Raw genomic sequence first — 288,358 nt, 5'->3', positions numbered from 1 at the left:
CCTTCCTGATTCCAAGTTCAGCACTCTCTATGTACTTCACCACCCAGCAACCTCTATTCACAATCAATTATCCAATTGAAAAGTACATATTCTTTCTTTTCTGACCATTTTTGGTTCAATGGCCATTTCAAGCTGTGTGGTATGCTAGTTCAAATCTCTGCTCTGCTACTTACTCCTTGTGTAACCTTGGTAAAGTCACTTAACTTCTCTAGCCTCAGTTTCCTCATCTGCAAAATGAGGTTAGATTAGATGATGTCTGGCATTTCTTCTAGCTCTACATCTATGATACTAGATGACCTTTAAAATTTCTTCCTGTTCTGGAAGTAGCTAGGTGGCACAGTGGATAGCACACCAACCCTATTGTCAGGAGGATCTAAGTTCAAATCTGATCCCAGACACTTAGGAGCTGTGTGACTCTGGGCAAGTCATTTTACCCCAGTTTCCTCAAAAAAAAAGATTTCTTCTTATTTTAAAACCCTGTATTCCTATAATCTCAGTCCCCTAAACTCAGCAGCTACTCTAAACAAGTTGTCAGCAGTCTGGAATGATTTTTAGAGCCCAGTTAGCTTCCTTTTTGACACTGTGCTACTTAAGAAAAACACACAATTGTCCAGAAATAAATTTGTCCCTACTACACCAATCTACCCATAGAGAGTACATAGGAGATGCATATTTACAAAAAGAAACACTTTCCTATGTTAGTGCTAAATGAGATTCTTAACATCTACTGGCTTAAAATTTCACATTAGACAGATCTCCAAGTTGAAAACTATCCCATGTGCTTCCAGACTTACATATACCACCGCCATTATCACTACTATCACTAAACAAAAACATTTGCACATTACTTTGAATATTTCATCACTATGGGGACTACTTCCTGGTCCAGATTTCAAACCCTTACTCCCTCAGTAGCTTATTATCATGGGCTGCTGTGGCCCCTAACATTATTTATCCAGTGGCTGGCCCTCTGGTGATCACCCTCTACACATTTGCATAGACAGGTCTTCAGGACACAAGCATATAGTCTAATATCAGGTCAAGAATGAAAGCTTAGTAGTCTCAATTAAAGTCCCACCTTCTTCAAGAAGTCTCTCCCAACCTCCTTCATCTTAGTGCCTTCCCTCAAAATTGTCCCCAATTTATCTTGTTTATATCTTCTTTGTACATATTTGTTTGCATGTTGGCTCTTTCATTAGACTGTGAGTTCCTTGAGAAGAGAGACTGGCTTTTTTTTCTTTTGGTCTTGATTTGTATCCCAAGAGCTTAGCACGGCACCTGGCATATAACAAGCAATTCAAACCTGCTAGTTGACTGACTAGGGTGGCTAGGTGGCACCATAATACATAGAATGCTGGGCCTGGTCAGGAAAACTCATCTTCCTGAGTTCAAATCTGGACCCAGACTCTTAATAGCTGTGTGACCTATTGCATATTTTTCTCCTTCCTGTCTTGGGAAAACCCTAGATATGACCCAAATCTAAGCTTTAAGTGATTCTTCCTGAGACTCAGTGGAGGAGAGGGGATGTGAAGAACCAGAAATAATGTGAAAGAGCCTTTCTGACATCTCTCTTGAAGGTCAGGCTCACCCAGGATTGAATCTAGTCTAGTGGAGGAGAGAACCAGGACTAGGGGCCCCTTAGTAGGAGAGAGACTCAGCGTCGCTGGGTCCAGCAGCAACTCTTATGTTGTATGCGTATTAGTACATGGAAAATATATACACATATATATATTAATTATGAGATAATTTGGTGGGGAAGGCAACTAAGGAAGAAGGTATGGATTAGAAAAAGTTCATTAAGACTAGCACTTTAGGGGCAGCTAGGTGGCACAGTGGATAGAGCACAGGCGCTGAAGTCAAGAGGACCTGAATTCAAATCCAGCCTCAGACCAAACGCTTGACACTTACTAGCTGTGTGACCCTGGGCAAGTCACTTAACCCCAGTTGCCTAAAAAAAAAAAAGATTAGCACTTTAAATGAGCTTGATGGAAGTGATATATTCTAAGAAGTGGAGGCAGGGGTATGCTAGTAAATGTTTAACAACCAGCTCAAAAAAAAACCCATGCAGGAAACAATTTTAAGTTTAATCCGCATTATTAACATTTTTCTCCATTACTTTCTTGAGTGCAGACCATCAACAATACAATAAATCAAGCTCTGATTTACAGCAGTTGCTAGTTTCTGAAATGTAAATGGTCACTCAGAAAATTTAACAAGTGGCTCTAGCAAAGTGCATTCAAACTGACTCCAGCACACCCCAGGGTGGAAGTGAAGGAGTACGTTTCTGGTATTTGGTCTCATCAGTACCCTCTGCCCCTCTGTTTGGACCCCTGGCCTGGAGGATGGGTCCATTGACTCTATGGCTTCTATTTAAGGTGATCAGCACAGTTTTTCTCCACATTTCCCGCCAACTACACAACATTTGAACTTGTTAGGTATCTCCAGCATGCTTCTCAGTGGGTACCTCACTACACCCCATACCCCCCTACTTTTCAATTTCCTTTTGTGTGTTGTCTTACCCCATTACATCATAAGCTCCTGAAGAGCAGAGATGGTCTTTCTGCTACCTGGCACATAGTAGGTGCTTAATAAATGTTAATTGACTTGATTTGGGACGGCTTGTACAAAGTCACAGAAACAAGAGATGGAGTGTCATGTGTGAAAAATATCCAAAAAAAGCCATTTTGGCTGAACCTTGCAGTGAGTGAAGAGAAATAATGCATAAACTCATTTTTAAATCATATTGCTATTTGTCTAAACCACATTGCTGCCCTATTAGAATGGGTTTTGCTGCCTTTTCCAAGTCTGTTTGTCTCCCAACACATATAGAAATGAACTCAAACATTTTTAGGAAGGCTGAATTCTTTAATTAAAAAAAAAAGCTTAGTCATAAAGGCTAATGCCTGATTGTTATTTAGATTATCCTTTTAAAAGTTACTTAAGGAAAAAAAAGCTACTTAAGAGGACCAGTTTTCTCAATCATTGGTATCTCTCATGTCCTTACTAATATGATTGTTTCTTTGGGGCTCTTGGTTAATTGCTGATCTACAGTTTTCAAAACCAGACTTAATAGAACATTTTATTGCTATCTTGATATTTTATGGCTACAGTGGTGTACATTTAGGTTAGTGTCAAAGAAAAAATATTAATACTAATACCGTACTTTGCATTTAGATCTGTAAGTCAATCATTCAATAAACTTTTGTTAAATACCTACTATGTGCCAAGTACTATGCTAAACCAGAAAGTTTTAACATAACATTTTATATCCCAACCATTTTTAGCTCAAAGCTTGAATTCATCTAGCTTGAAGTGATGCCCAAACTGGCATAGTCGTCTATGCCCTCTGACCTGACTCTCTGGCCCAAGATTTCAGCTGACATTTAGAGAAATCTTGAATAAGGAAAAGATTTCTTAAAATATAGACTGGGTTAACCTTCCAGAATTGAATAGTCACTGTCTCATTCCTCCAGACAATTCCCCTCATTCCCAGAATTAAACAATGGAACCACCTCCCTTCCACTGATAGCTTAATCTTTTCTCTGTGGAGAGAGGTCAGACCCAGCTCTGATCTCTTCTGGCTGTTTGGTAGGGAAGAGATAATAAGCCAACAAGATTAGAGTTATTCTTTGTTAAAAAGCCTTTTTGTCCTCAATCTATCACCACCTTTCCAAAGTACTTCTCCCAACAATCTGGAAAGGGCTTTAGAGAACAATGTTATTTCTTAATATTTCTAGAGACACTGAAAAGTTGTTGTTTTAAAATAAGCCTCCATACCAGTAACAGTTCAGTAATCTACTTCTCCTACTTTTTCACAATGTCACAGGTAGCTCATTATTGGGAAACCTCATCATCATTCAAGATGATCCCTGACACTCTACCTCATCACTCCCCTTTGGAGTGAAGCTTTGAACTCCAAAATCCTCCATTCTGGGAATTCTCTTACTTCTTCTCCACCCCCTTCCTTTTAGCATTCTTTTCTCTGTTGTCTTTCTCCATTAATCAATCAATAAACATTTATTAAGTGCCTACTATGTGCCAGGCATTGTGTTAATTAGATTGTAAGCTCCATTAGATTCTAAGTTTCTTGAACGCAGGGATTGTTTAGTACAGTTCCTGGCACGTAATAGGTACTTAATAAATATTTATTAACTGACTGACTTTCTTCACCTGTTGTACCCTATGGTTAATGAGTTCCCCTTCATCCTCGGACTCTTCCTCTTACATCCTTCCCAACTCTGGGCACTAACTTTTAACCTGGCTTTCCCCGGCACCACATCTCTTACCATCTAATAATAACGATGATGATGATAACTGACATTTATATAATGCTTGGCATTTGGTGCATAAAACACTTTAGATACATTTTATTTTTGATCCTCACAACTATTAGGTAAGTACTAGAGATATTGCTCTTCCCCTTTTACAGATAAGGAAACTGAGGCTCAGAGGGATTAATTGGCTTGTCCATGGTCACATAGCTAGTAAGTATCAGAGATAGGATCCAGATCTCTTCTGACTCCAAGTCCAGAGTATTTGATATTACATCACACTGCCTTGATGCTATTTCCATTTCTTTCATCTCCTGTGACTAAGAGAGTCAGAAAGAGAACCATACTCCTTGGTCTCCACTACCATTTCCAGTTCCTAGTTCAAGTTTTGTTTTTTGTGGTTCAGTCATTTCAGTCATGTCTGATTCTTTGTGACCTCATTTAGGGTTTTCTTGGCAGAGATATTGGAGCAGTTTGCCATTTCCTTCTCCAGCTCATTTTACAAATGAGGAAACTGAGGCAAACAGGGTTAAGTGACTTGCCCAGTATCACACAGCTAGTAAGTGTCTGAGGCTGGATTTGAACTCAGGAAGATGAGCCTTCCTGATTTCAGGCCCAGCAATCTATCTACTGCCCCCCACCCCCAGTTTAAATTATATCACTATCCGAATCTTTGTTACTATCGTCTGCTAATCTCTAGGTTACTGTACCACCTTCCTCAGTGGTTTCAGTGTTCAGTACCATCTTCCTCTCCATCCCAACCCTTGCTTACATCCTTGATGACTTTGATATTCATGGTAAATGACCTTGTCCTAGTCCCTTCCCTCAAGGAGTTTACATTCTCTAGTGGGGAAAGATAACACATAAAAAGAAGCTAAAGAGCATGGGAACTGGGGGACAAGGTACCCACTCAAAGACATGAACAGAGTGTCAGAAACACAACCAAGAAGGGATTGAAGCATAACAGACCTGGGCTGTTCTCCAAAACGGAAGCTCCAGAAGGATCTCACCAGTGGGAGAAGGAGGCTGGCATGGTGGAATGATGTTCCAGAGTCAGAAGGCCCCAAGCACTAATGGAAGTTCCAGGGTGAGAAGGCAGCTAAGTCAGGGTGACCAAGTCCAGAGAGTCAGAAGCACAGCTGGGAAGGGAATGAAATATGGCCACGGTCTGTTCCCATACTGGGGCCCCAATAATGGAACTTACCTATGGAAGAAAAGCACCGGCATGGCACAGGGATATATCAGAGTGAAAAGGCTCCTGCCACCAAGGAAAATCACATCTTAGACCTCATTGTCACTCCAAACTACCTTCCCTTTAATATTCTAATGTCTGAAATTCCCCCTTTTCATCAGAATCTGCCATTTCCCATCTTCCACTGTCTAATTCCTCCTCAATCAGTTCTTTGTCCTTTTCAAAACCACTACTCCCCTGAGTTCTCCTCATCCTCTTAGTCCATCGTTTTTACCCTGGCTTCACTGTGCCTTTAAAGTCTTAACCCTATAGGTTGCTGTTTTGATAATTGTCTTTTATCCTGGAATATCTTGAACTTTTGTCCCTTCTCTGTCCTTTCCCTGATAATCCTTATCCCTAGGTTACTCTACCATGTGCCTTCTTCACTCTTGCTCCCAGGCCACCAAGTAGTGATGGAAGAAGTCATGAAATAGTGAGAAATACACCCATTATAAATGTGTGCCATCTAACTTCAACTGGGCCCTCACAGAAGCACAGAAATTCTTTTGTTCATTATTGATTAGCTATCACATTGCCCACTTCAGCCATTCCAAACCATTTCCTCTCTACTCAAGATCTCGATGACCACTCCCCACACATTCTCAGTAGCAGATGCTCTCATCTCCTGCTTTATTGAGAAAATTGAAATCATCCTCTACATCTAAAAATATGTGTTCCCTTAACTGTCCTTTCTAACCCTTTGCACCAGAGTATGGTGTGATTTTTCTCTTTACCAAGGTTAATTGTCTTATGTCCTTTAACTCATCCCACCACATTCCATTTCCTCCACAACTTTCCTGTATCAATAACTCCCTCTGGTCTCAATAGTACCAAGAAAGATGAACCAGAGATCTTAACCCAAGAAAGCATATTTTACTTCATTCATATTACTGAAATGCAGTGTGATGAAAACCAGGACTGGAATATCAGTCTAGAAAGATCTGCTCAAATTGGTCTATAATCTCATAAATTTGGATCTTCTTTCAAATGGCTATCGTAATATCTGTGAAACTCTTATCCACGTCCTTCCCTAAGTTCACAACAATGGGTCCACTCAATATGCTAGGAAGTTGTTTTGTTTTTTCCCCTTTCTGGGATGCCAGTTGGGGAATGACTAAATACATCGTGGTTTATACATGTGAAGGAGTACTATTTTGCTGTAAGAAATGACGAAAGGAATGGTTTCAGAGAAACTTGGGAAGACTTGTCTGAACTGATGCAGAATGAAGTGAACAACAATAGTGTAAAGCACTTAGAAAGACTTAGAAACTCGATCAAAGCAATGACCAACTAGGATTCCAGAGGGCCCATGATGAAACATGCTACCATGCTTCTGATAGAGAAGTACAGATTGACGACTCTTTTGTTTTTCTTTTTTTGGACACAGTCAATGTAGGAATTTGTTTGCTTGGTTATACATATTTGTAACAGGGTTTATTTTTTTTTTCTTTCTCAATTGGGGGAGAAAAGAAAAAGGCAGATTTCCATTGATTGATAAAAGCAAAATTTAACTTAAAAACAAAACAAAAAATTCTTCTTCCCTTTCTTATGATATTATAAGGATACTTGAGTCATACAGTTGTCATCCCTCGCTCTTGCCCTGTGGCCAGCTCAGGGACTCTTTACCTCTTCATCTTCTCTTCTTATCATATATTTCCCTGACTATCCTCTAGTCTTGTTTTTTGAAGTTCTTCAAGGTTTATATGTTGCAACCTGCGCGCGCGCACACACACACACACACACACACACATGCACCCATATATACACCCATTATGAGACTTCCCTTACCCTCTATGCGATATTCATTTTTAATTTTTCAGAAATAATAGGGTACATTTATATAATGCATACTATGTGCCAGGAACTATGCTAAGCACTTTACAAATAGGAAAGTGGTGCTATTACTATCGCCATTTTACAGTTGAGAAAACTAAGGCAAACAGAAGTTAAGTGATTTGCCCAAAGTCACACAGCTAAAAAGTTTCTGAGAAGAAATTTGAACTCAGGTCTTCCTGACTACAGTCTCGGTGCTCTATCCACTATGCCACTTAGCTGTCTGTTATATTATGTTTTATATTTAAGACATTGTTATATTCTATATCTTGGCACCATACAGAGACACTGGTAGAATCTTGGTATTAAAAAGATGGGCCATTGTCTGGGATGGGAAGATGGGAAAGTCTGGGAGCACTTAGAGCTTGGTCAAACATCAAACATCAAAGACACCATATTCACCCACTGCATCCTAAACTATTGCCAGTCATCTTGACTTTTGTCTTGCCATTGGACTTCCCAGATTCTGGAATAGAGAGTGAGGCTGATGACTTTGTTCAACTCTGCCTCACTTAAATCCAATTTATGCACAAGTCAAGATATCATCCTGTGATGCCCATTGGTCCTCTTCAGAAACAAAGGACAAACAACAGCTGGATCTGAATTCTGGTAATCATGGGGGAGTGTGGGTTGTGCTAGTGTCAGTGTGCATACAATAATACTTCATCACAATCATATAGCACAATTTGTTCAGTCATTCCCCAATCAATGACCATCCCCTCAATTTCCAATTCTTTGACACCACAAAAAGAGTTGCTATAAATACTTTTGTATATATAGGTCTTTTTCCTTTTTTCTTTGATCTCTTTGAGGGTACAGACTTAGTAGTGGTATTTCTGGGTCAAAGGGTATTTGTGCCCCTTTTACCAAGCTGTTAATTCTCTTTTCATAATTTTCTTGCATCACCTTCATTTATTTTTCCAATTTTTCTCTTCCACTCTTATCTTTTTCTTTAATGCTTCCAGTATTGTTGCTGGCCTTGGATCCAATTAGCATTTTTCTTTGAGGCTTTGCTTGTAGCTGTTTTCACATTGTTTTCCTCTTCTAAGTTTATATCCTGGTCTTCCCTGCCACTGAAGTAGCTTTTTATGGTCAAGTTGTGTTTTGGGGAGGGGGTTGTGGGGTTTTTTTTGGTTATTTGCTCATTTTCCTAGACTATTTCTTCACTTTGAACTTTATGTTAAAGTTGGGCTCTGCTCACCTGGGGGTGGGAAGGCACTATGCCAAGCTTCAGGCTTTTTAATGCTGCTGTTTTCAGAGCTATTTCTGGGGGTCTGCAAGTTTTTAGTGCTTCCAAGGTGGTGTTAACCTGGGAGAAGTGTGGTCACTGGTCTCCTGGTCTGTGCACTGGTTTTTACCCACAAAGGGCATCTGCTCTCCTACAAGTGCTAGCACTCCTTTTGTTGATCACTTTTTTTTTTTGCGAGGCAATTGCAGTTAAGTGACTTACCCAGGGTCACACAGCTAATAACTGTCAAGTGTCTGGTCTCACTTAGGTCTTCCTGACTCCAGGGCCAGTGCACTATCCACTACACCACCTAGCTGCCCCCCTAGCAATCCTTTTGGCCTTGGAAGCAGGGCCTCTCCTCCCTTGTGACTGATCACAAACACTCCTCTTTACCCTGGAACTGCAACCCAGAACTGCGTATGGGAAATGGAGTTGTCAATCAGCATTAGCTGCACTCAGTGCCAGCAAAGGATCCCCTGTCATCTCTTTCTGACCAGTTGTCTGACTCCCTTACCATCTCTGGGCTGAGAGCTCTCAAAAGCTGCTGCTTCTACTGCTGTCCTGGCCACCTCCAAGGCCCACCCTCAGGCCAGATCTTAATGGGAAGGATATTGCTTGTTCATAAGCCCCCAGAGTATGTTTCCTTTCCAGGGAAATTTAAACCACAGGATGCCATTGAGTCTGGAGAAAATAGTATATAAGCCTATAGAAGAGTAAGATTTCACTAAAGAATGCCCAGTCACCTGCCTCTTGGCTTCCAGTGGCCTTGCTACAGAACCTTAACTAGTAACCTAATCATCTCCCTCCCACTTTAGGGCCGTCTAAAGCCTCCTGCTGGAAAAGGAAGTGGCAAATGGAAAAGAAAATGGCAAAGCGCTCCAGCATCTTTGCCAAGAAAACCCCACGGACAGCATTGGTTTGGTATGGTCCACAGGGTCATGAAAGGTCAGACACAACTGAACAACTAAATAGCAACAAGGCCTCCTCTGGCACCTCCCCAGTTGGGCTAAGACTCTCTCCACCTCCTAACTCCCAGTGCCTTTTCCAGTGCAAACCCCACACCCACAGCCTTCTGACCAGTCTCCCATACTCCCTCTTGCTCCTGCCTATTTATTGAGAGATAGGTCTCGCAGGACACAACAGCGCCACCTGGCATGAGGTTGGACCTCAAGGAAGAGTGTTTCTCTTAACAATCCTTTCACCATACTCTACCTCAATCCATTCTTCAGTAGTTGGCCTACTCCCATCCCCTTATAATCTAGTCATTCCCAACTCCCTTTTCCCTTACTCCTTCTAAGATAACAGGATGGGGAAGTTAGCTGTAGAGAAAATAATGCTTGTTAATTGAAAAAAAAATCAAATTATTAATAATAAATGTAATAATTATGATTACAAGTGACTACAAAATATAATTAGTAATAAATTAGATAATAAATTTAAATAAATGCATGGATTGAATCTTTGTCCTAGAAAACCAATAAGAACTCTTCTTCCTTTTATTAGCAAGACAGATGACTATGGAAGCAGAATGAGTCATATGCTGTCAGATGCTATCACTGTATCAGCTGCTTTTGCTTCAATGTTTTTTGTTACAAGAGAGTATTTACTTGTAAAGGACAGAGAGTTAAAGGAAATTACTTTGGGGCAAAAGTAATTCAGGGGCAGCTAGGAGATGACATAGAGCATTCACCCTGGAGTCAGAAGGACTTGAGTTCAAATCTGGATTCAGATACTTACTAGTTGTGTGACCCTGAGCAAGTCACTAAACCTCGATTGTCTTACCCCCCCAAAAAAAGTAATTCAACAATAACATTGCTTTACAATAACAAAATAATTTTTTAGAGAAAGTCTTTTATACTTTGTGCTTTAACTTCTCCTCTTACTTTTTTTTCTAAACAATCTGCTATCTGACTATTAACCTCATCATTCAACCGAAACTGCTCTCTCCAGAGTTACCAATGACCTCTTAATTATCAAATCTAATGACCTTTTCTCAATTATTATCCTTCTTGACCTTTCTGACACACTTAATGCTGGGGATCACCTTCCCCTGAATACTCTTTCCTCTCTATCTTTTCGTGATATTACCCTCTCCTGGATCTCCTTGTATCTGTCTGACCACTGCTCAGATTCCTATAATGTTTCTTCATCCAGGTCGTACTGTGGGTGTACCCCAAGATTCTGACCTGGGCCCTCTTCTCTTTGTTCTCCATGCTATCTCATTTGGTGGTCTCATCAACTCTAGTAGGTTTAATTGCCATCTCTGTGCAGATAATTTTCAGGTCAATATATCCATCTTTAATCTCTCACATGAGCTCCAGTCCCACATCACCACTTTCCTTTTGGACATCTCAAACGGAATGTCCTATAGGCATCTCTCAAACTTAACATGTGTGAAACAACTTGTTAATTTTCTCCTCCAATCTTCCCCTCTTCCAAGCTTCCTTATAACTATCTCTCCTAATAATTATCTTCCCAGTTACTCAGGCTCAAAACCTTGGAGTCATTCTTAACTGCTTATTTTCACAGTATGCAGCCAGTCTACTGCCAAATCTTGTTGTTTCTACCTTTACAACAGCTCTCATATACATCTGCTTCTCTCCACTCACAAAACCACCACCCTCATCACCCCCAGGCCCTCATCTTCTCTTGTCTGGACTATTGTGAAGCCTTCTGATTGGTGTCCCTGGCTCAAGTCATTTCTCACCCCAGTCCAATCCATTCTCCACTCAGCTGTCAAAGATATTTTCCCCATCTTCTCTTATATATCTGGTGTGTCCATAGATGTTTGCATGCTGTTTCTCTCATTAGAATGTGAGTTCCTTAAAAGCAAGACTGTTTTTGCTTTTGTATCCCTAGCACTTAGCACAGTTATCAGCATATAGTAAGTGCTTAATAAATGCTTATTGATTAACTAACTGATGGAATGTCAAGATATTGCCATGATAATACCCTAAATTCAGTTATCTTATTGAGGGCAGGTGATGGACATTTTCTGCTTTTCTGCATCTGTTTATGGGCTCCTGCAACTCTTGCTTCTTTTATATTTTCTTTAAGGTAATATAAAGGCTGCCTGATACTTGAAACCCAAACTGTATCTCAAATACTTGAATAGGAGCTAGGGACTCCTTTTACCTACTTTTGGAGAAATGCTACACACAAGCTCTGCCATGATTTTACTAGCAAATTTTCCTGGAGCAACTCCAGGTGGGCAATGAGCTAAAAAGAGAAAATGATACTTCGATGTAAGTCCTCAGGATTGCATGAGAAGATGCTCCTTAGATACCTCCAACTAAAGCTTATGCTCTTTAATCTCATAAAGTTGATTGGGGAATTCATCAAATTGAGCAGGGACTCCCTTGATCCAATCCAGTTACAGATAAAATCCTATACGGTATAATAGTGGCCTTATGTAGGCTACATATTTTCACGTTCTAGGCTACAATTTGGCAATAGTTTATTCAGTAGAGATCCTGGTATCAATGCAGGCAAGCTAATATGAGGAATAATTTTATAATTGTATGTTGGGATGAAAAACTATTACAGTTACTCGGTTGTTTGAGAATTGGTGCTAAATGGTGGAAGAAGACTCTCAGTCAGGACTATTGGTTTAGGTACAGCATACTGTATATGATAATGAAAACATTGAAAGGATGTTCCATCATGCTGTAGCCTCTCAGGAGACATAAGGTACTGAATAAGGCATACAAGAAAGAAGATAATGGAGTTGTTTGCTGTAACTGAAACTGTAGAAATTTGCAGGTCCCCAAAGAGATAACTAGAAAAGGAGGTACTTGAAAATTAGGTTACTTAACTTGTCATCAGTGACTAGGAATTGGTGAGGAACTTTAAAACCTCCTGGGTGATAAATGAATGGACTGAGAAGGATGTAGAAGTCCTGTAGGGAAGAGATGCCCTCCTCAGCAGCAAATGACCCAGGGATAGCACTCTCCTCAGTCAGTCAATAAACATTTATTAAGTACCTACTATGTGCAGGTCACTGTGCTAAGCAATGGGGATACAAAAAGAGGCAAAAAGAAAATCCCTTGCTCTTAAGGAGCTCACAGTCTAATGGGGGAAACAACAAGCAAATATGTACAAGCAAGCTCTATACAGGATAAATAGGAAATAATTAAGAGGGAAAGAATTAGAGTTGAGAGGGGTTGGGAAAGGCTTTTTTGTAGAAGATGGGTTTTTCGTTGGGACTTAAAGGAAACCAGAGAAGCCAGTAGGCTGAGATCAGGAGAGAGAATATTCCAGGTATGGGGGACAGTCAGACAAAATGCCCAGAGCCAAGAGATGGAGTATCTTGTTCATGGAACAGCCAGAAGGCCAATGTCATTGGATGAGAATATGTGGCAAGAAGACTGGGAAGTAAGGAGGCAGCTAGGTGTGAAAGACAAACATGATTTTTGTATTTGATCCTAGAGATGATAGAGAGACAATGGAATTGATTGATTGGGGTGGGGGAGGGGTGCTGTGATCAGACTCGTGATTTAGGAAGGTCCCTTTGACACCTGAGTCAAATATGGATTGGAGTAGGGAAAAATAAGGCAGACAGACCCATCAGCAGGCTATTGAGGATCCAGTGACCCTGTTCAAACAGTTGCAAAGTCTAATCCCATATGACTGGCCATTAGTCAACAAGTTATAGTTATAGGGGCATCAACACAGAAATTCCAGGCATTTCCAGGTTGTATCACTGCCATCAGATGTCCTAGTTAGGACATGCCACAAGAATGAGGCAAGAGTGGTTGGGGACTGAAGCAGAAAAATGTAAGCGATACCTGCTGAGCCTCAGGTTGCCTTGTCTATTCCTCATATCATGGGGGACTGGCCAATGAGGGCTTGATTCAGGGAGCATGCTCAATAGGCTCTGCCTGCTGGCAACCCAGGCAAGCTAACCTAAGGAGCAAGCTGAGGAGTTTATGAGCTGATAGGTATTTCTTTCTGTGTGTCTTTGTCTGTCTGTCTGTCTGTCTGTCTGTCTCTCTATATATATGTGTATTGATAATCATTTAAGATCCATTGAGCGCCAATAAGGGCCAAAAACCTGAATTAATCTTTTTCTCTCTGAGTGAACTAAAAACACCACTTCCTGTGTCAGCAAATTCCAGGACCAGATGGAACTGACCATCATTCCTGCTGTTCTTATCACTGGGCCCAGGATGTCTGGGACCAGATACTCTCTTGAATAATGGGACTTTGCTTATCTTGAGTTTCTATTGACACTTTGGCATTCTTCTGTTGAACAAACATATGGAGGCTGTATTTTTTTTTTTGTAACACAGACATCCTGAGTCTGATCACTCTAAACTGTATAAAACCTCTCTCATTTTGCTTAATCTCGGAGTCAGAATCACATTCTGGCTCCCATGTTAACATGATTCGCTAGCTAAAAAGGAATAATCTATATAATCATGTATCACCTAACTTGTTTGCCTTCTTTTACCAAACTTTCAGGTTAACAGTAAATATATATATATATATACATACATACACACATACATACATACATATATACGTAAAGATGTGTATATATATGTACATATAGGTAAAGATGATCTATATAGAGATCTCTATATTGATATATAGCTACAGAGAGAGAAAAAGAGAGAGAGAGATCTAGAACACAGTAACAGGGTTTTGGGTAAAATCTCTTTTTTAAGTGTACCAGAAGAGGAAAAGTACTCTTTTTTTAAAATAAATTTATTTATTTGTTTTTAGTTTCCAACATTCACTTCAATAAGGTTTTGAGTTCCTAATTTTCTTCCCATCTTGCCCTTTCCTCCACCCCAAGACAGTATGCAATTTGATACAGGCTCAACATATACATTCATATTAAACCTATTTTCACATTAGTCATGTTGTAAAAAATAATTAGAACCAACGGGAAAAACTACGAGAAGAAACAAAAGAGAGGGAGAGAGAGAGAGAGAGAGAGAAAGAGCAAATATGTTTTGATCTGCATTCAGATTCCATAGTTCTTTCTCTGGATATGGATAGCATTTTCCATCATGAATCTTTTGGAGTTGTCTTAGATCCTTGCATTGCTAAGAGGAGATAAGTCTATCAAAGTTAGACTTGCAGTCTAACAGTGTGGCTGTTACTGTGTACAATGTTCTCCCAGTTCTGCTCAGCATTAGTTCATGTAAGTCTTTCCAGGTTTTTCTGAAGTCGGCCTGCTCATCATTTCTTATAGCACAATAGTATTCCATTACATTCATATACCACAATTTGTTCAGCCATTCCCCAACTTATGGACATTCCCTCAATTTCCAATTCTTGGCAGAAAGAGCTGCTATACATATTTTTGTAAGTGTGGGTCCTTTTCCCATTTGTATGATTTCTTTGGGATACAGCCCTAGAAGTGGTATTGCTGGGTCAAAAGGTATGCACATTTTTTTAGCCCTTTGGGCTATAAAATAGTTCCGAATCACTCTCCAGAATGGATGGATCAGTTCACAACTCTATCAACAATGCATTAGTGTTCTAATTTTCCCACATCTTCTCCAGCATTTATCATTTTCATGTTTTGTGATGTTAGACAATCTGATAGGTGTGATGTGGTACCTCAGAGCTGTTTTGATTTGCATTTCTGTAATCAATAGTGATTTAAAGCAATTTTCATGTGACTATATATAGCTTTAATTTCTTCATCTGAAAACTGCCTGTTCATATCTTTTGACCATTTATCAATTGGGGAATGACTTGTATTCTTACAAATTTGACTCAGTCCTGCATATATTTTAGAAATGAGGCCTTTATCAGAGACATGGTTGTTAAAATTCTTTCCTAGTTTTCCACTTCCCGCCTAATCTTGGTTGCATTGACTTTGTTTGTGCAAAACTTTTCAATTTAATGTAATTAAAATTATCCATTTTGCATTTCATAATGTTCTCTGTCTCTTGTTTGGTCATAAATTCTTCTGATTTCCATAAATCTGACAGGTAACTATTCCTTGCTCTCCTAGTTTACTTAAAGTATCAGCCTTTATATCTAAATTGTGTACCCATTTTGTCTTTATTTTGGCATATGGTGTAAGATGTTGGTCTATGCCCAGTTTCTGCCATACAATTTTCCAGTTTTCCCAGCAGTTCTTGTCAAATAGTGAGTTCTTATCCCAGAAGCTGGAGTCTTTGGGTTTATCAAACAGTAGATTACTATATTCATTGACTATATTACTATATTCATTGTTTTGTGTACCTAACCTATTCCACTGATCTACCACTCTATTTCCTAGCCAGTACCAAGTAGTTTTGATGATTGCTGCTTTGTAATACAATTTAAGATCTGGTATGGCTAGGCCTTGCATTTCTTTTCATTAATTCCCTTGATATTCCAGACCTTTTATTCTTCCAAATGAATTTTGTTAGTATTTTTTCTAGCTCTACAAAATAATTTTTGGTAGTTTGATTGGTATGGCACTGAATAAGTAAATTAATTTAGGTAGAATTGTCATTTTTATTATATTAGCTCAACTTACCCAGAAGCAATGGATGTTTTTCCAATTATTTAGATCTGACTTTATTTGTGTTAAAAGTGTTTTGTAATTGTGTTCATATATAATTCCTGAGTTTGTTTTGGCAGGTAGACTCCCAAATACTTTATAACATCTACAATAACTTTAAATGGAATTTCTCTTTCTCTCTCCTGCTGTTGGGCTTTGTTAGTAATATAAATAAATGCCAATGATTTATGTGGGTTTATTTTATATCCTGCAACTTTGCTAAAGGTGTTTATTATTTCAAGTAGTTTTTTACTTGATTCTCCAGAATTCGCTAAGCATATCATCATATCATCTGCAAAGAGGGATAGTTTTGTTTCTTCTTTGCCTAGTCTAATTCCTTCAATTTCTTTTTCTTCTCTTATTGCTAAAGCTGATGTTTCTGGTACCATATTGAATAACAGTGGTGATAATAGATATCCTTGTTTCACCTCCAATCTTAATGGAAATGCTTCTAGCTTATCCTCATTAACATATGCTTGCTGATGGTTTTAGGTAGATGCTACTTATCATTTTAAGGAAGACTCATTTATTCCTATGCTCTCCAGTGTTTTTAATAGGAATAGGTATTATATTTTGCCGAAAGCCTTTTCTGTATCTATTGAGATAATCATATGGTTTCTGTTAGTTTTGTTGTTGATATGGTCAATTATGCTGACGGTTTTCTAATATTGAACCAGCCCCGCATTCCTGGTATAAAACCTACCTGATCATTGTGTATTCTCATGATAAGTTGTTATAGTCTTTTTGCTAATGTTTTATTTAAATATTTTTGCAGATACATTCATTAGGGAAATTGGTCTAGAATTTTCTTTCTCTGTTTTGGCTCTTCCTGGCTTAGGTATTAGTACCATATTTGTATCATAAAAAGAATTTGGTAGGACTCCTTTGCCTATTTTCCCAAATAGTCTATATAGTATTGGAATTGATTGTTCTTTAAATGTTTGATAGAATTCATTTGTAAATCCATGTGGCCCTGGAAATTTTTTCCTAGGAAGTTCATTGATGGCTTGTTTCATTTCTTTTTCTGAAAAGGGGTTTTTAAGTATTTTATTTCCTCTTCTTGTTAGTCAATTTATATTTTGTAAATATTCATCCATTTCCCTAAGATTGTCAAATTTATTGGCACAGAGTTGGGCAAAATAGCTCCTAATTATTGTTTTAATTCCTCTTCATTGGTGGTGAATTCACCCTTTTCATTTTTGATACTGGTAATTTGGTTTTCTTCTTTCTTTTCTTAATGAAATTAACCAAAGGTTTATCTATTTTGTTGGTTTTTTCACAAAAACAGCTCTTAGGTTTTATTTAGTTCAATAGTTTTCTTAATTTCTTTTATTATTTTCTTTTGGTTTTCATATTTCTAATTTGTGTTTAATTGGGATTTTTAATTTATTCTTTTTCTAGCTTTTTTAGTTGTGTGCCCAATTCATTGATCTTTTTCTCCATTTTATTCATGTAAGTACTTAGAGATATAAAACTTCCCCTAAGAATCGCTTTTGCTGCATCCCATAAGTTTTGGTATGTTGTCTCATTATTGTCATTCTCTTGGATAAAGTTACTGATTGTTTCTATGATTTGTCGTTTGGGATTAGATTTATTAGGATTAGATTATTTAGTTTCCAATTAGTCTATCTTTCCATGGCCCTTTATTACATGTAATTTTTATTGCATCATGATCTGAAAAGGATGCATTTAATATTTCTGCCTTTCTGCATTGGATTGTGAGGTTTTTATGCCCTAGTACATGGTCAATTTTTGTGTATGTGCCATGTACTGCTGAGAAAAAGTATATTCCTTTCTATCCCCATTCAGTTTTCTCCAGAGGTCTATCATATCTAACTTTTCTAATTCTATTCACCTCCTTAACTTCTTTCTTGTTTATTTTGTGGTTAGATTTATCTAGTTCAGAGAGGAGGAGGTTGAAGTCCCCCACTAGTATAGTTTTGCTGTCTATTTCCTCCTGTAACTCCCTGAATTTCTCCTCTAAGAATCTGGATACTATACCACTTGGTACATATATGTTTAGTAATGATATTACTTCATTGTCTATGGTGCCTTTTAGCAGGATGTAGTTTCCTTCCTTATCTCTTTTGATTAGATCTATTTTTGCTTTTGCTTTGTCTGAGATCAGGATTGCTACCCCTGCTTTTTTTACTTCAGCTGAAGCATAATATATTCTACTCCAGCCTTTTACCTTTACTCTGTGTGTAACCCTCTGTTTCAAATGTGTTTCTTGTAAACAATACATTATAGGATTCTGGTTTTTAATCCATTCTGCTGTCTGCTTCCATTTTATGACAGTCCACCCCATTCACATTCACAGTTATGATTACTATCTGTGTCTTTCTCTCCATGCTATTCTCCCCTTGTTTATACTTTTATTTCTCCTTTCTCCCTTTCCCTCCTCACTAAAGTTTTGCTTTTGACCACCACCTCCCTCAATCTTCCCTCCCTTCTATCAGCCCTCTCCCTTTTCTTTCTCTTTTCTCCTACTACTTCTTCCCTCCCTTCTATCCACCTCTTCCCTTTTCTTTCCCCTTTCCCTTCCTACTGCCTACAGGGCAAGTTAGATTTCTATACCTGAGTATGTTATTGCCTCCTTGAGCCAAATTTGATGAGAATAAGGTTCAAACAATGCTCATCTCCCTCCCTTCTTTCCCTCTACTGCAATGTCTTTGTGACTCTTCATGTGATGTAATTTACCTTTTCTGCCGTCTCCTTTTCTCTTCTCCTATTACAATTCATTTTCACCATTTAATTAGGTTTTTTATCATCACATCAAAGCCACCTTTATTCACACTGTCTGTCTATATATATATATATATATCCCTTCTAAATGTTGTGGTAAAGATACAGTTCTCAAGAGCTACAAGTATCATCTTCTCATGTAGGGATGTAAACAGTTTGCCCTTTTTGAATAACAAAGTTTTTTTTTTCTTTCCTGTTTATTTTTTATGTCTCTCTTGAGTCTTGTATTTGAAGGTCAAATTTTCCATTAAGCTCTGGTCTTTTCATCAGAAAGGTCTGTAAGTCCCCTATTTCACCGAATATCCATTTCCTCCCCTGAAAGATTATGCTCAATTTTGCAGGGTAGTTGATCCTTGGTTGCAATCCAAGCTCCTTTGCCTTACAGAATATCATATTCCAAGCCCTCAGATCCTTTAATGTAGAAGCTATAAGGTCCTGCGTAATCCTGACTGTGGTTCCATGATATTTGAATTGTTTCTTTCTGGCTGCTTGCAGTATTTTCTCCTTGACCTGATAATTCTGGAATTTGCCTACAATATTCCTTGGTGTTTTCAATTTGGGTTCTCTTTCAGGAGGTGATCAGTGGATTCTTTCAATGACTCTTTTACCCTATGGTTCTAGGACCTCAAGGCAGTTTTCCTTGAAGATTTCTTGAAAGATGTTGTCCAGGCTCTTTCAGGCAGACTGATAATTTTTGTATTATCTCTTCTGGATCTGTTTTCCAGTTCAGTAGTTTTTTCCAATGAGGTATTTTATGCTTTCTTCTATTTTTTAATTCTTTTGATTTTGTTTGATTAATTCTTAATGTCTCATAGAGTCATTAGCTTCTACTTGCCCAATTCTCATTTTTAATGAATTGTTTTCTTCAGTTAGCTTTTGTATCTCCTTCTCCATTTTGCCCAATTCTACTTTTTAAGGAGTTGTTTTCTTCAGTGTACTTTTTATTCCCCATTTTGTCAGTTGCATTTTTAAAGGAATTGTTCAATTTTTCTTCTACCTCTCTTATTTGACTTTTAAAATCCTTCTTGAGCTCTTCCAAGAAGGCTTTTTGGACTTGAGACCAGTTCATATTCCCCTTTGAGGTTTTGGATGTAGGTATATTGACAATGTTGTTCTCTTCTGAATTTGTGTTTTGAGCTTCCCTAGAGCACAGATAGATTCAGCTGCTGGTGGATATAAATGATGGTTCTCTGTGCTGGCAACTGCTGTTCCCCTGGCTGTGTCAAGGCAAGTGGGTGGGGGTGGGGGACAGGAGGGTGGAGGGGCCTAGTATTGGAGCTTGCCTGCTACACCACCCAAGGGCTCAAGATCTCCCCCTGGTTTGCTAAGGTGGGGCTTGCTGGAATGCCCCCCGTCCTGTACTGGTCCCCTTCAACCACAGCCAGAGGAACTTTTCCTATTAATACTAGTCTCACAAGCTAGAGGGCTGTTGCACCCCATTTCTCTGCTGGCTCTACTGTTGCAAGATTCTTCCTGGGGCAGTATTTTCTGGGTTTTTCAAGGTCAATAAGGGAGGGTGCGAGTGACTTACTGCTTACTCCACCACCTTGGCTCCAAAAGTCCAAGGAGAAGTACTCTTTTTTTCCCCCTTATTATTAATTTATTTTTCATTTTTAACAATCACTTCCATAAGCTTTTGAGTTTTAAATTTTCTCTCCCTCCCTCCCCCGCCTTCCTCCCCAAGATGGCGTGCAATCTGATATAGGCTCTCTCTCTATATATATATATAAGGAGAAGTACTCTTAAAGAAGACAGGAATAATCAAAGAGATTGGAGGAGTAACATGAAAATGTAATGCAGCCTGTGATTGGCACGGACCCTCACTCTGGATTGCCTCAGTCACTCAACCTGCATTCTCCCAGTTAGGTCTGAGTTTCCCAGATTGGGATATGCCAAACTGCTACAAATCAAAGCTGTCTGTCCAAGTTCTAAGGGTGAGGTAGGGATGAACTAGAAGCCATCTATATTTTCTGTCCCTGGCTTCTTGTGACTCCTCTTGTTCTCTGCTTACTCTCCTGTTTCTTCTTCTGTCTATACTATAGTTTCTTCTCCTGTTCTCTTCTTAACCTTTTCTAACATCCTAGTGGTCAGTGATTCATACTTTATGAGGCAGAACTCAAGAAATCCTTCTTTTCATTGCATCTGGATATCCTATCAGTTTATAAACTCCCTAGACTTAAAGATACCTTATCAATTATAGGATCTTTCATCTAGAGATGGAAAATGGAGGCCCAGAGAGCCTTTGTCCAAGGCTGCACAAGTAATAAGTAAGAAAGGCCTGACTAGAATGGCAAGTCTACTCACTTTAAATCCAATATGTGTATTTGTACTTTCCACTACATCACCCTGCTCCCATTACCCCCAACATCATTACCTCTTTCCTGGTCATATCTTTCTCCCCATTCTGGTGAAGCCTACCTGTTCTTTAAGAATCTCCCTTTCTGTAGGTCCACACAGAGCCTAGATACCTGTCTCTTGTCTCCTTAGGGACTCAATGTCTGGTTTTCTGCTCAGGAGCTACATGTTTATCTGCCTCCTAAGGCTGCTATCTCTATTAGTGATGAGGTCTAGAGGTTAGGGGTCCTGGAATCCCAAAATCAGAACACTCGGGTCCTGTCTGAAAGAATTTGACCCAAGCCGTCTTTCAGTCAAGGTTTATTGAAGATCTGCCATATTATTCTTAAGGAATCTGAGCATCTATGGGCTATTGGCTAGATTGTGAAAATCTGCGCCTTGGCTAGATTTTAGGAATCAGAGCAGTGGCTAGATTATAAAAATCTAAGCATCTTAATGGAGACAAGATGAACCTTATATACAGAAAGCCTGTGGAGAGATCTAGGAGTGGCCAGGTAGTCTATGAGGTAATAGAATTAACAAGGGTGGGAAGTGGCCTGGGGCCATACGGAGGCAAGATGAAGGAGGGGAGATTGGGTGTAGCCACAATGAAAGGCCAGTTGATGGGATTATAGCCCAGAATTTTTCTTTTCTGGGGTCTAGATCCCATCCTTATCATTAGGGCCTGGATTTCCATCTGTCTTCTCAGACTTTAAATGTCAGTCTATCTCTTCAGGGTTTAGATATTTACATTTTGGTGTCCATTTGCTTCTTTCAGGATCTGGATGTCTCTGTCTTCACTTCATGGTCTGGATATCTATATCCCTCCAAAATCCTGGATGTTGGTCTACTTTGATCCTAGATTTTTGTCTCTTTCAGGGCCTGGGTGTCTACCTGTCCCAGTTGGGCCCTCTGTTCCCTCAAAGCATAGGTATTTTGTTTCTCCCTTTCAGAGGTTGAATATGGTGATGCATAGATCATAGAATGAAATAATCATGGATCTCTAGAGCTGGAAGGTACTTCAGGGGCTATCTGGTCCAACACCTATTAGAAAGATGAGAAAAACAGAGGCCTAGGAAGATTAAGTGATTTGCCCAAGGTCATAGAGATGATAAGATCAGTAGGAACTGAATACAAGTTCTTTGACTCCAAAGCTAATTAATTCACCTACCACAGGGCACACTGCTTCTGGGTGTGGTACCTGTCCTCTCCAGATCTGGATGTCCATCTTTTCTCTAATGGCTCCTCATGTCTGTTTGTCATTTTCAAAGCCTAATGATTAGGTCCTAATATCTGTCTCTGCCCTTTAGAACAGGATGTCTGCTCACTCACTCAGCTAGGTGGCTCAGTGGATAGAGCACAGGGCCTGGAATCAGGAAGACCTGAATTCAAATCCAGCCTCAGACACTTACTAGCTGTGTGACCCTCAGCAAGTCATTGAACTTCTGCTTGCTTCAGTCTCCTCAGCTGTAAAATGGGAATTGACAATTATAGCACCTACCTCACCAGGTTATTTAGTGTAAAGATCAAATGAGACAACATAACCTAAAAAGTGTTTAGCACAGTGCCTGGTATATAATAAGTATTATTAAAAATGCCTATTCCCTTCCCCTTCCCTAATCAGGTGACCCTGGATATATTGTTCCCTTCTGAGGCAAGTCTGTCTGGGCCTCTCTCTTTTAGAACCTCATTGTTTATTCCCTCAGGGTCTGTATATCCAATTATCCCAGTTTGGGCCTGGGTATGTCCTGTATTTCCCCTCAGGATCTGGACATCTGTTTGCCCTTCCCAAGGAGAGACAAGGAGAGGTCTCTCCCCATTTTGGAATGAAATATCTCTTCCCTCAAGGCCTTGGATGCCTTCATCCTCTATCCCTTTAGAGCCTGACTCTTTGCCATTGGCAGGTCCTGAATATCTATCTTGTTGTCTCAGAATCCACAGTCAGTCTGTATCTTAAAAAGCTTGAATGTTTTTCTTCCCCCTCAAAGTCAGGTGTCTCTCTCTATCCCTTTCAAGACCTGGGGATCAGTCTGTCCCCGACAGACCTGGTTACCTGTCACTTTTGGCCATGTCCCCTCAATAACTGAACAAGTATTCTTGCTGTCAAGTCAACAAACATTTATTAAGTGTCTACTATGTGCCAGGCAGTATGCTAAGGTAAAAGACAGACCCTGCTCTCAAGGAGACTAACAGGGGAGACAACATGCAAATGGCCACGTACACACAAAATACATAAATGATAAATTGGAGATAATGAACCGAGGGAAGGCACCAGCATTAATGGAAGATTGAAAAAGTGCCTTCTGTGTCTGAGGTACCAAGGATACAAACACACACACACATACACACAAAACAGTTTCTGCTCTCAAAGAGTTTTTAAGCTTATATTCAATATTTGACTAATTACGTAGTTCAGCAAATACAAGATAATATAAAGAGGGAAAGAGTACTAATAACTAAAGAGAGGAAGAAAGGAGATGGTGCTTGAATTGAACATTGGAAGGAGTTACAAATTCTAGGAAGGAAAGGTGGGAAGAGATTATATTGCCAAATTCAGGGAGTGCTAAGTAGCTTGGAATGTAGAACACATAAAAGGGAGCAATGTGAAATAAGTCCGGAGAGATTGGGTGGGGCTGGGCTTAAAATGCCAATTTAACAGGCTTGTATTAAGGGGTAGCTAGGTGGCTCTAACGCCAGTCCTGGAGTCAGGAGGATCTGAGTGCAAATCGGCCTCAGACACTTACTAGTTGTGTGACCCTGGCCAAATCACTTAGCCCTCTTTGCCTCAGTTTCCTCATCTGTAACATGAACTGCAAAAGGAAATGGCAAACCACTCCAGTATCTTTGCCAAGAAAATCCCAAAAAGGGTCACAGAGAGTCAAAACTGACTGAAATGACTCAACAACAAATTAACCTAGACACTGTGTTAACTGCTAGGGATACAGAGACAAAAGGAAAAATAATACTTGCCCTTAAGAAGTTTAGTCTGCAGAGACAATACTATATTCTGTAGACAGGTAAATATAAGATAATTTGAGAAGGGAGAAAACAGTAACAAGGAAGGTGATCAGGAAAGACTGATAACCTATGAACAGAGCCTTGAAGTAAAGGAAAACATCCAAATGTTGGGGGTTCAAAGGACTATATCGGGGTATATGGAGATAGTCTGGGCACAGGCCCAGATGTGAAAGCCAGTTTGGTAGGTATAGGGGAAGGAGGTGAAATAATGCTGGAAAGATATTTTGGTGCCAGGTTGGGGAAAGCCTTAAATTCCAGGTAAAGGAATTTGTGTCTTGTCCTAGGGGAAACAGGTAGGCACTTGGGAACTTTTGAGCAAGGAAATGACCTGGTCAGGGATAAGGAAGTTTTTTTGGTGGCTGTACGTGGAGGATGGCATAGAGAGAGGAGAGACTGGAAGCAGGGAGACCTGTTGGGAGGCTATTGTAATCCAAGGGAGAAGTAAGGAGGGTCTGAACTGGGGAGGGGGGCCAGGTGAATGGATGGATGCCAGAAACCTTGTATGTGGAGACAGAACCAACAATACTCAGCTACTGACTGTTTCTGGGAGGAAGAACAACAATTGAATGGTGGTTCTCTTAATAGGAATATGACATTTGTAGTAAGGGTAGATTTGGGCAGCTAGGTGGTTTGGTGAATAGAGTGACCAGCCTGGAGTCAGGAAGACTCACCTTCCTGAGTTCAAATCTGGCCTCAGACAATTATTAGCTGTGTGACCCTGGGCAAGACGTTTAACCCTATTTGCCTCAATTTCCTCATCTGTAAAAATGAGCTAAAGAAAGAAATGGCAAAGTACTCCAGTACTTTGAAAACTTTGAAAACCCTAAATGAAAAGTTGGACATGACTGAACACAACAAAGGTTTGGGGATGGGGAGTGAGAAGACATACAGTTCAATTTTGGGCATCTTCAATATGAGATGGAGGAAGGGAATAGCACCCCAAGGCATCAGAGTGAAGAGGCTTAGCAGGCCTCTTAGTTAGTTGGTCTTGTGGCTTGAAGCTCAGGAAAGATATTAGTCAGTCAACAGTCAACTAGCAATTACTAGTACTTAACTAGGCCCAGGCACTGTGCTATGCACCAAGCACACAAATAAAATAAAATAAAATAAAATAAAATAAAATAAAATAAAATAAAATAAAATAACTCAATCCCAACTCTCAAGGAGCTGACATTTTAAAGAGAGAGACTGGAAATACATACATACATGTACATACATATATGCGTTATATATAAATATGTGTGTATCTATATGGAGAGGGAGAGAGGAGGAGGAAGAGGGGGAAGGGGGGGAGAGAGAGAGAGAGACCCCCAGACCCCCAGGACAGACCTTTGGGAAACACTCAGGGTTATAGGGTAGAAGGTAAATGGTGAGCCAGCAAAGGAAATGGAGGAGTAGTTAGGCAGGAGAACCAGGACAGAAAAGCATTTCAAATCCAGGGCAAGCAGAGAATATCCTGAAGAAGCATGTGGTCAATAATATCAGAAGCTGTAGAGAGGTCAAGGATAAAAAATAGAAGAAAAAAGCCATCATGTTTAACAATTAAGAGACTGTTGAAAATCTTCACCTTGCCTGATACTTAGTGGGCATTTCATAAGTGCTTGTTGAATAAAGAATAAAGATTTGAGAGAAAGAGATGATATTCCTATTGGTTCTAATTCTTCTTTACAACATGACTGTGAAAACATGTTTAATAGGAATGTATATGTAAAACCTGTATCAGATTGCACGCTTGGGTAGGGGGAGGGAGAAAATTAAAAACTCAAAAACTTATGGAAGTGATTGTTGAAAACTAAAAATAAATTAATTTTTTAAAATAAAAAAAAAATTTTTTAAAAGAGGAGATAATAGGGCAATCTGATAGGAATCAAGGGTACATGTACAGGGTTTAACTTTCATCTGAGATTGGCATAAAGGGGGAGAAAAGAGTAGGTGGGGAGCTCATATTAAGGGTTGAGAGATGTAAGAAGAGGGGAAGGAGCTAGTGACATATTGCCTCAATTTAATTTCCCCATTCAAGTATGATGCCAGGTCCTCGGCTGGGGGCGAAGGGGGAGGGGGGTGCGGTGGGGAGAAAGCTGCAGTGGGAGGAGAAAAGGTCTGGAGCCGATGCTGTGCAGGAGTGCCAGAGAGAATCCATTAGGAAGGAGCAAAAGCTTCAAGAAGAGCTCAGCTGAGATTCGATAACATAAATTCGTAGTGGATGTGGACAAGCCCACCGCCCGTCCAAGGTCACACGCTCTCGTTTTCCACTGCACGCAGCTGGGGGTCCCCCTCAAGTGGGAGGAAAACTCCCAGGGAGGTGCATGGGCACCCAGGAGAGAGGGTGGTCAGCACTGTCAGATGTGGCAGAAAGGTCGAGCACCGAGAAAAGGTAATTAGACTGGGCCAGAAGGACTGGATGACTGCCCGCCCCTTCGATATGCAAATGAGATGCAGAGGGGACAGCCCCAGAGGCTCCTAAGAAAACGAGAATTTCCCCCCACCTCGCCGAACTATGGTCTCATCCAGCTTCCCTTCCCCTCCTTTCCCATGGTTTCGCCCTAGAACTAAAACAATCCAATCGATGACTCGATGCTCAGGCTCGCTACCCATCGATTCGTTCCGACTCTCCCAGCCGTCCTGAGTCCCGGTGGAGTGGGGATCCTTGTGTGAGTAAGGTACGGTGCCTGGGTGGCTGCGGCAGGGGGCTCGGGGAGGCAGACTGAGGGGCGTATGGGTAGAGGGGGAAGGTTTGGGTAGCCGGCGCAACTCCACAGACCCGGGCTGGGCCCGAACCTAAGGTGGCTCCCGACCCTAAAAACCACCGGCCCGCCGGCTCGTCTGTTAAGCTGAGCATGCGCCATGGTGGCGGCAGCGGCTGTGGCGGAGGCTTAATGCCGGTGGTGGTCTCTCTCCGCCTCTCCACCGCCCCCCCCCCGCCGTGCGCCTGCGCCTCGCATTGCTGCGCCACTCCTTGGCCTGGCAAGCGGTGGCTGCCCCTTTGTGGCCCAAATGTGGACTGCAGGGCTGACAGCCGGGGCCCCTCCTACCTTCCTAGTCCCTTGTGCTCTGGTTGGGTGAAAAGGGGACATCCTCTTTCTCCTTTGAGAGGGGGCCTGACCTTCTGAACCTGGGCTCCTGGAAGCCAGAAGAGGTCCTTCGGGAACGGCCTCATTCATTCAACAGATTTATGCATGTAAACACTTGTTATAGGTAGTATCCCTAAAAACGAGGGCAGCTAGGTGGCGCAGTGGATAGAGCACCGGCCCTGGATTCAGAAAGATCTGAGTTCAAATGTGGCCTCAGATACATAACATTTAACTAGCTGTGTGACCCTGGGCAAGTCACTTAACCCCATTGCCTAAACCCCCCCCCAAACAAAACACAACGCGAAAACCTTCTAGATTTCAGGCCCTCTGAAGGTAGGACCTGGACCATTTTCTGTAGATACTGGCACAGCCCCTTGCAGTTGTAGAAGCTTAAGGGGTGGTTTTTGGAATGGATATTTGTATGTAGCACTTAGCATAGAGTGTTGCACCCAGTAGGTGCTTAATACTGTGTTGGATTGTAAAGTACCTATTTTCTGCAATGCTGACATCAAAGACCTACTTCTGCCTTCATAGAATTAGGGATCACAGAGCACATGGAAGAAAAGCTTGATGTATGGGAACTGTTTGTCATCCCATGTCTTTACCAGAGGCTTGGCTGCTAGGGGATTAAAGATTCTGAGACACGGAGATGAGAAAGGAGCATGTTAGAGGGATGAGTAACAGCTTCTGTAAACCTGGACCCTGGAGATAGACTCTTATTTTGGAGAAATAGCTAGTAGTACAGTATGAGTGAAGCAGAGTGTTCTGGGCAGGGCCCAACTCAGCGCAGAACTGTAGTTCAGGTTCAATATTGAAACAAAATAGGACAGTCAGTTAACCTTTATTAAGCACCTACTGTTTGCTAAGCTAAATGTGGAGACAAGCGAAAAAACCACTCAGATCATTCAGCAATTGGCAGAGTAGATAGAAAGCTGGGTCTGGAAGATCTGAGTTCAAATATGGCCTCAGAAACTAACTGGCTGTGTGACCCTTGGGCAAGTCACTTGATTTCAGGTTTTCTCAGTTCCCTCAACTATAAAATGAAGATGATAATAGCACCTACCTCCCAGGTTTGTTGTGAGGTTCAGCAGATGATATTTGTAAAAAGTACTTAGCATAGTGCCTGGCACATAGTAGGTGTCTGTTCCTGTGCTTCCATAGCTGCAGGATATTCAATGAAATTAGGCATGAAACTCACATCTAAATTGTCAGTCATTTTCCACTAGCCAGATATCAGAGAACACCAGAAGTTCTTCCTGGCTGTTTTGTACTCAGGCAATGAGGAAGCCAGTTCGACAGGCTTTAGCCTTTATCATTTTAGCACATCAAATTTCAAGGATGGTTTCAGTATTTTTTTTAATGATTTGACTAAAATTTCATATTTAATTAAATCTCTTTCATGCATAAGCATGATGCATTTCCCCACCATATTTATTAGATTTTATCAGTTAAAAAAAAATCAGTCAGCCTTATACAGAACAGTGAAATGCCAAGAATAAAAGATATTGTAGGATATACATGAATGTATATATATGTATGTATACGCACATATATGTATGTACAGAGAGATATATTTATTGAAGGCCTTTCTTTGGTTTTATCAACTATAATTTTAGGTAACTAAAGACAGATTTTTTAAAAAATATTTTATTTTCACCCCAATTACATGTAAAGATAATTTTTAACTTTTTTTTTACAATTTTGAGTTCCAAATTTTCCCCTTCCTTTCCTCACCTCCCCCCCCAGACAGTAAGCAATTCAATATAAATTACATATAATCAGTCATGTAAAGCATATTACCATATTAGTCATTTTGTGAAAGAAGACACAGACCCAAAGGAAAAAAAATACAGAAAGTGAAAAATAGTATGTTTTGATCTGCATTCAGACTCCATCAGTTCTTTCAATGGAGGTGGATAGCATTTTTCATCATGAGCCCTTTGGAATTGTCTTGGATCATTGTATTACTGAGAATAGCTAAGTCATTCACAGTTGATTGTCATACAGTATTGCTGTTACTGTGTACAATGTTCTCCTTGTTCTGCTCACTTCATTTTGCATCAGATCGTATAAGTCTTTCCAGGTTTTTCTGAAATCAACCTACTCATCATTTCTCATAGAACAGTAGTATTCTATTACAATCATATGCCACAGCTTGTTCAGCCATTCCCCAATTGATGAGCATCCACTCAGTTTCCAGTTCTCTTTTTAATTTATTTTATTAATTTATTTTGATTTATCAGCGATCACTTCCATATGCTTTTGAGTTGAAAATTTTTCTCCCCCTTCCTCTCCACCACCCTCCCCAAGATGGCGCACAATCTGATATAGGCTATACATTTACATTCCTATTAAACATATTTTCACATTAGTGAAGTTGTAAGTAAAAATTAAAACCAATAGGAGGAACCATCAGAAAGAGGAAACAAAACTCAACAGAAGAGAGGGGGAAAAAAGAGAGTAATTCAACTTCCATAGTTCTTTCTTTGGATTCACAGTTATGATTACCATCTGTGTCTTTTTCTCCATCCTTTTTTCCCCCTGTTTATGCTTTTCTTTCTCCTTTCTCCTCCCCTCACTAGTGTTTTGCTTTTGACTACAGCCTCCTTCAGTCCTGCTTCCCTTGTATTAGACCCTTCCCTTTTCTTCCCTTTTGCCCTTACTGCTTCTTCCCTCCCTTCTATCCCCCCTCCCTTTCCTTGCCCCTTTTCCCTCCTACTGCCTATAGGGCAAGTTAGATTTCTCTACCTAACTGATTATGTTATTCCCTTCTTGAGCCCAAACTGATGAGAGTAAGGTTCAAACAATGCTCACCTCCTTCCCTTCTTTCCCTCTGCTGCAATAGGATTTTATGCCTTTTCCTGTAATGTAGTTTACCCTTGCCTGCCTCCTCCTTTCTCAGTACATTTTCTAAGATCAAATGAATCCACTTACTTGGATCTGTTTAATCCACTTGATTAGATTTTTTTTTTATCCTTACATCAAAGTCAACTAATATCCACCCCCTTTATGTATACTCCTTTAACCTGGTGCAGTAACAATACAATTCTCAAGAGTTGCAAGTGTCATCTTCCCTTGTAGGGATGTAAACAGCCCGCCCTTCTCAAAAACATTTTGTGTCTTTCTGTCCCATTTACCTTTTTATGTCTTTCTTGAATCTTGTACTTGAAGATCAAATTTTTTGTTGAGCTCTGGTCTTTTTATCAGGAAGGTTTGGAAGTCCCCTATTTCGTTGAATATCCATCTTCTCCCTTGAAAAATCATGCTCATTGTTGCAGGATAGTTGATCCTTGGCTGCATTCCAAGCTCCTTTGCCTTAAGGAATATCATGTTCCATGCCCTGCGGTCTTTTAATGTAGAAGCTGCAAGGTCCTGTGTATTCCTGACTGTGGTTCCATGATATTTAAATTGTTTCTTTCTGGCTGCTTGCAGCACCTTCTCTTTCATCTCGTAATTTTGGAATTTTGCTATTATATTTCTTGGCATTGTCAATTTGGGATCTGTTTCAGATGGTGAACGTTGTATTCTTTCTATGGTTATTTTATCTTCTGGTTCTAGGACTTCTGCATTTTTTCCTGAAAGATACTGTCCAGGCTCTTTTTTTCATCGTGATTTTCAGGTAGTCCAGTGATTTTTGAATTGTCTCTCCTAGATCGATTTTCCAGGTTGGTTGTTTTACCAATGAGGTATTTTACGTTTTCATCTATTTTTTCATTTTTTGTTTCTGTTTGACTGATTCTTGCTCTCTCATAGAGTCATTAGTTTCCATTTTTTCTTCTGTTAGTTTTTGTATTTCCTTCTCCAGTTGGCCAATTGTATTTTTAAGGGATTTGTTTTCTTCAGTGTACTTTTTTTCCAGTTTGCCAATTGTGTTTTTTAGGGACTTGTTTTCTTCAGTGTACTTTTTTTCCAATTGGCCAATTGTATTTTTTAAGGACTCTTCTACCTCTCTCATTAGACTTTTAAAATCCTTCTTGAGCTCTTCTAAGAAGGCTTTTTGGGCTTCAGACCAGTTCATATTCCCTTTTGATGTTGCAGATGTGGGTTTGTTGACAATGTTGTCTTCTTCAGAATTTCTGTCTTGATCTTCACTCTTCTCATAATATGAATCTATGGTACATTTCTTTTTACTCATGGTTTCTTTATTCCCTGGCCTTTAAAGAGATTGAGCTCTCCTGCTGGGGAACAGAGGGCACTGACCCAAGCTTCTTGTGTTGGGAGCCTAGGTCTTAGTCACTGGCTTTGTGTGCTGGGGCCTCTTATGTTGGCAATTAGAGGCTGTAGGGTTTTGGCATCTTACCTCATGTTGGGCTGGAATCAGCAAGGCTGGAACTTTCAGGCAGTTCTAGGTTGCCTGCTTTTCATTTCCTTTAGCTTTCTTCAGCTCCTTTTAGGTGGGTGCTGTAGGGTATTTATCTGCCTGGGGCCCCTTGCAATGCTGCCTCCCTCGTTTCTGCTAATGCACTGGGAGATTCCTTTGGTGGTTTTCTGAGCTAGTTTCCACCGGTTCACCCGCCCTCACTGAGGCACTTGGAGGTCCAGGTGTTGTCGTTTGCCTGCTCTACCACCTGGGCTTCAGGATCTCCTCCTGGTTGACAGTTGGAGCCTGTAGGGTTCTGACAGCTTACCTGGTGTTGGGTTGAAATGAGCAAGGCTGGGACTTTAGGAAGACTCTAGGTTGCTTTCTTCAGCTCCTTTTAGATGAATGCTGCAGGGTGATTATCTGCCTGGGGCCCTTTGTAGTGCTGCTTCCCTTATTTTTGCTGAGGCACTGGGAGACCTGTTTGCTGGGCTGCTACACTGCTGTTCCCGTCTTTCTTCTAGTTCAGCTGTTCCAGGGTTTTTTTTTTCTGGGGTGATATTTTCTGGGTTTTCAGAGGTTGATAGGGAAGGGTGAGAGCGACTACCTCCACCATCTTGGCTCCCGGAAGCAGAAGTCTCAGTTTCTAATTCTTTGCCACTACAAAAAGAGCTGCTACAAATATTTAAATATTTTTTGTACAATTTGATCGTTTTCCCTTCTTTTTTTTTTAATCTCTTTGGGATATGGAGGTAGTAGTGGACATGGATCAAAGGATATACATAATTTTATAGCCCTTTGGGTGTAGTTCCAAATTGCTTTCCAGGATAATTGAATAAGTTTACAACTCCACCAACATTGTATTAATGTCCCAATTTCTCATATCCCCTCCAACATTTATTTTCCTTTTATGTCATATTAGCCAATTTGGTAGATGTGAGGTGATACCTAAGAGTTGTTTTAATCTGCATTTCTCAGATTAAATCATCAGCAGTGATTTAGAGCATTTTTTCATATGATGATAGATGGCTTTGATTTCTTTGCCTGAAAACTGCTTGTTCCTACCCTTTGACCATTTATCAATTGGGTAGTGACTTGCATTCTTATAAATTTGACTCAGTTCTCTATATATTTGAGAAACAAGGACTTTATCAGATTTTCCATTTCAGTTTACTTGCTGTAAAAATTGTTCCCCAGCTTTCTGCTTTCCTTCTGATCTTGGTTTTGTTTGTGCCAAAACCTTTTTAATTTAATATAATCAAAATTGTCCATTTTACATCTAGTAATACTCTCTGTCTCTTGTTTGGTCATAAATTCTTTCCTTCCCCATAGATCTGACAGGTGAACCTTGCTCTCCTAATTTGCTTATGGTCTCATCCTTTATGTTTAAATCATGTATCCATTTTGATTTTATCTTGGTATATAGTATAAGATGTTGGTCTATGCCTAGTTTCTACCATATTGCTTTCCAGTTTCCCAGCAGTATTTGTCAGATAGTGAGTTCTTGTCCCAAAAGCTGGAGTCTTTGGGTTTATCAAACAGTAGATTACTGTATTCATCGACTACTGTGTTTTGTGTACCTAACCTATTCCACTGATCCACCATTCTGTTTCTTAGCCAATACCAGATAGTTTTGATGATTGCTGCTTTATAATACAGTTTGAGATCTGGAATGGCCAGGCCACCTTCCTTCACATTTGTTTTCCTTAAATCCTTTGATATTCTTGACCATTTGTTCCTCCTTGTGAATTTTGTTATGATTTTTTTCTAGCTCTAGAAAATAATTTTTTGGTAGTTTGATTGATATGGCACTGAATTAACATAAGTGAAATTGTCATTTTATTATCTTGGCTCGACCTGTCCAAGAACAATTAATATTTTTCCAGTTGTTCAGATCTGACCTTATTTGTGTGAAAAGTATTTTGTAATTGTGTTCATATAGTTCCTAGGTTTGTCTCGGCAGGTTGCCCAAATATTTTACATTGTTTACAGTTATTTTAAAAGAATTTTCTCTTTCCTTCTCTAAAGACAGATTTATTTTTTTATTTTATTAATTTATTTTGATTTATCAACAATCACTTCCATATTCTTTTGAGTTAAAAATTTTTCTCCCCCTTCCTCCCCAAGACAGCACACAATCTGATATAGGCTTTACATTTACATTCCTATTAAATATATTTTCACATTAGTGAAGTTGTAAGTAAAAGTTAAAACCAATAGGAGGAACCATCAGAAAGATGAAACAAAACTCAACAGAAGGTAATAATAAGTGATAGCGATTCAACTTCCAGAGTTCTTTCTTTGGATGTGGACAGCATTTTCCATCCCGACGCCTCTGCAGATGTCTTAGATCCTTGTAATGCTGAGAAGGGTTCAGTTTAACAATATCAGTCATCGCATAACCTGGCTGTTATTGTGTACAAAGTCCTCTTGGTTCTGCTCACTTCACTCAGCATCAGACCATATAAGTCTTTCCAGGTTTTTCTGAAGTCAGCCTGTTCATCATTTCTTATAGCGCAATAGTATTCCATTACATTCATATACCACAACTTGCTCAGGCATTCCCCGATTGATGGGCATCCTCTCAATTTCCAGCTCTTTGCCACCACAAAAAGAGCTGCTATGAATATTTTTGTACATGTGGGTCCTTTTCCCATTTGTTTGATCTCTTTGGGATATAGCCCTAAAAGTGCTATTGCTGGATCAAAGGGTATGCACATTTTTGTAGCCTTTTGGGCGTAGTTCCAAATTGTTCTCTGAAATGGTTGGATCATTTTACAACTCCATCCCAACAATGCATTAGTGTTCCAATTTTCCCACATCCTCTCCAACATTTATCATTTTCCTGTTTTGTCATGTTGGCCAATCTGATAGGTGTGATGTGGTACCTCAGAGTTGTTTTGATTTGCATTTCTCTAATCAATAACGATTTAGAGCATTTTTTCATATGACTATAGATAGCTTTAATTTCTTCATCAGAGAACTGTCTGTTCATATCCTTTGACCATTTATCCATTGGGGAATGGCTTGTATTCTTATAAATTTGTCTTAATTCTCTATATATTTTAGAAATGAGGCCTTCTAAAGACAGATTATGAAACTTATTCTTTTACCTCTCTCAGATGCTCAGTGCTGTCACTGTCCACCATAATCCAGGCCACTTCTGCATTTCATCAGTAATGTTATTTGTGAAGTCTCCCCAAATGACAATTTCCTCAGCAAAAAAACTGTACTTAAAGATGTCAATTTCAGAAGTTGCAAGGCTGCATATACGCTTGTTAGATATTTCTTCTTTGCTCTAGGAATTTTGGCTATTTTAACCTTTTGCGGTACTCTCTTTTTTTTTTATTTGACTCCTTCCACCTGTCTTGTGTTATTTTCTTCTCTTTTCTCTTTTTCTGTTCCACAGTGAATTTATAAACTCATTTGGAAAATTCTTCTTTAACCGCTGTCTACATTTAGCAACATCAGTATGTATTTACGGTGCTCTGCTAAGAATGAACAGACTCCATAGAAAAGTAACTGAAGTGGGTAATCTGTGTCTAACTTGGTATTGCTCCTCAGGTTCCTTTACACTTTTGAACAGTGAACTCCAAAGAGTTTGTAGGTATCTCACAAATTGTGTTCACAGCCCACCACCACTTCCACCCCCTGAACACATGCAGTTCCCACTCCCATCCTAAGCCTTAAAGCCCCCCTCAGCCTCAGTACCTTTTTAAGAAAAAACTAGTGTAACTTATATGGATATAAGAGTTGGGACATTGCTCCTTCTACGTGGAATGATAATATAAAAGTAGCTCAAAGGTAGATTTCAGAGAGCCTGAAAGGCCAGTTTCTGTTTTATCCTAGAGGCAATAGGAAACTGCCAAAGGTAGTACAACCCTCATTATAGAGGACTTCTTGTTCAACACCCTCATTTTACAAATGAGGAAGTGTGTAAAGCCTCTTCTTAAGTTCTCCTCTGATACCTAAGCATGCCATATGCCTTTTGTCTTCCCCATTCTTAAAAAAACCTTCATTTGATTTTTCCTCCATTTTTTTCGCCTCCCTACTCACTTGTCAATCACTTGTGGTCTGGCTTCTGAATCCACAGTCTGCTAAAATTGCTCTGGAACAAGTTGATTTCCTAATTGTTTATCGCTGTGGCATTTTCTGAGTCCCCATCTTGTTTGACCTCTCTGCAGCTTTTGATACAGTCAGCTACCCACTCCTCTAGACATTTTCTCCTCTCTGTTTCCATGACCCTTTTTTTGACTTTTTCTCCTCTTACCTGCCCTTCTCAATTTTCGTTGTTGGGTCATCTTCCCTCCCTCCCTCTATATAAGCAGAGCACCTCAATGCTGTATGCTGGGACCTTTTCCCATCTGTCTCCATGTTCTCTGTTTTGGTGATCTCATCAGTTCCCATGTATCCAATTGTCATCTCAGAACAGAACATTCCCAGGTTTACATATCTGTGTCTCTTTTTAACTCTTGCCTTGCGTTACCAGTTGTCTGTTGACCATCTTCATCTTGATGTCCTGTTATCATCTCGAATTCAACATGTTCAAACTGACACCATTTATATTCTTGCCCCTTCTAGGTATTTCAAGCATCTTTCTCAGTAAGAAGGATATGTTTGTTTTGAGCCTTCCACATGTTCACAGCAGGTCATCTTAGATTTGGATTCATCCCTCTGTGGGGAACCCATTTCATCATGCTTCACCACAGCATCTGAGAAAAGCACCTCTGCCCTCTGAACCAGCAAGCACCCAAACACCCCACTTCCCTAGTTTTGTTATGGCATCGGCTTTCCAGTCACCTTAGAGGCATCCTTGATTCTCCTCAACTACCAAAATCTTGTCAATTTAACCTCCACATCATTTCATATTTATCTCAGGGACCCAACCCTAGTTTAGGCTCTCAGCACCTCTTATCTGGATTATTATCCTCCTTCAGCCTCCTAATTGGTCTCCCCACCTACAGTCTGTCCCCTCCCCACTCCACCTTCCATATAGCTGTCTAAGGCACAGATCTGACCATTTGTCTCTCCTGGGTTCACACATGCTGTTCAGCTCCAACCAGGCTTATTGTACGTTACTCTCATTCACATAGTCTGCATTTGAGCCAAGCTGGACTAATCTATAGCATGCCAACATAGCATTCCATCTCTTATCTCCAAGTCTTTTTACTGGTCATTTCCCAGTGCCTGGAATGCATTTTTTCCTCCACCCTGCTTTTCATGATCTTCAAGGTTCAGCTTCGTTGCCAGGCCTTCTGAGAAGCCTTCCTTCATTCTCCAGCTGTTAGAGTGCTCTCCCTTCTTCTCAAATTACCTTTTACTTCTTTTTGTGTATTTTTTAATCACTCTCTAGAATAGAAACCCCTCAGAGGCAGAGACTGTCTCATCTTTTCATCCCTAGTACAGTGCTTTGTATATAATAGGCACTTAAATGTGAATTTGGCCACCCTGTGGCCAGATTTGTTTGTGATTTCTCACCTCCCCTCATTTCCCATCCTACCTTCTGTGGGTATTGAGTATGTTTTTTAAGTGGTCCAAACTAACCAAAGGCAGTGGGCAGTATGTCTGATTTTTGAATATTAGTCACTCTCTTTGTCTGTGGACGGGCTGCCATTGGCAGCGATCGGCTGTGTCAACCAGATTTTGCACTTCCTTTTCATTAAGTGCTTTGATGTACTGGTCAGTCTTGGATTATGAGTTTGTAGAGAAGAAAGGCACCTTATGGATCTTTCAAGCAGCTTTCCCAGAAAGGAGGATATGTTTTCACTGAGCCATCCCCACTTTCACAACAGGCTGCTTGGATCTGGATTCATCCTTGTGTAGGGAACCTCTCTTCTGCTTCATCTGAGACAAGCAGCACTACCTTAGGCCTCTGAAGCATTATGCACCCAAAAGCCTGACCTCTCATCATCAGAGCCACAGATAACAGGTCAGACAGGAAGCAAGTATGTTGTCCACAAGCACATTGTCCTCTGGATGATCATCATCTGTTACCTTGGAGTGCTGCGAAGGAGCTGGCACCAAGTGTGAGTTCCCCTGGGGACTCAAGCACCAGGTATTTGCTGACCCAGATGCCTAACTGGATCTCCTTTCCTTCTCAACCCCATTCTTCCCTGGTGTTTGAAGACCAAGAAATGTCTGAAGCTAAAAAGTAGAAGCTCTGTCTAGCTGTTACTTCCTCCATCTCTTCCTCTCCAGAATCAGAACTGCTGTCCACTAAAGCAAAAACTTCTTTCCCTAGCTCTGTCCCCTTCACCTCAGCCCTGCCCTTTCCTGGTCCTTGTCCCTCTGCTCTCTGTATTATGCTCCCTAGAGCCCATGTGCTGTTACTTACAGTTCCCTTCACCCTAGACCTTTCTTCCCACATATTTTCCGTCTTCTTGTATGCATGGGATCCTGGCTGCTCCCAGAGGATGTTAGAGCTCTGGCGACCTCTGTCTCCTGAATGCTTCTTTCATGTATCCTGACAGAATGGGACACAAGGAAGTGTAGGGATACTTTTTGTTCCTTAGTATTACTTCTAGACCTTCCTTCCACTGCCATTACTTGGCAAACTTTCCTCCTTTAAGATTAACTTAATCCATCTACATCACTTTGTCCAGATTCTTGCTGCATGTATTTACTAGTCTCCAGCTAATTCTTCCTTTCTTAAGGAGTTCAGCACCCTACTCGTGGTTTTTCTTTCTATTCCTTCCTTCATACTTGGATACTCTAATAGACATGTTTATATCTCATCAAACACATTAGCCTTCTATTTCATCCACCTCTTCAACTCACTTGACTTACATCTTCACCTCTGCCCTTCACCAGACTAGGTATTGTCTCAGTCTCACCTTAACCCATGAATTACTACTCTGATATTCCTTTCTCTGATAATAATTTCCTATTATGTCATCTCTATTTTTGCTTCATTCCTCCTAAATCTGTTCTTTGCCTTCACTGTGACCTCCGAGCTTCTTTACCTCTCCCTGTTCTTTCAGTTCGTCACTGATGTTTTCCCACACTTTCTGCCTTTGAAATCTCAACTGTACAGTTAGCCAGTTCAACTCTCCACTATCCTTTATATTGGAATCCCTTGCCCACTTGTCCTGTTGCCACACAGGACTTGCCAGATTTCAGCCTTGGGTTATCCCCACCATCCTGTGTTACTTTTGCTTAACTTGCTACTAAATATCAGTAGAGGAAATTGTACAACCACTATCTGGGTCTGTGGCAGATTTATGTTATCTAATCTCTACTGGGGCCTCACTTTTATCCTTTCCTGACAGACATGAAATTGAGGCTGTCCCAAACTTTCTCTTTCCTCTTTAAGCTGTCCTTTCGCCTGTCCTTTTCAGGAGAGGATCCCAGTTCCTGTTTTATAGAAAAAAATGTGCACCATAGTGTCCCTTATCACTTAATCAGCTTTTATTAGGCATATAATTTATCCCAGGCACCAGATTAGGGGAGAGGAGTACAAAGACAAAATGAAATAATCATCCTTGCCTTTGACTCAAAGAGTTCACATTTCATCAAAGCTAACACATATATGGGGAGTACACATATATGGAGATTTAAAATATATACAAAATAAATCCAGAGTAATTTCCTAGGAGGAGATGAGGGCTCTGGGAAAAGCTACATGTCATAGGAGATGCTTGACCAAGCTTACAAGGAAGCAGGGCATTCAAAGAGGTGGAGATGAGGAGGGGATAGCCCAGGCAAAGGCCAGATGGGAGAGGTGGGCTGTCTTGTGTGAGGAGGGGCAGCTAGCATGATAAGGAGTCATATGTAATCAATCTGGAAAGGGGAGCTAGAGCCCTCTTGTGAAGGTTTCTACGTACCAAACAGAGGAATTTGTATTTGATGCTAGAGGCAATAGGAAACCACATGAGCTTCTTCCCTGGGTTATATCACCAAACTCCTCTACCTTGTTTCATCTCATTCTTTCCTTCTTTGCTCTAGTCTCTTAGGAAGATGGGGCCCTTAACTTTGTAAAGTCCAGCTTTTCTATTTATGCTCATCTCTTCTTGTCTCTTCTGGGAACTTGCCTGTTCTCCTATACCTCTTCTCCCTCATCATCAGTCTCCTTGTTTCTTCCAGGAACTTATCCTTCTACACCTCTTCTCTCTCATCATCAGTCTCCTAAATATTGGCTCCTCTCTTGCTTCTCACAAACATGCCTGTTTTCCCATTCTTAAAAGCTTCACTAGATGCTGCCACTCCCTCAAGCTTTCATTCTGTGTCTTCTCCTTTTAAATGTAAACTCCTAGAAAAAGACATCTATACTCATTTCCTTAACTGGACTCCTTTTTCATCCATTTGCCATCTGGCTTCACAACCAAACTTATACTGAAACTATTATTTCCAAGGTTATCAGTGAGTGATCTCTTAACTGTCAAATCTGACAGCTTTCTCTCAGTGTTCATCCTATTTGACCTTCTCTACATTTTTTCTTTCCTTTTTTTTTTTTGTTTCTTTTTGGCTAGGCAATAGGGTTAAGTGACTTGCCCAGGGTCACTCATCTAGTGTCAAATGTCTGAGGCCAGATTTGAACTCAGGTCCTCCAGACTCCAAGGCCGGTGCTCTATCCACTGCACCACCTAGCTGTCCCTTCTCTGCATTTGTTGACATCATTAGCCCCACCCAGTCCCTTCTCCTCTCTTGGTTTCCATAACACAGCAGTTGATCTCGTTCTGTCAGGTACAAAATTCCTTGAGAAGAGAGGAACAAGCCTAGTAGGAATACTTGCCCTTCCCTGGATTTCTATAACAAAGTTCTGTCCCGGTTCTCCCCAGGCCCACCAAACTAATCAGTTTCCTTGTCTAGATCACTCAATTTAACAAGCATTTGTTCAGTTTCTTCTAGTACCCTTCCACCTCCTAAGTGTGGGTATCATTCATTCTTGGTCTTCTTCTTTCTCTCTACTTAAGCCTTCTGCTCAGTATATTCAGTCATCAACTCTGCACAGATGACTTCACAGTCTAGAGATTTAGCTCTGATATCTCTTTTGAACTCTATTCCAGCTGCCTGCTGTCCACTTGCATCTGAATGTCCTGTTGGCATCTCAAATTCAACATGCCCAGAGGAGAATTGTCTTCCTTCTCTTAATTGCAGTCTTCTAAACTTCTTTATTTCTTTTAAAAAAAATTTTTCCATTGCTACCTTTTGTTTCTATATGACCTTTATTTCTGAATACATCCTTCCCCAGTATCCTTCCCAAGAAGCAGTCCTTTGTAACAAAAAAATAAAAAAGGAAGAAAAAATCAGTTCATTAACACTGAATTAGTGGAATCAAATTCCATACCCATGTTGCCCTACCTATACAAAAAAGGAAAAGAAGTCCTTTTTCTCATTTCTTCTTCACTTGGCCAAACTTGGTTATTATGATCACCCAGCATTTAATTGCATTGGATTCATTTTCTTCTAAATAAATATTAATTGGTACACCACCAGTATTTCCCCATGTATCACTCCCCTCTTCCTGTCTTAGAGAGGTATACCATATAACAGAATAAAAGGGGGAGGGGAGAAACGTCAGCAAAATTCACAAGCACGTTGAAACAATCTGGCATTGTTTGTAGTGTTCTATACCCATAACCTGCTGCCTTTCCAAAGAAGGGAAAAAGTTATCATATCTCTTCTTTGGGGCCAAGCTTGATTGTTATAATTGCACAGCATTCTATTTCAGTAGTTTTGCTGGGTTTTTTTTTTCATTTGTCTTATTGTAGTTATTGTCTATGTTGTTTTCCTGGATCTGCTTTGTTTACTTTACATCAGTTCGTATAAGTCTTCTCTACTTCCTTGGATACAATAATATTCCATTACATTCATGTAAACATTTGTTTAGCCATTCTCCAATCAGTGGCTATCTACTTTGTTTCTAGCTCTTTTCAATCACAAAATGTGATGCTCTAAATATTTTGGTGTGTATGGTTTCTTCCTCTCTGTCTCCAACCTTCTTGGGATGTATATCTAGCAGTAGGCTCTCTGGCTCAAGGGATGTGCACATTTTATTCATGTTCTTAGAATAATTCCGAATTCCTTTCCAGGATGATTAGACCAATTTATAGCTCTTTCAACAATGTATTAATATTCCTGGCTTCCCACAGAACCTCCAGGATTGACTGTACCTGTCTTTTGTCATCTTTGCCAGTTTGCCAATGAGATGAAACCTCAGAGTTGTTTCAACTTGCATTTCTCTTAGTAGTAGTAATATGGAGTGATCTTTCAAGTGAGTGTTAATAGTTTGCAATTCTTTTGAGAACTGTTTACGTGCTTTAGCCACTTACCTATTAGGAAATAGTTCGTGACCTTGACACATTTGTGTTAGTTTATGTATCTAACCCTAATGAGAAACATTTGATGCAAAGTTGTTTATTTTTTAAAATTTTTACCCAATCAGTAGCTTCCCTTCTCATCCTAGATGCATTGGTTTTGTTTGTACAAAAGCATTTTACTTTCGTATAATAAAAATTTATCATTTGTGATCATCTCTGACCCTTGTTTGGTTAAGAATTCTTCCCTTAGCCGTGCTATGGAAGGTATCTGATCTGTTTCTTTAAAAAAAAATTTACGACATAACCTTTAACATTCAAGTTACATATCCATTTGGACATTATTGTGGTTTGTGATGTAAACCTAATTTCTGCCAGACTGCCTTCCAGTTTTGTTTTGTTTTGTTCTTTAGCAGTTTTTGTCAACTGGGGAGTTGTTTCTCCAAGTAGTAATAATAATCATAGCTAACATTTATACAATGATGTAAAATTTGCACCGTAGTTCACATACATTATTTCATTTGATCCTTGTAACAACCCTTTGAGGAAGGTGCTGTTATTATCCCCATTTTACAGATGAGATAACTACTAGATTACCTCCACAATTATGCAGCTGGTAAATGTCCAGGTCAGGATTCAAATTCAGAGCTTCCTGACTCCAGGAGTGCTCTGGCTACTAGATCACCAAGCAACCTAAAGTAATTTGCATTCTTGGGTTTATTGAACACTGAGTTACTGACTTTGGTTGTTTCTTATTCTTCCTTAGCTAGCCCATCCCACCAATTAACTTTTCTGTCTCACAGCCACTTCCAAATGTTTTTGATGATTATGACCTCATTTGAGTTCCACAATTGCTATTCTCCCTTCTTTCCTAATTTTTTCATTATTTTCCTTGAGATTCTAGGCCTCTTACTCCCCCAAATTAATTTTATGATTTTGCCTAGCTCTATAAAGTATCCCCTTGGTAGTTTGGTGTAAACCTAATTATGTAAGTTCATTTGGGTAGTATATCAATGTTACCATATCGATGTGGCCCAACCATCAGCATTGAATATCCCTCCCGACTATTGAAGTTGTTTTTTAAGAATGTTTTGTAATTGTGTTTACATAAGTCTTGAGTATGCTTCGGTAGATTGAACTTCCCTTTTTCTTGTGAGGGTTCTCCTCCTCCTGGTACCAAAGTTTACAGTCTTGTTCCTCTTCCTCACACTGCATACATATCTAACCTGTTGCCAAATCCTGAGAGTCACTGTCTTTCACCAGAAAGCATCCTGGCTCTAGAATCAAAGAATGTGTGTTCAGATCTCCTCTGTCAAGCTTACTTACTGTGTCTGCAACCTTGGGCAAGTCACTTAACCACCAGGGATCTCGGTTTCCTCATCTGTAGAGATGGCTTTTGAAGTCCCTCTCCTTCTGAAGCTGTGATCCTGTGATCCTTTTAATTCTACCTCCAGGCCTTTTCTTGTATCCATCAGCTTCTCTGCACACAGTTGGTTGATCCTGCCAGAGCCATTGTAATAGCCTCCTAACTGGTCTTCCTAATTCTAGCCTCTGCCCTTTCCACTCCATCTTCCACACAACTGCCAAAGTTATCTTCCTAAGGCACAAGCCTGACCATGACACTTTGCTGCCCAGAAATCTTCAGGGGCCCTCTATTTCCTTGAGAAGAACCTACAAACTGGTCGTGAAGGCTCTCTATAATCTGACTCTGGCTCCTCCCCTTCATGCACTCTCCATCCCAGCCGAAGTGAACTGCTAGTGCTTTCTTCATTTCTCCATGTCTTTGTACTGGTTGAATGGAATCTTTCCTCATCCCTGCCTTTCAGAATCCTTATCTTCCTTCAGGGTTCACCTTAGGTACTACTTTTTCTGCAAAATCTTCTCTTATTCTCCCGGGTGTAGGTGCTCTCTCCCTCATACTTATCTGTGCATGTATGGTAACTACAACACACACACACACACACACACACACACACACACATGCCCCACTCCAGTAGAATGGAAGCTTACTGAGGATAGGGACTAGTTTGGTTTTTGTCTTTGTATTCCTGGTACCTAGCAGAAGAACTTACACATAAAAGGCATTTAATAAGTATTTATTGGATTGAATCTGATGAATATTTTTGACCACAACAACTCACTAAGGCTGTCTGCTAATGCATAGAATGGTTATTGTTTGCCTCAGTGGAAGAGCACACACACAAATGAAATCATGACTCTTGGAAGTAGTCAAGTATGTACAAAGCGCTGTGTTAGATGCTGAGGGATGAAGATAAATAAGACACAGTTGCTGGCCAGGAGCTAGGAGTTCCAAGGATTGTTACTTTCTGGAGTGGAAACATGTGCCATCTATGTGTCTTCCTGGGTCACATAGAATGATGGGGAGGAAACGTGAAGCTATCAGATGAGGAGCCTCTCACCCCTTACAGCAGCAGCAGTAGACGCCAAGAGGTGGCTTTGAAAGCTCCCTTCATGTAATAAACTTTGACTAAGCGTGAGATGTAACAAAATTTAAATAAGCCACAGTGTAGTAAGATACAAAGATAGCTATAATACAGTGCATTGGAGAATTATGAAAGAAAATGCATTATGAGTTCTGGGAAGGAAGGCTATTACTGATTGGGGGATATGGGCTATATTGTTTAAAGGATAGATAAGAAGGAAGGGAAGGACAATCCAGCGTAGGGAACAATGTGAACAAAGTCAGGCATTCAGGACGTGTGCAAAGTTCATTTTGACTAGATTGTAGATTGTTTGGAGGGGAGTAATAGAGGTCTGAGGAGGTCAGATGGCCTATATTATAGAGAGCCTTGAATGCTAGGCTAAAGAGTTTTGAACTGTATTTAGGAGGAAGATCTCATACTCAAGATATACAAAGAACGCATTCAGATTTATAAGACCAAGAGTCTTCCCCTCGTAGATAAATTGTCAGATATGAGTGGGGCAGTTTTCAGAGAAAGAAATCTAAGTCAGCAACAGTGTGTAAAAAATTGGCAAAGGTGGAAGAGAAAATGCGAGTTCTTGGAAGAGCTATGAGAAAACAGGCACATTAATGCACTGTTGGTAGAGCTGTGAATTGGTCTAGCTGTTCTGGAAGGCACTTTGGAACTGTGCCCCAGAAGTCACTAAACTATGCTAAACTGTCACTAAACCATTGACATTGTTGGCCTATATCCCAAAGAAATCAAAAAAAGAGGCCCATATGTACAAAAATATTTATAGGCAGCTCTTTTTTTGGTGGCAAAGAACAGGAAACTAAGGGGATGCCCATCAATTGGGGAATCGCTGTACAAATTATGATATGTGAATGTAATAGAATATCATGTTATAAGAAATGACAAAAGACATGATGGCAGAGAAACCTGGGAAGATCTATATGAACTGATACAGAGTAAAATGAGCAGAACCAAGAGAGCAAGTTATGTGATAGTAATATTATGAAGAAAATAACTTTAAAAGAATTAATGCTTATCAGTGAAAACAGTTCCAGGTTACCAATGATGAAACATGTTATTCACTTCCTGATAGCGAGCCGATGTTCTCAAAATGCAGAATGAGACATACATTTTTGAATGTGGCCAATGCAGGACCTTGTTTTGTTTAACTATGTATATTTGTTAACTGGAGATTTGTTTTCTTTTTTTCCCCCTAAATTGAGGAGGGGAAGCTGCCTGGAAGAGGGAGGTTAGCAATAGTGTTGCTAAAAAAGAGGGTTATTGAAACTTTTTTTTTTAAAGCACAGAAGAAAGAGGCCCTACTGTGTCACGTGACCCTTACACGACCACCAGATCACCCCCTCCTGGGGCTTTTCCATGTTGTCCTTGGCAGTGAGTATTGTTCCATTATATGCTGAACTTGTCAAGACTGCCAGAAATATTTTCAGCAAAGGATTTAGTGTGGGATTGGTGAAACTGGATGTGAAAACAAAGTCTTTCAATGGAATGGAATTCTTATTATCTGGTTCATCTAATACAAGCACTGTAAACTTAAGGGGATTTTGTAAAGTAAATATAAATGATGTGAAATCAGAAAAATGGAACATTGATAAATGATTAGAACTGAAATCTCCATGGCAGATCAGATTCACCAAGTTTGAGGTTGACATCTTAACACTGCCTTCTCACCAAACTCAGGAAAGAAATAAAAGCAGTTAAAGTTTGCTTGCAAACAGCAATATATAAACCTTGCCTACAACACTAACTTTGGTTTGGCTAGACCAGCAAATCCCAAGTCAGCTGTTTTTTATTATTTAAACAGGCTTGCTGGTCACCAGATGACCTTTAAAAGTGCCAAGTCAAAGTTGACTAGGAATAACTTTGCAGGGAATTACAGGGCTAGATCCTTCCAGCTGCACACTGATGTCAGTGATGGAACAGAATATGGAGGTTCTTTTCATCCGGAGTAGGCAGCTAGGTGGCGCAGTGGATAGAATGCCGGACCTGAACTCCTGAGTGTAAATCCAGCCTCAGACATTTACTAGCTGTGTGACCCTGGGCAAGTCTGTTTGCTTCGGTTTCCTCATCTGTAAAATGAGTTGGAGAAGGAAATAGCAAAATACTCCAAGAAAACCCCAAATGGGGTCACAAAAACGTGGACACTGGTGAAATAACTGAACAACAGCAAAATTCATCAGAAAGCATGTGATGATCTTAATACTTCCATAAACCTAGCTTGGACAACATGTCCCTCTTGTACTCCCTTTGGCATTGCAGCTAATATCAGATGGATGCCATTGCTTCTATTTCTGTACAGGTCACCAGTTCTAGTTTCACTAAAGTTGTCTACATTCAGATACACCCTGAAGCCTTGTGTGAAGCTCATGTCGTTTGCTCTGGTTAAAAAGAAAGACTATTTAGTGCTAAAGGCCACGGGCTGGAGCTCACCTTAGAGTCAGAGCCTTAGGACGACTGAAAAAAACCCATGGGTAGGGGATAGCAGAAAATTTGACCATGAAATGTATTTGCATTGTTACCAGTAGGCTTTTTTTCCAAGGTAGATGATTTAAATAAGAAATGATCCAAATAAGAGCTGTACTTTGAATATTTAGACACTTAACTTGCTGGTTTCTGATTAAGTTAATTCTCTGGTTATCAGTGCTGCAGTAGTGCAGTCACCTATACATCATTTAAATATAATAGACCTTTATGGATACTGAAAAAAATGTACAGAAGAAAACAAGGAAAGACAGAAGGAATTACAAACAAGCAGTGCAGCTTTGAAAGTTACGTCAGATTTATCATATACTTTAAAAGAAAAGCAAACCACATAATAGAGATTCAGTTTCATCTTCTACTATATACCGTAGTATATATATACTATATACATGTGTTCTACTATACATATAGTGTGTGTGTGTGTGTACACACACACACACACATGCACGCACACACAGATGGAAATGTTCATTTTCTTTTGTATTTGTTAAGTTCAGATTTTAAAAAATAAAAATTTGAAACTTTGGTAGACAGTAGGGAACCCCTGGATATTTTTGACATGACAAGTGGCAACATTTTTGTGTGAAAAAAATGATTTCACATGGATTGGAGAGGGGAGAGAGTGGATGTGAGGAAGGCCTATTGTGGTGTTCCAGGTGAATACTAACGAAGGCCTCTCCTAGTGATGACAGGAGAGGGACACAGAGGTATCGCAGAAGTGAAATTGATGGAATTTTTTAACTGATTAGATAAGAAGGATGAAAGAGAAGGATGAGTTAAAGATAATAACCAAGGTTATGAACATGAGAGGTAGCTTATAGTGGGAGAGGATCAGTAGATATGGATATGAAGAATAATAGGTAGCATTGTTTCAGAGTTTACAAAGTACTGTCCTCAACTTCCCTGTGAGGTAGCTAATGTGACCATTCTTATCTCCATTTTACAGATGAGGAAGCCAAGGCTCCAGTCAGTTAAGTAACACACCTTCAGGAGCATTTAGTAATCCGCAGAGTGAGCCGTCTCACTTCCACTCCAGTGCCCTCTCCTGCGGGTGGTCGCCTTCTGCAAGCCTCTCTTTTAAAGTGTCTAATCATGAACACCTCCCAGGGCACTGTGGGCAGTGACCCTGTCATCCTTGCCACGGCCGGCTACGACCACACTGTACGCTTCTGGCAGGCACACAGTGGGATATGTACCCGCACAGTGCAGCACCAAGACTCAGTATCCTTTGGAGTGTAGTGCCCTTCCAGGTTTGGGGACTCAGGCCTGGCCTATGGAATAAGGGCCATTGCTACTCTAGAGCTTGAGCTCTGGAGCCGGATCAGCTAGTGTGGGACAGGGGGTGCTGTAGGAGTGAGAGGAGGGTCAAACACCATTCCTGCCCCAGGGAGTGCTCACTATGAGACACTGTGTTGTGATTGAGGCAGCTGTGTGTTGACTCAGAGTTAAGAAGACATGAGATTGAAGCTTGCCTTAGACATTTGTGAGCTGAGTGACTATAGGCAATCCACGTAAGCTCTCTGGGCCACAATTTCCTTATTTATAAAATGAGGCAGTTGGACTCCATGACATATGAGATGCCTTGTAGCTCTAAATTTATGACCCTTTAAGTCAGGCCTATACAATATATGGCCTGCAAAGGATTTCAGGCAGCCCATGAAAAATGTAGAGGACGTAAAACGGGCCTGCACAACATACCACCCGTGGGCCGCTTTGGCGGGCCGTGTGCTGTACATACCTGCTTTAAGTCTTACTTACTTTTGTATGGGGATCTTAGGGAATCATGTTGTTCAACCCTCTCGTTTTACAGAGAAGGAAACTGAGGCCCAGTGAGGAGAAATAACTTGTCCAAGGAGATAGATCAAGTTAATGGCAGAGGCAATACTAGCATCAAGTTAGTCTCAATCAGTAAACATTTATTGAGCACCTACTGTGTGCCAGATATAAGCACTGACTCTGTCCGGCACTCTTTCTATTCCTCTGTATTGCCTCTTGAGAGATGGGTGAGGACTATAGTAGTTGGACAAGGAAGGCTTCCTGTAGGAAATGGGATTGGAATTGGGCCTTGAAAGATTTGAAGAGTCTGATGAGGGAGGAAGATGAGAACAGCATGGGTAAAGATGTAGGGGCAAGAAGGGAGCAGGAGGAGGGAGGGGGAAGGCAAAGTTAGGTTAAGAAGGCCTCGAATGCCGGGCTAAGCAGTTTGGCCTTGCTGCTTAGGGCCATGAGAGCCCTATCTTGTGGATGTGTTTTGTATGTGTTTGTTCCTCTTCATGCTCTGCCTCCCCACCTGTCCCAGGCCCGAGGCTTCTGCCCGAGGCAAGGGCTTCCAGCTATTTGTCTTGTCACAGTCTGGCTTTCTGGTAGCTTAATGAGCAGTCTGGGTACTATCGAAATGTTATAATAGCACCTTTTGTTCTGCCCCAAGCTCTGTCCTCAGTCACCTTAACCTAACCACCTAGCAAGTGAATGCCCTGGAGATTACCCCAGACAGAAGCATGATTGCCGCTGCAGGTACCCATGCAGGACCAGATGGGATGAGGGAGCATCCTGGATTAGCACCAATTACAAATCTTTGGCACCAAGCCAGACCAGTGCCCTCTCAGCCAGGGCCTGAAAGTGGCAGGCCCTGCAAACCCTATTATAGTGATAATATTGGCATGATAGAGGTGGGCTATGGGTTGTAACATGAAGCAGCCTCTCCCAAGGTTTAGTGAGCTGGACGTTTCAAAGATTGGCCACTGTTCCCACTACTGAGATGGGCAAGAGGCGAAATATCAATGCCAAGAACCTCATACAGGAAGCTCTGCCACCTCCTGAGTCCTAGCCTTGCCACCCAGCTGGTCAGGCAGTAGGCACAGCAAAACCACTTGTCTTGCTGATTCCTCTTAATATGGTAAGATGGAGAGGTGTGGATGCTCTGGGACAGAGTGAGGGAATCAGTGCCCTAGCATAAAGCCTTGAAGCTCTTGGAGGGATATCTCTTGTTCTTTCCTCTCCGTTCTGGGCCAGGGTGTAAGGAGAGATATGTTGGTGGGTGCCTTCTGCCCCGGCCCCTGGCCACCCCCCCCCCAAGTAGATCATGCTGTCAGTCATTTGTCTTCAAGGCTTCATTGCCATCAGCCTGGCTTTCTCTTATGTCTACCCATGGCTCCTTGAGGGAAGTCAGTCTCACCCTGGGCTCTTGCCACTAGTCTTGGGAGGCCAGGGTAAGAGGGTAACTGGTAAGGCTGCACCTGTTTCCCTCAGGTTACCAGCACATACGAATGTATGATCTCAATTCCAATAACCCCAACCCTGTCATCAACTACGATGGAGTGAGCAAGAACATTACCTCTGTGGGCTTCCATGAGGATGGCCGCTGGATGTACACAGGAGGAGAGGACAGCATGGCCAGGATCTGGGACCTTAGGTACCAACCCAGGGACCAGGGGAACACCTGTCTATGTCTGGGTAATGGGGGACTAAAGAAGGCCCAGTGTAGTTTGAGGAATAAAGAAATGAAAATGGTTCGGCCCACTCTGGAAAAACCGGGGATGAGGCCCTTGTCCCAGGAATCAGAGGAGCATGTTAGGCAGATTATTCCTGCGTCTCAAACAGTATTTTTGAGGGCCTGCCTACCTGCTTAGATCCTCTGAGCTGAAGTGAGAAACACCTGTTCCTCCATAGAGTGTCAGACCTGGAGCTGCAGCTCAGCAGGGGGCTGCCACACTCCCAGAACCCAGTTCTCCAATGACAGGCCTTTTGGGGCTGCTAATTGCTCCTGGGGGTCTGGGTTTTCTGGCAGCTCAGGGTAAGCGGTCAGAGTGACTGTCAGCTGCAAGGTAAGCTGGTGCATTGGCACTGCCTCAAGCACCAATGTGAGTTTGTACTTGATGCCAGGTCACGGAATCTCCAGTGCCAGCGAATTTTCCAAGTGAATGCGCCCATTAACTGTGTGTGTCTGCACCCCAACCAGGTAACCTGCTTCCCGCCCCTGCCCCTGCCAGGAACCTCCTCTGTCCATGGTAGTCGCCACAAGTGAGCGCTGTCTGGGCCTGGTGCACTTGCCTGAAATGGGCTGGTCTCTGGAGTGTTTCTCCTTGGAAATGGGTTTTGTGGGTGTATGTGAGTCTGAGTCTTCTCTAGGCAGAATGAGGTGATGGGGAGCTTTTGTGAGGAGGCAGGTGAGTGGGTGTTCCTTCTTCCATACCTGCTTCTTGGTGTCCGGCTATCAAGAGTGTGGCTGAATAGCAGTGACTGGAACAGTGGAGTGTGAGTCATGTGCTGAGCAGGCCTGCTGCTGTTCAACTCTTGATTCACATTTTCCTTTTGGGGACATCAGTGAATGAAGGAAAGTAAAAGGGGAGACACAGGGTGCGATCCAAGAGTACCAAGCCCCTGGAATGAGCCACAGCAACATGCTATGGTCAGAAAGCTTTGCACCAAACAGTTAAAGCAGCACCAAAAATCAGACTGAAACTCAAACCAGTCCCTGTGCAGGGCGATGAAGTCCAGTCCATTGATTCTGTCCTTTAGATGTCAGATGGGCCCTTCCACTGCGGGTTTGGGCATGGGAGGTCAGAGGTCTGCCCTCAGGTCATTTGGGGGGCATCAGAGACTGATCCTGCCATCCATGCAGGCTGAACTGATTGTGGGTGACCAGAGCGGCGCTATCCACATCTGGGACCTGAAAACTGACCACAACGAGCAGCTGATTCCTGAGCCCGAGGTCTCCGTGAATTCAGTTCACATTGACCCTGATGCCAGTTACATGGCAGCTGTCAACAGTACAGTAAGAACCATTTGGTTTTTTTCCCACTTAGGGACTGTCCTCTGCCCTGCCACTGTTTGCATAGCTCCCAAACTTCTCTGTGAGCCCAGTCCTATGGTCAGCTGTGCAGGAGGGAAGACCCCAAGCTCCTTCAGCAAGAAAAGGAGGCTGAAGAAATCTGCAGAGCCCTGCCAACCACTCTAGAGTCCACCCCCTTGGTCTGTGGTCTCCTTAGAGAGACTTATCACTGAAGGACTCTGCCAATGAATTTGCATGCTCTTAGCCTGGCCAAACCCTGCCCAGGTCAGATTGGCTCCCCATCTTTCCTAGTCCAAACCAGCTCTCCCATCCCAGGCCTCCTCACATGGCCACACCTGGCCTGGCTCCCAGAGGCTCATGCTTTCCTTGTGGACACACTTTTGGGAGGTAACTACCTCAGCTTCAGGTGCTCCGAGCTCCCTCTTCAGTACCACAAGCTTTGGGCTGAGTCAGTACTGGCCTTTGTCTTTCCTCCTGTTCATGTGTTGACATTCAGCCCCATCATGGGATGACTGACTTGAGGCAGGCCTCAGAGAACCTTCAAGCCCTCTGGGGAAAGTCACCTCAGAATTTCCCTTCTACCTCTGTCTCTTTGACTTTGTAGGGAAACTGTTATGTTTGGAACTTGACCGGAGGCATTGGGGAAGAAGTGACTCAGCTGATTCCCAAAACCAAAATTCCAGCTCATACGAGATATGCCCTGCAGTGTCGGTTCAGCCCAGATTCCACGTGAGTGCAGAGCAGGACCACTAGTGGAGGGAATCGGGCTAAGGCCCAATAAACACCACACCTCTGTTTTCCAGCAAGGCATCTGGCGTTCTTTTACAGTATCCTGGGAGACAGGATGAAGAAGTGTAACTCACAGGATACTGCAGTAAGGTGGCATCGTGGTCCACTGAGTGACTAGGCCCAGGGACTATTTTATCTTACTAAGCACCTTCCATGGTCACTGGAGCTCAAGTAAGACATGCATGTTAATAAGGACAGTGCAAAGCAGGCTATGCCAAGGACCACAAGGAAAGTGCTCTGCTACCTGATAACAGGGGGAGACAGCTTCCACTTGGGGCAGCCAGTGAAGACATCCTGTGGCAGAACCATATGGTACAGATGAAAGAACATTGAAACTGCAGTCAGGAGAACTGGGTGAAGATCCTGGTGTAGGTACCGATTAGCCATGTGACCTTGGGCAAGTGAGACTCCAGAGTCAGCTTAAATCTGATATACTTCACAAACAAGTCACAACTCAACTCATATTTTTATGGCACACCTAAGAATTGTAAATAGTGTTTACTAAAAATATTCCAGCCTAGCGCATCATTCCAGACTATCTGGAATTTCATAAATTTGAGCTAATCTCTTTCCAGCTCAAAATCCTGTAAGCCTATGAATGGTGTCAACCTACTGGGACATCTGTCAGGGTGTGCCCCAGGGTTCTGTCTTTGGTCAGTTTTATGTTTGGTTCAGTCTTGGGTGAAGGTATAGATTGCATGCTCCTCAAATCTGCATGTAGTATAGTGCAGGGAGAGGTAACTAACAGGTTGGTTAACAGAATCAGGATGTCAGAAGGTCACGATGGGCAGAATCAAAGATAGTTGGAAAGTAAAGAGGATAAAAGTGGCCTTGTGCTTAATTAGGTTCAGAAAATCAACTGCACAAATATAGGATGGGAAGACATGAGTAGCTAGTTCACAGTGACGATAAGCTCAGCGTGGTCAGTAGTATGATTTGGTGGCCAAAGGAAAATTGCTGTGATCCTGACTGAGGGAGGTCATAGTCCTGCTGAACTCTGCCATGACAAGACCCTGTCTGGGATGTCGCTTTCAGGATGGGATGCCATATCTTAAAAGGGACATGGATAAACTGTATGGAGGAAGGTAACTAGGATGAAGGCAGAATCATGCCTTAGTACCTAGGAATGTGTACCCTAAAGACTAGGACATATAATTGCTACCTCCAGTTATCTGAAGGGCTGTTGTGAGGAAGGGCAGTTATACTTATTTTGAGTGGTTCCAGAGGCAAGTATAAGGACTAACGCATGGAAGTTTGAGGAAAGTACATTGGAGCTCATTATAAGGAAGAAATGCCTGTGGCTGTATTGAGATATAGTGAGTTATTTATCACTGTTAAGTACTGAAGCAGAAGCTAGATGATCATCTATCAGAGATTTTCTACAGGAAATGTGAGCCTTAGGCAGAGAGCGCTCAGAAATTCCAGTGATGTTCACCCTTTCCTCTCCCAGTAAACCACCTGTAGGGAACCGAAGAAGGAGCATAGGTACAGGCAGACTCTCAGGCCCGTGGCCTGACTTGGCCTCCTGTGAGCCTTGGGCAGGCCATTTAAATTCTCTAAGCCAGTTACATAATCTGTAAAATGTGGCTTTTAGTACCTGCACTCCCTACCTCACAAGGTTGTGAGAAAAGCACTTTGAAACCATAAAACACTATATAGAAATACTAAGCATTTCTTAAGAGGAACATGTATTTAGGCAGTGCACAGAAGTGTGGTGCTTCCGGGCTGAGCCCCTGGGTCTCAGGGATGCCTTAAGATCCCGTCACAGCCATTGGACCCTTCCTTCTCGGATTTTCTCCTTCCCCATTACTTCCTACCCTCTTTGTTATTTAAGACCTAGATGTCAGACAAGCAGCCTGAGGCTCCCATAGTCCCAAGTGCCAAACCATTAAAATGTAATTGGGAAATAGTTAACAAAGTGTACAGTAGAACATAGAGAATGTTAATGGGTCATTTTCTGAGCCAGTCTGTGGCATGGGGGGGGGTCCTTATGCAGGGTTTAGCGAACCCCATTTCGGCTGTCAGCCTGGTATGCTCAGTCTAGTGAAGACAGCTAACTTGGGGCGAGTCCTGTGAGATGTGAGCCAGGATGTCCAGTCAGCCATAGGGAAGGCCTGGTGGTTTGGGATGGGTCCGCTGGTAGAGCACTTAGGAGCTCTAACTTTCCCACAGGCTCTTGGCCACCTGCTCAGCAGACCAAACGTGCAAAATCTGGAGGACCTCCAATTTCTCTCTGATGACCGAGCTGAGCATCAAGAGCAACAATCCTGGGGAGACTTCGAGAGGCTGGATGTGGGACTGCGCCTTTTCTGGAGACTCTCAATACATTGTAACAGGTGAGCTTCTGCATCACAGGGCACTCGTTGGGGCCTTGGTCCTATACCTTCTAGACTTAGAAACCAGACAGCAGAAATCCCAGCCTTCTGAGCTGGGTCTCTGCCATGGGGACACTTTGAGATAAGGCTGTGGTCTCCCAGAAAGCTAGGGCTTCAAAATCCTCATATTGGCCTTAGTAAATAAAGCCTAGCCTGGGGTCTGTACTGTCATGCCAGCCTCCGATAGGGAAGTGTGGGGTTTGGAGTCAGGGCTGTGTACTTTTACTGGCAGATCATGTTAGAGGGACCATGGCCCTGAGGACAAGACACATCCATTGTGGGCAAGGAGAGGAGGGAAGTGACAGAGCAGTATTCTAGTTCCCTTTGGGAAGAACCTTCTCTTGGCCTGAGGCTTCCCCCCACCCCTCCAGTAATGGGACCTTTTTTCCTCTTATCTCTAGCCTCCTCTGACAATTTAGCACGGCTGTGGTGTGTGGATACAGGAGAGATCAAGAGAGAGTATGGTGGACACCAGAAGGCTGTAGTCTGCCTGGCATTCAATGACAGTGTCCTGGGCTAGCCTGAAAGCCTCCTGTCTGCCCTTGGGCTTTCAGGGAACAGGACCTGCTCAAGACTGCACTGCTAGTCAAAGAAATTGGGCTTTTCTGACCATGGAAAGTCTCAGCTTCAGCTCAGAGCAGAATATGGTCTCTACCCCTTCTTGGTCTGAGGGCACTGGAGAACAGTTCACAGGAATGGAACTGGGGGAAGAGAAAAGGAACCTTGGGACTGAGCCTCCCACTGGCTGGTTATAGGGCAGTTTATGACCCTACCAGGGGCTTCCAGCATGGCCAGGACATTCCTTTTATATGTGTATGTACATATATACAAATAGATATCTCTTAGACGGAGAAGAGTTGGACATTAAAGAGCCAGTTGCATCTGGTACCTGTGCATACAGCCTCATCAGCTTCAAGAGTGAAGCAGTTCGGGGCAGCTAGGTGGTACAGTAGATAGAGCACCGGCCCTGAAGTCAGGAGTACCTGAGTTCAAATACAGCCTCAGACCAGACCCTTGACACTTACTAGCTGTGTGACCCTGGGCAAGTCACTTAACCCCAATTGCCTAAAAAAAGAAAAAGAAGAAGCAGCAGTTCTCTTCAGGCTCCACCCCTCAGCCTCATCCTTAAACCTAACTTAACTCTTTACCTGCCGTACAGAGAGTTTGGTGTGGAAGGAGTAAACCCAGATGGTGCCCAGTCCAGCTGAGCTGTTGAAAAATAGAAAGGGTGGACCAGGCCTTGGAGACCTGGGACAGCAGGTCCAGAACATGGCTGCTTAGAGGTGGCAGGCTTAGAAACTCTGATTGCCCCTAAGACTGGGATGGAGGCACCTTGCCAGCTACTGCTTCTTAAGGATAGAAGGGTGTGGGGCTGGCTCCTGATCCCGGGAAGAGACTGCAAAATCCCCAAGGCTGGGATAGGATATGTCCAAGCCATCAAGTCAGCACAGGATCAGGACATTTGTGATCATTTTATTCAGGATTAAAACCAAGCTCTCCCCAGCACCTCCTGTATTAATAGAAAAACCCTGGTTTCCAGTAGAGAGACTTTCAAACCTGGCCTACAGCCCACTGGCTTGGCACTAAGGACCAGCTGCCCCACCCATGGACCTGGGGGGATTATATCCCTGCTTCAGTGCCTGATTCCTGCAGTGACCAGGGACAGGCCAGGGCAGGCAGGGAAAAGAGAATCATCCAAGGTGCCTAGCCCTAAGGTTATTCCTAATCTGGAAGATAATAAAAGCAGACAGACACACAAATGTTGCTTGGAAAACAAATGTCAATGCAGAGATAAATTAATCTCTGTTTCCGTGAACCTGTAAAGAAAATGTCCAAAATTAAATATCCCCCAAATTGAGACATGAAAATCTAAGATTCCATCTCTGACCCCAGGCATTTCTATTTCCACCCCCATCGTACTGTTCGTACTTCATTGCCCTTCCTCCATTTCCCTTCCTGGGCCCGTGCTAATGAGGAAGAAGAGAAGGACCAGAGGGCTGGGGACGTTGTTTTGGTACATCTGTTTCCTTTCATCTGTCTCTCCTGAGTGTTCCATCTCCTGGATATCTTTAGGAATTTACTCACCTGCCCTTTGCACCCAGTAGATGGGGAGTTGGTCACAAAGGTTCTGAACTGGTCCTCCTACCAGAGCAGGGTCCACTTCATTCCCCCCTAGCACCCCCAAAAACTCTTGAGTATATCTGGTATCTTTGTTGGGACCCAGTGGCCAGTCAGCCTGAAGGAGAAATTAAGCATTGTGAGCAGAAGGATCTAAATAGCACCGAAGGTGGGAAGATCTGAGTGGGCCAGAGCTGGGGGATTCCTCCTAGCAGTGCCCACATTTTTCCATGGCTTCTCTAACCCCATCTCAAGCTGGAGGGAAGACTCCCATACAGGTTAATCTTGTGTTGTTGATAGAGCAAGGGGAGCTAGGGTCAGGGATTTCTCAAAGCCAAGGACACCCCCACCTCCCAACCCCATCTGGATGCTCTGTACTGTCACTGCCCCCTCATTATTGGGAGAGGAAGGGGGCAGGAAGTCTCCCAGTCCACCCTAGCCCTACCCTACCCATTGTCCCTGTAAGAAAACCCAGGGTATCTATCATCGGGTACAGCCGAGGGAAGATAAGAGTCCTCTGTTCCCCTGAAACCAGAGCCCTACTCTCTCTGCCCTCCCAGCATGGCAGAGGGAAAGTCATCAGTCACTGGGGGGCAGGAAACAGGGGCCTTTTGTCTCCATCCTCCCAGCCCTTCCTTACACTACTGTAACTGAATCACAGGGGTATGGGGGGCAGCCAGCTGAACTTTGGCGTTTGCATCCTGGCAGAACGTTGCATGGCGAGCAAGGTCCCTCACCTGAGAGGTGTTGAGGACCACCTTCAGGGTCTCTCGGTCCCAGGTCTCCATTCTCCGCAGAAAGCAGGCCCTTTGTTCCCCAGGGCGATAACACACATAACCCTGGGGGCAGTAGTAGAGGTGTTTGAGGAAAGACAATCCCTTAAGCCTCTGGGGGGCTCACAACATCTCCCCACCCCAAGTCCTGGAACTAGAGAGACAGCATCCCATTTATAGACCTGGAAAGTGGGTGAATGGCTGGCTTGAAGTGTGTTCCCCTTACCTATTCAAGTCATACCTAATGTAGGTAGGGGAGGTTGACTCACGTTGTGGCTGTCATATAGCACGGCCCAACTATGGTTGTTCTGAGGTGGGGTCACCACATAGGTCACTGTGTCCTGGGCCGGGTCCACTGTGGCTGTCTGGTTGGGCCAGGAGGTAGGAGGACTCAAGAATGTCCATCGAACAGCCTGCAGCATAGGCTGTGGACAGTGGGTGAGTTCAGAAGGGAGGGGATGGGCAAAAGAGGAGTCCCCAAGTTCCAGTGATGTTCTGGAGACACAGTCCCTCCCTCATATCTACTGTCCACGTCCATCTCATCCAAGCATGAATAGGGAAAGCTAGTTTCAGGCAAACTAGAAGCAGGTAAGAGATTCACAACCCAGTAGTTCTAGTTCCCGTCTCTGAACACGCAGCCTTAGGTGTGGGTTGAACTGCCGAATTCAGTAGAATTCAGACCACCTCGTGCCTGAGCCCGAGCCACCAACTTTCCCAGGACAATGTATCTCAGAAGGCTCCTGCCTCATTCCTCTTACACCTAAGGTACAGGGCGGCTGGGGGCAGGGACTTACCTCAGCAGGGCTGTGTGCCAAGCCAAGGAGCCCACCGACTACAGCTCCGGCCAAAGCCAGCAACAGTAGCAGCAACGCCAGACCTAGGACTGGCCAGGGTGACCCTAGAAGCAGCTTGGAGCTCACCTGGGGAAGGCCACGAAGGACAATATCAAAGCTAACTCTTTCCTCCTCCCCACCCTCCCACCCCCCTGCATTTTGCAGGGGAATTCTAAATCAGGTCTCAGATATAAATAGAGCCAGGAAAGGAAAACTCTTAAACGATTACTAGACTGTAACAGTAAGAGATGTATCCAAGAATATGCAAACATATGCTTCCACAAATCTATAATGTACACAGTGCAAATTGCCCTGTGCTTAACAAGGGAGCTGCTCCCCAGATAAGGGGCATCATATTACTCGTGTTACCCCTAGGGAGTTTAATAGGTCAAGGGGTAGGAGACACTCACCTTGGAGAGCCCTTGCCCCTGAGCCCCAGGTCCGCTGCTCTGTCCCTCCATGCTGCAGCCTAGGCTCTGCTCCCACTCACAATGTCTGGATTGTACTTGGCCCTGCCCAACCTGGCTCCTTAGAGCCAGCCACAGAAACCCAAGGATGTGTCCATCAAAGCCAAACAAACAGAATCTTCCTGGAGGACCCTCAGATCTTTTCCCCCCACTCCCTACCTGCGTCACCTGACACTGACATCTCAGGGCGAGACCAGCCAGGATCCCCCCCCTTCTCCATGCTCCAAATACACTCACAGGTGGAGAGAGTTTCTGTCACAGTCCCTTCAAGAACAGCCACCCAGTTTATCAAGGGAGGTCACAGGGCCTAGCTACGAGCCTGAATGTCAGGCTTTCTCCAGACTTCTATTTTGTATAAGCATGTGCATGCACATACAAGCCTACTCTTAGGAGCCCCTACTTGGGCTGTGCTAATAGATCTGTGTCCAGTTTTATAAGAACATTGGCCTGTACTACTTACTATGCTGATGAGTCCAACTCAATTCCATTTATTAGCCATGTAGCTATAGAGTCTATGAAGTGAGAATAACAAGTGCTTCCTAAATTCAGCAGAAATATGAGCTAACAGTCATTTTGTTGGGCAGCTGTGGCAAAGATAAAAATTGTGGTATAGAACATAGTGTAAATCAACATATCTGGGGCATTTTCCTAATGACCTCCAGCTAATGCTGGACCTCAAGAATAGTTTAGTTGTGCCTTTTCATTGGGAAAGTGGGGACACCCAGGTTTGATCTGGATCCAGATATTTGCCACAGGTAACTCATAGATATGTTCAAGAATTGAAGACAAATGTCATCTCCTGAGTTCACATTGAAGGCCTGTAAGGAGAGGCTGGGGTCTGAGATTGCTTGAAATTTACACAATGGTCTTCCACAAAGCTCACCAATACCAGGAAAGGGCCTTCAACTCAGTGAACATGGCAGCAAGAGACCAAGAGAATGGCACAGGGCCATGTGACATAGTGAAAAATGGAGTAGGAAGTGTAGGTTCACTGATCTATCATTAGCTGTGACACTTAAAAACTTGTTGGGCCTTAGTTTCCTTATTTTGTAAAATGAGAGATGTGGACCCTGTCAACTCTTAACAGTCTTTGAATCTAGCCATGGCTTCCTTCCTTCAGGAGTTACTGGCTCTTTTAAGGTTGCTCTGTCCACAGCACCATCTATTCCAGATTTTGTCGGCATATGCTATATACTTGTCTTCACACTTAAACTGGATTAAAGTTCACAACAGCTTCAGAAAAAAAAAACCACCCTAAGAGTCTGAGTAGGTTTGCAAATTTAATACGAATTCAGGTAAATACAGTGGGATGAGCCCCAGCGGGCGTGGAAGGTTCACAAACACTTTACCAGTACAGTTCCATGGCAAGTAGGACAACCAAGGGCCTAAGACTTCTGACCTAGGTAACTACCCCAAACGGGATATGTGATATTATACCTACTCCCTCTACTCTAGAATTGGGTTGTAACACTCTAATAGACCTGTTAAGAACCTGATCTGGAGGAGCCAAGCTTTTAAACCACAAAAAGATTTATTTTCTATAAATCACATATGAAGAGGGAGGCTGGGGTTGACTCATGGCATACACAGCTGACAGTGCCAAGGAACAGTACCTACTTACTGCCTGTAGCTGAGACTATGGAAGAAGCTGAAGAAACAGTAAGTGCTGTGTGTTTATTGCTATGGGAACAAACGTCTGTGGGCATATTTCAAGTGTGAATTTTTTTGTGAAGTCCTGCCATCATGCTGTGCAACCCCGTTAACACTGCTTAGTCTATCGGAATTCTGCTTTTCCTAGTATAGAACCACATTTCCACACTAAGGAGATACCCAAATGTTCCAGGGAAGGATCAGAAGCCTCCCTTGAGCCTCCACAGGAAGCTCCAAATGGTGGTGTGCACCTATAGGCACAGCTTCCAGCTTCTATAGGCCCTGGGCCTCCTACTGAAAGCCCAGCACCAAAAAGAGTGTACTTAAGTGTCTCCCCATACCATAGTCCAGGGTAAGTAGCAACTTTACACTGCTGGCATCTAAACCCCCAAAAGAAAGGGGCGTGTGTGTGTATGTGTGTGTGTGTGTCATAGGAAAAGGCTGCAAAGCTATATATAGCCTTGCACTGCTTTGGCCTTCTGCTTTTTAAAAAGACCCCACCCTCATTGGCTTGTTCCCACTACCAGACATGGCTGCAGTCATGCAGGTTGTTTCTTAAGATGAGGCACCTTTGTCAGTGGGAGTCAGAAGTCTGGCTTGTCTGAAGGAGACCCTGAAGCTCTTTCTCTCACCACCCACAGAAGTACTGCCAGCACATGTCCTAAGCAAGTATTTGAACTTTTAAATATTTTTCCTAGGATGTGAGAATAGCAATTAGTACATTTAAGATTTAATTCCGCCACTTTACAAAGTTGTTCAAAAGTAAAAAAATAGTTTTTGGTACCAACACCCACTTTCAGTTCACTAAACAGCGGTACTAAACAAGGAGCCTGGGTAAGGTGGACACCATTTGCATTCTCTGTAGTACACACTTAATAAACTGTTCTATATAATATACTTCACTTAATATTTTAAATAAATATAAGAGATGGATTGAGACTTCCTCAGGCCTTCTGAGCTCTCCTGAGATTTTACAGATACATGTGGATGGAGGCAAAGCAAGGCCCAAGGGCCCTGAATTTGAAATGTAACAAATGCCCATCTGTGACATCGACCAGGGTGCAGTTGTCTTGAAAGGGAATGGGCAAGAGGAAAAGAGACAGGGAGAGACCCTCACTTCAATGGAGGGTCTCCAAATGGGAGTGTTCCCTTTTCCTTCCCCAAGTCTTGGTAACCCTAAGGTGAAAGCCTCTAAGATGTGGCTCCACCTAGGACAAAAAGATGTTGAGGCTGGGCCTGGTTTGGTCTATACCAGTACTCAGAAGTCACAAAACAGCCTCACCTCCCTGCCTGAAAAAAAGGTTTATCCCTGAATAAACTTTGAATTTCAGATTTTTCTGAAAGAAATATGAACAAAGCCTGAAACACTCTCCCTTCCCTAACCTTGCTGCTTCAGTTACAACTCTGAAGTTAGCTGAATCCTGGGAAGGCAGGCATTGTGGTGGGCTCTCCCTCCCAACAAAACACAGTTAGGAGCCACTACAATGTTCCCCCTCCTTCTTTTCAAAGTGCATCTTAAAATAGAGGAAATCTGTAAACAAAATCATCCCCTCTGCTCCTCCCCTCCCCAGCTCAATTGCAAGGTTTACCAACTAAGATTTCTTAAATTCCAATACATTCTTTATACTCATCTAGATGAGTACATGCTCCAGCCCACCCATTAATTAAGGTAACTGATTTTTTATTCTTTATTTTGGAGATTAAAGACATTATAACTCTTTAATCTGCAAGCGCTGGTATAAGGTCAGCTATGCTGTCAACATAGAAATCAGGAACCATTTTGTTCCTGGAAGAACAGTCACTTCGCTGGTTGCCTTTCACATCCTCCAGGCTGGAGACACCAGTAAGAGTCAAGATGGTCTTGAGGCCACAGGTAACCCCCAGGAGGATGTCTGTATCTAGACGATCTCCCACCATGACAGTGCGGTCTGGATTGAGGCCGAACTCCTGGGCCACACAATCGAAGATGAATCGGCTGGGCTTACCTATGATCTCCGCCTGCCGCTGCGCAGCCATCTCCACGGCTCGGACTAGACAGCCAGTACCTGTGGAACAAGGAGATGATGGTCACTGGCCGGAGAGCGGATGGCTAGCCCATAGCCCCGGCCGCGGGGGGGGGGAAGAAGTGTCCTAGAGTGGTTGGGATTCCTCCCTTCCCGCCCAGAGGTGACGTGAGGTCAGCTGGGCACTCTCAAGCCGCAGGAGGAGCACAAGCAGGCTGTCCCTTTGCAGGCCCTTCCCCAGAATTCTGAGCAGAAGGCACGTCCTCCCCCGGCCCCCCGGGGGGCTGCAGTCCCCAGCCGGGCCCCGGGCCCCCTGCTGCGCCACTGACCGGCAATGTAGCTCCCGCCCTCCAGCGGGAGCCGGTTGTCCATGTTGGTGCCCACGAGGAGGCAGCCCGGCTGCTGGAGGTAGCGCACGGCCTTGGTCAGCTTGGCGTAGCTGAAGTGGGGGTCGAAGCCCACCACCACGGCGCCCACGCCGGGCTCCAGAGGTTCGGCCAGCCACTCTCCGGGGCCGGCGCCCCGCAGGGGCTCGGGCCCCACGCCCACGCTCGAGATGCCCATGGCCTCCAGCTCGGCGGCCAGGGCTGGGCTGCCCAGCACATAGGCCTTGGCCGGGCCCCCGCCGCCCTCCAGGCGCTGCCGGAGGTACAGGGCGGCGCAGTAGGCCGTGCCGAAGACCTCGGGGCCGGCGCCGGGCCCCACGGGGCCGCCGAAGCCCAGGCGCCGCAGCTTCTCGGCATAGGCCTCGCGGGTCTTGCTGCTGTTGTTGGTAACGAAGCCCAGCCGCTTGCCCCGGGCCCGCAGCGCGATCAGAGCCTCGGGCGCGCCGGGCACCGCCGTCTCCCCTCGCCACAGCACGCCGTCGCAGTCGAAGAGCAGCGTGTCCACGTCGGCCAGCAGTGCCTGCGCTCTGTCGGCGCTGAGCCGGACGCAGCGGCCATCGTCGCCGCCCGCCTCGGCCTCCGCCATCACCACCCGGCCCGTTCGGCCGCCTAGCCCGCCAGCCCCGGCTCCGGCCCCGGCCTACATTACTTAGAGATCTGCCCCGCCCCCAACGGCCTCATTGGGCGCGAGGCTACCGCGCGCCCCGCCCCGCCGTTCGTCAGCCAATCCTGAGCCATCTTTCCTTGTCTCGCGCGCACCGCCCCCCCCCCGTGCGGGCTGGAACGAAGCACCAACCGTCACTGCCGGCGCGTGATAGCCTACGGGATGCTGGAGCCGATTGGCTGACGAACTCGGAGTCCGTTGATGATTGGTTGAGAAGTTTCCAATCGGTGCCTGACTGGATCTCACCTTTCGCTTGCCCTTAGTTTTAATCCCTAGTAAACCTGTCACGCGGTTAGTTCGGAGTACCCGGGTAACGCTGCCTCCTAATGGTGGGATTGAAGGATTGCATGATTTCGGTCGGCCCAAGTGAAGTAATGCGCTATTAGAGCTGTTTCGTGGCTCCGGGCGGTACGATTACCCCAGGTTTCGGAGTCAAAGGAGCTGGATTCGAATTCTACCCCCCCCAATTGCCACCTGTGTTATTTGGTGCAAGTAATTTAATTTTTGCCGTCTCAGAATGTTAAATTGTTTCGGTCGTGTTGGACTCTTCATGACCCCGTTTGGGGTTTTCTTGGCAAAGAGAATGGAGTGGTTTGCCATTTCCTCCCCCAAAATTCTATGAATACTTGCCCCCAAACCCCTTCAAGAGTAAACAAAACTGAAAAGCATTACTGTAAATACTGGCTGCCCATCCACTTTATTTGTTTAGTAAGAGCAGTACTCTGCCTGCACATTCCTCCAGCTATTGGGAGTCAGAAACCTTCCCTCTGCCTCTAACCTCCCTGATATTCCGGGTTTCAGGCGACTTGTGTGTTTTCTCATAGAATTCACCATTCAGCCTAAATGGAAGCACCTCACATCACCCTGAGGTCCCCAGTAATTCAACTGTGTTGGCCAATTAGCGCAGTGCTCGTCTTTGAGAAGTTTTCAAAGCTGTCTTTATTTTTTAAATTAAACTTTATTTTCAGTTCTAGATTCTCCTCCACGTATTAAGAAGGCAAGAAATACAAAACCCATTACAGATATGAAATCATGCAAAAAAAAATTCTGCATTAGTCATGTTGCAGGGGGAAAAAAGAGAAAATTACACCTCAATCTGCACCCTGAGTCTATCAGTTCTCCGTATGGAGGTGAATAGCATGTTTTATCATAAATCTTTTGGAACTGTGGTGATCATTGTGTTGATCAGAGTTGCTAAGTCTTTCTCAGTTGATTATCTTTACAATATTGCTATTATCTTGGTAAATTATTCTCCTGGTTCTACTCATTTCACTTTGCATCAGTTTATATGTCCTTCAGGGTTTTTCTAAAACCATACCCTTTATATCATTTCTTATGGTGCTTCATATACTGTTAAGTTGTTCATTCATTCCCCAGTTGACAACCTTCCCTTCAGTTTCCAGTTCTTTGCCACCACAAAAAGAGCTGCTATAAATAGTTTTGTACATGTTCTTTTTGCTTTTTCCTTCAAAGCTATCTTTAACAAGCAAGATGAGGCAAATTTGCCATCATGGGTATCCCTGAAACTTGATGACATGAGACCCATGACTAGAATACTGACCTAAGGAGGCAGCTAGGTGGCACAGTAGATAGAGCACGGCACCGGAGTTCAAATCTCGCCTCAGACCAAACATTTGACACTTACTAGCTGTGTGACCTTGGGCAAGTCATTTAACCTCAATTGCCTAAAACAAAAACCAAACAAATAAAAAAAAAACTCCCAGATCAGAAAAAAGAGAAAAATTTTTTAAAAATTTAAAAAAATTTTTTTTCCATATACTTTTGAGTTGAAAATTTTCCCCCCTTTTTCTCCCCCCCACCCTCCCCAAGACGGCACAAGCTGACATAGGCTTTACATTTACATACCCATTAAACATATTTTCACATTAGTGAAGTTGTAAGTAAAAATTAAGACCAACAGGAGGAACCATCAGAAAGATGAAACAAAACTCAACAGAAGGTAAAAATAAGTGAGATCGATTCAACTTCCACAGTTATTTCTTTGGATGTGGACAGCATTTTCCATCCCGAGGCCTCTGGAGATGTCTTAGATCCTTGTAATGCTGAGAAGGGTTCAATTTAACATTCTTAGTCATTGCAAAACGTGGCTGCTATTGTGTACAAAGTCCTCTTGGTTCTGCTCACTTCACCCAGCATCAGACCATATAAGTCTTTCCGAAGGTTTTTCTGAAGTCAGCCTGTTCATCATTTCTTATAGCACAATAGTATTCCATTACATTCATATACCACAACTTGCTCAGGCATTCCCCGATTGATGGGCATCCTCTCAATTTCCAATTCTTTGCCACCACAAAAAGAGCTGCTATGAATATTTTTGTACATGTGGGTCCTTTTCCCATTTGTTTGATCTCTTTGGGATATAGTCCTAGAAGTGAAAAAAAAATTTTAAAAAGGAAAAAAAAATAGAATACTGACCTAAACAAGGTATGCATTATTTAAAAAAAAAAAAAACAACCACCAGGACTGGAGGAAGGGGCCAGCAGCCCAGTAGAAGTGCACAGTAAGAAGATAAAGAGATTTCCTCCTATGAGGAAATCCTGGAATCAGAGTGGTAGGGCACAATGAAGAACTTTTGGAGGAAGATCAGAAACAGAAGCAATAGCCAGTAGAGTACAACAGGACAAAAAATGAAATAACTGAGGAGATGAGGAAATAGATCATAAACCTGCCACAGAGACATGATATAGTGATGATGGGGGGAGAGGACTTAAATTATGTAGATGAATGGAGCATTTATTAAGTAGCTACTACATTAACAAACTCTGTGCTAAGTGCTAGAGATAGAGTGCTGGGTCTGGAGGCAGGAAGACCTGAGTTCAAATGTGGCCTGAGGCAGTTATTAGCTGTGTGACCCTGGGCAAGTCACTTAACCACTTAGGAAATGGCAAGCCACTCCAGTAACTTTGCCAAGAACCCCATGGACAGTGTGGTCACAAAGAACAAGAATGAAGTGCTAGAGAAAGCAAGACAGTGTCTGTTCTTAAGGATGAGGAAGTCAGCGTATATGGAAGGTGTCAGCTCAAAAAGATGAAAAAGTCCCTGGTCCTTAGGATACAGTGGCAAAACAGATGTTAATTCCTTTTCTTTAATGCCATTTCTCCTGATAAAATCCTATCCGTTGAACCATTTGACAACGTCAAGGACTTTGATGGCCAGAACTCTCTTTTCTGGCTCTTCTTAGCACCTGCAGGTGCATCTACCAGATGGCATTTCTGCTGCTTCCCAGGATGATGGCCATGGGTACTGGGCTGAAAGCATTGCTATTCCCCAGGCTCATGAATTAGGAGTCCCGGACTGTCTGCATGAGGGTTTAAGGGAGCTGGTGGTCAAGCTGGTGGTGGTGGCTCAACTTGCCTGGCACATGTTAGCCCCCACTCTCTCCCCATCTCTTCCTTAGAGTGACTTGCTGCTCCAGCTAAGCTGGCTTACCTGCCCTGGGTGTGGCAGTTGATTGGCTAGAGGGGACAGCTGGCCCCCTTCCCCATAAGAGTTGCTTCCTCAGATGATAGCTAGGAGGGCAGTTAATCTGACATCTGCTTCAATTATCTGGATATCTTTCTGCCTGAAGCAGAGCATTTGATAATGTCTTGACTTGCTTTAATGATAATTTTATCCTTCAAAATTTGAAACAGAGGAAAATCTGTCCTGCATCTGGGAGTGGGCTGAAGAGGCTAATGTGGATGTACAGAGAACTAACTCAGCAACCAGCTTAGCTTTTAGAAAAAGGAAGCATGGGGCAGCTAGGTGGCACAGTGGATAGAGCACCAGCCATGGATTCAGGAGGACCTGAGTTCAAGTCCAGTCTCAGACACATAACACTTACTAGCTGTGTGACCCTGGGCAAGTCACTTAACCCCATTGCCTAGCCAAAAAAAGAAGAAAAAGAAAAAAAGAAAAGGGAAGCGAGGTCAGGTAACAAAAGAGGAGTGCAAGGATATGAAGTATAGTACTGTGCTGTGAAAAAATGTCAGTTGTGGTAAAGCTCAGATTGGTCCGCACTAGCCGGCATGGGCAGGATGGTAGCTGGCCACAGAGAGAAGACAAAACTTGTTATTGCTGTAATGCCTGCCTTGATAGATGGCCTTTTCCTTGGCATTCCTGTTTTCCACTGGGACCAGAGCACCCCAAGGAGCAGTAAAGTATGAGAGGAAGTTCACTTTTCAATTCTAGGACTGACATGGAATTATAGCCCAGAATGAACAATTCCAATCTAGGGGCTGGTGGGGACCATGTAGCATGACAGGAGAGAGATGTGATAGGGATTGAGTGGACCTGGCATTGTGCCAGAGGGAGATAATTTTGCTTGCCAGAAGACCCTTGAACTTTTCTCTCTCACTTCCCTGATCATATGTGAGTCAGAGCTAGCTGCCTAAGACCGGCTGGCAAGAATGACTCAGCTGCCCTTTAGACAGGAAAACTACATTTGAGTCAAGGTGGGATGTTGTGCCTACAGTGAGAGCTCATGAGACCCTTGGTGCAGAAGGCAGAATGGATGTTGGTGAGATGCTTTCATCCTCCTTCCTTTCCATTCTTTGCCGGCCCTGCTGACACAGATTGACTTTGGGGCATAGAAAATGAAGTAGTGGCTGAAACTATTAATTGGGCCAACAGTCTAGGAATTGTCCAGAAGATGGCAGACCCTCTTACCCCAAGAGCTCTGTGATAAGTCTCAATATTGCATTTTGTGTGGTTTCTATTTCTTTTTTTTTTCTATTCATCTACTTATCTATTTGTTTATTCTACAGCTGAAGGAACCCTTAGAACACAAGAGTATCAAAACACAGAATTTTAGGTCTGGGAAATAAAGGCTTTTGATATCACTGAGTCCCACCTTCTCATTTTTATTTTTTTATTTAAATTTTCTTTTTTTTTAAGAGATGGAAATAATTTTATTTTTTTACATTCCTATTAAACATATTTTCACATTAGTGATGTTGTAAGTAAAAATTAAAACCAATAAGAGTATTGGTTTCTATTTCTTTGCAATGCACCTAAACTCTTTTGTAAGTATGCTTTCCTTCTGGGTTACTCGAAGTTAAGAAAAATATTTAAGAATTTTAATGGGAAATGAAACAAAAACTATGTTTTTAGATTTTTTTTCTGGTGCTTTTGTTTTTTTTTTTATAGTTTCCTGTTCAGTGTGGGATATGAGCAAAAATTATAATACATTCTTGAAATATTATGTGTGGGCGATTTTGCCTTTTTCAATCCTTAGGCCAGAGTAAGTGGGGACCTTTAAAGCAGAGGGACAGGTGCTTCTGCTTCAACAAAAGGAGAAGCTTCCTCTTGAAAGCATCAGCTAAGCACTCCTCACCTCAGGACAATCACACACACACACACACACACACACACACACACACACACACACACACACACACACACACACTACCACTACCACTACCACTACCACTACCACCACCACCAATCCCCGCCTGTGTCACACAGTGAGGTTCTCTCTACCCTACCTAGCACTGGGTACAGAGGCCAAAAACCCCCTCAATGCCCTTTCATTTCACTATCACAGAGGTTTTTATTTGGACTAGAAAACACAGAGCAAAAGCAGCCGCCATTAGGGGTTAAATTCAAACTGAGTAAGGAGACTCTAGCTGCTCTTAATGAATTTATGTTATCTGGCTCAGATAAACTACATTCTCAGGTGCAGAAAGATGCGATTGCTAAAGCCATGGCCTATTGTCTTTGAAACTTCATTAAGATACACAGAAGCTTTCAGATATTTGAAAATCTTGTCCTCTTCACCTGGTTTAACACCGCCAATTCCTTTATACTCATGGTTCTGAAGCCATTCACCATTTGGATTGCCAATCTCTGGATGCTTTCCTGTTTATCAGAGTCTTTAGGAATGGCTCCAGGGCACATTCCTAATGACATTTGTCCCTGAGCCTCAGGGGTAATGTGGATTCCTTACACTTTTCTCCTAGAGGAGAAGGGACAGAGCTGTGGTTGGCTGCTCCTAGAAATTGCTTAATGATCTGGAATTCTTATGGATTGCTTTGCCAAAATTTCCTAGTTTTAGAGCTGGAATCTTAGAAACTTAGTCCAGTCTTCTCATTGTGCAGGAAAATGAGGCTCAGGTTAAATGATTACCTAAATTCAGACAGGTTGCAAGGACCTGAGCAAGGATTTGAACTTAGAACCCCTGACTTAAAAAAAAAAAAGATAGGAATGGTACTGCAAATTTCGAGAAGAGCAATTCAATTCCCTACAAAATTCTAGTACATATTATTGAGATGTCTAGGAAATGAAGCATTGACCTTAAAGAGCTAGAATGTCTTTATCAAGAATGAGTCATGCCTTGGGGCAGCTAGGTGGCACAGTGGATAGAGCACTGGCCCTGGAGTCAGGAGAACCTGATTTCAAAGCCAGCCTCAGACAGTAACACTCACTAGCTGTGTGACCCTGGACAAGTCATTTAACCCCAATTGCCTCACCAAAAAAAAAAAAAATCAGTCATGCCAGACTAACCTGATTTACTTTTTTGACAGGTGAAGCTTAACACTACTGGGGTTTGTTACCTATATTTATAATTGAAGGAAATTCTAAATTTCAGTTAGAGATTAGTGAAAATAAAGATGTATTTTTTTCTCATCCAAGCTCGTTGACTCCGTGAAATCTCTCCATGGACCGTGGGGTTCCATGGATACCAGGTTAAGAACCCCTGCATTAGAGTATCCTGCCATGTATCATATCATACAACTTAGCATCACTTTCTTGGCTCAAGGGAAACTCCACTGCCTGCTGTTTCCTACTGCTTCTTTGTCCAGTTCTTTAGGGATATGTCACAGCTCTTTTAGAATGAGACTCTTAAACTAACAGGCACAAGAAAGCACTAGAAATACTGGAGGGATGGGGGGAAATTATGAACAAAAGATTGCTCAAAATCACTATTATTGACAGACATGCAAAGTAAAATATCTTTGCTATTTCATCTCAAATGTCGAAGATGATTTAAAAAAAACATTGAAAGGGCTAGGGAAAGATCACAGTGTGAAATTTTTCAAAAACATCTTGGGATTTGAGAAAATTTACTCAGTTGTTTGATTCAGGTCCCATTAACTGAAGAAGGTGAAAGACAAAGAATATCTAGCAAAGTGCTCATGCAGGCACCTTTTGTGGTGGTAAACAACCTTGAGGGGGCAGCTAGGTGGCACCATAGTGCACAGAGCCCTGGGCTTGGAATCGGGAAGATTCATCTTGAGTGCAAATGTGGCCTCAGCCACTAACACTCACTTAGCTGTGTGACTCTGGGCAAGTCTCTTAACCCCAATTGCCTGATCAAGAAAAAAAAAAAAAGACAAAAGGGGGTCCCACCTCTGCTTAGACTGGCCAAGTAGAACACAATGGGCCTGAATTCACCTTAGATTAAATTCTTTGTAAGGTTCTCTAGTTGGGCAAGGCAGCAACTCTAGTATCTCATCTCATCATCCATCCTGCCCTTCAGAGAACTAAGTTTTAACCTAATTTCCAAAAAGGGAAGGGGAAAAAACTTGGACCTCCCCAATATTTGGTTATTTAATAATCATTTATCTCACTATAGTCTTGGTTGGTCATTTTGTTGATCAGAGTTCAGTCTTTCAAAGCTACTTGTCTCTACGATGTTGTTATTGTATGAATTATTTTTTGTGACTGCTTATTTCACCCTGTATCATTTCATGCAAGTCTTCCCTAGTTTCTTTGAAACTGTCCATTTTTCCATTTCTTATGACACAATAATATTCCATTATATTCACATACCATAATTTGTTCAGATGTTCCCCAATTGATGGGTACCTAATTAATTTCCAGTTCTTTGCCCACAGAAAAAGAGCTACTATAAATATTCTTGCGTATATGTATCCTTTTCCTTTTTCTTTGATCTGGTGGTAGTATGGCTAGGTCAAAGATTTGGGGGCATAGTTCCAAATTCCTTTCTAGACTAGTTCAGAACTCTACCAACAGCATATTAATATACCTGTTTTCCCACAACCCCTCTAGCATTTGTCATTTTTTTGGGTCACCTTTGCAAATTTGATGGGTATGAGGTGAAACCTCATAGTTACTTTAATTTATATTTCTCTAATTAGCAATTTGGAGCATTTTTTCACATAGCTAGGATTTCTTCCTTTGAAAACTATCTGTTCATATCCTTTGACAATTTATCAACTTGGGGTTTGCTGTTATCCTCATAAATTTGAATCAGTTCCCTATATATCTTGATATATCCAAAGATACTTTGGGAATAAGACTTTATTATTCTGTTGACTGAATGGGGAAAAAAAAACACTTCATCAGAAGAAACTTGCTACAAAGTTTTTCTCCCCAGTTACCTACTTTCCTTCTAATCTTAGCGACACTGGTTTGTGCAAAAACCTTTGCATTTTATGTAATCAAAATTGTCCTTTTATATTCTGTGAACCTTTCTATCTTTAATTTGGTTATAAACTTTTCCCCTATCCATATTGAAAGCTATTTTCTTCCTTGCACTTCTAATTTGTTTATGATGTCACCTTTTATGTCTAAGTCATATACCTATTTTGAGATTACTTTGGTCTATAGTGTGAAATGTTGGTCTGCAAATCTGCTTTCCAGTTTTTGCAGTGGTTTTGTCAAAGTGAATTTTTAAAAATAACTTTTAATCTTTATTTTTGAAAATAAGTTTTTATCTATGTCTTTTATTTTTTACATTATCATAGTAATCCCCAGTGTCCTTCCTCCTTCCCCTCCCATATAAGAAATAATATCTATTAAGATAAAAAAGAAAAAGTAAGAGGAAAAAATCAGTACAGCTGATTAATACATCAACAAAGACTGAAAATATCTGTAATGTACACTTGTAGACCTCCACCTCTGTAAAGAAGTGGGGTGTATTTTTTCAAATCTCTTCTTTCAAACCACAATTGATTGCTCTTTATAATTTTGCAACATTCACTTTTGATTTGGGGGGAGTAGTTCTTTTTATTTATAATGTAGTAATTGTATATATATTTTTTGACATTGATTACTTCATTCTTTATCAGTTCATATAAATCTTTCCAAGCTTCTTAATATTCATCACATTGATGATTTCTTACAGCACAGTAATATTTATTACATTCATATAACCATATTTTATTTAGCTATTCCCCAATTGATAGGCATCTACTTTACTTCCTATTCTTTGCTATCACAAAAAAAATGCTACTATACATACATACATATGCACATATAAACATACATACACACACACATATATATGTCCATATATATATATATATATTCTTATTTTTAGCCTGCTTGGGGATATAAGTCTAATAATGGAATCTTTTGGTCAAAGGGTATGGACATTTTAGTCACTTTATTTACAAAACTCCAAATTGCTTTCCAAAAGGATTGTACTGATTCACAGCTCCAGCAACAATTCACTAGTGTGCCTATCTTCCCATAACCCCTCCAACATTGACTATTCCCAACTTTTTTCATCTTTGCCAGTTTGCAAGGTGAGAGGTGAAACCTCAGGGTTGCTTTGATTTGCATTTCTCTTAATATTAGTAATTTGGAGCATTCTTTCATATAGTTGTTAATAGTTTACTATTCTTCTTTTAAGAACTATTCCATTTAGGGTCCGTATCCTTTGACCACTTATTAATTGAGGAATGGCTTTTGGTTTTATATGCATGTATATGTTAACACATACATACACATAACTGCATATATGTATGTGTGTACATATATATATATATACATAAACTACATGTATGTGTGTGTATTAATTGTTTAAATATCTTGGATACTAAGCCCTAATCAGAGAAATCTGATACCAAGTGTTTTTTTTTCCCCATTCAGTCAACAGAATAATAAAGTCTTATTCCCAAAGTATCTTTGGATTTATCAAACAGGTTACTGTACTTATTTGCCTCCATATATTATGTACCTAATATGTTCTATGGTCTAACCTATTTTTTTGGTTTTGTTTTGTTTTGATTTTACTTTCATATTCAATTTCAAATTCTAGCCTGCCTTTCATCCCTCTCCCACTCATTGAGAACTCTAACACCTATTTTACATACGAAGTCATGCATTAGCCATATTCCACCCCCAGCTCCCATCCCCCAAAAAACAAGAAAAATAAGGAAGGAAAAAAAATATGCTTCAGTCTGCACTCTGAATCCACAGTTCTCAGTCTGGAAGTGGATAGCATTTTTTATCATGAGTCCTTTGGAGTTGTGATGGATCATTGTCTTTCGTAGTTGACTATCTTTACAATATTGCTATTACTATGTAGATTTTCTCCTGGTGCTGCTCATTTCACTTTATATCAGTTCATATAAATCTTCACAAGTTTTTCTGAAACCATCTGCCTCATTTTTTCCTATAGCACAATAGTATTCCAGCATATTCAATATACCATAATTTGTTCAGCCATTCCCAAAATGATGGGCATCCCTTCAGTTTCCAATTCTTTGCCACCACAAAAGGAACTGATACAATATTTCTGTACATATATGTCCATTTCCTTTTTCTTTGATCTCTTTGGGATACAGACCTAGTAGTAGTATTGCTGGGTCAAAGGATATACATAAAACTGTCCAGAATGGTTGGATTAGTTCATAGCTCCACCAGAGTGCATCAGAAAACCTATTTTCCCACATCCCTTCCATCATTTGTGACATTTACTTTAACTGATTATAGATTTTTAAATTTATTTCTCGAGAATTAGTGTGATGGTGGAGAGATCATTAGCATGAACTAAGTATCAGAAAATTGAGGTCCAGCAAATTCTAGTACTGGCTGCCTCCAACCAACTCTGTGATATTGGGGAAACCACAGTATCTCTGGGCATCAATTTTTTCATCTAGCTATCGAGCAAACTTGACTGTCTGTTTTTTAAAGTTCTTTTCTACTCTAAAATTCCATGACTATGACTTTATAACTCAGTTATATTCTGGGCAATTGAGTTTAATATATAGTTGAGTTTTGCCTCAGTATTTGAAATCTTTGTGTGTGTATATGTGTGTGTCACAGTATTTTCCCCTTGTCTCTAAAGCTCTGGATTTTGGCTATGGGTTCTTTTAGGTGGTTATCATGGATTTTTTTTCCTATTTTTTCTTTGTCCTCTGTTTCTCCAGGCAATTATCTTTTATGATTTCCTGAAATAACTACATCCAAATTTTTCCTTAGTTGTATTTTTCCAAATTTTCTCAAAATATCCTTTGGCCAATCATCCAGGGTTTTATGGTAGATATTTCTACTATTTTTCAGTCTTTGAGTTTGTTCATTTTCTTGTTGTCTTCTGGAGTCATTGTTACTCAGTTCTCATTTTAAGGGAGTTCACTGAGTCACTAAGGTTTCCCACCTTCTGTTTTATTTATTCGTCTTCCAATTCTTTCTTCTAGAACTCTTATTTCACTTGTAAATTTCATTTTTAATCCTAATTTATTTCTTCTTGCTTCTCTTGGAGTCATGGTCAAGTTATTTCTCCTCCCTCTCCCTTCAGATTCTGCTTTTGTGTTTAATTCTTGGTATATAATATACTATTTCTTTAAAGCCATTTTCATATGTAGTCCAGAAGGAAGCACTTCATCCAGCAGTTGGAGCATTAGATGTTCTAGAAAGTTGAGGCACAGGTGAGAGAGCAGAAACTCTCTCCAGACAGAAATAGAAAGTAAATCACTTGAGAAAGAAAGCAGCTTCCAGGAGCAAAACCTAACTCTGGCCTGCAGGCCTAGATGCCCTTGATTTCATTCAGGAACAGTCTGACTCTGCATCATCTGCTTAATGGGTCTGTTCCTCTTCTTCATCTTTCTGTAATTCTTTGTGATTGCTCCTTTTCTATCTCTTTTCCTGGATCCTCCATAACCTATTTCTTAACCAATACCAAATTGTTTTGATGATTACTGCTTTATAGTACAGTTTGAGATCTAGTACTGGTAGGCTTCCTGCCTTCCCACTTTTTTTTTTTCATTATTTCTCTTGATTTTGTATTTGCATCACAAAGTTTCTACTCAGTAGTCATCTTTCTATTAGAAATGCTTGAAAGTCCTCTATTTCATTGAGGATCCATTTTTCTTCCAAAGAATTATACTCAGCTTTTCAGGGTAAGTTATTCTTGGTTGTAAGCCTCTTTATCTTTGTCTCTTGGAATACTAGATTCCAAGATCTCTTCTCATCTATAACAAACGATGCCAGGTCTTATGGAATCCTAACCGGTTCCTTAGTACTTAAACTACTTTCTGGATGCTTGTAAGATTTTTTTCTTCAACCTGAGAGCTCTGGATTTTGTCTATGACATTCTTAGGCCTTTTCCTTTTAGGATGACTTTAAGTGATTGGTAGATTATATCTTCACTTTTCCCTCTGGTTCTAATAGATCTCGAAAGTTATTATTTATGATTTCTTAAAATGTTATGTCCAAGTTCTTAAAAAAATCGATTTCAGAGAGTCCAATGATTCTTTAAATTCTTTTTTTTTACATATTTTTTCAGGTTAGTTGTTTTTCATATATCATATATTTTCTCCTGTTTTTTTAATCTTTTGACTTTGTCCCAATCTTTCTTGCTGTTTCATGGAGTCATTGATTTATGTTTTTCCTGTTCTATTCCATTACTTGAGTAAGGTTTACCACTTTTTCTTATAACTTATTCTTTCCAATTCTTTCCTTCAGAGTTTACATTTCACCTTTTACCTTTTAATTCTCTTCTCCTAGATAATTAGTTTTTGTGGAAGATCCATTTTTTCCCTTTGAGTCACTATTTGAAATTGTTACAGAATTATTTGCTCATTCTTTGGGGCTACAATAATAGAGAACTACAATAACTTACGATCCTGGTCAGTTTTCTTTGATTTACTCATCTCCCACTCTATAGTTCCTGAATTGGGGTTTTGTGCTGAGGACTGCCCGAATCCATAGTAGGGGTCTTTCTGACTACTTTGGAGCTTTCTGACCTCTCTGGGTCTTTTTCAAATGGGTCCTCTTGTTGCCTCCTAGATATCCTTGCAGAATACAGGTTTCTGTGGTCCTTCCTTTTGAGAATCTGGGCTTGTCTGTCTTCCCCAGATCTGGCTTTGTTTATAACTTCATTCCCTATTGCCTTTGTGCTCCTGGCTGACTTTTTGTGCAGTTTTGAGGTAGTCATTTACTGTAGTTTCTCGTTGAATTTCTTGATCATTTAGTCTGGTGCAAATTTCAGGTTTTCACTGGAGTAGGTATGTGGGAGTTGGGTGATCTGGCCTCATGCAGCTGGGCATCTCAGCTGGAAATCCCTGAAAGAATTCTTCTTATATTATATAATTCACAGTTTTCGAGAGTACCTAATGAGATAAAAGTTCTTTATAAACCTTAAAGCACAGTATAAATGTCAGCTCTGATTGTTATTAGCTATTATCCTTCAAGGTCTAATTCAGGTTTTGAATTTAATCCCCAGAGCAGGTAGAACAGAATCATAGAGCTAGAAGAGAACTTAGAAATCATCTTGTGTAGTGGTTCTCAATGTAACACTTAGAGGTTAGTGGATAGATTTCAGGGGAATCTGTGAACTTGGAAAAGAAAAAAGTACATCTTTATTTTTACTAATCTCTAATTGAAATATAGCACTTCCCTCAATTATGAATGTGACAACAAACATTGCCCGAGAAGGGGTCCATAGGCTTATGAATTGTCAAAGGGGACCACCTCACCAAAAAAAAAAAAAAATTAAGAATCTCTAATCTAGGGGGCAGCTAGGTGGCGCAGTGGATACAGCACCGGCCCTAGAGTCAGGAGGACCTGAGTTCAAATGCGACCGCAGGCACATAACACTTGCTAACTGTGTGATCCTGGGCAAGTCACTTAACCTCAACTGCCTCAACAACAACAACAACAACAACAACAAAGAACCTCTGATCTAGAGACAAAACTAGGAAGGGAACTTGCCCAAGCCATGTCTTCTCATAGCATTCTAGGCCTTAGCCCATCTTTGCTACTGACTACACTTTGACTTATATTAAAATCCTCATCTTCACTCCTGGCTTCCCTGGCCTCCTTCCAAGTCCTGGCTTAAACCCTATCTTCTATAAGAAGCCTTTCCCATTCTCTTTCTCTCTTTCTCTTTCTCTCCCTCCCTCCCTCTTTCTTTTTGTAAAGCATTTTTTATGTGTTGTGAATAGTTGTTTTTCCAGTACTCCAAAGGAAACAAATTTCATAATTAGTAAAAAGAGCTTGTCTAAATCAATGAAATGATACAAAGATTACAATGTTTTCCCAGAAGGAAATCCCGGAAATGAAAAAATGTCACAGAGTTACCAAAATCCTATGATTCAAATGTTTCCAACTTGATATTTCTAGGTATGAGAATCAGTAATTAATAATAAGAATAAATTTTAGTATTTAGAAATTCTAATACAATTTCAGAATAAATTTTAGTATTTAGAAATTCTAATACAATTTCAGACCTTCTTTACTTTTACTAATGGCTTGTGCCTCCTTCTATGGGGAAATAGGTTCTCTAAAATCAAGATCACACATTGTAATAATTACTATTTGAAATTCTCCCTTTAACAGCCTACCTCCTTCAATTCATACTATTTTATGGAATATATAAAAACACAACCAATTTCCTTAGCCTTCTAATTCTTTTGTTTATTATGCCCTGTTGACTATTGTAGATGTTAACCAGATAGATCTGACCTGGCAAATAATGAAGATTCCCCAATTTTTGTAATTGGTAATAAGAAAGCAAAACAATTGCATTTAAGTACTTTGTGGAATGTTATTAATTTGTCAGAATGATTCTGAAGGAATTTTAACTGAAAAGAGAAAGGAAGAAAGAAAATGGTAAATCACAGTTGTGGAACGAGAGAAGAGATACCTTTATTGTCGACTCTTGAGAAAACTGAGTGTGTATGTTCCCTCACAAGAACTACACACCTATACAGGAACAGAATAAATGGTTATATAGGATTACTTGGCTTTAACCCCAACTTGTCCCAACATTCCTGCACGTGCCATGTAACATCTGTGTTTGCAATGCAATATCTATATATATTTGGACTTAGAATAAACCTTACCACTTTGGAAGATGGTTTGAGTGTATAAATTCATTCCAGGCAGATGCTGCCTTATACCCTAACATTTTGGGGTTCCCAGCAACCCCAAACTGCATCACTAGGAGTTATGTCTTATGTAAGAGGTGTCTCTTGAATTCAACTGGTAGCTGGGGGTTTTAAGAGATAGAAGCGAGAAGGAATTGCATTCCAGGCATCCATTGAGGATACCTTGTGCAAAGGGGACTGAAATGTTATGTTCAGATAATAGTATGTAGGCTACTTTGTCTCTAGGGTAGGTTGTGTGAAGGACAGTAAAGTGCAATAAGCTTGAAGCTATAGACTGGAGTCTTATTGTGAAAAGCTTCAAATGCCAACCAGAGCAGTTTGTATTTGAACCTCAGCTACTTAAGCTTCCCAAGCAGGGGAGTGACATGGTCAGGCTGCACTTTTGGAGTATCAGTTGGGCAACTTTATGGAGAATGGAAACACTAGAGGCTGGTGTTGAAAAAAAAAAAGATACTAATAATGCACTCTTCGATTTAGGCTTGTCTGCCATAAACAATCTTATTGAATTTAACATTATTCTATATGCAAGCCTTTTCTAGCTTGGAGAGACAGATGTATAAACCAACATAGTCCCCCATGCTCTCCATTATGACTCTCTGCTAAAAGACAATTTGAAGTAATGTTTATTAGAATCTTAAAAAGAAGATCATAAGGTTAAAATACAGTTTTGGGTTAACATTCCAGAATAGTCACTACTTTGCTCATTCCCGGATTATGATTATTAAAGACTGAAAAGTTTCTTTCTGTGATCAGTATCTTAACTTTGAATGAAAAATAGGACACATCCTAGGGTGGTTCATGGGGCCAATTACCATTTTCTTTCTTCCTTTCTCTTCTCTCAGTCTCTGTCTGGGCCTCTCCTTTTCTTCTAGACTTTTTTTTTTTGGTGAGGCAATTGGGGTTAAGTGACTTGCCCAGAATCACACTGCTAGTTTTCTTCCAGTCTTAAATGTGTATACTGGTAAAGTTCTTCCCCTTGCCCAAGTACTTAGACTAAAATCAAAGAATTCCCAGGTAAATGATAAAAAGCCTTCATTAACATCCTTGCTGGGACTGGAAGGAAAAGGAGCAGGCTATTATGATTCTGACAAAAAACCATTTAGGCAGAATATACAAAAAGGCTTTTTTTTTAAAGATTACATAGTTTACATATAAATAATTCTACTAACTCCCTCCCCTACACCCTAGTTTGAATTTATTTAATTAGCTTCTTTTTGTAGGGCAGGGCAAGGCAGCCTTCATTGAAACAAGAAACTCCCAGATATTATTCCAATATCTGGAATAACTTTAAAAAAACAAAAAAAACAAAGTGTAGTCAGAGGCCTAAAGTCACACTAGAGCACTTTGGGGATGTTTGTCTCCAACATACTTAGCGTGCTCATCACTTCAACCATTCCAGTTTTTAAATCTAGAGTCAAACGCCCACAAAACCAAAACAAAGCAAAGCCATGCCAAACTCATCTCTCTCTCCCTCTTTTCGAGCAATTATCATATCACGCTCTTTGACAAAAGACAAAAACAAAAAACCCCAATCCATTTAGAAGCATTTGCTGTAAAGAATGCAGGGCTTAGACTCATCATACTCCTGCGTTGTGATATTTATCCTCTGGAAGGAGGCCAGAAAGGAACCTCCAATCCCAAAAGGACTTGTGCTCCAGGTGGGAACAATGATCTTGACTATCATTAAGCCCAGGGTCAGGGGCTATAATCTCCTCCTGCATCCTATCAGCAATGCCTGGCTTCCTGGCTGGTGCCACCAGGCAAAGTGGTGTTGGCAGAGAGGCAGACGTCAAAATCACACTTCGTGACTGAGTTGAAGGGAGTGCCATGGATAGCACAGGATTCCTTGCCTAAGAAAGATGGGTGGAAAAGAGCATCTGAACCCCTCGTTGCCAGTAGTGATAACATCAGAACTCACACTCATTTCCAGAGCAGGGCTAGGGGGAGGTGATACGGGGGCTCTGAGGAGAGGTTTGAGGAGAAAAGCCCCTCTCCCTCAATTCCCCGAGGCCCGAGGGGCAACCCCAGAACCAGAGCCAGCCAAGATGGCAGGGGCAGTATCTTGCAACCCAAACCCCCAACCTGAATGGTCAGTTAGAGGACACAGAACAGGGTATGGGCTCACAGCTTAGAAATGAGGGAGGTCTGTGTGTATATGGCGGGGATCAGGAGATGGGAGAGGGATGATGCATGGTGCAGTGCCTGTCGTCTGTTTTAAGAGCAGAGATGCTTAAGAGCTTTACAAATATTATCTCAGTTGATCCTCACAGTGGCAGAAACTAAGACAAATAGGTTAAGTGACGTGCACTGGCCAGGCCTGGGGCGGGATTACGAACTCAGCTCTTCCCGACTCCAGGCCCAGCGCCATCCAGGGACTGAGGGAAAAGAAGAGAGGAAGGAGGCACTAGGGCCAGGGCCGAGGGAACTGGGGACAGGGCGGGCCCACACTCGAAGAGGCAGGGCCTGCCCGGGGCCTGGCGCACAGCAGGGCGGGAGGGAGGGTAGCCCCAGCCCCGCGCACAAGGTGCGGTTCCGAGAGGGTGGCTCCGGCTGGGCCCGAACCAGCCGCTCCCCGCAACGCGCCCAAGCGCTTCCTCCCAACCCCGCCCATTTCTCCCTCTGGACCCGTCCACCATCTCGCCCCGCCCCCCGCACTGCCCCTCCTTTTTTCCTCCCTCCCGGCCCGGCCCGTTGTTATGACGACACGGTCGTAAATCCGCCATCTTCCTGCGGCGCGTTGCGACATGGAGGGCGCAATGGCCGTGCGGGTGGCGGCAGCTCATACGGCAGGAGCTGGGGCCGGGGCCGGGAGGGAGCGGGGCGAGCCAGGAGGCACAGCGGCGGCGGCGGCGGCCTCGGCTCCTGGCGGCTTCCTGGGCCTTGCGACGCCATTCAGCGAAGAAGGTAAAGAGGGGAAGCCGAGGCAGGCGGGCAGGCCAGGAGGCTGCGGTCCCCTACCTGACCCGTGACCCCGGGACTGACGTGACCTCATGGTGCCCCTCCCCCTCGCTCGCCCCTCCCCCACGCTGGCACCCCGCCTTTTCCCCCCAGCTCGCGCCTCTCTTCCTGGCCTGGCCCGAGGCCAATGCCCTCGCCCTTGTGTTCCCTGCCCATCCCTGCGGTCCCCGCTCCCATTGACCTCAGCTGAGGCTGGGCCGGGGGAGGGGAATGTGGAGGGTGGCGGGGCTGGAGGAGTTTGGGTCGCTTTCCTGCTCACCCCACCGCGCTACCCAGCCAACCCTGCATCCGTCTAAGCCAGTGTTGTTGCCAGGCCTGGAGGGAGATCAGGGGGCTGTGATGTAGGAAACAGTTCAGGGTCAGCAGTCAAGAGACTGGAGTGTTAGGCCCAGGGCTGCCACAATCTTTTCAATCTTGCTATGTAATGGAGGGTTAATCAGTTTCTCCAGGCCTCTGTTTTCTCTTAATAATAACTAACATGTTTATATAGTGTTTACATGTGCCAAGTACTCTTTAGTATCTCATTTGATCTTCACAACAACCCTGAGAAGTAGCTGCTATTATGATACCCATTTTAGAGATGAGGAAACTGAGGCAGAGGTGAAATGACTTGACCAGGGTCACACAGCAAGCATATAAAGCCAGATTGGAACTCATCTTCCTGACTCCAGACCTGGTGCTTTATGCAGCTGCCTCATCTGTAGAATGAGGGTGTTGATTAGATGATCTCTAAAGTTCCTTCCAGCTCTTGACTTTCTACAAATCTGACATGGGCCAGCTGCCAAGGGATACTACATGTCCATAGAGGAAGGGTCACTGCTGTATTTTGCAGTTTTTCTGTCTCTCGCCATTTTATTGTCCTAGAAAGCATCTTCCATGACTGACCTTGGGCAAGTCATTTAACTTCTGCCTGCTGCAATTTCCTCATCTGCAACATGGTGATAATAATAAATAACATCTACCTGCCAGGGCTGCTGTGAGAATCAAATGAGATAATAATTGTAAAGTGCTTAGAGCAGTGCTGGCACATAGTAACCACTATAGAAAGTTAGCCATTATTATAGAACCACACCACCTTGATCCCTGTGAATTGGGGACCAGGGAGAGAGGAGAATGAACCTATTTTCTGGAACCAAAAAAAGGGGAGGGTATGGGGGTGAGGGAGAGGGAAGAAGAGAGATTGCCTCTGAGAATTATCTTCACTAGATTTTAGTCTCTCCCACTATGAAATGGGCACCCTGGAAATGCTGTGTAGTCTGCATGAAGCCATCTGGTTGTGGAAGCTGGGAGAGCCTCCAATTGCTTGTGATGCAAGGAGCTAATTTCTTGTGGTTTTTCTGATGTACTCCTGCTTTATATATGCACATTAAACCTGGTTAACTAGAGGGCAGGCAGGAGTCCTCCCGCCATGACTGAGTTCCTGCCTTTGAGGAGTTGTGAGTCATGAAGAGATATCTACCCTAGGGCCCTTATGCATAATACTAGTGTTGTATGTCAGTTACCTGATCAGATTACAGTCAGCTCAAAACTTTGTTCCATATGGCACTTTTCAGCTGAGTTCTAACAAAGCTTGTGCCATGCCTTAGCTTCTCTAGAATGATGATTGTTAAAATCTGTTGTCATCTTTGCCATTTTGCTGGATGTTAAGTGAATTCTCAGTGTTGTTTTGATTTACATTTCTCTTATTAGTGATTTGGAGCAGTTATGCATATGTTTGTTAATAGTTTGCAATTCTCTTGAGAACTGTATCCTTTGACTGTTTATCTACTGGGAAATAGCTCTTGGTTGTGTTTGTTCCTTATATCTGAGAAATCAAATCCTTATCAAAGCTATTTAATGCAAAGAAAAAATTTTCTCCAATTGACAGTTTCCAGAAGAGATGGATTTCAACAGTCCAAGATATAGAAATGTTTTTATTTCCTCTACTCCCATTTACATCACACTTGCTTCTGCCTTCTGACCTCTTTGTATACCTGAAACTGCCCTCTCAGAGGTTTCTGGTGATCTTTTAATTGCTAAATCCTTTGACCTGTTCCTAATCTTCATCTATCTTAAGCATTCTGTATCACTTGACAATGTGGATCATCACCTTCTCCTGGATACTCTTTACTTCCTGGGTTTCTGTGATACTGCTCTCTCCTGGTTCTCTTATATTTCTGACCTTTCCTTCTTGGTCCCTTTTACTGGCTCATCATCATCCTCCATGTCCTGCTTTCTAACTGTGGGCAAATCTCCCAAAACAGTATTGAGCCACCACCTTTTCTCTCTCTACACCTTTTCTCTTGGTGATCTCATCTGCTTCCATGGATTCACTTATAATCTCTATGTAGATGACTCCCAGATGTATATGTCCAGGTTTCCTCTCTTGACTGAGCTCCCGGTCCATATAACTAACTACCTACCAGATGTTTCCAACTGCCTGTCTCATAGGCATCTCAAATTCAGTTATGTCCAAAATGAGAACTTATTATCTTTCCCCCTAAATCCATCCCTCTGCTAGTCTCCCTTATTTCTGTTGAGGGCACCACCATTTTCTAGTCACCCAGGTTTACAAGCTTGAAATCAACCTCAACTTTTCCTCCTTTCTCACACCCCATAGTGACTTGCTAAGTTATGTTAAGTCTCCTTTGCCGTCATCTGTTTCATCAGCCCTCTTCTTTCTACTCATACAGCCCCTGCACAGGCTCATTCTTCTCTTGCCTGGACTATTATAATCACCTCCTATTTGTACTTCTGGCTTCCTTTCTTTTACCTCATCTTCTTCACAGCTGCCAAAATGGGGAAGAATTTATGGCCAAACAAGAGATAGAGAACATTATGAAATGCAAAATGGATGGCTTTGATTACATTAAATTGAAAAGCTTTTGCACAAACAAAGCCAGTGCAACTAAGATTAGAAGGGAAGCAGAAAGATGAGAAACAATTTTTACAACCAATGTCTCTGATAAAAGCCTCATTTCTAAAATATATAGAGAACTGAGTCAAATCTATAAGAATACAAGTCATTCCCCAGTTGATAAATGGTCAAAGGATATGAACAGGCAGTTTTCAGAGGAAGAAATTAAAGGTACCTATAGTTATATGAAAAAATGCTCTAAATCACTATTGATTAGAGAAGTGCAAATCAAAACAACTCTGAGGTACATCACACCTTTCAGATTGGCTAACATCACAAAACAGAACAATGATAAATGTTAGAGAAGATGTGGATGAATTGTTGCTGGAGTTGTGAACTGATCCAAACATTCTGGAGAGCAATTTGGAACTATACCCAAAGGGCTATAAAATTGTTTATACCCCTTGACCTAGCAATACTACTTCTAGGTCTATGTCTCAAAGAGATCATTAAAAACAGGGAAAGGAACCACATGTACAAAAATATTTATAGCAGCTCTTTTTGTGGTAGCCAAGAATTGGAAATTGAGGGTATGTCCATCCAACTGGGGAACAGCTGAACAAACCATGGTATATAAATGTAATGGAATACTATTGTGCTATAAGAAATGATGAGCAGGCAGACTTCAGAAAAACCTGGAAAGACTTATGTGAACTGATGCAGAGTGAAGTGAGCAGAACCAGGAGAACATTGTACACGGTAACAGCCACACTGTTGTGATGATTGACTTTGATAGACTTAGCTCTTCTCAGCATGCAAGGATCTAAGACAACTCCAAAAGACTCATGATGGAAAATGCTATCCACATCCAGAGGAAGAATTATGGAATCTGAATGCAGATGGAAGCATACTATTTGCTGTACTTTTCTTTTGTTGTTTTGTTTTGATTCTTCTTTCTCGTGGTTCCTCCCATTGCTTCTAATTCTTCTTTACATCATGACTAATGTGAAAATATGCTTAATATGAACATATAAGTAGAGCAGATTGCATACTGTCTTGGGGAGGGGGGAGGAGAGGAAGGGGGAGAAAATTTGAAACTCAAAATCTTATGGAAGTAAATGTTGAAAACTAAAAATCAATAAATAAATTAGTTAATAAACAGCTGTTAAAATGCCTTCCTCCAGTACAAAGTACAAATACTTTGAGAACCTTGAGAACCTCCAGTGGCTCTCTTTTGTCTCTAGGATAAAATACCAGCTCTTCAGCTTGGCATTTTAAGCAGTTACGATTTGATGTAACAGCCAGCCTTTCCAGTCTTATAGCACATTATTCTCCTTCATGCCTTCTGCAGTCTAGCCAAACTGGTCGCTTGCTGTTTGCTCTCACTCAGCAGTCCTGCCTCTGTGACAGTCTCTCTCCTGTGTCTTGGAATGCACTCCCTCCTTCCTTCTGTTCCTTAGAATCCTTAGCCTTCTTCATATTGAAGCTCAGAAGCTATCTCCTACAGCAGGGATTTTTCACGTTTTTGGGACCTGGACCTTTTTTGGCTGTCTGAAGCCTATGGACCTGTTCTCAGAATATAGTTTTATAAATGCTTAGGTAGTGCAGTGGATAGAGTGCCAGACCTGGAGTCAGGAAGACTTATCCTGAGTTCAAATATGGCCTCAGACCCTACCCTGGGTAAGTCACTTAACCCTGTTTGCCTCAGTTTCCTCATCTCTAAAATGAGCTGGAAAAGGAAATGGCAAACCACTCCAGTATCTCTGCCTAGGAAAACTCCAAATGGGGTCTCCAAGAGTCAGACATGACTGAAAACCACTGAACAAAATAAAATACATAGGATTGCAAGGAAAACCTATTATATTAATGCAGTTGTCAAAATACTAAAAAAAACAAGTTAAGAGCAACTGTCCCCCAGGAAGTCATTCTTTGTCCCTTTTGGTATTTAGTGTACTTTTCTCCCTCCTGAAATGTTCTTTTTAGTGATTAGTTGAACCTTGGTTCCTTTTCTGGTTACATGTTGTGTCCCTCTAGCAAAATGTAAGCTTCTCTAAGGCAGGGATTGTTTTACACAGTGCCTTTGTGTCCCCAGTTCTGTGGGGGGGTGTGTGTGTGTGTGTGTCTCTCTCTCTCACACACACACACACACACACACACACACACATATACACACATCACTTAATAAGTGCTTATTGGATTGAAGGTGATGGATCCTTTCAGAATAATCAGATGTAGGAGAGGTCAACACAAGATCAGAGAGGGAATGATCAGTACTCTTCTTTTTCCTCAGTCTGCTAATCTGGAAAATGAGAACGTTAATGCCAGTTTCTCCTGACCCTTTGCAAAGGATCTTGATTGTTTAACGGGAGTCAGATTTTGTAAAATCTTTAGACTTGGGCTTTCGAGCTCTCATTGTGTTTCCTAGGCTTGACCTAGGGCACTGTCCAATTTCTGACTCTGCTAGGTAGTCAGGCAGACCATAGTTTTATGCAGTTCCAGGTAGCCTGCATCTCTTGGGGACAAAGTATTTATTTGCATTTCATCCAGTGGGGATGGAGGTGAGGGTGGGGTAAGGAAGCTTAAAGAGGAGCTGAGCCATGGCTCCTTCTCTTGGTCCTGTCTCGGGCCAGGGGATCTGACCTGTACTAAGTTCGGTTTTCATTCTTGCCTTGCTTGTCTTATCCTGGTCCTGTGCAGGATGAGGTTTCTAAGGGTAGATCCATGGCAGGTTTTAGGTAGTAGTTCTGCCAACAACAGGGACCCTATTAAGGGTCACCTAGTAACCTGGACAGGTTTTGGAAGGTTGTCCTGGGTCTCATTCTGAAAGCATGAGGATGGTTCCCAGAGCCAGGACATCCTAGAGGCCTTTCCCCTTCCCCTCTTGACAGAAGCTGTGTGCTTGTCCAGTTGGGGAAGGCAGGTATTTGGATTGTGGGCACAAATATAAGTCTTTGAAAACAGGCTGGATTCTTGTTACTTGAGCTGCCTTCTACCTCATACAGCTTGAGCAGTCCCCAAATATTGAATCAGTTACTTTCTAGAGGTAGCAAGCTTGAGATGTCACTGACAAGGCCTTGAGTCCCCTCCAAGGAAGACTTGGTTGGCTGTCTTTGCTGATCAACATCCTTCCAGAATGAGGTGCTCCAAAGTGAGCAAAGTAATCCGGAAGAGAGTACGGGGGACTGTTATTTCATTTGCTTCCTGCTTTAAACATCTTCTAATGCTGCCTAAGATCACCTTAGCTGTTGTGACAGCTTCATTGCACCATTGATTCATATTGACTTTGCAGTCCACAAAAGCTCCCAGATTTTTCACTGGATAGTTGCATTTTCACTTGAACTTGCTTACCCACAGCTTCCACATCCTTTGTTTTGTGTAGTCTTTTTTTTTTTTAACACAAGTGTAGGACTTAATATTTTTCTCTGTTAAATTTCATCTCAAATCAGTTCATCATTTTTAGTGTGGGGAGATCTTTTAAATCCCAGTTTTGTCCTCTAACATATTAGCTAACCCTTGCAGCTTTATGTAGGCCACAGATCTAGATGGAGTAGTGTCCCCTGATGAGCCAAGGCCACTTCGGGCCCAGCAGTGTTTGAAGAGCCCTCAAGAACAGTGCCCAGAAATGGATTCTATTAGCCTAAGTCAGAAGATGAAGAGAGCACCAGCTGATCCTAAAGGGAAGAAGCATCCTAGGGTGGCCAGCTTCCAGATAATCTGTTCTTTGATCATCTTTGGTGAACAGGACCCTGGGCCTTGATCACCATCACTTTAAGGAACTGAGGACATTTAACTTGGAGAAGAAAAGAATAGGGGAAGGGTGAGAATGATATAGGACTATTACCTTCAGGTGTTTGAAGAGTTGTCATACAGAAGAGGAGCAGGCTTACCCGGACTCCTGAAAACAGAATTAGGACTAGCAGGTGGAAGTTTCAGGAAGACAGTCTAGTTCAATATCAGTAAGATGCTGAAAATTTATTTTCAATCAGAGCTGTGTCACCTCTTAACTGGACTATGGCAGTAGCCTCCTAAATGGTCCCCCTGCCCTCTTTCCCCAGTCCATACTCCACACAGATACCAAAGTGATTTTCCTGAAGTACAGGTCTGAGCATATCATTCCCCTATTCAGTAAACTAGTGGTTCCCTGTTGCTGAATTTTAAAGCCCTTTACAACCTGTCTTAACTACTTTTCTGACCTTGTTATACATTCCCACTCCCTGTGGACTAGCCAGATTGGCCTTCCATTTCTCATACATAGCACTCTGTTTCTAATCTCTGTGCCTGGACACTGGCCATACCTAGGTCTGACATGCCTTTCTCTCTTGCCTCTGGTTCTCAGAATCTCTTGTTTCTTTCACAACTCAGTTCTTTCAAGAAATAAGCCTTTTTTGATTTCCCAGCTACTGGTTCTTCCTTCTCAATTATCTTGGATGTATTTATATATTTGCATATTGTCTTCTCCAATTCAGTGATTCTTTTATTTTTTTGTCTCTTTACCCCAGCACTGTGTCTGGCACATAAAATAGGTGCTTAATAAATGCTTGTTGAATGACTAATGTGAAAATATGTTTAATAGGAATGTATATGTATAGCCTGTATCAGATTGTGCACTGTCTGAGGGAGGGAGGGGGAGAAAATTTTTAAACTCAAAAGCTTATGGAAATGATTGTTGATAAATCAAAATAAATTAATAAAAATAATTTTTAAAAATGCTTGTTGATTGATTGATTTAACAGTGGGATGAGTTACCTGAGAGGTAATGATTGATCCTGAAGTGTTCGAGTAGTGGTTGGATGGTCACGTGTCAAGAGATGGTGTAGCCAAGATTCTTCCTTAAGGTAGAGGTTGGCTTAGATCACCTGAAGGCTCTTCCAGCTTGGAGATTATAGGAGCAGCCACGTCCAAAGTTACTCAGTGCTGCTGTTTATGTTTCAGATGAAGATGATGTGCACAAGTGTGGCCGTTGCCAGTCTGAGTTCACTACTCTGGAAGACTTCGTGCAACACAAAATACAGAAGGCATGTCAGCGCACACCCCAGGAAGCTACAACAGCCACAGCAGCAGCCCTGCTGGGCCAGGAGGTAAGGACAGTTCCCTGGTGTGATCTCTGGGGGCTGCTCCCTACCTTGAGGAGCTCAAAGGGCTAACAATGACTTACTTACCTGTGGCTCTGTCTCCCCCATGGAGGATGGGCCACAAAAGCTCTTCACTTGCCCTTCCTCCTTAGGTGCATTTCCTTCCCAGTCCCCAAACCTTTTGTGTATCACATAGTGTCCACTCCCTTGCAACTTATGAAATGGACACAGTTTGGTGTTTGGGAATGGGGAGTCATTCCCCAGCCAGAGAGATGGAAGGATTCGTCCTGTTCTGAGAGCTCTCTCCCTGAATAATGCTTCTCTCCATTTTCCTTTTAAAGGAGAGTAATTATCATCAAAAATAGAGGAATACAACAGAGTCAGAGTCTTTCTCTGTGTCTTGTGTGTCCTGACTTCTCTCCTCCATGCAATCCATCTTGTATTACAGCAGGTTGTCCCATCTGGGGAGGAGTCCATTACAGTGGCTCATATTGTGGTGGAGACGTCTTCCATCTCAGAGGATGTCAGCAGCGCTCCAGACATCATTGGTAAGTGGGGCTCTGGCCATGGAGATGTTGCTGTCTCCAGGATGAGATAGAGCTCACTTTAATGATCTCCATTTCAGGGCTGTTGAGAGGCAGCCATTAGAGGGCCCAGGTTTGAGTCCTGATTCTCCCATGTACTGTCTCCAGACTCTGTAAGCCTGGTAGGCAGGCAAGTCAATACACTTCTCTGTGTCTCAGGTTCTTCTGCTGAAAAGGTGGGGTTAGAGTGATGCTTTCTGGAATCTTTGCCAGCTCTTAACTCCTATAATCCCACAGGCTTATATTCACACTGGGGCTATGTATTCTAGGACCAGCAGAAGGCCCCTTTATCTTCAAAATCTCACCTGCTGGCTGATGCCCAAAGTTCCTTTAACAAAGGATAGAATCTTTCATTCCAAAGAGTTGCCCTAGAAGACAGAATTCAGTCACAGTCATTCAATCAACAAGCATTTCTTTTGTTTTTTGTTTTGTTTTGTTCATTTTTGGCTTTTTTGGTTAGGCAGTCGGGGTTAAGTGACTTGCTTAGGGTTACTCGACTAGTAAATATCAAATGTCTGAGGCCGGATTTGAACTCAGGTCCTCCTGAGTTCAAGGTCCTCCAAGGCCAGCGCTCTATCCAGTGTGCCACCTAGCTGCCCCCTCAACAAGCATTTCTTAAGAGCCATCTAGGTGCTAGGTGCTATGCTAGGCAATTAATGTCTAACTGCAAGGAGCTTGTATTCTACTGGTGAAACAAATGTACACATACAGGTATTTGTAAAATATGTACAAAGTAGTTACAGGTTTTTAAATTGGAGGAAGGAGGAGGTGGCACCAGGATCTTGGGAGGTTAGAAAAGGCCTCCTGTAGAAGCTAGTTCTTGAGCTGAGTCTTAGAGGAAACCAAGAATCCTAAGAGACACAGGTAAGGAAGGAGTGCCTTCCAGCCAGTGCAAAAGCGTTCACACAGGACATGGACCATCCTGTATGAGGGACAGTAATATTTGTTGTACCAGTCCAAAAGTAATATACTTTTTATATACCTCCTATGTTGAAGATCCTATGCTTGATGCTGTAATTTGGGGTATCTAGGACAGATACCAGAATCTTTTCTGAAAGTAGATTTCAGAAGAGAGAGTACTGAAGATTGAGGTCTAGAGGGGGGGCAAGGTACAGAGTGGGAGGTTGTGAGGTAGGGGGCTGGCCCATGGAGTACAGAGTGTGTACATTGTTTGCTCCTTCCGCAATTTGGTAGCACATAGGTTTGCATCCTAGTAATACCTGTGACAACTGCCATGTATTTTCTCTTCCACTTATCCATTGTTTTCTCTTCTTATATACCCCACCCCCAGTCCATTTTTTCTCTTAATTCCCTTTTTGCTTTCTCAGACAATGTCCCAGGCCTGCCCCTATTCCCAACAGGCATTCATCAGACAGCATGGTAGTGGGATGGGTGGAGGTGGGAATTCTATGTACTTTTATACAACTTGCTTCATATCTCTCAGCCTCAGTTTCTTTCTCTGTAAAATGGAGAAAATAATCCCTGTTTAACTCTACCTGCCTCACAGGATATCATTATGAGCAATTGAATATATCAGAATGTTTTGAAAGTTAAAGGAACTGCACAAATAATAACGTGACAATGTCCTTGTTATTACAGTGCAAAGACAGATAGGTACCTCGTGGAGACTGAATCAAGGCATTGGAAAGGGAGTCAGTCATAAAGTCATAAATTGGGACTATTCTTTTCTGTATCAGAGAAGTCTTCCCAGAGGAGGCTGGTGCCCTATGCATCTTTTTTTTTTTTAAGGCAATGAGGTGAAGTGACTTGCGCAGGGTCACACAGCTAGTAAGTGTCAAGTGTCTGAGGTCAGATTTGAACCCAGGTCTTCCTGAATCCAAGGCCGTTGCCCTATCCACTGCACCATCTAGCTGCCCTTCAATGTATCTTTGAAGGGCAGAAATGTAAATAGCTTCTCAAATGGGAAGAGGAAGATCCTTCTGTGAGTGAAAGTCTGAGTATATACAAACTTAGGGCAGAAAATGGTGGGAAGGGGTATCTGCCAAGAGCCAAAGCCAAGATGTGCATTACTGGTCTCTGAGGGAGTATGATATAAAATGCAAGGCCTTGAAGGAAGCTGGTTTAGATGTTAGCCTTTTAATACAACCAGAGCTGAGGGGGAGAGGAAGAAGAGAAGGCCTGGCTGGAGAAGAGAGTGTGATGGGTCAGGAGGGGAGGCTGAGCTATCCAGAGACAGTGGTAATACACCTTAGATTAAAAGGTGAATCTCTTTCACACCTTCCCTACATTGCTAGAGTGCCTGTCTTTTACTTCTTTCCTTTAAATTCTTGAAACATTGGGGCAGCTAGGTGGCACAGTGGATGCAGCATCAGCCCTGAAGTCAGCAGGACCTGAGTTCAAATCCAATCTTAGACCAAACACTTGACACTTACTAGCTGTGTGACCCTGGGCAAGTCACTTAACCCCAATTGCCCTAAAAAAAAATCAATTCTTGGGACATTCATACAGATGAAGGATTTCATCCATAGGCAGCAGCACCCCTCCATGTAGAATGTAAGGTAATAGTTGGGTTTTCATTTTAAATTCCTGTTTCAGGGAAGGTGTTATTTGGAAAACCAGTTCTCTTTGGTCCAAAGTCAGACGCCCACTTTGTTCTTGAAAGTCTGCTTTGATCCTGGTAGTTATTATGTGGATCACATTAGTGCCAGCCATGTAATTAGGTACACAAGGCACAGGCTCCCAACTTCTGCTTTCTTCTAGCTAGAATGCTTCTTCCTTGGCTACTAGGCTACTCCTCTGTTGCTATTTCTTTCTTTCTAGTTTCCCATTGTGTTACACACAGTTTTTCCTGCATCTCTCTCCCCTTTACCTTCCCCAATTTCCACTCCCCCCCCCACATATCCTAGAATGCATCTGTATCCCTCCTGCCCCTGCCCCTCCTTCCAGCTTCCTGAGCTGGCCTGACAGGCTTGGCTGGTTAAATCTCACCACTAATGAGCCCAGGGCTGACCCAGTTAGCGTCACATCAGAAAACATATTCCATGCTCATCAGTTGTCTCAGAAATAGGGGCATTTGATATGCAAATGTATTTCTTAATAACGATAATAAAAGGAACGTATTTCTTAATGAGAGGCATCATAGCATATTGGCTGAAGAGCTGATTTAAGAATCTGGAAAACAAAGGTTCCCACCACTGACAAATACTGCCTCTGTGATCCTATATTCTCTCAGTGCTCAGGCATATCTCTAAGGCAGGGATTTTTCACTTTTTTGTGTCCTAGACCTCTTTTATAGCTGATGAACCTCTTAGCAACATGTTTTTGAATGTATAAAATAAAATATATAGGATTACAAATGAAACCAATTATGTTCAAATATAGTTAATAAAATATTCAAAATAACAAACAATTTCACCAACCTCTACTCTAAGACTTTTTAAGTTGCAGAGAAAAGGCCAGTACATGGTTGAAGCAGTTCCTCACTTGAAATGCCCTATCCTGAGGACTGGGCACAGAACTGGTCAAAAGAAGTTTTTCTTAGCAACAATAATAAGTATTTCCATAACACTTTATAGAAACTCTTTAAGACTCTGAAGTAGATAGTATAAGAATTATTTCCCTCATCTTATGGATAAGGAAATTGAGGCTTTGTAAGATAAAAATGACTTTGCTCAAGATCAGATGTCTGATAAATGTTAGAAGTGAAATTTGAACCCATTTCTTTGGCTCCAAATCTGTCACTCTTTCCACTACATCTTACTGTCTATCTAACATTTTACAGTACTGAAGTACAAGAGATAATTTGGAAGCATGTAAAATGGTTAAAGAGTTTAATTATTATTCATTTTGTACCCCTGCAAAGTTTTTATTTAAAGAAAGATAAATAGGAAAATTTGGTCACTAGAGTAGTAAGATGGGATGTGTGGCAGTGAGACAGATGATGGGAGGGTCAGGGAAGTAATCATTATATACACAGAATGAGACCACCTGCCTGTCTTGGGGCAGAGTAAACAGACACCTTTGCCCAGTTCTGCCCTGGTGTTTGAGGCACAGATTACATGAGGCTCTGTATTTTGTGTTCTGTTCTGGGCTTAGCAACTAGTGCTGCTAGTGAAAGGACACAGTGGTGGGGAAGAAGGATGACACACATGACTTTCTAGGGTTTGAGAATCTCTTCTCACTGGCTCCACTATCCAGGTTCTGTAGGGATATGCTCCTTAAAAGTCTGATTCCAGAGCAGGAAAATTTAACTTGCCAAAACCAGGTATCAGTAGTTTGCTGGTTGTCTCTAAGGAGGACCATCCTCGTAAATTTCACCCAGCGTTGTGTTAGGAGCTTAATGTCTGCTGTTGTCAGACTTTTTAACAGGCTGTGAAGCTTTAGCTTCCCTTCCCAGTCTAACAGAGAATTTAACAAATCCAAGTTCTCTTGTGGCCCAGTCTAGTGCAGTTTCCCTTCTGGTCCCTCCAGGATGAAGCATGATAGCATTGTCCTGATATTTTAAAATGCCAGAACAAAAGTCAGAATGTGCTTCTTCAAGGAAATTGTACCTCTGCAGGAAAGGCAGTGGATCCAGGTAGAACAAATTGCTTCTGGCTCTGTCTGTTCTTTAGGTCTGTGTGTCCTGTCCTGGGAAAAGGTAGGCCAATTTAGGGCCAGAGGAGGCCTTGTTTTAATTTTCCTTGAGCTCAGCTTTGTTATAATTTGGGGAATTTTTGACATATAGCAGTTTCAGAAGGACGAAGCCTGTGGCCACTATTATGCCCAAGACTGACTAGACCCGTCCTTCACACTGACCTGTGGAAACCTAGTCCATTTCTTTCCTTAGGCCACTATTGGCAGCAAATCCCTGGATTGAATGGCAGTTCCTGTGTTTCTCCATAAAGAGTCAGGAACATCTCAAACACCCAAGGCCAAACTATCCGTGTGAAATTGGGCCAGCACCAAGTCCCCTAATAATTTCCCACTTTCCTGCTATTGGGAATTTTCTTTGGTGGCCAAGAGCTGAATGTGATGGCAAGACTTTTCTTCCCCAGGCAGTGGTCATATCAAAGAAGTCATTGTTGCAGGAACAGACCACGTCTTTGAAAATCCCACTGGGCCTGGGGACAGTGAGCTTGTAGAAGGTCCTATTAGCCCTGATGACACTGAGCAAGATGTTTCCACTGAGCTACTGAAGGTGAAGCTGCTTGTCAATAAGGAAGGACGTTACATATGTGAGCTGTGTCACAAGACGTTTAAAACGGTGAGTGGGGCTGGCCGGGGCCAGGTCCCTTCATGGTGCTTGACAGTGGAGTTTCTCTTGTGCTTTGGGTGTAGGCCAGCCAAGTTGGGCTATGGCTGCTCCTGAGCATTGTCCCTCAGAGAGTCGCCATGTTTGGTGCTTGCTTTCTTGACTCTAGTCATACCACCTTTTCTGCCCTGAGGCATTTTACCCTTATTCTTCAGAGTTACTTGTGTTGTTTTTTTTGTTTTCTTTTGGGGATTGGAGTGTTCCACTTTACAGACAACCATTCTTCCCCTTCCCAGGCCAGCATCCTCAAAGCCCACATGATCACACACAGCAGCAAGAAGGACTATGAGTGCAAGTTATGTGGAACTTCCTTTAGGACCAAGGGCTCTCTCATCCGGCATCACCGGCGGCACACAGGTAACATTAGAACTGGATTTGGAGTTGTTGTTTGTATTGGAAACCCGTGGAGCTGCATCACTGGTTCTGCTTCCTGTACACATGGACGGCAGAGAAGGGATTGGGGCTGAGTTGGGGTCCTAGCTTTGCTGTTCTAGTCAGGAATAGTGTTGAATGGGCCTGAAGCTCTGAGCAGCCACATGCTAGGTGGGAAGAGTCACCTCTGTGGCTGAGTGAGTAGTCCCTGGGAGATTGTTAACTGGGAAAGACATTTTTTTCCCTTCGGGTTTATTTTCTACTCATCATCTTCTGTATAACTGTTGACTCTGTTCTCTCACCAGATGAGCGCCCTTACAAGTGCAAGAACTGTGGGAAGAGCTTTAGAGAGTCTGGAGCTCTGACCCGACACCTAAAATCCTTAACTCCATGTACAGAAAAAATCCGTTTCAACATGAACAAAGAAATAGTTGTTAGCAAAGAAGATGTTCCCCCAGGTTTGTGAATTCTCTAGATAAGCCTCGGATATAGTAAGTAGCTGTCCTCCTACCTAAGAACTTATTGGCCTACCACCCACAGAGGAGCTAATTATGGGTGTGTGCTTGTTCAGGGACAAGGAGTGAAGAGCTTTTCATAGCCCGTGACTTCTACAAACTCTTAGGTTACAAGGGAACACGCCTAGGTCATGTGGGATCACAGGATGCACAGACCTGTTGTCTCTGATCCTGTCATCTTTGGGCTGTTCCTGGAAACAGGAAGGAGCACAGAAGCACCTGCCCTGCATATGTCACTCAGTCTTGGGGCCTCTTACTTCTCAAATATGCAGTGGGGGCTGATATTGCTAGGCAGGATGAGAGAAGATAGGCATGACTGATGATTGACCACAGCATGGCTGAGGTACAGGGTAGGAGATTCTACCCCCCTAGCCCTCTTCTCCCCTTTAGATGATGTTTTCTTTCTAGGGAAGTTGCCCTGTGGCCACCTGGTGGGAGAGATGATGATTTTCTCATGGTCTTGGTTTTCCCTTTTGCTTTAAGGATCCAGCAATTCAAACCCAGAAACGGTCACAGCCATCACAAGTGAGTCCATTGAGACAACACCACCAGTGATTCACCTTGTCACCGATGACAAGGGCACTGTCATCCATGAAGTCCATGTCCAGATGCAGGAGCTTCCTGTGGACGTGAAAACCTTAGCCCAGGAGGTAAGTGGAGCTCTTGGCTAGACTGGAAAGGGCTGTGTGCTAGGTTGGGTTGGACTAGCTTTCTGTCTGATTTGCCTTCACTGAAGGAGTGAGGACAGTGTCTTCTGCCAGTTCACCAGGAGGAAAATGAACAATCCTGTTTTGGAGATGTTCCCTGGCACTAGCCCTTTGTGGGTGACTGACTAAGAAAATCCCTTGTGTTTCTCTGTGTTTTGGTTAGGTTGAATGCAAAGTCTTTGTGAATTGGACACATTTACTACCCATTGAGCTCTGGTGGGGAACAGCCAGCTGGTCTGTTCTCTTCCATTCCGTTCTTGGCTCTCCTGAAGGGTCGTAGGGTTATAAAGAATCCCAGTACCAAGGAAAGTTCCACGCTTTTTTGTTTTAGCCCAAACTTTGTAAGCCCAGCTCTTGGAAGGAGAGTCCCATATCTTTTATGCTTGTGTTGGGCAGGCAGCCCTTGAAAATCTCAGGGCTGCCACGTGAGGGGAAGAGAGGAGAAGATGGGCCTCTCTGTCGGAGTGAATAGGACTGAGCACCTCGCTGGCCACCGGGGATGTTTTTTGGAGCTGGTGGAAGACATCGTGTGACTTCTGAGGGCCAGAGGGAGGCTTAGCCTCCGTGAGGGGTCAGCTTCTCTCCTCCCCGTCCCCCAAGACTCTCCTTGGTAAAATTCACCTCTGTGGGCTGTTCTAGATCAAAACTCACGCAATCCCTCTCACAGAGCAGCCAGAATGTCAGGAAACATTTTTTTCAATGACTCTTCTTTGCAGAGTTCTCCATTAGGTACTGAACAGCATTTCCTGATGTCCCTTGTTTTCTGTAGACATCAGTCCCTGAAAAGGTGCCATCTGAAGGGGAGGTGAGCAGTGAGAATTTGCTGAGACAAGCCATGCAGAACTCAGGTCTCGTGATCGAGAGAGTTGCAGCTGAGCCTTGTGTTGGCACTGCCCAGGAGCCAGGGCCTGAGGGGGTGAGGACAGGAGAACAGCACTTTGTAGCTGTGGAAGAAGTGCAAACAGTAGGTGCCTACACCGTGTGCTCCTCTCCAGCTCAGGGATTAACTTTGGGTACTGGAGGCCTCTGCCTCCTGAAGGGGATCTTGGGGAAGCCCCATGAGTAGGACTGCTCAAAAGGACCTACACGCCTCATGCCCTTCACTGCATAACTGTGCAGACCTGGGCCTCATTGATCAGTTTCCTGTGCCTCAGGGTTAAAGGATCCCATTTGTGCTTTTTCCTGATGGAACCGTCTCCCCAGGCATGGCACAGTGTGTGTATACTCACAAAGTCCAGTCAGTCAGCAAGCATTAGTTAAGTGCCGGCTATGTTCCAGGAACTGTGCTAAGTGCTAGGGATACAGAGAAAGACAAAAACCACAATCTAATGAGGGAGACAGCATGAAAAAGAACTGTATAAACAAAGTGTATAGAGGATGAATTGGAGATAATCTCAGAGGGACTGGCTTCCTGCACAGGGTGAGATTCTAGCAGGAGCTTGCGGGAGGCAGAGTTGAGGAGGGAGAGGATTCCTGGCTGGGGATACAGCCCGCCAAAATGTCTGAGGTCAGGATAGTGTGTCCTGTTTGAAGAAGAGCCAGGAGGCCAGCGTCACTGGATCACAGAGTACTTATGGGAAGGAGTCGGGCATAAGAAGACTGGAAAGGTAGAAAAGGGGCTTTGAATGCCAAGCAGAATTTTATATTTGATCCTGGAGGTGATGAGGAATCATTGGAGTTTATTGAATAGGGAGGTGAGCAGGGTCAGACTAAGGTCAGACTAGGCTTTAGGAAAGAGCAGAGTGGAGAATAGACTGAATTAGTCATGTTCTGCATGTATATGTGTATGTTGGGGCAAAGTCACACTGTATTTATATCTATATTGCGGGGGGAGATGGTCTGAGGAGATAACTGTTTGTCCTTACAGGCTGACCCAGCGCCCCAGAGCGGATATCCACAGTATTCCTGCCCTCAGTGTGCAGAGGTCTTCAGGTCGGCCTCAGCCCTGGAGGTGCACGCCAAAGCCCACGTCGGTAGGTCTGGGTTCAGGTTCTCTTGTCTATCTTTGTCCCTGGCTGTCCCTCATAGCTGAGAAGGGCTTGAGAAAGGGAGGTAATGAAGGCAGCAGGAGGGGGAAGGAGGTGAAGCTGTAGGGGAGACTCCCCTACCTGGGATATAGGAGAGGGGTTGATTTTTGGTCCCAGCCCTCCACAAAGGTGGCCGTGATGTGTGTGTGTCGGACCTCATTACACAATTCCATATCTCCGTATCTCTGTAGCTGTGGTTAGGTACTGCACTTGGTATTCGCTTGTGTATGTGGGGATGGGGAATGCTTGGGGATGAAATCAGTGTGTGCCCTGGGGGGCTGGTCTCCCTTCGTCTGCAGGACAACAGCTGTTCCGGTGTGAGCAGTGTGGGAAGGAGTTCCCCAAGGCCTACCTGTTGAAGAAGCACCAGGAGGTGCATGTCAGAGAGCGGCGCTTCCGCTGCGGCGAGTGTGGGAAGCTCTATAAGACTATTGCTCACGTGAAGGGGCACCGCCGTGTACACTCAGATGAGCGTCCATATGCCTGCCCCAAGTGTGGGAAACGCTATAAGACCAAGGTGGGCTGTTTCTCCTTCATCAGAAAGGAAGCCAAGGTCCAGGCAGGAAGGGATGTGCTCATGGGAGCCAAGAATGGGAGAGAGCTGTTGCTGGCCCTTTCTTCATGTCCTGTTGTCACTTCCTGGGGCTTTGGGGTTCTGCCTACCCAAACAGGCTCCTTCTCTGTATCTCTCCGACCCTGCGGTGCCTACAAGTAGCCCCCTGCTACCCTAAGCTCCCTGGTGTGAGCTTTTTTCTCGGTGTGTCAGGTACAAGAGTAGAGTTTTGAAGGGGGAGAGAGAGAAGCTGTGCTGACGGCCCTGGGTGGAGGGGCCTCATGCACACCCTGCTTTGTCTGACAGAATGCCCAGCAGGTGCACTTCCGGATACACCTGGAGGAGAAGCCCCATGTGTGCCAATTCTGCAGCCGGGGCTTCCGGGAGAAGGGCTCCCTGGTGCGGCATGTCCGGCATCACACTGGGGAGAAGCCCTTCAAGTGCTACAAATGTGGCCGGGGCTTTGCTGAGCATGGGACACTCAACCGGCATCTTCGGACCAAAGGTTAGCCTAATGAACCCGGTGCCTTGGGACGTGGAGCTTGGGCCATGACTCCCCTTGCCTGGGTGGGCTTGTGTGGCTTGCGTCTTCTCTGGCATACTATGAGAGGCCGACATGTGGGGCTGGCTCCCTTTGATGGAGTGGGACCACACCAACTTGGATGCCAATGTAGCTAAAGCTTGGGTTTAGGCTGGGTAGTGTCACTGGGTGGGGTAGGGGGCTGGTTCCCCATGGGCCAGCCCAGGCCCTCACCAGGTAAGTGTCTGTGCAGGAGGCTGTCTGCTGGAGGTGGAAGAAGTGGTGGTGTCCAGGGCCAGCCCATCGACCCCGACACTGTCTGAGGATGCTCACACGGTGCTGGTGGAGTTCTCCTCCGTGGTGGCTGATACTCAGGAGTACATCATTGAGGTGTGGGCTAGGGTTGTGAGCCCATGAGTCACAGAACTTGGAGTGGCACACTGTGTTGGGATGGGGTTGGTAAGATTTAGAGGGGAGGGGTGGAAAAAGGGTGGGATTTCTCTGGGGAAAAAAAGGATATTACTGGATAAACTCTCTGAGCTCCCCATTTTGTTTTTTTCCCTTTTCAAGGCCACCACAGAAGACACTGAGACCAGTGAAGCCACGGAAATCATTGAGGGCACACAGGCTGAGGTGGGGTAGGGGTGGAGGGTAGGCAGTAGTGGGGACTTCGGGTCAGGTCAGGGGTGTGAAGCCTGGTATAGGGGTATGGGATTTCTAAGGCCACCCTAGAACCCAGGGACAAAGAATGAATTCTGGCCAGATCCTGAGGGATGAGAATGTGCCCTGAAATAGGAGAGAGGGAACTTGGGCCTCTTCCCTCTACTCAGGATGTGGAGAGCTGAGGCCTCCCCTCCCTCCTTGTCCTAGCCCTGGAGCTGAGCCTCCTCTCCCACCTCCCCCAGGTGGACAGCCACATCATGAAGGTAGTGCAGCAGATTGTGCACCAGGCAGGCTCTGGTCACCAAATCATCGTCCAGAATGTCACAGTGGATGAAGATGAAGGCATGGCAGCCAGTGCGGCAGCTGCTTCTGATACCATCACCATTGCCACCCCTGAGAGTCTCACAGAGCAAGTGGCCATGACCCTGGCCTCAGCCATAGGAGAGGGTGCTGTGTTGACTACTCGGGCAGGAATCGAGGCTGACCAGGCCACGGTCACTATGGTGGCCTCTGAGGACATAGAGATCCTGGAGCACGCCGGGGAGTTTGTGATCTCCTCACAAGAGGGTGAACTGGAGGTACAGACAGTCATTGTGTAAGGACTCACCTGGCCTGGAAGGATTGGGGTTGGGGTTGGCTCACCAACCAGGAGCAAATGTGTGTTCATCAGTGTTACTGCGTGGTCTGGAAGCCAAGGATGGAGGCAGGAAAGATCTGAGCCCAGAAAGAAAGTTCTGACAGAAGTAAAGATTGTGGAAAGGCTGCCTTGAATCATGCAGAGGATGGACACAGGTGGCCTTTGGGGGCCAAGGTATCTGGAGTGCTAGATGGGCTGGTGATGGGGTCTGGAGCTTCCCAGCTGGGCACCCTGGGGAGTTTGAGCCTGTCTGCTGTCCCCTAGCACTGCCGGGACCCTTCCTGAGTAAGCCAGGGAGGCAAGAAAGCCATATTGTACATTTGAAACCACAGAGCAATTTAAGACGAAAACAGAATCCCAAATGGCAGGTTTGGGGCTGTGAATAAAATGATTTTTCCTTTGTTTACAATAAAATATTAAAACCATTAAAGCCTTCAAGACTGTGTCCTCTGAGATTCCAGCTTCTGGCTGTCCTGCCACAGGCCTCCACATGCTACATAGCGCCCCAGAAGTGCTCAGAATGCTGCTGCCTTTTCAGGACTGTGAACCCCCAAGCATGGTGGTGTCTGTGGTTGGAAGTAGGTGAAGATGTGGGCAGTGGACAGTAGTGTTTGTGGGTGTGGGTGTGTAGCTGGCTGTCGGTTTCTGTGTCTGTGATATGGAGGGGAGCGATGCTGGAGTCTGGGCCTGGGCCACACCCTCACCTGTCCATCCTACTCTTCAGGCTCCATCCACGTGCTTACATCACCCTCGGCATTCCTAACTCAGGGCACTGGTGACTTAATGTGCTTGGGTGTGCCTTGGCCCTCCTTCTACAGACTCCAGCGACCAAAGACGGGGACAGAGGGGGAAGGAGGGGAATAGACCTATCACATAGAAATCTGACAGGGAGGGAGTAGGGGACCAAGTCTAAGGAGCCGAAATGTTCGGTGTCTAAAGCCCTGCTCCTCCCAGTACTACTCATTACTACTCCTTCCGTCCTTCGTAAGAGTTAATTCTGCCCTGAGCGAATTTCTCACCACTCCCAGTCTTGGCCGTTTGGGGGTGTGAGGTACGGGATCAGAACCTCAAATTTGGTCAGTGTCCGGCACCTCCCTTTCCACCTGCTTGTGGAATCGCGTTGCAGAGTCCGTCCCTGTCAGAGGGGGCGGGGCCGCTCCTTATACCGGCAGAGAAAGGGACATCCCCTGGAGTAGATGCTCAACTACGGTCTGCACAGGACTGAAGTCTCCTTGTGCGATTCTGACCCTGGACCTGGACGGCTCCCGGCCCCGAACTGATCTCAGACTTACCCCAGATCCCAGTCTGACCTAAGTGCCTGAACTAACCTCAGACTCTAGGAACTTGGACTGACTGACTCAGACTTGTGAAGCCCAGTGCGGACAGGAGCCAGAACCAGGAGCTTTGGCGTTCTACTGGAGGCATAATCTCAACCTCCTATGCAGAGCGGCTCCGGTTCCCGACTCACGTGAGTTCTGTCTCCCCTCCCGCTTGAGATCCATGGGCCAGGGATGGGGGGACAGAGGTCAGGACGAGGCGGAGGAGAAAGCCGTAGGCTTCTCCCTTCCGTCCGGCTCCTCACTCTGAAGCTGGGAAATGGGGATGGGGGAAGGGGACCGGGACAGAAACACCTGCACACTTGAGTGCTAGGGTAAACGTCTGTACATACGTGGAAGTGCAAGAGTGCAAACGGGTAATAGGTGTAAAAATGTGTCGGCGTGAGTGGATAAGCGCGTTCACGCGCGTCGTCTCTGGACTCCGCAGCCGGCTTAGTGAGCAGACTATGAGCCTGCCCGGGGCGCTGTTGGCCGAGCTGCTGCTCCTGCTCTGGCCCCTGGCCCAGGTCCCCACGGCCGCTGCCTCCCGCGAAGCTCCGTTCCGCGTGGGCGCCTTCAACATCCGCAGTTTTGGGGATAACAAAGTGGCCGATCCCGCCTGCGGCAGCTTCATCGCCCAGGTGCCCGGGCCGGGGCGGGACCCGGGAGCAGATGTGGAGGGAGGGGGCAGGTGGGGCTGGACTCGGAGGGCTGGGGGGGTCTCTGGGAAGGCGGCTGAGGGCCAGAACGCTGTGGTATCCCACCTGGGTGACTCCCTTGCCCCCTCCCCCAAGATCTTGGCGGAGTATGACGTGACCCTGGTTCAAGAGGTCAGAGACCCGGACCTGAGCGCCGTATCCGCGCTCCTGGAGGAGATCAACAGGTGCCTCCCGGGAACGCAGGGACACGGACACGCAGGGACACACCCGAAGGGGAGGGGGAGGGGGGGAGAGAGAGAGAGAGAGAGAGAGAGAGAGAGAGAGAGAGAGAGAGAGAGAGAGAGAGAGAGAGAGAGAGAGAGAGAGAGAGAGAGAGAATCTTCCTACAGCCCAGAGAGTCGAGCTCTCCACGGTACTGAGAGGCGGGGACCCCCCGCAGAGGGTAGTTTCGAAACAACAGCATTGATCTCTACGTTCCCCACTTTTGACAGACTCCTTTAGGCCGAAGAGGAGGGCGGGAGGCAAGCCAGGACCTTTACCCCCCTCTAACCCTATTACTGGGTGGGATGAGTCATCGGGTTCGGAATGGTGCTTGGTGCCACGGGGGCGGAGGTCGGGGCTGGGGCTTCGGGTCGAACAAGAAAAGGTTGATTGGTTGCCCAGGGGAAAGGGACTCCAGGAGCTGGGGCAGGAGCCGCAGGTGATCGCCCAGAATCTAGGGGGCTCGTTAGCATACACTCCCTCGGTCTCACTTGGGGCTCGGGTGTTGGATGAGGGACGTTCCTGGAGTCTGAGTCTTTGCCTCCCACCTGGGCATGTGTAAAGGTGTGACACCCCCCCCACACACACACACTTCTTGCCTATTCCTAGTATATCCGAGTACACTTACAGCTACGTGACCAGCGAGCCACTGGGACGTGACAACTACAAAGAGATGTATCTGTTTGTCTACAGGTTCGAGGGCACTAAGGGGTGGAATGGGGCGGATAGGGTTCCGGGCCTCAGACCCAGGAGAAAGCCAAAGGACTAGTCAGGGGGTGGGGATGGAACAGGACAAGTTCAGAGAAGGATTAAGGACCAGAAAAGGGCCAGGATGTTCAGTTAGCCAGTCAATAGGCATTTACTTAAGGTGCCTATGAGCATTGCTAGGCACTGGGGATACCAAGAAAAGCACACTCTCTGGGGCCTAATGGGGGAGACAACATGATAAACCATATAGAAACCATGTAGAGATATGTAGGAAAATTGAAGAGAATCTCAGAGTGAACGCACAAACATTTAAGGGGGATTAGGAAAGGCTTCTTATGGAAGATGGAATCTTAGTTGGGACTCGAAGGAAGGCAGAAAAGCCAGGAGGTGGAGATGACAGAGAGTATTCCAGGCATGAGGGTCAGGAGTCTGAAAATGGGGGTGTCTAGTTTTTGGAACATCCAGGAGGCCTGTGTCATGGGATTTCAGAGTATGTGGGTCAAGGGAAGTAAGGTGTAAAAAGACTGCAGGAATGAGAGAGGAGAAGGAGGAAGAGGAGGAGAACTACCCTGATCACTGAGGTTCCCCTACTTCACCCTCCCCAGGACAGAGACACTTTCTGTGTTGGATAGTTACTGTTACCCGGACCCTGAAGATGTTTTCAGCAGAGAACCCTTCATTGTCAAGTTTTCATCTCCAAATACAGGTGGGGCCAGCCTGACACATGCTGACCACACTCTACCCTGTTTCACCACTCTGGATTAATTCCCGTCTTCTCTCTACTGCCCCTACAGCTGCAAAAGAATTTGTCCTAGTGCCCCTACATTCGGCCCCACACAATGCTGTGGCAGAGATTGATGCCCTGTACGATGTCTATTTGCATGTGATTGACAAATGGGGGACTGATGTAAGACCGACTTCCTCACCTGTCTACCCATTCCCCTCACCCCCCAACCTCCTTCCCCATTCTCACCTACTTACCTAACTCTTTATCTCCCCTCATCTACTTAACTTCCTTCCCTACTACTTCTTCATAAGAGAGCCTGTGAAGAGGGGTCAATGAGGGAGATGAAGAGGAAGTAAGGAGCCCTCGGAAATGTTTCTATCTTGGGAATAGGTAATGTTGTCTCTGAACCAGTGCCAGGGCCACCCACACACCCTCTTTATTACTGCTGATCTCTTTTTGCAGGACATCCTTTTCCTAGGTGACTTCAATGCAGACTGTAACTATGTCAAGCAGCATGACTGGGCCAATATCAGGCTTCGAACTAGCGAGATTTTTAAATGGCTTATACCTGATGATGCTGACACCACTGTGGGTAATTCTGACTGTGCTTATGACAGGTGAGAGGAGACAGTCCACTGGGAGAAGGTGGGAGACTGGCAGGCAGGCAGTGCCTAGGGAAGGGTCCCTCCTGCTTTTAGGCTCTCTGGGAAACCAAAGGGAGAGGTGGGCCCTTGGGGAGAGGGCTGGGTCATCACTGTCCCATCTGTGTACAGGATTGTGGTCTGTGGCTCTCGGCTGAGAAAATGCATCGCACCCAACTCAGCTACAGTGAACAACTTTCAGAAGTCCTTCAGCCTGGATCAGACTGCAGTAAGTGTAGGAAAGAAGCCTATTTTACTACTGCTACTCACTTTTAAAAGGAGGGTCCTATCCTCTGCTCCTAGAAATGTTTTCATATAATCAGAGGTAATTTTGTCAAGCATCTGAGGACTTGGGCCATCCAAATAGAATTTTCCTCAAACCCTTCCCATCTTGTATCTGGCCAAATTCCATTAGTATTTATGGAGTTGGTGGAGACCTTGAGTCAGCTAGTCCATTCTCCTGCTTCCATCACAGCTTAACTTCTGAAGGCAGTTTTTCTACTGCCCACCCTTGAGTGCAAACCACTTATGTGCAAAGCTTGGTGGTGGTGGGGTGACGGCACACACGTGAATTCCCTCCTAACCCCAAGTCCTCCTCTGCAGTTTTGCCCTTTCCCTGTGGCACATTATTTAGAAAGTGAATTATATTCAGGGAAGAATCCAAAAAGCCTGTCGGGGCATTATATGCTGAAAAATTCTGTTTCCTGGCCACAGACTAATCTCCTGACCCTGGCCAAAACTGAGACCTATGCCCTTACCTAAACCATTGCTTCAGCATTAATTTCGCAAATGTTCATCACAAGGAAGATCAGGCAGGGGTATAGATAGATGGATGGATCGATGTAATTTTCGTTAATAATTGTTTAGAGTGCTAGGGGGAAAAAATCAAACCAACTGCTCTCTGGGGTGAGGACTTCTCTCTCCCATAGGGAACATTCTCTGTGTTGTAAAGAGAACACTCTTCTCATTACTACATTTTCGCTGGAGGGCTTTGGGCTTTGGGAAGGACTGAAGGGCAAGTCACTCAACCTTGTTTACCCCTGCCTAGAAAACCATCCAAGTATATAACTGAGGTTTGAAAAGATTAAAAAAAACAAAAGGCTGAAGATCAAAGAATGGGCTCTCTCTCTCTCTCTCCTTCCCTCCTTCCAGGCTTTAGCCATTAGTGACCACTTCCCTGTAGAAGTGACACTGAAAACTCATTGATGCTAAGGACTGTCTAGGAGGCTCTTCTTCAGCCTCTCGTCACATGCAACAAACAGCCCCACAGGACACCAAGGTGGGACAGCTTTCCTGGACTCTAGAGGAGTCAGGTGCGACAGATGTTTTTGCTTTTCCAAGACTGAAGCTTTCCAGGACCTCACATTTTAAACTGGTTCAATCCCTGGGTCCTGGGGGTCCTGAAACAGTTCTAGCAGTGGCCTGGAAGCACATATTCCCAGCTCCAATGAGAGGCCCATCCTCTTCCCTTTCCCTGACACCACCAAATGCTTTCTGCTGGGAACTCTCACTCAGCCTAACAGATGTGGAATTCAATCTAAACCTCAAACACAAAATTCTTCAGGGGTTTTCTATGGATCTTGACAACTAGCAAGAACCATGGACAAGATAACTAAATTATTAGAATGGGAAAGTCCAGATGCAGTCCCACTTCAGAAACTTACAAGGTCAACAACTCTGATTTTGGATGCATTAGCAGAATGAATTCATTTCATAGTTTTATATTCCCTGGGCTCATCTTCTGCCATGGCTCTTCATATCCCTGATTTTACTCTCCAGCAGGAACTGGGGAACAGGCTGCTGTGACCTGCCCTTTTTTGCATTTTGAGGTCAGGGCTACTAGTTAACACATTGTGATCAGCATTTCACAGACCAGGACAGCAGCTAGCTCTTCTTCAGTTTACCTGGTAAGAGTCAATGTTCAGAAAAAACCCACTTTAGAGAAAACAATTTTCTGAACACATATATTTGAAAAACAGGAAGGTGTCACTTTAACTGGTGTTCTATCCACAAAATACTACTCATAGATATTAAAATTTTGGCTCTCCACTCGGTCACTCCTCGGTCAGTTTTTAAATAACAAATCTTACATTTTGTGCTTTGCTGCTTTTCACATCCATAATTTCACTTGTCATAAAAGCCATGTGAGTTATGTAGTAGAGGGATCATTCTTTCTGTCGGACAGGTAAAGAAACTGAGGTCCAGAAGTTAAGGGGCTCAGTCCCAAACAATAGTGCCTTGCATTCTTATAGTCCTTTTCCATTTATGATTTCATTAGATTTTTCTAAAAACATACCTCTTCTGAAGACCTTCACAAATAAGTTGGTACTACATCTCCAAGAGCTTGGAAGACTTGGGTCCTCAAGTGACACACAGTGATTGTGTGGTCATGGGCAAGTTATTTTACCTCTGAGGTAAAACGGCCCTTTTCCAAGGCCCTTTTCCTGCATAGCTGGTGGAGGAAGTGTTCACACAGGTTTGGCTCCTTCCTTTCCACCCCTCCAAAATTATGCTCCATTCAGGAACCTCATTATGCTACCCAAAGGATTAGAACAACCTCGTGTTTGATGATTTAGACTAAAAATATCTAGGGCCGGGAAGGAATTTTCTACACAATTAACATATGCCTATCTGAAAGTTTAGATTTTGTTCCTGAAATGTCAACCTTTGGCACCCACATGAGTAGGATTTGGAAATAGCTATGAAGAATACGTAACTGACTGTTCCAGGAGAAAATGGGCTTTGGAACTCATTCTTTGAGAGTGAGTTAATAGAAGCATTTATAAATCTTGCAAGAAATGAGTATTGTGAAGCTACCATCATCCCCTCTTCTCTTCCCCATTCCCATTCTCTGCAATACTCATTCCAAAGACAAATGAACAATCAAGAATCCTGAAAAGCGGTTTATTTGAAAAGTCCTATCGGGGGAAAACGTATTTCCACTCTGAGTGCATACAGGGGCAGCAGGGAGGTGGTCCTTGCAGCTCACTGGTTACCTGGGGAACTGCTTCTCACCACTAGCAACCAGGCAGCCCTAAGGCTGGGGAGCACAAAAATCTTAGGACTTTTATTCACAATTCTCAACTTTGAGCAAAGGAGGGCCCTTAGTCAAGGAGTTATGCTTCCAAGCTCCAGTAAGCCCACTACTCATGATTCCCAGGTAAAGTGGTGCTCAGGAGCACGAGACTTCCTTTCCACATCATCAGCCGTGTGTGGGGGATGGTGTGGGGTTAGGGGGAGGGGACAAAAAGCAGTGATGGGAAGAGAGGAAGGATACCTTTGGGATATCAGGATAAAGGGGACAGAATCTTCTGAAAAGATCAACAAACTAAGAACAAATGATTAAAGTGAATTTCATCTTGAAAAATACTTTGTTTTAAAAACCTACAGCTACCCAAAGAAAGGCCTGTAGGGTCTGCACACGGCTTTGCTCCAGTGTTCCCAGCTACACAGCCTGTGTCAGGAGCCTAAACCTTTACCCTTTTCGTTCTTTAAGGAACTTTAAATACATATGAAGAGACTTCTGGATGGAGTCTTTGGATATAAAGCCGACAAAATTCTGAATGTCTGCTTCTCGTTGTTTCAACAGCTGGTCCACAGTAGGTTTTCTCATCATGGTTTTGGTAAGCTGTCGAGCATGGTCTAAAGACAGGGTTAACAGATTATTGATTTCTAGGTCACCAAGACTCAAACCAATTAAATCACAACCTGGATTCACAGAAATGCATTCCTACAAGTACGTCCTATCTTATGATGCTTTAATCAACTTTATTTTGTAATAATGTTAAGACCTAGCCGAATGACATCACAAAGTTCGACCCCATTCCCCAACACTATTAGACGACCAGCTTAACTCCCGCTCCCCTAGTGAAAGGAAGCCCACTTTACTGGGTGACACTGATGACCTCCCTACTGCAATCATGATCTTGACTTCTGCCGCCACACTCCGTATTTCAAGTTGGATCTTTTCTGGGAAGTCTAGACTCCCTTTCCAAATCCCTTACACCTCAGCACCTCAGTCTGATTCCTTCCTTGCCCATGTCAGTTCAGTGGTTTTGCTCTCCCCCTATTTCCAATTAGCTGTTTCTGTGGAACTTCCCTCATAATGTTGTTTCCTTTAATGTATTTTTCTGGGACAAACCAACAATGTTAGATTAGATATACTGGTAGAGTGAAATGTGTACATCACTTTGGAAACTCAAAGCTTCAAATGCAGCATTATAATCCAATATCTTTTTCTTTACGATAAAGTTTTCTCCTTTGTGATTGTAGTTTTTAACAAAAGGAGAGAAAAAAAATCAAGTGTCACTAACAGAAACAGTCCAAAGGGCACTCTCCCTCCATGACTAATCCCCCCTTTTAATTTAGTCCTAGCAGAGAGGCACCTTCTCACCTGGAATAGTCAGCCACTCAGACATCATACTGAGAGCTGTGCTCTGCACCTTGTCTTCTGGCACTATCTGATCCACAAGGCCTATTTTGAAGGCATCAGCAGGAGGGAAAAGCAACCCCCGCTGAAGGGCATGCTCTGAAGCTCTATTCCCAATCGTGTTTACCAGGGTATCTTTAAGCCTAGAATTAACAACAACAACACACACACACCCCAGTTAATGCTTGTATGGAAGGAATGAGCATAGACCAGGGGGGACCTACAGCACAGACCTCTAGGTCCTCAAGTGCAGCCCTGAATCCAAACTTCACAGAACAAATCCCTTAAGGGTCACATGTGGCCTTGAGGCTGCAAGCTCCCCACCCCTGGCACAGACTATCAGCCTTTTAAAAAATATAAGCACCTAGTTCTGACACTGAGGTGACAGACCGACCCCCCAAAAAAGAAAGCAAAAGCTTCCTTTTCAAGATGATATACCCGGCAGTGCAGAAGAAATGAGCCCGCCTGAGGAGGGTTACCATGGGGTCAGCCTTACCAGAAGGGTGCCACAATGCCCAGCAGGGTTTCATTCAGACCAATGGTGTACTTGGGATCGTCGGCCATGATTCGGTAGTCAGAAGCTAAGGACATCAGGCAGCCTCCGGCAGGGCTTGATCCCTAGAAGCAAAACCAAATGTTGATTTTAGGCAGTCTTGTTATCCCATTCAGCCGCAGCATCTAGACACTCGGAGTGAACACACAGGTCAGCAGATTCAGGGCTGGAAGACTCTGTTGCCACTTGTAATAGAAAGGAAAAAAGCCAATAAGACATGACTGTAGTGTTTGTTCTTTCTTAGCCTCCTGAGGTTCTAATGACAGACAAGAGGGTGTGGGAAGTGCTAAGAATGTTTCTATGGGTCAACTGATTTTCCATTAGGAAGGAAGCATTTGTAGGGATTTATAAGATGTCAGTCTGTTTTAGAGACATTTGTAACTGGTTTAAATGGTCCTAGATTAGAGGTAGCTGCAATGCAGTGGCAGGATTCTCAGATTTGAAGTTAAGAGGACATAGGCTCAAACCTGAGCTTTCCCATTAACTAATTATAACGAGTTTGGGCAGTTCTCTTCCTGTCTCTGGGCCTCAATTTCCTGAACTTTAAAATGAAGGGGCCAGGCTAGAGCCACTAGGCAATCACTAAGGTTCCTTCTAGATCTAAATTCTGTGATCCCTGAACTCTCAATAGAACCTTGCACAGGCTGACTGTGCTCTAACTAAAGGGCACATGGCCAGAGGAGCAAGAACACAATGTTTATATTTAAAACCTAAGTCCAAGAGGCAAACCTGAAGTTCTTCCACCTGTAACTTTTGTGGTCATTCAGTTGTTCTAGTCATGTCTGCCTCTTTGTGACCCCAATTTTGGGGTTTTCTTGGAATGGTTTGCCATTTCTTTCTCCAGCTCATTTTACAGATGAGGAAACTAAGGCAAACAGGGTTAAGTGACTTGCCCAGGGTCACATACCTAGTAAGTGTCTGAGGCCAGATGTTAAGTCAGGAAGATGAGTCTTCCTGATTCCACGCCCACACTCTATCCACTGTACCACTTTGCTGCCCTAGTTTTTACCTGGATGCTTAAAAAAAGCAATTTACAAGCCAGTTTCCTTTGAAGTCAGACAAAAAGGTAACTTGCATTGATCGCCGCTATGACCACCATGTTGGATGTGTACAGCTTCAGCCACAACTCTTGTACCGCTTTCCAGAACTCGGCATAGTGTGCTGCATTCTTTCCACACATTTCAGTAATATCCAGGCCAGCAGAGAAGATTTTGGGGATGTTCTGAAGTAATAAGAAACAACCAATCAATTAACACGCATTTATTAAGCACTTTACTATGTGAAAGGCACTGGGGATATGACAAAAATGAAACCCTCCCTACCCTATCAGTCCACAAGGAAAGATAATGTGTACACGAAAGCGTACACAAAAGATACACAAAGTTATATAATTTTGGCGAGAGGAGTCGGTGCTTGAGCCGAACTTCGATGGAAGCCAGGAATTCTAAGGGGCAGCAGAGGTGAGCAGAGACAGTATTCTAGGCATGAGGGGACAGTCAATGCAAAGGCATTGACAATGGACTTGGGATGGACCATGGAGTATGTGAAGGGGGCATAAAGTGCAATAATCCTAGAAACTTATGTTAGACCCAGGCTGGACCCAAGGAATTTGCATTTGATTTCAGAGAAAACAGGAGCTTACTGAGCAAAGGAATGATTTGATCAGACCTGTGCTTTACGAGTATCCAATGGCAAAAGTGTGGAGGAAGGATCAGGAAAAGGAAAGACATGAGGCAGGGAAACAAATTAAGAGGCTATTTCAATAATATAGGGGAGAGATGATGAAGGCCTGCTGGCTGTGTAAGTGGAAGGAGGAGCTAAATTGGATAGATAAAGTGGAGTAGAACTAATAAGGCTTTATAGCAGATTGGCTCTAATATCTTGAATAATCAATATTTAGCAAGAATCATTCACTCTTTAAAGATATTTCAAGCAAGTAAATTTTGTCATTTTAAATGTATTTGACTAATTATACATTTTTACTCAGAATTAAAACAAGTAAAATGCATTTTTTGACAAAAGCCTTCATTAGACTCAGTTTATCATTTCCATATTTTTCTAGCTTTTCCAACTTGGAGACTAATTCTTAAGCTGTAAAGGTCAGAACAAACATGGTTAAGAGGTGACCAAATCTATGTGCTTTTGCCTATCTTTTAAAAATGATTTCAACTATGCCTAAAGGGCTATAAAACCACACATACCCTTTGACCTAGCCATACCACTAATTAGGTCTGTATTCCAAAAGAGAAAACAAAAGACAAAGAGGACCTTTCAAACATCCCAAGTTACTGGAAGGAAAAAACACCACCACCACACTTTGATATGTTGACTATTTAACTTCTGTCAGTGATCTCCAAGGAATAGCAAGAGTATGGGAGGGGTAGACATGGGAAATGTTTTCCCTTTTATTGAATACTGAGACAACTGGGTTCTAGAAGCCATAGCCTGGTAAGAATCTTGTTGACATCTCTCAAAATTCTAAAAAGGATTACTGAGTGGATGGATGTGAACACAGGGAAAGGGAAGTAGTAATAATCACTAGGGACCAGGCCAAAGTAACATCTGTTCTTTTGTGATAGCCATTTGTCTAGTAAGTACTTCAATATTTGAAAGACCTGGAGTTTTGCTTCTGTAAACAATCCATTCAACAATTCCAATCACAAATCTTCCATTATTTAGGAAACAATCTTTGAGAGATTCTGTGGCTAAAAAAATTCATCACCATACCGCTAAGCTGGTGATAAGTCTCTCTGCACTCAGCAAGGCTGGTCCTCTAAACAGCTGGGTCCACCCTTGAAGCTTTCCCAGTGTGATTTAGGACCTGCTGTAGGTGGTGCTCTACTGGCAGAACTTTCTAGAACCAGGAGGCACATGTCTGCCATGAAGTCCACAGCAGGATTTCACTGCAAGTGTCTAACTATAGGGAAATGCTGTAGACATGGTGGATCAAAATGCCAGCATGGCACTTGACAAACCTTTGACCGATAACCTTGTAGACAAGAGGAAGAAATGAGTTTGTGAATTATCTAAGATATTTTCCCTCTCTCTCCTTTATACTCATCCGTTTGCAGCGAACTGAAGTTGGAGCTTCCACTACTGTAAAATGAGGGGCTGGGTTATATGATAAGAAGACAGTTTGATTCATAGCTGGCTAAACAACCATAAGAAAACAGTGCTTTAAAGATTGATGGTAAGAGGTCTTTAGAAGGATGCTTAACAGTTCTACCTGGACATATCTTGTTTTAGGTTTTATATCAGTGGTTTAAATAATTTGGTACACTGTATGGAAGGCCTTGAAAGCTGCAGATGCCTCAGACACACAGACTCATAGAACTGGAAGGGAGCTTGAAAGTCAGTTAGATGGATAAAGCCCTTCCAATTCTACTTCTCCCCCCAGAAAACAGTCCTTCTAGCCAGTGCTTGGAAATTCTGTCTGAACACATTTGACAGCTCAACTTCTTAGAAAGTTACTTATGTTTTTTTTTTAAATTTTATTTATTTATTTGTTTTTAGTTTTCAACATTCACTTCTATAAGGTTTTGAGTTCTAAATTTTCTCCCCCTCCCTCCACTCCTCCTTCCCCAAGACAATGTACAATCTGATATAGGCTATACTTGTATAATCACATTAAACATATTTCCACATTAGTCATGCTGTAAAGAAGAATTAGAACCAAAGGGACAACCATGACAAAGAAGAAAAAAAGAGAGAGAGAGAAAAAATAGTATGCTTTGATCTGCACTCAGACTCCATAATTCTTTCTCTGGATGTGGATAGCATTTTCCATCGTGAGTCTTTTGGAGTTGTCTTAGATCCTTGTATTGCTGAGAAGAGTTAGAAAGCTACTTATGGTTGTTTTTTTTTTGGTGAGGCAATTGGGGTTAAGTGACTTGCCCAGGGTCACACAGCTAGTAAGTGTTAAGTTTCTGAGGCTGGATTTGAACTCAGGTCCTCCTGACTCCAAGGCCAGAGCTCTATTCATTGCACCACCTAGCTGCCCCAGAAAGTTACTTATGTTAAAGCAATATCTGATCCCTTGTTACTTCCATCAATCTGCCCTAGTCCTGACACTTTTTTTTTTTGGTGAGATAATCGGGGTTAAGTGACTTGGCCTGGGTCACACAGCCAGTAAGTGTTAAGTTTCTGAGGTTGGATTTGAACTCAGGTCCTCCTGACTTCAGGGCTGGTGCTCGATGTCCACTGAGCCACTTTGCTGCCCCCTAGTCCTGATACTTTTGATCAGAACGGAAGTCTAATCTTTCTTTGACAAGACAGTTCTTTAAATATTTGAAGTCAACTATCATGTCTTCCTCCCTTTTCTCTGCTTCGAGTCTTCTCTTTTCAACAAGAGATTTTATTTGTTGGCATGTAGACAAAGCTTCAGGAGTTGTAGATCCTTTCCTATCAAAACTTCTTAAATTCCCTATTATACACTTTAATGAATGTATCTCTGAACAATTTAAAAGTAAATATAGTAACAAATGGATTTGAGAAACATAAAAAAAATAAACTGATATTAATATCAGAGAACTGTGAAACTATTTCTTTAAAGGTTACTACACAAAGCTAAGAGGGACAGCTGACACGTCAGATGACACAACGATTAAACAACCAATGTGATAAAACAAAATGTAACAGAGATGTGTAGTCATGCACTTAGGTTAAAAATAAATAAATTATACAACTACAGCACAGGAAAGACTTGGTTTTAAAAGCAGTTCTGCTGCTCTTTTCACTATTTCTCACAGGAGAGGAGTATGTCAGTATCACCATTATAAAGTCTTGCGTCTTAGAGACCCAATTATTAAAGCTCACATTGGCCATGTAGTGTTGTTTACCTATTAAGGGTTTTTCTGAAACCTCCTGAGAGTCAGGGAATACCTGAAATCTAATTAATTGTGTGCAATACGTTCATCAGAAGGTAATGCCATAAAACAACAGTGGTGGCCTGCACGAATGTTAGAACAAAAGAAAGCCAAGGAACAAGAATGCCAGGGATGCTTCTCAGGGGACTGCCCACAAGATGCCAACACTACTCTCAGCTCTATCTGCTAAGGTCAGCCAGTCCTCTATATCCACACACTGACGGAGGAGCCTTTTATTGGCTTTCTGGATGGATATTCTTGCAAGGCAGTGTGACGACTGACTTGAACATCTGGTCTCTTTAGCAGTCGTATTTATCACCGTCAACGAAACCGGCCTGCTGTTTCATTAATCAGTCTTGTGAGGTGGGTGGCACGAGCAAGTTCTACAGCCTTGTGGCCTGTAGGTGAACTGGTCAACCCAAATCCCTTGGTTTGCAAAGCTCAGTAGGAGACTCTCAAGTTGAAGTGACCCAACAACTGTCAGTCAGGAAGCATTTTTAAGCACTTCCTATGCACCAAACACTGGGCAAAGTGTTGAGGATACAAAGAAAGGCAAAAACCCCAAACACTTCCTGCTCTCAGGAAGCTCACAGTCTAATGAGGGAGACAACATACAAACAACTGTGTACAAATGAGACATGTGCAGGACGAACTGGAGATACTCTCAGGGGAAGACAATAAGGTAACAGAGAACTAGGAAAGGTTTCTCTCTCTCTGTCTTTTTTTTTTTGGCTTTTTGGTGAGGCAATCAGGGTTAAGTGACTTGCCCAGGGTGAGAGAGCTAGTAAGTGTCAAGTGTCTGAGGTCAGATTTAAACTCAGGCCCTCCTGACTCCCAGGTCAGAGCTCTATCCACTGCGCCATCTAGCTGTCCTGTAAATGGAATCACATTCAAATTCTTTTTTTTTTTTTTGGGGGGGGGGATGAGGCAGTCAGGGTTTAAGTGATATGCCCAGGGTCAGACAGCTAGTAAGTGTCAAGTGTCTGAGGTCAGATCTGAACTCAGGTCCTCCTGACTTCAGGGCCGGGGCTCTATCCATTGCACCACCCAACTGCCCCCGGAAAGACTTCTCATAGAAGGTGGGTGCTTAGTTGAGATCTGAAGGAAGCCAGGGAAGCCAGGAGGTGGAAATAAGGAGGGAAAGAGTTCCAGGCATGAGGGATAGCCACTGAAATGCAAAGAGTAAGGAGATGAATTATCTAGTTTGAGGAACTACAAGGAGGTCAATGTCACTGGACTGCAGAATATGTGACGGGGAGTAAGAATAAGAAGGAAAACTGGAAAGACAAGAAGGAACTAGGTTATGAAGGGCTTTAAGAGCCAAAAAGAAGACTATTTTATGTTTGATCCCGGAGGTAATAGGGAACCACTGAAGTTTACTGAATAGGAGGGGTGATGGAGACAGACCTGAGCTTTAGGAGGATCAGTATGTGAGTCGCTGATGGACTGGACTGGGGAAAGACCTGAGGCAGGGAGAGAAACCAGAAAGTTATTGTAGTTTAAGGGTAAGGTGATGAGGGCCTTCACCATGGTGGCAGGATAAGAATAGAAGACAGGATAGAGAGAAGAGATGTTATGAAGGTAGAAACTTCAGGACTTAGTAAATTATTGGACAGGGGGGTGAGAGTGAAGAGTGGAGGATAACATGTAGAAATGTTACAAGCTTGAATGACCAGGAGGATGGTGGTGCCCTGGACAATAACAAGAAAGTTAAAAAGAAAATAAGGCTTTGGGGGAAAGGTAATGAGTTCAGTTTTGGACATACAAGTTTAAGATGTCTACAAGATATTTAGTTGGAGATGTCCAACAGAGATGAAAAACTAGAGGTCAAGAGAGAAATTAGGATTGGATAAACAGATATGGGCATCATCTGCATAGAGATGACAATTATATCCAAGAGGGCTGATGAGATCACCAAGTGAAACACTACAGAATGGGGAGAAAAGAAGATGGCCCAGGACAGAGCTTTGGGGGAAACCTATGGTTAGCCGGCATGACCTGAATGAAGATCCAACAAAGGAGACCGAAAAGGAGCAATCAGAGAGATAGGAGGAGAACCAGGAAAGAGCAACACCATGAAAACGTAGACAGAAGAGAGTAGTAAGGAGAAGAGAGTGACTGACGGTGTCAAAGGCTGCACAGTCAGTCAGTCAGTCAGCAAGCATGTAAGCCCTTATTATGGGGCGATCATCGTGTCGGGGATACAGAGTAAAAAAAAAAAGACAAAAACACAAAAAACCCCAGAGTTTCTGTTCTTAAGGATCCCACAGTCTAATGAGGAAAACAACATGCAAACTATGTGCAAACAAGATTTATACAGGATAAAGTGGTGATAATCACAAAGGGAAAGCCCTAGCATTAAGGAGGATTGACAAAAGTTTCTTTCCAGTCAGGAGGCATAAGTGAAAGTGCAAACTGGTGTTGAAAAGCATGGCCAGAGAAGCTATGTCATCAGCAGAGAACCTAGTCTCAGTGAGAACAAGAAGATGGAAGAAGTGAGAAAGAAAAAGGTTTAAGATAAAAGTAAGTTTGTTCCTATGTAGCAGGCATTCCAAAGAGCACAGTGAAAGGGGTGGATAGCTTTAGAATGGGAAATTGGTAGGGGTGGGTTGAAAGAATAGGAATAAATGAGTGGTCAGTTTGGGATTTGAGAAGGGATTTGTACAAAGGATCGAGAAAAAGGAGAGGTCATACCTAGATAGGAGTATGTTAATCATTGAGGAATGAGTTCAAGGAGGTTATCATCACCCCTAAGGATTGAGTCTCTGGATAAGTCCTACCAGGGTGTCAGAAAGCAGGATCCTTTGTCTCTTAACTCTCCTCCCCCAGATTCTTCATAATCAATTGCTTCACAAAGAAGAAGCTTTTCATATGTTCTTAAGAATTTTCATTTTTGTCCTTTCTTCTGTTCATTCTGCCAACCTTCCCCATTGAACTATGAGTTTATCAAGAACAAGTTATTCATCTTCCACTCCCTTTCTACCTCCCTACAATGAATCTAATATAATATATATGTATACATATGTGTGTACATACATATATACATACACATACACACACACACACACAGAGCGCATGCTAGATGAATAAACAGATTTGCCTGGTCTATATCTTATGCTTTACTGATGATTTGGTTAAAGTTGTCCACACATCTTTGCTACAGGCTATCATGCCTAGGAAAAGTAATCAATAAGAATTTACTAACCACCTATGTGTGCCAGGCACTGAGCTTAGCACTGGCATTCCAAGACAAAAGTGAGTCAAGTCCCTGACCTCAAGGTCTATCTGGGGGGGACAGTGCCATTCATCACCCAAGGAGCCACCAGAAGTATTTTCAGGAACTCTTGAAGCTAAATTCCAAGAATACTTCTCTCCTCTCATTCACTCTACCAAGATAAAACTTTTGATTCAATGTATCATTCCTCAATTATGACTCTCATCCTATTAAACTTGGAGTGTGTCTTGTACTTCTGGCTGTTCTCCACTGGCTAACAGGCCTACAGAAGAATGCCAGACTTACTCCTCTCATTACCCTCCAGAATCCTCAGCAGGATCACCTATTCTCCTGGATTTCATTATTATCATGACAGTAATCCCCTTGTTTTCCAACGTGGAGAATTCTGGCTTTTGAATCTTGAACAAATGATAGATTTGCATGTTACCCAAAAAACAGAGCTTGGGGGCAGCTAGGTGGTGCAGTGGATAGAGCACCGGCCCTGAATTCAGAAGGACCTGAGTTCAAATCCAGCCTCAGACACATAACACTTACTAGCTGTGTGACCCTGGGCAAGTCACTTAACCCCACTGCCTAGCCAAAAAAACAAACAAACAAAAAACACAGCTTGAGGGAAAGTGAAATCAATAGTAAATCGAAATTAAATACAATACATACTGATGTTAAGATGACACCTCTGCAACTTTTATCATTTTCCAGTTTCTCCCAGCTTATTACAAATTCTGTTAGTAATTCCAGACTTAAGCTGTTTACTGGGGGATTCTTCAGCTTGATTGTAGCAACCCCTAGTTTACAAATGCAAAATGGAAAAGTTACCACTCTGAATGGAAAAGAGTCAAAGACAAATTGCTTAACCAATATAAGCACAAGAAACTAAAATACCCTTTACTATATAAGACTTGAATCCCTTAGATGGTCTCCCCAAAAGGTGGCCTGGCTGCACCAGATCTTAAATTGTATTACAAAGCAGTAGTCATCAAAACTAATTGGTACTTGCTAAGAAACAGAGTGGTGGATCCGTAGAATAGGTTACATACACAAGACACAGTAGTCAATAACTATAGTAATCTCCTGTTTGATAAACCCAAAGACTCCAGCTTCTGGAATAAAAACTCACTATTTGACAAAAACTGCTGGGAAAATTGGAAAACATTATGGCAAAAACTAGGCATAGACCAACATCTTACACCATATGCCAAGATAAAATCAAAATGGGTACATGATTTAGACATAAAGCGTGAAATTATAAGCAAATTAGGAGAGCAAGGAATAATTTACCTGTCAGATCTATGGAGAAGGGAAGAATTTATGACCAAACAAGAGATAGAGAACATTATGAAATTCAAAATGAATAATTTTGATTACATTAAATTAAAAAAAGTTTCTGCACAAATAAGCGGAAAGCTGGGAAACAATTTTTACAGCCAGTGTCTCTGATAAAGGCCTCATTTCTAAAATATATAGAGAACTGAGTCAAATCTATAAGAATACAAGTCATTCCCCAGTTGGTGAATGGTCAAAGGATATGAACAGGCAGTTTTCAGATGAAGAAATTAAAGCTCTCTATAGTCATATAGAAAAAAATGCTCTAAATCACTACTGATCAGAAAAATGCAAATTAAAACAACTCTGAGGTACCACATCACACCTATCAGACTGGCTAACATGACAAAACAGGAAAATTATGAATGTTGGAGATGTGAAAAATTGGAACACTGATGCATTGTTGCTGGAGTTGTGAACTGATCCAACCATTCTCGAGAACAATTTGGAACTATGCCCAAAGGGCTACAAAACTGTGCACGCCCTTTAATTCAGCAACACTGCTACTAGGCCTGTATCCCAAAGAGATCATAAAAAAGGGAAAAGGTCCCACATGTAGAAAAATATTTATACTGCTCTTTTTGTAGTGGCAAAGAAGTGGAAATTGAGGGGATGCCCATCAATTGGGGAATAGTTGAACAAGTTGTGGTACCTGAATGATATGGAATACTATTGTTCCATAAGAAATGGTGAGCTGGCAGATACAGAAAAACTTGGAAAGACTTGCATGAACTGATGCTGAGTGAAGCAAGCAGAACCAGGAGAACACTGTACATGCTAATAGCAACACTGTTTGATGATCAACTTTGTTAGACTTTAACTCTTCTGAGCAATGCAATGATCTAAGACAATTCCAAAAGACTCATGATGGAATATGCTATCCACATCCAGAGAAAGAACTATGGAGTCTGAATGCAGATCAAAGCTTAATATTTTCTCTTTTTTGTTTTTTGTTTTTGTTTCTTCTTTCTCATGGTTTTTCCCTTTTGTTCTGATTCTTCTTTCACAACATGACTAATGTGGAAATGTTTAATATGATCATAAATGTATAGTCTATATCAGATTACATGCTGTCTTGGGAAAGTGGGAATGCGGGGGAAATTTAGGACTCAAAATCTTATAAAAGCAAATGTTGAAAACTAAAAATAAATAAATTAATACTTTTAAAAAAGAGAAAAAAATCACCCAAAAGGATGGCCAAATAATGTATATGCTGACTTCTAATCTTAGGTATGGACAGGGAAAGGTGTTAGAGAAAATTATTTATCCTTGGATAAATACGGAATTAGCCAATAAGTATTTATTAATTGCCAAATTCATGTCCAGCAATATGCTCAATACCATGGCAATTCAGTTCAATTTAATAAAGCATTTATTACAACAGTTCCCATCCTCTGAGGTTGTAGTTATTGAAAATCTACACTTGCATCAAGCTTTGTCATTTTGATCTTTTACTGACAACAAAACATATAACATGACTCAGCAGAAGTAGACATACTTTCCACAAACGGAATAAATATTATGTATTAGATATATGAACTTTTTTTTTTCTAAAACCGCTGTTTTATTTATACAGAGCCAAGTCCACTTCAGTGGGGATATGGTTTGTCTTTCAATCCAGAGCCATTGATAAATGTGCTGGTTTTTACCAAATATCCTGGTCAGCACATAGTAGATTAGGGAGACTACAGTGTTAATCCCTCTCAGCTAGAGCTACAAGGTGTGTATCAATCTCCAATTCTGTGAGAATCCTGAATTTAGGATTTTCAACTGCAACTACCCCAACTTTTAATTCTGAATGTCTGAAATCAATGGATAGAACAGCAGACAGACATGTTATTGCTGTCTCTACTGTTTGTTCAAGTGTCCACTCAAATTTTTTCTTCACTTTCTTTTCAAGAAAACTGGTTGACTCAGTTTGTCTGACTCCAGCTGCAGTGGCCTTAAATTCACAGCAGTAGCCTGCAGGATGGCATTTATATACTTGAGGGACTTGTTCTTCATCAACACCAATCAATCATACAATAGCCAAGGGGCCTCATTTCAGCATTCTGTGTGTAGACCTGAGAAATATCTGCAATCCTTTTACACAACATATCCACAGGAATCTCGTAGCCATATTTGTATTTCCAATTTGCAGCCTCTTAGTGAGCTCTTTGCACCTGAGACCTGCTGTCAGCTGTCATCCCTGTCATCATAAAGCCAATGTTTTCAGTTATTCTAAGTGAGTCACTGTGCTCGAATCCAACAACTTGTCCAGTACTTTCTTTCTCTCTTTTTTTTTTTTTTGGCAATTGGGGTTAAGTGACTTGCCCAGGGTCACACAGCTAGTAAGTGTCAAATGTCTGAGGTCAGATTTGAACTCAAGTCCTCCTGACTTCAGAGCCGGTGCTCCTCTGGTACTTTCTTCTGCGTAACAATTACTGCACAGTCTTTCCCCTGGACAGCTACTGATGTGAGGCCACCCTGGTTAACAGCTTTAAAAGCATATTCTACTTGTTCCAGGCAGCCCTCAGGGAAGAAAATAGTAATGTGCCCATCAAAGCCGGCACTAGAGCTGGGAGACATTTTGGAGCATTCACTTTCTCTAGCTCCGATCTAACTAATCTTGCCACACCCTCCACGGCAGACATGCAATACCTATGAACTATTTTCTGTTCCAATTTATTACACACTACAACCATTAACAAACAAACAAAATAATACAAAATAAGGAGTAAAATCTTATAAAACCTTTAGCATTTAAGAAAGTAGAAGTAAAACAATTATGCCAAACTTTGTTGTTGTTGTTTTTTTTTGCTTTTTGGTGAGGCAATTGGGGTTAAGTGACTTGCCCAGGGTCACACAGCTAGTTTAAGTGTCAAGTGTCTTAAGGTCTGATTTGAACTTAGGTGCTCCCGACTCCAAGAATGAAACTCTATCCACCGCGCCACCTAGCTACCCCTGTTTTCTTGCTTTTGAAAATATAGTAGTAGTTACTGTACATACAGTTATGGTTCTGTTGATCTTATTTTACACCTTTGCAAAGACCTATATTTTGTATAGATGCTCCCATACTTCCTTGTATGTATCTTATTTACCATTTTAAAGTGCCATATTATTTCACATTAATAAACCACAATTTGAACAACTCTGGAACAGATATATTGTTTCCTTATTTGCTATTTTAAGTTGTGTAGCTATAAACATTTTTGTATTGATGGGTCCTTTTTACGATAAAATACTACCAAAAGAATCACTGAGTTGAAAAGAATGCTCAGTTTTGTGACCCCTACTTGCTTACTGCCATTGTGCTCATTAAAATGTTTGTGCACCATCTGAGGAGAAGAAAGAGGAAGCAAAAAAAGAAGAATCCGAGGAGTCCGATGATGACATGGGCTTTGTTCTGTTTGACTATTTTTTGTAACATTAAATAATAAGCTTAACTCAACTAAAAAAATGTTTGTACACTCTAACAATGTGTTAGAGCAGCTGCTGCCCTGACAACATCAAATGTGTTATTTTTCTTGCCATGTAAGGTGATCTCTTAAAGATGTACTTCTGATTATGGCATTAGAATATCTTTTCATGGGGTCAAGTACGTTTACTCTTTTGAAAATTATCTGTTCATGTCTTTATGTATCAGTTCCTTATTCTGAATGTCAGCCCTTTATTTGACACACACACACAGAGCAAATCTTTTTCCCTGGCCTATTTCTTTTCATTTTAGAGTTACTTTTTGTTGTACAAAAAACCCTCTTTTGTTTGTATAATAAAACCCACAGATTATGTCCAAAGCTTTCTTTTATTTGGTTAATAAAAATGCCTCTCCTCTCCATAATTGAGACAAATATATGATTTTTCTCCCCATTTTTAATGATTTTAAAAGTATTTAGATTGCTGAATTAAAGAGTTTATTGTGGTTGATGGCATTAAGTAGGAAGCCAAATTCATTTTTTGCCATATAATTATCCATTTTCCCCATAAGTTTTATTAAATGGGGATTCTATTCCCTAGTGTTTTTATATAGGTTTAATGAAATCCTAACATTTGTATGTGTTGAGTACTATTTCCTTGTTCTTTTTCTAGCATCAAAGTTTTTATAATTATTCCTTTATCACACATTTTGAGATTTTCACCAGTTTTTTCATAGTTCTTGATTTTCTTTTCCACCTATTTTTCTATATGAATTTTGTTATGACATCCCATCATCTTATAAAATTGCAAAATACCAATAGTTTAATATGTAAGTTAGTTATAAAAGTATTAATATTTTAAACATATTTATTCAACCTAATCATGAACAAGGAAAGATGTCTGCATTTGTTCAATTATTCCTTCATTTCTCTCAAAATTATGTTGAGGCTATTTTTATACAGTTCTCTTCTATGTCTCAATAGGTTAATACCCACATATTTGATTCAGTTTGTCTTAAGTCTAAAATACAATTTTCCTAGGTCAGCCAGGTGGTGCTACAGTAGATAGAAATGCCAGGTGTGGAGTCAGGAAGCCCTAAATTCAAATCTGGCCTCAGACACTTAACCAGCGGTGTGACACTGGGCAAGTCACTTAAACCTGTCTGTCTCAGTTTCCTCATCTGTAAAATGAGCTGGAGAAGGAAATGGCAAACCACTCCAGTATCTCTGCCAAGAAAGCTCCAAATTGGGTCAGAAAGAGCTGGAAACAATTGAACGACAAAATTTCTATCAGCTTTCCTTGATTCTTGTAGATAATGAATAGTAATGAAGACCACAGATGATTATAGAGCTGGAGCAGGAAGGGATTTCACAGTCCAATTCACACATATTACAGAGAGGGGAAACTGAGGCACCAGGAGATTAAGTGAACCTCACCTAGGGTCACACAGATAGTATCATAGGGGAGATTTGAACCCTAGTACTCCAACTCAAGAGCCAGTACTATCTCTACTATACTATACTGTCAACTTATAATGACTTTTGTAGGTTTATCTTACATCCTGTTACTTTACAAAAGGAAAAGGTTATTTACATTAAAATATCTATAAAGGAATGATTATAAAAGCTTTGGTACTAGAAAAAGAATAAATAAACAGAAAAATGGAACAGAATTTCAGAATCCAGAAAGAGAAATCAGTATGTATGTATACACACATTTTTATTTATACATATACACAGGTATAGATGTATACGTAGGTACATGTGTATATACACACTGCTCTCTATTTTTATATATACACATATGTATGTATATTTATATATATACATATATGTATATATGTGTGCGTGTATATACATACATATATAAACGGTTAGTGTTTGGTAAGCCTATGCTTCAAAAACATTGGAGAATGGAACCCCCATTTTATGAAAACTGCAGGGAAAACCAGATAATTGTATGTCAAGAATGAATATAGATTCATACCTCATGCCAGTCACCACAACACTCAATGGGTTCAGCAATCTAAATATATTTTTTTACATCATAAAGAGCTGAAAGGAAAAGGAATACCATATTTTGTCTCAGCTATGAATTGGGGCATTTTTATTAAACATATTTTTCATAGTGGATTGTCTTTGGTTTTCTAGGAATATAATGTCTCCTGAAAACCGAACTTTTTTTATGCTTTCTTAATGATGTTTATTCCTTTCTTTTTCATGTTTTACTGCTATATTACTAAAATTTCTTAGCTTGATAGGAGTGTGAAGACAGGACATTTCTTTTTTTTTTTTTTAGGCTAGGCAATGGGCTTAGGTGACTTGCCCAGGGTCACACTGCTAGTAAGTGTTATGTGTCTGAGGCCAGATTTGAACGCAGGACCTCCTGAATCCAGGGCCACTGCTCTATCCACTGAGCCACCTAGCTGCCCCTAGACAGGACATTTCTAACACCTGTTTTTAATGAGAATGCCTTTTCATCTTTCTTAGCTCCTTTCAAGTATTCTTAAAAATCATATCATGATTCTATTCTTATGCATTTTAATGTTGTCACACATTACTGCATGCATACTATTTAACTGAAGGATTTCTCTAGATCTAATGATGTTAATATAGCCTTTTTAAGTTTTTCTCCTGGTGACATTATTTTTTATACTAACTGCTTTCCTAGAATTAAACCATGCTTACATTCCATTTAGAAATCCTCCTTGGTTAGGACTTTGATTATTGTCAGATGACACACAAATCAGTAGGACATATGCTAGGCAAAGACATGTTTATTGCGAAGGAAGATGTTTTGTGACAGGTCCGAATGGAAGATAAGGTACCTCTATAAAAGACTTATGTAGGTTTCTTTACTTAGGATTTTCCTTTTTAAGATGATAAGGAACTTCACTTGGGATTATTCTAACTTCCCTCCGGAATTTTTTTTGGGGGATCCTCAGTACTTAGCACAGTACCTGGCACACAGTAGGCACTTAATACATGCTGACTGACTCTTTGCAACTCTAGCCTTTTTTTCCTCATTTCTGAGACATTTGGTGATTTAGCTGCTACGGTTGTCTGAGCCTTCTCACATTTTGTTAGTAACTCGATTTTCTTGGTTTGAGAAATATGAATTGCTTTCAATATTTATTTTTTATTTCCTTGAAATGGATCCACCTTCCATAAATTTTTCAAAGCTAACTTACTTCTGAAAGAGCCAACTCTTGCTTTCATAGCACACACAAAATTTTGCTGGATAGATGGTTCTGGGTTTATGGCCCATGCTTCCTAACTTTAAAAAATGAAGCAACAAATCATATACATGAGTGAGATTGGAATTCCAATTTCTCTAGTCATCCTTTGTCCTCATTGAAAAGTCTATTGACTTCAATCTCTGCATTTCTGGCCACCCGAATTCGTTTTTTCCTGATCACTGCAGTATTAGTAGTTAATCATGAGGTTTCTAGCAATGGTAAATGTGTTCTTGCTTGTCAATGTCAACAGGATCTCTTTTTTCCTTTACACCAACATATAACAAACATGTATAGTGAGGCAAATGCAGTAACACAATGGTCCTATATGAGAATGCATTTTTGGTTCTCCACATCACCTTCCTGCCAAGGAAAATTATGTTTCATTAGAAATCCTAATTGGTTGCTACTTTGCTCAGAGTTCTGAAGTCTTTCAGAATTTTCCCCTTCATGTTATTATTGTGGTCAATGCATAAATTGTTTTCCTGATTCTGCTAATATCACTCTGCACTAGTACATGTCTCTTTATATTTCTCTGAATCTGTCATATTCCTAATTCCTAATTTGCAACAAAATCTCATCACATTCGCATACTAAAATTTATTTAGTTATTCTGCAATTGCTGGACACCAATTTTGTTTCTAGTTCTTTGTTACAACAAATTCGCTGCTACTATATATATTCTTGCACATCTGGCTCTTTTCCTCTTGTCTTTGACCCCCCTTGGATTACATGCCTAATAGCTGCATCACTGAGTTAAAGGGGACGTACAGTTTAGTACATACTAAACCAGTATATTCTAGTGACTTTTTGGATGTAGTACCAAATTATTTTCCAGAAATTAAACAAATTCATAGCTCTACCACTGTGCACCACTGTGCCACTTTTCTCGTATCCCTCCCAACTATTACTATTTGTCTCTTTTGTCATCTTTGGCAATCTGATGAATGTTAGATAAATTTGCTAAAGGGCACAGAGGGACATTATTGCCCACCAAAGGTATGTACAATAGGCCCTTACTAAACATATGTCAAACTGAATTTGCTGAATGCAAAAGAAGTCTTCAATAATTTTTTGAGCTCAGAAATGACATGATCAAATTAATACTTGTGGAAAATTTATCTGAAAGAAGTTAAAACCATTCAGTAGAACCAAAAGTTTTCTGTGGTCCCATGATTCATGAACAAAGAACAAAACTAATTATTTTGTAAGAAGAAACCTTAGAGAAATTCTGAACAAAAAGGGTTTCAGTTGAATGACCCCAAGTATTTCAGGATAGCTTTTCAGTCTCAGTAGCTGAAAAGGAAGGTAGAAAATGTTCCTATCCTATATATAATTAGACAGTTATTCATTTTAAGTAAGAACTTTTAAACACTTTAATCACTTCTGATGGCACAGCAAAATCCCATTACATTAAGGTATCACAATTTTTTCAGTCATCTCCCAACTGATGGGCATTTACTTTATTTTCAGTTTTCTGCTATCACAAAAAAGTACTGCTGTGGATATTTTTGGTATATATTTTAGACTTTTCTGTTTCAGACCTCCTTAGGATATATGCCTGCATGTAAGCATTTTAGTCATTTTATTAGAATAATTCAAAACTGCTTTCCAGGGTAGCTGGACTAATTCATAACTCCACCAACACTAGTGTGCCACAATTCCACCAATACTTTATATAAATTAGTGTGCCTGTCTTTCTGCAGCCCCTCCAATATTAACTATTCCCATATTTTTTCATTTGTGCCAACTGTTGGGTTTAAAGAGAAACCTCAGAGTTGTTTCAATTTGCATCACTCATGTTTTGGTATTGGGGAGAATGTGAAAGAAATGAAGAAGCACAACTATTATCTTTTTTGTTGTTGTTGTTGTTTTTAAGGTTATAATCAGTTGTAAAAGCAAGAGGACCTAGAATTCACTTCTTCCTTTAGAAGAACAGAAATTCAGAACTTACTCAACACACCCTCTTGGGAACAAACAGGAAAGGTGAGAGTCATGTCCGTGCTCCGTTCTTCGGCAGAGATTCTACTTTCAGTCAGTTGTGAAGCATGTCCTGAACATGGAGTCTGTTTTTCAGTTTTTCAATTGTTTCTTTTGTGACCCATGAGGTATGCTATGACAAAAGTATTATCAATGTGTTCTTTACATGAGGAAATAGTACTGTTCTCATCCTTCTTCCTTGCCATCTCTGGGGCTCAGCTTCTTAGCCTCTGGAAAGCAATGTTTACTTTATACTTTGCTAATACTGTGTTCCCTCTAGAGGGAAGTCCTTTAAGGCAAGAGGCCAAATGTGGGAAATCTTTGTGAAAGTCAGAGTGGACTTCCTAGGAGTAGAGAAACCTAAGGAACAATAGGAAAAGGCCTATGGTAGCTTTCTCTGTTTAGGACTACTGGTATTTCTGTGGTCAGCTTCCCCTTGTGATGCTGCTACTCCTTGTTCTATACCTGCGTGTTCTATACCTGTGTGTGTGTGTGTGTGTGCGTACCTACATCTATGTATAATACACATATAAATGGAATATAAAAGTTTACTGAAGACTAGACTAGAGCCTATAGTGAGAAATTGAAGAAATTAAAGGTTATAGGTCAGCACACAGGCTTCTTAGAAGACAGCTACAGAATACTTCACGAATGGTTTGATCTCATAGGTAGAGCTCTCTCTGACTCAGATTTTTTGCACATCAAGTGTAACCTAGTTTCTGAAAGTTGAAAAAGACCAAGCACCATAGACTGAAGGGGGCTTTGCTTAGAACTACATTGCAGGGTAATCACTCAATAAGCATTTACTAAATACTTAATAGGTGCTAAGTACTGAGGAGACAAAACTCCCCTTTGGACTAAAACGGGCCCCAGAGTTAGTTCTACCCCCCACCCACTCTTAGGGTAAGAACACTCTGGGATCAGGAAAAGCTTTCTCTAAGAGGCAGCACATGAAGCTAGAGATTCTAGGAGGCGGAGGTAAAGAAACAGAGATCACCACCTACACAAAGGCAAAAGGGGGAGGGGGTAGAACGCCAAGTTGGAGAATCTAAAAGAATGACACTTTAGCTGAAAAGTGCAGCGTGTAAAGGAGAAGCTCATAAGAAATAAGCCTGAAGAGGCAGGCCAGAATGTCTAACTGAAGAGTTTTTACTTTATTCTAGAGACTAGCAAGGACCAGAGGTTCTTTTGTTTTGTTGTTTTGAAGCAGTTGGGGTTAAGGGACTTGCCCAGGGTCACACAGCTGGTATCTGAGGCTAGATTTGAACTCAAGAACTCCTAACTCCAGGACCTAGCTGCCCCACCCACATGGCCAGCCTTATGTTTTAGGATTACTATGGCTACAGTGTGGAAGCTGCATTGGAAGAAGCAAAAACTGAAAGTGGAAAGACCAACTAGGAGGTTGTTAGAAGACTTCAGAGGACTCTTAGGGAGGTCAATATGGATGAAGACTTGAGAAAAGGCTAGCACACTTAGCAGTTAAAAGATTGTTGGTATTTATACTCTTTAACTCAGATTCTATTGCTAGGCATATACCCCAGGGATGTCAAAGTGAAAGAAAGGCCCTGATGTGGTTTGAGGGGTTCAGGGACCCCTCAAGCATTGAAGTATAGGACAGGGTCGTCTGGAATGAATTCACGGACTCAAGCAATCTTTAAGTCAAGGTGACAAAGGTTTATTGATACGCTATCCAGCAGGCAAAAGTTCTTAAGGAACCTGACCTTAGAGGGGTACAATTCAAGTTTATATAGGAAAAACTACAGTAAAACATGCGCCAAGTATGCTAATTAGGTGATTCAGGGTAAAGTTAGGGAAGTGGTTAAGGAGTTGTCAATTCTTAAAGGAACATGCACTTTTTGTGTCGACTGAGAAGGCAGTTTACCCAGAGTTCACCAAGAAAAGTGAACAGTGGAGGGGGAGGGGCCCACAGGGAAGTGCAGGTTTTTTAGGCTGGCTACATCACTAAGTTAACTAGAGATCAGGGCCTACTAAGGATTTTCCAGTCTGCCACTAATCAATGTCTTGTTTGACAAGATAGTGTCATATGTGCAAGGAGTGTATATATGTCTTCAGTCTAGGATACACATAATGAGGAGTCCAGGATGCATATAATGAGATAAGGAGTTGGTATAGATGGTTCAGAGGGTACTGAATATCTCTATGAGCCAGTACAAAGCCAGTTCAAACTACTAATTCCTACAGGTACAGTTTGTTACTGTACCAGGGAGAGAGATAAATGTTTTGCTGGGGCCCACTCATAAGTAATTGCTAGGCATGGTGTCCTTGAGCTGGGGAGAAACTGCCAGGGTTAGTGTTTTTGAGCACAAGCACCCAATCAGTCCCATATACACCAAGTTATTCAGAGCAGCACTTTTTGCGGTAGCAGAGAATTGGAAACAGAGTAGGATGTTATCAGTTGAGGAACAAAGTGTGATACATGACAATAAAAGATATCACTCCATAAGAAATGATGAATATGAAGAATTCAAAGAAGCAGGATAAGAACTGAGAGGCATGGTGGATAAAGAGCAGGCCTCAGAGCAGGGAGACTCAAATCCTACCTCTAGCCCACAATGGCTTTGTGATCCAAACAAATCACTTAAAATTCTCAATGCTTTAGGCACTGAGACTCTAAACTGTAAGTCAGAAAGAAAGTTTCCTTGTGGGGAGTTTCCTACACCAATGAAATCACAGGTGTAATCCCTAGTCCCTACAGGAAGACTTATATGAACTGATACAGGAAATAACCGATACAACCACTACAATAATGTAAAAAGAACAAAAAGCCCACAACTGAACACTCGGTACGTACAATGACCAAGAAAACTGGCCACTGAAAAGAGCTGGGAAAAAAAAATGTGGGCCTCCCCAACATATTTACAAATTAAAGTGATGTAAAAATGAAAGGTTAACAATTAAAAACTTTTTAAAAAATTCAAAGCCGTAATTTTCTATTTTTTCACAAAGATGTTTCATCAGATTTAAAATTTCATTTCTGCTGGTTTGAACATGGAAAAAATAGACATATAGCTTATAACAACTGACTGATGGGCCCAAAGCAAATTAATAAGAAGAGGACCACCACTGATCAAAGGAGCAAGCCCTTTTCTTCTAAAAGGCCTTAAACTCATCCCAAGACCAATACACTTTTCTGGGAGTTAGAATTTCTTGGTAAATAATTGTCTAGTTAAAAAAAAGAAAGTAAGTGTAAGGTAAAGAGATAAAAGGTCAAAACAGAAAATTTTACAAGATTGGAAACTGCTAACATGCTCAAAGGTGGTAAAACATAAGAGGCAGTAGAAGTGAACACAAGTCATCCAATTCCATTCAAAAAAAGATGGGGTTCTGATTAAAGTCTTTTGGCAGCACTTTACAAGAAATTCTCAATTTTGTTTTTAATAGATTCAAATCTACAACAGAAAAAACACTTTAAAATGTGCCCCTTTCTCACAAGTAAATTAAATGGGGCATTTAAATAAAAAATTGGAAAAGAAATGAGAACTATGGAAGAAAGAATTGGGAAGTGAATTAATAGTTTGGCACAATTAGAATGAAACAGAAGTTAATAACTCCACGAGACAGGAAATAATAAAAGACCAAAAAACATATAAAAAAATAAAAAAGACTAAAAAGAAAAAATAGAAGAAAATGTAAGTTATCTCACAGCAAAAACAAATGACCTGGTAAACAGATAGAGGAAAATAGAATCTAAGAATCACTGGGCTACCTAAAAGCCATAACCAAAAAAAAAAAAAGAGCCTAGATAGCATATTTGAAGAAATCATGAAAGAAAACTACTTAGATCTCTTAGAAACAGATGGTAAGGTGGAAACAGAATCTAAAGTCACATTCTGAAACTCCAAAATGAAAATATCCAGGAATATTGCAGCCAAAATCCAGAGCTTCCAGATTAAAGAAAAAAAATATATTACAAGTAGAGTCAAGAGAAACATAAAAACTTTGTGCATTTGCATCACAGCATTGGGAACTGAGGGGGTTGCCCATCAACTGGGGAACAGCTGAACAAATTATGGCATATAAATGTGAAGGAATACTATTCTGCTATAAGAAATGTCGAACGGTGATGGTTTGAGAAACTTGGTAAGACTTGCACAAAGTAAGCAAAACAAGAACAATTTATACAGTAACATTTTATACAATGCAAGGATAAACAACTTTGAAAGACTCAGCAACACAAACCAGTAATGATCAAGCATGATTCCAGAGGATTCAGGATCAAACATGCTACCTACCTCCTAACCAAGATGTAAAGGACTCAGTGCAGCATGAGACTTTTTTTTTGAGGGGGGGGGTGGCCGAGGCCAATGTGAGAATGTGTTTTGCTTAAGTAGACAGGTTTATAACAGAAGTTAGGTTTTCCTTTCTCAGTGAGGTTGAGGAAGAGATTAAAAGGGAGAGAAAGTAGATTTTGGCCAATTGAAAAAATACAATTTAATTTAAAAAATAAGCCTGACAAATTAACTTGCATTGGAAAAATTTTAGTTGCAAATAAATCTACATTTATATGTATATCTACATTTACTAATTTATAGCCTAAATTAAAAAGGTGGTGTGGGACAGGGCAAAAAAGAATTAGGAGATTAGGTTGGAGGGCTGGATTTTAGTCACAAGGTCCTTTCCATGAAATTGGTGCACTGTCTTGCTAACAATTAATCTTTTCTTTGAATGTCTGCCATCTTCCTTACACTAAATTAGGTATGATGAAAAAAAATCGGAAGACAGATAAGTAATACCTTTTAAAAGGTTGCCTAAAAGGAAAGTAAAGAAAAAGGAACAGAGAAGTAATTGTTAGAACAAAGTTCATGAAGGCATTACCGAGATTTTGATTCACATCCACTAGAATTTGGTGGCTACTAAACGGTCTGGACGTTGCTGGGAATCCTATGGAACTTGGCATTTTTTCCAGTCTGTGTTGACTAGCACAGAGAAGAAAGGTTCCTGTAAATACAGAAGCATATTTTTGCCATTACCTTTTCTGCAGGGTTCTCCTTGGAGTTTGCTATCCGCCTAGCGAAGGCCAGGATACTCCTTCCCTGAAGGCACTTGTAAATAAATGTAGACACTACATCTTTCTTAAGTGGCTAAACTAAGCCCCAGGCGCGTGGCCTTTGAAGGCGACTGACATTTCTATTACTTCCTCAAATGTCCAGGGCATTTAAGGGGAAAAAATGACAACCATTTACTGGTTGGACAAAATTCCATTTCGTTTTATCTTATGCCTGACACTGGCTCCTAGGACTTCTGGTGGGGAAGGAGATCACTAGATATCTATGCGGGGAGAGATCAGATAGGGGAGGGCACTGGGCAGGGGCTGAAGGGCAGGACTGCAAGGACAAGGCCTTGTAAGCGGAGCAGCCCCGGACAATGTGTCCGGGCAACATTAACCAGACCCTACGCCCATCCCCGCCGCCTGCCCCCAGCATCAGCGACTGGCAGGCTGGCGGCGGGGCGCGGGGCCGCAGGCCGGCCCAACACGACGGGCTGGCCCAGCTGGGCTCCCCGCCGCGGTCCGGTCCGGTCCCGTCCGTTCGGGCCTGCTGCCCGCGGCTGACCCAGTCACCCCTCCCGGCTCCGCGAGGCCCCCAGCTAGAGGTCGGCGGCGGGCAGAGTCTGACCTGAGCGAAGGAGCCCCGCGCCCGGGCCGCCGAGCCCCCGCTTCAGCACCGACACCGCCCTCAGCGCCATCTTTGGTCAGACTGGGGATCGGAGCCCTGGTCCCAGGGGTGAAGAGCAGGATTTGGGGCGGGGCCGGCCCCGGCCGGGACGCCCCACCCCGCCTCCAGGCACCCCTTACCTAACGGCCGGGGGGAGGAGGGGGAGTAGAGGTTCACAGTGTTGTACAGGAGGCAGCAACAAAAAGCATTCCAAAGAAAAAGAAGAGCAAGAAGGCAAAATGGCTGTCAGATAAGGCTTTACAGATAGCTGAGGAAAGAAGAAAAGGGAAAGAAATATCCAATTGAATGCACAATCCCAGAGAATAGCAAGGAGAGAGAAGGTTTTCTTAAATGATCAATGCAAAGAAAAAGAAGAAAACAAAAGAATGGGAAAGACATCTCTTCAAGAAAATTAGAGATATTGTAAGAGGCATAGTTTCTGGGTAATTTAATCATTTTATTAATAAGGCCAGGAGATTATTAATAAAAGGATTGTGTGGGACAATGGCCACACTAGAATTAAAAGTTCGGAGGCTGAGTCAGAGATCAGAAAAGGTTTTATTCTTCCTCGTGAAAAAGGGCACAGCCCCGCCACTCAAGCTCAAGTAGCGACAGCCAGGGAGTGCAGTCTGTTAGTGGGGAACAAAGTTTTATGGTCCTAACGCGATACCCCCTCCCCATTCCTGAACCCTTCTTCCCATTGGTGGGGTTCAGGGTGAACAATCTAAACGAGGCTGTATACAATAATATCCTTATTTGGAAATATTTGCCTGGAGACAAAGGCTCAGGAAGACTTTTGATAATCTACTTAGAAGTTCTGCCCAGAGACCAAGGATGAATAAGTTCCACCTAGAGACAGATAAGCAGGAAGCCCCTGGTGGTTAAACTAGCAGTCTTTCTCAATTTTTACCTTCCTAGAGGAATTGGAGCACAGGTTAGCTCTTGTTTAATGCACAGCAAATGTTTGCACAGCCATCAAGTTTTACCGCTTTGGGGGTACAAAGGGAATTTATGAGTTTTAGTACTGAGGAAACTTCATCTGTCTCACTCAGGGTGGTCATTTGGCAGTTTCTCTTAGACCAAAGACAATCATGGTGCTGGTCTCACCTTCCAGTGAGGGGCTGATGTCACCTCACCATCATATCAGTCTGGGACAGAGAAAATATCTCTATACCAGGTCACTCCTAGCTTTGGACTATCTAGACTAAAGGATCTGTCTTTACCCAAACTAGAGCAGAACACAATGGGCTTCCCCACCTTAGATTAAATTTCTTGTAAGGTTGGATGGAGTCTGAACATGACTGAAGAGAGTTAATGCAATCTCATTACCAGTAATACCCTGTAAGAAACGGAACCTGGATTCAGGAGGACCTGAGTTCAAATCCGGCCTCAGACACATAACACTCACTAGCTATGTGATCCTGGGCAAGTCACTTAACTCCCCACTGACCAACAAAAACAAAGAAAACAACTTTTTTAAAAATGAGGAATTTAGAAAAAGGGCAATATCAAGGGAAAGTTTCTTGCAAAAATGAGCCTGATACATCACGCCTATCAGATTGGCTAACATGACAAAACAGGAAAATGATAAATGTTGGAGAGGATGTGGGAAAATTGGAACACTAATACATTGTTGGTGGAGTTGTGAAATGATCCAACCATTTGGAGAACCATTTGGAACTATGCCCAAAGGGCTACAAAAATGTGCATACCCTTTCATCCAGCAATAGCACTTTTAGGGCTATATCCCAAAGAGATCAAACAAATGGGAAAAGGACCCACATGTACAAAAATATTCATAGCAGCTCTTTCTGTGGTGGCAAAGAATTGGAAATTGAGAGGATGCCCATCAGCTGGGGAATGGCTGAGCAAGTTGTGGTATGTGAATGTAATGGAATACTGTTGTGCTATAAGAAATGATGAACAGGCTGACTTCAGAAAAACCTGGAAAGACCTATATGGTCTGATGCTGAGTGAAGTGAGCAGAACCAAGAGGACTTTGTACACAATAACAGCCATGTTATGCAATGACTAACATTGTTAAACTGAACCCTTCTCAGCATTACAAGGGTCTAAGACATCTCCAGAGGCCTCGGGATGGAAAATGCTATCCACATCCAAAGGAAGAACTATGGAAGTTGAATCGCTATCACTTATTATTACCTTCTGTTGAGTTTTGTGTCATCTTTCTGACGGTTCCTCCTATTGGTTTTAATTTTTACTTACAACTTCACTAATGTGAAAATATGTTTAATAGGAATGTAAATATATAGCCTATATCAGATTGTGCGCTGTCTTGGGGAGGGTGGGGGGGAGGAAGGGGGAGAAAAATTTTCAACTCAAAAGCATATGAAAGTGATTGTTGATAAATCAATAAATTAATAAAATTGGAAAAAAATGAACATGATAAAAGATAAAAATAGTAGGGATCTAATAGAAACAGAAGAAATTAAAAAGACATGGCAAGAACATACAAAAGAATTGTACAAGAAAGATCTTAACAAGATTGTGTGGATACTGATCTTGAGCCAGAGATCCTGGAGAATGATGCCAAATGGGCCTTAGGAAGCATTGCTAACACTAAGGTTAGTGGAGGTGATGGAATTTCAGTTAAGCTATTTAAATTCTAAAAGATGATGCTGCGCTGAATATGACCAACAACTCAAGCACCTCTGCCTCCCTTAAATCCAATCCATGCACACATCAAGACATAACTTTTGTGCCTATGTACCTCAAGTGACGTGAATCTAAGACTGGGGAGCCTGTTCCCATCACAGAGCTCTGGTTCTGTGCCCTAGGGGAGGTGGTCATGACCCCCAAAGACTTGACTCCAGAACTGTATTGTGGGATTTGTGGGTTTCTCCTGGGAAACCACTAAATTCTGAGCAGATTTCCCGATTTGCAAATCCATTCCTTATAATGAAACTAATTAAATGGCTACTTGATTACTAGCACTTTGTCTCTGGCCTGCTGTTTCATCATTCTCAGGTTAGAGACTGGCTCAGTAAAAATCCTGTTAACAAGGACAAACAATAGCACCCAATGTGCCAGCACATTTGGAAAAAACAACTCTGGACGCTGGATTGGGAAAGATCAGTTAACCCTACAGAAGGGCAATGTCAAGGCATGTTCAAATTACTGAATAATTGCATTAATTTCACATGCCAGTGAGGTTACACTTCAGATTTTGCAAGCTAGGCTTGAGTAATATGTGGATTGAGAATTATCAGAAGAGTAGGCTGGTTTTCAAAGAGGCAAAGGAACTAGAGACTAAATTGTCAACGTATGGTAATCATGGAGAAAGCAAGAGAGTTCCAGAAAAAAAAACCATCTATTTCTGCTTCGTTGACTACACTAAAGCCTTTGACTATGTAGATCCCAATAAAATGTGGTAAGTCTTCAAAGAGATGGGAATATCAGGTCATCTTACTTGTCTTTTGAGGAAACTGTATGCTAGCCTAGAAGCAACAGAACTGACCATGGAACAACAGATTGGTTTAAGATTAGAAAATGAGTATGACAAGGCTGTATGTTGTCACCCTGTTTATTTAACTTATATGCAGAGGACATCATGCAAAATACCAGGCTGGATGAATCAAAAGCTGGAATTAAGGTTGCTGGGAGAAATATCAACAGTCTCCGATATGCAGATGATAATCACTCTGATGGCAGAAAGTGAAGGGGAAATAAGAAGCCTCAGGGGCAGCTAGGTGGCACAGTGGATAGAGCCCTAGCCCTGGAGTCAGGAGGACCTGAATTCAAATCCGGCCTCAGACACATAACACTCATTAGCTATGTGGCTCAGGGCAAGTCACTTAACCCCAATTGCCTCGCAAAAGAAGAAGAAGAAGAAGCCTCTTCATGAGAGTGAAAGAAGAGAATTGTTCGAAGCTTAACATCCCCAAAACTAATATTTTGGCAATTGGTCCCATCACTTCCTGGCAAATAGAGGGAGAAGAAATGGAAGCAGTCAGATTTTATACAAAGATCGCTGACACAGTTACTGTAACCATGAAATTAAAAGACTCTTCTTAGAAGAAAAGCTATGACAAATCTGGACAGTATACTAAAAAGCAGAGATGTCACCTTGCAGGCAAAGGTGTGCATAATCAAAGGTATGGTTTTTCCAGTAGTAATGTGTGGCTGTGAGTGTTGGGCAGTAGGGAAAGCTGAGCACTGCAGAAACAACACCTTTGAACTGTGGTGCTGGAGAAGACTTTTGAGAGTTCCTTGGAGAGCACGGAGGTGAAATCAGTCAATATGTAAATAATTTAATTCTGGATATTCACCAGAAGGTCAAATACTGAAGCTGAAGCTTAAATACTTTGGCAGCATAATGAGAAGGGACTCATTGGAAAAGACCCTGATATTAGGAAAGATTGAAGGCAAAAGGAAAAGGGAACAGCAAGAGGGTGAGATTGATAGATGGTGTCATGGAAACAATGAACATGAATCTGGACAGATTTTGAGAGATAGTGGAGATTAGAAGTGTGTGCTACAGCTACCCAAAAATAACACTCAGAGATTTTCTAGGTATAAAGTGAAAAATTTATTACATTCTCGCGAGAAGCGGGTGTTTGCTTCGTCTGCCAGTCTGAGCTAACGAGGCAAGGCACAAAGGCCAGGACAAAGGTTATATAGCCTTAACACAGAGATACCCACCCACCACTGGCTTTGAATTCCCATTGGACAGGAATTTCAGCCTTACAATCTAAAACGTGAAAATCTACCCCAGAAACAAGGAATCTCATTATAATACTACCAATCCTAGCTATTTTATCCTTTTCGGTAATTAGCCATTACCTAATGCTGATGTGACTAGGAACCTGAAACTTAGGCCTATTCAGGCTAGTGTAACCAATCTTGAGTTTGTAAGAGTCTAAGAAATTGCTACATTCAGTTCCATCTCAGAGATCTCACAAAAACCAGAGTCTTGACAAAAGTTTGCAAAAGGAGACATCTCTTCACTGACTTTCTCGAGAAAGTGCACCCCCGTGCTGCCTCAGCTGCCCCGGGAGTTTGAGTGCTCTTTGTTCAAGGCAAGACTACATAGACCCCAACATAGCAGCCCGCCCTAACCCCCTTCCCTTCGGCTCATTGACTGAGCCTCAGGTATACAATCTGTTCGTGTAAAAACTACCCCAGCAACAGAGAGAACAAAGAGGTATAGAAATTATGTTAGCACGTTCCCCTTTTCAGGGCCTCACAGTTTCAGCAGTCTTTTACCCAAGGTCATACAACCAGCTAAAGGACGAGATAGACAGGATGCTCCCATGTCTCAGGAATTTCTGCTAACACTATCCAAGAGTAGGAGAGGGAGAAGGCTAGGGGAGGGGGTCTTGCATTCTGAGGGGTCTTCACTTAGTGTTGGTACACATGCACCACTCAAAAGCAACAATACCAGAACCATTAACAAGAACTAATGACCCTTTGAGGAGGCTTCACTTCTGAGACATCATCTCTTACAGAAGGGCCTTGTGTGTTATGGTCTATGGAGCCACAAAGAATGATTGAACAATAATAACAAATATATATGCACACATATGTATAAAATATACACACGTGTGCATATTACATATGCATGTAAATATAATATATATATATGTGGTATAATATATATATATACACACACATATAAATATCTTGACTGTGAATTTTTATTTCTTTGATGGCAATTTTGAACATAGTGCTTTTTTGGAATCATCAGATACACAGTAAATTTTGTTCTGGCTTCTCATTTTCATGCTGCATATTTTTTATTTTTTAACATGTCTTTTTTGTTTGCAACCAGTATTTTGCTTTCATATCCATTCTTCCTCCAGCATCTGATGGTGGTCTGTGACAATTCAATAAATATTTATTGTTAAATCAGATAAGACTGAATTGGGGAGGTGAAATTTAATGAAAGATGAGAAATTTAATGAAAGGGAGGAAAAAAAGAATAACAACCCAGAATTCTCTGTGGATGGGTAATTAATGAGAACACAGTCCTTCATGGCATTATAGAATTTTATTAAATGTCAAGGTAAATACTAGTTTTGGCTTCTCTCTCCTTCTAAGCTTTGAGCTTCCTGATGGTATGGGCTTCTGGCTCAGACATCTTTGAAGCCCCTTTAGAAATCTAGCACAGGAAGGAATTTGGAGGGTTGTAGCTGTTGTTCTGTAGTTTTTCAGTTGTGTACAACTCTTTGTGACCCCATTTGGGGTTTTCTTGGCAAAGGTACTGGAATGGTTTGTCATTTCCTTCTCCAGCTCATTTTATAGATGAGGAAACTGAAGCAAATAGGGTTAAGGGACTTGCCCAGGGGCAAACAGTAATTGTCTAAGGCTGGATTTGAATTCAGGAAGGAGTCTTTCTGATTCCAGGCTTGGCACTCTTGGCATTGAGCCACCTAGCTCCCCTAGGATTGTGGTACTCACCGAATAAATGTTTACTGAACTGAATTCAGGACTATTTCCCTAATACTTTCTGGCTAGATCTTCCTGAAGGCAGCACAGCCAGTCTGCCTAAATTTCTCCTCTGAGTGGCTACTTGGGTCAGGACTATGGGAAACATGATATATCCTCTCTGCCCACCCCCCCTCCCCTTTGCTCTAGCAGCTTAAGACCTGAACCACTCTTAACTCTTCATCATTGTGGCCTAGCTATGATGGTCAAGCATGGTCGTAGGTCACCCATCCGTGGGAGAAACAGTCTAAGGTTTGCACTTCCTTCTTTTGTGAGGGTTGCCTTACCTCAGTACCAGACCTTATTTTGAGGCTAGGCAGCTTCTCCTTTGTGATTTGAGGAACTCCTGAAAGGACTAGCTTTAGTCACCTCTTAAGAGGTGAAGGATATTTAGGGCAAGAAGGAGGAGACAGATTTAAAAAAGAAGAGGCTGAAAATATCCAGTTAGTCTTCTCTAGACTACAGGATACGGCAGTTCTGTTGGAATCAGACCATATGACATAGCTCTCTAATAACCACTAGTGCCCCATGTTACTCTGCTGAGCATTCAGCATTGGAGAGGTGGGGAAGATTATGTTCTCAGAGCTTCATTATGGTGACCTTTGTCACCACCTTCTCAGATTATTCTGTCCCTTAACTGATTGGCCGTGTTTAACTGATGTTATGTCTGGTTCTGACATTTACCACATGTGTGCTTACGGGCAAGCCATTTAATTCCTCTGTGCTTCAGTTTCCCAGCCTGTAACACTGAGGATAATAATATTTGTACTAACCACTTCACAGGGTTTGTTTTACAGATCACAGAGCCATATAGAAAATGTTGTTCATTCTTTCATCCAAAGCCGTGTATGTCAAACAGCACATGCGTTCATTCACTCATCCATGACAGTCACTGCCTTCAAGAACGTACAGTCCATTTATGGGATGGAGACATCATTGGACACCACATTAAGTTCTGCATTTGTACTCACAGACAAGGAGAAACATTGACAAAACTCACGAGTTACAAGCTCTCACACAGGAGATTGGGCTAGAATGATTGCAGGTCTAATAGTTTTCAAGGCTCATTCTGAAGTAGACCATATTTGATGAGGCACTACGGGTGGGACTGCAGGAAGGTTAGAGGATACACAATATGGGTTTTCAGTTTTGCTTACCTTTGGGCCCACCCTACGCCAGCAGGTAGGGGTAACCCATTGAACCTCATGCACGATGGGGATCAGGGATTGCAATTATTCCTTATGAAATGAGGAATTCCCAGTAAGTGCAGGTCATAAGGGTATGTACATTTTAGTAACTCAAAAGGGCTTCTGAAAAATGTACCATGCAAACACAAAAATTATTTTCTAAGACTGTCTGCAAAGAACTAATTCTGTCACAGTGCAAATTTACATACTTGCCGATATATGTGATGAACTGAACAGCATGAGATCAAGAATATTTGAAGGTAGTGTCTTTATCTGAGGAGGAAATGTGGCATATGTATAGTGGTTAATTGGAATATGGAGGATCTGAGTTTAAGTCCTATATCTGACTAGCTACTCAGACACCAGGGATAAAGAAAAAGACCCAGCTCTCATAGAGGAAAGGTGCCGTACAGCAGGTGGGAAGTGACCAATCTGGGTAATACACTACAAGCTTTCTAGTCCAGCCACCTAATTTTACATACTGGGACCCAGAGAGGCTAAATGGAAGGCTGCTAGGAGGCACAGTGGATAGAGCCCTGGGTCTAGAGTCAGAAAGACCTGAGTTCAAATCCAGCTTCAGATACTTGGTAGCTGTGTGACTCTGGGCAAGTCACTTAGACCTGTTTGCTTCAGTTTCCTCAAATGTAAAATGGGGATAATAATAGCACCTATATCCCAGGGTTGTTAGGATCAAATGAGATAATCGTTGCAAAGCACTTAACACGGTTCCTGGCATATAGTGATCACTAAGGACCAGTAGGCAATGAGCAGGAGAGCTAGGACTCAAACTTAACCCCTCCTCTCTCCAGAGATCTTTCCACTACTACTACAATGAGGCTCTGCTTGAGACCTTATCGTCTTTAAAGAGAACTGCCCAGGTTCCAAGAGGTTAAGTGACTTGCTGCCATCCTCTCAGTGACCCAAGCTTACAACCGAGGAACCAGCTTTGACTCCTTTCTCATTCACTCCACATATCCAATCTGTTGCCAAGTCTTCTTATTTCCACCTCCACATCTCATATCTATCTTCCTCTCTCCACTCAAACAGCCACCATTGACCATCCTGGCATAGGCTCTTGTCCTTTCACTTAACTATAGACAACAGTCTTTTATCATTCATCTGCGTTGCCTCAAACAGAGACCTGGGAAAGACCTTAGCTTAAAAAGGCCAAGTCTTCCATTGCATCTGGGCCCATCTCCAGTTGTCCTGAGCCCTATCTTGCCACTGGACTCAGATGGTTCAGGAGAGTGGGCTGGTGACTTTGCACAGCCCTCCCTCACTTAAATCCAATCTACTTGCAAGTCATAACATAACATTCCTGATGCCATGGTTCTCTTTCAGAACAAAGAACAAACAACAACCCAGCCTCGTTTCTCCCCACTTCTATCCTCTACTCAGCTGCCAAAATAATTTTCCTAATATGCAGATCTGACCGTATCACTCTGCCCCATAACAATCAACTCCAATGGTCCCTCATTCCATCCAAGATAAAAGTATAAAATCCTGTTTGGCTCACAGCCTAGTTCCTTTCTTTCTTATCTTTCTATACTTTACTTCCTTCCATACTTAATACTCCTCAATCCAGTTACACCGGCTGACTTGCTCCTCCTTGTGCCTTTTCGATGACTTTTCCTCATGTCTAGAAAAATTCTTCCTCCTCATCCCCTACCTACTGGTTTTCAGCTCCAACCTCACTTTCTGTAGGTCTTTTCTGGCCTTTCCACCCCTAATGCTTTTCAATCTACTCTGTATATATCTCACCAGAAGAGTTTACAAGCTATCTTCTCATTAGAATGTAGCTTAGTGCTTGGGACTTAAATGGTAGTTGACTATTGACTTTTACTCCTCCCTAAATGCTCGCTTACTGACCAATACGATGTAAGCTCAAAGGCAGAGTTTTTCTCCCCCTTCTTTGCGTCCCTGGTGCCCAGTGAATGGCACCCAGATAGCATGTCTAAATATAGAACTTGAACTAGACAGTTCTTAAATCCTTATCCACTCATATTTCTTAATCCAGAACTGAACTGCAGGATCTCTGGTTGGAAGGAACCTAGCCTCCAATTAAAAATCCAGTGATGTTCCCTGAGGGACATCACTCAATTACTGTTTGAGGCCATTGTGGAATGGGGTCGGGTCCATTTGAGGGGAGGCAAAAGCAACACAGAAGCCTATCCTAGAGTCATCCAGTTTGACAAAAGCAAAGGGGAATGAAATCTCTAACCTGGAGCTAAAGAGAATTCTGAGTTCTTGCTAACAAGGAAGCTGCTGTGGATTATGTCTTTATGTCTTAAATTTCTGGCTGTAAGGTATACCATCACCAGCACATCAAGTACACTATGACCATTATCCTGAAGATCTGCCTTCTGCAGGTTTCATTTGGAATAGACTAAGGCAAAAGAGGGACCCAAGAAGCCTGTAAAGAATCAATGAAATCACCACATTTCAACCCTTGAGGTTTATTTGATTTCCTTCCATTCTACACAACAAAAGTACAAACACAACATTATCTAAAATGCTACAAAGATACAAAACTCAACACAGAAATTTTCTAGTATTGACTGTACAATAAAAGCCAAGAATGCAATTTACATTTTGCAAAATTAACCTGTTAAGCTTTTCAAGGGGCTGTAGTCTCAGAGGGCTGGCTCCTTGATGAGGCAGCACCCAGGAGCTGGCCCACAACTTGCTTACCAATTTCTGAGAGGTGGGCACTGGTGTGTGTAAAGAACCATTTACAACAACGAATAAAGGAGTGGAATGAAAAATCTGTACTCCTTCCCAGGGTCTTCTGGCCCTCAAAATCAGGAGGAAAAAAATTCAAAGCAGCACACTGACTGTTGGCCTAGCTTTAGCAGGAGATAATGTGGACATGCATAAGCTTATGTCCTCCTTTCTTATATAATCAGCCTAGCCAAAAATCAAACGTCAAGTCTTCATATTTGCCAAAAATTCACTTATGGAGAAGGAAAAACAAAACAAAACAAAACACTGCCACTTTGGGGTGGGCAGGGCTGAAGCATCTTGATCTTTTCTTTGCTTGGTCTGACTCTGCTGGTTTCCTGATTTTCTCAGAAGTTGCTAACAGCCAAGCTTTCTGTTTGGGTCAGAAAAAAAAGAGGGCTTTATTTAGGCTGCAATTTTGAACCTTAAATACTCCTGTGAGCCAAAACCAGCCCTGAGAAATGAATCGAATTTGCTGTCTAGAAGCCTTCAAGGGTAAGGAGACATCCAATGCATTAAATAAACCTTTGCTTAGCCAGTGCTTGGTTCCCATTTTTCTCTTCCCCACCCTCAGTACAAATGCTCCAATATTGTGTTCAATTATTAAGTTACAAAGTGAGAACAGCTGCCTTGCTTTATCGGGAAGAATTGGAGCTGGAGCGGCTGCGGTGACGCCGGCGGCCTGGGGAGCGGGATCGTCGGCGGACGGGAGATCTGCGCCTAGGAGATCGGGACCTATTGGAAGGAAAACACTGCATCAGACCAAAGCTGAAACACGGTGGCCAAGGATGTAAAACTGCAGTACAGCTCCTAACATGGGACTCAATTCTCATCTCTCGACACTAAGCCACCAAGAGAAATAATTTCTTCTTTAAGAGTTTCCACAGAAGAAACTGCACTTTACTCTTCCCCCAAGGTACAAAGGAAGTAGACAGGCAAAAAGTATATGTGCCAAGGGACCACCACATTTGTATTCTACTGCACATGAAGTGTATTATTGGGCAAAGAAAAAAAAAGCAGCTTGTGGCTGTTGACATGGTGAAGGGCCAGATCTTTCAGAACATACAGAAATCTGGCTGTGCCTCTTTTGCTTCTTTCCCTTTAGGCCTTTATTTAAACCTTCCCTTTTATCCCTGAATAGCTGCCCCTATTAGTTTTCATTGTTTGAGGGATAATTATTCTCTGAGTTCTCTCCTAGGAAGCGTTCACTGGGCCCCAAAAACAGGACCTGCTGAGCAAGATGAACAGAAGCAAGATGCTTAGTGCCAGGTAAAGGATAACAACATGGTATTCTGCCCTTGTTAGGCCACATTTGTTGTATATTATTTTTAGTTATACGTAATACTTTTTAGGAAGGCTATTGAGAATCTGTAGAGCATGCAGGAAAGGACAATCAGGACAGTGGAAGGCCTAGAAATTATGCTATGAGGACAAGCCATCTCACAGAAGACTACAGATTCAAGAAAATAATTTACCTTCTCCTCATGCGTGGCGGTGATCTACGCCACATTGGGGGTGGTGGCAACATCCTTCTGGGCGGGCTAAATCGCCTGGGTGGGGGCCTGGGCCAGGGGGCCAGCACTGCAGTGGCTGTTATCTCTTGACCATCAATCTGTCCTGTTAAGAAAGGAACCAAACCAGAGCACTGAGACAAATAGCAAATAACAGAAATCCTCTCTGCCTGTAGGGCAGCTAGGTGGCACAGTGCATAGAAAACTAGGCCTGTGGGTCAGAAAGACTCGAGTTTAAATCCAACCTCAGACACTTACTAGCTGTGTGACCCTGGGCAAGTTATTTAACCTGGTCTGCCTCAGTTTCCTCATCTGTAAAATAAGCTGGAAAAGGAAATGGCAAACTACTCCAGTATTTGCCAAAAGAACTCCAAATGGAGTCACAAAGACTCGGACATGACTGAAACAAGTAAACAATCTCTGCCTTTAAAGCCTTTCTTTGAGACCCGTGGATCTAGAGGCTTTAGGCAAATAAAAAAAAAAGTTTTTGACTACACACAGGTTGGGGACCTTACTGATCTCCATCTGCCAGCTCCACGACAATGTATAATTAGCATGAGAAATAATTAAGTAAATAGCTCCAGAATGACAAAAAATATCATGGTAGCTACTACAAAATTATTACCCATTTTACTTGAGGAACAAACAGGCATGGCTTTGAGCTACTCTGGACTTGAAACACCACCCAGCACTTGGGTGTTATTACGATTTATTACTGTAGGTAAGGGGGAAAATCCACATGTGGGCGTCAGGCTGAAATAAAAGTACAAAGATACCTCAGTTAACAAATCCTCTACAAATAAAGCCTCAGATCAAGATGATGGTACTTAAAAACATTTTTTTAAATCTTCACAATTTAATTAATGGAGGGCAGGAGCTTAGATTCAGAGGGCACGAGGGGCAGACGTTCCTGTCCCAGATGTGGTAGATTGTTGGCCTTCAGTATTATCCACAAGTTGGACAAAGTGGGATGAGGTGGAAGAGGAATCAGTATATTTTCTCCTCTCTCAGCTTCCTTGTATTGGTCCTTCATCACTGTGGGATAATAAGGGTTGAGCAAAGGGAAAAGCTAGGGACAAGAAGCATGCTCCAGTACATCCAAAATGATGTGCCAACAGAGGACAGTCAGTATGAACCCTGGCTGAAGAGCTAGAAGACCCACTTCCTGTCCCTGGGCCTTGGCTTCAAATGTAAAATAAAGGAGTTGGACTAAATAACTTCTAAGGTCCCTGTAGCTCCGACTTTCTATACTGTCGGACTGGATGAGGCCCTGGACAAAAGATACATTCCAACTGATGCTTCATGTAACTCTCATTTTGAATGGTAACCCTGCCTCCTTTCCTATGTCCCCTCTTGATCCTGGAATATATACTTGTGCCTCCCGTATCATTTCTAAAAGTGGCAATAAAGTTTCTGCCAATAAAATGTGTCATTAAAACATAGTATCTTAATAATAAAGACATCGTTTTATGTTTTCTCTTATATCTGCTTTAGTTCTCTGGGCCCATACCCCAGAAACGGCACTGGCTGTTAGCATTACCCCACAACTTGGTATTCCTGGTGTGTCTAGTTGAATGTAACAGCTCATTTAATTTAACAAATGTAGCCAAAATGTACTTGGCTGTGCTCCAAGCTCTGGAAGAAAGCCTTCCTTCTCAGTGTGCAATAGTCCTCTTAGTATGAGAAAATAACCAGACCTGACTCTACCAAGATGATACAGACTATTTGGAGCTTAGCGTTTCCCAAGCTTCCTCCAGCTATTTTAGGTGTCCTCAGCAAACCTTGAACACTTAGCTCTGGAAAGGATGATGAGGGGTGGACAACTAAGCTGACATATGATACCTGTCTTATGACAACCCATAGGGTAGACAGGAAGGATTACCAAATCAATTTTACCTCATGTAGACAGGTTAACTAAGTGGTTCCATGTAACGTAAGAGGAGTGAAGGGCAGGGAAAGGGCAAGAAGGGTGAAGCTTGGGAAGGGCAGGCAGAGGGATGCCAGTTAGAGCATGTTGGAGAGCAGAGCACCAGAAAGTCTGAAGAGAAATGTATAGGGGCATTTGCAAGATTAATTCAAGGGGAGAGATGGAGATCTATGAGGGGGCAGTTCAATCAACTTGGTCTTAAGTAACCTCTGGCCTGAATCAAAATTTCAGGTGTGGAGAAAAGTAAAGGTCATTTAAGTGGCAGCCAGTTGGTACAGTGGACAGAGTACCAGACCTGAAGTCAGGGAAGACTCAAGTTTAAATCTGACCCCAAACACTTACTAGCGGTGTGACCCTGGACAAGTCACTGAATCTCTGCCTGTCTCATCTCCCTTTTCTATAAAATAATAGTACCTACCGCCTAGGGTTATGAGAATAAAATATCTGTAAAGCACTTTGTAAACCTTAAAACAGACAGTACTTGCTAGCTATCATTAAGTACAAGAAAAGGCAAGATTGTTGTGAGAGCAAGGCCACTACAGCTGCTGCAGTGAGAGAACAGTCTTGGGGTAGAGATGGGTGGTAGAAGTAGTCATGGCTTATCATGACCTCTTCCAGGAAGACAATAAGAGGGGAGGGAAAAAAGAGGAGCTAGAAGTGAAGTGAAAGGTCTGTTCTCTACCCTGAAGGCTTACCTCCATCCATGTGCTTCAATGCCTTTTCAGCCTCATCTGGATTTTCAAACTCCACATATGCATAGCCTTTGGATAGATGAGGATGCATTCTCTCCACAGGCATATCAATCATTTTAATTTTCCCATAAGTGGAAAATATTTCCATGATGTGATCCTAGGAGATATCACATAGAAATACAAAAGATACAGACATAGATAACTATTACAGATAAGAAACTCTCAATGCAGATGGTTTTTGCTATTTCTATCAAATTCTCATGTGAATTTGTTTCCTACCTATAGGGCAATCACCAGGTGTCTTACCAGGGGCTTGGAAGTGTTACAATGCTTAAAAGAAAAAGTCTAGAACAGGTTCAGGTCATATTTTTATTCTGGACACGGATGTAACTCAGTTTCATCTTTCAAACAAGGGAACAGGTCCCTGGAGAGAGGAGTAATGCACCAGGGTAAAGATCCCCAGACTCTTATTTCATTACCTGCCAAAGCGAAAGGCACTAGGTTGGAAGAGAGGCTCAAGGTTCAGATCTCAGTTCTGCTACTTACTCAGACAAGTCATTTAACCTCTCAGGCTAAGTTTCCTCATCTGTAAAATGATGGAGTTGAACTAGATCAGGGATTTTTTTCAAAGTCTAAGTTTTTATTGATTTCTTCTATCATCATAGTTGTCCCCAGTATCCTTCTCTCTCCCAGAGAGTTATACTACATAATAAACAGCATTAAAAATGTTGGGGACGACCCAACAACACCAAAACAGACCAAAAAAGCCCAAAGGATATAGACATTTTGGTCAATTTATTTGCATAATTCCAAAATGGTTCTACCACTATTTCACAGCTCCTCCAACAATGTATTAGTGTGTTTATAATTCCACAACCCTCCAATATTGACTACTGCCATTTTTGTCATCTCTACCAATTTGCAGGGTTTGAGGTAAAACATCAGAGCTGTTTTGGTTTGCACTTCTCTATTAGTGATTTGGAGCATTTCTTTAAATATAGTTGTGAATACTTTGCAATTCTTTTAAGAACTGTTTGTTCACATCCTTTGACTACTATTGAAGAATGGCTATTAGTCTTACATATATTTATTGTTTTTATATCTTGGATACCAATTCTTATCAAATTTGACACGGATTTTCCCATTTGACCCCTTTAGGGTTCATTAAAGTTGTCTGTATAGAAGCTTTTCAGTTTCATGTAATCAAAGGTTATCTATTTTACCTTTTGTGGTTATTTCTATCTCTTGTTTAGTTAAGACAACATCTCTTGCCCAAAGCTGGGAAAAAGATATATTCTGTTGCTCTTCCAATTTTTTTATACTATGATCTTTAATATTAAGGTTTCATATCCATTTAGAATGTATCATGGAGTCTGGTGTAAAGATCAGGGATTTTTAACATAGGGTTCATGAACTTGTTTCTAAAAACACTGATAATTGTATTTCAAGATAATGTTTCCCTTGTCATACTATGTATTTTATTTTATGCACTTCTGAGGAGTCCACTGATTTCACCAGACTATCAAAGGGGGTATACGACACAAAAAACAAGGTTAAGAACCCTTGGGATAGATATTATCTATTGCTCCTTTCTGGCTCTATATTTAGGGTTCAATGATTGTCAAGGGATTAGCCTAAATTGTCTTAATTCTTCTTTGTACTTCCTCTAGCAATTTACATTTTAGAAGGGACCAATAAAAGTTTTTCAGTTGTATACTTTTCAAAACAAATTTTGAATCACTTTAATTGAAAAACTATATACCAAATAGGACTTTTGGAAGGAGAAGAGAAAGGTTGGAAATAAACAAAGGTACTACTTCAAAAAGGGTCAGGAGAGCTCTAAAATCCTTAATTTCTGAAACAAGAATGTTCTGAATACAAGAGAAATTACTCAACAATCTCTTAAGCACGAGTATAACCAATCATAGTTTATTTCACTGAGAGCAGACTCTCCTGCCCCCAATTTCTAAATCCAAAGAAGCCTCTCAGGGATGTCCTGTGAGTGACCAATGGAAACGGCCAAGAAATTTGGGCCCCGTCACAAACACCGCAGAACTGCAAGACTCCCTAAGACATAAAACTCCCCTGAGGACCCCAAAGTATAGTAGGTCATATGCTTAATCCAACCCCTTATTTTACAGGTGAGGAAACTGAGGTGTAGAGGTCACACAAAAGTAGATCCAGGGTCTGAACCCAGGTTGCTGCACTCCAAATCCAAGGTTCTTTCTAGAACGATGTCGTGAAATCAGTTTTATGTTGCACATCTATCATATTCTTATGTCATATGTAGAGTTGGTCAGCCCAACTAGAATTAACTAGTTTTTAACATCTAGGACCAAGCAACTGCCCAGAACTAGGAGAGATACATATATATTTTTTGGCTAGGCAATGGGGTTAAGTAACTAGCCCAGGGTCACACAGCTAGTAAGTGTCAGAGGCTGGATTTGAACTCCTCCTGACTCTAGGGCTGGTACTTTATCCACTGTGGTACCTAGCTGCCCCCACCAGAACTAGGATACGCACAAGCAGATAGTAGCTTAACAATTTCTTACCTTTGTCACATTCCTAGTAAGCCTTCCAATGTGTACTTTGGTGGGTTTTGGTGAAGGACTTCGTCTCTTCCTTTCCTTTTCATCTCTTTTAGGTGGTTTCGATCTGATTTTAAAAATACCAGATATTTCATCAACCTCTCAATTACATCAGAAAATAATTACAAATTTCCTAGATCTTCAAGATGATGTAGAATTTCAAAGCATATAGTGACATGGTTCAAATATGGTACAAATATTAACTGCAAATAGTGTTTTCTTTCTCTTTTTTCTTAAAATTATTTATTTTTAATATTCTTTTAAAAAAAATACTGAATTCCAAATTATCTTCCTCCCTCCAATCCCTCCCTCATCCATCCAGAAGGCAAGCAATGCGACATCAGTTATACATGCAAAATCATGCAAAACACATTTCCATATTAGCCACGTTCTGGAATACTACCACCACCACCACCTAGAAAAATAAAGTGAAAAAATTATATGCCAATTCGCACTCAAAAGTTCATCAGTTCTCTCTTTGGTAGTCGATGGCATTTTTCATTATAAGTCCTTTGAAACTGTCTTGGAATATTCTATTGACCAGAATAGCTAAGTTTTTCACTGTCAATGTTTGTTACAATATTGTTTTTACCGTGTACTACCAATTCATATAAAGTCTTTTTCAGGTTTTACTGACCCCTCCCCCATTACTTCTTACAGCACAATAGTATGCAAAAAATGTTTTCAAAAGAAGCTCTTTACGCTAGATAATAATTATATCATTCCTAGAAATCCCAAAGATAAAACTGTACAATATTACTGAATGTTAGCGGGTCACCGGAAACTCCTTAACAGACTTTTTTCTTCACTTAGATCAACAATGGAAGGCAATTACTCTTTAGATTGTGAGCTCCTTGAGGGTAGGGATCATCTTTGGTATCCTCAGTGAATAGCATAGTGCCTGGCATATTAGTGGGTGCTTAAAAAATGTTTATTGACTTATTTTATACAAACTGATCTCTTTCTAGTCTACCAGGTTGCTAACTGATGCTTGATATTACTTCAAACATTTTGCTTCTGTGGCAAAAAGCTAAAAATACCACTACACTCAAATTTGAAAAGAACAACTGGCAATTGTGGTTTCTCAGCTCACATTACAGACAGACTCAGATGCCCGGAAGGAAGGCTCACATATCATCATCAGCCAAATGACCAATTGGCTACAGAGCATAACAGAAGATATGGGAGAAGTTTAGGTCAGCACTCACTTGGAGCGGGAACGCCTTCTATTGTCATGCCTTCGTCGAGAGGGACTTGGAGATCCAGAGGAACTGCTGGAGCTGGAACTTCGGGAGGTGCTGGAGCTTCCTGAACGACTTGATGCAGAAGAAGAGCTGGACCCACTGCTAGAGCCAGTGCTAGTACTAGAGCCAGAGCTGGAGGTGGAACTGGATCGAGACCTGTTGAGTGATGAGGTGGAGAGGAGTAAAAGGGCCACAGACTGAACTGAAATGGGAGTAGAATGTTTTCAAATTGGGATTAGGAGACCCCAAGCTCAATGGTAATGCTCTTAAGGAGAGGAGTCCATACTTTACTACTTGTTAGGGAGCAATGTTACTTCTAGTGCCAAATGTCTCTACTTGTTGGACTGGCAAAGAGATTTAAGTAGAAACCTTTAAGGTCAGGCCAAACTCTGGAGAAGGAATCTAAGGCTTGTACTTGCGGAAGTCAGTAGTAATGGAGGGGCGAAACTATAGAACCCACACACGTGTTAAAATCAAACAGACCTAGCTTGGTGAATTGGCAGCTAACTGCTTAGAACTGGTCTAACAGTACACTTTGTGTTACTGATTAGTTAATACCAATGTTCATCAAAAATAAATATACCTGAGAAGTTACACACCTTACATGGCATGTAACATGGGAGGGGACAGCCTGAACACTGCATCAACCCCCTACAAAGGGTCTTTCTTTAAAAGTTTTCCCAAAAGACGACATGCTTCCAGAACACTGTTTGAGTTTATCTGCTATATAAACAGGCTGCCTGCAAAGAAATAACCCCTATAATCTGACTGTGCCCGTACATTGATTTAGTTCTCCCAGAGCTTCTACTAAAAAACAACACAAACAAACAAACAAAAAAAATCCCCACCTGGAGGTGCTGCTACCACTAGAGGCACTTCGCCTCTTACGAGCTTTGTCTCTACCACGGTCCTTTTCACTTGATTCTTTGGTGGCCCCTTTATCTTTAGACCGGTCCTTTGACTTGTCATCGGTTCTATCCTTACGCTTGGTGGGAGAGGGAGCCCTAGAAAGGGGGAGAAAAAGAGTTGGTGAGAACAATGCCATTCCCAACCATAGCCTGAAACAATATGCCACAGCTTAAAAAATAGAGCATCCAAAAGCTTGCAGGGATCCCAGTTAATTACAGGGCAAAATGACCAGTTGTTTATGGAAGCTTTCACTGAGAACAAGCAAACAATTCCAAGTTTTGCCCTTCCTGAGGGATCCCTAGCAGTGGCTATCCCAAAATTAGCACTAGAAAAAGCTGACAGAAGGATTACCGAGTGCTGGACTTTTTATTATTTTCTTTGACTCCTAGCAAGCTCTTCTTTTTCATTCCTGATAAATCCATTCTCCCCTTCTGAGGTGGTTCAAAGCAGTACTGGATAAGTACTCACTTATCTGAGCTCTCACTTCTAACTCCTTGATTCTGAGAACCGATCCCTAATCGAATTTACTCCATAGAGCAGCCTAATAACAAGATAAAAGGATTTAAAAAGAATCAAAGGCAACAAATCTACTTTGCAGTAAAGAAAAATTCAGCAGTGTGGAGGTGGGGTAAAGAGGTGAGAGAAACACCAAATGGATTTAATACAATATACATTGAGTGTTCACGCAGAATGCTGCAGAACAAATAGGTCGAGGAAGAAGCTGATCACAGGGGCAATTCAACATCTCATACAGGCTTTCTCCTGGTTCTAAAGGAAAGGAGTCTGGAGTTTTCACCTTACCCTGGTATTTTCTTATCAAAGCAGGCTTGGAGGAAGGGGAGTGGGAGGTAAAGGAAGATATCTTTTATAGGTGCAAGCTCATTTTCACCAAGGGAAGGTAAAAAGCTTCTTTATCCCCCCTCATTCCTTTGGAATACAATATAGTCATCACATAGGAGACAAGAGCACAAGCCAGGCATAGGGCCTCTCCCTGTAGGAGACCTCTGCTTGATTAAATCATTGCTAAGTTTCTTGCATAATTTAAACATAAAAATTCTATTATAACAGTGGATAGGAGCACCAGGGTTAAGAAATATTAGTATCACAGAAATTTCATAACAACCTAATGAAAACTTTAAAGTTTCTGTTTACATTAAAAGCTAAAGTAATTATACCTTAAAATTCATGTCCTCTTACCTTTCTTTCTCTTTAAATATGTTAATTGATACTTTTGTTTTTACATTGATATCTGAATATATCTTGCCCCAGGCAGCCTTCTCTTGTAACAAAGATTAAAAACTAACAAACATGATTTTACAGGCACAGAGAATTACCAGGTGAGGAAACTACCTTTGACAATGAAGGTTGCACCTTCTTTGAAACTTACAGAGCCGCCTAGAACACCTGAGAGATTAAGTGACTTGCCAAGGTCAGGAAGCCAGCATGTGTCAAGGAGCAGGGCTTGAAGTCAGTTCTTCCTGGCTTTGAGGACACCTCCAAGCCAGCTGCCCCTTACTGAGGAACCTCAAAATTCTTACAGTCAGGTGTCACATATGTGAAATTCTGTAACTGAGTTTATGTATGTAAGGTGGATTTGTTTTTCTTTTTTAGATACTAGCTCCCAGGATCATGGCTTGTAAACAACTCCACTACACTCTTGCATCATTACAGAACTCTACATAATACAAACATTTGTGCTCAAGTTGTAAACAGCTCACTGGGCCTGCCCTATGCTAATTCACCATGACACAGCCAAAGTTAATGTAAACTTATGAGCCTCCTGTTGGCAAAATGCCTTCTTTGTTTCTCTATAAATCAAGTGAGCACTGGTTGGGGGGGGGCAGGTGTTTTTTCTCAGGAGGAGAATAAACTGGTATGAATCTCCTGTCTGTTACTCCATTGTCCTTTTTTGGTTTGGCTGTATCTAATTAATGTAAAGGAGCTCCTTTACAATTTACAAGGAACTAATTCTCCTGTTTCAACTCCTTTAATATTTCCATTTCTTAAAACTGGAAACCCAGTCTGGGTTAGGACTGGTACATTGATTATATTAGGCACCTGCCTATACTGCTCTATCTCATGTGGGGGAAAAAATACTATTGTTGTCCATCGCCTGTTTTTGTACTTGCCATCCCTGGAATGAATGTTTAGCAGAAGCCTGCACCAAAGTGTAAATAAGAACCCTTAACCTTTGCAGTGGGAGCCAAGCAGCCCTGGATATGTGGTTAGAGAGAAAAAGGCAGGAGGACAGCTGAATCTAGGTTCCTGTTTTAACAAGCAACAGCTGGCAGGACAAACTGTAAGGTGTGAGAACATGGCAAAAGGAAAAAGGTTTGCTTCCACTCGCATCAAATGAGGAAAAAGGGTATTTCTCTACATTTGAGTCTTTCAAATAAATGCAAACTCGTCCTCAAATTAAACAATTTCTAGAAGAACCTACACACAATTGCCGCAATGAAATGCCCCTTAATGCTCACGTTTTCAAGACCTGGGGACCTTGGGTGAACTAGATTGAGTAGTCCTCTATTAAGATAATTACCACCCACCTAACAGACATTTTGTTAAACTTTATCTTGATAGGCGCTTAAATTCAGGTGCGAAAAGGAAAGGACGTTGGAGGATCCTTTCGCACAAAAAATGTTTCAAATCAAAGCCCTCAATGACTTCCGTCTTCCCTAAAGGGCCGCCTTACAGTTTGTCCTCTCCAGTCTAAGCCTTCAGACACGCTCATTTTTTTTTTTAAATTTTCAACTACGCCAATTCGACTGAATATTGGATCTGGACGACTTGGGGGGAAGCCTAGGCTGCACGATTTTCGCGTGAAATAATCACAAAGAGCCGGGTTCTGTCGCACAAGTTTCACGACACCCGAGATTACCAGTCTGCTCGGGCCCCTGTCTCCCCCTGCGCTGTTTCTGACCCTTCGCTCCTGGGCTTGCCCCGGGCTCGGGCCTCTAGCCCCTTCTCCGCGCCCCCCACGACCTCCAGTCAGTCCGCCTCCCCAGCCCAGCATCCAAGGCTTCCTTCCCTGAGGCCTCGGGCCCCCTCCCTCCGTCCTTTGGCTCCTCCCCCTAGGGCCAGGCCGGGGCCTGCTTTCTCCCTCAGACCGCGATACCGCCCGGCCCATCCAGGACTCCTTCCGCCCTTAAGGCGCTGGTCCATGTCCACCATCCACCTTCCAGGGGATGGCGGCCGGCCCCAGGCAAGCGCGGGGCAGGCAGAGCCCCGGATGGGGTCGGATTCTTCTCGACACTTACATCTTCCCAAGTCCACCGCCTCTGCCGCCCGTTCCTCCTCCCGCACTCTCCGGCGACCAGAGATGACGTCACGCGCCAGGGCGGGAAGACGGAGCGGAACGCAGGGTGTTGACGCAAATGCGCACGGCTTTTTACGTAAGCACGTACCAGTTAAAGGGACAAGACGGCTATTCGAGTGTGTTCGCCATCCTTTCGTCTGCAGGTCGAGCGAGCGCTGTGGCTTTACCTCTCCTCCCGCAGGCCGTCCAGAGCCTACTGAGACGGGCCTCGGCACCGAAGCCGATTGTGTGAGGCCCTTCTTAAGGTCTGCCACGGCTCCTAACGGCTTTGTCGGTAAATCGGGGCTGCGGCGTTCCGCCTTCCCCAGGGCCGCTTCCAGGCCGTCTCTGGACGCCCACACGGATACGTGGAACGAGGAACAGAGCGTGAGAGAGCTTTTGGAGGGGAATGAGCCTCACGCGCTCCGGCTCCGAGGGGGTTAAGGCCGCAACCTTCCCGGCATCCTCAGCGGCTTCGCTGGCACGCGCACAGAGCCGCGGGGGCGCGGGCGCGAGCACGAGCGCGAGCGCGCACCCCTCGCGGGGAGAAGCTGCCGGGGTAGACAGGCAGCGGCGGCGCCGGCGCTGCTGCCCCCCGGCTCGGGTTCGCGTCGAGGCCGGCCCTTCGGCGGCTACCGGGACGGCAGCAGGGACAAAGAAGACGGCGCCTGGGCGCAGGGCTAGGAAAAGGATTTCGGTTCCGGCTCGGGGCCGCCCCGACTTCGGGAGAGTTGAAGATCCCGGGGCACAGAGTTCCCAGGGAAGCCGAAATGGGAGCTCTCGGTTGGGGTCTCGTGGAATGAAGGCTCCCCTGACCCTCCTGCGCTTCCCTGCTCCGCAGTCGCGTTCCCGGGGCGGACCAGTGAGTGACAACTGTGTTTGCGGAGCACTTCTGGAGGGCGGGAGGGGGCTCTGGAAGGGGCTCCTGATCCCCTCCTCCATCTCTCCCCCTCCCCAGCACCCTATTTTAACTAATAACGCGCGGCCAACTGAAGTGCTGCTGCTGGGGTGTCTGCGATTTGCACTTCCTAAAAAGTGAAGCCCTTGAAGGCTTCCTGGAAGAGGCGGGGCTCCCCGGACGGAAATGGGGGTGGACTGGATCGTGGAGACCACAGGAAGGCTTGATCGGCCATTTGTTCACTAGCTCCCACGTGTTGGATCCAGTCACCTCGTCCCTCGGTCATAAAATCATAGGTTTGGAGCTGGAAGGGACCTTAGAGGTCATTCAGTCAAACTTCTCTCGTTTTGCAGGGAAGCAAAGTGACTGGTCACACAGTGCATAATCGTGGCTGACTCTAAATTCAACACTTTCCTGGCCCTTGACTCTAAATCCAGCTCTTTTCCAAAACACTGTACCTGTTTCAAAAGGTAGTCAGCATTTTTATTAAGTGCCTACTGTGTGCCAGTCACTGCTGAGTGCTCAGGATACCAAAAAAGGTTAAAAAGTCCCTGCTCTCTGGGAGTTCACAGTAATGCAAAGGACTGTGCACAAACAAGATATTGGTGTGGGAATATTCAAGGATTCGTTGATGATCAAAACTGTCAACATGAAAAGTACATTTTAATAACCGGAGCATAGGCTCATGGTATCTAAATGACCAGTGAGCATGGAGTGAGAATTTTCAGAATTCTCATATAGACTTTAGTTGTATTAGCAAGAAGGAAAGGAGTGGAATTTTACAGTGGCTGAAAGAAAAAGTAGAGGTTTACGTTTTACAGGTAAAACTTGTAAGTTTTCTTGCAGGCAAATGGAGAGGAAAGATTTACATATCAAAAAGAGCAGATGGGGGAAATTTGGCAAATTTGTAGATTAGTTAGTAAATGCTGAGGGATCTCTTTTAGAAATTAAAACTAGCCAGAAAATGCTTTTCATGAGTAAATAAAGCTGAACCAGAAATTCTTGTGTTACTAACCAGTTAAGTTTTTAGAGGTCTCAGCTGTATTTCACATTAAAAGAAAAAGCTTCAGCAGGTGGCCATAGTTTTTTTTGGGGGGGGGGTTTAAAAGCAGTGGGGCATTAGGGCTCAGTCACCCTAGGGTTAGAAAGGAAGTTGTGCCCACGAAGTCATGGTTAAATAGAATAGGGGTTGCACTTCACTTTGAGATTGAAAGACATTACTTTTGTTAACTCTTTTGTCCTCCTCCAAAGAGATTGAAGACTATTTTGGGTAGGCCATGGGTTTGTCTTGGGAGGCCTTTCTTGTGTTTTTTAGCTTTGATGTGAGGATGGGGTCACATGACCACACCTACTCAGGGCTCCATTTGTTAGGTTTTGTTGTGGTGTTCTCTTTTTAGATTTTGTATTTCTCCTGCTAATTAATAGCTAGTACTGATTTCAGGGAACACTGAGATCCTTTTAAGGAGCCAGACTGGATCTGGGCCTGAGTGAGGTACCTAGGCTCAGCCCTTCCCTCAAGGTGAGGTAATGTGACATATGTGCTTGTCTGCCTTCTTAGTCCTTCAGGTTTTGCTATCATTGCCATTTTATGAAAAGAGAAGAAAAGGGAAAGGGAGGACAGGTGATGGGGACAGTAGTTTCTACTAGGTTGTGTGGTATGACATTTTTTTGGGTGTTCTGACTAGTGATAATAACTGAGCAGATGGAGAGGGACCTGAAGGGAGGGGTGTTATATCCTGGCAACCACTTGAGCGCACCTTTGCTCTGGGTGGAGTGCTGAGAGGTAGGGGTAAGAGGAGGAAATGTTTGGGCCTTGTGGTAGCCTCCTATTTTAACTAATTATTTTTGCTAACTAGGTGCTAGGTTAAATTGTTTATGCTGCTGAAAGAGGGCAAATGCTATTAGCATTTCCTAAAAAGTAAAATCCCAGTCAAAGCCCTGAGTGCTATGCCGGGGTTGGGGTTTTGGTAATTTTAGTGGCCTTCCAGGGCTGCTCAGGAAGTACTTTATAAAGCCATTCCATCTTCTGCAAATATTTTAACTAGGTAAGATACAGCCTGTTCACAGGTAAATACATCCACCTGTCCATAAGATTTAAGTACACATTAGGTATTAAGCACTGTACTAAGCTGGAAATATAAATTTAAAAAAAAGAAAAAAAAAGAAACAACTCCTACTCCTATTTAGCTTGCGTTCTTTTCATGACGTATGTTGTATATTAACATAAAAAAATACAAAGTAGTTGGGGTGGAAGCTTTGTGTGGTAAGGTAGTGCTTCAATTGTGCCTTGAAGAGAGTGATTCTATGAGGACAACATAAGGGATTATTGCATTCCAGGACTGGGGGGACAGCCTTTGCAAAGGCACAGATATGAGAGGTGAAGTATTGTGTGAGGAGCCTAAAGGAGGTTGGTTGGCTGGACCTTAGAGTGAATAATGTATAACGAGGATGGAAAGATAAGATGGGACCAAGTTGTGAAGGTTTGCTTTAAAAGCCAACAAGAGGTCTTATTTTATTTTAGAGGCAATAGGGACCCAGTGTAGTTTGTGGAGTAGGGTAGTGTCATGGTTATATCTACAGTTAAGGAAAACTCTTTGGCAACCGTGTGGAGGATGGATTGTCATGGGGAGGGACTTGAGGGAGGGAGACCAATCAGGAGGCCATTTTAACAGTTTAGACAAGAGGTAATAAGAGTGATTCTCAGGGTAAACAGAAGGGGATGGATGAGAAAGATGCTTTGGAGATAGACTCAGAAGACTTAGCAAAGTAATTGTATGGGGTGAGAGTGAGAACCAAGTCTTTGGCTAGGTTTTGAATTTGGGAGACTGGGAAAATGATTATGCTTTCCATGGAAATAGTGAAGCTCAGAAGAGGGGTGGGTTTTTTTGGGAGAAAGATAATGAGTTCTGTTTTTGAACAGGTTGAGTTTGAGATGTCTCTGGCATATCTAGTTTGAAATGTCCAATGGCAGTGGGTGGTATGGTCCCCACCCCCAGTGCTCTGGGGGAAGACTAGGGCTGGCTATATAAATGAGTTAGTCATATGAATTAAAGATCATAGTCCCATGAGGAGAGAGTGGATAGAAAAGGGCCCACAGTTAAGGGGCATAATATGGATGATGAGCCAGTAAAGGAGCCTGAGAACCAAGAGAAAGTAAGGTCATGAAAATCCAGAGAGGACAATCAGTGGTGACAAGTACAGCAGAGATGTCAAAAAAGAATGAGGACTGAAAAACATCAGATTGGCAATTTTTGTTACGTGATGAGGCCAGAAGCCATATTGCAAAGAATTGAAGAGAGGTGATGGAGGTAATGAATATAAACATCTTTTTTAGGAGTTTGGCTGAGAAAATCAGGGGAGAGATTAGACTGTAGCTTAAGCATAGATGGTTTGGTATAGTGAAGGTATGGGGCAGGCTTGTGTGTACTTGAAAGCAGCAGGCAAAGAACCAGGGGATACAGAGAGATCAAGAGATAGAGATGATTGAAGGAACAGTCTGCTAGGGAAGTTGAGAGGGAATGGCCTTAAGATCACGTAGAGAGAGAAGCTGTCCATGAGGATTTCAGATTGGTCCCCAGTGGAGTATTTGGATATAAAGGGCAGAGATGGTGGAGAAAAAGTGAACTTAGCCATCCATTGTGTATTAGGGACTAGACTGTCATCTGAGGAAGGTGACAGGGTGAGCCAAGGTGGGGCTGATGAGTTGTGTTTGCTTTGCAGGATGAAGACGGATCAGACTGGGGTCCTCTTGATGAATTCTGCCCCGGGAATTTCCTCTGTGCTTCTCCAAAGGCTGCCTGTGTGTATGCATATGTCTCCACACAGGCTGCTGCTTTGGGGCATACTGCGTGACAGACATCAGACAGGGCAAGGGACTCCTTAGGAGTGAGACCCTGGATGTACTCTAGCCTTAGCAGGCCAGGGTCATGGGTCGCCTAGATGACAATGCCAAGAAGCGAATTGTAGAGCTGCGGAAAGCAGGGCTGAGTTTTCGAAAAATCAAGAAGGTCCTGGAGCTTGACAATATTCGTGTCACACCACAGGCTATCTATCTCTTCTTGAAGCGAAAGAATGTGGATCCCAGGCCCCTACCTGGCAACAACCATTCTCTCCCTCCCAGGGACCCGAACAGCCGGCAGCTGGCGCTCAGTCGGGCTGGCTGGGAGGATGAGCAACTCTGGGACTTGTTGCAAGAGAATGAGGTGAAGCCAAAGGAGTCCTTGGAAAGCCAGCCAGCTGGCCCCAGGGGAGAGCCTGGAGCTGGTCAGGGCTGGGACGGCAAAGAGGGCATTAGGATTGTCAGCGTGACATCTCTGTGTCAGGGGAGTGGAGCCCACCCCAAAGATACTTGTTCCAGTGAGGTTTCCCAGGCACCTGCTAACAGTAAGCTTCCTGGGCCTTACAGGCCTGTCTTAGTGGTCGTGTCTAACAAGAAGCCAAAGGAGTCCTTGGAAAGCCAGCCAGCTGGCCCCAGGGGAGAGTCTGGAGCTGGTCAGAGCTGGGACGGCAAAGAGGGCATTAGGATTGTCAGCGTGACATCTCTGTGTCAGGGGAGTGGAGCCCACCCCAAAGATACTTGTTCCGATGAGGTTCCCCAGGCACCTGCTAATAGTAAGTTTCCTGGGCCTTATGGTCTGTGTTAGTGGCTGTGTCCCACAAAAGTACTCTGTCCAGCAAGAGAGTATGTCCACTGGATTTCTGACCTTCTGGAAGAGTGAAGCCCTCTTCCAGTTTAAGTTACTCTAAGAACTCTCCTTTATCTTTTGGGAAAAGTCATGGTGATATTACCTTCCCCTTCTCCCTCTTCCACCCTGGCTTACGTGTTGGCTGTCTCCCATAATCTAGTATGTGGTAGTGGGGAGGCTGCTTTGCAGAGCAGAATGAGAGTATGACAAGTCAGGCCAGTTTTCTTAGCCTGACACTGCTTGAGTTACAAGGCAACAAGTGCTTAGGACACAGGGGTGGGCCACATGTGGCCCTCTAGGTCCTCAGGTGCAGCCCTTTGACTGAATCCAAATTTCACATGTGGCCTCAAGGCCACAGGTTCCCACCCCTGGTCTAGGAGAAGACTGGCCTAGTGGTGCTGGGCATCTGCTGAGCAGGCATCCTCTTCTCTGATCTAGGCCTCAGGCAGAGAGCTGTTCTCAGGTTAATTGTCCTCCCCTTTTAGGAAGGCAGTCTAGTGTGACGTAGAACATTGGTTTGGAGTCAAGACCTACGTGAGGCCTGGCTCTGCTGAATTCTATCTTGGGCAAATCACTTGCCCTCTTTGACCTTCAGTTTCCTCATCTGTAAAATGAGTGGAGTGGGCCAGGTGATCCCTAAGGCACCTCTTCAGTTTTAGAGCTTATGGTCCTACCCTAGGCTCCCTGTAACCTGATTTGTTGGAGTAGGTAGGAGGCAGGGAAGGACTTGACTATTGTGATGTTCTTTCTATATCATTCAGCACCAATGACATGCAGTATATAAAACAGGCCTTTTTTCTCCTTAGTCTTAACGTTCCAGCTTCTTCGTAGATCAGTGTGTAGGACACAAGGGAACTTTCATGTCTCATTACCTCCCCCAACTCTGCCACTTATCAAGAATTTCTAGGAAGTGTTCTCACTATTCCTGGCTATCTAAGAAGAATGGCTCGTGTTTTTTTCTGGGGAAAGAAAACACTCATTTATTCCTTCACTTGGTCTGCCTATTAGTGCTGGGAGATCAGGCTATAGAAGTAGGAAGCATGGCATTAGACTCTGGAGAAAGGGATCCACCTGCCTTTCTGCAGCTGCTCATCTTGTTTTATTTATAGGTGATATTGGGATTGGTCTGGGAACTCCTGGTCCAGTGAGCAAGCCTGCTTCCCCATATCCACTGAGTCGGGGTCGGAACTCTGCCCTCATTGTCAAGAAGAAGATTGTGGATAGAGCCATCTTCCTCCACAAGAAAGTAAGGAACAGGGCATCCCAGGGTTGGTGTTGATGGGGGAAGGGCAGGAAGCAGGAAAAGAGGTCCATGCCTTCTGTCTTACTGCTGCCTGGAGTCAAAGTAGTGGAATTAGTTATGTAACCTTGCACAAAGCATTTTGTTACTGTGGCTTCAGTTGCCTTGCCTGTAAAATGGGAGTAGAGAGGGTAGTGGAGATAGATTCCTCAGTAGGTGGTTCCAAGTTTAACTAAATTTATATGAGAAGGGGCCCTGAATGTAGGCCTCAGACTTAGGCTAGCCTCCAAGGCTGCCCCCATCTGGGGGTGGCAGTCCTTTCTGTTTTGTTAAGGGAGGCATGGGCCATTATAGCCAGGGGTTGTACTATATCCCCCTGTTCCTGTTTTTTCTCCATCTTGGAGGGGGAAGGGACTTGAGGATGTTACTGCTTGCTTCCTTCACAGGCCACTGTCCAGAGTGCACAGAGGGGCACTAGCTCTTCTCTCCCTCTCCTGGTAGAAGTGCAGTCTCCTAGGACCAACGCTGGCCTTCCAGACCTTAAGGACTCCAACCCACATGTGAGTAGATAAAGGAACGGAAAGATAAGGTAGGTGGAAGCAGCAAGCATGGGTGAACCTCTTGAGAATGTTGTCAGCAGATGGAAGAGAAGAGATGGTAGCAGGGTGTATGGAGAAAAGTTTTTGAATTAGGGACACATGAGCACGTCAGGCGGGGGAAAGCTGCTGTGGAGAGGTGATTAAAAGAATTGGGAGATACTAACTTGGAGAAGGTTTACTTAGAGGTAATGATGACTGCCTTCAGGTATTTGAGGGCTGTCTTGTGGATGAGAGATTTGGTTTGTGCTGCTTGGCTCAAGAAGACAATTATAGAACTTGAGAATTGGAAAAGACAGCATCCTTGTAGTCCAACCCATACATTAAAGGAGTCTCCAAGATAATATAACCAACACAATCACCCAGCCTCTGCAGGAAAACCTCTAAGGTGTGGGGAATCCACCAATTCCTGAGGCAGTCCATTTCCATGTTTGTTGTTGTTCAGTTGTTTTTCATTTGTGTCTGACTCTTTGTGACCCTATTTGGGGTTTTCTTGACATATTCGAAGAGCTCTAATTGTTAGGAAGTTTTTCCTGAATTTCGAGCTTTTTAACTTCTTCCTGTTATTCCTGCTTCTGCTAAGGCAGTTAAGAGATAAGAGGGCATTATACATATATCTTCTCTCTCATCCATTAAAGCCCTTTTGATTAAATTTTCATACCTGGCTATTTTTCTTAGCAGCCTTTGTAGCTGTGTTGTATCTTTGATGAGTAATCTGTCTTCTTTACATTTCAAGCCATGGTCCAGACATCCAAATTCCATTCTCAGATTTGACCTTCTTAGTCAGCATTGTTAACTTCCAAATTAGTTTTTCTCTTTTGCATCCCTTGTGTTCAGTTATACAGCAGTGAAGAAAACAGAACCAGTGCCCCTGTGGTCTTTAGTTTCTTGCCCAAGACTTTGTAATTATTGCAAAGACTTTTTGGGTTTCTTCCGTGAAGATCATTTGTTGGTTTTATTAATCACCAGAAGTGGGAAGCTTGCTCTTATGACTCGGATACAGGTCCTCAAGCAGACAATAGGAAACCTCTTTCTCATTGCTGTCCTAGTGCCCCTCCGCTGGTCACCGAGCACTGCTGTGGTGTTCTTTTCCTGATCCTCATGGGACAGTCTCTCCTCTAATAGCTTCTGGGGCTCTATTTAATTGTTAATTGGGGGAGACAAGCTGCTTGTTCCTTTCTAGAGCCTATAACTCCTCTCTCTTCAGGAAGAACCTCAATTCTCTTTTTAGCTGTAATTCTGATTAAAGGGCAGAAGGTAGGCAGAATATGACTTGATTTTAGGGGAAAAAACCTTCCTACCCAGTTCTCTGTAAGTGCTTGGGTCCCCCTTATTGGAGGTCTTTTTTTTTTTAATTGTTTTTGGCTAGGCAGTGGGGTTAAGTAAGACTTGCCCAGGACCACACAGCTAGCGTCCAGTGTCTGAGGTCATATTTGAACTCAGTTCCTCCTGACTCCAAGGCCAGAGCTCTATCCACTGTGCTACCTAGCTGCCCCTGGAGGTCTTTAAAGGGAGCTTGGATGCCTCCTTGTTGGGTAAATTATAGTGAATATTTGTGTCTTATGTGTGGGTTGAACTAGAAATCCTCACGAGTCCCATATAACCCAGGTTCTGAGCTGCTGCCGCTCGGAGGGATGGAGAGTGCTGTTCATTGCTGTTGCCTTCCAGCCTCACACCGTCTTTTCTCCCCGTAGGTTCAGGACATGGGCACTCAGACCCGTGTGCCCTGGGTCAGTGCCCAGGGCCTGGCTGAGAAGCTGGATGCAATGCAGCGGGCTGTGCAGCAGGTCCTGGAGGTGCTGCAGGTGCTGATGAGGCAGCAGAGCCGGCTGGAGCAGCAGCAGGAGCAGCAGCAGCGCTGGCAACAGCAGGTGTTGGGGACTCTGCAGCAGCTCACAGGGCCTGCCCAGAGTCAGGGTCCTGGGACCAGGGAAAGCCAGGACTTAGGGAGCCCTGGGACTCCTGAAGGACCTAATTTCCACCAATTTAAGATGGAACTTCTTTGACCCTCTAACATAGGTGTGACACGCCTGAAGGGGCAGGACCTTCAGCTTTGGGGAATAAGGGGTGTGTGTCTTGGTACCATCTCAGCTGACAGCCCTCATAAAATGAGAGGTGTGGGCAGGAAACACTGCCCCCCCCCCGACCCTTATGTCTATGTGCAACACACAGGCTGTAGCCCTTATCCTTTGCCTGTGTTGGTGCCTTCTCCCGACAAACCCTGCCCAGCTTCAGGGCCTGTGGAGGGTGCTGGAGGTGGGGTGGGGGTGGTTTAATTACAGAAAAGCCTGGGATTTGGGAGCAGGTGACCAAGGGAGGCTTTATGACTTTTTCCTTTCCTGGGGCTTAGACTCTGAGAGAGTAAGTTTCTTTACCTTCATATGCTGTTATACGTGAGTGAAGGGCTCAGGTGTTTCTTTAAGATAGGGGATGAGTCATGGTTTTCTGGTGACTACTAAGCATGTTCCAAGGCTTAGAGCACAGTGTGGGGCCAGGATTAAAGACATAGTTGGTGGTGGGGGAACAGTAGCTCTATGATACTAAGACCAGCGAGGATCATTGTAAGGGAATAGATGTTCTCATGATGGAGATGCTTTTCCATCAGGCATTGATAGTTTTAACGTGACATAAATCTACTCTGCATTGGACAGGTCTGATGGGTAGGTGGGATCCCCATTCTACCTGTGGAGGTTGTCATCTTTGGGTGGAAGAAGGGCAGACAGCTGGCTTTTATGCACATGAAACAGTCTGCCCAGCAGCTTGGACAGGAATAGGGTCCCGAAGGACTCAGGAAGTTACTTTGCTGATGTAATGTATTTGTTATCATTATGAAAGTAGAAACAAGGAGACAAGAGAAGACAGTATAGTCTCCCCAGGTTTCCAAGTCTAGAAACCATATCTATGTCATTAAATAGTTAAATGAGAACAATCCGATTGTCATGTCTTCATTTTTGTGTCTGTTGTCTTTACTGTAATAGATCACTAATGGGTCTGTGACCCTCTGTCACTTCTGAACAAGCCTAGTCAATACTGGGGCTCAGCCTTGTAGGAAAATGTTAATCACCTTTCACCTAGGAGTTCTTGTCACCCCAGGGACTGACTCGTGCAAATCAAACTGATGGGGGCCTAATTTGTAAGTCAGTTGAATTAAATAAAGTAAATAGTGTGGCCTTGTGACTAGAGTGCCACCCTGAAGGCAGGAAGACCTGGGTTCAAGCTCTTATGTCTTGACACATACCTGGCTGGTGTCCCTGCATAAGTCACTTAGCTATATTTATATAGTGAGTCAGTGCTCTGAACAATTCTCCAGGACTCTGAAGTTGCAGAGAATGTGCTGACCTGCAGAAGGGGTTTTCTCAGCCAGGAGTCCCTATACCGGTGAAATCAATGTTCTTCCCACTCCCTAAGTGTCCATGTGGTGCATCGTGCCAGCTGGGACTTCCCGTAACAAAGGGAGCCTGATGAGTGTGAAGCTGGAGGAAGGCCAGTGTAGGAATGCCCAACTATTTACCACAGGCCATTTAGTGATGGTGATATGGATGGTGCTGGGGGCAGCAAGCCTCTTTGTCTCCCAGTTCTTTGAAGGAGTGTACTAATTTCTATTACCAGCTAGCTAGAGTGCCACATCTGTGTTCTCCTGGCTGAAGTTCAATCAAAGGATGTCTTCTTTCAGTGTTTCCCACTTTTGGTTTGCCCTCCTGGCCTAAAGCCACCAGACTGGCTCCTTTATCATTAACCTAAAGGGGTGCCATCCTTAATGGAGAAGCACCAGGGAGGGCAGTCTCAGATATAATGAGGTTTGTCTTTTACTAAATATCTATGGAATTTTTAGAAAGTGAAGTGTTTTTATTTTTGTCTCACTCTGAAGCACAGAAATGTTTGGTTTTTTTTTCCTCCAAGAGGGGTTATAAGCTTGGACTCTTCTGCTCAGCTCTACAACAAAGTGGACCTATTTTTTTATTCATAAATCTTTTAAAATAGATTAATTAATCTTTAAAAAAGAATACATCCTGTTATTTTATCCCCATTTGTACTTTTCAAGTCTGGATAGTAGGCAGACAAGCAATTTAACATCATCTATCTATCTGTTCATCTGTCTATTGTATAAAGCAATCACAGTAGTAATTCTTACTTTCATCTTCAATGTAAGATTTCCAGTCAAACTCAAAGATGGTTTCATTCACAAGGGTGCCATTGTAATCCTTGGTAATATTCTTTTCAATAGTGTGTTCCTCCTAAGAGGAATTAGTGGGAGGTCGTTGTACACATTCCTCAGGTTGTCCATAAACAACTGTAGTCCAATGAGAGCAAACACACTCAGGCAGAACACAGGATCATGACATCAGAAAGCTTCACTTGACTGAATCAGAGTCCCCACAATACTTCAAGCCTGGAATTACAGCAATCATTGTCAAAGCTCTCAAGAGTCTGGAAGTTCAAAGAGCTGGAAAATTGCCTGGGTTTAGAGATTCTGTTTCAAACACAAATGTAATGACAGTGAAATCAAGCCAGTTCCATGGATCCCGGAGAAAAGTGAAATCTAAACAGAAACCTCTGGCAATGATTTTTATAAGTGATTCAAATGTATGTATTCCTGTGAAAGTGTACTCTATGTCGTTCGTCCAGTCGGGAGGATTGCTCGTAAACGTGCAGTTTGTCAAAATAGTGCACATGATAAGCATGCTGAATAATGAATGTACCAAAATCTTCCTAAGAGGATTGAAGGGAATTAAAATGTACAGGGTAGAAGTGGCACTGAATCGGAAGATTGCCTTCTCTTTATTCAATACTATAAAAGTTAGAGACTGGGTTGATGTGGGGAAAGTTTCATGGAGAAGGTGGCCTCTGGGCTAAGCCTTGAAGAAAGGGAAGGATTTGGATAGCAGGAGACGAGAGAACATTCCAGCCATCTGGACCTATGTTTCACTCAACCATTATCATGATGGCTAAGAATGGGAGGGGTGTGGGTGATATAAGGTGACATGTGGAGGCCAGAAAAGGGAAAATTTCCAAGTGTTTAAGTTGGCAGCAACGATAGCCATGGAACATCTTTGTTGAAGCCTGTTGCCACCTCTGCTGCAGGAAGGGTGGACACTGGGGGACAGTTTGGCTGGCTTTTGAGTTAGAAGAAAAGTTAAAAATTTTGAATGACAACACTCTTCCTAGTCATACCCACAGGCCCTTCCCTCTGAAATGAATTGGCTTGTCCACTGCCTGTGTTGTCCCTTCCTAGATTTTGGAAGTTCCTTACCATTGTGGGTTTTGTAACAAGGGAAGGAAAGAATTTGCATTTTACTTCTGAAACTGGATAGTATAAACAAAGGGACTGGGGTAAAATGTGCTAAGGGGAAGCCATTCCCTTCGAGTCTACTCTCACAGAAAGGACTCAAAGGGGTGGTGAACTTCACGATCTCTGTTTAGGGCCTGTAATGCAGGAGTTCAGCTCCAGACAGATCCACACTGGATTTGGCCCAACCAAAAGAAGATAGTGGAGCTGTAGATAAGGGGTCAATACCACTTTATTCTCTCGGGACAGCCAGTCGAGACAAGATGGGGGGCAGAGCATCCGTTAAATCACTTTATTCTCTTAGAGGCAGGCCGAGACAAGGAGTAGGAGCATCCTCACCCATTGGCCAGTGCTCGTTTGATATATAGAAAAACACAAAGAAGGCAGCGTGCCAACAAGCTCATAAGTTTATGTTATCGTTGGTTGTAGAATGACGCATCAGCACGGAGCAAGCACAGTGTTGGTGTTCATGGGCTAAGCTTCTAAGTTTACATTATCTTTGGTTATATAATGATGTATCAGCATGGCGTAAGCGCAGTGTTGGTGTTTATGGGCCGTGGATGCTGGCTGCCGGTATCACACCAGATCCATGCTACATACGGGGCCAAACTGCAGTGTTCAGTTAGGCTCAGTAGGGACGCTGATAACTTGCAACAGATCAAACTGATTCAACCTTATAATCAGAGTTGGAAGGGATTTTATAGGTCCTACCTTCACCCAGGGCCAGAGTGCTTATTACCACCCTGTTAATAGTCATCCAACCTTCAGACAGCTGTGGAATAGGTTCTGCCTTACGTTAAGCTGAATTTGGCCTTGTGACTTCCACCCATTACACCTGGTCTGCCTTAAGAGGGACATGTGGCCATAGCAGCCCTTAAAATCTTTAGGTTCAACATTTCTTATTTTTTCTACTATTTTTCATTTGCGAAACTGGCACTAGATGTATGGGAAGCTGTGGAAACACCCAGGACAAGACAAGAGGGACACAGAAAAGAAGTGATGACACAATACTTTTTTTTAAAATAAATGCACATATTTTTAATGTTCTCTGTGGCCTGTAGGTATTTTTTAATAAGTCAAGGCGCATGTGTTACATTGAAGGCCCAAAGATTCTGGTAGGCAGTAGCACCTTTGTAGGAAAATAACAAAGTAAACAGGGTTTATCAAGAATGCAGATAACAATTTTCAAACCACACCTATGGCACACTGATGCCTCCTCAGCTATGTTCATTTGCTCATTTCCAAATCCCCCTCCTCTCGACAAACTCTAGTTAGTTATCATCCCACAGAAGCGGTACCACCCAGAACTGAACACTGACCTGCAGATGTGATCTGACTGGGGCACTGTAGTGCAAGATTCTGACCACTCCCCTCACCTCCAATCAGTATGCTATGTTTATAAAGACTGAAATATTTTGTCCACCATGATTAATGTGACACAGAGATAGCATCACACACGTGCACATGAACACATCGTGGGGGCATGCAGGGATTGGTGATGAAGAAACTATGAAGGGTAAGCACCATCTCCTGCCACAAATGGGTCCCCAATGCAAGAAGTGAATGGTAAATTAATTCACCTAGGACACAGGGCAACAGTCAGAGGTCACCACCCTGGAAAAATGGATACATGTCTCTGCCCAAGTTTGTATTTTGCTTAACTGGAATCAGGGTCACAGTTTCAGGTCACTCTGGAGAATAAGAAGCAGAATTCCCTGCTTTCACACCTTACTCCTGGACTCTAATGGTGTTATCAATCTCTTTAGGCTGGTGGCCACTGACTCCCATGGAGCCAGATATCTTGGGGTCTGCCAAATGACTAGTGTGAGGATTAGCACTGTCCTTTCCTTCCCTGAATTCCTTACTCCTTGACACACTGCTTAAGAGGGCTTCTCTACTGTTGATTCTGGCTTAGTATTTAAGGGCTCTGAGTTGCCTTAAATGACTACATTCACAAGTAAATTCACCATGAGCCTTAAGGTCCTATTCTGCTGTCCAGAGCATGCTCATCATTTCTAATCTGAGAGCAGTATGAAAGTCTGTTATTATGGATACTTAGTTATCATATCCATAATAGAAAAAGAACCAACTAAAAATAAAGGTGCAGGATAAAAAGTGGTGAGAGGGTGTCACTTATTTGTGTGACAACCTTTAACAAGTACCCCCTGCAAGCCAACTTTGTGGATGCTGCTGTTCACCGTTCGTCTTCTGATGAAGACTGTAAATGGGCAAAGCTCATGAAGACTTGTTCCAGTGAGACTTGACTGACGGAATAGTCGTCTAGTCCGTATTTTTCTTTGGCTTTCTCCAAGATGCCAAACACCTGTGGGAAAGCACAGAGTCACTGCTGCAGCCTCCACCTGATGGGAGAGAGGGACTGCTTCTCTGTTTATGCCAGGGGCTTTAAAGTGAGGCTTGACAGGGAAAGGCTTCTTTACTCCACCACCAGGACCGCAATGTGAAAAGGAAGGACAGGCTGTCCCAAAGTTATAAAACTCCTGGGACTTTGGACAAGAAAGGAGTTTCCTCCCAAAGTACTGTCTTTAAGATTCCCAGGGAAAGAAATGTTTTCAAGGGCAATGCTAAGCACATTGCTCTGCTCTTAATGTACAAGGAACTTAGATCATCTTAGAGAATTGAGGCTAAGAAATCTTGGTCTGTATTGCCAAGGTAAGTTTCAGAGGAAAGACAAACTAACTGCTCAGGAAAGCAGGAGGACTGACCACATTTTCAGATGCCCAAAGGCCAGGTCATCTGCCACCATGACTGCTTAATTCCCCCTGGGTGCCCCTTGCTGGAGGTAGCATTACTATAGCTTGACACTGGGAAGATGTTCCCCCACACTCACCTTCGCCCAGCTGAGGTCCTTACTGGGCAGGTGGTAATGGACCATTCCTTGGTGTTCATCCTTCAGTATGCTCCCTGCCAGGGGTAAAGAGACAGCTCTGGTGAGGGACACAGTGGGCAGGGCTTTCTCCTCAGGGTTAGTTTTCAACCCAGTGTTAACAATCCAGTCAATTCAATTATCTACTGTATGTAAAGTGCTATGATATGGATTTGTTTGATACAAGTTCCCAGCATCACGGCCCATGAAACAACCACTCTGCGCCTGCTCTATGCTGTCTCATCATTATGTAACCATAGTAAATGTAAACATTTGAGTTTCGCTCGTAAACACCCCCAGTGCGCTTGCGCTGGAGTTCATGGTTGGCATACTGCCTCCTTTGTCTGTTTCTCCACAAATTAAAGGGGCACTGGCCAGTAAGGCGGATTTGCGGAATAAGGAATGAGGAATGCTGAGGGTGCTGTGTAGGGGGCAGACGCTTCCACCCCCTTCTTGCCGGCGAACGTGAGACAAGAGAATAAAGTAATAGGACCCCCTTATCTGTGGTCTCTGCTGCCTGCCACCCTTCTGAAATCTGCCTGGATCCAGAATGAACCTGCTAGAGGCTGAAGCTGAGGAGCGCCTCTGTTACACCCACGTGACCGGGGCTGGGGGGGTGGGGGTAGGGGGAGGGGAAGTAGAGGACTGTTAATAAAAGAGCAGAGGATCCTTTTTTTCTCTTTGGCTTTGGAAGCCCCTAAGCAGTTTAATTCTGCGACACATTTTCTTCTCAAGGCTACTCGGCGTCTGCCAATAGCAGCGAGTTTTAGTTCCCTAGGGAGATGAAAGCATGTATCAGGCAGTGTGCAAAATAAGCCTGACTACGGAGAATCAGTTTATAGATACCTGAAGAAATCACCAGGCATATTCTCAGGGAAAGGGAAAATGCTACAGGGGCTGAACAAGACTGGTTAAGAATCTCAGTGCCAGCCCCCTTGCTTTTTGAGGACTCCACGTCTGGGCAGGGGCTCTACAGCTTTCAGTTCCGGTACCTGGGAAAGTCTGGTTGATAAACATCTTGAACAACTCCAGGGCCTCCATTTTGCCTTCTTGCCTGTCGCTTTTAACCTTGGCTAACAGGGTGTAGCCACTTCCAAACTTGCTCTTGAGATGCTGTGGGCTGCCCAGGCACTTGAACTGCCCATTCACCATCATGGTCAATCGGGTGCACAAAGCGTCACACTCTTCCATGCTGGAAAGTCAAGCAAGGGGTTAGAGGGAGAAAGGACTAGAGAATCCTTCTCTCAGAGAGTGAAGGTTTGGGTTCCCATCTTTACAGAGGACAGGCTCGGTAGTGCAGGCCCTGAGCTAAGACTGGTGAATGGTGATATATCACTAGAATTAGAGCAGTCAGCATAAAATGGAAGGAACGGTCACCCAAATCTAGTGGAAATTTCTCCCACTGTTATTCCATCCCATAGCACACATTCCTACAGTCCTTTCTGGAAGAGCCTGACTAGTTCTCTGTCAGTTTCTTATAACCCTTCCTCTTTCCTTAACACGTACTAATCCATGTCCTCAGTCCTGTCCCCACCCCTCATCTTCGTCCCTATTGCAGTTTATAGAACAGTTCAAACTCCTCATTTTCAAACAAGATAAACCAAGGACCAGGGAAATGATTTCCTATCTTGGGATCTGTGCTTGAGATTGGAATCCATCTCCTGCCTCAATCAGATGCTCTTTCTACCACCTCTACCACTTCCCACTGTTCTTCCTCTACCTGTGGGAGGTGATGACGATGGCCTTGCCAGATTCACGGGCTCGTGTCACTGTGTCCCAGAGCAGGCGCCGGGCTACAGGGTCCATGCCAGTGGATGGCTCATCCAGGAAGACAACTGATGGCTCTCCAATCAGGGCAATACCAGTGCTCAGCTTACGCTTGTTGCCCCCGCTGTGCCACAAGAGAAGAGAAGAAATGGGATAACTATAAAATGACACAAATTCCCAGATTCCAGTCCAGAACACTGGGGAGCAGAGGGATAGGGGAATGCGTCATTAGAATATAAATTTAACTATCTCCCAGCTAGACTTTATTATAGTTAACAAACTATATGATATAAATAACTATCCAAATATGCATTCATTCATTCATTTAAATGATTTATTAAGAGCCTAATGTATATAATTTCCTTCAAGGACTTTATGATATGGTTATGGGAGATAAGATACATATAGATAAATAAAATATAAAGTATAATAAGTACATAAGAGGAACAAAGTACTAGGGGATCAGATGAGGGAAAGATCACTTCAACAACTGTTAAAATGGTCTGGTACTGGGTTAAAATATGAAAATAGACTATTAGAAGAGAATAAGGCCCGTAGAAGAATATTCAAACTACTACAAGAGTTTAACATGTGACAAATCAAGTAAAATGAAGCAATAGAAAACAAACAACAATGCAGCAAATGGCAGAGGGAAAACTGGATACCAATATACAGAAAAATAAATTTACACCCATACCTAACATCATATGCCATAATAAATTCCAAAGATGTCAAAGAGTTTGGTACTTTTTAAACAATATTTTAAGAAAACAGAATAGTGTTTACATGTATCCCAGTTGTAGATGGGAAAATTTTCTTAATTATTTAAACAACAGAAGAAATTAACAGTAATAAACTGATTATATAAATATATAATAACTGATTATATAAAAATAAACTAATACACAAGAGAAAAACAAAACTAAGATGACAAGGTGAACATTCTAGAAAAAAAATTCCCAATTATCTCAAACAATTTTTTATATTTTTGTCCTATTGTTTTTCCATATTAACTTTTACTATAATTTTGTCAAAATCTATTGAAATATACCCATGGAATTGCAATTTATCCAGACTATCAGTTAAATGAAGTAGTATTATCTTCTTTCTTTCCTTTTTACTTTTAAAATTTTTTTTTACTCATTTTGAACTTAAATACAAAAAGACAAAAAAAAGGGAAAATTTCCATTTACACAGCATAACATAAGATGAGGATTCAACATAAAACCATGAATTTCCATTTTATACTGTTTACTTAAAAAACAAAAACTCAAAACTAATCCTCCCTGTTTCATCTACAAATTTTATAAATGTATCAAGTACATCTTTATCTAAATCACTGATAAAAATGTTAATGCAGAACCAAGAACAGATCCCCGGGATCCTCCACTAGAGGTGTGTTTCCATGTTCATAACCATTAATGCCTTCTCTTTGGATCTGACTGCTCAACATTCTCTAATTCCCTCTTCTTAAGGGGAGGGTTGTATGGCATAAGGCACTGTCCTGGGCCTTCTTTTCTTCTCCCACCATATTATTTCACTTGGTGATCTCAACAGCTACCATGGATTCAACTACCAATTCTTTTCAGATTATTCTCAGTTCTATTTGTCCAGCCTTTATATACCTCGAGATCTCCAGTCCCACATCTCCAAATGCCTACTGGACACCTCCAGTTGGATGTCCTGTAGCTATTTTAAAATCAGCACATCCAAAACCGAATTTGTTATCCTTCTTCCCAAACCTTCCTTTCTCTCTAAGTTCTCTATTACTATTGAGGGGCACCACCATTCTTCCAAGCATCCAGGCTTGTAACCAAAGTGTCATCCCTGACTCCTCCTTCTCTTTCCTCCTTCCCCCCATATCCAATCAGTTATAAAGTCCTATCATGTCTACCTTCAAAATATCTTTTGAATCTTTTGAATTTTGAATTCTCACATTTCCTCCGTCTTGGTGCTGGCCCTCATCATCTCCCACATGGACTATTAAATGGCTGCTGGTTGGTCTCCCTGCCTCAAGCCTCTCCGCATTCAGGTCCATCTTCCACGTGGCTGTCTAACTGAACTTCCTAAAGTCTTTTCACTCCCCATTTCCAATCAAGTCCAGTGCTCTCTATTGCTTTCAGGATCAAAAATAAAATCCCTTGGTTGGCTTCTAACGCCTTTCATAACCTGGCCCCTTCCTATCTTTCGAGTCTTCTTCCACCTCACTCCACCCCTGCACATATACTCTGTGACCCAGGGACACTGGCCTCCTTGCTAGTCCTGGCCCCAACACCAGGCCTTTTCACTAGCTGTTTCCCACTGGCTCTCCTTCCACGTCTACACCTCATGGCTTCTTCCTTCAAGTCTCACCTAAAATTACACCTTCTACAAGAGACCTTTCCCAATCCAAAATCTTAGTGCCATGCCTCCTAGAGCATTTCCATTTTAGGCTGTATACATTTTATTTGTACATAGTTGTTTGAATAGTTGTCCCTCCCATTAGATTGTGGGCTCCTTGAGGTCAGGGACTGTGGTTTTGGTTTTTGCCTTTCTTTGTATCCCCCAGCACTTCGCACAATGCCTGGCACGTAGTAGGCTGACTTGAATTTAAGGGGCTGGAGAAAGAGAAATACTCAAGCTGAGTAAAGAAAAGGAAACCAAGAAAGTGATATGAAGAGCTCAGAGACAGAATCTGGGGCAGAGACATTTTGGAGAATTTGAAGAAAAGTTGAAGAACAAGACAGTTGAACATAAAGAGCTCAATCTGAAGGGGGAAAAGGATAGAAGAGGAGGAAGTAGTTTGTAAGTAAGGAAAAGTAACAATGTGGTAAGACAAAGGATTAGTGAGAGAAGGGAAAGGAAGGTGGGTGTGGCTGCCAGATTGCTGGTTTTTTGGAGGGATTTGGACCTGTAATTTTAAAAGTCTGGTGAACTCTCAATGTGTAAACTCCCTCTGTTGTAGATCAGCAGCTCCTCTGAATCGAATTGTCTAAAGACTAACAGTTGTCTGGAAATGTGACTTAAACGTGATCACACCCCCAGTTTGTGGCTAAAGCAGAACTTGAACCCAGGATTTTCTGACCCTACAATAGGTAGGTCGATCCTCTCTCCACTATATAGGTTACTGCCTCTTATCAAGTAATCAAGAGGTTATAAAGAATTGTAAAGATATTAATGAAAGGTCACAAACTGTGTGAAAGACATGGACTTGGTATCTCGATCAACAAGGAAGAGCAAGGCAAAGTCCGCAATGACTTGTGAACATAGAATGCGTGTCTAGGTTCAAAGTGCAGGTTAGCATCTCAGTTTAAAAGAGGTGAAGGGACTCAAGAAATGTCTGTCTGTACTCTAAGTTATCTTGCACAATGCAGTATTCCTTAAAAAAAATTCAAAAAAGGGTTTCAATGTGAAAAAAAGAAATCTTGTGTAGTGATGTTTGCCAGCTTTCAACTTGAACTGAAAACACCACCTCTGCTCCACAGAGAAATTTTGTTTTGTTTTATTTTGCTTTTTGGTGAGGCAATTGGATTTAAGTGACTTGCCCAGGGTCATACAGCTAGTAAGTGTCAAGTGTCTGAGGTCACATTTGAACTCAGGTCCTCCTGACACAGGTCCACTGTGCCATCTAGCTATCCCATCCAGAGAATTAAAGGGCCCTCACAGATCGTTCAGTTCACCTCCTTCACTTTCAAGAGAAAGATGTTGTGAAGATCAAGTGAGATGTATGGAAAGCACTTGAAATCTTAATGTGCTGTTTTAAAATACCACTGTGATATATCATAGCAGGACTTTCATGGAGACTTGTATATTTCTTGGAAATACTCTATTTTGTCTATGTGATGTATATTTTTTCTAGGCTCTTATTCTGGTTGGTTTATTTTTAAGCATTTTTAAAAACATTTATTTTTATAATTTTATTTTATGCATCTAAAAGTATATTAAAATTATGGAATTTTTGAATTATATTTAATTTTTTTCATTCAATAAAAATCTACCTTGTCTCCCTCCAGTTGAGAATAAAAGAAACACAAAACCCCTTTTATAAAAGCATATAGAGAAACAAAACAAATGTCCACATTGGCCACGTCCTTTCAAGTTCCAGGTCAAGTCCCAACTTCCTTGAGAAGCCTTTCCCAGCTTTCTTACTTCATCTTGGTGCCTCCCCTCGGCTCTCCTCAGTTTTTCATCTGTAGCTCATTTGCCTATAGCAGTCTGCATGCTCTCTGCCCTGTGAGCTTGCTGAGGGCAAGGACTTTTGCCTTTCTTTGCATCCCTAGCACTTAGCATAGGGCCCAGCACACCTCAGGCACTTCATAAATACTGGCTGACTTGATTTGCCCAAGCTAGGATTTAAATACAAGGCTTCTTACTCTCAGTCCAGAGCTCCTCCACTGCACCTTCTATTTTGGGCTGAGGACAAAGTATATGGGTGTGCCCCTCTGACCTCATCAGGGGTTATAGAGGGCCTGGGAATGGCTCTGTTAGGTATTGAGAGTCAAGACATAGCATTCCAAGAAGAATGGAAAGAGGGAAAGAGGACTATGTTGGGCTGGTGAGGCAAGAGAAAGGAAGGTTAGGGAACATTACTACGCTTAATGAGGGTGCATAGGTAGAAATCTATAAAAACAAGGAGGAGAGGGTAGAAAGAATGGCTGACATCTGAACCTCGCTCTCATCTAAACTGATCAAAAGAGGGAAGAATACAAACACACACACATACACACACATACACACACACACACAGAGCTGAGTACAGAAATACATTTCACTTAATGGGGAAATAAGAGGGGAAGGAGAAAATGGAGAAGGGGGAATTAAAAGGAGGGTAGTTTAAGGGAGAGAGTAATCCTCAACAAAACTAACCCCAAGAATGTACAAAAATGTTGATAGCTCTTTTTAAGGTGGCAGAGAATGGAAAATTGAAGGGAATACCCATCAACTGGTGAATGGCTGAACAAGTTATGGTATATAAATGTGACAGAATACTACTGTGTTGTAAGAAATGATGAAGGGAATGGTTTCAGAGAAACTTGGGAAGACCTGTATGAACTGATGTGGAATGAAGTGAACAGAACCAGAAGAACAATGTACATAATGACAACAATATGGTAAAGACAAACAACTTTGAAAGAATTAAGAAATCCCGATGAGTGTAATGAACAACCAGGATTCCAAAGGACTAATGATAGAACAGGCTATCCTGCTTCCTGACTAAGAGGTGAAGAACTGAGAGTGCAGAAGGAGACATGAGACATTATATATATATATATATATATATATATATATATATATATATATATATATATATATAGATATAGATATAGATATAGATATAGATATAGATATAGATATATACACACATACATATATATATGTGTGTATATATATTTGGACGTGGCCAATGTGGACATTTGTTTTGTTTCTCTATATGCTTTTATAAAAGGGGTTTTGTGTTTCTTTTATTCTCAACTGGAGGGAGACAAGGTAGATTTTTATTGAATGAAAAAAATTAAATATAATTCAAAAATTCCATAATTTTAATATACTTTTAGATGCATAAAATAAAATTATAAAAATAAATGTTTTTAAAAATGCTTAAAAATAAACCAACCAGAATAAGAGCCTAGAAAAAATATACATCACATAGACAAAATAGAGTATTTCCAAGAAATATACAAGTCTCCATGAAAGTCCTGCTATGATATATCACAGTGGTATTTTAAAACAGCACATTAAGATTTCAAGTGCTTTCCATACATCTCACTTGATCTTCACAACATCTTTTAAGGCAGGTACTACTATTATTCCTATGTGACAGAGGAGGAAATGGGTTCAGAGGGGCATTTGTGAGAGTAATACAGTGAGAAAGTATGGAACAGGATTTGAACCCAGGTTTTCCTAAATATAAGCTGTGACTCATCATGGCAAGTTGGATGGGCTTCAAGTGTGGTGTAGTCACATCTATCAGCTGAAGATCAGCCTGAGTTAAAAGAAGCCCATTGACAGATTCAACCCAGAACAATGGATTGTCAGGCACAGCAACTCAGACTGCCTTTGAAGCTGTGGGGTATGGCTTGTGTCGGAATTTTCCATACCTGTACTAACAAAAGCACGAGTCCATTAAATGTTGAAAAAAATATGAGAAAATGGATAATTCCTGTATTTAAAGTAAATATATTAAAGTTTCCCAAAAGAATGTGGGAGCAAGAATGAGCAACAAAAACTGGTAAATACAGATGACTGAATATGTCACTGGAAAATAAGCAGAAAATCATTAAGAACAAAGATAAAACAGAGCTTCAATCCCACAACAAAACAGATGGATGATGAAAAAGAACAGAATTAGATAACAGATAAAGGAAATCAGATTCTGAGGATTCCCTGAGGGAAAAGCAAAAGAAAAACTCCAATGCAGCGGTGTCTATGTGAAGATTCCTGTAGGCTACATACTGACTTACAAAACTACATATCCATGTTACTCATGTTCTACTGCAAAATTTTTATTGGCTTAGTTATTTCCCAATTACACTTTTGATTTGGTTGAGCCTCACTCTGGAATGTTGCAGCCTTAATGCAGGCCCCATATGTGACGCCTCAGCTTTAATACATTCATGAAATCATGATGAAGGCTTTCCCTCTGTCATTTCAGCTCACAACCTTCACACACACACACACACACACACACACACACACACACACACATATACACACACAAACCCCCACCCCCCAACACCTTCTAGAAGATCCTATGTTAATCTTGTACATATTCTCCCCCAAATCCTCTATAACAAAGGAAGGTGTGAGGTATGCTCTGAGACAAGGACCAGTCCCTGTATGGCAAGCCTGATGGTATGGAATGGTGTCAAACCAGGCCACAGGAACAGGTCTCCCTGGTGGCCCTCCAGCTGTCAGCAGTCATCACTCTTCTTTATGAGGCTGCCTCACTGATAGTGGCCTGGCCAATGTGGAAACATCCATTTCCTTTACCAAGGAGGGAGACACCCCACTGCAGTAGAGGAGAAGCCATTTTACCTACATATGGCATCCTGTGTAGAGAAGTGAATGAAGAGGCCTACCTGTAGGTCCTGACAAGTTTGTCTGCATAGGGTTCCAGGAGCAGCCCCTGTAATACGTTCTTCACACAGTGGCCAATATGGCACTCAGGGATGCCCCGCAGCCGGGCATACATGATCAGAGTCTCTCGTCCAGTCATGTGTTCCAACAAGGCATCAAATTGAGGACAGTAGCCTATTCGCTGCCGTACCTAAAAGAATAATAAATCCCCAGGAGATGGGGGCAGGTAGAAAGGTGTGATCAAATGAGAAAACCCTATCATAGGCATATGCTATAGAATCTGTCAAGACAAAGGACTCAGAAGCCATTCTATCCATGATCCTACCCAGGAGAAGTATTTGTCCCAAAGATTTCCCTTTCCAGGATTCTCTACTATTATCTAATGGATAGCAATTAAAATTAAATTAAATTAAAATTAAAAAAAGAATTCCCTGCATTCCTTATAGCTGGAGCCAACTGGATTGGATTGGTACCTTCCAATGTCTCCCTTTCAGGATTATCCCTGGATTTCCTGAAGCATAGAGTCAGAATGTTCTATTAAACACCAGCCTATATCTCTGCTAAATTCTAGTTGAGTGTGTCTAGCACAGAATACTGAGAGAAATTTACAATTGGAAAGTCACACAGAGGATTTTGCCTGGCTCAATGATGTTATCAACATCACTAGGCTCTTAGGGTAGCTGCTCTACATCCCAAAATATGGGTTTACAATTAAACAGACATGGATGAGAAAGGCAGGAAAATACAGCCCTGGGGTGTAATGGTACTCAGGCTTGTCAAAGGGCTCTGGGAATAAGGCAGGTGTCCAGATGCACAGGAGACTGTCCAGGAACATGGACTGGTCATGTCAGTAATGGCATTTAGCAGCCAATCAGCTTGTGAGATGGACAAGTTTTAGTTTTATAATACGGTTTTTCGTTTTAATAGTAACTACATGTTTAGTGCAGCAGACAAGCAGAATTTCCCTCCCTTTCTGTCTTAAAAGATATTTCTGCTAAAAACTCTGGGACCTAATAATATCAAATCTAGCCAGACGCTACAGCATTTGGTGTTGGATTAAATGACTTGTTTTCTTTGTGGGCCTTCACAGCCCTAGAAATGTGCAAGGAAGTTTAGTTAACCTACCATCGTACTAGCATATATTGTTGTCATTCGTCCTGTGTTCCTGAAGAGGACCATGACAACAGGGAGGTGATGTCTTGACTTGCAAGTGAATTGGATTTAAGTGACGTAGGGCTGTGCAAAGTCACCAGCCTTACTTTCTCTTATATTGATTAGGACAATTGGAGAGAGCCCTGGATGCAGTGGGAGACCCTGGCCTTTTTAAGCTAAGGTCTTTAACAGGTCTTAGTTTGACTGACCCAATTCCCATTCAATGATGAAGGCTAGATAAGAAATGAGGCAAAGAATGGCCTCTTTTACCTAGTTAAAAAAAAAATCAATCTGGGAGGGAGAACAATTTCAGTGCTTCTGGCCAAAACAGAAATAACTGCTATTTACATTCACTCTGAGCCAATTAAGGCCTAAACAATGACCAAGTGGGGCTTGATCTGAGACCTACAGCTCACCAATCAACATCTGGAGATAGACAACAAAGCCAAATAAGGCTGTGGGCAAAAAACTGAAGCCCTCATATCTTTCCCCAAAATGTCAACCGTACAAGCAAATCATCAAATTCAAACCACATCTTTAAAGGTTTGCTATTCACACAGACCTTATGTGCTTACTGATGCGTGAGGAAGCCAGGCAAGAATAAGAAGACATCTAGAATTCAAAGGGAAAGAGAAAACTAGTTTTCTCCCCAGGAAGTATTTCTGTGAACAAAGTGGGAACACACTCATTGCCAACTGAAACGTCCAATTTCCAAAAAAGGGAGATTCCCCCATCAGTAAATTGTCCTGGTCAGGAGCTCCCTGTGCATTGTGCATGAAACAGGGATGGCAAACAGGCTATCGCAGCAGTTAATTCATAAAGGCAGCCCTCTCAGCTAACTATCAAGAAGACCAAGAACTGAGGATCTTTCTTTTAAGCAAGTATGGAGGGCAAGGAGAAATCTGCAGTGAACTTCAGGGAATATGCTTTTTTGCCAATACCAAGTAACACCTCTGTTGATTTCTGCCCTAGAAAAGAAGGTCAAAGGGCTGAAAGAAGCAGGCTGTCAGGTAAAATGAAGTGTTCCTGAAAGAATGCCTTCAGGGAGGAAACAAAGAAGAAAAATTAGGTGAAGAAGCATGTGGAATTGTTACTCTGTGACAAGAGGCTGCAAGATTAAAAAAAGGAGGAAGGAGGCCCATTAAATATCTGGAGCTAAATAGTAGATGCGGAGGGGTAGCTGGATCATCTCACAAAAAAGCAGCTTCTTATACTATTTTCACCGTTTTTTGTGGTTTTTCCCTTTTGTTCTGTTTCTTCTTTCACAACATGACTAATGTGCAAACATGTTTAACATTGTGAGAGATGATCTCTCAGAAGTGAAGCCTCCTCAAAGGGTCATTAGTTCTTGTTAACGGTTCTGATATTGTTGCTTTTGAGTGGTACATGTGTACCAACACTAACTGAAGACCCCTCAGAATGCAAGACCCCCTCCCCTAGCCTTCTCTCTCCCCTACAATTAGATAGTGTTAGCAGAAATTCCGGAGCCATAAGAGCATCCTATCTCATCCTCTAGCTAGTTATATGACCTTGGGTAAAAGGCTACTGAAGCTGTGAGGCCCTGAAAAGGGGAACATGCTAACATAATTTCTATACCTCTTTGTTCTCTCTGTTCCTGGGGTAGTTTTTACACGAACAGATTGTATACCTGAGGCTCAGTCAATGAGCCGACGGGAAGGGGGTTAGGGTGGGCTGCTATGCTGGAGTCTATGTAGTCTTGCCTTTAACAAAAAGCACTCAAACTCTTGGGGCAGCTGAGGCAGCACGGGGGTGCCCTTTCTCGAGAAAGTCAATGAAGAGATTCCTCCTTTTTGCAAACTTTTGTCAAGACTCTGGTTTTTAATTTGGGTAGGTGGTCTCTGTCCCACACAACATGATTGCACATGTATAATCTATATCAGATTGCTTGCCTTCTTGGGAAGGGAGGATGGAAGGGAGGGAGAAAAATTCGGAACTCAAAATCTTATAAAAAGAATGAATGTTGAAAACTACCTTTACATGTAAGTGGGAAAATACTATTTACTAGATTTCTTAAAAAATGAATTCTTATTAAAAAAGTGCTTTGTGAACCTTTAAAAAAAAGCACTTGCTGAGATTCCAAGGAAAGATGATTTAGAGCCACAAAAGCCATCAGATAAGAAATCATGCAGTAATAGTCAGAGAAAGAGGAGATGAGTGGCAGTGACTGGTGACTCCCCGCTGAGGAACCAAGACAGCTCTTTGTTGGTCTGACAAACCAGAAAGGGAGAGCCTCCTGACACTTGTCAAACTTAATAGGTTTCACCTGGGTGACTTATTTGGTGATAAATGGTACTACCAGAAAGAACATTAGCTGAAAATTACAAAGTCTTGGGCAAAAAACTTAGGAAGACAAGTGTTTTTATTATTTGTGCCAACCGGAAGTTGGGCATTCAGAAGAGAGGCAAATTTGGGACCTAAACAGCTGGCTAAAAAGAAGAAGATGTGGATTTCTAGCTAATGGCTTAAAGTATGGGAATTAGGGGCTTTCAGTGAGGGGTAGCACATAAATAAGAAGGTTCTTCCCTCTCCATGTCTTTTCACTGGCTATATCTCATGTCTGAAATGCATATCCTCCTCATCTCAGCCTCTAAAAATCCTAAGTTTTCTCCAGAGGTCAACTCAAGCACCATCTTCTACTTCTTTTATCTACCCTTTCCTAAACTCCTGGATGCTAGTGCCTTCCCCCAAACCTATGCTGCGTCTACTCATATAGGCATCTGTTTCTCACTCTCTGCCCCTCTCCCTCTGGGCTAACCTGCAGTACCTCCTGTCTCTGTCCTACCAGCATCTAGCATGGTGCCTAGAATGTGGCAGGTGCTTACTAAATGTTTACCGATTCCTCAGTTGACTGGAAAAATCTATTTGCCTAAAAGACTGCCAAGAGACAGGGAGTGAGAACTTTGCCTATATCGACCTACTAAAGTGTGATGCCACAAAAAGCAGCAGATGAAATGGATTCCTCCATTAGCGCTTTCAGTTCTTTTTTATGATGCCACATTCATCTTAGGGCCCTCTGCTCTCCTGGCAAAACCTTACCTTTTTGATGTCAGTGATGATGCTGTAGCCATCAATGAAGGCATCTCCAAAGGTAATTGTGTCTTCTCCAGTCAGCATTTTGAAGGTGGTGGTTTTCCCAGCCCCATTGAAACCAAGCAGTCCAAAGCACTCCCCTTTCTGGACTGTGAGGGAGACTCTATCCACAGCTAGGAAGGGCACCTTCTGGCTGTACACCTAAGATGCACCCAACAGAGAACCCACAGATTGAGGAACCACTGCCTGGCATTATGAAAATTGGGGCTGCAGATTCTTAAGAAATAAACACAAGCTCCACCTCCTAGCAACGTAGTACAAGTGCCGTTCCCCTTCATCCCAAGTTACTACTCTTCAGATGTATAAAGACAACACACATATATTTTAGAGACCAGCTGCTCCAAGTTAATGACATATCTGATATGCTGTACAGTTGGGAAGGACCAGGACAACAATGACCATAATCTGGCCTTACCTTTGTCAGTTCCTTAATAACCAGTGGGGTATTCAGCATCAACTCTGGTAGGGATTCTAAGACTTTCTTTTTCTCATCTTCTACATCTTGGTCTTTTGGAATCACTGATGATTGGATATGCGTCTGTGCCTGGGTTCCAGAGACAAGGATTAAAATGTAAATACCTTGAAGATGTCTGGCTCAATTGCGGTCAGAGTGGGGTTAGAAAAGCAGGATCTGAGGGGCAATAGGGATGTGTTAGGTCTTCAGAAATATTAAAAAAAAATAAGTGTTTTCTGGAGAAGACTTTTCAGGAACTTCTTAGCCCTCCCTCAGATTATACATATACACACACACACACACACACACACACACACACACACACATATATACACACACATATATATACACACATACATATACATATATATACACACACATGTATATGTATGTATACGTATATATATACATATATGTATGTATATGCACATAAATGTGCATACACATATAATCTGCTGCTTTCCAGAAGGACAAAGCGACATCAGAAACTAGGCTCAATCATGATCATGAAATTGAGGAAATAACTCATGTTCAATTGCAAATGTATTGAGAAAATTTTAGAAAAGAAACAGAATGGTACATTTGTAAGAACAAAACCCCAGGAGTAATCAGCTAAATAAAGGGCATTTTCAGTTCATGACCAGTTAAAGGACAGAGAAGATCATAAACAATTTTGACTATGTAACACTGAAAAGTTTTTGCACAAGCAGAATAAACGCAGTTAAAATTAGAAAGGAAACTATTAACTAGGAAAAATATTTGCAGCAATAAAACAATTTGCAGCAGATACAACAAGGTCTGATATCTAAGATATATATGAAATTGATTCAAATATTCCCCTGATAGGTATTCTTCCAACAGATAAATGGCCAAAGGATATAAAGATGTAAGCTTCTCATGAAAAAAAATCCAAGCTATCAACAGGCACATGGAAAGATGCTTCAAGTCTCTAATAGAGAAATGCAAATTGAAGCAGTTCTGAGGTTCCATGCCATTTGGATCAGACAGACTGGCAAAGGTGACAAAAAAGGAAAAAGACCATCATTGGAGGAACGCCAAAGAGAGAAGCTCATTAGTGCACTGTGAATTTATCTAGCCATCCTGGAAATCAGTCTAAAACTATTCCCAAGAAGTCACTGAATTATGCACATGCTTTGACCCAAAAATACTACTAGTGGGCTTATACCCCAAGGAGATCAAAGAAAGAAGAAAAATACCCAACAGTACAAAAATGGTAATATCAGCTTTTGGTTGTAGCACAGAACTGGAAACAAAGAGGATGCCTATCACTTGGGGAATGGCTGAACAAATTATGGCATATAAAAGCAATGGAATAGTATTATACCATAAGAAATGACAAAAAGGACCGTTTTGGAGAATTTGGAAAGTCTTACATGATCTGATACGAGTGAAATGAGTAGAACCAGGTATTACTAATAACAATGTTACAAAAAAAGACCATTTTGAAATAAATGAGAACTCTGATCAATGCAAAGAGCAACCATTACTCCAGTGGACTGATGCTATTCACTTTCTGACAGAAGGATAATGGAATCAAGGTGTAGAATGAGATACACATTTTTGGACATGGCAAAATTGTGGATTTGTTTTGCTTGACTATGTATATTGGTATCATGGATTATGTATTTCTTTTTTTCTTGGGGAGAGAAGAGTTTAAAACATTATTATTATTTTTTTAAAGAAAGACTAGTTTTCTTAGCAATTGGAAGTCTTGGTCTCAGGAAGAAGGCTGAATCCATAAGTGAAAGAAAAGACCTCCTCTTCTGTTGGGCTTATAGATGACAATGGGAAATAAAGATTCTGTTGTGGTGACTTGATTTTGTGAAACTCTATGGGGTTTGTTGATAAATTTTGTTTGGACACATCATATAAAACCCCAGTGCACTCAAAACTGAATTTCCCAGCATACATTATCTCTGAAAACAGGTAAGCAAAACAGCATAAAAATTAATTGTGACTGATAGTACCTGCAAACTTCAGCTTTCTCAGTTATCCATTTGTTAAAAGAAAGACTGAATGTGTGCCTTCTAAGTTAACACCAATATTAGCCAACATTTTTGATGAATACTGTTGCCAGGTAAAGTAGTCTCTATTTATAACAGTGCAGTAATTGCACATGGTTTTCTTTTGGTTCTGCTTTGGTCATTTTGCATAACTTCATTCCCACATTTTTTCTGGATTCTACATATTCATTACTTTTTATTATCCCTGCATTCTTATATCACCATTTGTTTAGTCATTTCCAAATTGTTGGGCTCACTGCTTGTTTCCATTTTTTTGCTGTTTCCAATATCACTACTACACATTATAATATTGGTACAATGTACAGTGTTTACATATACTATAATATTTTTATACAGATAGAACCTTTCTTATTTTCAATAACTTCCTTGAGATATAAACCCAATAGTGAGATTGCTAAATAGAATGTAAATAATTTTGTAACTTTTCTTGTGATATGGACCTAGAGTTTGGAAGAGCCAAGGGTAAGGTATATATCTAGGATACATACCTAGGATAGATCTAAGAATCGTCCACAAAGAGATGATAAAAGAGGGATAAGGTCAGAGCCTAGGGAAACAGGGGGTGGGACACAGATGATGATCTTGCAAAGCAGAATGAAGAGTAATCAGAGAGGAGTAGAAGCAGGAGAGAAAAGCAGCATGAAAACTTAGGGATGACTAAATATCCAGGAAGAAGGGATCAACGGTGTCAAAAATTGCAGAGAAGTAAAGCAGAATGTGAGCTGAAGAAGTCCCATTGGATTGAACAGTTAAGGCATTTTTGGTAAATTTATAGAAAGTAGTTTCAGATGAGTGGAAGCAGATGTAAACCAGCTGGAAGTGTGAAGAGGAAGTGATTAAATTCAGATAAGGAAGGTGCCAAACCTTTCTGAGAATGTGACTTTGAAAGGGAGAAAGAATTCAAGATAGTCAAGGGAACACCAGAGCACATGTGAATGAGTAAGCTTATTGCTCAAAGGGATGAGACAGATTACTTTCTTTTCTGACAGCTTCTAAGGCATAGAGGTTCATTTATCTGGTCTGCTGGAAATTGCATCAGTTTTTCTGGAATAGCACTTTGCTGAAATTTAAAAATAGTATCTTGTGTATCACTCCCTGGTCCTGCAGATAGCCTATGGATTTAAAATAGTATTATCATGGAAAATGGAGTTTAAAATCATGTCCCTGGCCAACCTTATTTTCAGATTGCAGAAGTTATACCATGTTCATGGCTATAGGGATAAACTTATGGTGTGCTGGCTAAATCTGATTCAAATTTATTTTTTCTCTTCAGGAAAGATGGCTAGATTTATCTCCTTTATCCAGTTTAAAGCTGAATAGAAGTGAAATCTCACATGGTTATTTTACTCACCCAATTCTGTGTCCTGAAGATGTTACTGAAGAAGGTTCTCAGTCTCCAAAGGAGGTTAGTCTCAATGAAGAATAGGAGAATGAGGAAAACAAAGCCAGAAACAGCCATAGAAGTCATGTATTTCCCAATCCCAGGAGCTTTCCATGCAAAGAAATTCTCTTGGTATTTAATATCTGGAGATGATAAAAGGATATGTGTTCACTTTAAAACCCTGGGGTGCTATGGCTTCTTTCTTCCCTTTTACTTACTGTGGAAAGACCTCCCTGTCACTCCCTTCTGATTACCCCAAAAGGGACCCATGTGTCTTTGAGAGGCCCGGGAAGGCCACATCATTCTTCCCACAATTTGGCTAATGCAGCTTCCTACTAACCTTAGGTTCCCTACCCTGTAGCAAACTCAGTGTGGCCATGCCATGAAAAGTTTGGGGAAGAGGTAAATGTTTAGAGAAAGGCCTCAACCTACCTGAACTGCAGCCAATGTTAACTAGGTTCCTGGGAAGGGAAGAAGCCCTGTGTTTCCTTTCCCTCTTCTCCACCATTACACTACTGGTCTCATTCATATCAAACTGCCTTCTGCTCTGCTGCTTCCAGGTATCCTAAAGTTATAAGTCTGAATTACAGATTTTCCACTGTGTTTATACGGAGCCCAAAACTATCATCACTTTATTTATGAATTACCGATACACTAGAAACTAGAATTTAGGGATACTCCAGAGGTGGGTCTCCAGGTCTCTTGGGGACATGGCTTAGGGGTGTGGGTCCAGAATACAGTCAGCTCAATGCCCAAATGCAGCCAAGCAGTCCCAAGCAACAAGGGTTGACTAACATTTTTAATCTCTTTCCTTCCTCCTATTTCTCTAGGACGTTCATAATACATCATATTCTCTACCTCAACTCTGAGCTATGGAAGGTACCAGGGAACCCATTATGGCTTGAGAACACAATGTTGTCCTAGTAGCAAGAAAAAAGAGAGACCTTCGGAAGACTATCTAGACCAAAAACTCTCAAATTACAAATGAGGAAACTGAGGTCCAGAGAGAGGTAATGATTTGTCCAAGGTGACACAGTAAGTGGCAAAAAAAGTCTTCTGACTCCATATCTGGTGCTCTATCCACTATACTATTCTGCTTTTCTTAGCACCCCTTGGGTTTGGGAAAGAAATATATTGTCCTGGAGCAGCTCCGTTTATGTGCCACTGACTACCTTGAATTTTCCCAGGTCATCTCTCAAAACCTCCAAGTACTTTATAGAGATTCTTCCACGTTTGAGAAAATAACTTCTGTGTCTCCTGAGGATGCTCCAGCTCTCTTTGTTCCAAGGAAGATTATAAACTCCCCCCAGTTTATCCTCTGTCTGCTTTTAAGTATGAAAGATGATAAGAAAGGGACTGCTAAAGCAGGGGCTCAGGGAATTCAGGATACTCACTAAATTTCTTGCAGTTATGGGCTGCAATCTCAGAGGATGTGCAGTATCTCTTGGTCTCGTAGTTTTCAAAAAAGTTGCTGATAGACATCCCTAGGCTATGACTGGGCAACACCAGGAAAACCATATCCAAGGTTTTAGAGAGTTGCAACAATTTTAGCCCTGTAATGAAAATGTGATAGATTAGTTTACTGCGCAGCAAACCCCTCTTTCCCCAGGGCAGCCAAATGAGTCTAGTGCAATAACCCTGAAGCCACAGAAATTCTCTGCAAAACAATATTCCTTTCCCATCACTCCATGTGAAAACGAGAGTGTTACTCTGGGAATTTCCTCAAAATGGATTAGGGTTATCAAACCCTTCAGTTTTGTATCTTTTACTCATATGGTCAATCTGCCTTACTTCAGGCACAGAAGTCAGAAATTATCTGTGCCCTAACAGCACTAGGTACATTCCTAGTTTCCCTTGAACATTCTTCCTCAAACTAGAGAAAACAGGCTGTCAGGGAGGAAATAACAATTCCTCCAAGTACCAATCCAAAATGGTTTCCAAAGTTATGTGACTGCAGGATGGGAAAAGGGGATGATGAGGTAGCTACACCCAAGTAGCCTATTTTCCTAACTCAATGTCAGCATGTCTGATTTAGCTCTAGCGTCAGACTAAAAGATTTGTGAAAAGCAGAGACTTTCATTGATATCTCAGGAATAGTCTTCTTAATGATGGTGCCCATTCATGTGCCTCCTTCTCCTCACATGCTCATTATCTGGAGAAGGGATTACTATGTGTCTGCTAGGGGGAGGGATGGTGACAAATTCAATGTCCCCCACCTGGCATACGCAAATGCTGATGATGAGAAAGGTGGCAAGGCCCGAGAGGATGTTGAATATGCTAAGTCTGGTGTAGGCAGCTGCAGCTCCAGAAAAAAAGAAGCTCATCAGGTACATGAGGGGGATGATGGACCAACCATACAGCATTAAGATCATCAAAGCATCTGCAAGGTGGTTATCCTGGGTGAAAACTTCCACGTCAAAGGCTCTGAACACTACCTACATCACAGAGACATATTTGCAAGGGAAAGGGGGAGAAGAGGGTGACAAAAGCAAGTTAACTCATAACATCAGGAAGAAAAAACAGTAAAGTGCTGTTTCAAGTACCTTTAAAATAGATACACAACTCCTTAATCTCCCATAAAAACTGACACTTCAGCAATAAAACAGATGTGCTCATGTTCTCTTTACTAAAGGAGTCTAAGGACGACAAGTCTAAAGATGACCTTTATCCTAGTTAGAGGACGTTCCCTCTCTTCTCTTTGGAAAGAGTCAGAGGTGCTCTAACTAGTGAAGATTCCCCTAGTAACCCCAGCCTGGGACAGCTTAATGGGTACAAAAAATAGAGGAACTGAGGAAGATTACTGTTTCTGCAGACCCTGAGAAACTGAAGCAAGTTGTTTCTAATGTTGCTTCATCTGCAACCATTTCCTTGGATGGATTAGTGCCTGGGTACCAATGGCCAAAGAAGAAGCTCCAAATTAAGAAGAACCAGGAGAGGGATTTATATGATGACCACAATGAGGTAAAGGAAAACAACACTGAATAACTTTGGAATTCTCATCAACACAACGTCCAGGAGTGACATCACAGGCCTGATGGTGAGGCAAGTCTGCTACTTCATAGCAGAGAGGTGATAAACTATGGGTGCAGGCTGAGAAACACGGCCAATGTGCTGACTTGTTTAGCTTGATTATACTTGTTAGTTAGAAGGAGAAGTTCTATTTGGGGGGTAGTCATTGGAAATTAACAGCCATATTCAAAAAAAGAAAAGAACATCAAATAAAGCACTTAAAAAGGAAATAAAACCAAAAATAAATCTCCTATAATGTATGGGAGACAGGGTTTCAACCAACATATTATTCAATACTCACCAGCAGCAGGGAACAGGAGATAAGGAAGGTAAGAAGATCCCACAGCAGGGCAGAAAGCCAAAAATGAACGACATAGGCTCCACTAACAAACTGGATGTGCTTTGCCTTCATGTCTCTTTCAATGACTGCCAGGATGGAGAATGTACTGGCCAAGAAAGCCATGCTGAAGAGCAAATTAAGAGCTAGGTGAAATCCTGTGTGGCCCCTGAAGGAGACAGAATGGGAAAAGGAGAGCTTTTAGTATATCTAGTGAGAAGACAATTTCCCTTACCAGCTACACTCCAGAACATGACCTACTAACAAAAAAGTTAAAACCAGCCGGGCTCATAGAATGAAAGCCTCGGCCCTGGGTGAAACCAAGGTTCACGTACTTACTCGCTGGCTTGTTCTGTCGTGGCCTGGCCAGCACCTCGGGGCTGAGGGTAGTTGGAGACGGTAATGGAGGCACTGGGGCCAGAAAGCAGCTTGAACAGAATGTTGTCCACGATGGCCACGGCAGTGGCTGGAGAATGGTAGGCTTGGTTGTTGAACAGAGCAGTGATAACAGTCTGTTCTCCGACATCTTTGAAGGAAGCTGCCACAAGGCATCGTTCATTAAAGCCTTCACCTTCCACCGAGGCCCTAAAAATCAGGAACTCTTCCAAATCACCTTGTGTGGGGAAGCAACAGGCAATTAAATTCAATTAAATAGATATTTATTAAGCACCTACCAAACGCAAAGCCTTATGTTAAGTACTGTAGGAGATACAAAGATATGTTAGATAGAAGTTTTGCTCTCAAAGAGCTTACAAGAGTGCATATGTGTGTGTGTGTGTGTGGGTGTGTATGTGTGTGTGGAGAGGGGAGAGATGTCCTCACATGATTACAATACAAAAATACAGAATATACAAAATGTATCAAGTGCTACTAGACTTCTGAGGAAAGATACTTTTTGATGGGAGGAATTGGAGAAAGCTTCATTGAGGAGAAGGCATTTGGACTGTCTTAAAATAGCAGTAGGTTTGCAGTGAGTGATGGGGGAGAGTGGCTGGGACCAGAGGGCATTCCATTTCTAGGGAATAACACAAGCAAGGACACTGGCGCATGTGCCAATCATGAGACATGTTGGAGGGAGGAGTACAAAAAGGGGAAAAATATGAAATAATATTGTTATTGGCTGGTGGTATATTTTCTGGAGGTTATTCAATGCCAGACTAAGGCACTGAGACTTTATTTGGTAAGCAATAGGATACAGTGGCTCAGTGGACAGTGCCTGGCCTAGAGTCAGGAAGACTCTTCTTTCTGAGTTTAAATCTGGCCTCAGACACTAGCTGTGTGACTGGGCAAGTTACTTAATCCTGCTTGCCTCAATTTCCTCATCTGTAAAATGAGCTGGAGAAGGAAATGGCAAACCACTCCAGTATCTTTGCCAAGAAAACCCCAAATGGGATCACAAAGAGTCAGACGTGACTGAAATGACTCCACAACAAAAATAAGATATTATTGACATTCTGAGCAACACAGTGACGTGATTGGATGTGTATGTGAGGATCGTTAATATGGCATCAGTGTGAAGGACAGATTAGAAGGGTTATGAAACTGGAGATAAGGATACCAGTTAGAAGCCTATTATGCAGTAGTGGAGACAAGAGACAATAAGAAACTGGTCAGAGATGATGGTAATAATGGGAGTGGGAAGAAGAGGGCAGATGGGAGAGATCTTTGAAGGCAGAATAACAGAATAACAAAATGTTACTACATTGTAGGAAAGGCACTGTTAAAATGGAGAAACATCTAGATTACAGCAACCAGTATGGTCAAGAGCTTGAGTTCATGAAAAACCAGACAGTTTCATAAGTGGGTTTAAGAACTCTTATTTGAAGAAATACCTGTTGCATTTAATTGAACGATGTCAACATGAATGGAGGTAATTAGTGGCATTGTGAAGGGCTCTGACCTTAGCACTATTCTATTCAACACTTTTTATGAATAATGATAAAAATATGGAACATATGCCTATCAAAATCTGCAGCTGCACCAAAGCAATGAGAGATAGCTAGTGCTAGATGACAGAATCAGGATCCAAAATCATCTTGACAGGCTGGAACTCGAGAGATTTCATAGGAATTTAAATCTTTGGTTTTTTCTAAAGGAACTACAAAAGTGCAGGATGAGATGACCTTGCTAAATAGCAAGTCATGTGAAAAACTCACAGGTTATTACAAGCATCAACACAGATAAGAACAGGTACAGTAAATATAAGTTCCTGATGGAGTAACTGAGCAATGACAAATTTGAACATCAACCAGGAAAGGCCCCAAGACCCTGATGATCAGTTGGGGATATCTAATCGAACCTCTGTACTGAGGAGGCAAAAGCAAGCAGTTGGGTGCCTTAGGAAAGGCTGCTGAACTGTTACCTTTCAAAATGTAAAATACTTTATTTTCACTCATTGCTTTAAGTGATGCCTCATAGACACTAAATCATACCAAGGCCTCTCATCTACTTTCCCCAGTAAAAGACTAAGAGAAGAGGGTGGCATTTTGCTTTTAGCTTTTTTTTTTCATGGTTTTTAAAAATATTTTTTCTCATTTATTTTTCCATAGGAAACTTATGATTTCATATGATTCTATGAAATAGTCTATCGGTATTCTGACTGACATTGTGTTAAAGCTGTGGTTTGAGAAGCACTGGCAATTTTTACCATATTTGCTCAACTCACCCATGAACAAACTTTTTCTTGTTCAGCTCCTCCTTTACATCTGTCATAATCAGTTTGAGGTTGTTTTCATGTCATTTGCACGTCTTGATAAATCAATGCCTAAACATTTGATGCCCCCTCTGGCCCAGTTCCTGACTTCCAGATTTTAAAACCATGCCTTTACTGCTGTTTCATTCTGAAACTTCGCTTGGGGCTGGGGGCCTCCTTGCCCTGGAATACCCAACCACTTCTGCAGCCTTCTCAACCTGGAATAATTCCGTGCAAGAACCAGCCCCTTCTCTGTTGGTGATTTCCTCCTAGGGGCTTCCCCTTTGTAGAGGGGCCCAAATCAGCCTTCATTCCCCTCTTGGCTCTGTCCTTGACTTCTGAACCATGCCCCTGCACTGAATACTTTCATTTTTGTCTCTGTTGGCCCCCACTCTCACTTCCCCCATAGGATGCATGCACCTTGAGGTCAAAGACTTGTCTTTCTTTTTGTCTATATCTATAGTTCCAGAGCTTAGCACAGTGCCTGGCACATGTTGTTTGTTCTTTATTTCAAAGTGGACCAATGATCATAGGTGATGTCTTGACTTGCCTGTGAATTGGATTTAAGTGAGGCAGAGTTGTACGGAGTCATCAGCATCACTCTCTCTTCTAGTCATTGAAATCCACAGGCATGACAAAAATCAGGATGACTGGTGATTGTCTGGGATGCAGTGGATAACCTTGGCGTCTCTGGAGTCTGACCAAGCTCTGTGTGCTCCATGGCACCTGCTTCGGCCACCTTCGTGGCCAGTGGAACTCTGTTCTCATCTGCCCATTCCACCAGGGGAAGTCTTCCCATCCTTGGGGTAGACATCCCCCTAACTCACCAACAGGTTACCCTCAGCTTAGCCCACCTGCCCAGATGGTTAACTGGGGTGTGGCCACTGTGCATGCCACAGCTTCTTGGAGCTACAGGTGAAAGTGGGGTGAAGGTGGACGCTAAAGGTCGATGAGCAGCCTTGAAAAGGCTCAGCAAGTCCTGATACCAGATGCACTAGTGCTCCCTGAACACTCCATACACTCTCCTGGCACACAGTAAGCACTTACTAAAAGCCTGTTTCCAGGAAATTTTTTATGTACTTGTTTCATCTGGATAATTCCAGAGATAAGCCAGCCTTCCTTCCCTCCTTCATTCCTTCCTTTGGTTGTTATCATTAGGGGCATTTCTCTTTTTATCAGTTTTCCTTGATTCTTGTTGGAAGTGAAGATGATTTTTGTGGACTTAACCCCCTCATTTTAGAGATAAGGAAACTGAAGCCAGAAGCTGAATGACACAAGTAATTAGTGGCAGACTCAAGATTTGAACACAGGTCCCTGGATGACAAATTCAGTCCTCTTTTTACTATACTATGGAACCTTTCAATGATCATATAGTTTTTAATTTTTTTCTTTTTATGTTGAATATTTTCTGACATTAAATCATCCTATTCTAGTCATAAATTCTGCTTGGTTGTGATAAATTAAAAAATATTACATTATGTGCTATTTACAAATATTCTATTTAGTATTTTATTAATTTAGTAAATATTTATTTAGTACTTTTGCATTGGTCTATTATTGGCCTATAATTATTGGTTGATTATTTTTTCTTCCAATCATTTTAGTGTTTGGTATGGATATCAAAGCTCTTCTTGCTTCCCAAGATATAGATATGCAGCTCTTTAAAGGACTAATTTTTCCTTCTGATGTCAACCACTTGTTTTGTTAATTTTGTTCTTTCACATTTCTTAAAAATAAATAAAAATTTCTTTTAGATTCTCAAATTTATTAGCAAAGAGCTGTGCTTTTAACTTTCAAATGGTTCTTAACATCACATTCCCAAACAGCACATAAAGACAAAGTTTAGCACCTACAAATGTACATCCTTGCACAAAGGGTACAAGGTAGAGTGCAAGGGTTTTGGGCATGGAGTCAGAAGATTTGTCTCAAATCCTGGCTCTGACACTTAATAGCTGTGTGACATCTCACAGGGTGATTGTGAGGCAAGTACTTTGGAAACCTCAAACCCTACAAAAGCATGAGTTAATATTATTATCACTTTCACTTTCCTGCAATTTATCAATCTGAAGGCTGTTTATGTTCCCTGTTAATTGTAAATGATTTCTCTTCTGTGCGATGACACTGTACACATCCCAATTTTATTTCCTGGCCCCTGGCAGACAGGTCTTCGAACACTAGCAGCACTTACCCAACACCTCCCGAGGCACCTGTTTCTCAGCCTGCAGCATATCTTTAAAGCGTTCTGAAAGCTGCTGGTCCAGCTTGGAGGTTCCGTAGATGGAAAAGGGCACAACCGTCTGACCATACTGGTCCAGGGTTAGCTGCAGGATGGGGTCATCCCGAATTGCTGAAGAGTAGTTGATGGCCATGAGGGCCAATGTGATGCAAGTCAGGGGCACAAGGATCTGGGCCACCAGCATCTTCCAGTTGCGCCAGCTGTACAAGGCCTTCTTTGTGAACATGGCATAGAACTGCTGGCAGTGAAGGTAGAACTACAAGAGAGGGACGACAGACTTGGAGTTACAATGGTTAGTTAACAGAGCCAGTGGCTGACAGGTCAGTCCACTCCAAATACCTGGCCATTTAAGATTTAACTGCAGCTCAGCAGTAGAAAGAAAACACAGGGTACAGAGTATAACTCTGAAGAGAAGCCTTGCTGGGTAAGTTCTGACTTGTCTCAGCAGTTCAACCTGCTTATGTGTGTCTAAGGTATTTATTGAAAAGAAAAGAGAATAATTTCTCCTTTGAGGTCACCAGTAGGGATCTAGTAACTAGAAAAAGAGAATATCACCGAGGGGCAGCTAGGTGGCACAGTGGATAGAGCTATGGCCCTGCAGTCAGAAAGACTTGAGGTCCAATCCGGCCTTAGACACAATACTTACTAGCCAGTGTGACCCTGGGCAAGTCACTGAACCACAATTTGGGGGAGGGAGGGAGAAAGAGAGAGAGAGAGAGAGAGAGAGAGAGAGAGAGAGAGAGAGAGAGAGAGAAAGGTCACCTTATATCCATGGAATACTATAACATTTTAAAAATGTTTTTGGCATAGATTCTTCCAGAGCATCACACCTGCTCTGTGAGGTAAGCAGAATGGCTCTTACCCTCCTGATCAAAGAGGAAGACACTGGGAATCAGACAGGGTAAATGATGTTGCTCAAGGGTACAAGGCTGAGTAAGTAATGTAGCCAGAATTAGAACCCAGACCACCTGAGTTCAATGCTCCTTCCAGGACTTTTCTATAGGAGGATGAGAATGGTTAGTACCCTGGTTAATGTGTAAATAGCACTTAGAATGGGAAGAACATGCTCATCTTCAGGCTGTACCACAGAGAAGCCAACGTCTCAGATGTATTGATTATTCCAGGGCCAATACTGCTAGTATTTCCTTGGATTTGGATAGTTCAAACCAAACTGTGTCACTTATATCTATCCTGAATTTGCCAGGCTTACAGTCCCAAGTAAGAATGCTCACCCTGGTGTTAAATTTGATGGTGGTACAATCTTCCTTGATTAAGGCCCCGATGCTGTCAGTGAGATCCATTATTCCACTGAGGTTGCTATCCATGGCCCAGTCACTCGCCCGTCTCTCATGCTGGTACTGCAAGGCAGGAAGCTGGATGGCTTGGATATCCATACTTGAATCTACAAGTTTACCAACTCTGAACCAAGAGAGTACAAGTCATATTTTTAAATTATGAATGCAGATAAAATTTGGTGTGTATGAATTAAGTCAATGTGAAAAATATGAAACTAAAAAGGCTATTCAGCACTCCTGCTGAAAAAAGGGAATGAAGGAAAAAAAGGAGCAGTTTCTCAAATGATTAGTGTTGCCTTCTTTCTATGAATCCTTAATTTATATATCCAGTCACTTAACAAACATTTATTAAGTGCCTACCATATTAAGTGCATACCAGGCACTGTGCTAAGTGCTGGTTTGGATAAGAAGAAAGGCAAAGAACAGTCCCTACCCTTGAGTCTAAGGGGAGAACAACACAAATAACTACATACAAACAAGCTGCATACAGGATAAACTGGGAATAATCAACAGGGAGAATGTGGGATTAAAACTGGGACTTGAAGGAAGCAGTAGATGGAGATGAAAAGGGAGAGCATTCCAAGTGTGTAGGACAACCAGTGAAAATGCTTGGAATTAGGAGATGCAGTATCCTGCTCAAGGAATGGCAAAGAGGCTGATGTCATTGGATAAAAGACTACACGGGAGAGGAGGGGAGGGAAGGAGAGGTATAACGTGGAAGAAGAATTGAAAGTTGGAGGGAACAGCTAGGTTATGAAGGACTTCGAAAGCCAAAGAGTGGCTTTTATATTTGATCACTGGAGTTCACTGAGCATGGGAGTGGCATGGTTGGACCTGCTCTTTAGAAAAAAATTACTCTGACGACTGAGAAGAGAATGGACTGAAATGGGGAGAGACTTGTGGCAGGCAAACCAACCAACAAGCTATTGCAATAGTTCATGCATAAAAAGATGAAGACCTTCACCAAGGTGGTGGCAGCATCAGAGGAGAGAAAATGGCATATCTGAGAGATGTTACAAAGGTGAAATTAAATATAATCAACTCTAGTTCATCTTCTAGGCTATGGTCTTACATTATGAATCGCCTATTGGTCATTTTAAGCTACATGTTCCCTTGACACGTCAAACTTGACAAGTCCAAATCAGTATGAAATATCTACCCGTACCCCTAAACCTACCCCTTCTCTGAACTACCTTATTTCTACCAAGGGCACCATTATCCTTCTTGCCAGTCTCCCAGGTTCCAAACCTTAGTGTTATCTTCAACTCTCTCACTCATCCAATTAATTGCCAAACCTTTTTGTTTCTGTCTCCATAACATCCCTCACATGTCCCTTCCTTTCTACCTGTATACTGACCACTCTAGTTCCGGCCCTTGTTATGTCTCATCTGAACCGTTGCAAAAATTTCCTATTTGGTCTCCCTGGCTCAAATCTCTTTCTATTTTAATTCATCCCTCAGTTTCTAAATTGATTTTCCTAAAGTGAAAATCCATATCATCCCCCTTCTCAAAAAGGAAATAAAAAAGAATCCAATGCTTCCCTACTGTCTATAGGATCATATATAAACTTTGCTGTTTGGCATTTAAAGCTCTTCCCAGTATGGCCCCTTTCTATCCCTCTAGTCTTCTTACATAGAATGTAACACTTGAGCTCATTCTTTAAAAACAAAAATCAGGGATTCCAAAAGGCAAAGGGAGATTATTTCAGGCATGGTGGACAGCGTGTGTGAAATGGATCAGATCATTTACTCTTGTCTGGCTTCAACAAGACTTTTCTAAAGGAGACCTGGCTATTAAAAATGCATTTATTTAGTCCAAGATTTTCAGTTTCTTTTCATTCATTAATGCAGAAAACTCAGCTTCACAGTAGCAACAGGGGCTTACCCAATTTGTTCTCAATTAACATCAGAGAGTCGGCCTAATTTTATATAGTATTTAACAGTTTTTAGAGGGGCAAAGGAGTTATTTTTATTCCCATTTCACACAAATTCAAAGAGGTTAAAAGTGTCCACAGTTACTAAGTGATTAAACTGACACCAGAAGCCAGGTCTTCTGACACCTGGAGGCCAGTGTATTTTGTATTATACCTTGCTACAGATGGCTGCAATCAGTGTAAGAATCCTCCAAGTATGTTATCAAAGTGATTACTATCTGGGATAATAATTCTGGGAGAACCGAATGCCAGTTATTAAGTTATTAATTCTGCCAACTATTCACTTAGAGAAAAATCTAGACTGGGAAGACATTCTTCATGAACTTTCTTCTGGCAAAATTGTCTGAATTAAAGATTTGGCTAAGTATCTGTCATATCATAATAATATTCACAATAGTCTCTAGGGGAAAGTATACATATTTTAACCCTAGGCATCAGTATTGGACTCCCTAACTAATTTGCCTATCTATGTTCTAGAGATGGACATTTTAAAATACATTGAAGACCAATAATTCTCCCTTCAATATTTTAGCCACCGATACTTCTAAACTCTAAGTGACCATACCAGCGTTAAATACACACCTAAGGAAGACTTCTTCCATAGTGGTAACAGAAGCACCATAGCTGGCAATGCCTAGTTCTTTCTGTTTCAGTTCCAGTTCAGTAAAGAGAGTTTCAAACCTAGAAGGAGGAAGCGGATAGAAAGAAAATGACCAGTTAGGTTGTTCTTTAAAAAAGAAATCCACTGAAAAGGATAGGTATTTAAGCATATGAAATACACAAGAAATATGAGCACTTAAGTAAAATAAAACAAACTCAATTTCATTAGTTAGTATTTGTTAAATTTTTCATTATTTAGCATTCATGATCACTAATCTATTATTAATTTAATAATTATAAATTATTATGATTAATAAAACAATTATAATAAACTATAATAATTAATAATTTATTATTAATATAATGTCTTATTTATATTATTTAACATTTGTTAACATTATTTAACAATTGTTAGCCCCATTCTAAAAGGTGTATCAGCTTTAACGTAGCATTATCTATACCATCCTTTTCACTTTTCACCTTTTCTGGGTGTGTGTAACATGAATTTGTTAATTTTAACCACATGATTATTGTCAACACATATAATGGTTTTTTTCCCCTGGTTTTGATTTCTTTGCTTTGCATCACTATATATACATATTCTTGTGTTTATCTGCATTCTCATATCTATCATTTCTTTTTGTACAGTTATATTCCATTACATTTATATACTATAATTTGTTCAATCTTTCCTCATCTAAGGCAGCTAGGTGGCTCAGTGGATAAAACACCGGGCCTGGAGTCAAAAAGACCTGAGTGCAAATCTAACCTTGGATTTTTACTAGCTGTGTATCCCTGGGCAAATAATTTAAACTGTCTCAGTTTCTTCAACTGTAAAATGGAGATAATAATAGCACCTACCTCTTGTGGTTGTTGTGAGAATAAAATGAATGATAATACTTGTAAAGTGCTTAGCACAGTGACTGGCTATATAGATGCTAGTTATTATTATTATTATTATTTGATACCTAGTTTGTTTCTTGTTTGGTTTTGTTATTTTTTATTGTTATAACTAGAGCTGCTAGGAATTTTATTTTTTTTTGCAACAGGTCCTTTTTTTTTTTTTTAGCTTGTCAATAATCTCCTTGGAATATAGTACCAGCTGCTAGGTCAAAGGTTACACATTTTTCTAACTCTTATTGTTTCACATAATTCCAGATTGCTTTCCAAAAAAGCTGGACCAGTTTTACAACTCTACCAGTCATGTTGATAGTAGATTTATTTCATTATAGCCTTGCCAGTACTGAATGCTGCTGTTGATTATCTTTGCCAGTTTGATAGGGGTGGGATCTCAGAGGTGTTTTGATGTGAATTTTTCTGATTATTAGAGATCTTGAATTTTTTAGTGAGATTGTTGAGAATTTATATTTCTTCTTTTGAGAATTACCTCTTTATATACTTTGGACAGCTTATCAAATGGAAAATAGCTTTTATTCTTATTTATTGAATCAGTTCCTTGTAAATTTTGAATGTCATAGTTTTATTTGAAGTATTTGATAAAAAGATTTTTTAATATAATCAAATCTATTTTATCTTTTAAAATTTTTTTCCAAGTCACCCAGAGCTTGTTAACAATTTATCTTTTCCCCACAGTTGTAAAAAACATAGTTATCCCTTCTATTCTAGTTTGGTTTTGTTTGATGTGTGTGTGCCTTAAAAAATGTTTGTATTGTTGCCAGTGGTATCTTGGTAAAAGTTTAACAACCAATTATATGGAAATAAAAATTGTAGCAAGGCAATTATAGATTTAATCTGCATTTTTAATATTTTTCCCACCCTTTTTTAAGTCTATAATTTTACTATATGAAGTGATGCAGAATAAAGAAAGCAGAATCAAAAAAAAATTACACATGTTGACAAGAACCAGGTGGTTAAAATAAACAAAACAGCAAAGTAAGCCCTGCTTTGTAGTATTTGCATATTTCTAAAATATATACACTCTCACTGAAAACTTAACATTCAGGTCTTGGGCACTGGTTTCCATGCTGGCTCCAACACATCTTTGGCTTGAGTCATTTAAAATCGTGACAAGTTTTGGTCTGTTCTCAATTTTGTCAAATCATTATTCAGTTTTCCCTGTAATTTTTCCTAAATAATGGAATGCCTTCCCTAATGTTTTGTGGTTCTGTGTCTATCAAAAAACTATGATAATTGCACATACCTGGTTTGGGCTTGTTGGGATTTAACCTATTCTAAGATCAAATCTTTTTTTAAAAAAATTTTTAAAATCAGTATCAAATAGTTTTGGTTGTTTTGGTTTTATAGTTTAACTTGAAATCTGGGAATACAAGTCTAGTTCCCCTTCCTCTTTTTGCATAATTTACCTTGATATTCTTTACCTATTTTTCTTCCATAAGGATTTTGTTGTTTCGCCTAATTCTATAAGGCATACCATTGAACTACTGATCAGTATTAGTATTAAATCTATCGATTTATTTGAGAAGTATTTTCATATTTACTACATTAACATGGACTAATCATGAACACTGACTCCCTAGTAGTCTATTTTTCTATTTCTATAAAAATTGTTTTATTGTTGACTTGTATAAGTCCTGTGTAGTTCTTAGTAGGTTAATTCCAAGATAATGAATATATTTTTTAAAAAATAAATTTTTATTGATATCTTTTATTTTTACATTGCCTAAATTTCCTATGGTATCCCTCCCCTTCATAACTCCCAGAGGGCCACTCCACATAACAAATAATTTTTAATTAACATGTTTTCTATCACTCTTTTCTATTTGTTTTTCTGGTAAAATATAATTATGCTGGTGATTTTTGTGGGTTAATTTTATACCTTGCTATTTTGCTGATATCTTTTATGTTTGTTTACTTAGAAAACCTAAGAGAATCATATTATCTGCAAGTAGATATATATTAACCTCCTTTTTACCCATGACTATTCCTTTAATTTTTTTTCTTATCTTATTGAGATAGCATTTTTAGGACTATGCTGTAAATAATAAAGTTATATTGTTTCTAAACTTGCTCTTGGGTTAAAATAAATGTCTTCTATAATGTTAAAGAAAAATTCTTCTGTTTTTATGTTTTTGGTGTCATTAAAATGATATTTTATCAATAGCTTTTTCTACATTTATTGATAAATTCTATTATCAATGATTATGTGAATTATTTTCCTAATATTGATAATAATTAGTTAATAAAAATTAACTAATTATTTTCCTAATATTAAACTATCTTTTTGGTTCTAGTATAAATGCTATCTGATCATAAGGAATCAATTTTTTGGGGGAAATTCTGCTGTCTTCTTTTTCATAGAGTAGAGGTGAACCTGGGTTCTTTTTTTCTTTTTCTTTCAAATTTCTTTCCCCCCTCCCCTTTTTTACAAGGCAATTGAGGTTAAATGACTTGCCCAGAGTCACACAGCTAGTGAGTGTTATGTGTCTGAGGCCAGCTTAGAACTCAGGTTCTCCTGACTCCAGGGCCATCTACTGCGCCACCTAGCTGCCCCTGAACCTGGGTTCTTAAAGGCTATGCTAGAGGAAGGCACAGCTCTTGTAACTTTGACTATGCTAGAGAGGCTTCGAGTGTGGTCCTAGCAATAATACCATATCTATATTCCAAGGATCAGCTTTTGTAAAAGTAAAAGGCTCATAGTCAGTAGGATAAATGCCTTGTTAGGAATTCTTTGGCCATTGCACCCATGAAAAGTAAAATACAGGATGGTCCTTAGCCCTGTGGGGTTCCCATCTGCTTCTTTAGTGACAGGGACTGAGCTGCAGAAAACGAGGCAAAAGATGCTAGAAAAGTACCCATTTGTCAGACAATCTTTATATATTAACTTCATTCTAAATGTGAGGTTCTTGTGAGAAGCCAAGTCCATGCATTATTAGGGAAAATTAATTACAGAAATCATGATATTCATTTTAAAAATAAAACTCTAAGACAAAAAGAAGTTACTGTTAAATGGAAGGACAGTTGGTCAATAAACATTTTTTTAAAAAACAACAGCCTGAGCTGCATAAATTTCAGTATGATATATTGATATTGTTATCATCTTTGATATAATTTTTTATTGTTTCTATGATTAGTTTTTTTTACTCAATTCTTCTTGCCAATTATATTTTAGTCTCCATTTAGGCCTACATCTATTTATCACATTTTCCTTATTGATTAATATTCCAGTTGAATTATAGCATGTGAAATTAATGTTAGCTAATTCTCCCTTTTTGTGTTTATTTGTAAGTTCTTTATGCCCCAGAGTCTGATACATTTTTATGTCTTCTGTGTACCTGAACAAAAATTAAATTGTCTAATAAACCCATATCAGACCTAATTTTTCTAGCCTTCTTTTCAATTTTATAATTGATTTCATCCTTCTGTTTGATTTATCATATCCTGTAAGTGGGATTTTGTATCTTCCATTATTAATATTTTTCTCCCTGGATTTTTTTGTAATTGCTTTTTTTTTGTAAAAGTCCTCATAACACTCAAACTTTTTCTTGCAGCTCTAAGCACATCAAGCACCCCTTCCTCCTAAATACTGCTTCCTTCATTTCTATAGCATTGCTTCCTCTCTCTTGGTCAAACAGGTTCACACCTTTGGAATTATCTTCTCCTCATTCTCCCTGACTCCCTATATCTTATCTGCTGCCAAGTCTTGTCAATTCTCCTTCCATAACATCCCCTGAAGCTGTCTTCTTTTCTCTTTCAACAGACACAGAACCAGTTCAAACCCTTATCATCTCCTTCCTGGATTATTCCACTAGCCTCCTAATAGATCTCCCTGCTTTCAGTCTCTACTCTCCAATTCATCTTCTAACACAGATGGCAAAATGACCCTCCTAAAGCACAGTTCTGACCATGTCATTCCCCTGCTCCATACTATATCTATATCTATATCTATATCATCTATATCTATATATATATGTATTTGACCTCACATTTCCCTCTGCACATTCCATAGTCCAGCCTAACTGGTCTGTTTTACTTACTGTTCCCTGAACTCTGCACTCCAATTCCTGCTTACATGCTTCTTGACAGGCTGTTCCTCATGTTGGAGGTGCATCTCCTTCCTTTTCTTGGCATGTCTTCAAAGTTCACTTCAGCTGCTACTTTTCCTGAACTCCCTAGTTGTCAGGGCTCTTTCCTTTCTCAAATTGTCTTCTATTCATTTATCTGCATAAATACTGTAACTTCCCAGTAGAAAGAAGTTTCATCAGGGCAGGGCCCTGAGTTCTGTTTGGTCTTTGCATCCCACCCACCCCTAAGCCTAGCACAGTGACTAGTACACAGAGGGCACAAGCTAAATGTTTGCTGAATATGCCTTGGTCCCTTAAGTTGTTGATGTTTGTCAGTTTCTCTTTAGCCACTGATGACAGAGCTATCACAAGACCCAGGCCTTTCTCCATCCACATCAGAACCCGCTTCACTTAGTCATTATCCAGTTTGATCTTATGTTTGGGGAAACTCCACTCCTGGACCATCCCTGAAGATGACTTGCTATTTGTCCCTTCTGGTAACATCTTCAATATCTGCTAGACCAGAGTATTTCATGTGTGGAAGATTTTTTTCTCTGCCGTTTATTTTCTTGTCCTTTTCTTTTCCTTACATAAAAGGCCTTTCTCTTTTGATGCTCTTTGGTTGCTCTCCTTTAATCTTCTTCCCCTTTAATTTTTAGCTACTCATGGGGTAGACTGTGGAGAGGGGACTCTGCACCCTCTTATTCCACCAGTTTTCCAGAACTCAACTTAAGCAATGTTCATATATTTTCTTTGGCACCTGAGATCTTTACCTTATTGTAAGACTGAGAATCCAAAGTCTCCCTCTACTAAATATGGTCATCGTAAACCCGAAGGTGCTAATGAACAAGTTACTAATAAACAAATCCCATTTGGGGATTTCAGATGTGGGGTAGGTATGATAGTTTATGGAAAAGTTAACATTGGATTATGTAATCAGGAAGAAAATCAAGTACATTTTAAAAATAATTCATTTTGGAGCTGCCCTTTACAAATGACAACATTGACTAAATCAGAAGCAAGGGATCTAAGCTTTTTCCTAAGGTGGTCAATAAGATTCTGTTTACATTATAAAAGGTGTATTGTTTGTTTGTTTGTTTTGGTGAGGCAATTGGGGTTAAGTGACTTGCCCAGGGTCACACAGCTACCAAGTGTCAAGTGTCTGAGGCCTCATTTGAACTCAGGTCCTCCTGACTCCAAGGCCAGAGCTCTATCCACTGTGCCGCCTAGCTGCCCCTAACATTACAAAAGGTGGAGAAATCCTCTGCTTCAAAGTCTGATCTCACCCAAAGACAGTTTTGGGAGTGCGACAATGTCCTGATTTGTCTTATGTTACACATGGGTGACAACTAAGTTTCTAAACATTCCTTACGATGAGCCAAATACCCCTTTGGGGGAACTGGGTGGTGCTGTTTGTGTACCAGAGGGGTTCCCATTACTCTTGCCCAAGAATATCTGTCTTCCAGTGGCTTGGAAAGAGTGCTTTTCATGGTGTGAATTTCCTGACTGCTCATACTACGCATGTGGCACCAATGTAAGTAACCTAGAGGTCACCTATCAGAATTCATCCACTAAACCTGAGGAATCCAGAAAACAACTGCAAACACTGAGCAAATAGAAGACATTAGTCTAGAACTCTCTGGATGCATACCGGTGTGCACTCTCTTTGGGGAGGATAAACGATAATTCAGCTCCGACGTTGCTCTCCAAAATGGCGTTTGGTATGTGATGATAAACCAGACGAGAAATGTCACTGGTATTACAATGAAGTTCCTTCACTATGATCATATGATACCCTGCACCTGAAAGAAGCCATTTAAAAGACTGGATGAAACCATATGGGTTTTTATAGTTCTCTTGCCTACGCTGCACCTGGCCTCAAGTTGCTTTGATTGGGTTAGCTCCATGGGAGATGAGATAGAGAACTTCCTGCACTTTGACTGCATGCAATGCATAAAAAGCTAATCTCAGAAGGTCAGTATTGCTACTGAGAATCTTGTCTCCTATTCCTCATAAGAAGGTATGGAAATATGACATTGGGGATGATTGGCTTAATAAAGAAACTGTAATTTAGAAAGAAGGTTGCCAAAATTGTACAACCAACAAGGTAAGGAAATTCCATTAGATTAATATCCTGAGTGTTAGAATTGAGAATAAAGGCATCTATATAAGGGGGGACTCTACTCTCTGGAACATTTATACACTCTCGAGACAGGTTTCTATTAAATACTAATATGCCTTATCTTCACAAATGTTCTGTCTATGGCCAAGGATCCAGGCAGAACCAGAGAGTGGGAAGTTCAGTGTAAGAAAGCCTTTCATTATCAGATTTCAGGAACTACATATGAAGTGAACCTACAAAGTATTTTACTCAATATACTGGAGATTTGATGCTAACTTAGCAATGAGGAAAAGGAGTAGAGACACCCAGTTTTTCTTTCTTGTCCTCCTCACCGTATTTGTGCTTGAGGAAAAGTGAAGAGCCACAACACTGCAGGTCCCCCTTGGCCATAATAGCAATTCGGTCCCCCAAAAGGTCAGCCTCATCCATAAAATGTGTGGTCAGCACAATGGTGCGGTCATTTTTCTGCTGCTGAAGGAGATCCCAGGTGGCTCTCCGTGAAATTGGGTCCATGCCCGAAGTTGGTTCATCTAGCATCACTACCTACAGACCCAAAAGGGACAGTTATAAGACTAGTCAAATGGTACTGTGCCACTTACCAAATCATGTGGGGGTCTTCCCCTGTTGGTGAAAATGTTCTTGCCACCATAATTGTCCTTTCAGGAAAGTACAGTGAATTTTACTTAGATATAGCAGTTATATATGAGATATATTATCTGTTAGGCATTCATTTTTCTGGCTGAGATGAGAGACAGTGGGGTGAGGTCAATTGTCTAAGGAGACTTTAGGCCTAGGACTAAACTAGAATTAAAGATCCTCTCACTACTATGACCACCCTATACCAACCCAACTAATGATCTGATTGTTCACTGGGCATATCTTAGCTGAGTCTCCTTAGGAGGAATGGTCCATACCAGCTCACTTGGGTCTGTATCAGCTAATAGTTTTGCCAGGCTGCAGAGGGGACCTAGTTCCTTCCAGTACTGTACCTTAGAGCCTCCTATGAGCGCGATGCCAACAGAAACCTTGCGTTTCATTCCTCCACTCAGTGACTTTGAAAGTGAGTGGCGTTTATTCTCCAGATCAAGAATGTTCAAGATATGATTGACTTCCTCAGGACACTTTTGCTCAGATAATCCTTTCATCTATGAGACCAAGTGAAGGAGAGAACTTTAGATGGGGACTTTCTGAGAGGAGCCTGACCCAGCATTGTAGAGCTGATAGAGCACTGGACTTAAAAGTCAGGAGATGTGGGCTCATACACTGCCTCAGAGACTTACCAGCCATGTGAAAATGGGTAATCTACGTAACTATTTAGTATCTCCGTTCCACTCCCTTCCATTCCCACTTCCTCCCCCCTCTCCATGGTTCTTTGAATCACATTTTGGGACCCTGTGAAGGTAGAAGTGTTGACTACCTCAAGCATGTGAGGCAAAAAAAGATATTTATTTTAGGCTCACCTGAGCATAGAAGTAAAAGTGCTCAGCCACTGTCATGTAGTCAAAGAGGACATCATGCTGGGGACATAAGCCTAGGCTCTTCCGGATCTGCACTATGTCACGTGAGATCTCATACCCATTGATGTATGCCCGGCCACTAGTAGGTGGAAAAAGACCTAGGAAGAAGCAGATGAGCCAGCACAGCGTTAGAGATTAATGTGAGTGAGGCTGACCTCTTTGATGATCCTCACTTGACATGACACTCCTCTCGCAACCCTGGGAATTTCCACCAGATGTCTTAATGCCCGGAATGTTATCCCCGTCTTCCTTGATGCCCTTCAAGTCCCAGCTAAAATCCCACCTTTTATAAGAGGCTTTTTTTTTTAACTGCTGCTGCCTTCCCTCAAGACTATGTCCAGTTCATCTGGTCTATATTATCTGAACATAATGGCTTGTACACTGTTTCCTAACTTAGACTGTGAGCTTCTTGAGGGCAGGGGCTTTTTTTGTTTTTTGCTTTGTTTGTTTGTTTGTTTTGCCTTTCTTTGTATCCCTCGGAACTTGTCTGGCACTGGCAGGTGCTTAATAAATGCTTGTTGACTTGACGTTAACCCTATCCTTCTGGCTTGTTCACAAAGACTAGCTGAATTCCCTTTTTTCCAGAAGGAATATACTAGGAGCTGAGAGAAACACAATAGAAATTGGAGGAATGATCCCTAATTTTTGTGGAGAAAAAATACAAAATTGGTAAAAAAATTTAAAAGTAACATACTGACAAATACAAAGTTATTTTCTTACTAATTGTGTTAAATATTAAAGGAAAGCAGAATAAAGACAACAATGGAAGGGGTTAATCAGGTATCACCAGAAGAGAAGTTCTGAGTTGGTTTTAAAGGATGTGAGAAACATGAAATATAATATAAAACTCTAACATAATGAGAAAGGTTTTATGTATGGCTTATGCAATTAATCTCATTAACATTAACATAAGTTGGGCATTTAAAGTGTGAGGAGTAACATTCACATAGGTTTAAGTGGTAGGAACTTCCTGGTCATAGTGAAGGGACTTTAAGCAAGTGACTTTGGAAGAAAGGGACCCCTCTCATTACCTTAGACAGACTATATCTGAGTACTACTCTGAGAATCACAGTTCTGGCAAATGTGCCAATTGTGTTAATTCATCAAATAGAATTTTAGAAAAAAAACCTTCAAATAAGATAGTATGGGGATGATAGGTTTTTTAATAAGCTCTATGATTTCCAGTCTCTGGGCTGTTGCTTATGGTTGGTTTTTTTTTGTGCTGGGAATCTCACTGCTTCCTTAAAGTAGTTAGATTAAATTAAACTACTGTTAAATTCCTACTCATCCTTTAAAACCCAACTCAAATGCCATCTCCTCCACAGAGCTTTCCCTGATTGCTCTTTCCCTTCTGACTTAAAAAAAAAAGGTTTGTATTAGAACTCCCTTTATTTCTTTAATGTTCAATGGATCCGTGATCACATAAATGTGGGTACTCCATCCCCTGGTGGTGTCTAACCCAGCTACCAGATCCCACCTGCCCTTTATGGTTCTTGTATATGTTCTTCTATGGATCATTTATGGGGGATTCACTCAATAAAGACTTTCCTCTGGGGCTTTTTACATTTTCAGGATACCTAGGGAGCATCAAGGCTATCTATTTGTTATCCCTTGCTTGAGACACGTCTCCTGATAACACATTTCCTTAATAAAAACCTTACACTATTTCTCAAGCACTGCTCATCCCTGGAAATATACTACAACTTATTTGCACCCTGTAGCGAGCTTTCTATTGCCCTCAAGGTCACTTGCTAATGTTAATTCCTCAGAGAACATGGTGTTCCAGGATTCACAATCATAAACAACTGTTGGAAGAACAATTATGTCAAAAAGATGGGACTTTGAACCAGGGGGCTGATTAGTAATATTAAGAGCAACACACAATTTCCTAAATGTAATCTACTTCCCATTCAATTCAAGGTCCCATTCATGGTCCATCTGCAATGCACATCTCAAATATATAGACTACCTTAATAAATCAACTATGCAGTTGCATGTCATGGTCTGGATAGATTTTTTTCAAGAATTAAGATTTTTTTTCTGAATAGACTGTTAGACCGATCATACTTAGAAAATCATGGCACTGGGGCAGCTAGGAGACGCAGTGGATAGAGCACCAGCCCTGAAGTCAGGGGGACCTGAGTTCAAATCCAGCCTCAGACCAAACACTTGACACTTACTAGCTGTGTGACTCTGGGCAAGTCACTTAACCCCAATTGCCTAAAAAATAAATAAATAAAATAGAAAAAATCATGGCACTCATTGTGGAAGCTTGTGATGCAATGGGATTGGATGTAATTAGTACAGTATCATCCACAAACAGGATCATTTGTAGGCTGTCATCACTGACAGGGAATCCCTCATTCACTTTGGTTCTTGCAGAAGACTCCTTTTTGATAGCGGCACACACCCTGGTTAAAGTATGCATTGTCTTGGTTAAGGCCTCACCTAATGTTGATAAACAGACAGTTGTTGAAGAGTTATCTCTGTGGTTGCATTTGTTGAGGAGTTTTGTATGATCTTAACATGAGCTTGAGAGATTCCAGTTTGGAACAGTCTTTAAAACTATATTTTATACCTATTGGGTCAAATGTTTACTTACTACCAACAAAAAAAAACCCCAGTGGGATTTCATAATCCCACTGTCAATTCTGTGACAAAGAAGATATGATCTACTAGAAAGAAACGTCCAGTAAAACATGCCTGTTCCCTTCTCACCTTTTTTTAAAAAAATCAGATATTCCTTTGATACACATATAAATCATTTCCATAAATTTTTGTAAAGATGAGAAAGTAGGCATATCGGTCAGAGTTAGAGATGTTCTCTTGATTCCTTTTTGGGGATACTGATTTTTTTTTGTATTATTTTATTTTTTTCTCCTGCCTGAGTTATCTTGTAAATCAATATCTCAATGCTGCCAGGACTGTATTGCCATGACATAGACTTCCTCATTGTGTAATTGGCCTGGTCCTGTTGCTTTTTCTGACACTGTCTTCCTAAGGGCCTTTTAAATGTTAAGTTTCCAATTCTGGTGGTTCCTCTGTCACTGATAATTATAGAAGCATTTAAAAAATCACTACATTAAATATGTTTATTTTCTTGCCATTTTCATCTGTGAAGACACTTGGAATGATGTAGTTCATTTTGGTTTCATGCCAAGCTTTCTTTAGACTCGTTTTTGCTTCTTTTTTTGGGGGGGGCTGTTTTATAAGATGATACCGCTTATAATCTTCTACCATTCCCTATAGTGTCTTATAAATTTGCATTAAAAATTGGTGATAGCCTTGGCTACCATCTCTTTCCACTTTGCACAGAGATCAAATATTTGCTGACTGAAGTGATTTCTAGGCTCATTTGGCTTCTTTCTGTGACAATTACTTTATTTGGGTTCAACTTTTCTAGGAAATATTAACCATCAAAGTCTTTAATCTTTGCCTTTTTACATTTTCTGCTTTTCCACAATGGCAGCCCATTTGTACAGATCAAGTTGAAACTATTGCAACTGTTCAAGTCTTTCATCTTTAGCCTTCAAATCTGATGTTGATTTTGAGCTGATTTTGATATGACTCCTAAATCAGTAACAGTCTGACTCTACAAATATTGACATGTAATGTTACATATGATGCTATACTTATCTATGTTTGTGCCTTATCTCCCTACTTTACAATAAGCTTTATAAGAACAGGGATCTTTTCTCACTTCCAGTGTCTAAGCACAGTAGTCTGTATACAGTTATGTACAGTTATTTAATAAATGTTTGTTAAATGAATAACAGTGAAAAATACTGAAATAGAAACAGCTCAACCTAGGCAGGAAAGCAAAGGCCTAGCTCTAAGCAACATTTTTAGATTCTAGAAACATGAAGGGCTGTCCAGATCCTGACCTGTGAGGATGGACAAGGTGGTGGTCTTCCCTGCTCCATTATGTCCTAGAAGAACAGTGATCTGCCCCTCGTACATATTCAGAGTCAGGTCTCTTATCGCCTCTTTTCTCTTATTCCTCACCATAAACATCTGTGGAAAAGGTAGAGAAAGTAAATTTACATAAAGCTCTAGCACTTGTGAAGGGGTTTACAATAAGTTAAGCATTAACCAACAGCTACTGTTAGTAAATACAATACTTTTTCCCCCCCTCATTTAAAAATCAACCTCTGAATTGTAATAAATAAAATTCTGGTTCCATGACCAACCCCAGAGAGTAACAAGAGATGTTAATCTGGATAACAGTGTCTAGGGGAGTATGACATTTCTCTTTCTTTTGCTCTGTTTAACATTTTTATTTATGTCTTTGATGAAGATATAGATGGAACAATTATGAAAATCTGAAGCTGACATAAAGCTTGAAGGGATATAATTCACACCAGATAACAGAACTCAGATCGAAAGATAACCTGACAGGCTGGATCATGACGAAACTTAAAAGGGATAAAAAGACCTATATGGGGTAAAAAAATCAACTGCATATATTCAGTATGGGCACAAACTGATATACCACTAGTAAATTCTACTTAGGTGCTGCTGCCATCATTCCACAACATTCTCTCCAGCCCAGGGGAGGGACAAAGGGTTGGGTCCTTTATCTAAAAGCAAACAGAAAGCCCAAGCTAAGCTAGAATTAAATAGTCTTCAAAGGGTATACCTTAAGTGGCAGTCTCCTTCTACCCCAAACAAAATTTTAATTGTTCTCAGATTGTATCAACTGAAATCTGTTATTCAGAATGACAGAAATGATAGTCCAAAACTGTATTCTTTCCCAGCCAGATCACAACTAGAGTACTGTGTCTAGTTTTGACTGCCACATTTCAGGAAGGACAGTGAAAAACTGGAGTGTTTCCAGGGGTGGCCAGGATGAGGACTCAAAACTATACTTCAAAAAGATTGGTTGAAGGAACTTTCAATGTTTAATTTTGAGAAGAGAAAACTTAGGAAGTGATTTGATTATGGTTTTCAAACATTTGAAGGGCTCTTCTGTGGACAAAGGATTAGATTTAGTCTGCTTGGCCCAACAAGATGGAACTCAATCCAGTACGTAGAAATTAGAGAGAGGCAGATTTTAGTTTAACAGGAAGAAAAACTTTCTACCATTTTAGAGTTATCTAGAAATGGATTATGTTGCCCCAGGACTGAGATATCATTCACTAATGTTCTTAAAGAAAAGGCTGGATTACACTTGTTTGAGATCCTGTAGAGAGTATTCATACTTCAAGATGTATTAGATAACCTGTGGGGTCCCTTTTAATGTTGAATGATTAAGCGACAGTAAACTCAGAAAAGAAGGTTCAAGAAAACAGATATTTTTACTTCCTAGTGTAAAAGAGTATGAAAGTTTCATAGGAAACTGATTTGGAAGTGTCTTAGACTGAAGATATAAGGATACACAAGAAACTGTATGCCCTAGTTCTATTAATACAAAGCCTATGTTAGCAAGGAAGGAGAAAACTGAGGATGAAGAGTCTAAGGGCTCTGACAGATAAGAAAGAGTCAATTTCAATTCTGTTTGACAAATTCCCCTGTTCTTCAAGGCTTTGTATTTCTAGAACCATGCTGCAACCCTTCCCAGAGGGGATTAAGGTCAAATATTGAAATGTAAAATTCTTCTCCTCCATCCACTGTACTTCCAGGTTTTAGCATCAAGTGAGACAATGCAGTGAAAGCTTTTGAGAAGGGAGATATCACTCCTCACATACAAACTGACATACTCACAGGTACAGATTCTCAAGCTCGATTTTACTTCTCAAAGACAAAATTCTATACAAGTCATCATTACAGTTGACATAAAACTTACTACATTTATGGAGAACAGAAAGAAATATGTTGGTAATTGGGTGAACAAGTAATGATTTCCTTGAAGACATGCTCCCTCAACTCAATACATTAGTAAAAATTTTCAATCTTAATTGTCACACAGTACCTTGGACAGATGCTTGATCTTTATTCCAGCTACTAAATCTTCAGGTTCAGCCTCAATGTACTCAGTTTTTAGAACTTTCTCAGGATCATCCTCTTCCTCCTCTTTTCCCATTATAGATCTTTGATTCCCACACCAGTAGGAAGGCTAAGGAAGAAATCAAAACTGGATCACCAAGATGGCCAATTAATAACAATAATGACAAATTTTACCGTGATCAGAAAAGCTTCAGTTAATGCAACAATATAATCTTTTGAAGCAAAATAATCTTGAATTTGGTACATAAGAATATTAAACACTACTAAAAATGTTATTATTGGTCAAAAAGCAGTGGACAAAATGAAGCAACTCTAGAATAAGGTTGCGGCCAAAATGGTAGCATAGGAAGGATTTCTATCAAACTGAGACAAGGTTTCTTTACTTAGGCTGTTCCTAAGCAACCGATGAAGTAGAAGTTAAGAGAAAGAGATAGCTTCTCTCTATTATTCTATGGCCATGATTGTGGCCCAAGTAATCAGTGGAAGGAATAAGGTGGTAGAGGTAGTTTCTACCTTCAAAAGATCAAATAGGGGGCAGCTATTTTGTGACGCAGTGGATAGAGCACCAGCCTTGGATTCAGGAGGACTTGAGTTCAAATCCAGCCTGAGAGACATAACACTTACTAACTGTGTGACCTTGGGCAAGTCACTTAACCCCACTGCCTAGTCAAAAAACAAAACAAAACAAAACAAAAAGATCAACTAGTACCATCAGAACTCACCATCAAGAAAAAATACCAGGGCTGGGGCATACCATATTCTCCAGGGAAGACAGCTTCCACATACCAGGTCACCAAGCCATAGAAGGCAGAATCAAATAGCAGCATTATCAACACATGCCCAAAAGTGAAGTTATCATCAACATTAACTGATCTCATGAGGTATTTCCATTGAATTCCCACTCCTGAAGCACAAAAGGGAAGACAATTAGAATTACTGGTAGGCTAAGACTAGATCAGAGTTGTCCTGAAGCTTCTTGATCTCAAAATGAAGAATACAGGGCAGCCACAAGACTGAAAAATATGTAAGCCTGTTATCAACCCTGTTGCTGTGAATTATTTACTTCTTAAAGCACCCAGTAATATTTCTTTTTGCTTTAGTTTCTGTTTTTAATTCAATTTTACTTTATAATACTGTATTTCAGTTCTTAATTCTCCCCCTCTCACTTCCCCTTCCCCACCTAATGAAAAAGCAAAAAAAAACCCAAACCCTTTACAAATAATGTAAAGTCAAACAAAACACGTTCCCAAATTAGCTATGTCCAAAAACAAAAATGCTTTCATCTGTACTCTCAGTCTATTACCTCTCTATCTGGAAGGCAAAAGCATGTTTCATCATGAATCCTCTGGAATTGTGATTGATCAGAGTTCCTGTCTTTTAAGGTTAAATGTTTTTATAATATCATTATTTTTGTATAAATTTTTCTGGTTCTGTTTACTTAACTTTGTATCAGTTCATCTAAATCTTTCCAGATTTTTCTGAAACCATCTTCTTCATAATTTCTTACAGCATAGCAATATTCTATCACATTCATATACCATAACAGCTATTCTCCAATTGATGCGCAGTCCCTCAGTTTCCAATTCTTTGCCACCATGAAAAGAGCTGCTACAAATATTTTTGCAGAGATAGATTCTTTTTCTTTGCACAATTGGGGTATTGGATCGGAGAGTTTACACAGTTTAATAGCTTTTAGGTGTAGTTCCAAATTGCTTTTCAGAATGGCTAGACCAGTTTATAGACCCACCAACAACACTTTGATGTAACTCATTTCCCACAGCTCTTCTGTCAATATTCATTTATTTTCCTCTTCTGTAAACTTCACCAATTTGATGGGTGTGAGGTGGTACCTCAACCGTTCTTTTAATTTAAATTTCTCTAATTATTAGTGATTTAGAGAATTTTTTTTTCATATGGCTATTGATAATATGGATTTACATTCCACAATTAAAGTTTCTTTAGTCTTTAAGTTGAGTTTTCTTTGAAAATTTCAGGATTCACCCAAACCCACTAACTGCCAATATTACCCTTACATTTAATTTTATAATATGGGTGTGTATGGTCCATTTTCGGATATGGTATTAAAGATCAATGATTGGTCAAATTGTGTTTCAGTGAATTCTTCAAGAGTTTCTTCTGCTTTTCCTGTCTGCACTTACTACACTTCAGTACCTTATGAAATTGCTACTTGGGTGTTCCTCATGATGAATCTAATAGAATTTTTCATGGTATATTAGAACTAATCTCTGGATATAGAATGTATACTTTGAGGACTACAACTGTACCAATTTTAAGAAAACCCAAGACAAAATCTGAAAAGGGAATACATTCGATTAATTCTTATTTATAAATGATTTGTATGGAAATGATAATGCATTTTAGTGTTTTTGTGTCATTATAAACACAATAGCCTATTAGACAGAGAGGTAGGGACGCAAGAATAAACTATGAGTAACCAGTACTGCAGTGGTTCTCAAAGGGTATGCTAAGGATGCCATATTTTGACAAGCATGCTATGAATTGTATGGAATTTACATTTGCATTCCAGTGTGCATGCATGAATTTCCTAACTCTCCCATAATATGCTATGATTCCTAACAGCAGAGAATCATAATGTAAAGTGAGCAAAAAACCCTGAAAACTATGTGTGTTGTTGATTTCAGAAAAAATTGAAAAAAGAAGATAAAGCATCATTGAAGAGTCCTTTACTCCTCTGATCTACAGTGGACAATAGCCACAAGGGGATAACTTTGGAAACTACAACTAGGAACTGTCCAACTGTAGTCCTCAAAGTGTACAATTCATCAAAGAAGGATTCTCTAACCTTTGATTCCAGGTGACAAATTGTCCAACTGTATACTGTCTTAACGTACATAGTATACACATTTACTTTTCATTTTTTTCTATTTTTTTAAAAATTTTTTTAGCATTTTTATTTAAAATTTTGAGTTCCAAATTTTCTCTCTCTCCTTTCTTTCCCTCCCTACCCCCTTCCTTAGATGGTAAGCAATCTGATCTAGGTTATACAGGTACAGTTATGTAAAATATTTCCATATTAGTCACTTTGTACAAGAAGACTCAAATAAAAGAAAAAAAGAAAGAAAGAAAGTGAAAAATAGCAAAAAATCAGTCTGTATTCAATCAATATCAGTTCTTTCTCTGGAGGTGGATAGTATGCTGCATCATGAGTCCTTTGGGATTGTCTTCGATCATTGCATTGCTGAGAATAGCTAGGTCATTCACAGTTCTTCACTGAACAATATTGAACAGCCTAATTAACCTTAAGAAAATAAGCAAAGATCTCCAAGAGAGACCTGACAACTAGAGGAGCATTCTTCTACAGTATACTGTAAACTTCTGGAAGCTAGCTTCATCAGGATGAGTAACTCATACAGAATCATTTGGTACATAGATCATATTTGTATCTTCTATCTTGTATATTGCATGTCCTCCAATATCTGCCATCTTCCTCCTTTTTATTACTAATATGATGTAATAACCTTCTAAAAATCTGCAGGCTTAGGGGAAAGGAAAAAAGAAAAAAATACCCAAGAGTTTCCCAATTCCCTAGCGCTGACAGAACTGAGAGGTTTGGACCTACGCTTCCTGATAGGGAGTCCATCCTCTATGCTAAGGAAGATATTACCCAGGTCCAAGCGCTCAAGCAGAGGCACTGGACCGAAAAGCCTGGAAGCGTCAGGTGGAGTCTGAGACAGCCTTGTAGCTGTCTGACTTACAGGAACCTGAGAGATCAGGCCCAAAAACCCTTCCAAGGCAAGCTTAGCTAGCTGCTTGGAAATCCCCCTCCCAGCCACAAGGCAAGAAAGGAATTGGGGAGGGGGAGGCTTACCAGTCTTGGCTGAAGAAGAGTTTGAGATTTAGCAGTGTTTCCTGGTCAGGGAACCATATGAAGAGGTCTAGGACTTTTGGGGTGCTGCAAACCCAAAATTGCGGTACCGGGCCCTGCTGAATGAATTCAACTCAAATCTTCTTCAGCCAGAGGAAAAGTTTATTAGTGATAAATCACAGAGGCCAGGTGACACCCATAAGGACAGATGGGCATGAGAAAAGCTCAGCCTTTGGGGCACAAGAGATTCTCAGCTGGGTGATGCCCATAAAGACAAGCGGGCATGAGAGGTTCTCAGCCTTGTGGGCCTGAGATTCTCAGCTACATTTACTTTTTAAAAAAATTAATCAGGTGCAGAACATTTCAGATGAGAGAAACGCCACTGGCAAGAGGAACTTCAGTTGAAGGGTTAAAGCCCAAACCACTTCCTGGCCTGCCTGGAAGTCCAGCTGCAGAATTGCTGTTTGGACTGTGGGGACTGAAGGTCAAGTCTGTTGAGCAGTTCCATCTTTGCCTTTTGAGCATAATGTGGTAGAAGCAGTGGGTTCTGATTTATATTTTGAGTATTTGTTGGTGTGTGCCTGTGAATCTTTTGTGCTTTGGGCATTTTTTCTGTCATAGAGAAGGTAAGTGACTGTTGTATACCTGATATCTACAATTTGTGCAATTAATGTCTTTTTTGAGAGGACTCTGTTAATCCTTTTGGAGGAGAACTTGGACACAAACCATGCCCAGGCTTTAAGGGATTTCCCCTGCAACTAAAGCGTAGGAGCAATGAGGCAGAATGAGCATGAGAAGGATCTGACATCCTCTCCCAAAGAATGAGCTTCCCAATGGCTGAAGTGGTCTATGTGTGTACTGAGAAGGAGCTCCTTATTTTATTTATAGGCAAATGAGATAATATATTTAAAGCACTACATAAGTGTTAGTTATTATTATTATTGTCTATTTTATGTACATTTAATACAACTGCTCTAAAAACTGAAAATGGTATTGCCATCCCCTTTATTCAAACACAATCAGAACTGGCTATCCTAGACTTATCTTTGATCCAAGGCAAGCTAATGCTCAAACTTCAGAGTAAACCTTTCAAATACCATGCCCCGCACAGAGTAGGTGCTTAATAAAAGTCTGTTGACTGAATGAAGATCAATCACTTTCTGCCTGTTTCCAGTCAATCAAAGCACTAACCACTATCATCACAAAGTGTTTGTCAATTCCAGGGTGAATAACTACACCTCGAAAATTATTTCATTCACCCTAGCAGAGCATAAATTTTTTGTTATCCTTTTTTCAATTGGATTCAGCAAACATTTTTTAAGCACCTACTATATGCTAAATACTATTCAAGGTGCTGGGAGAGTGACAAAATTTACATAAAACCCCACCCTTGCCATCAAAATCCTTAACGATCTGGTCTTGAGTCACCAAGAAAGACAGTTGGCCAAGTTATTTATAGAAATGAGGTATTAACACAAAGCTAAGGATCACTAAACTACCACTCTTTTTCTAACTAAAAACCTGCCATCGTGGGTTTCCTTTTAAGCAATGGAAAAAAGAAGTCAGTCTTCTATGAAAAATATTTAAACCAGCTGACCCTCAGTATAGATTGGTCTCACTTTAAGGAAGAGAGATTCCTGAACAGTTTCTATGGCAAGGGAACACAGCTATATTAATGCATTTCCTCCCCCTCCCCTCCAAAACTTAATTTCATTGTTCATCAGGTTCCTCTCCTAATTTAAGATCAAGCTTGGAAATAAATGGAGTTGATAACAGTTCTCTAAGAAGCTGTTCCTTGGGTTGGGCTAGACTTACATTTTTTCTTTATTCCATCCACTTCTCATTTTTATGTAGCCTTCCTGATCCTCCAACTGCTAGTGCCCTCCGTCTCATATTTATTAGCTTTACATTTATTCTGTATATATTTTCATATCTACCAGTCGTCTCCCCTATAAGAATGTAAGGTCACTGTGAACAGGGACTGTATCAGTCTCTGTATTTCTACCTCCAGCACCTCATATGGTGCCAGGCCCACAGAAGGCATTTAACACGTCACTTGTTCACCAACTGATGGATTCTCAATCATATGTGTTGTCTTTATGTTACCCTTCTCAACTGCCTAAATCCTTTCCATACGCCTACAAACATATTCAGGTTTCCCTCTATTTCTAAAAAACTATTCTGTTGACCATTCTAGCTCATGCAGCTACAATCAAATGTTTCTCTTCTTCCTGTTACACTACTCAGAAAAAGCTGCCTACACTGCATGCCTTCACTTCCTCACCCCAACTCTCTTGTAATTTGGATTCTGGCTCCACAATTCTAAGAGACTATTTTTTTTTTTTTGGCAAGGCAACTGGGGTTAAGTGATTTGCCCAGGGTCACACAGCTAGTATGTATCAAATGTCTTGTCTGAGACAGGATTTGAATTCAGGTCCTCCTGACTCCAGGGCTGGTACTCTATCCACTGTGCCACCTACCTGCCCCAAGACTATCTTCTAGTCATTAAATTCAATAGCCTCTTTTAAAGTCTTCATGCGCTTGAATTCTCTGCAGTACTAAACACTGCTGACCAGTTCTTCCTAATGGATATTATTCCTCCCTTTGCTTCAAAGAAACCATATTTTCTTGCTTTTCTTCCCAGTCTAGAACTGAACTCATCATCTTTCTCCCCAAACTGGCTAGCCCCTCTTCTTAACTTCCCTATTACTACTGAAGGTACCACCATCATCCTAGCTACCCAGGCCGACAATCCAGGTGCCATCCTCTATTCCTCATTCCTTCTCATCCCCACTCCCCCACATCACATCCAATCATTTATCAAGTCTTGTGATTTCTACCTTTGTACCTACCGTCTCTCACATATTTCCCCTTCTCTCCTCTGACACTGCTACTACCTGAGTACAAGATCTCATGACTTAATACCTGGACTATTACAAAAGCCTGCTGGTTAGTGCCACTGCCTCAAGTACTTCCATACTCTTTTCATATATTTTTCCATACTTTCCATACATACATGCTTTCTATACTTCCAACCATTTTGCATTCAGTTGAGCTTCTTAAAATGCAGATATGACCATACTTTTCTCTAACACTGTACCCCCTACCCCAGTTTCCCAATACCTTCAGGATAAAAAATCTTCTGTTTGGCTTTAAGACCCTTCATCACTTGGCCCCTTCCTATCTTTCCAGTCCTTGCACTTTACTCTTCCTCCACTTACTCTGCGATCCAGAAACACTAGCCTCTTAATTTCAAGTGTTTCTACCCAAAGTCCTCCATGCCTTGTATTTTCTCTCCCTCTTCATCTCTGCCTCCTGGCTTCCCTGGCTCTCTTCAAGTCTCATCCATCAAGTGTTTCCTAGCCCTCCTTAATTTCAATCCCTTCTCTTTGAGATCACTCCTAATTTATCCAGTATAATATCCTGTTCATACATAGTCGTTGGCACATCATCTCCCCAGCATTAGGCTGTGAACTTCTTCAGAGCAGAGACTGGTTTGTTCGTTTGTTTGGTCCTTCTTTGTATCCCCGGCGCTTAGAACAAAGACTGGCACATAGTAGATAGTTAATAAATGCTTACTGAATGACTGAAATCACAAAAGAGAAAAATACTACTTGGAGCTATGACGGTTTAAAAGAGGACACACAACAGCTAACGACTAGAAGATGGCAGCAGTGAGCATTCAGCCAAGCTGCCAGCTTGCAGCCCAATGACATCATCCGAGGACAGTTCCTCAGGGGTTCTAAGCAAGCATAGTGCTGGCTGGAGGCAGCAGGGTGCCAGAAGGACTGCTGCTTTAGAAATATGAGTTGTCCAGGCTATCTGCCCCCCTACAAGTTCACCAGTCACTCATGTTCCTTGTAGGTACTCTCTCCCATTGGTGGTGTGGTAGTCACAAAAAAAAGGTTCCCTTGAGAGGATGGGGGAAATGTTTCTTTTATTATAATGCTCATTTAAAGGTATTTTGCTTTGAATCAACTAGTCTGCTGGATAAAAAAAACCGTGCCATTAGACAACCAGGGACTGTGGCTTGTTGATGCTGGCTTACAAATAGGTCCTGAATCTGGGGTAGCTTTAAGAGGATCTATGTGTGAGAGAAATCCTAGTGATACACCTAGATAGCTCTCTACTTGCCCTGCTCTAATACATCCTTCACACTTCTACTTTAATTCTCTTCCTCCTGTGCTCAGAAATTTTTAAAGTTCCCTAATGTCTACCAAATAAAGTTCAAACTACTCTTATTAGCACTGAAGGCTCACTGTACAATACAGACAAACTGTAGTGCTGTCCTTCCACTCCCCATTCTCTCTGTCCCTAATGTGTTCTGTTTTTCTCCCCACCTCCTTGTATTTATTCAGGTTCATTTCAGCTACTGTAATGGCACTCTCTTACAAATGTACTGCAAATTTATCCTTTTAAGCTCAAATCAAATGCTACTTCCTCTGTAAAGATAGTTGGTCTGTATCTAACCCTCTTCTCTCTCTCTCTCTATACATATACTCACTACCATTGTTTGCAATTGCAGAATACTGGATAGAATTTAAAAATAATAGTTCATAAATGGTTGAATAAAAGAATGCTACAATGTTATGAGCAAGATGAGGTATACAAAGAAATTTGGAAAGTTATACAAAGTAATGCTTCTTGAAGAAAACAGAACCAGAAGAACAGTATGCACACAGGCTACAACTATTTAAAGGGAAAAAGGAATACATGGATATAGAGAAGAATGGACAAAAACAAAGGAAGGAAACACAAAGAGAAGAATTACTATGGAAATATTGCACATTGAAATTAATTTTAAAGTATAAATTAATTTCCATGACCACCACCAGAAATGTTGTAAGCAGAAATTAATTTTAAGTGTAAATTAAACATATAATGCTTAATCAGTTTTATTTTTTAAAGTCAAGTGTATGATAAATACAGCTAGGCAACCAGGTAGCACAGAGGATAGAGCATCAGGCCTGAAGTCAGGAAGATTTGAGTTTGAAACTAGCCTCAGACACTTACTAAGCTGTGTGAAACCCTGGAAAGTTACTTAACCCTTATTTGCCTCAGTTTCCTCATCTTCAAAATTGGGATCATAATAGCACCTACGTCCCAGGGTTGTTATTAGAATCAAATGAGATAAATAATTAAAAAGTGCCTGGCACTGTTCTAAGTGATATATAAATGTTAGCTATTATTATTATTAATAAATTAGATTAAAACATATAAACAAAGTGTTGGAAGAAACCGTAGGGATTATTGGTGCAGTTCCCTCATTTATAGATGAGAGAGGGGATGTGATTTGTTTAAAGACAAATGGTGAGACAGGCAACGGCAGAGCCAGGACGAAAACCTGGGTTCATAGAAACACAGGATTATGTCTAGATCAAGAACTAGAAGTGACCTCAGAAGCGTCTAATCTGAACTTCTCATTTTATGGACAAGGAAACAGGCCAACGAGACTTAAATGACTGGCCCGAGATCACAAGGAAGTAACTGTCAGAGGCAAGATTTTAACCTAGATCCTGTGACTCCAGAGATCTTTCTATTGTGCCACCTCCTTGAAGGGGCCTCCTCCTCAAAGGACATTTGTTGGACAATACTGGAGAGCAGAAGGCTTTGAAGACCACTCAAATGGCATGCCCAAGGGGCACTTACAGGTGCTGCAGATGTGAAGGGTCACTCATACTTTATTAAATGTGTTCATTAACATTTAATAATTAATCAATAATATTCATCAATATGAATGTTCAATAAAAATGAGTTGAATGAGGTTAACTCATATTGGAAACTTCACGCTGTCATTGTCTGCCATTGGTCTAAGCAGTCCCTAAAGTAGCAAAGGCAACAATTACAAAAGAGAATACTCACCTTTTGCTTCAAACTTGCCTATGAGCTGGGCCCCCAATGCCATAGCAACATTTGAGAAGAGACAGGAAGATAACTTTTGGTTGAGGGTCATCCAGTTATATCGAGGACCAATGAAGAAGTAAGGAATATACATAAAGAAATAGAGGAAGCCTCCTATGGCAGCTGCCAAATTGGCTGCAAATGGGGAAAGAATGAGAAAGAGATTAAGCAATGTCCCAAGAATAGAAATACAAACATTTCATAATAACAAGAGCCCTATACATCTATCAAGGTTTTTAGAAGAAATCCAATCCTCCACTTAAGAAGCAAATTGAGCCTCTTTTGGAAGTTAGTCTTCTATAATACAACAGTCAAGGAAATTTATAGCCCATTAAAAGAGAAGCAAAACACTTCTGTTTAAGAAAGTTGTCTCATGTTCTCCTGCTGATTAAATTAAACACAGCATGACAAAATAATCACATATTACTTGCATACCAGAGAATCATACTGGCAAACTCCCATCTTACCCTAGACAATACTTGGAAATCCTATCACAGTCCCTTTATAGCCTGTTCCCCAAAGGAAATCTCTCCTCTCCAATCCTTAATTACTTTCCTTCTCCCCTCCCTTGCCTCAGCCTCACTACATATCACATCCCACTTCACAAAAAATGATTAAGGCCATCCTCTATGAGCTCTCTTGTATTCCACAAGCTTTGCTTCTACAGAGATGTTTTCTTCCTTCTCTCCTGTCTAGAGTAGGGAATATACTATAAAGAGACTGCCAATATGACCTTTCATTCTGCTGCCAAATTTCTTGAATAAGTGCTCTAGATTGATGTTTTCATTTCTTGACCACATCCATCCTAAAAAATTCCCTACCAGTGGACTTCTGTCCCCTCAACCCCACAAAACAGCTATCTTCAAGTAGCTGAAAGGCATCAACTTGAAAGACAAGTTAGATGTATTCCACCTGGCACCAAAGGACAGAACTAGGAGAATGGGTGAAAACTGAAAAGAAATAAATTTAGGCTTGTTTTAAGGAAATACTTCCTAATAACTAGAGCTATCTCAGAATGAAATGAGCTGTCTTAAAATGGCAAAGTTAATATTATTTAGGGTGAGAGCTTTATCTAAATTTACAGAAAACACAATTCTTCCAGATAGGTCTAGTTATATACCTTTGGCGGGTGGGAACAATATCCCAAGGCCTCATCCTGGGCAGGTTAGGCTAGGTGCTTTTTGGTTTTTTTTTTTTCCCTAAAAGGTACTGAAATTGTCCTCCAGATTTAATTGCCTAAATGGAGGAAGGCTTGGGTTGCTGACATAGCTTCCTGGTCTCTTTTGTACACAAACATGAGGAGTTTTGAACTCTTCCTTTAGGCTTAGGACCAAAGACCAGCTGTATATCCAACAGAAGTACAAGAAAGCTGTACTCAACCAAATCAATTGTATCTTCAATGAATGTGCACTTTAAGAAAAAAGGTTAGAAAGCTTTTAAGAATGAAGTTCTGAAGACACAAAGAAAAACTATTCTGAAGGGGAAGAAAAAGAAGAGTTATCTTAAGGGACCTATGTAGATGGTAAAATCACCACCCAAAGTTTTAGAAGTCATATACTGGGGAACAGATTAGATACATAACATGCAGAAACAAACAAACATAGTAACATAGTGTTAAAAAAGAAACAAAACAAAGAATGAAACTATTAGGCTAATGACTCAGTATCTGACAGAAACTGCTGAGAAAACTGGACAATAGTTTAGCAAAAATTAGTGTTAGAACATGATCTCTCACCATATACCATAATAAAGGAGCAAGGGAGGAAATGTTTTCTGGGTAGGAGAAAAGTTCATGACAAGACATAGGATTGAGAGGTTCACAGAAGACAACATACACAGTTTGATGACATAAAATTGAAAAGTTCTTACATGTATAGAAATCAATGCAATTAAAATTAGAAAGGAAACAGCTGGGGGAAATCTTTGTAGAGAATTCCTCTGATAAAATCAAGGTCTGATGTGTAAGACATATAGAAAATCGATTTAAATATATAAGAATGATAGCCACTCCCATTAGATAAATGGTCAGAGGATACGAAGAGTTAGTTCTCAAAGGAAGAAATCCAAGATATCAACAGACATATGAGAAAATGCTCCAAATCACTAATAATTTTTGAGAAATGCAAATTAAAACAATTCTGAGGTTCTATCTCATACCTATCAGATTGGAAAAGATAACAAAGTAGGAAAATGACAATTGTTGGAATGGTCATGGGACGGATATCCTGGTGCACTGTTGGTGAAGTTGTGGGCCAGCCATTCTGGAAAGCAGTCCAGAACTGTGCCCCTGGAGTCATTAAATAAGACAAGATAATACCACTTGTTTTTACCTGAAATTAAATGTTTCATTAAAAACCAAATATTGAATATCAATATAAGTAATTCAATTTTCATAGTGACTCTATATGCTTTAATTTCAGTACACAAGATGTCAACACTTTTCCCATTACCTCCCCCCCACCCCACTCTAGTCCTGTTCAGAGTTCTAAGTCACTTTAAAAAATTAAGAACTCAGATCAATGTAATGAACAATCATAGCCCTAGAGGACTAATAATGAAGTATGCAGCCCACCTCCTGACACACGCAGTGTGACTCAAGTACAGAATAAAATAGACATTTTTGGACATGGCAAATGTTTGGATTTGTTTCGCTTGACTGTTTACTGATTATAAGGATTGTGGGGTTTTTTTTATTGAGAGAGAGAGAGAAGGGAGTTAAAAACAGTAATGCCAAAAAATAAACAAGAGAAGAAAAGAAGATCATTAAAACATTTTTTCAAAGTTCAGTTAAAGAAGTAAAATTAGAAGTAAAAGAAGTTTTAGAAGGAAACACAAATAGGGCAACTTTGAAAGTAATATGCTGAATATACATTTTAAAAACTGTAACAGATTTGTGATTTCACATATAACATTCTTTTTATGTTCTACTTTGTATACAGAAATGTTCTTTTTAGGTGTTCATTACATTCAGAATTTTAAAAATTGTAAAAAAAATTGTAGAGTTGATATAAACAAAGGAAGGTAATAAGATTAATACAAAATCAAAGCTTAGTCCAGTAAGAATGTTAGGATACTAAAGCTCCAAATGATCTAATTGCCAAGGAAAGATAATGACGACAAAAAGGGATTTTAAAAGCTATGTTAGGGAAAAAAGGGGGGTCAAAATTGGTGCAGAACTGCTGCTCAAGTTGGACTGGATGCTGATAAGAGAAGACAAAGAGAAGGTCAAAGTTCAATTCTTTTTTTTTTTTGCTTTTCTCCACCAAAGAGAATAAACTTTGGATTGGAAAAGACAAAAAAAATATGGCAGATAGGGAGTACGTACACAGACTAAGTGAGGAGACAGTAAGAAAGTATCTAACCATTCTTGGGGAGTTCAAGTCACTGCATAAAGAACCACTGTCAATGATCCAGAGGATTGCAAAAGCACAGTGTCATCTAGGCCCCCAAAAGGAGGAAAATGAAGTGTCTGCAATCTCTAGGTAACTGAACTTGGCTTAGATTCATGGCAAAATTATTGAACGTGTAATTATAGGGGTGGATACTTAATATCTAGAAAAGGGACACAGTGACTACAAAGATCCAGCGCGGCTTTAGCAAGAACAAGTTGTGCCCAATAACATAAACTATTTAGGGACGGGCTTTCCTGTTGGGAAAACTGAAAGCAGTTGAGTAAAAAAGATGAGGTTAGATCAGCATCTTATATCATATAAAATAGTAATTTCCAAATGGATATATAAAAAGTTACATAATTTTAAAATAGATGGAGGTTATCTTTGAGAACTACAATTACAGAAAGAATTCTTACAAGGAATAAGGGACATCTCAGAAGAGTTTAAAAAAGATCATTTTGCTTATATGAGGTTGCAAACTTTTTCAAAATACAAAATCAACACAGCTTATATAAGAAGGGAAACTGCCAATTGAAAAAAAAAGTATCTCTTCAAAGGTCTGATATCCAAGATATATCGGGAATCATAAACATATAACATCAAGAGTCATTCCCCAACAGATACACGGTCAAATGACATGAACAATTCACAAAAGAATAGCAAACTATTAACAGCCATGTAAACAACTGCTCTGGATCCTTTATAATAAGAGAAATGTAAATCCAAACAACTTAGAGGTTTCATCTCACACCTAAAAAACTGGCAAAGATGAAAACAGACAAAAATAGTCAGTGCTGGAGCAGTTGCAATGTGAATTGGACCAACTATTCTGGAAAGCAATTTGAAATTATGAAAAAGAAGCATAAAATGTTCACTCTCTTTGACTCAGAGATCCCTATGCTAGGTACCCCAATCAGGTCAAAGAAAGAAAGGTTCCATATACAGCAAAATATGCACAGTAGCACTTTTTGCTGTAATGAAGAACTGGAAACAAAGTAGGTACCCATCAACTGGGGAATAGCTAAACAAATTGTTGCACTTAAACATAATGGAATATTACTGTACCATAAGAAACAATAATACATATGAAGAATTCAGAGAAGTTTGAGAAGACTTTAAATGACCAATGCAATGTGAAGTAAGCAGAACCAGGAAAACAACATACACAATGACTTAAAAATGTGAACAGAAAGAATAATAAGACAATGCTGAATACTGTGTGATATCATAATGGCCAAGCTTGGTCCTTAAGAGAAGAGCTGAGAAAATGCAGCTCCTTCTTCCCTTCACTAGAGAGGTAGGGACTATGGATATGGAATGTTCCATGTGATGTTCAACTCAGCTGACGTTGGTTTTGCTAAACTGTTTTTTCTTTTGCTTTCTTAACTTTTATTACAAGTGAAGACTCACTGTGTAAGGAAAGTGGGAAGGATTATACCTGAGGGAAGAATATATAAAAACAAAAGATGCTAATTTTTCGAAAAAAGCACAGCTGTACTGGATTGACTTCATTTCCTTTCACAATATTATTAGATTAACAGATTAAGAAAGCATTGTAGATAATGTTTTCCCTAAATTTTAAACTAAGCATTTGATAAAGTCTATGAAGCTATTCCTATGGACAAGAGAGAAAGATGTTGGCTAGATGACTGCACAAATAAAGTATATTTGCAACTGGATGAATAGCCCAACACAAAGATATTCATTAATGGTTTGACGTTGACTCGGAAACAAGTCTCTAGTGGATTGCCCTCAGGGGTTATGTGCCTGGGCCAGTGCTGTTTCTTTTTTCTTTTTCTTTTCAAGGTAATCGGGGTTAAGTGACTTGCCCAGGGTCACACAGCTAGTAAATGTCAAGTGTCTGAAGCCAGATTTGAACTCAGGTCCTCCTGACTCCAGGGTCAGTGCTTTCTCCACTGTGCCACCTAGCTGCCCCTGTCCTGTGCTGTTTCAAAGATTTATAAACAAATCAGATACAGGCATAAACGGACTGGTGGATGACAGAGATCTACAAAGATCCTGACAGACTAGAATGTTGGACTAGATCTAAAAAGATGAAATTTAAATAAATGACAGAGTTAAATGACTAGTCTTAAACATGGATTTGAAAAAAACCAGTCTTATCCAGTATATGATATGGCTTGAAAACAGTTTGTTTGAAAAATCTGGGGAGGTTTAGTGCAAAGTTCAGTCTGTGTCAGAAGTATGACATGGTAGCCAAGAACAGGCTGATTAAGAATAAGGAAGTGATAGTCACACTGAATTCTGTTTTGGTTAATTAATCAATCAATCAATAAACATTTATTAAGCACCTATTATGTGCCAGTCACTGAGTTGGTGATAGGAGTAGAAAGAATGCAATAATCCTACTCTCAATGATAAATCCTAATCAGTGGGCTCTCTTCCACTGGAGATCTTCTCTTCCACTGGAGATCTTCAAGCAAAGTTTAAGTCACCACTTGCTGGGCATGTTGTAGAGGTGACTCTTCTTCAGGTATGGGGCACTGAACTCCCAACTCCACAATTTTGTGATTCTGTGAATAAATTCCCTTTAAATTCCCTTTCTATGATCCTATGATCAAGAGAGTACAATTATTTTCCTCCAATTTTTGAGATGAGTTAACATACTCATAACCACATAAGAATGAAAATCTAGCTCTGGGAGAACTGAACGGTCCTCAACAATCTCAGTTTCTTGCATGTGAAAACTGAATTGGAACACTGCACAGAAGGGGCCCCTCACAAACTCATTTCCACTATATCTCTGGGAGATATAGAATTTGATGGATTAGACCCACTCACCTTTACTGAAGAAGGTGCTGACCATAAAACTGAAGGAAATGGAAGAAATGGCGAAACACATCAAAAAGACAAATATCAAAGATGGATCACTGTTGGTGATCACTGCAATGTCCTCTTCCACCTATAAAACATTCATTAAACCTGTTTAGTCATACGGGTAGGAGTGTGCCAATTTTATGTAATCAAAATGATCTATTTTCTCTTTTATGATCACTTCAGTCTCTTGTTTAGCTAGTCCTCCCCCTAGCCATAGGTGTAAAGGTACTCCTCCTTATTCTCCTGTAATTTTTTTGTGCTGTGATCTTTTATATTTAGGCCATGTATCCATTTGGAGCTCGTTGTGATACAGAGTATAAACTGATGATTGTTGGTGTGAACCTAAGTCCTACCTAACTGCTTTTCCAGTTTTCCTAGCAGTTTTTGGGCTTATCCAAAGATAGAGCTTAACTCAATACTACACTAATATGTTTAGTTGTTTTGGGGTCTTTTTTTTGGTTTAATCAACATTAGTTTTTATGATTTATGCTTTATAGTGTACTTGGAGATCTAGTATTGCTAGCCTCCCTTTCATTCCTACTTTCTTTCTGCCATTTCACTATCTTTTTCCCCTTTAGATGAATTTTGTTATTCTTTTGTCTCATTCTGTGAAGTTGAACTTGGTAGCCTGACTGGCAAGGCATTAAATCTACAAATTAATTTAGGTAGTATCACCATTTTTGTTATCTTGCTATGATCCAACCACAGACAATGAATATCTTTCCAATCATCTAAGTCTTTCTTTATTCCTATACAAAGAGTATTTTATAGTTATATTTGTCATCTTGGTAGCTTAAGTTCCAGATATTTTATGTATTTTGCAGTTATTCTGAATATAAGTTCCTTTTCTATCACCTCCTTCTGGGTTTTGGTAGCAATATGTAAAAATATTGCAGATTTTATGAGTTTATTTTATATTCCTGCTACTTTAATGAATTACTAATTGTTTCAAAGAACTTTTTTGGTTTTGTCACCAAAATTCTAGTCATCCATATAAGTGATAAAAAGAGGAAATGGGACAGAAAGCATAAGCTGTTATTTAACATTACAGTACTGCTATTGCAACTAATTTCTACTTTAGTAATTGTTTCCCAAGAGACATAGCAAATAATAGGATAAATGTTTATGCAACACCTACTATGTATGTCCTAGGCACTATGCTAGGTGCTGAGGATACAAATACAATAGTGAGGCAGTTTCTGACTGCTTACAGTCTACAAGAGGGAGAAACATTCACAGATAAACACAAGATATATGCAAATATATATAATATATATATATATATATATATATGTATATGTATGTATAGTGATGGGAGTGGGAAGAGAGGAAGGATAAACAATTGGGGAAAATTAAGAAAGGCCTCTTGAAGGAAGTGGTATTGGAGCTAAGCTTTGAAAAGCTTAAGTGGTTCCAAGAAGCAGATGGGAGTACAGAGAGTACTCTAGGCTAGAGGACAACCTCTTTGCCTACAAGGCATAGATAAGGCACAGAGGAGGGGGAATGTCCTTAGAGGAAAGAATAAGCAGTCTTGTTGGGTAGGAGCATGGCAGGCATGAAGGAGAACAATGCATGATCTGATTAGAAAGACAGAAAAAAAAAAGAAAGACAGGAAAGAGCTAGGTGTGAAGGGCTTTTTCAATGCCCTTTATTTTTAAATAAATTTTGATTAATTTTTAAATTTTTTCCCCCAAAGGCAATGGGGAACCACTAAAACTTCTTGGACAGAATTCAGACCACATGGTCAGATCGGAGCTTCAGTGATATCACTTTGGCAGCTGTGTGTGGAAGATGGATTAGAGAGGGAACAGACCAGAAAAGAGAGAACTAGTTAAGAAGCTATTGCTTGGGGACAACAGTTCAGGAGAGTTCTCATGCTATTCTACAAAAAAAGAGTAGCTACTAAAAAAAAAAATCTCCTTAAAAAGGAAAAGGAAAAATAAGACTAAAAGGTCTGAACATGTCATGGGAAAATTTTATAAATAGGAATTCATTAAAATGCTAATAATTTTTAAAAGGATGATTACAATAATTCAGGAAAGAAATTATGAGAGTCTGTATTAGGATAATTCTAGTATGAGCAGAGAAAAGGGGCAGATGCAAAAGATGTTGAGGAGGCAGAATTAAAAAAAGACTTGTCAACTAATTTGATATTGGGGATGAGTAAGAGTGAGGAGCAGGGATGACTCCTAGGTTTGAGTGACTGGAAGAATTCTTACTTTTATATTTTCCATCAGCTATCACCTTCATCACACTAAGCCCAAGTGAAGCTTCCCTCTCAATAATCAAATTCAAAAAGCTGGAGAAAACCAAATACTTGCCTTGATACAGAAAAGTACAGTCATAAAAAAGACGGTAAAAAGTAGGAGGAGGAAGAAGGTGAGGAACCAGGCGATCCAGTGAAGCCAGTTGCTGAGTCCCATGATACGCATGTACTCCTGTGAGGGGTGAAAAAGAAAGCAAATATTACAAGATTCGACATTTTATCTGCTGTAGGATTAGTATAGAAAACGATTCCCTACATCCTGGGAAAATTAAGATTAAGGTTTCTGTGATGCTTCTTTATATTTAAAATCTAGGATTGGCAATTTCATTTTAATGCTTATATGTAAGTATGTGTGCAAGTAGGAGAGAAGAAAGAAAAATGAAGACCATTAGTGTCTATATGACTTTGGAAGAATACAGGTAGGTTCACCTCTTAAAGTAATTCACATTTTTTTTTTGGTTTCGTTTTTTGCTTGGCAATGGCGTTAAGTGACTTGCTTAAGGTCACACTGCTAGTAAGTGTCAAGTGTCTGTGGCCAGATTTGAACTCAGGTCTTCCTGACTCTAGGGCTGGTGCTCTATCTACTGCACCACCTAGCTGTCCCATCCATACTTTTTTTTTCTTTTAGGCAACTGGGGTTAAGTGATTTGTCCAAGGTCACACAGCTAGTGTCAAGTGTTTGGTCTGAGGCCAGATTTGAACTCAGGTCCTCCTGACTTCAGGGCCGGTGATCTATCCACTGCACCACCTAGCTGCCCCTTGTTGTTTTTTTTTCACATTTTTTAAAATGGGGAAAAAACCCCCTCCAGAATCCAGAACATCATGTAGTGACTTAGTACCCTTTACTCCTCAAAGATTTTAACATCTGCTGTCTTACTCTGCCCTATAAAATAGGGCAGGGATCACCTCCATTTAATAGACAGAAAACAGAAGCACAGAGGATTGTGTGTATGTGTGCGTGTGTGTGCATGTGTATGTGTGTGTGTGTGTGTGTGTGTGTGTGTGTGTGTGTGTGAAAACAACAGGCACTTCATGATGAAATGGCTGATGCACCAAAAAATTCTGAGAACTTCTCTACTAGGCCAGCTATGAAACCTGAATTTCCCCAAGTGAGCATGCTCTTACCATTTCATGCATAGAAAGGGAATGCCTGGGATTTCCAGCATTTCTCAAACCACACAACAGTAAAGAAACATCAAGTAGATTTATAGAATCCAAAGAATTAGAAGGTAGCTTAGGGGCCATATACTTTAACCTTCTACTCAGTGTAGGAAGCCTCTCTGCTACATCACCAGCAAGTCAGCTTTGTTTGAACATTTCCAATGACAGCAACCACATTACCTCATGGAGCACCCCACTGCATTTCTGGACAACTCTAATTAGGTTTAATTCAGTTCAATGTTAAGTGCCTCCTATGTACGTAGTAAATATAAATGGCACTTATTAGGTGAAATACCAGCATACAAAGAAGGTAGCTCAAATGTTTATAGTCTGATGTCAGAAGTAAAGACAGATGCACTAAAATATGAATTATAATATGCTATATGCATAGAAGAGGCACAAAGTGCTAAGACAGATTCTTAGAAAGTTCTACCTCCCTACAGCTCCATCCATTGCTCCTACTTCTGCTTTTTGAAGTTATATAAAACAAATTTAATATCTATTTCACATAACTGACTTTCAAATAACTTAAATATCTGATGCCCTATGTATTATGTCCTCTTTAAATCCTTCTTCAAGCCTCAACATCTATGGTTTATTCTGAAATTTTTTCTTTTTAAATTAAATTAAATGACTTTTTGATTAACAAAAATTGATTTTTGCTACTTCTCTTCTCTCCTCACCCCAACGGGGAAAAACAACAACAACAACAACTTGTATCAAATTTGCAAAGTCAAGCTAAATGAATTCCCACAAAGCCATATCCAAAAAATATTCTCATTCTGCACTCTGAAACTATGACCTCCCTGTTGGGAGTTGAGTGTCATTCTTTATCCTCAATCCTTTAGGATCATGGCTGGTCATTGCAATAATCAGAGTTCTTAAGTCTTTCAAAGTCGTTTAACTTTACAGTTGTTACTGTATAAATTGTTCTTCTGGTTCTGCTCACTTCACTTTGCATCAGCTCATGCAAATCTTCCCAGGTTTCTCTAAAACTGTCTCTTTCATCATTCTTATAGCTTGGCAATATTCTGCTACATTCACATACCGTTATTTGTTTAGTCATTCCCCAACTAATGGGCATTTTCTCGGTTTCTAGTTCTTTGTCACCACAAAAAGAGATGCTTGTACATGAGTCCTTTCCCTCTTTCTATGACCTCTTTGGGGATCCATCAGCAACTACTTTGATAGGACAGCGTGGCAGTTTGTAAACCCTTATCATCTTGGTCTGTCCTCTATGAAAGTACTTCTTGTTTATCAATGTCCCTATCAAAAATGGGGACCACAGTATTTCATACAGAGTTTGATAAACAAGTATTTTTTTAAGCCCCTACTATTTATAAGACACTGTGTTAGGCATTGGATTAAAAATCAGAAGCAAAAGGTCCTCCTCTCAATGAGGGCCTTTACTATTTTAACAGGGGACAACACATATCTACACAGGTGTAAACAAAACATAAAAAGCAGACATAAACAAGATGATTTCAAGTGCATGGAGGGTACTAACGTGGAATAAGGCTGGGAAGGGAAGATGGGGCCAGGCTGCAAAGACCTTTAAATGCCAAATAGAGGAGTTTAGAGATTTAATCAGGAGCCACTAATGTTTACTGAGTAGGGGATGAGAAGGTCAGAACCATGCTTTAGGAAAAAAACAAACACCTCTACAAAGGAGAACTACTGCCTTTTACTATATATTTTTTAAATTAATGTAGTCACTACAATTTTACTAATGCAAAATAAAATCACATCAGCTTTTGAGCCAGTCAAAGCACAGTCCCTTATATTGAGCTTCTGGAAGATTTATATAGTCAGGGAAACAGGGACTAAACCTGGGATTTCATTGGCATAGGAAAATTCCTACTACCAAGGCAGGCCACCACCTTCTCTGAAACTTATAGACTTAGAGGGTTACCTAGAACACAGAGGCTGATAATTTGCTCAGGGTCATATAGCCAAGTATGTGTTCCCTATGTATCCCTGATATCAGATACTATCAGAGATATCTGGTGCAACTGGTGGTGCAGTGGATAGAGCCCTGAGCCTGAAATAAGAGAGACCTGAGTTAAAATTCAGCTTCATGCAGTTACTAGCTGTGTGATCCTGGGCCAGTCATTTAACCTCTATCTGCCTCAGTTTCCCAAACTGTAAAATGGGGATGATAATAACTACCTAACAGAGTTGCTGTAAGGATTATATGAGATAATAATTGTAAAGCACTTAGCACAGTGCCTGGCATAGAGTAGGTGCTTAATAAATTTTTGTTCCCTTCCTTTCGCCTTACCTTTGATACAAAGATTTCTTTCCCAAATGACTACTTCCCTTCTTATCCAATTTTTCTTTTGTTCTCCTTCATACAACAGCTTTTCAACTTCACTTCATCAAAATTATCTGCTTTGCCTTCTGTTACCGACTCTATCATCCCTTGTTTGGTTAATTTTTTTCATCTAGCCACACTTATGAAAGGAAACTCAGATGTTACCTTATTTTAAGATGTGACCTTTAATATTCAGGTTATGTATCCATTTTAAGCTTATTTTGTTATATGTGTTAAGCTGTTGGTCCAAAATGAATTGCTTTCAAATTGCTTTCCAGTTTTTTTCAGCAATTTTTGACAGATAAAGAGTTCTTCCACAGGCAATTTATATTCTTGGGTTTACTGAACACTGAGTTACTAAATTCAATCATTTCTGATCCTTCCTGATTTAGTTTGGGCATGAACAGATTTCAGAAGAACTGCAAACTACTAGTACCATGTGAAAGCATGCTCCAAATCACTAATAGAGAAGTTCAAATTAAAAAGACCCCAAGGCTTCCTTTCATGCTCTACAAATCGGCAAAGATTAAAAAAAAATCAATATTTGGAGGGTTGCAGGAATTTAGATAAACCAATATAGTCTTGATAATGCTATGAATTTTTTTTAAAAATTTTATTAATTTATTTTATCAACAATCACTTCCATATGCTTTTGAGTTGAAAATTTTTCTCCCCCTTCCTCCCCACCACCCTCCCCAAGACGGCACACAATCTGATATAGGCTTTACATTTACATACCCATGAAACATATTTTCACATTAGTGAAGTTGTAAGTAAAAATTAAAACCAACAGGAGGAACCATCAGAAAGATGAAACAAAACTCAACAGAAGGTAAAAATAAGTGATAGCGACTTGACTTCCATAGTTCTTTCTTTGGATGTGGACAGCATTTTCCATCCCGAGGCCTCTGGAGATGTCTTAGATCCTTGTAATGCTGAGAAGGGTTTAGTTTAACAATATTAGTCATTGCATAACGTGGCTGTTATTGTGTATAAAGTCCTCTTGGTTCTGCTCACTTCACTCAGCAAATGCTATGAATTGTTTTAAATGTTCTAGGTTTTGATTTCATAATTACGCAAGAAAAGCAACTAAACTATTTACATCCTGTGGCCCAGTGGTTCCCTAAGTGGGCATACACCTTGAGAAGGTGAGAGATGGGAACAAGGATCTAGTATATGCCAAAATATTTCCAGCAGCCCTTTCTGTGGTAGTACAGGTCTGGAGGGGTAGGGACTGTCTTTCTTTCTACTTGGATTTGTATTCCTGGCACTGAACACCATGCCTGTGACATGGTAAGCACTTAATACATGGCTGCTGACTGACTTGACTTGACTTGGTTGTCCATCAACTAGGGAATGGCTGAATAACCTATGATATATTGAATATAATGGAATATTACTGTGTAGAAATGACAAATAAGAAGAATTCAGAGAAACCTGGGGGGAAATGTATAAAATGATACAGAGCAAAATAAGCAGAACCAAAATCTTAAGTACATATACAATGACTATGACAAAGTAAATGAAGAGATAAACAAAAGGATGCCAAACTCTGAGTAAGTGAAATACCAATAATGACCTGGAAGAACACATTATAATAAGGAAGGCCATCAACTCCCTCCCTCCTAGCAGAGAGGTAGGGGACAGACAACTAGGGGAGAAGATTGTTTATGATGTCAGATACAGGCACCATATTGGATGCTTTTGGTAGGCTGTTTTTCTTTGTTAAAAGGTGAGGTTCAGTTTGTGATTGTGACATAAAAATACTGAACATCCATAAAACTTTAAGCAATAAATTTGTGTGTAAAACTTGTACATTATTACTGTGACAACTAAAAGATACATGAAGTATGAAAGATAAACTAAACTGCAATGAAAAGAACACAAAATCAGAATGTCAAGGTATGAGTTCGGGCTCTTCTCTCTATGACTTTGAAGTCAGGAGAGACTTAGGTATAAATCTTCCCCAACATTTACTACCTATGAGACAACTGACAAGTTATTTAACCTCAGAACTGTGCTTAGCGGGCAAGGAAGAGATGACGATCTGACTAAAGAAACAGACAAACAGGCAGAACGATAACCAAAAGATAGTAGAGAATCACAATCATGGTGAAGGAAGGATTCAAGATCAACTTTACTTGAACAAGAATCCCCCACTGTTAGGATATAACAGATAAGTGGCCATCCAGCCTTGACTCAGAGACCTCTAGGCAGGGGAAACCTACAACCTCTGAAGGAAGCCCACTGCACTTCGGGATGGCTCTAACTGTTATGGCATTTTCCCTGCATCAAGCCTAAATCCACCTTTCTTCACTTTGCTCCCACTGTTCCTACCTGCAGAAACAAGCAGAACAAGTTTAATCCCCTCCATAGGGAAGTCCTTCAAATACTTGAAAGTAGCTATTTCCACTCCCCCTTCACCTCCACTCCTGTCCCCACCCCCACTTCCCAGTTCTCTCCTCTTGCGGCTAAACCATTCCTAGTTCCTCCAGTTAATCCTCATATGGCACAGTTTCAAGGCCCTTCACTGTCCTGCTGAATGAATTTTTGCTTGTCTATGTCTTTCCTGGAAAATGGTGCCCAGAACTGAACACAGCATTTAAGATGTGATGTAACCAGAGTAGAAAGAGTATAGCAGCTCTCTTGTTATGGACACTGTCTCTCTTAATGCTACCCAAGTCAGTATGAGCTTTCTTGGTTGCCATCTTACTCTGTCGATTCATAATGAATTTGCAGACCACTAAAGCACCCAGATCTTTTTCACAGGAAAGACTGTCAAGGCCAGGTGTCAACTTAAGTTGATTTTTTGAACCCAAGTATTAGGACTTTACATTTATTCCTATTATCATAGATTCATATTATCATATTCATATTATCATAGATGGCTTCAATTTAGATTTAGAACTGGAAGGGGCCTTAGTAGTTTAGTGAGAAGTGGCATTTGAGTTAGTCTTAAGTGACAGCGGTGTCAAACTCAAATAGAAACAGATTTCCAGATGTTGCATGATTGGCCAAAGTCTCTAATTTAAGCTGTTTCCCAGTATTTGGTCTATAAACTAGGAAAAGCTTCTTTTTGGGATTCCCTTCTTTCACCAACACGGCAATTTTCTTGTTATTTCTTATTTGCAGCGATAAATAAAAGCCATCATGTGGTCCTGTCTGTTCCACCCAAATCTTGGTTGCTTCTTCCCAAGACATTCCTCTTTCTATACTTATTGTGTATAGTTCAACATGGCCTGAGGTTGAATATCCTGGTGTTAGAAATTTCTTAGCATCTGTTTTCCTCACCTTCTCATCTCCAGAACCAAGATCTAAAATACCCATATCATATCTACCATTTTTTTTTGACATTTTGTATGACTGCATTAAGTGTGTCTGAAAAATACTGAAACAAAAAATACTGCTGGTGGACCTTCATACCTAAAATACGATTTAAGAATTTTCCTATGTTATTGTAATCTTGATCAAGAGTCAAAATTCCAGAGCGGTCTTCCACATTTATAAAGCCCACGCCTATTAATCCTTGTTGGACATCTTTGAAGAATTCTCCTGGATAGTCAGGAGGTGGCGAGACCATCTAGGAATCTAGGTTCACAATAGATTTCATAACAATTTCCAAAGCATTTCTCCCATGCTTGTTATCAAAACTGAACCTGCTCAACTCTAGAGATTCTGTTGCTCTTCAGACTTAGAAAGCACAAATTAACATTATCTGTGCTGTACTGTATTTTTATTTATTTTGTTAAACATTTCCCAATTACATTTTAATCTGGTTGGCTACATTGAGTTGTGCCTGCTGGCCAGAAATTTGATACCTGTGGTATAAGTAAAGAAGGATGAGAACAAGGAAGGAAAAATAGTCCAGTTTGGCTAGAACACAAAATATATTAAAGACAGCAGAATGAGATAATACTGGATAAGTATGTTAGAGGATCTTGAATGAATGCCAACATCAGGAGTTTAAATTCTCTTCATTAGGCAATGGAGAGCCACTCAAGGTTTTTAAATAGAAAAGAAATGTAATAATAGTGGTACATTAAGAAGATTCCTTGGGCAGTAGTACAGAAGATGGATTGAAGAGGGAATTAACTGGAGACAAAGAAGGCTCTTACAAAGTTCTAGTCAAGAAGAGGTGAAGGCTTAAAATAAGGTCATTGAAATAATAATAGCTAGCATTTATACAGTACTTTCAGGTTTGCAAAGCACTTTACAAATATTATCTCATTTGTTCCTCACAAATGCCTTGGGAGATGGGTGTTTGCATCTCTTTTTTACAGATGAGGAAACAGAGGCAGACAGAAGTTTTTGTTTTGTTTTGGTTTCTTGGGGGGAAGTTGGTTGTTGTTGTTTTTAAGTGACTTGCCCTGCATCACACAACTAGCAAGTATCTCAGGTAGGATTTGAACTCCGGTCTTCTTGACTCTAGGTCCGGCACTCTATGCCTGTACCACACAAGCAGCCTCCTAAGTGGGAGTGAAGAGAAAGGGCCAGATTCTAGACAGACTGTGGAAAGTAACTGAATGGACATGTGAGGCAAGGCATGGGGAAGAATTAAGATAACTCCAAAGTTCAAGCCTAGGTGATTTGGGGGATAGTGGTGCTATGAATATGGATGAGGACGTTAGCCTTCTGTTATTCATTTGCAGCTACTGTCCAAATACACATATTTACAGAGTAATTCAATAAGTTGCCTACAGTGTCAAACATGTGGCCCGTGAGTCTCCAATTCAGATTAAAATATAATTGGGAAATATGTAACAAAAAATACAACAGAACATAGTTAATGTTAATGTATAGTTTTGTAAGTCAATACGCAGTAGCAGGGATCCTCATGTCTAGTTTAATGGCCCTGGTTTTTGACACCACTGGTGTGGGCAAGACATTGTTTCATCTACTTTGTGCTTCTCCTGTGGATGGTTAGACCAGTTTCTTTTGCTATTATAAATCCTACTAAATTTAATCTTTTTATTTTGGCCTTTTGGTTCAACATGCTGAGTTATTTAAGATTTGTGCAATGTATTAGCTCTTCTTCAGAGTTTTCTATTCTATGCAAATTTGATAAGCAGGATTTCATTGTCCTTCACCCAAGTTAAACAAGACAAAGTCCATTTATCCTGATAACTCACAAGATCCACCTTCACGACCCTGCATAATGCCACTAACAACCTCCTTCTGCTTAACAAACAGGTCCATTCATTACTGCTCTTTGGGAAAGAATTATGAATCTGTGTAATCTTTTTCATCAAGTTCACCTTCCTTCATTTTCCCCACAATGACATTATGAAAGACTTGGTCAAATGTGTTACTGAAATAAAGTATTTGAAATCAAGGTCTACAATACCACCTTGCTATTTACATACAATATAAATAGTATACAGTTATACAATAGTAGACACCATGCTCACAGCCATATCCATCTCCAGAAATGCCTGGAGAGTAAATGGAAGGATGTGCAGCCAGAAGATGCAGCTCTTGAGAGACTGACCGTGCTCAAGACATTTAACACCACATTCTGAACCTTCTCAAATGTAGTGTTAAATGTCTTGAGTGGCTTTCCTCATTCAATTTTCTAAAACTTTTCACTCAAAGCCTTTAAAATGCTCCTGTAATCCCTTCAAGGTTTGTGCCCACTTGACATATTCAAAATAATGAGCCACTAACTTTGAAGGTAATTAAAAAAAAGAATCCCAAAAATGTTTTTGAGTAATATTATTATTATTAGATTAAGTATATAACCTCTTTTTTTTTTTTTGGTGAGGCAATTGGGGTTAAGTGACTTGCCCAGAGTCACACAGCTAGTGAGTGTTATATGTCTGAGGCTGGATTTGAACTCACATTGCTTTGGAGTTATACCTCATCTACTACCTGGTGCTACCTTAAAATATATCCATATCTATCCATATCTATATCTATATCATCATGGGCAGCTATGTGGCATAGTGGACACAGAGGCCAGGCCTAGAGTCTGGAAGTCTCATCTTCCCAAGTTCAAATCTTACTAGATTTACATACTTACAAGATGTGTGACCCTGGGCAAGTCACTTAACCTTGTTTGTCTCAGTCTCCTCATCTGTAAAATGAATTGGAGAAGGAAATGGCAAACCACTCTGGTATCTTTGCCAAGAAAATCCCAAATGGAGTCATGAAGAGTTGGACACAAGTGATACAACTGAACAAAATGAAACCATACATCTATATGTGATAGAAACCACCTTACTGTTCAGTTATACATTAATGTGTTTATTCCGCTATTGGTATTTTATGTATTTACAACATAATCTCTAACTGTTAATACCTGAAGAGCAGAGATTATATTCACCAAGGTGTAGCACTTCACATAGTACTATGCATAAGTATTAGCACTTTACATATGTTTTCTGATTTTTTGTCAAGGCTGTGATTTGGGGTAAATCAACAAGCAGAATAAAATCATGCCACAACTTTTTACACTATATATGCCCATATTGCTGTTATATATTTAGTGAATAACTCCTCTGGCTGCTATGCAAGCTCTGCCCAAATATGGCAGCTAGTGAGCGTCATCACAACTCCAGCAGCTCTAAAGTAACAGTTCCAAGACAACATTTATTTATAGAAGTTAAACTGCTAGGATTGACTTGTTGAGTAGTTAAAAAACCCAAACATAAAGATGGTTACCTTCAGTTTTCTTTCCTTTTCTTGTACAATGGCACGGGTGATGGTGAGTGTGGAATAAGTAAAGCTCAGCATGAGCAGCAAGGGAAGCTGGTACTGGATGGCCACCAGAAAAGAGTCTGAAATGAACGGTGGGTACGGGAACCTCTTTGCAATGATGGTGACCTTCTCAAACAGTCTGGTCATGGCAGTGCTTGCATGATATTGCATCACGGCTTTATCCACAGCATGCTGAACAGCCAGGAATCCTTCTCGGATGTATCCTAAGTAAGAAAGGAAAGGACACCAACCCCAGTAAGTCGAAAATAGGAGGTGCCAAGCAACTGGCTCTCAGAGTGCTACCCACCACGTAAGTGGAGGTATGAAGGACATTCCCACAGTTCTCATGCTGAGGGATGGAGAGAAATGGTCACGTCTCTGGCCCTACTATTGGCAATCTTTTCTGCCTTAGTGATCCCACAAAGCAAATGTACACACAAAATGCAGTACAGGAGCAAGCAGTAATATTTTCACCTCTACTTCTCCTTTATGTGAATAGTATTTGATATGAACAGAACAGATATGACCAGACACAGTCTAAAACTAGGATAGGCAAGATTATACCACAAAAAAATGAAGGTGATGGTTCAATTCAACTGATAGCACCATGTACAGGGTGCTATCAGAGACATTCCCTGCCCCCAAGGAGTATACATACTGCTGTGGTGATATAACATTTGCTTCAGATAAGTAAATGTGATATAATTTGAGGAGGGAGAGAGCACTAACGCCTAGGGGATCCTAACAACTAGAAAACCTTTCCTATACAAGGTGGCGCCTAAGAGGGACCTTGACAGAAGCTGAGAATTCTAAGTGCCAGAGGTGAGGAAGGAGTATAGTTCAAGCATGGTGGCCAACCTATGCAAAAGTGTGGAGGGAAGAAATGGAATGCTAAGCTTGGGGAATAGCAAGTAAGCTGGAATGCAGAGTGAATAAAGGAGGACAACGTGAAATAAGTCTGAAAAGGTTGGCTGCAGCTGGCTGCAAAGGGCTTAAAATGTCACAGCAGGGGCAGCTAGGTGGCACAGTGGATAGAGTACTGGCCCTGAAGTCAGGAAGACCTGAGTTCAAATCCGGCCTCAGATCAAACACTTGACACTTACTAGCTGTGTGACCCTGGGCAAGTCACTTAACCCCAACTGCCTTAAAAAAATATATATATATTATATATATATATATATATTATATATATATAAAATGTATAAATGTCACAGCAAAGAGTTCACATTTCATTTTTGAATAAGGAGCCACTGAAGTTTCTTAAACAAGGTCAGATTTGCACTTTTGGCAAACGTGTGGAAAGTAGACTGGAGAGTTAAAACGAATGAGAAGTCTAGTGCAACAACACAGGGAGAGCTGGAACAAGAGCGTGACCTAAGGTGGTGGCTGGATGAGGGACAGAAGAAACTGGATTGAGAGATGTTGGAGAAATAGACCTGGAAACATGGGGCAATCAATTGCATAGGGGCAGGGGAGGAGGCTAAGGAAAATTGGCAAACAGAAAACCAAAATAAGGTCCCTAAAATTCAAGATGAAGCAGATATCTAGAACACTTGTTATCTTGTGACATTGTGGCATTTTATATGTACCTACATGTGTGCATCATCTTCCCTGAGACAGAATTTCCTTATTTAATTCCTAGTTTAATTTCTCTTATACTTTTAGTGTATGTGGTAAGTACCCATTCTAGACTGTAAGCTCCACAAGGGCAGGAATTAGGTCTTATCTAAATTTTGCATTTCTCTTATATCTAGTACTACTTCTAGTACTACTTCCCCCACATTGGTTTCTTCATAAATATTTATTGAACTGAACTGACTTAGGCAGCTGAAGAAACTGCTATTTAAAAACAAACAAACAAGCAAAAACCATGCATATCAAGTTCTCCTCACCAGGTTCTCCTCCATCAGGAAATGAGGGTTCCCTGGGTCCTGGATTCGGGAAAAGTGGAAAGAGAGAGGTAGTGTGCCACCCTTCAATCTCTTTCGGAAAAAAGAGATTTGTCCCAGCCCACATATCATTCTTCCGAAAGTAACTGAAGCGCAGGTGGTACTTAACCTACAAAGGTCAAATAAGAAACAAACTGTGTTCCATGGGAACAAACATTTTTCATCTGAAACCTGAGAATAAATACTTCTTTTTTAGGCAAAAAGATGTTTTGATCATACGATTGTGGGACAGATGCTCACATACAGTAAATGTTCAAGTGAGTAAAGACTGAGTCAGACAATGTTAGCAATCTTGCCCTGAACCAAGTAACAAACCCCATCATAGTGACACAGACAGTAATTAGGCTACCTAAGCCAGTCTCTCCATCACTCAGCAGAACAAATGGTTGCTTTTAGAAGCTGTGAATAACTGAGGCATCATGAATCACAACTTAAATGGAATAAATGGATGATCTCACTGACTCCCAACTCCAGAATAGGGGTCTTACGAGTGCCATCAGGCCAGCCACACAAAAATATCTTCATTCTCTTCTAAAAAATACTGCATTTAAAATGTTGAGAAATCACACCTAACTTCATCCTGAAATGCTAGCTAGCTACTCTGCTCATAAGGGAATGCATGCCATCCCACACCACAGCAGAGGCCTAGGAACCGATAACCCCTTTAGCAAACTTACAGAGCTAGAAAGGGCCTGAGAGATCATGAGGCCTAGCCCCATAGCTTCAGACAAGAAGTGGGTTAAATCATTCTGTACTGGGGCAGCTAGGTGGCGCAGTGGATAGAGCACTGGCCCTGAAGTCAGGAGGACCTGAGTTCAAATCCGGCCTCAGACCAAACATATGACACTTGCTAGCTGTGTGACCTGGGCAAATCACTTAACCCCAATTGCCTATTAAAAAAAAATCATTCTGTACTGACAGCTGTTTATTCATAAACGTGAAAATCATTCAGAAGCAAGACAAAGATCTATCTGACTGAACTAAATGAAGGCAGAAAGATAGATGATGATTTAGGGCCTCTGTGGCTGAATTCTTTGTTAAAATCACTGAAACCAGGGGCAGCTAGGTGGTGCAGTGGATAGAGTACCAGCTCTGGAGTTAGGAGGATCTGAGTTCAAATCCGGTCTCAGACCAGATACTTGACACTTACTAGCTGTGTGACCCTGGTCAAGTCACTTAACCCCAATTGCCTCAAAAAAAGGTGGGGCAGCTAGGTGGCACAGTGGACAGAGCACTGGCCTTGGATTCAGGAGGGCCTGCATTCAAATCTGGCCTCAGACACATCACACTTACTAGCTATGTGACCCTGGGTATGTCACTTAACCCCACTGCCTAGCTCCCCCCGCAAAAAAAAAAAATCACTGAAACCAACTGCAATCATAAAAATAATTTAAATAAATAAATACTCCCTTACCTCAAGTGGCAGGGGTTCCTTGTAATGACTGAAGCTGTGCTCAAACACAATACCAGCCAACACATTGTAAGAGTGATTATTAAATTTAATGTAATCTTCAAAATCCTTTTCCGAGGGAAGGCCATGAACTACAGAGAAAACAAAGTGAGTATTCTGCATAAGATAATATTGTTCAATCATCCAAGGAGATGTGAGAGCGCTGGCCTATTTCATCCATAGCCAAGGGAGGCTGGACTTGTAAAGCTCTCTATGTTCCCATAAAAAGGCCTCCCCAGGACACAAGTCCTCTTCCCTCTTCAAGGGAGGATGAAATATAGCAGTGGTTAGGAAAGCAATCCAACTTATTAGATTGTAAACTTTCACTTACTTATCTTGTCTCCTACACAACCAAAAATAGGACCTTGTACGTAGTAGGGTGCTAAATGTTTGTTGAATTCAACAGAATCAGGTCTTGAATGCATGACTTAGACGCTGCTCATTGAACCAAGAGCTGTAAAGGACTTTCCAGGTCCTCTCGTCCAATCCATACCTGAAGCATGAATCAACTCTACAACATCCTTGGCAAATGCTAACCCAGCTTCTGCTAGAAGATCTCCAGCGACAGGTAATACATTGCTTCTGAAGATAGTCCATTCTGCTTCTGGACAGTTTGAATTGTTAGGAACTTTCTTTTCATTTGAACTGAAATTTGCCTCTCTATATAACTTCAACCCATAGACTGAGGTTCTGCCTTATGAGGCTGAGCAAAATAAGGCTACCCTTGGAATGAAATGGAATCTCTTTCAGCTCACATTCTAACAGAGGAGATCACTGTTAGATCAAGGATTTCCTTCAATTAAGAAGCAAAATCAAGATATCAGGCCCTGTGCACTACAGCTACAATTTCCCTTTGTGCATAGTATTAATGATAGAATCACAGAATTGGAACAGTTATTAGGGGCCATCTAATTTGCCCCCTATCCCAATTACCAATCCTATTTACAATATCCTCAATAAGCAGTTACCTAACCTCTGCTTGAGGGTCTCCAGTATTGGCTGTTACACTGTATTCTATTAGTGAAGAATACAGTTACTAAATATCATCAGTGGTCACTCTTTAAGCATGTCAGTCTTCTTCTCCTCCTGCTTCCCTTATGCTTTCCCCTCCTTCACAAAACCCGATGTAAACAGATTATATTACTGGAATTATTTCACAAACAGAGCTAGGGCATTTCCTGATTTTGAAATACCAGGGGAAAGTACATACCAAACTTTTTCAAATGAGTAAGACTGTCCTGAAAGCAAGGACTTGAAAGCATTGGTGAGGGTCAAGATCTTTCAAAGGTTCCTAATGCACTCAATTCTAGAGCAATGCCCCAGAAGGCCCATTCCAGGAAAGTCCTTTGAACAAATCACAAATAGAACTTTGGTTTTGCCAAGGAAAACGTTCTCTGTGTTTGTCCCCTTATTGTTTTATTATTCCTTCTACTATTAAAAATCTTAGTCAACAAATATTTATTGATCACCCTCTATATACAAAGAATAATTGCTTGATTTTCTGTAAAGCTTTATACTCTTCAGAAGACTTTCATAAACATTATCTCATTTGTTTCTTTTGTGAGACTGAAAGATAAGTTGTGAACTATTCCTTCCATTTAGCAGATGAGGAAATTGAAGTCAAATGACTTGCCCAAGGTCATACAACAAGTTAGGGATACTACACTATGATTTTTTTTTAATCCCAATTTTCCAAAACACATCAATCTACAGAGATTTTCATTGCTAAAAGGGACATGTATAAAGAGCTAAGCCCAAAAGAGCTCTCTGATAAAACCATTTGGTAATAAATTTATGGAAAACTCCTATCTCCCCACACCATCTAACCTTTCATGTCGATGACTAAAGTCTTTTTCACCATCTCAGCGACATTCTTCACAGCTTCATTGTTGGAAGGAACATAAACCAGCTCCCACGTATCTTCTGGGGGAGGAAAGTTGAAAAACAAGGGCAGGTCACTGATGGACTGGCCAGGATATATGGTAGCATTGGGAATGTTTTCTGAGTGAATATTCTGGCGAAGCCAAATTAGGATCCCAGAAAATAGCAATGGCAGGAGAATTTCCAAGACTGTTACTACAATCTTCCGCTTCTAAAAGAGAAATGAAATTCTGTATTAATCCAAAGTAGAGTACATATACAGAGCACCCCTTTGAGAATAACTTCCTCTTCTTGCTCTGTGGATTCCAGAGGTCCCCTGCTTGAAGAGGTACAGTCACAACTGAATCAAAGGGAACTGGAATTATTTTTCCCTTTTGTGCTATGTCCCGCACCCCATTTCTTCCCACATGTACACCCGTCTCTACCTTTAAGGTGTAATTCTTCCAGAGAAGAAGTGTAAATTGCCTGAACACAGCCATTCTTCTGTCCAAATGGAAAACTCAACTCTAGACAGGGACAGGAAGAAAGAGAAACAGGGTTTGTATTATACGTTTTAGTTGCAGATCTTTAGTTGCAGATATATTGAAAGGGAAGGTAAAAACAACAGGAAAGAGCAAGTCAGTCTAATATAAATTCTCCCTTTCCCCTACACGGCTTCTCCTTTGCTCTTTAGCCTTTTCAGCGTTAATGAAAGAAATGACATACACACGGAGGAAAACACCTAAGACCACGGGCTTCTTGTATGGCCCAAAGGAGTCTTTGGAATGTCATGTTCCCTTCTGTGTCATCAGTACACAAGGTCTGTCAGGGTGAGTGATTATCTTTTTTAAAGGAATATGTACCTGCATGAAAAGAGAATCATTGTCCCAGAAATTTCTTTTTCTTTTCTTTTCTTCTTTCTTTCTTTCTTTCTTTCTTTCTTTCTTTCTTTCTTTCTTTCTTTCTTTCTTTCTTTCTTTCTTTCTTTCTTTCTTTCTTTCTTTCTTTCATTTTTAGTAATGAGAGAGCATAGTTCATGTCTTATTTCACTAGTGTGAGAAACCCCTAATGTGGAAACTCCCTTCATACATGCAAGTTTTCTATATATAGCCTCGGTCTGTCTATCTGTAACTTACAAATGAAAGGTTGAATGACTTGCCTCCAGTCACAGAGCTAGTATGTATTGTAGGCAGGACCTGAACCCAGGTTTTCTTGACTCCAACGATAGCCCTCTATCTACTTTGGCATTTGGTCCAGTGGCACACTTGATATATGGGATTGCTCAACATTATATTAATTAGATAACACATTTGTTTTATATAGTCAACCAATAAAGAAGCATTTATTAAGGACCTACTATACATAGATTAGACAACTAGGTGGCACAATAGATAGCGCCTGACCTGGAGTCAGAAAGACCTGAGTTAAAATCTAGCATCAGACACTTTCTAGCTATGTGACCCTGGGTAAGTCAGTTAGATCTGAGTTAAAATATGGCCTCAGACACTAACTGTGTGACCTTGGGCAAGTCATTTAACCCTGTTTGCCTCAGTTTCCTCATCTAAATAAATTGAGCTAGAGAAAGAAATGGCAAACCACTCTAATATCTTTGACAAGAAAATCCCAAATGGGGACATGAAGAGCTGGACATGAATGAAAATGACTGAACAACAACAAAACAATACGTAGGATATGTGAACACAAACACAAAAGTGAGATGCAGTTCCTATCCTCAAAGTGTTTTATTTGTATTCCACTAGACAAATAAGTAAGCAAAATATTTAGGTTTATGGAATTTATCAGGGTCTTCCTTTTTTTGGCTCTATCACCACATGGGTTTAACAAGAGCAGTAAGATAAGTTGGTGATGTGATTCCTTAAAATCTGATTTGTGTGTAAGGGGGAGGGACATAGGTGGAGGGGAGGACTGCAGGGTCAAGACTGCCTACCAAATTATAAAGATTTTCCTTGTGTTTTAAAAAGATGAATGATGATGGATGGTCATATGATTCGAGTCTTGGTATTTCTACTTTCACATCTATTTTTTTTAAACAAATGAGAGCTATCATTTATTTGTTTTAAGGCAATTGGTGTTAAATGACTTGCCCAGAGTCACACAGCTAGTAAGTGTCTGAGGCTGGATTTGAATTCAGGTTCTCCTGACTCCAGGGCTGGTACTCTACCCACTGTGCTACCTAGCTACCCCCCATAGCTATTTTAAAAGCAAGTATTTATTATTAATCTTGTGTCTAAGCCTTTCTCTACTCACACAGCTACTACCTTAGTTCAGATGCTCATTATCTCTCACCTAGGCTTTTTTTTTTTAAAGGCAATTGGGGTTAAGTGACTTGCCCAGGGTCACACAGCTAGTAAGTGTCAAGTGTTTGGTCTGAGGCCAAATTTGAACTCAGGTCCTCCTGACTTCAGGGCCGGTGCTCTATCCACTGTGCCACCTACCTGCCCCCAAAGTGATTTTTCTTAAGCACAAATCTGACCATATCACTCTTCTAATTTAATAAACTTCAGTGAAGTCCTATTTCCTCTAGAAGAAAATGTAAAATTCACATTAGGCTTTTAAAGTCCTTCACAACCTAGCCTCATCCAGTCTTTTCAGCCTCATTATATGTACATCGGCCCCCTTCCCACACACTACAATCTAATCAAACTGGCCTTCTCTGTTCCTCACATATGACTATCTCCCATATCCTGATCTTTGCACTGGGGATTCCCCCAAGCACAGGATGTATTTCTTCACCTTAAACTCACAGAATCTCTCTTCCATCATGAAGCAGTTTAAGTATCACTTTCTCCATGAAGCCTTTCCCTATTCCCCCCAAATAATGGTGTCCTCTCTCCCAACTACTTTGTATTTCTTTCTTTTCTTTCTTTCTTTCTTTCTTTCTTTCTTTCTTTCTTTCTTTCTTTCTTTCTTTCTTTCTTTCTTTCTTTCTTTCTTTCTTTCTTTCTTTCTTTCTTTCTTTCTTTCTTTCTTTCTTTCTTTTTGGCAATTGGGGTTAAGTGACTTGCCCAAGGTCACACAGCTAGTACGTGCCAAGTGTTTGGTCTGAGGCTGCATTTGAACTCAGGTCCTCCTGACTTCAGCGCCGGTGCTCTACTTCACCGCTACCTGCCCCACTTTGTATTTGTTTTGCATTTATTCCATATGTACATGCATCTGTACATGCTGTCTCTCTTATAGAATGCAGGCTCCTTGAGGGTAAGACTTGTTTTATTTTCTGTGTCTGTGGCTCCAGCACATAGCAAGATGCCTGGCACATAGTAAGTGCTTAAATAAATACTCACTGACTGATTGCAAAATATCTGGCAAAGACACTGGATTTACAGCAAGAAGACCTGAGTTCAAATTTTGCCTCCATCACATACTACCAGCATGATCTTGAGCAAGCTGTTCCACCAATCTGGGTCTTGGATTCTTCATTTATAAAATTAGGGAGGGTTGGACTAGATGAACTTTAAGGGCCCTTGTGTGGCAAACAACCAGAAGCAAGGATTGGCCATTATAGTCCACAGATTTTTGCTCTTTGGTCTAGGCAATGAGGTTAAGTGACTTGCCCAGGGTCACACAGATAGTTAAGTGTCAAGTGTCTGAGGCTAGATTTGAACTCAGGTCCTCCTGACTCCAGGATGGGTGCTCTAACCACTGTACCACTTACCTGCCCAAAGTCCACAGTTTTTTTGTTTTGTTTGGTTTGGTTAGGCAATGGGGTTAAGTGACTTGCCCAGAGTCACACAAGCTAGTAAGTGTTATATGTCTGAGGCTAGATTTGAACTCAGGTCCTCCTGATTCCAGGGCCAGTGCTCTATCCACTGCGCTACCTAGCTGCCCCCATAGGTTTTTAATTAGTCAAAGAAACTATCACCAAAACGTAAATAAGACCCGGCATATATAACTGGGCAGAATTAATCCTTTTTCCTTGCCCCTTTAGAAAAAAAGGACCCTAAAGCAATTTCAGAATTAAAAATTGGACACACTAATTTGTTTTCATTGAGCCTGAAGTCATCAATTAAAACATATTGTGTTAGGTGGGAGTACCTGCTGGAAAAGTATAATATAATAGCAGCACAGCTCAGTGACTTATTGAAAATACCCAGAAAAAAGGAAGGGAGGGAGCTAAGTTCCATGTGCTTAGGTTATAGATTCAGACGATAACTAGACTTTTGAAAAATTCCTATGTGCGGAAGCACAAGAGCTTAAGGGTTGCCCTGTTCATTTCCCGACAAGATTTCAGAACTCTCAAATTTCTTAGTATGAAGAGAATTCTACTACATCTTAAGCTTCCAATTAAGAAGCCAATACAAATGAAATCATACAATCATAGCAGTTGAGAATTAAAGTCAATTTAATTCTTTTGGTTAGGCACATACGTACTAAGTACAACACCCTGAAAAGTTTGTAACAGAATTCAATTCAATTTAACAAATATTTATGAATATTTGAGGCACCGTGCTAGGTACTGAAAACACAAAGATGAAAATTGAGTCATGTCATTAGGTAGCTAGTTATTACTAAGGCATATAACTCACCAGGAAGTATATAATTAGTAAATTCTCCTGCAACACACTTCAGTATATTTCAAAATGCCTTTTTTTCTTAAAACAAAAAAAGGACAACATAACCGCTAACTTTCTGTGGAAAAATAAATGATATTCTAATAATCAATAAACAAAAAAATTAATGTTGTCCACATACAAGTCATGCTGATTCTTTCCTCTAGTGTATTCCTTAAGTTTATGCTTCTTAAAATGTTTTTACTCAAAAAGACCACTGTTAATATCAGTATGAAACACAGCCATAATAAATTATGTACACAATAACTTGAAATATGGCTTCCAATGAATCACATTATGAAAAAATATAAGATTAAAGGAAATGATTATAATGCGTGCAAAAGGATTAATATGTAGACTCTAAATTCTTATTTTTAAATTAAAGACACTGCAAAAAAAATAAAGGGGGCAGCTAGGTGGGGCAGTAGATAGAGCTCTGGCCTTGGAGTCAGGAGGACCTGAGTTCAAATCCAGCCTCAGACACTTGACACTTACTAGCTGTGCGACCCTGGGCAAATCACTTAATCCCCATTGCCTCACCAAAAAGCAAAAAAAAAAAAAGTTTAAAAAATAAAGATTTATTTATTACCATTAGTATCATAATTAAGACTAGGAGAAGGGGACAGGGACTGGGCTTGTGATTTCACTGGTAGAGAGAACTCACAGGTGACAGAGCTTCCTCTGTGCAGGTTGGCACGTCTTCTGCAATTTATAGTTTTAGAAGTAGCTTAGAGCATGGAAAAATTAAGTGTTTCCCCAGGGCTACCCAATCAACATGTGTCAGATGTGGGACTCAAACTGAGGTCGTCCTGGCACTTAGGGGAGCTGTCTATCTATTATGCCAGGCTAGTGATTATGTAAAAGATTTCTCAACTCTAAAGAACTATACAGTACAGCAGATAGCAAAATGAGTGGTTTTTAATATAGATAAAGCAAAAAGCTGGAGCCAAATGGCTAAGCACGGTGTGTGTGGTTAAGGGCAAGAGACTTCGTAGTGGGAACCAGGTGCCTCGAGGTAGCCTTCCTGCCCGGATAAATTTGAACTGTTATCTCCACATGTGGGGATCAGTTTAAAGGCAGTGAGGTAAATAAAACACCCAGGAGGCAGCTAAGTGGTACAGTGGATAGAGTGCTAGACCTGGAGTCAGGAAGTCCCACGTTCACATCAAACTTCAGACACTTACTAGCCGTGTGACTCTGGGAAAGTCATTTAACCTCTGTTTCCCTCAGTTTCTTCATCTGTAAAGTGGGAATAGTAAAAGCACCTACTGCTTAGGATTGTTGTGAGGTTCACATGAATGCTTGTAAAGTACTTAGCACATAGCAGACAGTATACAAATGTCAGCTATCATTATTAAACAGGAAAAATGGAGTAGAACTGCCACTTATTTCTTTCTCCTTACCCATCTTTGTCCCAAATTAATTATTTCTTTTTAAGGGAACGGGGACAAAATGATTGAGGATCAAAGAAAAGGCTCTTCTAATGGTTGGGGAGTAAGATAAGAACCTCAGCACTAATTTATTCCAACCACCCCTACCCCCAACACACACACACACACATACACACACACACACACACACACACACACACACACTCAAAAGATGACAAAGCTGAGGCCAATGACAGTTCATTGATCTGTCCAAGGTTATTCAGGTAGTAAGCAGCAAAGCTAACATTTGAACTCAAAGTCAGCTCAGATTCCAAAGCTACTGTTCCTGCCTCTATACTGCACAAAGAACATATGTATGTACGTGTGTGTGTGTGTGTATATATACGTGTGGGCTCAAGAAAGAAAAAGAGACAAAGACAGATATCCTTACTCCTTAGGTAAGATAGAGAAGTTATGTAGGCCACTGACCTGGGGTCCTAGAGAGAAGCTCATTGTAGTCCGTCTTCCTCCAGGGAACAGGAAAAAAATGGAAGGGACATAGTTACCTTGGGGTGGGGTTAACAATCCTCTTGAGCCTGCTATAAACTCCTTAACAAGGCAGCCCTGAAATTTGGCAACACTGACTACTCTGAGAGGTATTGGAAAAACATTTGATGATTTGACATCATTTCCAGGCACCTCAAGAAATAAAGAGAACCTAAATATGACATGCAAAATGTTAACAAAATAATATATTCACAAATAGCTTGCCCACAAGTAGAACAGGGACAAAAGGTATAAATGCACTTTTACTTTAAGCAAAACAGATTTGACATATACAAATTTGTACTTGCAAAGAGATCAATTAGGTATCATAGCAAAAACCTTAAAACATCACATAAATGTGAGACATTACACAGCGATTCTTTACTTTTCCTCAGTGAATTTAAAATATGACTCAATCAGAACTTACCACCGAAATGAATTATACACCATTTAGAAAACTTTCTACTGCTTAAAATAAGTATACCTGTATTTCATACAGACATTTATATTTATTTCATTTTACATAAAAACACAAAAGGCTAATGTTACAATAAGTCTCTCCACTTGCATTTTGTTAGATGCAAAACAAACAGAGCTTCTGCTCTGCTGGGACTCCCTTGGGAAGGGTTTTAACTTGATACAGTTCTTAAAGCACTTTTCTCAATGGAGTTTAAAACTTTCTGCAATATGAGGTGCTTAGTTGGACAGTACTTCAGCTTAATATAGTGAAAAAGGATTATATTTCTTTTTCTGGGAATCCAGATACTCTTTTTTATAGAAAGCTAATTCTCCCTAATTAATCTACAGTAATAAGTATCTTCATTTAGTGGAAAGAACACTGGATTTGGAGTCAGGGCATCTGGGTTCAAATCCTGACTTGCTGACAAATTACCTGCGTGACTTTGGGTAACTCTATTTCCTCCCCTACATCTCTCTTTCCCTTTTCTGTAATGTGAGGAGGCTGTGTTAGATCCTGTCTGAATTTCCAGCCAGTCTAGATTCCATCGAACTCAAAAGATCTGCCATCTTTGTCAAGAGCTTCAAGCCTTCAGCTATGAAGAAACCAGTTATCATCAAGTACTTAGAAAGCCACTCACAGATAGAGCCTTAAAGAGTTCCAACAAATTCTGGGGAGCTAATTCCTGTATTTGAAAACCCTGGTTTATGGAATATTGCACAGTTTTTGGAATAGCAAGAAGGGTTGTTACAAGGGAAGGTACAAAATTAAATCCACAAAATAAGAAAACCAATAATCTGTGCCACAGATTATTTTATTTTACAGACTTTCATTTATTTATGTATTTAGGCTAGGCAATGGGGTTAAGTGACTTGCCCAAGGTCACACAACTAGTAAGTGTTATGTGTCTGAGGCTGGATTTGAACTCAGGTCCTCTTGAATCCAGGTCCAGTGCTCCATCCACTGCACCACCCAGCTGCCCCCTTATTTTACAGATTAAAGACCAGTGAGCCACCACTCTTGGCTCACGGAGATTATTAGTAAGCAACTGGGGTAAAATATAAGATCAAATTACTATCCTTTATTTAGGGTCCAATTTTCTACAAGACTACAAAAACAAAACACTGGCTTATGTGATTTTTTTTTAATTAAAAAAGATTTACCACTTCTCTTCCATGGCATGTCCACATTTCAACCTCAGACCACCCAAAATGATTTTTCACTGTCTCAAATAAAATCATTACATTTCGAACACAATTGTGTGTTATAAATTTAAGTTTTCAAAATGACACAAACCAACTTGAAGGGCCCTACAAAGCTTAAGAGCAGCTTGGGTGTTTAATCAGTATGTCAGCAACTAGTATGTACCTTCTAAACTGGATGCTAACAAAGCTTTCTTTGTTCACCTCGTGTGGAACTGTTGGGAGATCTGCCTCGCTCCCAGATGAGGGCTTAAGGCAGGAAGTTAAAAAGAGACTGCCTCCCTCAATATCAGTTACTAAATTCAATGAGTGGGAGAAATTAAAAGGGATTGCTGAGTGTCACACGCGAAAGATAAGAATTCTAACGGATGGAACATAATTTCCTGCCTTAATTAGGGAATTCCTCCTGGTTTACTGGTCACTGCTACCAAAGGTGGCCTTTAATAACCTTTCCTGAGATTACAGGATGTGGCTTTCTGTGCCTTGCAGGGATCTTAGAAATGACTAATGAAGGTAAAGAGAAGCCAAGAAAACACAGCTTGTATTTCTCTCTTATTTGCTCTCAGGAATACAAGATAAAATGAACCACAGTTATAGGTTGCTCTAGGCCTTGGAGCTGTGTTAATACTAGATAAACTGGAACGGTGAATAAAAAACCTGCCTCTGAGTGAGGGAAGTCTAGAATCAATCAATCAATCAATCAATCCATAAGCATTTATTTAGGTCCACTCCATTTTAGGCACTGTGCTAGATGCTGGGATACAAACACAAAGACTAAAACAATCCCTACTTGCAAAGAGTTTACACTCTAGTGGAGGAGGCAAAAGTACCTACGTGAGAACATACAGAACTTACAGAGAAGTCATAAAACAAATAGGGGGAAGTTCATTCAATACCAGGTAGAGTGGGAAGGAGAGGGAATCATGACAAGCTGATTGATGGAGAAGATGGTACTCAACCTGTTTCTTGAAGGAAAAAGAAGATTCCATGTTAAGAAGCTGTGAGGACAAGAAGGGTGGGAGGGAACATGACCACACTGGTGTGACTACAGGTAAACCTGAATATTCATATACACTAAAACGTAAGTCATGTACAGTAATCAAGTTTCATATAACCCCAATTTAAGAAGAAATTATGGTCTATATTTGAAAATACAGAGACTCACAAAAATTTTGTATTAAAAAATTGGGATTGGAATGAAGCAAATAACAAATGAAATTTAAAAAGAACTTTCAAAGAACTCCATTTTTAATAGACAATTACAATTTAGTAATTTAAGATGTTAGTAATTTAGAGTTAGTAATTTAAGATGAATTTTGACACAGCTTTCATACTTGTTAAAAAAAAACCCCAACACCGAACTCTTTACATTTGTACATTCTTGCATGGCATATGTTACCCCCCCATGTGGTCACTAATTCTCCTGGTAGAGGCACTAAGCCATGATTATCATCATCCAATAGCAACTACTTTCTCCCAGAAGTACAGCAGATTCAACACTAAAGTCATCTAAGAGTGAGCTATTTTTTGCATAGACCTGGTGTTAGAGGCACCCATGGTATGAAGAGACCAGTTTAATTCTGGAAGTTATCACATCTTCCTTAGCTCTAGCCTTCACCCAGAAATCTGGGAGAAATCTCAGCTGAGCAGCCTCATTTACTGGCATCAAATCAAGTTCTACATATGCACGCATACTGACAACAATATAGTGAGAGGAAGAGTGATATAGAGGAGAGAGCTTTAGAGTCAGGATACCTGAGTTCAAATAGGCTCAAGACTAGCTGTGTGACTCTGGGCAAGTTATCTAACTTCTCTGTATCAGTTTCTTCATTAGTAAATTGTGGATAATAATCCTTGTGCTACCGAGGTTACAGGGCTATTGTGAAAAAAGTTTTATAAACTTTAATGCACTAAATGAGATTGTTTGCAGCACCAGGTCCTCCCTCTCCCCTCACCACCACATAGGTCCCTGAAAGTTATCCCAGGCTCAAGGCACATTGTGGATCAAACGTCCACTCAAAACCAAATAGCTCATGAGCCCCAACCAATGTGTTTATCAGCGAACCAGAGGACACATTAGCTCAAAGCAAAAGCCATTCCTCGGCTCCTGACTCTCTGTCCACCATTCCCCGCCCCCCCAGCTTTCTAACCCTGAAAGCTCCCTCTGACCCTAAGGTCCTCTCCTCTGCTGAATTCTTCCTGGATTCTCAAAATTCCAGAATTCTCAAGGATGGTAGACAGAGAATGGAGAAGGAAATGACAAACTACTCCAGTATCTTTGCCAAGAAAAACCCAAAGGGGGTCATGAAGAGGACACAACTGAAAATGACTGAGCGCACACAAACCCAGGCCAATCATGCTCACTCCTATACTCTTTTCCCAGCACTTCCTCCCTCCCACCCATGTCCTCACATGGATACTTACTTTTCCCTTTCTAGCTCCCTTCTCCCACCAATGGTCATCGTTATTTTCTTATCTGCATCTTTCTTCATTAAGGTGTAAGTTCCCTGAAGGCAGGGACTTTCTTTTTTGCTTGTATTTATATTCTTACCACTTAGAATAGTGCCTGAGGTATAGTAAGTGTTCGTTGACTTAAGATAGCATAGCCAATGAGTGAAAAGAAAAAGTCTTATCCCACCCCAGCTAAAGACAAGAGTATGTTCTCCCACGTAAGCCATGCAAGAGGGGCAGATGCAACAAACATGTATGGTCCTTAGTCTATTTTGCTGAGGAATAATACCTTTAATCTACCTTTCCTCTTATTCTCCCCCTTTCCCTCCTGTTTTCCTGTTTAGTTAAATGTATTTCTGTACCCTGGTGTGTGTGTATTCCTCTCTCCTTTAACCAGTTCAGATGAGAGTGAGGTTCAAGCGTGAGGGGTTCCCCTCATTCTATCTTCGTTTTTATAGATGACTACTTGCACATCTGATTGTGTAAGATAATTTTCTCTATCCTTTCTGTTTTCTTCCACTAATGTATTCTTCTTCCTCTCCCTTACCACTCTTTTAAGATCATCAAAACATAACAGGTACAATGTCTTATAGATTCTTACTATGATCCTTCATGATTGGATTCTGAAGGGACATATGAATCTCGTCCTCATATTAGAATATAAACAGTGTGTCCTCATTAAAGTCTCTTAGTATTGTTCATGTTTGCCCTTTTTGTGTTTCTCTTAACCTCTGTGTTTGAACTTCAGAGATTCTATGCATTTCTGGTCTTTCCATCAGGAATATCTGGAAATCTTCAGTAAAGATCCCTTTTTCCCTTGTAGGATTATATTATATTTGCTTTTGCTAGGTAAGTTATTCTTGGCTCTAAGCTGGTATCTTTTGCCTTTTAGAATACAGTATTCCAAATTCTCCACTCCTTTATATTGGTGGCTGCTAAATTGTGTGTAATACTGACTATGACTCTTTGGTACTTGAATTCTTTCTTTCTGGCAGCTTGCAGTAGTTTTTCTTTGATCTGGCAACTTTAGATTTTGGATAAAATGTTTCCAGGAAGTTTCATTTTAGTGTTTCTTTCAGGAAGTGACCAGAAGATTCTACTTCTTTTTCCTCTAGTAAGAAATCTAGATAATTTTAAAAAATGATTTCTTGAAATGTGGTATCTTTTTTGCCCTTTTTTTCATCATGGAGTTCAGCTAGTCCAACAATTCTTAAATTCTCTTTCCTTAATCTATTTTCTAGGTCTATTTTTTGGTCCTTTGACTTTGTTTTAATATTTCTTGTCCTGTCATCAGATCATTGACTTCTATTTAGTCTGTCCTAATTTTCAGGGAGTTTGTTGCTTGAGCAAAGTTTTGTGCCTCTTGTGCAAAGGTGTTAATTCCCTTTCCCATTCTTTCATAGTTCTAATCTCTTTTGTAGTTTTCTCCCTCTAGCACTCTCTTTCATGTATAAACACATTTTAAACTCTATTTAAAAACCCTTTGCTTCATCTCTTCCAGGAATTCTAGCCAAATTTTTCTTTGAGGTTTGTAGATATTATGGAGTCACTCTCTTCTTCTGGGTCTGTGTCTTGAACATCCTTATCATTATAATAGCTTTTTATGGTGAAGTTCTTTTTTGTTTGTTTGCTCATTCTTCCAGTCTACCACCTAACTTTAGTTGGACTTTGTTAGGGCCAGGCTCTGTGTACTTCTAGAGGGAATGTCTGGGCTGGTATTGTTGCTACCTCCTTGGTGCTATCAAGTGCTATGTTATTAAGACTGTTGAGTGGGATAGCTGAGGCTGAGATTTCAGTGCTCCCAAAGTGGTGCAATCCAGAGAAGTCTGATTAATTCTCCCCTGGTCTGAGTTACGCAAGATCTTGACCTGAGTCGGAGTCTGAGCAACATTCCTACAGGCTTGCTCTGTCTGGGGTTCCAGTAGACTGCTACCAGACTCAGCCATTATCACATACTAGAAAGTTCTGCTTGTTTAGATAACAGAATTGTAAGCTTCCCTTTCGTCTGGGATTCCTGGCCTGATTGTTCCTCTGAAGGTTTCAGACTGGGCTAAAAGCTGGAACTGGGGTGTAAGTCACATAACTGCTGCTTGCTCCTGAACTAGCTTTTAGTTCAGTACATAGCCTAGGGTCAATAACTACCCCTCACCCTGGAATGCCACCAGAGCTGCCAGTTTGCACCAACTGCTGCACCTTGTCCAAGTTTAGACTCCTCTGTGCTGGATCCAGGACCTCTTCTTTCCCTAGTGCAGAACTTCACCTTGTGCTCTGAAGCTCTGTGTGGTCATTCTTGCAAGACATCTTTAGTGTCTGCAGATCTCTCTGTCTCTCCACATTGACCTGGGCTTTAAAAATGACACTCTGTGACTTTCTTCCCTGCATTTCCCAATCATGATTTGATGCATTTTCTAGATTGCTTAGAGGAGGGGTGTTTGTGTGTGTGTTTGTGTGAGTTCAGTTGTCCTTCTTCCTGCTACTCTACCATCTTGGCTCCACCTTGGAAGTTAAGGAACATATATGGTTGAAGAACATGTACAGAGGTATACATGAGTAGCTGGGAACTAGACCTACCCCCTAAGGCAGAATCAATGCTAGAACACATTTTTTCCTCTGATGCTGTTGCATGTTCCCCCACAGACTTGCTGATATCCTTTTATGATTTCATTGGCTGTAAGCTGATCACACCAAAGGTATCCATTGCTAAACTGTTCTCTGCTGGTCTTCTGCTATTATGCTGACTCTTACCTTATAGTGGGAAGTCTGTTTAGCAATTTGAGTTCAAAGTTAATTCAACTTTGTTGTCATGTAGACCCCTGTCCTAGTCAGTACAAAGGCCCTTAGGGACTTAAATCTGTCTTTTTGATGGCATTTTCCTCTGCTACTGCTATTCCCAGTCTAAACTCTTACCACCGTTATGATCTAAACATTCTTTTAACTCCTCTAAAACTCCTGGTTCCTTTGGATCTTTGGATCCCTTCAAATCATTAGAAGGGCACTATTTGGCAAAAATGCAAAGGAACTACATTGAGGAAAGTCTTTCTAATCTCTGTCATATTCCTGGTGAAGCCCCCCTCCCCAATCCAAATCACTGTGTTTACTTCCCATATATTTTTATTATCATATGAAAAGTAAGGTTTATATTAACATATTAAGAAAAAGAAAAATCCAAAAAATTTAATACAATATTAATTATAGTTTGGCCAATTCCCACAAAATCCTGGAATTAATATTTGTCAGTAATCCTGCCAAGAAGTACAACATGGCATAGTAGATGGCTGATCACAGAGTCAAGAAGGCTTGGATTCAAGTCCCCTCTCTGAAATACCCACTGGCTGCATGACCTTGGGCAAATCACTGAACCTTTCAGTGCTTATATTCTTCAGAATTCTACTCTGCTGCAATGAGGAAGTTTCCTCATCCAGGAGTCCCTTATATCAACTAAATCACAAGTCCATTACTTAGCCTTATCTATGCTGTAGCAAGCTGCTGACAACCTCAAAAACAGTGTAGGTTTGCCCTCCTTTGCTTTGGTGTGTTCTTTAATATGATTTGTACATATTGTAGTACATACTTTCCTGGTCATTCAAAAGCTTTTGTTGCATTGAAATGAATTGTTCATATACCTTAGTTTGCCTTATTTAAGTGCCCTCCCTCATTTGTCTCTGATCAACACCTGTATCCAGTAATGTGATGCTGTCATTGTTTGTTAATTTTTAAAGCTCTGATTATTTGTAAAAGTACAGGCTTTGATTTTTAAAAAAATTATCTTGTTTGTGTCATTTTTATTTCCAGTTTTTTTTATCCACTTAACTTCTGAGGTTCCTGGTTACCACAGTCTCTTCAGATCTTACAGCTCCTTCACAAGGATGAAGTATAGAGCCAAAAAAGTTTCTTACATGATTTGGAAAAAAAAGAGAAAAATAAAAAAAATAGCATTTATTTTGAAGTATCTCTGGCTAAAAATACACACACAAAGGTTTCAACAACTAGTGAGACTGATGGCAAATTAAGATTCTAAAATCGGATTCTCTAGGCACTAAGACTTTGGAAGACTCTCATCATGGTTTTTTTTAGGGTTAATAACAAAAATGCTAAGGTATCACACTAAAAAAATTTTTTAAAAAATTACATCACTAAAAATAAAATACATTTATTATTTTATTTAAAAGCTGATTTAACACTGATTTTAATTTTAATATAAAAATAAGCCATCAACACTTCTTGATTTTTATTTCTAAAATATAAGAACTTATAAAGTTGTAAAAGAAAAATAGATTAACATAAAATCATACAATGACTACAAACTGAATGAAACTAACAAAACAGAATCAAAGAATAAAAAAGCTAACAATTATTAAATGAATTAAAAACATGGACAAATAATGTACTTTCCCCCCAAATATATTCAATGGAGCTATAATTTTATCAGGATGAGTAGTCCCTCCACTGATCAGACTGTAATCACTCCTTGCCTTTGAATCTTGTGAGATTTTCATGTTTTCCACAAATTCTTCATAGATTTTCTAAATAACAAGAGAATAATAATTTCATGGATTAATTATAAAAGCTAAAAAAGAAAGAAGAGAACAGAAAAAGAAAAAATGTAAAATCACTTTGATAGCCCACCAGACGGTAAATATTGTACTAACATTTGGCTCAATATATATGTCACCAAATGGTGGTTGGTACATGTATAAAATTCCATAAAATCACCATTTATTTGCATATAGGTGCTATTTATATTTTTTATGAAAATTTCATATAGAAAAAAGCCTTTTCATTGTCTTTTGGAAAAATTTTTTTTTTTTAAAAACCAGAATCTTCAGGAGGGGCTAGGTTAGAGAATTTTACAGAATCACAGATATACAGCTGGAAGGGGACATGAGAAGCATTCTAGTACAACCCCTTCTTCTTGCCAACAAGGAAGTTAGGTACTGAGAAGTGACACTGTTCTTAAGCAACAGAGACGGGGACTTGAATCTAGGTCTTCTGACTCCAAATTCAGCACTTTTTCTACAGTACTACACTGGCAATGAAATTAGTAGTGAAGATCAATGCTGGAGCGAGCAGCGTCAGTCAAGTGATGGAGCTCAAAGCCAGATGACAAGGGACTAACATATAAGTGTCAACTGAAGAAGTGAAGCAGAGGCAACAAGCACAGAGAATTTCTCCTACCAGTTTGGCTGAGAAAAGGAAAACAGATATGGTACCACACTGATGAGGACAGTAGAGTCAAGTGAAGGTTCAGGTTGCATGTGAGGTCCTTTGGTAAGAGTAAGGGAAGAGGGTGGCTTAGGGGCCTTTAGAAGAGATGAGAAAGCTTTGGATAAATCATTGTGTGTATTTAGGGGTAGGGGGAAGAAGGATGATGGAGTCAGAAACTCATAGATTTAGAATCAGAAGGGACCTCAGAAGCCATCTCATCAAATTATTAATCTTACAGATGAGGAAACAGCCTCAGAGAGAGTAACTTGTCAAAATTACACAAGTAGGATTTGAACCCAAGTCCATAGCCACTGCCATTTGCAACAAAGGATTTCCATGTAGCAATGAGAACCCAATTGAGATTAGATAACAAATTTCTAGTAGATCCATCAGCACAGACATATAACTTCTTATAGTTGCATACACCAGCACTTAAGTAGGTTGGAAAAAGCAGGTGGTGGAAGTAACCTAGGCTTGCAGATCGGAAACAGTAGATGAGGCAACAGTAGAACATTACAGGTTATAACAAGATCTGGAACAAAGGTTTGACCAACCATTACCCTCCCCCTCTAACTCTTCTTGGTTCCCTCTTAAACCTAGAGTAAAATATAAATTCCGCTGCTTGGTATTTAAAACCCTTCACAGCCTACATTAATCTAGCCCTACCATATATTACTCCCCTTCCCACTCTCAACTGGTCCAGCCAAGCTGGCTTTCTCCCTATTCCTCACACACGATACGACTCCTCTTTTCACTGGCTGTCCCTCTTCTTCGTCTTCACCACTCAGCATCCTTGGTCACCCTCATACCCCAGCTTAAGCACTGTCTCCTCCATGAAGCCTCTCCCTATTCCTATAGCTGCTTGAGTTCCTTCTCCCTTGAAATTGTCAGGTATTTATTCTGTGTATTCTGGCTCATGTACCAGTCTCTCTCTATGGAAGGTAAATTCCTTAACAGACTAGGCTGTTTCACCTTAGTGTTTGTGCCTCTGGTGCCTAGTACAGTACCTAACACAGAGGAAGTACTTAATACATACTCACTGATTAAATATGACTGTTCTGTGGATAGCAGAGGTGGAGTTAACAAATACAGGTCACAGGAGCCGAGGAGGCTGAGAACTAGGAAGCCAAGGCATTTAAGGGGGCCAGTGTCTATGGAAGTCCCCAATATATGAGGGTGGAAAGGAAGACTATCAGTAAGCAACTATCTGAAAAGGTGAGAATTTATGACCTGAATGGCCAGTAATTTATATGAGTGTCAAGGTTTGCAGAGTGTTTTACATATGTGATCTCATTTGATCCATACAACCACCCAATAACATTGTTGCTATTCTTATCCCTCTTTTACAGTAGAGGAGAATCCCCCTCAGAAAAGGTAAGTGACTTAAGGGTACCCAGCTAGGAAGTTTCTGAGACAGGATTTGAATCCAGGGTTTCTTGATTTCAAGTCCTGAGTGGTCTAACTAACTTATTGGACCCAGTGACATAGGCAGATGGAATGAATCTTGACGGAGCAGGGTTGGCTGAGAGAGTTTGGAAGCAGAAGTTATGAGCAAGCAGTATGCCTCCTTGACCCTACCATCCTTGCAGGCTATCACATGTCAAATCTCTCTTACCTTTGGGCATCTACATTCCATAATTCTCCTCTCACTTGCTTCTAAACCCTCTGCAATCTGGTTTCCAACATCATTCTTTGACTGAGATTGCTACTGAATTTTATGTATTTCTCCAAAGTTACCAATGATCTCTTAACTGCCAAATTTAATAGCTTTTTCTCAATCCTCATCCTTCATTTTTCTGCTGCATCTGATGACTATTTTTTCCTGGATAATCTCTCCTCTACAGGTTTTCATGACTGCTTTCTTTTCTGGTTCTCCTCTCATCTGTCCAACCACTGTTTCTCAGTCTATTTTGCTGGTTTTTATCCAGGTTACACCCACTAACCATGGGTGTCATCCAAGGCTCTGTCCTCGGTCAGTCTTTTAACTTTGTACTATCTTAGTTGATGATCTCATCATGAATTCAGTTACCACCTCTATGCAGACGAATCCTAGATGTATATCCAATCCTAATTTCTCTCCTAAGCTCTAATGTCAAATCTCCAACTGCCTCTTGGATATTTCAAACCATTCCAGAGCCATCTCAAACTCAACATGTTCAAAACAGAACTCATTTTCTTTTCCCTCAAACCCTCCTCCCATCCAAACTTCCCTGTTATGTCCAAGGCACCACCATCCTCCAAGTCACCTATGTTCACAAACTTGTTTTGATCAATTCCAAATACTGTTTCTGTTCTCAAAAGATTTCCCATATACGACCACTTCTCTCCATTCACAGCCACAATCCTAGTTCAGGTCCTTATCACTTCTAACTTTCCCCCAGTTACCTGTCTCCCTCCTAATTTTATATATTTCCATATACATAGCAGAACACAAAAGAAGATTGTATGTGACACAATGAATCTCTATTCCACAATGCTTGCTTTTTCAAAAAGTATATAATAATTCCATTTGTTACTTCTAAAACTATGCTGCTTGTCTGTGCATTTGTTTTTAATTTAAAGAAATTAAATATTTTTTCACCTAAAAATCTATTTTCTCTCCCTCCCACCTATCCCCCAAACCATCAGAAAAAAAAAACACAAAACAAAATAAAACCCTTGTTAACTAACATGTACAACCAAGCAAAACTAATTCTTGCACTGGTCATGTCCCAAACACATACGTCTCACAATTTACACTCCTGGTATGTTTCATTATGGGACCTCTGGAATTGTGGTTGGTTACTGCACTTATCAGAGTTCTTATGTCTTTAAAAGTTGTTTGTCTTTACAATGTTATTATTTTTACAATGTTGTTGGTATAGTACAAATTGTTTTCCTGGACCTGTCTGCTCTTTTCACTCTGCATTAGTTAATACAAATTTTTCCAGGTTTTTCTATTTCCTCTACCTTCTTAACCATTCTTATCCTCATCTTTGCTTATTTTCCTATTGAATTTTATGTATTTCTTTACCAAACTCTTTGTGTGTTTTCTGATCCTCCATCACTATTAGTAATACATAATTTCTTACAGCACAATAATATTCTATTACATTCACATACCATAATTTGGTCAGTCGTCCCCAACTGATGGGAATCCCCTTACTTTCCATCCCTTTGTCAACAGAAAAAAAAAGCTGCTATTAATATTTTTGTACTTATGGTTCCTATTCCTCTTTCTTTGAACTCTTTAGAGTATAGGCCTAATAGTGGCATTACTAATTCAGGGGGTACGCACAATTTAGTAGCTTCTGGGGCATATTTACAAATTGCTTTCCAGAATGGCTGGACTCACAGCTTCACCAACAATGCATTCTTATACCTATTCCCACGGCCTCTCTCACCACTGTGTGAGGTAGAACCTCAGTTGTTTTAATTTATATTTCTCTAATTATTAGTGATATGGGACCTTTTTCATTACAGCTATCTACAGCCTGGATTTTTTCCTTTAAAAATTGCCTGTTCTAGCTGTGTGACCCTGGGCAAGTCACTTAACCTGACTGCCTCACCAAAAAAGCAAAAAATAAAAAAATAAAAAATAAAAATTGCCTATTCAAATCATTTGACCACAGATCAATTGGAGAAATGGCTCTTATTCTTATAAATTTGAATCATTTCCTTAAAGATCTTGGGAGACCTTTATCAGAGAAACTTTCTGCAAAGGTTTCCCCCCCTCATTATCTGCTTCCCTCCTAATTTTAGCTGTATTAGTTTTGTTTGTATAAAACCTTTTCAATATAAATCAAAACTGTTCAGTTTATCTGTTTAGTGATCTTCTCTATCACTTGCTCAGTCAAGAACTCTTCCCTTTTCACATTTATAGATGTGAAAGGTAATTTTTCTCTTGCTCCTTTAATTCATTTGGAGCTCACCTTGGTAGGGTGGGAGATGTTGCTCTACGCCTAGTTTCTGCCAGACTGCTTTCCAGTTTTCCCAACAGTTTCTGTTGAATAGTAAGTTTTTATCCCATAGCTAGGGTCATTGTGCTTGTCAAACATTAGGCTATTATGTGTGTTAGTTTCCTCTGTGTGTGTGCCTAAACTATTTCACTATTTTTTAACTAGTATCAAATCACTGATTATTCCTTTGTAGAAGATTTTGAGATCTGGTACTGCTAAGTCCCCTTTCTTCCCACTTTTTTCCCCCCTCTATTTCTCTTGGGAAACTTGACCTTTTGTTCCTCTAGAAGGAATTCTGGTATTATTTTTTTCAGTTCTATAATGTAAACCCTGGGTTACTGAACAAATAAATTAAATTACTATTTTTACTATATTGGATTAGTCTACCCATGAGCAATTACTATTTTGCCAATATTTTAGCCTGTCTTTATATGTGTAGAACATTTTGTAGTTGTATTCATGTAGTTCCCGTGAATGTCCTGGTAGGTAGACTCCCAAGTATTTTATATATTCTGTAGTTGTTTTAAATAGACTTTTTCTTTCTATCTCTTCCTGCCAGGTTTTGATGGTAACATAGAGAAATACTAATGATTTATATGGTTTTATTTTATATTGTGCAACTGTCCTGAAGTTATCTGAACATTTCTTAAAATGTACTTTGAAAAATCACTATTGGCAACCGTTCTCCCTTCTGGCAATTAAAAACAGAAGAAATTAAACAAATCCACAGGGGCCGTGTCCAAAAATGTATGTTTCTTTCTGCAACTTCAGTCCATTCTCTCTGTCAGGAGGTAGGTAATTTGCTTCATCAGAGGATCTCTGCAGATCATTTGTGATCAGAGCTCTCTCTCTGGCCTTTCAAAACTTTTCTTATGTACAATGTTGTGTTCTCCCACTTCTACTCCTTTCACTCCACATCATTTTCTACATTCTAGGGTTTTCTGAAAATCTCTTTTATAATTTCTTATGGTATAGTAACATTCTGTCACATTATAAATCACCATTTGTTCACTCATTACCCAACTGATGGACAGCCCCTTAGAGTTCAGTTATTTGCTTTTTTACCCCCTTCTTTAAATCCTCCCTTCCCTCCTCCACCCTTCCCCCTGAAGAAGCTTAAGAAGTCTGTTTTGCCTAGTACTATTGTCTCTCCACTAGTATCTATCTTTTTAACTGTTCCTATCTCTACTGGTTTATTTTGCTATTAAGTTAGATGTATTTCTTCACCAAACTCTGTGTGTGTGTGTGTGTGTGTGTGTGTGTGTGTGTGTGTGTGTGTGTTAAACGCTCCTTTGTCTTGTGAGGTCAGATGCTGGTTCCCCCCACCCCTTTCATATTTGTATATTCTTTTCCCCATTTGCCCCAACTATGGAGGATTTCATCTATGATTTCTTGAAATATTGTTCTAGGACTTAAAAAAAATCACAGTTTTCAAGGACTCAGATGACTTATAAATTACTTCTCTTTGACATGTTTTCCAAGTTTCAGGTTTTTTATATTATATATCTAATATTTTCAATGTTTTTATTTTGTTCTAATATTTCATGCTGTCTCCTGGAGTTGATTTCTGTTTGGTATACCCTAATTTCCTGGGAATCTGTTACTTGGGTCAGGTTTATCACTTGCTCTTCTAACCTACAGACAGTTTGCGCTTTACAAAAATGGACCCTTCCACATATGTGCAAAAGGGAGAGAAAGGACACAGGAAGGGGCTGGATGTCTGTGGAGAGAGGGGAACAGGCATACAGTTCAAGGACATGTAGGGGCTGAGGACAGAAAGAAAGAGCAGAAGGAACAGTTATGGCCGTGGCCAACCACAAGGAGGCCTGCCTAGAATGGAGAAGAAGAACACACAGAGGGCTGACATGTAGGGGCCAGACAGGGACAGGAGAGGACAGGTGAAACTCAGGAACTAGGGAACAGACATGCAATACGGAAGACAGAAGATAGATACATGGGGTTGACATGTGGGAGAGTGAGTGGAGCAGGGCAAAGGTTTTTTCTCTCCAGTTAGAGGTCTCAAGCCACACCCCCTATCTGGGCAATCTCTCCACATACCTGGAGGTTGTTTTTTTAAAGTTTTTTTTGGGGGGAGTGGGGGGTGTGTGTGAGAGTTCACAGCCCAAGGAGCAGGAGCAGAGAGCATAGTAATGTACAGTAAAGTTAACATAGATTTTTTTTTGGAATGTGGATTTCTTTCAGAATTCTTTATATAAAGTTAAATTTGGGCAATGTGAATTTACATAAAAGGAGAACTGTGTGTATTTATTCTTCTTCCATTCTTTCCTCCAGAGCTTTTACTTCTTGCTTCATTTCTAAGTATTCATGTAATCCTTGCAGAAAATCCTTCTCCCCACACCCCCTTTGAATCTCTGCAGTTGTTAGCATTACTCTCTCCTTCTGGAATGGATTTCAAAGTGTCTGTATCACAAATAATTTTTGTAGTGGTTGGTATCTTTTTTTTTTTGGTATCTTTCATTTAGTAATCTCTTATCCTTTGATTAATTCCTGAAGAGATATAAAATCTGAGTTCAGAAGGAAGCTCCTGAGGGCTAAATTTGAGAGTCTTCTGCACTGAGATGATAGACAAAGCCATGGGAGTGTATGAGAGCTCTTGGGGAGAAGTTCCAGGATTGAAGTTGCTAAAGGAGAGTAGGCAGTATTGAAGAGGAAAATGGGTGCAGACCACTGATTCTAACTTCACAGTGAAAGTAAGGAGAGAAATATGGCAGAAGCCAGAGGGGAACAAGACCATCAAGTAAAGGTTTTCTTCAGCATTGTCCGCTACCCCGTTGAGGCAGTCAGGTTAAGTGACTTGCCCAGGGTCACACAGCAAATAAGTGTCAAGTGTCTGAGGTCACATTTGAACTAAGGTCCTCCTGACTCCAAGGCTGGAGCTCTATCCACTGCGCCACCTAGCTTCCCCTAGTAAAAGTTTTCTTCAAGATGACAAAGATCTTATCTGAAGGCAGAGAGAGGGCACCAAGAAGAGAAGAAAGGAGTGTTGTAAACAGTTTTGAATACTTCCTGCACTTCTGTTCCAGATACCAGGAACCTGCATATGAAGAAAATCAGTATATGCTGCATAGAAATCTTGCCTGACAGGAATACCACAGTTTAAAAAAAATGAAGAAACTGGCTGAAAAAGTCTTCAGCACTGCTACTAATGTCAGTTTACCAATAAAGCTGATTAAGCACATACTATATGCCAAGAACTATGCTAAGTACTAGGGACACAAAGAAAGGCAAAAGATAGTACCTACTCAAGGAGCTAAAACTAGTCCCCATGAGAAGGAAATAATTTATGAAGCCTCATCAATATTATGACCCTATTGTGAATAATGATCCACACAAGTTAGTGCTGAAGCTTTTACTCAAGTTAGCAGCCCAAAGATTAAACCTGACAGGATTTCACCTCATCTCAGCTGATCAATATTTAAAAAAAAAAAAACAACTAGACTCTTACTAGATGAAGAACCTGTAAAAAGCTTGGTGGCATAAGACTAAAAGCATTGTTATTATTATTATTATTTATGTGCTCATTTACATTCATACTCCTCTGAAACAGAGCTCTTTCAATTGAAACTTGAATATCCAACTATTATGTTTACATTGCTATAAACAAAACAACCATGTGATGGTTTTTCTCCTAGAAGTCTTTTCATAAAGTCTACAGTTTCATCAAAGAACCTCCAGCTACTATAAACTGACATTATCTATTTTCTGGGATTTCATTTAAGGCTGAAACAAAATTTTGGTTGTAAGTAACATATTTTCTGTGCAGCTGGTGCTGCTTTCGATAATCAATAATGATGAGTAATTACTATACCTCAAGTGATTGGTGTGCTGTAAAATTTAGCACAGAAATGCACCTTTGCCACTTCCCATAACACTATAAAACACAGTTTGAAAACAATGTCCTTAACACTAGAAGCTCTGGGATTTAAGAATACTTCAAAGGACCAAGCTGGTTAAATGGAGACAACACATTTTTTAACTCCATAATAAGTAAAAGAAAATAGAAAGTAGGATGAAAATTTCTATTTCAAAGGAGAATTATAATATTTTTGGGTCAATTGATGTGCCTCGTTCTTCCAGTAAACAGAGAGCACAATTTGTACAGATATTCTAAGTTTTTTCAGGGCAAGGAAAACATGCAGTAGGAGACTAGAGAAATTACAAAACTTAGAAAGTGTATTAGAATTGCAAAATTAAATACTCACAAGGAAAAGGAAGTCGGAATTCCTTAAAATACTTGACATTTCAGCACAAAGAGTCCTCAAAAACAATAATGGCCAGAATCCAAAAAATGGTTCTTGAAATCAGAGTCCCCTAAGTCAAAGGTCCACGCCTAATTAACTCAGCTCTAGTCAAACACTTAGGCATTTCACTACCGCTTCTGAGGCCAAGTTACCCTCTGCTCTCTTAAAAGAGCCCACTCCAAGAACTCTCTAAAAAGAGGACTCATTTCAGTAGGAAGAATAGGAGAAAGAATTTTGCACTGAAAAGTCCATTTGCTTACTGGTAAAATGTTGATCATTACAATAAGTCCACTTCAGGAAAAATTTCACTGTTTACTTTTTTAAAGTAAGTAGTTAAACTGTCAATAATTAGTACATACCCTTTGTTGCTCACTCCTTCCAGTACTGGAAGAGCTATTGGTGCAGGGTATAGTATTTCCCCAAATAATACTTTTGCTTCAGATAACAGGTAATGTTTATGAGACTGGCCAGCTCAATTCACAAACATCTATATTGCTTCAATGCCATTGATGCAATGGTGTTTTCAAAGGGAGGGCAAGGGTTCTAAACATTCTAGTCTTGTAGCTACTTACTTAATGATCTTGAAAAAGGATAATTTCTCTGTGCTTTGGCTTCTCAAATTCATAAGTGACTATATTTATATTATATATAGAATTTATGTCACTGTATTTTAAAGGAAAGGTTAAATTGATCTAAGGAGCTGTATGACTGAGCAAATCATTTAAACCTTCTGCAATGAGAACAGTATGTAGCACATATAATTTACTTGTATTAATTAAATTATAAAAAGAGTTTTGAAATCACAAAATGATATATAAATATAAACTATTATTATGACAAAGAGAACAATGAAAGACTCAAGACCAATAGAGTTAGGCCCTCAATTTGGCAGGGGCTGTGACAAGAACATTTTGTTCTATCAGTGATCTTTACTGGAAATAAAATTTTGATTTAACTTAACCAACTAAAGCTATTTATAAAGGACTAAACTGATAATGCTACTAAACTGACAGAAGGAATTTAGTAAAGCAATCAAATGAACAATCCAGGGGTCAGCTAGGCGGCGCAGTGGATAGAGCGCTCTATCTACTGCGCTGCCCTTGGAGTCAGGAGGAACTGAGTAAAAATCCCGACTCAGACCAAACACTTGACAATAACTAGCTGTGTGATCCTGGGCAAGTCACTTAACCCAAATTGCCTAAAAATAAAATAAAATAAAATGAACAATCTCACCTGTAAGGAATGGCTGAACAAATCAAGATGGGAAGCAACCACCATACTGCTCAATGTAGGCATATCTATGGTGACCAAAAATGCCTTTATCCATTTCAGTTGGTCAATACATAGAAACTTGTCCTTTGAGGGGACAACCCACAGTCTTTCTCATTCAGAGCGAAGCAGTGTAACCCCAATTTAAGCACAATGCCTGTTGTATAGGATGTGTTCAAATACTGGTGGACTGAATGTTGTACTAGATGCTGTGAGGAATAGTAGGCAATTTAAACCTACCTCTGGGTGCCCAGTGGAGCTAGAAGAGAACTTTTAGCATATCCTCCTTACTATACCCTTTTTTACATCAAGAAACTATGTGCCGTACTTTATTTAATCCAATACCTAAAAAATACCAATAAGATAAATCATATGTAGTTTATATACCAGAGAAAAGCATTTTTGCACTACAGAATACAAAAAATAATTTGTACTACGGAAGGATTACAAGGTGATTTCAAAAGGTTTCCTTCCTAAAGATTTTGCCAGGGATACAGGCTCCAGACCTCAGGAGACCACTTGTGGAAAGGGAAAATGGAGTCAAAGACCTTCCTCTCCAGTAGAAATCAGGAAATCTTAGGAAAGGAGAAACAAGGAGAAATGGAAATAAGAGTGACTGAGCCTTCAGTCTTGGGGCCATCATCTTGTGATAATGCACTAACTGCATCCCCAAACAACTGATACTCTAAAAAAAAAGATGAACAACTTCCTTTACTTAAGGATGAGCATAACTGGGACATCTGTAGGGGCACCACAGCTGTCCTTCCTGGCATCTCTGTCTCATCCTCAAACTCCACCTTAGGACCATTAGAAAAGTGCAGATCATTGAAAGATAGGTTGATATGCTCCCAACGAGTTCAATGTGAAGTGCCTGCGTAGGAGTACCAGTTTCTCTGCCAACTCATATTTTCTCCAAATGTTTAAAAAAGACAGTGAAGCAGTAAGAACAACAACAACAACAAAACCAGCTTGAAACAGTGGATATTATAAATGATGGAAGAGGTACAAGCAGGAATGCAGTTTTGCTCTATGCCATTTCCTTCAATACTGCTTACTATAAAAGCTATTCAGCCTTCAAAATGGAGCAAGAGGTTGCGAAGGTATTTTTTTTTAATTCATTTTGAACTTAAAGACAAAAAAATAAAAAGAACATTTCCATGTACACAGCACAACATGAGATTAAATAAAAAATTTCCATTTCAGATGATTTACTTTTTGTGTGTGTGAAAAACTATGTAATAAATACTGCATATTATTTTCAAAACTATCCTGCTGTTCTGTGTTTCCTTTTAAGTTTTCTTTTGTTCTCTGCTGTTTACTTTTTTTTCTCCCAGGATATTATTTTTTGAAATAAATTTAATTGATATTTTTTGCTTTTACAAAAACTAAATTTCCCCCTCTATCATCCTTCTTCCCCCCTCTCCAAGAGCCATACCCTAAAACAAAGAACTTTTTAAAAGACCAAAAAAAAAAGAAAAAACCACTAAAACTAACCAATACCACAAAAATATCTGACAATACACGCAACGTTTCACTCACCAGCTAAGAAATACTAATCAAAAAACATTCTTTAGAGCAATTACACATTTTTCAAGTGTTAAAAATCCTTATCTTGAATTTTTTTCCTTTTTCTGACTGTGAAATTGACAAATATCAACAAACATGAATATTTCCCATACAAAGAACAGAAAAAGGAAATATGAAAACATACATCTCCAGCTTGCTTTTTTTTCTATTTCAAATTTAATATGGTAATTCCAATAGTGCTCTGCATGTCTGTATCCCTTTACTTTTTCTTCTGTGTATTTTTTAAATGACTGATTGATGCTTTTTCTTTCTTTTCTTTTCTCAGTTTCACTTATCACCTCAATTATTTAACATCCCCTCCCCCCCCATAAAAGCCCTCCTTTGTAATGACAGGTAGAGTCACACAAAATAAATACATACTTTGGCTGTGTTTATAAATATATGTGTCTTCTGTTCCTAACCTCTCTCCAGGAGTTGGAAAGCATGATTCAGACTTCAGAAGTCATGATTTGTTACTGTCATTTAAATTTGTTTTCTTTTACATTATTGTGGTCATTGTGTAAATTGTCTACTCATTTCAATCTGTATAGATTCCTACAAATACCAGGTTTTCTGAATTGATCATACTCATTACTTCTTATAGTACAATAACATTCCATTACTATGGCAGCAGTTTTTGTTGAAGCAAAGAAGTGGAAACCAAAAGAATAGCCATCAAATGGGTAATGGCTGAACAAATTACTGAATATTATTATAATGAACCATGAGAAATGAAGAAGTGGATGAATTCAGAGAATCCTTGTAGTAGTTATAGGTACTGAGGTATAATGAAGAGTGCAGAAGCAGAAGAAAAATGTGTACAACGACTACACTGTAGAGGAAAACAACTTTTAAAGACTTAACAACTCTAGGGGCAGTTAGGTGGTGCAGTGGATAGAGCACTGCACCCTGGAATCAGGAGGACCTGAGTTCAAATCCGACCTTAGACACATAACACTTACTAGCTGTGTGACTCTGGACAAGTCACTTAACCCCAACTGCCTCAACAAAAATAAATAAATAAATAAATAAAGATTTAAGTTTAAATTTAAAAAAGGGGCAGCTAAGTGGCATAGTGGATAGAGCACCGGCGCTGGACTCAGGAGGACCTGAGTTCAAGTCTAACTTCAGACACTTGACATTTACCAGCTGTGTGACCCCTTGGGCAAGTTACTTAACCCGACTGCCTAGCCAAAAAGCAAAAAACAAACAAAAAAACACAACTTAACTCTAATATACAAAGTAAATACAAGGTAATTTGGAGTAAAGTAAGCACTAGCAGTTGGAGGGAAGGGGATTAGGGAAGATCTCATATAGGAGGTGGTAGCCTGACTTGAGCTTTGAAGGAAAATAGGGATTTCTAAGAGGCATAGGTGAGGAAGGAGTGTATTCCAGCCACAGGGGACAGACTGTACAAAAGTACAGAAATGACAAAGGACAGAATGTCATATATGAGGAATATCAGGTCCAATTTGGTTGGACTGTAGGGTACAAGAGGAAAAGTAATCTATGATAAACTTAGAAAGGTAGACTGGAGTCATTTGATCCTAGAGATACAAAGAAGCCACTAGAGTTTGATCATTTCAATGAACAGGTATTACATACAAGGCATTGCATATCTGAGAACATAAAGACAAAATGAAAAATAGTTCATGCCATCAAGGAATTTACATTCAACTACAGAAGAATGAAAAGCTATCCAAGTTCTTTAAAAATGAAAGAAATACAAATTAAGATGACCTCGAAATACTTTATACCTACTAGAATGCCAAAAATAGAAAAAAGAAATCAGCAATAGGAGGGACCTGGACTGTTGCAAACATTTTGAAGCATGTTACAATAAGCCAAAAAGCTGATCGTACCTTTTAATCCAGTGATTACAATGCTATAACTTTGTCGTATATATCAAATGTCATAAGAAAAAAGACAGTATAAAATATTCATAGCTGCTTTACTTGTAAATAGCAAAGACCTGACATTTATGTCTAATACCTAAATTGTCAAATAAGTGATATATTAATAACATGGAATATTAGAGTGCCATAAAATAATAAATATTAAAGAATACATACAATAGAAGATCTATATGAAGATATATGAAGCAAGGCCAGTTTAATCAGAACTACATACATATTACTTACTGCTACAATTAGGGGAAAAAAAGCCCAAAGTAATGAAACTTCAGGAAGATTCAAAAAAGCTCAAAGATTAAACCCATTATATTAATTGTTGTTTTATTTGGTTCTTCTTTGTTAAATGTTTAGGGTTTTTTAAAATTTGATTTTTTTTTGAATCTTTGAACTCAACACCAAAAAACTGAGCATTTCCATATCCAAAGGAGAACACAGAAAGAGAATTGTACATGAAAGTGTAAATCTCTGTACTATACGACTTACTTTTTAAAAAGGTATTAAATAAATTGAACATCATACTTTCAAAACTGTCCTGTTTGTGCTCTTATGAATATAAAATATGCTTCAGTAGCCCCCTTTCTTCCCTTTTTCCCTTTAATCCTTTTCCTTTCCCAAATTAACAACAGGATAAAAAACAACTCTTCTAACAAATAAAGTCAAACAAAAGAAATCCATGCAGTGGCCATGTCCAAAGATCTATGTCTCTTTTTGCACCTTGAGTCTCTGTCAGAAGGTGGTTGGTCTGAGCTTTGATCAGAGATCTCCGGCCTTTCAAAGTTATTCTTCTCCATAACATTGTTGTCATTGTATATTCTTCTAGCTCTTTCCACTTCACTATGTACTTCACACTTCCTATTTTCTAGGGTTCTCAGAAATTTTATCTTTCATAATTTCTCATAGTGCAATAATGTTCATGTTACACAATTTCTTTAGCTATCCCCCATGTTATGGATACCCCCTTAGTTTCCAGTTCTTTGGTTTTCTTTTTTTCTCCTTTGAATCTCCCCCCTTCAAAAACAGGAAGTTTATTTTTCTTGCAACTATTTAGCCATCCCCTCCTTTGCTGCCTGTTACCTTCTTGAGTCGGATGTAGTTCTATACCAAACCCTTTGGTGTATGTTCAACTCTTTTTTCTGGTTCCTACGAGAATGAGATTTATCTAATAATTATTCCTCAACTCCTTCCTGGATATTTATATACTCTTTTTCTCATGTATCTCAATTGTAGCAAGCAGTAAATTCTATTCCTTTCCTCCTTTCTACAATAGTATATTCCTTTTACCCTCCTTCGCTTTCACTGTCTTTAACCCTCAGAAAACAATCAATCCATCTTGTTTTTAAAAAATTTAATTCCCCCAATACCCTTTGAAGGCATTAAAATTCCATCTTTTAGAATGTTATACAGCCTTTACCAATTACACAGACAAATTTACTTTTCTAAGTGTCTCTTGACTTTTGTGTTTGTATTTCAAAGTTCCTATTCAGCTTTGGTCTTTTCACTAGATTCTTCTATTACAGGTCCATTTCTCACCTTCACTCTACCTCATTACTATACAACTCAATTTTGCAAAGTAAGTTAATCTTGGTGATAAGCCTACTTTTTAGGGTTTGGGGATGTTGCATTCCAAGATTCCTCTTCTTTACAGTGGAAGCCTGCAGGTCTTGTGTAATCTTGGCCATGCTTCCTTCATTCCTAAAATCCCTTCTTGCTTCTTGGAGTAATTTTTTTCCCTCTGGATTGTGATTAGTACATTTCCGGGACTTTTCCTTTCAGAGCTTCTTTCAGGAGGTGGATTCCTTCCATTTTCACCTTTTTCCTAGCTACTAACAGATTTTGGCTGTTCTCATATTTCTTGAAACATATTTTACAGGCTTTTAAAAAAAATCATGGCTTTCCAAGAGCCTGATGATTCATAAATTATCCCTCCCTCTCATGTTTTCCAAGCCTCAGGTGTTTTTTTTTATATATCAGACATCTTACATATTTTTCAACTTTTTAATTTTGTTCTAATATTTCTTGTCTCAAGGAGTCACTGGTTTGTGTTTCTAATTCTCAGGGAGTCCATTACTTGATTGAGGTCCATCACTTTCTGTTACAAAGTATTTATTCTTCTTCTTTACCCTTTAACACCTTTCAATTATTTTTTCCAGAACTCTTCTTTTTATGTTTCATTCTTTGCATGTATTCATGTGGGCTTTGTGGAAAATGCATTTTTTCCCCTTTTGAGTGTCTGCTTATAGTTGTTACAGAGTTAATCTCTAGGTTGATTTTTTTTTTCGATTTCTCTGGATTAATAATTCTTTCACAGTGGTCAGTGTCTTTTGTTCACTTACCTTACGGAGTTAGCTCCTGAATCGGGTCTTTGTGCCACAGCAAGCTGCTGTGCTTAGGAGTGGGGCATTAGGTGTTGCTTGGTCTCACCCTAGGTTACCGATTCTTGTGCTGTCCTCTTATCTCCCCAGTGTGCCCCTGTGCTAGAAGTACTACTAGGTCCCAGGTCTCCCTCTCTCTCTCTGGATTTTCAGGGCTCTCTTTAGCTACTCAGAATGGAATGCTAAGGACCTCAGAGATCCTGGGTCTGGGACATCTGATCTTAATGCTGCCTCTTCCAGGGGATATGCTGTGGGATTCCAACCAACCCAGACTTTCCTGTGGGAACCCTCAGCTCTTGTTGCCTCGCAATATACTGCCCTGTAGACTACAGATCTCACTGGCTTATTTCTGGTCATTCTAGGAGGCTTCAGTTTTCTTTGTCTGTAATAACAGTAGCTTTTTGTCAGGCCTTCTTTCCTATCACCCATACGCTTCTGCCTGACTTTTTGTGCACTTCAGATGAAGTCATTTACTGTAATTTCTCATTAGATTTCTTGGTCATTATTCGGTCTGTTGCTATTTTTGATTTTTTTGTATTTTTGTTGCTGCAGTAGGTATGTGGGAGTTGGGCTGCCTGCCTCTCTACAGACAGCTATCTTGGCTGGAAGTCAATGCTTATATTTTACTCTTCATTTTGCATGTTTATTTGATTATTTTTATCTTGACATTTTAGTTATAATAAAAAAAATTAAGTCATTTAAGAGTTTGAATTAGATGATCTCTAAAGTCCTTGGCAGTTTTAACATTCTATGACTATGATACAAATGAAGCAATGACTTTACCAGCATGAATCAGTAAGGTAGTCAACATTTATTAAACTCTGGCTAGGCCCTATGCTAAGCCCTAGAAATACAAAGAAAAGCAAAAGAAACTCTCACTGTGGAAATTTTCTCCGTTGGAGTAGTCTATATGACTTAAAAACAATTACAACTTATATACAGTTTAGTAGATAAGTCCTAGGGGGCACTGATTATGGCACAGACATTAAATGACTTGCCCAGGATCACAAAGCTAGTAATTATCAGAGGAAGGATTTCAACACATGTTTAAACTTCAAGCCCAGCACTCCTTTCCTTTCTATTCTATTACAGTAGGAAATACAAAAAGAAGGGAAAGAGAAAAGCATTTATATAGCAACTACTATGTGCCAGGCACAATTTTGCAAAAATTAACTCATTTGATCCTCATGACAAATCAGAAGGGAGGTGCTATTATCTCCATTTTACAGTTGAGAAAACTGAGGCAAAAGGAAGTTAAGTGATTTGCCCAGGGTCACAGGGCTGCTAAGTGTCTGAGGCTGAATTTGAATTCAGGTTTTGCAGACTCCAAACCCACCACTGTGCCACCAGTTGCCTCTAAATAGATTCTATTCTATAGATTCTATATGTCCAATTTAAGTGCTACTTTAGAGCCTTCTTATTTCTTCAGTAAGGAGCACTCCTCAAAACACCTAGAGCATTTTGTTTTTTACCATTCATGTGACACTTATTACAACATAGTACCTTACATAGTACTTGTGTACATGTATCGACTCTCCTATGAGTACAAAAGCTCCTTATGGCAAAGAACATGTGGGTTGCTTTTTTTAAAATTTAATTTTAACTTAACTTTTCTCTCAATTACATTGAAACAAAAATTTTTAACACTCTTTTTTTTAAATGTTGAGTTCCATATTCTCTCCTCTCCCTCCTTGAGAAGACAATTTGATATAGATTATATACGTACAGTCATGCAAAACATATTTCCACATTAGCTACGTTTCAAAAGAAAACACAGACCAAAAATACAAAAACAAAAAAACAAAACCAACAACCAAGAATAATAAAGAAAGTAAAAAAAAGAGTATGCTTCAATTTGTATTCAGTCTCCATTAGTTTCTTCTCTGGAGGTTGACAGCATTTTTCATCTTAAGTCCTTTGGAATTGCCTTAGATCATTGTATTGCTGAGAAAAGCTAAGTCATTTGCAGTAGATCATCCTTACAATATTGCTGTTACTGTGTACAATGTTTCCAGGTTCTGCTCATTTCACTTTGTATCAGTTCACAAAAGTCTTTCCAGGCTTTTCTGAAATCTGTCTGCTCATCACTTCTTATGTCACTGTAGTATTCCATCACAATCCACCACAATTTGTTCAGCTATTCTCCAACTGATGGGCATCCCCTCAATTTCCAATTCTTTGCCACCACAAAAAGAGCTGCTATATATATATTTTTTTACTTATAGGTCCTTTTCCTTTTTCTTTGATCTTTCTGGGGTATAGACCTAGTGGTATTGCTGGGTCAAAGGGTACGCACAATTTTATAGCTATTTGGGCATAGTTCCAAATTGCTCTCTAGAACGGATGGATCAGTTTACAACTCCACCAACAGTGTATTACTGTCTCTAATTTTCCACGTCATGTGGGTTTTTTATAAAGGTCATTTATTGCCTTGTTTTCTGTATATTAATTCTGTCACTACTCATATATGTGTATATTGTCTCCCCAATAGGATGTAAGCTTCTGAAATCAAGTACTATCTCATTTTTAAAATTTTGTACCTCTAGTCTAGCACAGTGGCTGGCATAGAGTAGGGAGTGTAAAAAATGCTTGTTAAATTGATTTGTTTTTGATAAAGCAAACCCAGATTTATCGCAGGCAGCATAGTACAGTGGAAAAAACAACTGATTTGTAATCAGAGGACCAGGGGTCAAATACCACCTACAACAGAGACTTTGGCAAGTCACTTAGCTTCTGGACTCACTTTTTCTCCTCTGTAAAAATGAGGGATTTGGACTTGATGCACTAGAAGGTCCCTTCTAGCTTTGAATGTAGGCTCTCTGAAATGTGTTCCTTGCTTGCTCTAGCTTGTCTAGTCTTCATTCACCTTCTATAGACAATCCTGTGGATTTTGCTCTTCTCTCCAGTTACATAGCTCCTTTTCCCTTCCTCATAGTCTACAGAACTTCTGAAATATGAAGCCTAAGACATAAACCTGAATTTCAAGAATTCACTGCTAAGGTATTATTGTGTAACAGTTGAATTATTCAAGGATTTGCAGTTAGGTATCAGTTAACACTCGTTAATCAAAAGACTCCAATGTTCTCAACTATTTAGTAGACATTTCCACTGGCCTGCCATCACTTTGAACTCAGCATATAAAAATTAAATTCATCATTTTCCTCCCAAAATTAGTTTCTCCTTCCAACATAGAGAACGTGTCTTATTAGCTTCTCTAGCACAGTACCCTGCACATGGTATACACTCAAACACTGTAATAAATAAAAAGAGTCCTCTCTGAGTTAAGACTTCAGGGACCTTAACTTGCCAGAAGAGCTAATTGTACTTCAGGGACAAGCTATGAGACAATAAAGAAAGCCCAACCCAGAAATCTTACCAATGATTTCTCAGTTGGAACCAAATCCAAAAGTCTCAGCATGCCTTAAATGTTATATAAAGCCAATAACTGTTTTAAATTAGAAGCTGAACTATCCTCATATGCAAAAACTGAATTTTTCTTCTCAAGATAGTGGTATGGCACTTGGGACATAGGATCAGGCCACACTGTTAATATTATGAGATAAGTAAATTAAAGAAGCAAGACTTTTATAAAAGCTTCTTGCTGCACACATTCTAACCACTTGCTATTTTTCTTACATTCCCCAAGTGTGGACTTTCAAACTGCAAACACCCAATTAATTACTCAAACATTTCTTTTAGTCTTTTCACATGGCACTACTCTGGGGTGGGGAGTAGGGATGAAGTCCCTGCTCTCAATTCAATTCCACAGCATTTACTAAGCACCTACTATGTTGTCAGGCACTGTGCATGACACTAGGGACACAAAGACAAAAACTAAACAGCTCTTACTCTCAAGGAAACTATGTTCTCTTGGGAACTGAGAGTTTGCATCAACAACATCAGCATCAACAATATCTAGAATTAAATAAACTGCTGGATCAAAGTATATAAAACAATCATTTCTGCAAAAAAATGGTGAACAATTAAAAACCATACAAAAAGATTTTCAAAATAACTAATAAAAGAAGCGCAAATCAAAAGAGCCCTGAGGCTCTTTGCCTAGCAGCAAATTGCCAAAGATGACAAAAGCTGGAAATAGTGCTGAAGTGTTGTGGACGGACCAGCACACTAATGCAATGTTGGTGGAGCTGTGAATTAGTCTGACCATTCTGAAAAGCAATTTGGAATCAAGCTAAGAAAAGTGAATAAAATATCCATATCTTTTGACTCAGAGATCCCACTGCTAGGCCTATGACCCAAGGAAGTTAATGATAAAAAGAAAAGTCTCATATAGATATGAAAAAAAATTTATACCTTCCCATTTTGTAGTAGAAAAGAACTGGAAACAAAGTAGATGTCCACTGATTGAGGAATGGCTAAACAAATTGTGGTACGTGAATATAATGGAAAATTACTGTGCTGTCAGAAATGAATATAATGAACATAGCAGAGAAGTACAGAAAGACTTACATGAAGTATACAGAACCAAATCCTGTTGATTCTGGAGCCCAGTGACTACAACACCACAAATGGGAAGAATAATAATAACAAATCAAATGAAACTGAATGCTATGAAGTTATGATAGCCAAGTTAGCCGCAAAGAAGAGATATGAGAAAGCATTCCCCTCCCTTATTTACAGAGATGAGGGACTCTAGATGTGGAATATTACAGATGTTGGAATTTTTCAATGTGATAGTTTTGCCAAACCATTTCCTCCCTTTTAAAAATTCTTTTTAAAAAATAAGGCATGGCTCTCTAGGAGAAGGAAAAACAGTGGGAAATATAGGTAATATAAAAACAAAAGATCAATAAAATTATTTTTTAAAACGAATACTCCTGTCCAATTGCAACACAAATATTTACTAACAATCTAGGCAAAGCACTGTGCTAGGCACTAGCAGATCAAGATTTAGATAAGATATAGGTGATGGAACCTAGAGTCTACATGGGCACATGTCACAAATCACTATAATACAATGTAACATAAAAGAGTCAAAAAATGAAGTGCTAAGGGAAAGGGATATCAAAGACTCCTTCAAGATTATAGCTCCAGAGCTCAAAGTAATTTCAAAGGCTTTCTAGTCCAATTTTTTTTTTTATAGTTGAAGAACTGAGGCCTAGGAAGATTAAGTGATTTTTCCCAAGGTTACACAGGATATCAAGGTTACAGATTAATTTGAACTCAGGTTTTTCGACTCTAGAGCCTCTGACTCTTTTACCAAGTGCTAATTTGCAAAAGGGTGTACCACACCACCAGAATTTGAGCAGGAATCTATAGGCATGGATAAGAATTAGAGACCATAAAGGGGATGGTATTCCAAACTTATGGAAAAGTTTAAGCAAAAGCATAGAGGTAGAAAAGTATAAAGAGTGCATGGATAACAAGCAAATAGCTTAGTTTGGTTGGCAGGTAAATGTATTGAGGAGGGATATATGAGATAAGGCTGTTAAGGTACTTGTACACTGTAAAGCATTAAGTAAATGTGAGCTAATATAATTATTATTGTGGATGGTTTTAAATACCAGGGTAAGGAATCTGTACTTTTTTCAGTAGGCAATAAGAAGCCATTGATTGGTTCTGAGCAGAGGAATCTGACAAGACTATGTATAAAGCTTAGTTTAACTATGGTGTATAGGATGCAGTGGAGCCAGAGGTAAGAGAATTTAGGAAACCTGATAGAAGACTACTGCAATAGCCCAGACAGATGATTGCCTTGTTTGGCGAAGCTTTCAAAATAGAAAGGAAGAAACAGAAAGAATGCAAGCAACACTGTGCTGGTAAAATGAACAGAATTTTGTAATGGTTTCTTCCCACTCCCTTATTTCTCATATTTAATCAAATTTAACATCAACGTTTTGAACAAGATGGAACAAGTCAAATCAGAAAAAAACAAAAAACAAACAGATTTTTCAGAAAAAGAAAGTAGCTTGTTTTAGGATCTGTTGAGTCTGGGAGGTTGGCAGGATAGCTGAAGAGATTTAAGTCTGATGTATAGATTTGAGATAATCTGTATAGGGATAATGGCTGCAATGAATGAATGTGATTGCCTAGTGGTGTGGGGAGGGGGGCCGGGGGCGGGAGGAGATGGAGGAGTAAAGAGCCAAGCACAAAAAAAAAATCTTGGGATACCTTAACTTGTCATGAAAATGACAAGGTGCAAGGGAAGGTGACAGAGGAAAAAAATTATTAGATAAGCAGGAAGAAAGCCGAGAGAGAAGACTATATATCCAGAAAGAGGGGAGGTGGTCCAAAATGTCAAATGCTTAAGAGCCAAAGAGAATCCAGGTTTGAAAAATGTCTAGTGATTCACCTTTGAGAGAGCAGTTTCTGTATCATGGTGGGGGTGGGAGGGTGCAAGGAGCTGAGAAAAAAAAATGCTCGAACCAACTCGAAAGGTGTTCAGAACTCGCATAGGCCCTCTGGCCATCTTAGCCTTAGTTAGTACTGCGGGTATTAGAATGCCTTAATTTGGAAGCTAATTGCCTAATCTGCCCAGTCCAGCATTTCACATCAATTCGTATTCAAGAGAGAAGTTTTCCAGCGCAAAGCTAGCTTGAAGTAAAGAACTGGGGTAATAAGACTGCAGCTATTCTAAGAGGACAGTCAGCCATGGGGTGCGGCTGGTGGGGGCGGGGTGAGGGTGGGGTGCAGCTGAGGGACCTAAACAGGGAATCTGCGGGGGAAGAAGGAGGAGGAGGAGGTGGCGACGACTTCTTCCGGCGCAATAGGAGCATGGCTGGGAGCGGGGAAGGAGACAGAAAAAAGCGAGAGGCAGAAGGCGGTGCCAGAGGAGCCGGCCCCAGAGTGCGGCTGCTGCTGGGGATGAGGACGCTGGATGGCCGGGTGGAAGGATGGATGCAGGGATGAAGAAGGGAGGGACCAGGGAAGGGAGGTAGCTAGGGAGGCCCCCTGGGAGTGGGGGGTAGCTACAGGGAGCGGTGATCAGCGGCACTCACCAGGCCCTTCAGCGCTCCGCTCTGCTTGCGGCCACAGAAGGCTTGCCCCTCGTCCCCTCGGCTCAGGCCTCCCGGCACCTGTCGGCAGGGCAGCGACCCAGACTCCTTACAGCAGCGGAGTCGACATAGCGAGGGCGGGGGAGCGGGGGCCGGGAAAGCCGCCCGCAAGAGCCGCCGCAGCAGCTCAGCCAGCCAGCGCCGGCCCCCCACGGCGCGTCACGTGACCGGCGCTCCTGTGTGCGCGCGCGCGCACGTGACCGGTCCCGCCGCCTCGCTAGACTCGACGCCCTTGACTCCTTCGGGGTTGCCGGGTCTCGGTCACCGGCGCTCCGGAGGCGGTGTGGGACAGGGACTTGCGGTGGTTTTCCAAGCTCGCGATGCGACTACCGTAGTCTATGGTGAGGTACCTCTCGAGATCCCCAGTCCCTGGAGTTGTAGTCTTGTTCTGTGGCACCGAAACACGGGAATCGAACTCCTGTGTCCGGCATGACTTTA

The 288,358-nt window shown here is 41.0% G+C and overlaps 9 protein-coding genes and 3 pseudogenes across 20 annotated transcripts; 5 read left to right on the top strand and 7 right to left on the bottom strand.

Annotated features, from left to right (window-relative positions):
- Positions 1 to 26,565: 26,565 nt before the first annotated feature.
- MLST8 (MTOR associated protein MLST8) lies at positions 26,566 to 56,555 on the top strand. 7 transcript variants are annotated; one of them, XM_021006689.2, is made up of 10 exons: positions 26,567 to 26,830; positions 45,540 to 45,624; positions 47,678 to 47,952; positions 49,194 to 49,245; positions 49,981 to 50,143; positions 50,614 to 50,689; positions 51,353 to 51,505; positions 52,128 to 52,252; positions 54,485 to 54,648; positions 55,089 to 56,555. In XM_021006689.2, the coding sequence occupies exons 3-10, from the start codon at positions 47,824 to 47,826 to the stop codon at positions 55,205 to 55,207; spliced, it is 981 nt and encodes a 326-aa protein (XP_020862348.1). In that variant the 5' UTR covers positions 26,567 to 26,830; positions 45,540 to 45,624; positions 47,678 to 47,823; the 3' UTR covers positions 55,208 to 56,555. The 7 variants fall into 7 exon arrangements, with proteins under 7 accessions (XP_078008682.1, XP_020862348.1, XP_020862349.1 ...); XM_021006690.2 differs by having other exon boundaries at positions 45,535 to 45,624; XM_021006691.2 differs by lacking the exon at positions 45,540 to 45,624 and adding an exon at positions 37,334 to 37,596.
- Positions 34,643 to 36,051, bottom strand: LOC110221852 (density-regulated protein pseudogene; annotated as a pseudogene).
- LOC110221853 (non-selective voltage-gated ion channel VDAC2 pseudogene) lies at positions 45,610 to 47,671 on the top strand (annotated as a pseudogene).
- Positions 56,145 to 58,872, bottom strand: BRICD5 (BRICHOS domain containing 5). The gene is made up of 6 exons (XM_078151702.1): positions 58,822 to 58,872; positions 58,263 to 58,498; positions 57,848 to 58,088; positions 57,465 to 57,644; positions 56,773 to 56,923; positions 56,145 to 56,504 (listed from the first exon to the last, which is right to left on the bottom strand). Exons 1-6 carry the CDS (start codon positions 58,870 to 58,872, stop codon positions 56,410 to 56,412), a joined length of 954 nt encoding a protein of 317 aa, XP_078007828.1. The 3' UTR covers positions 56,145 to 56,409.
- A 1,273-nt stretch (positions 58,873 to 60,145) lies between these two features.
- PGP (phosphoglycolate phosphatase) lies at positions 60,146 to 63,569 on the bottom strand. The gene is made up of 2 exons (XM_021006693.2): positions 62,861 to 63,569; positions 60,146 to 62,573 (listed from the first exon to the last, which is right to left on the bottom strand). The coding sequence occupies exons 1-2, from the start codon at positions 63,501 to 63,503 to the stop codon at positions 62,248 to 62,250; spliced, it is 969 nt and encodes a 322-aa protein (XP_020862352.1). The 5' UTR covers positions 63,504 to 63,569; the 3' UTR covers positions 60,146 to 62,247.
- A 17,816-nt stretch (positions 63,570 to 81,385) lies between these two features.
- E4F1 (E4F transcription factor 1) lies at positions 81,386 to 101,800 on the top strand. Of its 3 annotated transcripts, none has more exons than XM_078152554.1 (14): positions 81,386 to 81,568; positions 89,391 to 89,536; positions 89,979 to 90,082; positions 95,116 to 95,320; positions 95,605 to 95,725; positions 96,046 to 96,198; positions 96,739 to 96,905; positions 97,732 to 97,926; positions 98,830 to 98,935; positions 99,289 to 99,506; positions 99,849 to 100,047; positions 100,316 to 100,452; positions 100,633 to 100,695; positions 100,933 to 101,060. In XM_078152554.1, exons 1-14 carry the CDS (start codon positions 81,409 to 81,411, stop codon positions 100,942 to 100,944), a joined length of 1,986 nt encoding a protein of 661 aa, XP_078008680.1. In that variant the 5' UTR covers positions 81,386 to 81,408; the 3' UTR covers positions 100,945 to 101,060. The 3 variants fall into 3 exon arrangements, with proteins under 3 accessions (XP_078008680.1, XP_020862509.1, XP_078008678.1); XM_021006850.2 differs by having other exon boundaries at positions 81,387 to 81,568; positions 89,979 to 90,078; positions 95,112 to 95,320; positions 100,968 to 101,800; XM_078152552.1 differs by having other exon boundaries at positions 81,387 to 81,568; positions 100,968 to 101,800.
- Positions 101,801 to 102,358: 558 nt separating this feature from the next.
- On the top strand, positions 102,359 to 107,723 carry DNASE1L2 (deoxyribonuclease 1 like 2). Its single transcript, XM_021006731.2, has 9 exons — positions 102,359 to 102,830; positions 103,127 to 103,319; positions 103,473 to 103,561; positions 104,208 to 104,291; positions 104,912 to 105,024; positions 105,056 to 105,213; positions 105,496 to 105,650; positions 105,807 to 105,903; positions 106,827 to 107,723. The coding sequence occupies exons 1-9, from the start codon at positions 102,802 to 102,804 to the stop codon at positions 106,878 to 106,880; spliced, it is 972 nt and encodes a 323-aa protein (XP_020862390.2). The 5' UTR covers positions 102,359 to 102,801; the 3' UTR covers positions 106,881 to 107,723.
- An 841-nt stretch (positions 107,724 to 108,564) lies between these two features.
- On the bottom strand, positions 108,565 to 134,432 carry ECI1 (enoyl-CoA delta isomerase 1). 2 transcript variants are annotated; one of them, XM_021006732.1, is made up of 7 exons: positions 134,327 to 134,432; positions 133,527 to 133,649; positions 119,414 to 119,541; positions 111,732 to 111,878; positions 110,600 to 110,721; positions 110,068 to 110,246; positions 108,565 to 109,316 (listed from the first exon to the last, which is right to left on the bottom strand). In XM_021006732.1, the coding sequence occupies exons 1-7, from the start codon at positions 134,394 to 134,396 to the stop codon at positions 109,150 to 109,152; spliced, it is 936 nt and encodes a 311-aa protein (XP_020862391.1). In that variant the 5' UTR covers positions 134,397 to 134,432; the 3' UTR covers positions 108,565 to 109,149. The 2 variants fall into 2 exon arrangements, with proteins under 2 accessions (XP_020862391.1, XP_020862392.1); XM_021006733.2 differs by lacking the exons at positions 133,527 to 133,649; positions 134,327 to 134,432 and adding an exon at positions 128,665 to 128,799.
- Positions 121,620 to 122,463, bottom strand: LOC110221967 (proteasome subunit alpha type-6 pseudogene; annotated as a pseudogene).
- Positions 134,433 to 144,435: 10,003 nt separating the features above from the next.
- RNPS1 (RNA binding protein with serine rich domain 1) lies at positions 144,436 to 156,938 on the bottom strand. Of its 2 annotated transcripts, XM_021006528.2 has the most exons (8): positions 156,849 to 156,938; positions 153,943 to 154,132; positions 153,531 to 153,686; positions 152,647 to 152,838; positions 151,403 to 151,505; positions 148,854 to 149,007; positions 146,196 to 146,337; positions 144,436 to 145,455 (listed from the first exon to the last, which is right to left on the bottom strand). In XM_021006528.2, the coding sequence occupies exons 2-8, from the start codon at positions 154,011 to 154,013 to the stop codon at positions 145,356 to 145,358; spliced, it is 918 nt and encodes a 305-aa protein (XP_020862187.1). In that variant the 5' UTR covers positions 154,014 to 154,132; positions 156,849 to 156,938; the 3' UTR covers positions 144,436 to 145,355. The 2 variants fall into 2 exon arrangements, with proteins under 2 accessions (XP_020862187.1, XP_020862189.1); XM_021006530.2 differs by lacking the exon at positions 153,943 to 154,132 and having other exon boundaries at positions 156,849 to 156,929.
- A 76-nt stretch (positions 156,939 to 157,014) lies between these two features.
- On the top strand, positions 157,015 to 167,234 carry LOC110221864 (uncharacterized). Of its 2 annotated transcripts, none has more exons than XM_021006527.2 (5): positions 157,015 to 157,748; positions 161,505 to 162,167; positions 163,579 to 163,715; positions 164,156 to 164,269; positions 166,000 to 167,234. In XM_021006527.2, the coding sequence occupies exons 2-5, from the start codon at positions 161,711 to 161,713 to the stop codon at positions 166,309 to 166,311; spliced, it is 1,020 nt and encodes a 339-aa protein (XP_020862186.1). In that variant the 5' UTR covers positions 157,015 to 157,748; positions 161,505 to 161,710; the 3' UTR covers positions 166,312 to 167,234. The 2 variants fall into 2 exon arrangements, with proteins under 2 accessions (XP_020862186.1, XP_020862185.1); XM_021006526.2 differs by having other exon boundaries at positions 161,505 to 162,395.
- A 3,369-nt stretch (positions 167,235 to 170,603) lies between these two features.
- Positions 170,604 to 288,089, bottom strand: ABCA3 (ATP binding cassette subfamily A member 3). The gene is given in 33 exon segments (XM_021006534.2): positions 170,604 to 171,915; positions 172,441 to 172,514; positions 173,469 to 173,668; positions 174,197 to 174,367; positions 181,302 to 181,489; positions 185,509 to 185,703; positions 185,978 to 186,106; positions 189,413 to 189,585; positions 190,837 to 190,995; positions 191,659 to 191,673; positions 191,676 to 191,877; positions 192,753 to 192,957; positions 193,128 to 193,401; positions 197,669 to 197,972; positions 198,949 to 199,135; positions 201,527 to 201,625; positions 208,178 to 208,328; positions 208,981 to 209,191; positions 209,638 to 209,793; positions 210,109 to 210,263; positions 214,050 to 214,179; positions 216,077 to 216,220; positions 216,834 to 217,015; positions 225,821 to 225,994; positions 232,054 to 232,174; positions 234,411 to 234,527; positions 244,491 to 244,750; positions 246,419 to 246,584; positions 247,890 to 248,017; positions 249,753 to 250,017; positions 250,232 to 250,312; positions 256,213 to 256,246; positions 287,864 to 288,089. Coding segments are annotated over 31 exon segments (5,118 nt in total). The 5' UTR covers positions 250,286 to 250,312; positions 256,213 to 256,246; positions 287,864 to 288,089; the 3' UTR covers positions 170,604 to 171,786.
- Positions 288,090 to 288,358: the final 269 nt, after the last annotated feature.

The sequence above is a fragment of the Phascolarctos cinereus genome, unplaced genomic scaffold, assembly GCF_003287225.1.
Source record: "Phascolarctos cinereus isolate Bilbo 61053 unplaced genomic scaffold, phaCin_HiC Scaffold_4;HRSCAF=312, whole genome shotgun sequence".
NCBI lineage: Eukaryota > Metazoa > Chordata > Mammalia > Diprotodontia > Phascolarctidae > Phascolarctos > Phascolarctos cinereus.
Note: the sequence above shows the minus strand (reverse complement) of the source record. Positions and strands in the feature narration are given on the sequence as shown.

Bases quoted from the DNA above. Each gene is read 5' to 3' on its own strand.
- MLST8 (XM_021006692.2), top strand. From the start codon at position 47,824: ATGAACACCTCCCAGGGCACTGTGGGCAGTGACCCTGTCATCCTTGCC. The intron at 50,144-50,613 runs GTACCAACCCAG...ACTTGATGCCAG, and splicing joins GCCAGGATCTGGGACCTTAG to GTCACGGAATCTCCAGTGCC. The intron at 51,506-52,127 runs GTAAGAACCATT...TTGACTTTGTAG, and splicing joins TGGCAGCTGTCAACAGTACA to GGAAACTGTTATGTTTGGAA.
- BRICD5 (XM_078151702.1), bottom strand. From the start codon at position 58,872: ATGGAGGGACAGAGCAGCGGACCTGGGGCTCAGGGGCAAGGGCTCTCC. The intron at 57,645-57,847 runs GTGAGTCAACCT...TACTGCCCCCAG, and splicing joins TGCTATATGACAGCCACAAC to GGTTATGTGTGTTATCGCCC. The intron at 56,505-56,772 runs GTGAGTAAATTC...TTTTCTTTACAG, and splicing joins CTACTGGGTGCAAAGGGCAG to GTTCACGGAAACAGAGATTA.
- PGP (XM_021006693.2), bottom strand. From the start codon at position 63,503: ATGGCGGAGGCCGAGGCGGGCGGCGACGATGGCCGCTGCGTCCGGCTC. The intron at 62,574-62,860 runs GTCAGTGGCGCA...CTTGTTCCACAG, and splicing joins GGGCGGGAGCTACATTGCCG to GTACTGGCTGTCTAGTCCGA.
- E4F1 (XM_021006850.2), top strand. From the start codon at position 81,409: ATGGAGGGCGCAATGGCCGTGCGGGTGGCGGCAGCTCATACGGCAGGA. The intron at 95,321-95,604 runs GTGAGTGGGGCT...TCCCCTTCCCAG, and splicing joins GTCACAAGACGTTTAAAACG to GCCAGCATCCTCAAAGCCCA. The intron at 100,453-100,632 runs GTGTGGGCTAGG...TCCCTTTTCAAG, and splicing joins CTCAGGAGTACATCATTGAG to GCCACCACAGAAGACACTGA.
- DNASE1L2 (XM_021006731.2), top strand. From the start codon at position 102,802: ATGCAGAGCGGCTCCGGTTCCCGACTCAC. The intron at 105,025-105,055 runs TGACACATGCTG...TCTACCCTGTTT, and splicing joins AAATACAGGTGGGGCCAGCC to CACCACTCTGGATTAATTCC. The intron at 105,651-105,806 runs GTGAGAGGAGAC...ATCTGTGTACAG, and splicing joins TCTGACTGTGCTTATGACAG to GATTGTGGTCTGTGGCTCTC.
- ECI1 (XM_021006732.1), bottom strand. From the start codon at position 134,396: ATGGCGCTGAGGGCGGTGTCGGTGCTGAAGCGGGGGCTCGGCGGCCCG. The intron at 110,247-110,599 runs GTAAGGCTGACC...TGTTAATTCTAG, and splicing joins GGCATTGTGGCACCCTTCTG to GCTTAAAGATACCCTGGTAA. The intron at 109,317-110,067 runs GTGAGAAGGTGC...CCCTGTCTTTAG, and splicing joins TGAGTGGCTGACTATTCCAG to ACCATGCTCGACAGCTTACC.
- RNPS1 (XM_021006528.2), bottom strand. From the start codon at position 154,013: ATGGATTTATCAGGAATGAAAAAGAAGAGCTTGCTAGGAGTCAAAGAA. The intron at 153,687-153,942 runs GTAATCCTTCTG...CCCCCTTTCTAG, and splicing joins AATAAAAAGTCCAGCACTCG to GGCTCCCTCTCCCACCAAGC. The intron at 151,506-152,646 runs GTGAGTGCTGAC...TTTTAAAATCAG, and splicing joins AGAAGGCGTTCCCGCTCCAA to ATCGAAACCACCTAAAAGAG.
- LOC110221864 (XM_021006526.2), top strand. From the start codon at position 161,711: ATGGGTCGCCTAGATGACAATGCCAAGAAGCGAATTGTAGAGCTGCGG. The intron at 163,716-164,155 runs GTAAGGAACAGG...CTTCCTTCACAG, and splicing joins CCATCTTCCTCCACAAGAAA to GCCACTGTCCAGAGTGCACA. The intron at 164,270-165,999 runs GTGAGTAGATAA...TTCTCCCCGTAG, and splicing joins TTAAGGACTCCAACCCACAT to GTTCAGGACATGGGCACTCA.